Raw genomic sequence first — 268720 nt, forward strand, 5'->3', positions numbered from 1 at the left:
CATTTCTTCCACCAGTTTTTGTGTTGCTGTCTGGAAGTTAACTTGGAGAGCGGCATATTGTTCTTTCAGACCGGCCAACATTGCTGCCTCTGGACTGGGATTTTCTTTACCAGACTTAGTTGTGTCAGTTCTTCCTTTCAGACCATTTGCAAATGTTATCAAGCGGGTTAGAAACTCACGTGCCACTTCTTCTTCCTCATCTTCCGTAGCTTTATCAACTACTTCACTTATGGCTCTGATCAGCGTGTGCTTCTTTTTCAGGTTTTCAGTTGAGATTTTACCGTGCACGCATACTTCCAGGAGTTGCTCACAGTTCAGTTGCACCAAGACTTCACTGAGCTGGTCTTGTAGTTGTTCGAACTCCATCTCTGGGCATTTCTGTTTCTTGCTGCACCGCTCATCCCACTTCTGACACCAGATTTTGTTGCACATTTCAAATATGAGGCTCAAAGTGTATTTTCATTGTTATTTATTTCTACCTGTAACAAAGACAAACATTTGTCAATGTCCATGTCATGCTCTCTGTTGTTACAGGAAACAGTTTTACTTTTATAATGTACAATAGCTCAAAATAATCATAAAGTAACAAAATATCATATACATAAACAAATTTGTGACAGACATGTGTCTTTGTTCTCTTAGAACGTTTTTAGATTAAGCAAAAGTGTCATTCTTAACTCTCCTGGTGATCCCCTTTGTTTTGATTTGCATTTTAGCATACTTATGTTAGCATAGCACAAAGTTACAATAAAACAACAACCAGGCTTCAACTTCATAATCTTACAGACAATTTCGGCCTAAACTGTCCCTCTATTGCCTTATTCATGTTCACAGTTCCCATATAAACATTTGTTTTACCACTTTACCTGTAACAAAGACAAACATTTGTCAATGTCCATGTCATGCGCTCTGTTGTTACAGGAAACAGTTTTACTTTGAGCAGACGCCCCAGATACTGAGATAATAGAGCTCCCCTTGTGGTGTGGCATAGGAACTACACTAATGCAAATCAGCGAATTGAACAGTCTGTCTTTCTAAAACAAACAAAAATGATATTAAATCAATTATAACATGAAATAAAATACATTTCGGGGGGTGCCCTATTTGCTAGTCCCACATCTATAAGAGTTTTGTTTATAAGAGTTCTTCTATTGAAAGTGTTTTTCAAACTTCCTATAAGTTATCTGTTATTTTCCTCTGTATCTACCTGCGTTGCAACAATGAAATTTCCCCATGTGTGGACAATAAAGGATTATCTTATCTTATCTTATCTTATAATGTGACAAATATCATAGAGTCCACTGCAAGACCTTCATCCCCATTATTCAAGCTTGGTATTTATAAGGAAAGAAATGCTTGTGGCTCTTGCTGTGAAAATAATAACCAACATCGATTGTTTTCTTCTTCACAGTCTGCAACAGTGCAACAACATTGCTTGATTTGATGATTCAAATGTTAAACTTTACATTGTGCACATGACCCAGCAGCCATGTGTTTGGGTGCTGGGTGATGACACAGCTCAAATAGTTGAGATGTTCTCCACATTGTGTAGCCTGTTTACACTGGTCCAAAACTTCCAGGGACAAAGCAAATAAAAGCCTGGTATAAAGCTGGGAACAGAAATAGGGCAGATCTAGGTGCCACTAACGTTTGCTCAGGGGGAAATCGTCCTTCTGTCATAGAAACCAGCAGATGTGCGCTGCATGGCAATGGGCGGGCAAAACTGGTTTAAATCTTTGATGTTTAGACCTTGGCATGGCTTAAAACGATGCTTCTTACAAATTCTACTTGTTTTTCTCTATGACAGGTGATGAAGAGCAGCGACTCTCTTACATTAGGGATTCAGACCTACTTTAAGTTTCTGAATTTACACAGCAAGTGACATACTTTACAGTAAGAGGGCGATGACAAGGGTCAAAAAGGCTTTAAACAAGCTACTTCAGAGCTCTAAGTCAAACACAATTCAAAGGAAACAATGATCATGCACAAGATGAACCACATGTTTATTATAGTGCTGCTGATGGTTCCTAACCACTGCAGACTGGAAACATCCCATAAGAGCTCTGTCCTGTTGGTCCAGGCATCAAATTAACATCTAACCTTAAATCTCAACTGTTTCTAACTAAAATAAATCCAACTCATAATGAAGAGATAATAAATTGTCACATTATTATGCTTCATATTAATGGGTTTAAGGTGATGAAAAAATAGCACTGTTGCCATAGCATTTTACAATTCAATTCCATCGTATGAATGGTTATAGAGTAAAGTTTTTCATTAATAATGATCTAAATCTTTTGTGTGTTTAGTGACATAAAAGTACCAGTATGAGTTATGTGCAGAACATGTTTCAGAGGTGTGAAGAATACAACACCGCAGTTTAACACCAAGGCAATCCAAAAAATGACATTTCCATTCACTGAATAATAATATCCAAATGCAACAGTTAAGTATATAATAAAATGTGAAACTTAAGATTTGTTCTCAGTCAAACAATAGTTTCTTTCTTCTGATGTTTTCCAAAAGCCGCTCTTGTATTTGGAGTCTATCTTTATTGGCATATTAAACGCCATCTTTTTGTCTTTTTTATGAGGCTGCTATAGTAACCTGCATGGTATTCTTGTAAATGTTGGACAGCAAGTCACATACCTAAAAATTGACGATAAGTAATCTCTTAAAACTTTTAATGGCCTGCTACGTGGCTGTACTTTGTCCAGTTTTATACCCCTTTTGATTCAGTTGTTAAACTTTAACTGTATGGTTTGACTGAGTCCTCCATGTTCCGCATGGGCGACTTGAAAACAACTCTCTCCATGTCCTTTGAGTAAGTTAAATCTATCAAGAAGACTGGAGACAGGAACCAGACTCATCAATAGCCCTCGATTTAGCCTCTAATCACAGGCCAGTGGAGCCTGTCAGTCCTCATCAGCTGACACATGCTCTTAAGGCCTCAGACTGTGCTCCTCACTCCAGACCCTCAATGACACATGCTCTTAAGGCCTCAGACTGTGCTCCTCACTCCAGACCCTCAATGACACATGCTCTTAAGGCCTCAGACTGTGCTCCTCACTCCAGACCCTCAATGACACATGCTCTTAAGGCCTCAGACTGTGCTCCTCACTCCAGACCCTCAATGACACATGCTCTTAAGGCCTCAGACTGTGCTCCTCACTCCAGACCCTCATTGACACATGCTCTTAAGGCCTCAGACTGTGCTCCTCACTCCAGACCCTCAATGACACATGCTCTTAAGGCCTCAGACTGTGCTCCTCACTCCAGACCCTCAATGACACATGCTCTTAAGGCCTCAGACTGTGCTCCTCACTCCAGACCCTCAATGACACATGCTCTTAAGGCCTCAGACTGTGCTCCTCACTCCAGACCCTCAATGACACATGCTCTTAAGGCCTCAGACTGTGCTCACTCCAGTGCTCCTCACTCCAGACCCTCAATGACACATGTTGACCTTTCACAGTCAAATTCACCCTGAGAGCAGCTTCAATTAGTTTAAAAACCCAACAGCTAAAGTGACATTATTTACCCGTGTGCATGTGCAGAGTAAAAAGACGCAAGACCGCATTTAAAAAAGAAACCAACTTTATTAATACTTTCTCCTTTGTTAAAATACAAAAGAATTCATTTCTAAGTTACTCGCGTTGACAGAGCATAGTGGCTTTTGCTTCAGAAAACAGAAACAAATTGCTACTTACAAAGTGATAACATTTCCTAAAGTTCCCCTGCAGTGACCGAGTCACAAGAGTTTTCCTTTTCACACAAAGTCTGCAGAAGTTTAGGATAGACACGGCATTACTGCTACATTAAGGCCAACTCCTACAGACACAAGAAAACCGTCCTTGATAAAGTGACATTGTCGTTTTTTTTTAAATATAGTTTTTGAAATTAAAACAAAATGAAAAGCTTTTCAAAAGCAGTATTGCACAGATAGATCTCCCAGTACCCTTTCAATCATCCAAACAACTCGAGTACGCCCCAGAGAGGATTAACTGGATTTTGACAAAAAAGATAGCCCCTGCATTACATCCAAAAATCATGTTCACTCATTTCTAACTTTGTTGGCATGAGCCTGACAAAATGTTGAATCTATGATCTGAAGTGTGAGCCACATACTGGTTTGGCTTTATGGTCACAGTTGTATCGGTACAAAGACCATTTGAGACCTCAGGGTCACAGCACTGGGACCATATTTCAGTGAGTGTCATTAGTATGCCGTGCACCACACAGGCAGAGCTGCCTCCCTTTGAATACCCCCTCATTGGCATGGAAATGTGGAACAAGATAACACGTAATTAAATATAAAAAGTATCTCACTAGACACAGTAAAATGCAGTTCTGACGAGCTTTAAAATGGCAGCTTAAAAGTGATAAAGGATATGTACAGTATAAAATATAGGAGTTGTGTGGCCATGAGCCTGATATAGAGCAAAACAAAACCTGATCAGGTCAACTGATACAATAATTTAACAAAAAAAAATAAGAGACTCATTTAAAATCTAACTGCAGCAGGGAAGTGTATGCAACCGATTTGACAACATTTTGAACAGATGTTCAAACAAGCACATAGGAGTTTAAAGAGTGGTGGAGTCACTGTAATGGGGGGGGGGGGATCTTCACATGTGGAAGATCTTGTGTTCATAGTCGGGGCAGCTTTGAGGAGAGTCCATGTCTCTGCAGATCGGAGCTGGGATGTTGCTGCGGTGTTGGTGGTTGTCTGTCAGAGTGAGGCTGAGCAGACTGGTGCACGTGGGCAGGTACACATGCTGCACATGCTCCACGTCTGACCGGCACACAGGACACAGCTGTGGACACAGACAACAGCCATTTTAATCATAGGACACACTAAACCTGAGCTGAAAGGGAAAAGAACTGTTGTTTAGTCACTTGGCCTCCAATCACATTGTTTTGAAAAGTGCTGCCGGACACAGCAGATAATTATTCTCTGCTGACATGATGAGTGAAGGTCAGAGAACAAAACCTAAATCAAAATGTTTCCCCAAACTTTAATGACACTACTTTATTAGCAACGATTAGCCAAGTCACGTTTTCTATTTGGTAATGGAGCAGGATCCACAGGCTGCCATAATCCTTTAACACTTGCACCATCTGTTCAAAGAGGGACATTTAGCTGATTAAGAGGCCAGTGAGGCCGAACTTCAGCAGAGCTCTGGGTGCTGTTTAACGAGCTGATGAGTAGTGCAAAACATCTGCAGCTTTGATTAATAAAGAAATGACTATTGAATTCAGAACAGCTTGTTAAGATTTGGCTAAAATAATTCTTCTGATCATCTTGACTGGGCTCACCTGAAGCTGGCTGGCACAGGTCTGGCAGCACACCATATGTCCACAGGGGCAGAAAGCGGCGTCGATCTCCTCCTCACAACAGAGCATGCAGAGCAGGGCCTCTCGTAGCTTCTGCAGCCTCTCCTGGAGCTCACGGCTCTGCTGGCAGCTGCCACAGTCCAGCCCCTCCTCCAGCTGGTTGTCCCGGGTCGGGGATCGTGAGGGCGACGAGCGCTCCCCACTGTTGTTACGGGGCACCAAATCCACCATGCCCGAGTTGTACAGTGTCCGCCGGGCGTGGTCGTACACTTCCTTGGCAGTGCGGCGGATGTCAAAAACGTATTTCTTGCCCAAGTTGATGTTTTCATTCAGGAAAAGAGAGGCAAGATGTCCCTTAAAGTCTCTGCTGTACTGCATCATGACAGCGCTGGTTACGGTGTCACACCTGAAGAAAAGACATTTCATAAAAGATCAAGATTGTTTTATTGTTAAGCATGGGCTCTTCCTTCAAGATGTTAAATAAAAAAAATATATTGCTTTGCTCATCAGAAAATAAAAATCTGCAAACTGCCAGCTAAAAGACTTAAAACAAAAGGCCAGCGTGTCCTTTGTACTCCGTGCCATTGTCAGACAAATTCATAGGTCAGCCTTTTGAATTGGTCCAACTAAAATGTATCACTTTATTTTTCAGAGCATTCAGGTTATGGACATGTTTTGTTCCTTGCCTACTTTCTGTCATGAAATAGAAGAACATTTCTGTTAACCTACTTCTAAAAGAGTTCATCATTTACTGTACTGCACTGTACTGTGGTCTCATACAGGGCACACTAGTCAATCAGAAGATAAGTAGTTACATGAGCGCTGGCCTCACCTGTAAAAGGCATGAGTCTCTGTGATGGCCCTGTAGAGTCCACTGGCCGCTCTGTTGCTGATCAGTTTGAACAGGAGCACCATGCTTTCACTGGTATCCTTGGTGACCGTCAGATACACACTTTTTCCTGATTGTGTGGCAATCTGGATGAGGGGGTAGCTTATTCTAGGTGGAGAAGGAGAGTCACATTTTATTTATACATTAAACCTCAATAAAACATTTATAGAATGCACAATGTATAATAAATTATTATTTTTTTGAGCCAGGACTACAATTTTTTTTGAACAATTTTGGAGTTCATCAAGACTATTGACAAACGGGTGCTCTACCTGTTCTCTAAGGTGAAGTCTTCTTTGCAGATGGCGATGCCCTCAGGTCCCACGCCAATGGCCATCCTCTGTCCATTGGCGTCCCTGGCCCAGTGCCACTCCACCCCATAGTGCTCCAGAGAGGAAATGAGCTGCAGTGCCTGGTACTCCACTGACGCCTGGCTCATCTCCTCCAGGCCTTTGTGTCGAGCCACAATACTGTAGAAACAAAGGTTTGACTTGGGTTACATTCAAAGTTACTTTTTCATTTTAAATCCAGAAATACAATACAAGCTTAGCATTGTGTTTTAACTATCAATGTAAAGTTACCATAATGCGAATATTGTTGTGTGTCAAATGATTTATCTGTATGTACTGAACAGGCTTTGTGGGAGTCTGTTGGTTGCACAATGTGCACATTGCAAAACAAGTAGAGAAGGAAGTCTGTAAAGCTTGGACCAGTTCCCAGCATGTAAAGGTGGAGCTGAGACTGCGGTGCAATAATGGCTCCAATTAAATACTGCACTCATTACAAAAGGCACATTTGTTTACACATATAATGATGTGAATAAAAAGAGACACGAGGCACCAGCTTCCTCTGCAGGGGTTTGAAACAAGTACTGCTCATTATGGAAGTTCATCTTTCTACTTGGCCTGTAATCTTAGAGCTTTTATTAACTTATGAGTTCATCTTTAGACTTGACTAATGACTCCAGGGAGAACAAAGCTGACATAACGGGTCAGCAGGTCACGCTGATAATGTAATAACAGGACCATTACATAAGACTTACCAAGACAATAGTGTCAGATAGACTGTGCAGTGGTATCTTTGTGGAAGTAGTACAAGTGTTACACAATGGCGACGTTTTATTTGATACTGATAAGACTCCATTAAACACAATCACCTTAGTTCAGAGATCCAACTACCACCATTACAATTATAACTATTGCTATTAAGTAAATGTAGCCTTTGCATGGTTGAATCGCTGAACTTTTTATGTGTGAAGTTAGAGAATGTCATTTCCTCGTAGACTGTACCTGTCAATAGTATTGGGGCCGGGCTCCTCTCCACACAACTCGGAGTACCAGTACTGGGCAGTGTTCTGGTTGTAGTCCCCAAACTCTGCCTGAGCCAGCAGCGCACTCAGCTCCACCGCCTGATCCGAGCCCATCCGCAGGTGACCGTTGTGGAGGTCCTCCTTCACGTGCATAAAGAAGAGGTTCCTAGGAACACAGGACAAAGATGGTCAGGACCAGAAACCACAGAAATATAAAGACTAAAATAAGCCTGTACAGAAAGTCAGTCACCCCCAGCGCAGATTGTTTTATATAATAGAACAGATGCTGCTACAACTACAATAACACATTTGGATGAAAAACATACATTTCCTGACACATTTAAGGCAATAGTTGACTAAAGAAGACTGAGACAAACAAGGACTCAAAACTAAAACTATTAAAAGTACTAGCTCAACCCCATATCTGACCACACTGAAGATCACACGATCACACCATTACAAATATTCACAGAAACGTACCAGGAAACAGTATTTCTCTGTAAAAAGGGACCTTAAACTCACATTTCACGCCAATATCTCAACTCACTCCAAGCCTCCTTCAAAACACATGGTTTGCCATTGTTTTCCAAAGAACATTACAATTGACAATCACAATTCTAATCCAGTCACGTTACAAGCTGCTGTGACCAGACCGGGGAAGGACCGCGTCAGAAAGGGCATCTGCTTTAAACCCTATGCTAAATCAATGTGGAAATCGTTACACACAAAGTTTTAAAACTAAAAACATATTTTCTTCCCAAAGAACAAAGCCTAAATATAGAAGATTCAGAATAATATTTTTTTTCATAACGTAATACACTTTATTTGTGCCGGAATTTAAGTTTTCTATTGTGAAGTCTATAAACTACAAAATGTTCTCTTCTTTGTTCTTCCCAAAGATGAAAGGATGTTGTCTTTAGCAGAAGATGAGAGTAAACAACACCCCCACCCTCCTTTACATCCCAAACACAGATGAACTGTAGTAACCTCACAGATCCTCCCGTGGGACGACCTCTGCCCCACTAACCTTAAGAAGATTGAAGAGCTACTTGTTAATGCAGCCACAAACCTGTTCAACAGCGTTCTACTGTCCCATGTGTTTGCTCGGTTTTTCCTCCAACCACAACAACAGTCAGATAAGATTTCATACTGTGTTTTTGGTACAGCCCAAAAGGCTCCAGCCTGGATTTTAACTGAATACATTGACTTGCCGCACCCTGATGTGCCAGGCTTAATCTTGGCTGTCGTTTCCTTATAACAACGCCCTTGAAGCAACCATCATTTTAGCACTGTAAAAGTAATGCAATCCTAATTGGACATTACAATGGCTAAGCAGAGATTCTGTAACCGTTTGTATGTGGACAATCTAACTTATAGTTAGTGTAAATCTTCCTGTTAAAAATGCCTCCTGCAGTTTTTTTCTTCTTGGGAGTCTCTGGGAACAAAGAGGACACAAGAGCCATCCACAGATGACGTGATGCTCCTCGTAGGATTGGGTGTCAGACCCTGTTGGGAAAGGGCCACACCTGGTGGTGACACACACCACACATCATACTGTAAGAAGAGTAACTGTCCAACAACAAGACATTCCTCCCTCAACGCACACTCAAAAAACCATCAACAGAAGCAGAAATGTGCAGCTGCGATGCACACGATCTCCACCCCAACAAAGCTTTGGACCATAACAACTGACTGGCCCCAGGCATAACAAACAGTGCTTTGATACAGCGTTAACATCCCCGTTCCCTCCGATGAACAAGCACACACAAACAGGGCGCTTCATTGTGTCGGGCCCAGCAGGAGTCATGTGATGCGGCCGAGCTGGTTAGATACCTGCCTGACGCAAACAATAGGGCTGACTCAAATGCCAGGTTACTACAGGTCAAACGAGGAGGGTTACTGTAGTGCAGGTGCCTGGGGTTACTCCCGTTTACTAATTGACGAGCATTTAATTAAGCATCGCCAGAGTTATTCATCCGTCTCCGTCCATGTCATCTTCAGTCTGGAGTTGCCAGTGCAAATCCACAGCTTCCGAGCATTGATTTCATAATACTTTCCTGAGACAACCTCGTACATTTTTCACAGCGTGTGGCAGTAGACTTTTTTTAATAAACAATGAAAGATTACATAACAATAAATATCTATGTATTGAAATATCTTTTTAATAGGCACTTTTTAAATGAAATGTTGAGGTTCCATCTTAAATTCTAACTTGACTAATGACTTGTGTATCTTGTAGTAGCTTGACAGTTACTCATTACTCAGACTCTGGGCATAATTCCAGTCTCTGTTTGTGAAAGAAAATACTTATTAGAGAGTGGAGTGGAATAGGTTAGTGCTGACAGAGGTTACTGGAGTTCATGGAGACGCAGAGGACATGAAATGACACGGCTGCTTCTCACAAACGCAACTGTTTAAACCACAATCCATGTGAAAGTTTTACAAGACAGCTGCTCTCAGAATTGGTTTAGCTTTAAAAACGGCAAGGACGAGCCATAAATATGTTAGGAATGGAGTACTGCGCAGGGGTCAAGGTTCATCGTGCACAAACATATTGAATAATTAACAAGACAAATCATAAATGAGGAAGTGGTCTTGTTTAACTTGAATGTCATTTAGGGGGGAAATAGTGAATGGAGCCTTATAAAACTAAACCTACAAAACAAAGAGTTAACGTTCATTTATTAGTACGTTTTCAGACCAGCAGTGTTGAAAAACAGTGTAGGAATTTGCCTGGATTGACTAGTGTTTTTAAAATAGAAATTCTACCCAAAAACACTTTTCTAAAAGAGAGTGCCCTTCAAGGTCTCCAGCCTTTGTTTTTCTAACCCACATGCAAGTCACACGCTGCAATCCAGGAGTGTAAACCACAACTAAAGCTCCTTGGCTTACATCCAGACCAATAAAGACTGAAAAGGTAATCATAATACACAGTTTATGTCAGTCATTCAGAGATGGGACAAAGAGGAGAGCAGGAGAGGGGGTCCGCTGCATTGGTCCAGGAATGTCAATCTGGTTTAAGTAATGCAATTAAAACAAGCCTGGACTCTGAAGAAAAGATAGATCTAAAAATAGACCATTACTGGCAGTGAATCATGATAAGAATCTAACTTGCATCAACATCCAATTTGATATTTTTTCTTCACTCATTCCCCCCACCCCCAAGACTCGGCAAGAATAATTGTTTTGTTTTTTTACTACTAAAATATATATATAATATATTATATACTGAAACTAATCCTCAAACAATTTAGTTTTAGTGCAATAAACTCGACTTTTGTACCATAAACTGTGTATACTCCATAAAGTTCTTCCCAGTAACGATAAAGTCATCAACTCAACTAAAGTCTCAGCGCACCTATAAAAGCTGTTGTGACAGTTTTTAGCTGTGGTATATATTTTTTGTTTAAAAAGGCGGCGAGTTGTCAACCAGGCCATCGCTAAAAGGAACAAAACGTCCCTTGCAAACTGAAACTCAAAGCCTGGAGACTGTTGCTTGCTCTGGCCAATCAGCAGAGGAGTTTGGCCTGCGCGCTGAACAATGTGGTTGGTGAGCTAGTCAAATAATTCGAGCCAGAAGCAGCGGTGGGAGGTTACTCTCAGCCAATGCACTAAAGTAACCTCCACGGTATTGTCCTGAGGGTATGATAGAATAAATATGACTATGACAAACAACTTTTATGATCCGACCAATTTAATGCAAAGAAAGATGTTGCCAAAAATAGACTGTTTCTCTCGGCTCGGTTGCGTGCACCAATAAAACAAGGAAGCGATTGTATTCAGAGCGCCATGTGTTGTGGTCTTGTGTTCTGTACAAAGTGGTTAAAACTGCAATCAAAGCAAAAAGTTAAATAACTATAGTAAAAACTTTTAATGCCCAACAAACAATGAGCACAGACCTGGCTGGTGAGTGGATTTGGAGGTGGTCTAGGATTTGATTTGCTGATAATGTAACTTAAACAAAATTGGTTGTTAGCTTCCACTTTCATCTCCATTTGTGAATAGTAGCAGTAGTTTGTCATGAGTACTGAAAATCAGATCCTGAGTAATACTAAAACTACATACACATTTGAGCAAGTGCCGATACGCCTACTAAAGGAAAATCACTTAAAACAGGAGAAAATGTGTCCTTTCCTGAACAGTTTTAGAATGATCTGGAGCTTTATCAGATCTGAAAGACGACGACAGGGTTTAATAAAGTAAGTACAATTATGTTGCTTTTAAATAGTAAGTCTATTGTGTAAAATCTTTACCGTGACCTAAAAATTAGCATTTATTACCATAATAGTCATTGTGGTTTTGAAATTGTTTTCAAGAATCCAGTACATTCCTTAACATCTAAATCGAGTTTGAATATGGCGACAACACTATAGTAGAGTCCCATTTACTGGAGAACAGGCCGTCCATTACAACAAGATTTGTCTCAGGTCCTTAAGACCAGCAGGAGTTTGAACTGCCTGTAATTGCACAAGACAGAGGAAACAGACTGGCTGTCAGTGCAGTAATTAAGCACTGATGAGAATTGAGAGCTTGAAGTATTTAAACCAAACACTTGTTCCTCTGGTTTTCAGCCAAGCTCACCTCTCTGAACAAAGCAGTCAAATCATTTCTTGAAACAATGGGCGTTCAGAGACTAGATAGTGTTTCACACAAGGATCGAGAGAATATAAGGTCTGTTCCTTTGAGCATTGGCATTGGATTTTGAAATGGTAGAAAAACAGACGAGTTGTGCCTCCAAGGGTTAATGAGGGGGACCCCTGATGAAGCAGAGGTGATGGCCGAGCCCTGATCAGAATGTTAAACAGTGAAACTAATGAAGGGAAACATTCACATATTTAACTCGGAGCAAATGGGCCTAATGGTGCGGATAACGGGCTGTTGTTGGGGCCGCTGGGTGACACTTTCCCTGGGTTTTTCTACGAAAATGGGAAAGAACAAATAAGAACATGACAGGCGTGCTAACGAATGCAATTAGATGTTCGAAGTAGCATGGCTGACTTGTTTTACAAAACAACAGTAAATGTCAGTGCTAAAAAGCTAACAGAATGTACTAATCTGCTACATGTATGTGTGAAAAGGCAGTGGCCCGCCAGAGTTTACGTGGCAGACCTTATGTAATCCGCTCTGGGTCCAGTGGTGGTTATGCAATTCACATATAGAACAGGCCCTCCCTCTGCTATGCGCGTTGCACATTCTGCTGCAAGATTTGTTCCAACTTGCACCATTTGCCAAGTCAAACATATAGTTAGATACAATGAGAACGTGATACACGTGAACTAAATGTGCCAAGAACAACTGGGTGGAGAGGAGTAAGAATATGGAACAGTAAGTCCTTAGTGGGATGGAAAATATCTTTTATGTACTTCATCTGAGAAAACGTAAGTCTGCCCAGTGCAAAGACAATATAGTTGAACAAAATCAGTTTAGCTGCAATTGTGAGCATGAACCGGGCCCTGAGGCAGTGCTTCCTAAACTAGGTCAAAGGTAACTCGAGCAGTGAGCCAAAGGGGCCCTCCATCTGATTGGTCAACATTACAGCAAAGGTAAATGAAGTCCTCTCATGAAAAAGGAAATGAACAATTTAAAAAAGACAAAAAATTTCACTTTTTTCTATAAGTATACAGTAGTTCTGCTGACCTAACAATAGAAAGCAGAAGAGGTAAACACTTCCGTCAACTTGATGTTGTGAGCATTAAAAAAAAGCTTCCTAGTGTACACCCTTTTCAGCACTTTATCTCACCTTTCTTTAACAACCCAGTGACCCCCGCCCTCTCTGCAGAGGCCTGCCGCCCGCCATCTGTTGATAACCCCTGCTAATCTCAGGGAGGTCTGATGGCCAAGGGCCCTCCTACATCGCACCCCCACAGCCTTTCACTTTTCTTTCACACTTTCCAAACATGGCTCATTGTCAGGAAGAGTAAGAAAAACTGTCAATTAATAGAGAGGACGGACTGCATTTTCAACCACACAGCAGGGCAATATGTGCCAGTGGTGGGCGCAAGAACGTGTTAGGCCGATTTATAAAGCATTGCATAAAAGCAAAGCAAGACTTTTGTTTTGGAGATGTGTTACGACTTCATAATCTGGTGGACGCACAAGATAAAAAGCGACTCCATTAGAAAGTAGCACACTGCAAATGTTTATTGTAAATACCAACTTGAACTGGGTCAACCATTTAAAACTAGAAAAAAAAAGATAGGTTTGTGTTTTGGGCTTATTGGAGTCACATTGGAGTGACTTGTATTTATTCAATAGGAAAAGCATTGACCCCTGACTCTTTCAGGGTACATTTAGGTCTATACGGTATATATCTTATCTTATCTTACATTTACAATTTAAACACAGTGGGTTTTAGTGTATTGACACCCCTTGAACATTACGTAACTTGTAAGGCTTTTGCACTGTACCATAGGCAATGAAAACTATATGGAAAACAGCAGAAATGTGACTCATAATGCAAAACAAGACTGGTTGCATCTGGACGTTCCAACTGAAACTGTGACACAATTGAAACAAAAAGCACAACAGAAGTCATTTGGAGCTGAATGGTGTCGTGGCAGAAGTCCTGGGTGTCGCTGTGAAGTCCCCAAGGGGAGTCACAAAGCGGCCCGTAGCCTCAGAGCAGCCAGATCACATTTCCTGCTTTGGCGTTTCTTTCTAGAACGACCTATAGTAACCCCGGAAGGAGCCGCCGCAGAGGTAACTAAAGGGCATATGTCTGCTCAACCAGGAACAAAGTGATGAGATTAGGTCCTGTCAAACTATGGGCTTGTTGTTCTGCAGCACGTGCTTTTCTGTCGCGTCCCACATGCCACAAAAATGTGTCTTTGTTTCTTTTCTGGCAGCCAGCATGGGCTTTGAGCTGCTGTAATTTAGAATGGACTCTGATATTGCTTGTCCCATGTGGCATCGTGGATTTCAAGAGAGTTGGACGGACGGATTTTTTACCTCGTCTGCTCCTGAAGAATGAGATGAGGCTCCACGAAGAACTTGACTCGGAGCCGGAGTCGACACGGCGTCACGTTGTCCATTTGCTGGCAGATGCGGTTCCTCAGATTCAGCCACAGATTCTCGCCCTTGCTGCCCGTGAATTGCAGACCGAAGTAGTCCGCTTCAATTATGCCCAACTTTCTGCAAACCTAAACCAAAAAAGGAAAGAAGGCTTCAGACGTGATCGCAACAAAGCGCTGCAGAGTGTGATGGGGGTCAGTCTATTGCTTGATGCTTTACAGTTAAACGAACAGTCAGAACACAATTCACAAAGTTATTCTCTACCGATTTTTCTCTGCGACATTTTCCTACTCCACAGCTGAAGACAGTAGGTTGAAACAGTTAAGTGCCATTGACCTAGTGGCCGCAGTTTGAGTTCAGACACGGCTAAAGCACTTTGGACTTCCCCTGCAGTGCCGTTCACATGCTGATCGGGCCCCGTCATTGGAAGCAGACTTTGAGCCTCTGAAGGGGGTAAAGAGGGTAAAGGGGGTTCGGCTCTCCCACGCCCCCCTCCACAGCAGCCCTGGACTTATTACGTAAGGGCTGCTGCTGCTGCTGCTGCTGCTCCAGCAGCATTGGAGGGTCACAAAAAAAAAGACATAAGCCCATTCATACCCAAGACAAGTTTGGAAATAAGCCATGCATGCAAAGTGGATTTACAGCTGGATGAAAACAACTCTTGGCAACTATTCAGAGAGAGGGGAAGTTTCAATAGTGCCTTGCGCGTGTGCACGTTTCCCCCCACACACTTCAGAGACTGAACTGGAGTAACCCATGAGCGCATAAGCCGCGCAGGTAGGAAGAAGGAGACAGTAGCAGCAGTTCCCCAGAGAGTAAATACTACGAGATCACGAGAAAATACTCTTCATCACGCAGTACTCCAGCGCGTAGGAGCGCGCACAGGGAATTTGGACATTTTGTTTCCTTGTAAATGAAGGACAATCGCTCCAAGAAAGCTGAAATATGATAGAAAAATAATGGCATGCAATGGAGGATTTATTACAAATTGCAGCAGGACTTTTAATTATGAGATACAAAATTGTCCAACAACTTTTTGTGTGAGACTAGTCGTGTTGCATGATCCGACTGTGACCAATTGCTACAAAAGTACAGTGTCCCTTTTTAGGCTGCAAAAATAAACAAATAACACGTGAAAAGCAGTTGTTGTCATGTCGTACCTTATTGAGACAGTCTTCTCCGTTCGCCTTCGCGTCAACTTCCACTTCCATCACCACGGAATCCGGGCGCGTAACGTGGCAGAGCATTTTGGCGTTGTCTTATTTCTTTGGTGTGCCACTTTTCAAAAACGATCCAAACCTGTCCTCTGTCTTCCTCACAAAGCCCCCGACATGAATCCCCCGGTCACTTTCTCAGCCCTTCCTCTCACTTCCTCCGTGTGGCGAGCTCTTTTAGACCAGAGCCCGACGCCAGCTGAACGCTATATCAATGAAACCCCGCCACCGTGCCCGCCCACTCCGCGCCGTCCAATGAGAAGCGCGTTCGCGAAGGCTGGGGGAAACATTCGACCAATCACAAGTCGAAGATGCGCGACGGTGGGTTTACGGATCGTGCAGCGCGCCCTCGTCTGGTTGTAGAGAGGTACCGCGTGTGTTTAAGTGCGCTCACCTGCTCCCGGTGAAGAGGACGTTTTTATCGAGTTTTTTTTTTTTTTTTTTTTATTGCACAGCTCTGGTGAGTTGATGGCCCGTGTACAGTTCCCAGCCTCGCTATTGTGAATAATGTATGAAGATGCTGTCCAAAATAGATAACAGGAAGTTCACTTTGCCGTCCACTTTCCAACTTTTATTAATATTGCATGGCCGTTTCTACCTTCTTATGTTTTGCTCGGAGTGTTTACATCGAGTCAGTGTCATTGCATTGGAATGAAATTAAAGTCATTGTTTGTAAAGTAAGTAGCTTTTGAATGGGTGCGACGGTGCGTACAACCGGATGAACAGGAAACTGGAAAGCAACAATAACACATGATGCAGTTTAATTATGTAATGCAAATAGGAGATCTATGTTGTTCCCTTTGGTGCTTGCGTACTACTTATTTATATTGGCTGGATTAGTTCTAACAATTGCAACTTTCTCAGAATACCTCTGTGAACATGTTCTATGTTAAAAGATTTTGAGTGGCATCATCTTTTTCACTGTAGAGAAATGACACTATTCAGCACTAATTAGCACTCAATGGTGGCAGAAAACATATTTTATTTTGAAGCCGTCCTTTTTGATCAGTTTAGTCACTTTCAAACTTTTTTGTCCCTAGAAGATGCAACAAAGTGTGATTTTGTTATAACAATTACAATCCAGCTTGTTTTCACATGATGGGGGAGAATTTTAGAATGGCGGTGCCACAGTCTTCTCTGGATAACACTGGGTCCTGCAGGTCAGCTGTGATCTGCAGAAACCTTCACCATGCAAGATGCTCCAAGCCCAGCCATTCTTCTGCCAGGGGACATTTTACAGTTGTGTGTGGCTCCTATCCCAGGGTTGGACTCACTGCATCATTCAGTAAGATACTGTATAGTGTGACCCTCAATGACATGCAACACCAGCAAATTTAAGTTTACAGTGCTATAGACAATCAAGGATAATTAGGATGACCAAATAGTGGCGGAGTATTTAAAACAGTGTAGCAATTTAATTTCTATAAATCTGAAAAGGTAATCATCCATCCATCCATCCATTTTCTACCGCTTGTTCCCTTTCGGGGTCGCGGGTGACTGGAGCCTATCCCAGTGACTTCGGGCCTGAGGCGAAAAGGTAATTAGCCCCAAATAAATTGTTTATTGATTCTATTGTGTTTAAAAGTAGTTGCAGCAGAAAAAAATGGTGGTGTAGACATCCCTGTTTTCCCTCTGTATTTTCTGATTAGTTTTTTTGGAATTGTGTTGTTGTTTGTGCTGTGATCATCCCTTTTATATTGGGTAAATATACAACTATTTTTCACTGCACGCTCTTCGTGTGTGTGTGTGTGATAGATGCAGCATGCTGAGTGAGTGAAGTAGTCAATGCCCTTTTGGTCTGAGATGATGTAAGATAGAACAAACCAAAAGTCATGTTCCTCTGTGCAGCTGGATGTCCATAAATGGTGTCCTGGGAGAGCACTGAGTGACCTAACATGGACTGTCTACGTGAGAGTGGGAGAACCAGCCGAGCACGAGGCAGAACAACTGTACTGGACATTGTGTACATCACCCACACCCACAGGTATATATATATATATATATATATATATATATGGTAATGGCGAACCAACTGGACATAGTGGTGGTTAGAGCTGTGTTCAAAATATTGATACGGCGATATATCGTCACGGACTCAGTATCGATACACATATCGATATTTTTTTAAATTAAAAAATAATAAATTAAATACGCTCCTCTCGGTCGAGGTGAGAAGGAGCTGTGGACCTGATCAGAAGCTGCTCTGTGCAGAAGATGCTGCTGCAGCATGTTCAGATCATGCCAATTGTTTGGCAAGAAACATGCAATACTTTACTAGAATGTGTTGCATATATTTCTATTTGGATCAGTTGGTTGGATGTATGAAGTTATTAGAGCAGAATGGATTTATAAATAAGTGCTTTGTGGGCTAATTTCCAGCCACTGTTCCAGCCAGTGTTCACACTCACAACTCTCTCATGCACACACCAGCATACTTGGACTCTGTGGGCAAGGAGGGTGAAATGTCTTGCCCAAGGACACAACAACAGTGTGCACTACCGCCTCACTGTGGCACCAAGCATTCTAGCCAGAGATTGGGCAATGCCAAGATGGTATGGCCTCTTAACTACATATGCTACACATGCTGGGCTGAAAAGATAACTTATTCATAGGATGATTGTATTCTGATGTTAAGAGAACTGTTAGCATGAAATTACGTGGCTATCCATGTATCAGTACATGTATGTCAGTAAGCTTCGACTATCAAAACATTTATTGTATCTTGGACTCAGGATACGTATTGTATTTGAGATACTAGACAATGAGTATTGCCTAGTACTTCTCGATACACTGCCCTCATGATCTCAGTGCTAAATGACTAAACTATGCAGCAACTGTTTATCTTGACACAGATGAACACAGTTCTTAGTGTGCCTGTAGGAGCAGATCTTGTACGCTGTGGACATTTGTACACATAAATCACATGGCTACTAAGGTCTGGTGGTCATATATTATTTCAAGTTGTTTTATTATTTCTATTTTTAATTGTTATTTTGTTTAGAATATAAAAAACAACAAAAAACAAATTTTCTTTTCATCCAAAGAAAAGAAGGGTTATTAAGTTGTTTTAATATAGAACTCTTGATTTCAAATGCACATTAGTATAAATGAAACAACCATAGAAGCAAAATAAGACATTTGCTCACATTAAGGCCCCTCTAATGCACATCTAGGTCAAATTTGGGGGTAAGGCATCTGCCCATCTGAGCTATTGCACAAACCCTGTGCTCTGGCAGACTCCGGTCTGTGGCGAGCTATGACATCATGCGTTGTGACATCACTTCCCTTTGAGGCAAGTCACCGCTGACTCGACTGGAGCGTGAACACATCCCCACACAGGGTTTGTTTATCTGTGCATGTTTGCATGGCATCACAGCGTCATCACTGCCCAGCGCTGCAGCCGCTGTGCCACTCGGAGCACACACTATGGAAGGGCCGAGCACACGGAGAGTTCTTCTGGTGCTGTTTAGGAGTGTCATTGCTACTGCTGTGATTTAAATGCTCGTGTGAAGTTAGAATAATGAACAGAGGCCAAAGAGCAAGCAGCTCTACTGATTCGGACGCAAAGCAATCAGATGATGAGGACTCGAAGGACTCTTCACAACACAGATCAACTTCATCAGCCGAGGAAACATATTCCAGTTCTGACATACTGTCAGCAAGTCGGATGAAGAGGAGTCAGGGGTTTAACTGCTCTTTCAGCTTTGAAGAGGACCAACAAGCACAGTCACAGAGTGGAGTCCAAACCCACCCACCACAGAGCTCCAGAAGAACCCCAATCCCAGAACTGGTGCGGTCAGAGCCAGCAGCACCGTGCTTACATCCACAGGGACAGGACGCTTGTGAGAGACAGCCTCAGAGGACAGGTTTGTTCAGGCCTCAGGGCCTATGGCTCGCAGTCACCAGGTGTCTGTCCATCAGGTGGCCTCCATGTTTGTCTCTCAACCGACTGGACAGAAGTAACAGGAAGCTGGCCTACCAAAAGGACTGTAACCAATCACAGAAGTCCTTCTCAAGTGACAGTTTGGATTTAGCCAATATGAGCTCTTCTTCTATATCCACTTCATCAGAAGACATTAATGTCACATTGGTTAAAAAGGAGGAAGAGGAAGCAAAGAGCAGAGAGGTTAAAAGGGGTCCTCGCTGGGGGGTGTCCCGATCCTCCCCAAGGTTACCCCGGGACAGGCTGGTGTCAAACCTTCTGCTCGCTTCAATGATCCTGGAGAGAGACATGTTTTTGACAGTGGAGCTGATTGACCGAGGTGAGGAGGAACATGATTTGCGTTATCAGGCTGAGTGGAAACTGATGGAAAAGAGCAGGGAGCTAGCAGCAGGACTGTGGTTGTCCCGGACACTGATCGACTGATGTGCCTTTGACAGAGATGAATATCTGCTCTTTATATGTGCCACTGCAGCAGCAGCACATAGTTCTACAATGATCCCACCCCAGTGGGCTGTCTGTTGATTAGACATGGCCTAGATTTCAGTGAATAATCAGTATGATTGGTTTAGCATGATAGCAGTAGAAAAACGCTGTGTGCTGATGTAGAAACAAATAGAGAGTGAAGCTAACTAATTAGACATGCTATTTTTAAAGCAGAGCTGCTGCACAGTTTGAGATCATGTTGGTTTTTCTGCCTTCCTTGATCCTAGAAAACATTTATACATGAGCAAATCCAGTGGGAGAAGATTCAATGTAATACGACATAAGCATAATAAATTATTTTGTTTAAAAATACTTCTGTAACTTAATGTACTACTTTACAAACATACACAACTATACTTTAAAAAGCTTCATATGACACGTGTGTGTGTGTGTGTGTGTGTGTGTGTATATATATATATATATATATGCTAATATGGTAATTAACCTCCTGGCAGAACGCGTGCCTCCACTCTCAAACAGGTGACAAGTTAAAGTTACATGTCAGATCTGTGGAGAGGAGACCCCACCAACAGGCATGTATGTTTTTCGAGGAACCTTTTGGTTTAAAATCACTTGTTATTGAATAAATGCTATTACATTTTCAAAGAGTCAAGCAGGTGGCGAACTCCCTGCCAGAAAAGCTACTTAGTAAAGTATATAAATGTCTATGAAAGCATTATTAGTATTATTTGGTACAGATATTTTGTACAGCGGAAGCACTCAGGCCTAATGATGTTTCTCATTTCTCATCCAAAGCCATGAGGAGCTGAGTTCTCTGAGTTCTGTCTGAGTTTAGACAAAATGGGAGTGTTTGTCATTTCTGTGAGAAGGAGCAGAGCTTATGTAATGAAGTGACTGCTGCACATCCAGCACAGGACACGCAGTGCACTCATCTCCAGAGGACATTGTGTGGTGTTTTTGAGGTCTCAGTGGAGCCAGACAGTAACACCAGCTTTTTTATTTAATATTATAAGGCTGTATATTTTCAAATGGCCGACAGCCGACACACAAACAGCTGATTATCTCACGTCACAAAAGCCTCTTATATGAGCCTACAATTGATCTCACAGTTTTCACAGTTCATCTTTGCTCGTCTGTATTTAGTTTTGCCCTAACCTAAGAGTCTGTTGCTCTCAGTGGCAAAGGAGACGCATTAATTGGGTTGTAGACTCTTGTTTTGTGGGTATCGTTGTGTAGCTTCATATATCGTTTTTCAGTGATGGACAAAAGATTTCTGCATGAACACAAACAAATATTATACCAACACACAAAAATAGAGGAGCAATGACCAGCTCAGATATACCCAGTGTCTCATTAAGCCATTGATTATTATGGGGCTGTTGAGGCCTGATTATATATTGAGTAAAACAGCTTTGAGGAGTTTCAGACTTCTTGGTGAAGCATGTAGACTTTTCTCTGCGGCCTCAGATTACCATCGAGCCTCAAGTCACTCAAACGAGAACTGCATTTCCTCTTTCATCTTGTGCCTCATTAGGAGCTGTAATTAGTGGTTCTCATGACCTATATTGACTCATTATTTACTTCAAATAAATGAAATATATTAGATGTGTGTCCATAGGGCTGCGCAAATATTAAGAATAAAAGAGAAAATAAAACAGAAGGTGGTGTGAGGTTTTTATGTTAAATTAATATGGCACTTTTATTATATTTACATAATTCTGGCCGTCAAATGTGTCTTTCCAAGCATATTCCTTTTCAGAAATAATTACATTGCATTTGGAAGAGACTATTGATCACTGTGTTTTTTGTAGTCACCCCTTTGATTATAGAAAATGTTATTTCTAGTCAAAAATATACACTACAACAATAACACAATCGTACAGAGATGTCCAGTCCAACTATTGTTTCCTGTTTGTAGTACAGCGTGACAAAAAACTGTTTAAATGACAATTAACTTTAAACATGATCGGAAATATAGAAAACCCCTTGAGTAAACTATAGATAAGAAATACCATGTGTAGTGTAGAAGGTTATTGTGCACATGCGTGCCTACACATGTAAATGTCTGTTCAAACTGAACTGTGTTCCTCTGGATCCATGGAGCATGCAGCAGAAGTCTGTTTGAACACGTCCACATCAGCCCCGTATCCTGCCTCAGTGAGCAGTGAACATTCTTATGTTCACTGCCCCAGGGAGACGCCAAACACCACGTCCACAAGTGCAACAGTCTCCAGAAAATGCTTTACCACTATATACTCAAAACCTTCTGTAAAATAAATTAACTTTATGTTTGGCATTTGTGCCACAGCATGTGGATGTGGACAATTCACTACAAGTTTAATATGTTTCTCGATTTGTTGCAATAGTTGAGCTAAAAGTTAACTTAGTATTGATCCACAGCCATTTTCTGTCGTATGAATTTTCCAAAAGCTCGGAAAATGAAAGGCAAAAGTGTGATTGTCAAAATCCAATTATTGATTTAAGACAGAAATCAAAGCCTTGATGCGGCAGAATTTTTGCTTTCATCTCCAAAATAAGGATTTAATATTAAGGGAATTGTTACCATTTTAGAGCCATGCTTGTGGTTATACAGTACATACAGATCCCCAAGAGGAGTGGGCGATTTTGACAAAAATTAGTATCTCTTTTAGAATTTTTTTGGAGTATCCCAATGACAAAATTCAGATCAGACCAACAGAGATGTGTTAAAACATGCCTTTGAAAGTTAATCTATAAAAAATGTGAAAGTTTATCACAAAATGTTTTTCACTTTTATTTTTAACCAGCTCTTTTTGTAGCGGCTTTTACTATAAATGATATCTCTATATTAAAAAAATGGAATATCTTCCACAAAACATGGAATATCTTCCACAAAACATGCCACAAATAAATTTCTATACATTGCCACCCTCACTCTCGCATGTCAGTTATAGTATACATGTTTATTTCACCTAATGATAAATACTAAGCAATATTATAGAAAACTTCCATCCTCAGAAATAATCCCTCCCAAACAGCTGTGTACACGTCCCATCTGCCACACTCACCACAGGTGTAGAACAGCACATTTGAATTCGGAGGCTGCCAGTGCAACTCTGTGGGGGACAGAGGTAATTAACTGTGGAAATGATTAGTTTGATTGAAGTTCTGGAGTGACAGGCGAAGAGCGTTTAAAAAAAAACACAGGAGGAGATAGAGGAAACTTCTTTAATGACTTTTAGATTCACTACATCGCCGCTGCCTCTGGTCTTCACTATTGCCTCCTTTGCAGATAAAATATGTTCCATCTACTGGAGATTTCTCAAAACTGCCATTAAAGAAACAGTCATGCTTTTTTTATGCAGTCAGCACGGTCTTACTTTAAATTTATCTGCAGTTCTTGAAAGATTTTGTTCGAAAACTTGAATAAATCCATCCAATTACCGGGCAAACAGGAGCAGGAACCCACAGGGCGCGTGACTCTTTATGGATGGATGTGGGGGCCTCGTGTGAGTCTGGGTGTTCAGTGCTTAGCCGACACTGCTCCGGCTCCTGCAGTGACAGCTCGTTCCTCCTGGGCACGACTGTCAGAGCGAAAAGAACGCAGGGCTTTTTAGGCTGCACACCTGGGAGACGAGGCCTTCCTCCTCCGAGTCTGAATCAGCAACAAAAGGATGTTATTACGTGGGAAAAGAAAAAGCTTTCAGTTCTGTCTCTAATCTGACCAGATGAGTGGTTTTCCTCGTCTTACTTTGTATCTCCACAAGGTTGTTATTCAAATGATTAGAGTGTTTGAAGCCGTCTGGATTAAAGCGTGTGAATCAGAACTTTCCGGGGGAATAATCCCTGTGCATTTATTACTGGTCTGGCAATTCTTTCGGTACAGCAAAAGTCATTCATACAGATAAGGAACATATATGCACAACAGAGAAGCACAAAGTCAACACCAATATTCCAGTTGACTTTAAAACAATGTAACAAAGGTGTAAAACTCCAACAATGAAAATGATTGATGGAAACCTGTGGAATGTACTTTTGGCTGCAGCACTAACAAGAAAATGGATGACGAGGACAGAGCCGACTGTCAAGGACTGGATATAATTCAATTCTGACATTTACAAAATGGGGAAAATGTACTTTTTGAACTTAAATATGTACAAATGCATTAGACACTGGGACAGATGGACATATGCTTGAATAACAAGACATTTTTTATTCTATTTCCTTTTGACGTTCATTCTTTGGTCTTGTTCTGTTTGTTCTGTTGGTTTTTAAAATTGGAAAATATACTATCAGAATTTCGGAGTTAAAAGATAGTTCAATTGATCACTGATTTCTTTCTGATCCCTCTCATTATGCACATCACATTTTGCGGTTTGCGTGTCATTTAAATTAAACTTAAAGGTCTAGAAATCAGACAATAATCAGACTTTGGTGTGCGTGTGAATCCAGCTAGTGTCAGACCCAGTCCCAACTCTACCATTCTCCTGTAGAAGTGCTGGTGCTGGTGGTAATAGTACTTTTTCAGAGTAGATTTTGTATGTAATTAAATCTGCATCTGTTCCTGAGGCGGCAATGCCTGTTCCTGCATCCTCGCCCATGTGCGTTTCACTCGGTAAGTGAACAGTAATTCCCTATTATGGCTCTGATTTATGTAACAAAATCTCTGCTCCAAATACGGACCACTTATGAATATTAATCCTGGTAAATGGAGTGTGCTGTGAATGTGTCTCCATGCATAGGTTTCTGTCGTCTAATTATAAACATGTGACCTACATAACCTCTGTATAGGAGGAGCTTAGTCGAGCAGCAGTGGAGCTAATAAGCATGTACTGAGGGCGGAACGGGGATGAAGCGGCTAATATTAGACTCAGTACTCTCTCCTCTCTGTGTGGTCAAAGTGAAGATATAATATAAACTAACACCAATTGAATAAACAAATAGCATCTGTCCAGGCTTATTTTCAGCATTATTGTCTTACTAAACGCAATGAATATGAATCTTTCAAAGTCCTGGAGCTGTTTGTTGATCGTCCAATCTGAAGTGTTTACATTTTGTGTTTTTTTAATAAATAATTTGAAATATTTTGACCTCTGTGGAAAAGGTTTTGAGAGTTAGAGTTCAGTGTTTTGGCTGCACAGACTTCAGCCATTTGAGCAGTGTGTGTGTGTGTGTGTGTGTGTGTGTGTGTGTGTGCGTGTGTCTGTGTGTGTGCGTGTCTGTGTGTGTGTGTGCGTGTCTGTGTGTGTCTGTCTGTGTGTGTGTGTGTGTGTGTGTTTATGTGTGTGTCTGTGTGTGTGTGTGTGTTTATGTGTGTGTCTGTGTGTGTGTGTCTGTGTGTGTGTGCGTGTCTGTGTGTGTGTGCGTGTGCGTGTCTGTGTGTTTGTGTGTCTGTGTGTGTGTGTGCGTGTGCGTGTGCGTGTCTGTGTGTGTGTGTGTGTGCGTGTCTGTGTGTGTCTGTGTGTCTGTGTGTGTGTGTGTGTGTGTTTATGTGTGTGTCTGTGTCTGTGTGTGTGTGTGTGTGTGTGTTTATGTGTGTGTCTGTGTGTGTGTGTGTGTGTCTGTGTGTGTGTGCGTGTCTGTGTGTGTGTGCGTGTGCGTGTCTGTGTGTCTGTGTGTGTCTGTGTGTGTGTTTATGTGTGTGTCTGTGTGTGTGTGTGTGTGTGTGTGTGTCTGTGTGTGTGTGTGTGTGTTTATGTGTGTGTCTGTGTCTGTGTGTGTGTGTGTGTGTGTGTGTGTGTCTGTGTCTGTGTGTGTGTCTGTGTTTTTGTGTCTGTGTGTGTTTGTGTGTTTATGTGTGTGTCTGTGTGTGTCTGTGTGTGTGTGTGTGTGTGTGTTTATGTGTGTGTCTGCGTGTGTGTCTGTGTGTCTGTTTATGTGTGTGTCTGTGTGTGTGTGTGTGTCTGTGTGTGTCTGTATCTGTGTCTGTGTGTCTGTTTATGTGTGTGTCTGTGTATGTGTGTGTGTGTGTGTGTGTTTATGTGTGTGTGTGTCTGTGTGTCTGTTTATGTGTGCGTGTGTGTGTGTGTGTGTCTGTGTGTGTCTGTGTGTGTCTGTGTGTGTGTGAAGATAGGCATCAGGTCAGAGTTCAGCCCTGTCACGACTCATCAGTTCATTCATCACTGTCACAGCCTTAAGTCTCAGACAGAGGCCACACTAACACCTGTACCTTTTGGTAAAATACTTTCTATAAAAGATGTATTTCTGGGTTGAGAAGTTGTGCAAACATAGATGGCATATGACCTATTAAAGTTTAGTGCAAATAAGATAAGCTAATCATTTATTGTCCACACATGGGGAAATGTCGGGGAAATTTAAAGGTAACTATAAAAAAAAAAAAATCTCGTTGAGGGTTCACCACCAGCTTGTCTCCATGGAGATGATATTACTTTGTTAGGAATGTTCCACTGTATGGCATTAAACATTAATCTATCTCCATGGAGTCAAAGCATGTGACGCCAGGTTACAGGTCAGGTCTGTGGAGACGCGATCCTGTTCACAACAGAATTAGAACTAAATCAAAATTTAGATAATGTTGTGAATGTTGTTTTGAAAATATACAACATTAGAATGCTGAAAATTGCAACAAAAATATCTGATTAAAACTAAAAACTTTCAAGTGTATACGTTTTTTTGTGATTCATTTTTTAATAGATATTTCTCATTTGTCTGATAATTAAAACTCATCTCATGTGTTTGAAGACATGTTTCACACATTTTCTCTTGGAATTACATCGTTTTGTCTGACTATAGTTTTTGTCAATATTGTCCTGCCCTAAGAATGTGTGTTGTAAGTTATAAATGAATGATAGATTAATGGTTAATGCCACACTATGCAACATTTCAGCATTTCAGACAAAGCCATAACATTTCCATGGAGACAAGCAGGTGGTGTATCCTATAGAAACACAACAGAGAGCTTTACAATGGGTGCTTATACTGCTTGGGTGAATAATGGGACTATTTTCTCACTATACTGCTTCACCGCTCGGTCCTAAAATCCCAGTGTTTCCCTCGAGCGTGGCATCAGCCTGTTATATCCACGGCCTGCTGCTTCACCCCAGTCCCAGATCACAGCCTCCACTTTCAGTGCGGGATAAGTGCGCTGGATGGTGTTGGCTGATGGGCAAATGGAAAAGATGACTACGGACGTCTTTGCACAGAACAGAGGCGGTGCTTTCACCTCGCCCCGGGACAGACAGACAAGAGGCTGATGAGACGAGATGAGAGCGGAGGCACGAGGAGAATCAGAGCCACACAAGTGAAAGCAGGGCAACAAAACAAAATAGTGCTGTTGTCAGGATTTATGATAATGCTGTGGAGTAGGATTTGAAAAGGGAAATGTACAATCATAATAGGTTAAGTATAATTTTCTTGTCTGGTAACTATAAGCGATTCATCTTGCAGATCTACTTTGGACAAAGCTGAAACAAGTGTCGTAGTGGGTTTTTGGTGGATTTATTTGGACTCAAATAGTTATATATTCAGCCAGAATGGGGAGAAAAGGATCAGTTATTGTTTTATTTGGATATGTTTTCTGTTTTTACTGAACTAAAACATTTCTGGTTCAAATCGGGGAACTTCTACATCTATGTGTCTCATCAGAAATGGCTCAGATCAATATTGTTGTCTAATGCGGGCCTCTCTGAATGTGTTGCGTCTATATTTACTCCTGATGCTCTGGCCCTGCTCCAGCATGGCTCAGATCCACACAGCAGCTGCCAGCGCTGCTTCCCAAAGGCCTGCGTGATATCAAATCTCTGAGCACTTCAAATCTGCATCAGACCTCACATCAATCCCCTCTCATTGTGCACAACAGAGTTCCATATGGGCAGGCATTGTTGTGCTGCAAATGATAGTGGGGAAAGCTGTGCTAATTACAGAACAATTAGTGATGAATTGTATGAATATGGTCCATGAGATTGATATTAACAGCAGCAGCACTGACAGTGTTTGGATACAGCTGGATGATGATACTTTTACTGCCGTTGTTCGTGGCAACGCTTGTTCAAGGGGCGCAGTGGATGTGGACACACAAGTCATGGTTTTGTATTGATCAATTTGACCAAAGGCTTTTACCCTGAACCTAAATGTAAGTGTTAGACAACAAACTGTAATGGTAACTTTTCTGGTGGAGATGAATCTGCAACTTTCTTCTCTCTGTAAACATGTTAGATGTGTTCATGCAATGTTCCAGAGTATGACAATATTTGTATCTCTCTGGCTCAAAAATACCTTAAAAACATGCATTCTGACTGTGAGCAGGGTCGCCTCTCCACAGATCTGACCTGTAACTTGCACTGAATGTGACTTTCATAAAGGTAAATAACATCTTCATGGAGAAAAGCAGAAAAGTTGCATAGTTTAAACCACAGTGAGTGTGGCTGGTTGTGTTAGCGCTCAGAGGGGCCGCACACTGGCGCACAGGGGCCGCATACTGGCGCACAGGGGCCGCACACTGGCGCACAGGGGCCGCACACTGGCGCACAGGGGCCGCACACTGGTGCACAGCTGAGTGCTGCGCTCTGTGGCAGATGTGGGCTACACTTCACTGTGGATCTGAGTCAGGAGCATGTTTCTGGGTCACACAAACAGACAAGCCGCCTCTACTCCATGTTTTCTTGTCAGGATTCACACAGGCCATTGGACTGAAGCGGTCCATGTTTTATTTATGAGCTTTGAGCAAACATTGCATGTCAGTTGTGAAAGTTTAATTTTAGACATGGAGGATTTACTATTAAGTACACTGTATATGCCCTCAGCATTAGTATTTATAAGATAAACTTGACTGTTTGTGTTGATTAATGAATAGATGTGATGATATGAACAGCATTGTTCATTTAAATGTCATTATTAAGTTAGATTACATTTCTGTATTCTTTATTTATTATGGAAACACATTGAATTTTGCAAAAACAATCAGTCAATGATCATTCTGCTGTTGATTTGATCTGTCCATTTAACAGCTGTAAATAAGAGTGCTATTATTATTAAGAGTTATTTCTAAGTTATCAGTTTTTATTATTATACTTCTGTGCCTAATCTGTGTTGCAACATTTGAAGTTCCCCATTGTGGGACAAATAAAGGCTATCTTAACTTATCTTATTTTAATGATTCAATAATTTCATTCAACAGTTTTACGTCTTTTTTTCTTTCTTTTTCTAATGGATTTTATGTGAAAGGGGGAAAAGCTGGAATGAGAACATGGGATGAGCGTTTCTGAAGCTCTACTGCCCTCATCTGGGATTGGGACTCAAATTCTTTATTATATTCAATATATAATATTATATAGGTTATCTGACTGAATCTAAAGAAAAAAAACAATATTAAAAATAATAGTTTTAATAGAATATGGAATTAGATAAAAATGTATCATCATATTTATATATATATAATATATAGGTTACCACCAGTATTGAGAGAAAATAGTAAAATGAAAGGGAAGAGACTTGTTGAGAGAAGTATTTGTGTTGTTTTTGTTGGTCTAAAACAGATGAAACTTTGTTATTTTCAATGTTAGACCACTAAATGTGTTATTATGATGATGATGATGATTATTATTATAGCATTTTACACTTACATATACAACCACCAGATGGCAACAGTACACCAAACATTGAGCAACCATAATTGCCTCATAAAATATTGTGAATTGATTGTTTTGAGTTTCTAAATATTGAGTAACAAATGTGGCTTTGTAAAGTATAATTGAAGTTATAGTTGAAGTTCCGACAACACAAGTTCATGCATTATTACAGTGGTCCATGAAGCACTGTGGTTTGTAAAATCTCTCAGACTTGGAATCTATAATGTAATTCCTTGTTTGCAACAGAAATAAACTGTATTCACTATAAGTGCAGTTTGCAGCACTAGAAAGCAGTCAGGGAGTGATCTTTCAAAGCATTAAACCTGGAGCCCATTATTTCACTGTTTTACATTAGACTAATACTATATAATACACACACTATATATGTGGCCATCTCTCTAATATACATTACATTATTGATTTAGCTGTAAAACAAATCATACATTTGCATTGAGTCATAAGACCATTGTCGATTCCTCTTTTGACAGAGCAAGACTTACTACGTCTGAATGTCAAGCAGGGAAAACCCAATGAGTTCTTGTTTGGTATTCACGCCACATCTGTGCACTTTTGTCAGATGTTTACAAAGCTCTTCAACCATGTGCATAAAGAGAGAGGTTAACACACAGAGATCAGAGATTTATCAAAAACATATGTGATGTTTTGATTAACCTTTATGTTGCTGAGTTCAAAAATAGACTCTTTGCAGAACTGGAGTGCAAACTGAGCAGTTAAATGTCATGATTTTGTAATGAATTACGTGCTTCTCCAGGGCCTAAAATCATGGAGACTTTTCAGTGGCATTTGCTGATTTGATCAGATTGAATTGTTGGATTATGCTGATAATATTGTTCACATTTTGACAAACAATGCCATCTCAAACTAATTAGTCATCATTTGCCACCAGAGGGCAGTAGTTGGAACATGGGCTCTGCTGAACACGAGCCATGTCAAGATTATTCGGTTAATCGATAATCGTGATCATTCAGGTCACACTTTCGCATGAACTAATGTAATCGTGAGAATCGTAGGCAGAAACCATGAGCAATTTCTCTTAAATCTATTTGCCAAAATATTTTTTTAAATGCTTCAAAGTGGATGAAAAATGAGGGTTGTTTTTTTTTATATTATTATGCTACTTTTTAATTTAGACAGTTTGATTTCATAAAGCTTGTAATTGTGCTCCATTAGAGTGAAAATAAACTGGATTTCGATGTTATCTGGTGCCAACAACCGCAAATAACTGAAACATTTGCCGCTTCTCACAAAAGTTGTAACACTCAAATTTGAACATCTCTATCTCCAACACTGCACATATTTTGCCATTGTAACATGTGAGCTACTGCGTCCACGTCATTTCTCTTGTGGATCAATAAAGTTTGTCAGTCTACATTTTGGGGGATTTCTAAATGACAGACAAGTGTAATAAGAAGTGCTCTGCTCATGGAAAGTGGTAATGTTTTCTTTAGCTTTAGTGCTTATTGCATCAGAAAGTGTAACGTTTTAACTAATTTCCTGTCTTGTTTTTACAACTCTATTTTCATTTGTCATTTGTGTTGTTAAAATGAGAAACTGAAGTTGCTAAAATGTTAAACTTAATATAAAAACCTGAAAATAATGTTTACGCCACACAGCCAGTTCTCTGTAGTTTAAGACATTTTAATGCTCCTAAATATTTCAAAATGATAAGCATAACAACAGAAAGTCTCCAATACATTTGATCTTTTATTCACGTAATCATCTTTTTGATTGCAATAGGCCTTATACTCATTTAGATTAGCTTCATGAGGAGAAAACTACTACAAATGTCTCTTATTATTGTCTGCTTTTGTTTGTACATTTCTTATAGCTTTTATATATATACATTATAGTGTTGGAGCCCCCTTTACTTGGACCCCTTTGGTGCTGGAGTACGTGCTACATCACTGTAATACTCAGCCCAAATACCATTAAGATATAGGATACTTCAACGCAGCCTAAGACAGTGGTGATGAATGAAGTCTGAGCCAATTGGGAAAAGGCAACATAAAGGGAAGGACCTGAAGTGAAGAGTCGCCTAGCAACCACTTCCCACTTTTATAAGAGTTGGCCTTCGTCAGATCACAGCAAAGTCTTTCGAGGTGGAGTCACTTTGCTCACACTCGAACACGACGACGGACGACACTGCAAGTCAAGCAACGTTCATACATCGACTCATGGATGATTTCCAAACCATAAATTAAGCGGTGCATTTTGAACAGCGATGGTGGTGTGCTGCGGATGAGATTACACAGGAACAATGTAAACAGTATATCCAGTGATTAGAAGCCATTTTTAGATAGTGTCCACTGCGTCACGCTCACAAGCTGCTGCAAAAACCTATTATTAATGAACTATAGAAGGCCATGAATTATACAAACAATACACTTAAGATGTATCAACTGCTACATACTTATTATTACTTTCTCCGAGTAAAATAATGGCACTGTTTGATTTGTTAAATGTACATTACAAACCTTCTGAATGGCTTTTGTGAATGGTGTAACGGCCGGGGAATCAGAGGATGTTAATATAATCTCCATCATGTATCCCAGCATTGACAGAGGCCATGTCACAGATCTATGGACGTCACAATCAAAGCTACATTTTCATAGATCTGTGAAAGAAAGTGCAGAGTGTGGAGACATAAATCACATTGGCACCTGGAGAACACCACGCGGAGCTCCCTGTTCTTTCGCTCAATACATAACCAAATGAAAAACAATTGCTGTGATTTTCGCACTTGTTTGAAAAGTTTACTAATAGCCCGCAGTGTCTGGCATAACTCTGCATAGATTACAGAAAAAAGTTTACCGCAGAATGTCAGTTTCCAAGGCAACTGTGTTTTTGTTTCTTTCTTGCCCATCTGTCTGTCCCGTCTCCCAGAACAGAGCGCTTTTCTCAGGGCCGGAGTCTGTCTGTTGGTTCTTTAGTTGTGGTGGTGCGTTTGTGGAGTGGAAAAACACATAAGATTATCAAAGACGCAGGAGACTATGGAGTGGAGTATTTTTACTGTTTATTGCACCAAATGTGTGAGCTGATTAATGTTAAATTAACTCAGAAATGTGTGCTCTGCATTTGACTCATCCGTTAATGAAACTTGGAGCGGTGTGACCTCATCACCCGGAGACCCTCGGCCTGGTCATGACCCGAGCTGGAGGATTTACTTTATTGTGCATGATTTGGGTTGGTTAAGGAAATTGGAGTGCCTGAAGTAATCTCACCGTAACATGGGGAGAAACATGTTAACTCCAGAGAGAACGGCCCGCAGTGGAACCTTGAACCTTCTTGTTGTGAGGTGAGGGTCACACAGCCAAACCAATAAACACCACATTATTGTTTATTGGCCCTTAGTGTTTCAGAATGATGAAAAATTTGAATAAATGGCAATTAACAATTCAATAAATATCATATAGATAGAATGGTGACAAGTCCTCATAATGTTGCTTAAAACAAGAAGCTCTAACATGATTAATCTGATATAAATGTCTTTTGTTTCTGTTTCCAAGTTGTAATTTAATCTTTATGAAGCATCACATTAAATAGCAGGGCTGTTTTGTATTCAGTTTGAATGAATGCAATGTTTTTCACTCTCTTTTCACAGTCTATTAAACACTTCTGAGAACATTCAGACATATTGATTTTCTAAGATTCAAAATAGCATTGTAATAATGACTATGCCGCTCATTTCTCAGCAGCAGTAATGTAATGCTTTTCACTATGGTATTATTGTTTTGTAGATTGTTGTGTTTTAAGAGTTGTAAGAATGCTGAAAACAGTCCAGACGTCCATCCACGAGTCCTCTGGCTGAACTGGTCCCCTCTTTGACTGTGCTTCGTCACACTTAAACTCACCCGGAGCTAATTATGGAGCTTGTAATATTAGCATTTCTGCCCCGCTGTGTGCAGATGAATCCAAACACTGTCGATGTGCTGCTGCTGCTGCTGCTGCTGCTGCTGCTGCTGCTGCTGCTGCTGCTGCTGCTGCACTTGGATCTTATCTATTCTGACAATGTCCCTCCAAGGCACAAAGAGCTGCTGTTCATCACAAGGACAGGCCCAGAGTCGAGGATGCACTACAGCTTAAGGGTTTTCCAAAGACTCACACCTTTCAGACACTTTTTTTCATGTGATAATAGTTTTGTTCTACATGTTCGCTCGTTCCAGCCACACTTTATGACAAAAAACCCCGCTCCTAAACTTCCTCTTCCCAAGGCTATTTTTGTAATGACAGGAATAGTGTTTTTAAGACTCAGAAACGTGGCAGTTTTGATAGCCATAATTTTTGTGGGAGGCATTCTCTCGGAAATGACTTCTCTTCCAGTGGTTCAATATAAGGGGAAGCAATTAAATGTTGCACAATAGTCAAAAGTGTGTCCTAGTGTGCATCGTGCCCATAGTGACCAACTGTGAGTAACATGCTCAAATATAAAACAATGAGAGAAGTCCATATGACAGGTTTTCATGGTTCTCGTGTTTAATTTATTTATTTGTTTGGTTGCATTGTTCATTTGTTGTTCATTGTTCATGTTGTTGTTTGTGAAAAAAAAAGTGACAGGAAGTAGTGCTGAGTTCGCCCTCTATCTATTCATGAGTTTCAGTTTCCTGTTTATAGATGATATCTTGAGGACTTTAGTCTGCATATGCCCATTTAATAGTTAATTGCTATGGCAACGTTGGTAGATTTTCATCACTCTGCAACATACCAAGCTATGCATCAATACACACATTTAAGATGCAGGAATATTTTTTTGGCCATAAGAAAATAACATTTTTCTCATGCATATTTATTTGTTAAATCATAACTATTGTGTAAATTAGTTCGGCTTTGGTCCATGTTTACAGTATGGTTGCTCGGTAACATGTCGTAACCAGGAAGTTATCTTAACCAAAATAGTCAAAACTAGGGGAAAACATGCCATCTTCTTCTGCTTATCCGGGGCCGGGTCACGGGGGCAGCAGTCCAAGCCGGGACTCCCAGACTTCCTTCTCCCAAGACACTTCTTCCAACTCCTCCGGGGGGATCCCGAGGCGTTCCCAGGCCAGCTGAGAGACAGTCCCTCCAGCGTGTCCTGGGTCTTCCACTTTAAATAAGAAGCATGATAAAGGGGACATGTTACGCAAAGTCCACTTGAATGCACTTTAAACCTTGTTGCAACAGTGTTTCCTCATCATTAGTTTACTCAAAGTTGTGTTGTGATTGATCGCTGCATGTTTCCGTAATCCTCTGCTGTGCTGCAACTGAAGCCCGAGTGCTCTTTGTTTTCACCTACCCCTTATCCCCACCCATATCCCTGAAGTAGATAGTGTGATGATTTGAAAATTAAGTATCCATGTGGTTTATGTAGGATTCTAATTAGTGTAAATAACAAATTAAATTCCACTATGAAAAGGCCATGCTTCTCATCTCTGCAGTCAATAAACCTGTATCTATCATTCAGCTGTTTTAGACCAATATATCTGTTTACAATGAACGGAATGTAAGATTATGATCTACATTATATATTAAAGTTCAATACTAAATACTAAAAAAATCTCCTAAAACCTCCTAATGACGTAATGTGAGTATTCTGCTGAGTTGTTCTGTGCAACGTGGACGTCTGTGGCAAGGAAACAAAGGGAGGAGTTGGTGAAGGACACTCGAGGAGACAGGCCAAGGTGGTAGTGTGCCTCTCCTCACAGCATCATGCTAATGAGCCCATTATCATAGCTCTCTCCCTCAGGCTGCCAAACATTACTGTGCGTTTTCCCTCTGTCCTGTCTGTGCTGTTTGCCTGACATAACATTTCCTTTCAAACGCCGCCACGTCATCTTGAGTCATGAGCAGTATGTGCATGTGTAGTATTGCTGTAGCTTCAGGCCAATCTGCTCCTACCATGTGCACCCATTTCCTTCCTTCCTTCTCTCTCTCTCTCTCTCTCTCTCTCTCTCTCTCTCACCTCTCTCTCTCACCCCTCCCTTCTCTCTCTCTCCTCTCCTCTCTCCCCTCTCATCCTTCACACGCTTCACACTTGCACTTGCGGATACGAGCTGCACTACATACGCACGGGCTGTTTATTATAGACCCCTCTCCCTTCTGGATCTACACAGCCATGTCCCAGTGAGCCTCAGCCGCCGCCGCCGCCACCGCCGTCCCTCACCCACAAGGAGGAGGAGGAGGAGGAGGAGGAGGAGAGCAAAGGATGCGCGGTGGAGGTCTGCTGGTGCTGCTGCTGCTCTGGTGATTGTGGAGTTCGGTAGCGTAGTACACCACCAAGCTTGTGCCTATACAGCCGTCCCCTCCCTTTCTGCGGCTGTGCGGGGGTAAATACAGCGCCCTTTGCTGGGATGTCCATGTCTCCTGGAGCAACCGATGGCAGCCAAAGGAACTCTTGTAAGTCACGGCACATACACCATTAATGCACCGCTGTTGCTCGGCTCGCTGCGCCCGCGGAACTTTGACAATGCTGCTGAAAATGTGAAAGTGTCAATCCTCTGCGTGGCTTCATGCTGCTTGTGGGTGAGAGGGTGAGAGGGTGCGTGCATGGGTGATGGTGTTTACATTATTCCCTTGAGCCGCACCAGCTGAGGATCTATGGAAACTGTGGCGCATGCATTTGATTGACAAGTCGTACGGAGTCGACACATTTTATGAGTTAGTGCAGTCTTAAAGTGGATTAACACAATTCTAGTTCTGCATTCAGAGGTTTCAACTTCCTGTTTGATATATATAGACATTTTGGTGACTTTTTCCATTCAAATAATATACTATTTTTAATCACTATGGCATTTTGTTTAATTATTCTAAATTAAATAGCCTACAGTGCTGTGACTACTATGAAAATGTTACAAAATACAAAATAGCTGCATAAACATCCATTTTGTAAATCATATTCTGATACACGCTATATACTGTGTTCTGAATACTTTGAATACTTTTACCTGGATAGATACTTTATTCATCTTTTTCAGGAAATTATTTGGTTGCAGCAGTTACAGCAATGTAACAAAAACATGAATTCATCCACGCTGAATACTAAAAAAAGATCACACAATGATCATCTGCTGCTTTCCTGGCGCCATCTTTCATCACATTTGAGCTGCATTATATTATAGCTCAAAAACTTGATGTACTTAAAACAGCTTCACTGTTCACTGTTTGTGATGCAATAATCTATCGTTAATTAAAGAAGGAAAAAATTGCAGATGCACTCACATGATCAAGTACCACAGTGTATATATTTTATTTTAGGGAAGTAACTTATTCTGAAAGAGTAAATGTACTGGAATACAGTTACTCTAAATTAGTATTCTGAATAGTTAGCTACTTCCCAACACTGCGTATAAAATGTAACATTGAGGCGGGACACGTAGTTTACCATTAAACTCCTATATCCAGACAAAAATGCTCTGGTTGACGAGTAAAACAGTATTTTTTGTTTTCTTTGTCAGATTCCTGTATTTGCTGTTTGTGGGTGGATCATACAGGTTACATTTGATGGCAGTGTTGTGAATATTTACTGTGTGGGACTGCATACCGCTCTCCAGCTCCACACAGATCTTTGCGAGAGGACGGCTGTACTGTAAGTGGGTGATTGATAAGATAATATGACTCATTTTGACTCACGGCGGCTCAGTGGGAACACACATACACTTTTATTGAGGAGGAGAGGAGATCACATCTGGGCAAATGAGACTGCTTTTATTACATCCATTATTATTCCACCATCCCCAGCTATTTCCATCAGAATGTAATTCACCGGCTCACTGGCTGTGTTGTTTTCCTGGTTTAGATAACTTACCGGTAATGCTTTTTTCTGTAGAATTTTGTTCTATCACAGACTTAGAGGTCACATTGTGCTGGCAGTTAAGTATTTTACGAGAAGTATATACTAACCTGTAGGATAACGCTAGTCTTTATTACGATGATGAACATTGGACCATTAAACCACTGCATTGGAACGACCCTTAAAAAGTAAAGAAATAATGTCTCCAGTAATGTCTCCAAGTAAGATTGATCTATACTGAACTCTTGTGGCTGGAGGTAGTATCTCTCTAGTATCTGATGAGGTATAGATTTCATATCATAAATCAACATATTGTCCGAATAGGTTGTGTGTTGCTGGTAGGGATGTCAAGATTATTAGGTTCATCGGGTTATTTAGTTTACAATATCATTGTAAAGACTAAAAACAAGAAAAAAAAGATCATTCCTGTCTATGATAACAGTTTGTAGCACCACTCACTCACATATTTAGCATGTTGCTTCAATCTGGAACGTTCCCGAGGGCTTTGAAAACTGCAGTCATAAAGCCTCTCCTAAAGAAGAGCAGTCTTGATGCTGCAGTACTTACCGGCCCATCTCTAATCTGCCATTTTGGGCAAAAGTCCTTGAAAAGGTTGTTTACCAACAGCTCACGGATTTCCTCTTAATAACTGGTTTTAGACCTCATCACAGCACTGAGACGGCTGTTGTCAAAGTGACAAATGACATCCGTCTGAACACTGACACGGGCAAAACCTCAGTCTTAATTCTATTAGATCTGAGTGCTGCTTTTGACACTGTTGATCATGAGATCCTCTTACAGAGACTAGAGGACTGGGTGGGCATCACTGGCACTGCCCTTGGTTAAAGTCCTATCTGGAGGATAGGAAGTACTTGGTAAACGTGTCCCACATACCCCTGACCTGTGGGGTGCCCCAAGGGGCAATCCTGGGACCCCTTCTGTTCAACCTCTACATGCTGCCGTTAGTTCAGATGATACGCAGCATCAAATCGAAAACATTGCCAACATCCAAAATATAGTGTCTAAACTAGATTTGGAGAGACTTATCCATGCGTTTGTCTCCAGTAGATTAGACTACTGTAACGGCCTGCTCACTGGCCTCTCCAAACGAGTTGTAAAACAGCTGCAGTACATCCAGAACGCTGCTGCTCGGGTCCTGACTAGAACCAGGAAGTACCATCACATTAGTCCTGTTCTCAGGTCTCTGCACTGGCTCCCTGTGGCTCATAGAATAGACTTTAAAGCAGCTCTGCTTGTGTACAAGTCTCTCCATGGCCTAGCACCAAAGTACATCTTGGGCATGTTAGTGCCATATGAACCATCTCGGACTCTGAGGACCTCAGGGACCGACCTCCTGCTGGTGCCAGAGTCAGGACTAAACATGGACCGGCCTCCTGCTGGTGCCAGAGTCAGGACTAAACATGGACTGGCCTCCTGCTGGTGCCCAAAGTCAGAACTAAACATGGACCGGCCTCCTGCTGGTGCCCAGAGTCAGAACTAAACATGGACCGGCCTCCTGCTGGTGCCCAGAGTCAGAACTAAACATGGACTGGCCTCCTGCTGGTGCCCAGAGTCAGGACTAAACATGGACCGGCCTCCTGCTGGTGCCCAGAGTCAGGACTAAACATGGACCGGCCTCCTGCTGGTGCCAGAGTCAGGACTAAACATGGACCGGCCTCCTGCTGGTGCCAGAGTCAGGACTAAACATGGACTGGCCTCCTGCTGGTGCCAGAGTTAGGACTAAACATGGGCCGGCCTCCTGCTGGTGCCAGAGTCAGGACTAAACATGGACCGGCCTCCTGCTGGTGCCAGAGTCAGGACTAAACATGGGTAACCTGCGTTTCAGTTTTATGCAGCTAAAATCTGGAACAGTCTTCCTGAAGATGTGAGACAGGCTTCTACTCTGGCAATGTTCAAATCGAAGCTAAAACAGTTTTGTTTAGCTGTGCCTGTGACTGAAAGGATTTGATTTGCACTCTTCTCTTTTATGTCTTTATCTGTTTTATGACTTGAATGGGTTTGTGTGGAGCCTTGTGTACGAATTGTACTTTAGAAAAAAACTTGCCTTCAATTAAAATAAAGCTTCAATTTTAGAAGCAAAATGAAGTCCTTTCTGCTCACCCTTTCCTCAGAAAAGTAAACCTAAATGTAAAGTTCATGTCAAATTCATCCTTCAGAAAGTTCAATTTCATAAAACAGGTCACATATTGAGAAGTGGTAATGTGTTAAGAAAACCAGAAGGAAATAAAATACCACATGTTTATCATTGACTAGTGGTAGTTGGTCATCTATTATAGTATTTATGAAGCATGCTTATTGAGATAACGTCTAATGACATAATATGAATTAATTTGTATGGATGGGGAAATATAGTTTGTGGCTAAATAGCTGTAAAATAGAATAAAAAAATAAAACAGAATAAAACATGACACTAACAGTGTAATTAACCACTGTTTTATCTAGAACAGCTCATATTTAACTGTCCTTTTAGAAGCAAACATTAGGTTATTTCTGTGTTTACATAAAACCAGATTTCTTTCTGATTCTTCTCAGCAGGTGTTGACTAGATAAATTATGCAAATGTAACGAAACACAAATAATCAGATCTAATTATTGGATCATCTGATTATTATATCTGATGTATTTCTGGCCATGTAAAAGTACTCAGTTTTCCAGATAGAAGTGTCTTATAGTTGTGGTTGCATGTTTCAGACTTGACTGGTTTGTTCCTTGTCAGAACACATTCATCACATTATACTTCTCATAAGAGCGCTCTATGGAGGAAATACCAAGTAGCTTCAGGCTGCGATTACACTTTTACTCACCGTGCAAGAACTGGTCTCCCCAACATCTTTTCATTTTTCTATTGCAACCACCTTATTTATTATGTTCGTCATTCTAAAAGTCATTAAAACATTTCCTAATATTGTTATTTTGTTGTAGTAATATTTTTTCTTTTTTAGTTTTTTCAAAATGATACAGTGACTTGGTGATCACGTTTTTCAATGTTATTTTGTCTTATTAAACATTTTGGCTTTCATTCAGTTTTTACTTTTGAACAATAGCAATATATATCATTAATTATTGCCATTTACCACAAAAATAGTCCAATTAAATCCTTCAAAGTCTGAATTCACCGCCAAAGCACAAACTTGGCTGCAAACCTTGAATATAAAGCCCAAAGTATAGATAGCACTGATGATTAGAAATGACTGAATGTTGACCTTAATTTAAAAAAGACTAATTGCACAGCCCTATTTGAAAATCAATTAGTTTAGTGAACTCTTTACTTCCAATGTCCTGAAACGATGCCTCGTTTAACTCTGGGTCTGTTGTTTTCTTGTCTTTGCCATCTCAAGCTACATCATCACGGTCAAATTGTCTTTAAACGCCGCTTAACATCACGAGTTACAGAACCGCACTTAAAACGGCCGTTAAAAATAGGCACACGTCCCTTAGTCAGGAGCAGCATCGAACCGTCTTCCTACAAAGCGCTCATATTCTCGGTGTGAAGTGCTTTGTAAATGTTTGCTCGGGAGTGTGTTATCGCTCCGCCGCTCCGAACTGCTGCTCGCGCTCACCGTTTCTGTCCTCTCTGTGAAGCAGCAGCAGCAGCCGGCACCTGCCACCGAGATGGATGTGCCGTGTCATCACTCCTGCAGCCTCCTCCGCCCTTCCCTCTCCGGCGCTGGGCTGCATCTGCTCCCCTCTCCATTCGTCCCCCCGGCCTTTCCCTCCGTTCGCCCGGTTTATCCACATGAAACTTTAATTGCATGTAAATCAAAGCTCCTCAGATGTGATGAGGCTTTTGTGCCGCTTTAATGAGGAAGGCTCCGGACTATTCAAATATTGTGCGCGCGCCGCCGTCTCTCAGGGCTGGAGACGCGCACAGTTTATCTACGAAGAAGTGGAAAGCAAATGTTTGAGTCCCAAATGAAAGCTATCTTGGCGTGTGTTTTATGAGCTTTCTAAGTGCTGAAGCGGGTTTTACGAGATCATTTTGTGAAGTCGCGTTTGATTGGTAATTTGTACTTTATTTGTCTTTTGGTGCTGTCAGATACGCTTTGAATTTACTGTCATTGGAACTTGATTTTCTCTTTGAATAAAGTAGGATAGACTCTAATTGTACTCCGCGAACTAAAGAATAATTCAATAGCTTTAGACAGGTCTTTGGCGTTATCTGACTCATAAGCGATGATGGAAGAAGTAATCAAGAAGTTTGTTACTCAAATGGAAAGCACAGGTGTAAGTCATCTTTAGTCTCCTGCCTTTAAATCTAATGAAGTAAAAGTATCCAATGTCAAGTACTTGTTACAGAACTTTTACTTTAGTACTTGTCACTGGGATGTACACACATTTTCCCACTCTTCAGCCGTCAAAACAAGGCTACTTTCTCTTTCCCATGTGTTTTTAATATATTTCATAGAGCAGCTGTCCAGATTAGCAATGCATTGATATCATTTAGATATTATTTCCCTTGAAAATTCAGATTTATAAGCCTTGAAAAAAACTATACATTATATTGTATAAGAGTATTTTCCTTAATATTGCAATCTATATAATGTAAAATATAATAATTTGAAATGATTAAGCTTTTGCTTGTGTTACATTGTAAGTGACATATGTTTATTCATAGTACCAGTCGACGCTAAAGGCCAATTCATAGTTCATAAGAAGATAGAAGTTTGTTGGTGCACCTCGGGCTGAGAACACAATAAGTCAGAAGAACAAAACGCATCAGCAGAGCAGAACTTTGTTCAGCAGGGCTGTCCGTCAACTGGGCTCCGATTGGCTTAATTATATAAACTGAGCTGTCTGTGATAATTTCCATAGCAACAGCGAGGAAACAGTTGGGGATCATGGGGGGCGGGGCCTAGAAGAGTTCAGCTGCAGTGCTCCTGTTGAAGTATGAATCCCAGAGCCAAAATGAACTATGCACGAGGTAAACAAACAAACTTGAATTTGAATTAACCTTAACGCAGTAAGTGACACTGTTTGTCAAGTCCGGGTCTATTCCCCGGTTTGTGTGTTCAGCAAACATCTCTGTGTCTCTGCATGCATAAGTGATGACACGATGGTGTTAACTGGCTCATTAGTGGAATGAAACAGTGGTGTAAAGCATGTAAACACAGAGGCAGAAGAAGCATTTAAATAGAGGTCACGCTCTCTTTGATTTGACTGACGAGGGGTCGGCCTCTGAATACAGCTGCTAATTATCTCTGAGGATGAGTCTGAACCATGACACAATGTGTCAAAGTGAAGGAATGGATTATATCAATCTTCATTTACTCAAAGCCAAATGGCAAACTTTAATGTGCACAATTTAAAATGTGTTTATATGGCTATTTACCTTTTTTAATCCATTGTTGAATCTCGTCAGGGATTTTTTTTATTCATCAAATTGAAAAAAAAACAAAACGTTTTGAAGTAGTTACTAATAAGCAGTTATTATAACCAAGACACTAGTATTGACCATTATAAGTCTCTGACTGAAATCTTTATTTAGGCATATAAATCAGAATTTTCAAGGGGAATAATATCGGAATTATATAAATACATTAACAATCTGAAAAAACATTTTAGCAATTGTATTCAAATCATTTGACGGATGAAAAATGAGAAAGTACTTCACCATGGGGCTCCACAAAATCACATGTTTGACAAGGTGTTATAAAAAACGTGTTACATTTTTCCAACAGAATTCTTTCCAAAGTGCTCACTATTCACAGGGAAATACTAGGTGCTGATGAAAATGTGGTTTCCCTGAGGCAAATTATTACTATGTGCTCAGGGACGGTCCTGTTGCTCAGAAATATTGGACTGAGATCAATGGAACACTGCGAATCATCTTTGGCATCTCCCACTGGACTAAACTATGTATCTGGGCCTCCAAACTCCTGCCACGGACACTGTGAATGGATCCTTCTGGAACATGGAACTCTGTCAGCTGGAAAAGGTAATTACAAAGAAAAGGATGACACAAATTCAACCAATAATCACCAATTCAACCAATAAGGACTGGACCGACATTATGATTGACATTCGGGAAATGGAGGAAATTATTTTCGGACTAAATTTGAAAATGGGCAAATTTCACACGCTTTGGACCAATTGGGACATTCACAACGGATTACATGATTAGGACTATGTTAAATGTTTGTGTGGTTTCTCCATGTGTTTTATTCTATGTCCCACATGTGTTTCAAATAAGAAAGGGAAGGTAGCAGTTTTGTTTGGGCAATGACTGATTAAAAAACTAAGTAATTAGTAGCAAAAATATGTTTTTACAGCGTACTTGAAGGGTAAACTAGATAATTTACTGTGTTAGAGTATAACAGCCAATTATTTATTATTAAAGTTAAACCTCTTTTTCAACTTGTAGCACACAATTATAAAAATGTTTAAACAAGAATCTACATTTAAATATGTATCTTAGTCTATTAGTTATCAAAAAATAGTTCAAACCAGTCCTCACATTTCAGCTACTGGGCACTCTCCAAAGAAGAATTCATGATTATAAAGTGCATATGTGATGCTAAAGGAAAAGCTGCAGGTGTAAAGTGGAACCCTGTGGTTGCATAACTCGTGCACACTTGCAGTTGCATAAAGTTCTGCAGAGGGCAATAAATAAAGATGCACAACTGCACAGAGCAATATCAATGTGATATGTTCCTGTTTCTTTGTTGCAAAAATGGGCAGATGGAGAAATTGTCAGTTTTTGGTACAAATGAACATTTCTGCCACTTAATACATTTTTCCACACTTCTCATCCGTCAGTGCGTTTTACCCCTTCGTCACTCTCTGTTTACTTTCCATTCCCATCTTATCCTCTGGTTGTCAAGCTGAGCCCACCTGGTGGAACAGGTGTCGCTGGCAGGACCTCAGTACAAATACATGTTCAGTTCTGGGAAAACTACAGGAAAGAAGAAACACATGGAGAAGGAACAGTGAAGTCGAATGGTAATGAACAACAGCTTCAGCATAAGAATGATGGAGATTACCTACACGTATGGACAATGAATAGGAATAATAAAGGCTGTGGAGGCCGGTGCTGTATCGGGGAGCAGACTAATTGGCTGCGCTGGTGGTTCACAGAGTGCACTCACATCAGAGACAGAAGGGAAAAGTCCGGCTGTTCTGGGAATGGACTTCCAATGTATTTAAAATTAATGGTGAAAATCCAAAGCAAAGAAAATCCGATTACAGTTTGTCCTGCTGCATATGATTGGTCGAATCTCAACTAGTTATTGTAAAACAGTATGAGCGTTACATTATGGGTAAGTCTGCTGCTTATGTTCCAGAGGAGACTGAGTTCACAATCTAGTTTTTGATGATGATTCAGAAATTAATCTAGTCCGATGTAAAATACCTATTTAGCAGTACATTTTTAGTGAAACATAATTCAAATTTAAATTTTCAATTCAATTCAACCCTTAATTTCATTGTCTTTATAATTTAATATCAAGACTTGTACATGTATCTTTCAAAAAACAACTGCATGATTTTTTAATACTTATATCTTGTTTGTTTTCACGATTAGAACTTCTGCCCAACACTTTATGTGGTTTGACTCAGTAATTTCAATAATCCAGGTCAACAAATACATTAGATTAGTTCAATTCCACCATAGAAATCAGACTTGTCGCTAGCTCAGTCTTAAACTAAAGGCATTTATGAACCTATTAACATTTTCCTGACTCACAACGCTCTTTCCACGTCTCTAAATCTCCTTCCACAGTATTTTGACTCGTCCCATTCAGATGAAGTTGTAAAAGCTTTTGAAATCAGTAATGCCTGCTGTTTACCCCAACGAGAAGTGATCCTGATGATGCCGGCGCTCTCGGACACATCCGCGAGGAGGATAATGATCATAATTAACCGTACAATGGTGACAGCCGCATAATTGTACCACGGGATTTATGGCAGTTGTTTTGTTTTCGGGGTGAAGTAAATTTAAGCTGTCAGATGACTTCTATCGCCCACTCGAACTCGCCCAGGGATGATGTCGAGGCAGGGGACTAAAGATGACAGACTGTCTTCCAGTATATTTCACTCCGGAGATGCACTGCTCAATCATTATGTAACACTATATTCATGTAAAGAGGCTAAATTAATCTGACGGCTGAGATATTTTATTCCGAGACCGCTTCACAGATGGTTTGTAAATTGCTTTTTCCGATCTTGTGTGATGTACTCCAGCAGGTGCTCTGTCTCGCCTCGCTTTTCACTCCTCGGGGGGGAAGACAGTACTGTACAGACAGCGGAGCGGCCTGAAACAGAGAAACTCCAATTAGAGTTCTCTGAATTCTACCCACAGAGTCGACTCACAGCCTCTGCCTTTAGAGTTTGTAGTTCACGTGTTGTATGCTGCGTCCCAGTTGCCAGCCCCGCCCACATTCTGTTTGAATGCGTGAGGGTCTGGAATCGGAGTCAGAGCCAATGAAATCGTCGGTAATCCATTTACCGATCCAATCCCGGGCGGAGGTTTTAAAGAGTCACACTGAGACACGGAAGTAGCGCTTTTCAACCCTGTTTCAAAACATTCAAGATGGTTTGACCCGGCTTGTGACCCGGCTCATGACCCGGCTCGTGACCCGGCTCGTGACCCGGCTCGTGACCCGGCTCGTGACCCGGCTCGTGACCCGGCTCATGACCGAGTGTTTACTTCTGCTCTCGCTTCGGTTTGAACAATCAGGAAAGTCCGCTCTACTCGCCGTGATGAACGTGCGTTAGATGTGGTTATGCGAAGGGCGTCATCGCGATTCAGGAGACATTTTCTGCGTTCGGGGACAGATAACGCGGAACACGTCTTGTTGACACGGGCTACGTAACATCCGCCTAAGCGTGTCGCGTTTTTTGCGTCACTTCTGGGTTTATGTGATTGGTTCTGTCTCTGCTCTAAACTCCGCCCTAGAAATTGAAACGCGGCGGTCGAGCCCCAAAACCCACACACAGTTTTGAGAAGTAGTTTGCCAAAACATGTTGGGAATGGCTGGTCAGGCAAGCGTTCCAGTCTTCTGAGGTTGGAACTCGGACCCCGGAGAGACGTTTCTGCATTCACAGTTGTCAAATCTGATAAACGATGGGCAGAACATTATAGTTTATAAACGTAACGAGTGGAAAATCAGCGAATCCATTTAAGTTCACTTATTGATCCGGACTATGTTGTTGCATTTACAGTTTATAAAGCAGTGTTTAAAAGTACATTTCTTCTTTTGTTGTCTTCAGCTTTGTGTAGACGTAGAACTGTGCATTTATAACTGCAGAGTACAATCAATGACTAGTAGTTGGACATTTTCTAACATTTTCTAAGAATTATTAACGTTTCTACTTTATATTGTCCAAATGTTTCTCGTTGTTGCGTCTGTGTTGAAAAGTAAAGGGCACATCGTTGTCTTCTGACTCCAGGCTTCAACACGTGACTTACCACTGCAGTATTTCATTATTAAGAACTCCAGCCAGTGTCAGGTTTCTACCTTTACCACAGTCAAATGGCTCCATGGTGGAAGTCTGACCTCTTTATGCAATTTATAGTCTTTGTATGAAGCTTGCACTTTCCCTCTGAGTCTCCTTTGGCTTATGTAAGGAGTCAGGTCACACAGAGATGGAAAACACCCCAAAGGACCTCTTATTAGGGCTACGGTCACAGAGCGCACAGGAATCCAGCCCCTAATACTATCCACAGTAAAAGAATATTACTCACGCATGTCCTCTTGTTTTAGATGATGCTTTTAGTGTTGGATGTGTCTCAAACTCTCTCCTTCAGGGTGAGTTGTGTTTCAGAGCTTAAGCTGGTTTCTATGAGGCAGGTATTCCGTGCTGTGAGCCAGGTAACTGTGTGCACCCAATTAGTAGATCCTTGGACAAAACAACAGATGGAGGAAGGTACCGTCGTGCCACTGGCCAAGAACCGTTTCTACAGAAAAACAAGAAATAAACCTCTCCTAACGCTCTTTATGGGCCAATTAAATGCTAGAGATACTTTTCTGTAGATTAATGAGTGAACGGGGTAAACAAGGCGGCAGTTACAGTTGATAGAGACGTTCACCCCTTAATGAGAAGGTTAGTGGTTTGGTCCCTGCTGCTGTCATTGCATTTCTCGGTTGAGAGACACTTTTCTGTATAAAGAAGCGGCAATATTGAGTAGAGTATTCTGATATTAAGGAGACGCCAAGAAAAATATTATTATTATCATTATTCAACAGGAAAGGCCACGCTTTATTTACATCTTTAAAGCAATATTAATATAGTGATTCTGATTCTGATTCTGATATAGTGAGTGTACATTTGGATTTGGCTAGGTGTTTTTATTTTTTTGATTTAGTTAATTTTATTGTATTTCTGTTTCTGTAATTTCTTTCTGATTTTGATGCATTTTCCTGTTGTGTGAAGCACTTTGAATTGCCTTGTGTATGAAATGTGCTCAACAAATAAACTTGCCTTGCCTTCCATGAATATGATCGTGACCTGGCTCCAAGAATATTGTGATATTGATTAGTTGCCAGATCGTCCACCTCGAGGTTTAAGTATCTGAAATGTCTGTAAAAAACTATCCACAAAAGTGCAGAAATATTTTTTACATCAACATTTTGTTGTTGTTGCAGCTCTTTTTACTATAAATGACATACTCGATATTCTATTTGCGCATATCTTCAAAACAACAGTCACAACAGTATCAGTATATTGTCCTATAAAACCTTTACTTAAGTGTTTCTATGTCAATGTTTATGGTTGGAGTGCAATTCAACCTTCTTTTGAAATAGACCTTACTTAAGACAACTGAAGGATAAAACAGTCACACTTCTGTCCGTCTGTCCCCCAAGGCAGCTGTGGCTACATTGCTTCAAGATGAAAGACTACATAAACCAAAGCTTATAAAGATATTTGATGATGGCACATGATTTAAAGACATTGTTATAGTTTAGCGAATGAGCTTTCTGTACAGTTTGCATGAGGCTTTTCCAATTGAGATTTGGTTTTGGCGCTTCCAAACGCTTCATTGTCTCCTCTGGAAAAAGATGATCCTTTAACAATTGCTGCAGAGTTTAAGAGGAGGCCACGCTCGGCGCACACAGACGTGAGACAATGTGACGAGACACCACACGGAGCAAAGAGATGCTGCTGAGAGCGACTGTGCAGCTGAGGAAAAAACACCACAATGTTCAGCAGGAAAGACGCAGCTCTCGTGTTGAATTGATTAACTTGTACGACAAATTTAGGCTTGAAATGTGCATCCGATGTCAGTAGCGTCAGATGCTTTGATAATAGAGTTGGTTAACCTTTGTAAAGCCTGTAAAAAGACAACATATCGTCCCCAACGTGTTATTTTGAAGCGTCTATATTTGGAAGCACAAAGCCTGAATTTGACTCACTGGAACAATAAGTCTGTTTATCCAGTGCTGCACTTCAGTTTGGACCATATTTACAAAGACATGTCACACTCCCTCATAAGAGCGTCGTAGTATTTGTCGTTTAGAAACTCGCTGCAATGACATACATCCGTACAATCATCCCATTATCTCACTCCACTTCCTTTTAACCCACATACAGCTCCATTTGTGCGGCCTCCGCTCGCTGGAAACATCCCCAGTCAGTGAAGCCAGCCGTGCAAGTAACCAGGACGCTAAATAAAGAACTACATCTCTTACGAGGCATGCTCTCTATGTACTGTATCTCACAGTTCTATGTACTGTAGTTCTATATACTGTACCTCACACAGTTCTATGTACTGTATCTCACACAGTTCTATGTACTGTATCTCACAGTTCTATGTACTGTAGTTCTATATACTGTACCTCACACAGTTCTATGTACTGTATCTCACACAGTTCTATGTACTGTAGTTCTATATACTGTACCTCACTCAGTTCTATGTACTGTATCTCACACAGTTCTATGTACTGTACCTCACACAGTTCTATGTACTGTATCTCACACAGTTCTATGTACTGTAGTTCTATATACTGTACCTCACACAGTTCTATGTACTGTATCTCACACAGTTCTATGTACTGTACCTCACACAGTTCTATGTACTGTATCTCACACAGTTCTATATAGTGTAGTTCTATATACTGTACCTTACACAGTTCCATGTACTGTAGTTCTATGTACTGTATCTCACACAGTTCTATATACTGTAGAACTCACACAGTTCTATGTACTGTAGTTCTATATACTGTATCTCACACAGTTCTATGTACTGTACCTCACACAGTTCTATGTACTGTATCTCACACAGTTCTATATATTGTAGTTCTATATACTGTACCTCACTCAGTTCTATGTACTGTATCTCACACAGTTCTATATATTGTAGTTCTATATACTGTACCTCACTCAGTTCTATGTACTGTATCTCACACAGTTCTATGTACTGTATCTCACACAGTTCTATGTACTGTACCTCACACAGTTCTATGTACTGTATCTCACACAGTTCTATGTACTGTAGTTCTATATACTGTACCTCACACAGTTCTATGTACTGTATCTCACACAGTTCTATGTACTGTACCTCACACAGTTCTATGTACTGTATCTCACACAGTTCTATGTACTGTAGTTCTATATACTGTACCTCACACAGTTCTATGTACTGTATCTCACACAGTTCTATGTACTGTATCTCACACAGTTCTATATAGTGTAGTTCTATATACTGTACCTTACACAGTTCCATGTACTGTAGTTCTATGTACTGTATCTCACACAGTTCTATATACTGTAGAACTCACACAGTTCTATGTACTGTAGTTCTATATACTGTATCTCACACAGTTCTATGTACTGTACCTCACACAGTTCTATGTACTGTATCTCACACAGTTCTATATATTGTAGTTCTATATACTGTACCTCACTCAGTTCTATGTACTGTAACTCACACAGTTCTATATATTGTAGTTCTATATACTGTACCTCACTCAGTTCTATGTACTGTATCTCACACAGTTCTATGTACTGTATCTCACACAGTTCTATATATTGTAGTTCTATATACTGTACCTCACTCAGTTCTATGTACTGTATCTCACTCAGTTCTATATACTGTACCTCACTCAGTTCTATGTACTGTATCTCACACAGTTCTATGTACTGTACCTCACACAGTTCTATGTACTGTACCTCACACAGTTCTATGTACTGTATCTCACACAGTTCTATGTACTGTAGTTCTATATACTGTACCTCACACAGTTCTATGTACTGTATCTCACACAGTTCTATGTACTGTAGAACTCACACAGTTCTATGTACTGTATCTCACACAGTTCTATGTACTGTACCTCACACAGTTCTATGTACTGTATCTCACACAGTTCTATGTACTGTAGAACTCACACAGTTCTGTCCTTTTTAAAGATATGTTCCATTTATAGCATCAACTTGATCTTTTGAAGACTTTGCTGTGAGATCCACTGTGTGACTGGTTTATCTTTGAAATTATTTGGTTAATAATCAAATGAATAATTATAAACAGAAACAGCCTTTTAGCGGTTCAATTCTGTACAAAAGTGTCTCAAAATACAATTAGTGTTTTATGAAAAGGTATTACTCAAAAATCAACATGAAGTTCAATGACAGAAAGGACTCACTATTGTCACTACATGTGTACTTTTAAATACTTGAGTAAATGTTTGCCCCTGTATTTGTAACAACTGTAACAGTACCATACTTCTTCTTTTCCCGCTCAAATAAGACTAAACCAGACTAAATCCTGTGTTCAGTCAGACACCTTCACGTGTGCCACACGCTGATCCAACATTCACCTCAGCTCTTGGACGTATGAAATATTGATCAAAGGCAGCGTGTTATGTACTTTGTGAGGCAGGTAAAGTCTTTTAAACTGAAAAATACTGTGAAAAGCATTGAAGTATTGATACTGAAATAAGTACAGAAATGGGACATAATTGGACCTCAGGGTGATATGACATTCATGGCTTTTTTTTGTGTTGAACATTACATTCTGAGAGTTTTTTATATCATTGAGGTGTCGAAATCAGTATCTAACCTTTTCCACAGTATCGTAATCAAGTTTGAGATTTCAATTGCATGACAACAGTAGAAAATATGTCAGAAAAGGCTTTCACAACAGTAACTTTATCTCAGGCTCACTTAAACCACTTAAACATTGTATCTTTGAGTCAGACATTTGTTGTAAGCACAGATGTGTAAACCTAAACTGCGGTTTTGGGATTTCTTGGTTCTGTGTGACTTTTTAACTAGAAAACGTTGTGATTTCCCAGCCGTAATACGCCTGCACTCGACTTGGATTTTCTGCTGTGAAACTGTGATAATTTTGAAATGTTCTTGTGAAATAAATATCACTCCAATGTCATAAAAACTTGAAACACTGACAACTGAAGCCAATATATTTCAGGAAACAAAACTTTGTCGCAGCTTTTACAATATAAAAAAGTGCTTTAAATGTGCCACTTTTCAGGCATTTTGCGTTCTGAGCAGTAAAGGTGAAGAGCTTCCTTGAAATTCTCTTGAGAATCCATCTTGTTTGGCTCCCGCTGATTCGTTTGCATCCGCACTGGTGATGAACGAGCCAATCACACGACATTTAGGGCCCGCAGGCTTGACTGGAACCAATCACAGAGCAGCGCTGTGGTTTTAGACGGATGCCAAAACAAACATGGCTGTACTTTATGGCCTATTTTAGTGTAAATATGGATTATGTGTTTTTTCCTCAAACGTGCACACAATGGTGGAGGAGAAAGAGGATTTAACACAATTTAGACTTTTCTGCTTCTTCTGCTGATGCTTCAGTCAAACAGTGTGAAGCTTTTGGTGAAATCCTCCCCAGATTGATTGAAGAACTCCGTTTAGAATGAGACACAGATCAATCCGCCCTGAGCCAGGTTAGAGCGCGACTGAAGCTGTGAGTATTCCATTGTTGGAGTTTCTCCTGTTAAGCTTCGATGCACGTTCCTCTGTCTCCCTCATCTGTTTTCCGCCGCCGTTTTTTGTACAAGGAGCATCTATTTGGGGCTGAGGTTATGCACCGGTGTGATGATGTAAGGCGGTTTTGTGCTGAGAGCAGAAAACAGAGGATTCCTACATAATGCATCAAAGCTCGTGTGAATGTGGAGCCCAAACTAGTCCCATTTGATCCCAGAGACTAATGCTGAGGCTGCAAATGTCCTTCAGTTGATCAGGTTTTCCAGGCTGGATGTGCCTTTTCCCAAGTGAAGTTCACCAGATTTGCAAATGAGTGACTAACGCGCAGTGATTTAGGCCGTTCTTTTGGCTTATCAGCACGAGGAAAGCTCCCAACAAGGCAAGCAATTAACCTCCTCACCTCCTCATGCTCCGTCTGTCACAAGGTTTTTACTGGTTTAACCATTTCCACATGTCTCAGTCCAAAGCAACGATGAAGGATTCTTTCAAGCCAAAAACAACAAATAAGACACAGAGAAGAAGCCTTAGTATAGTCCTAATTATGGAGTCTGGTCGAAAGTCTATCAAAATTGTAATTAGTCAAGTCCAAATGTGATTTTCCATTCGTTTCTTCCCTGCAGCCAGAAGTATGTACTATATTTAGACTGAAAGCAGAAAGAGCACACACTCCTTCACAAAGGCAAAGTTGAACAGGTGATCTTCTAGTTCAAGGGTAAATGCTAGAGTGACAGCTAAAACTAACTGCCTCTGATTTTCCTGTTTAGCTGAAGGTCAAACTTTGATCCAACATACGAAAATCCCTGAAGATTCGTCAAATCCAAACCACATCATTTCCAAATAAAATCCAAACCTGACAATATCATCAAACTCTCAATGTTACTTCGTGGCATATTTTACCAAATAAAACAATCCAAACAAGCTCTTCAAATTCAAAATGTCCTCAAAACGTTCCAAAGACTCACTGGACTTTTAAACCCACTTAATCTACACTTGACACATTCGTTACCAGGCAGAGGACGTCAGTCAAACTTTCTGCAGAACTGAAGCTTGTTCCTGTGGGCAGCTGTTGGCAAACGTCTCAAAAACGCTGCCGAACAGATTGTGCGAAATGGAACGTTGGACAAGACGCTCGGGCGCCAGGAGACGATTTCTCCATGTATTACTTTTGACACTGTGCGCTCTGCTCGTGTCAAACGGCCTCCAGAGACACAGTCTAAAACCCCCACACACCACGTGTCCTCTGACCTGCAGATTCTCATGTGACGTTTCCACGCAGATGCTCGTGTGAACCTGTCTGCCGTGCGTTTGCGACGTACACTTGAATACAAGCGTCAGGAAAGGCCAGATGCCTCGGAGTAGGACATGTTTTGAGCTCAGCTGGCAGAGGGAAGCACAAAGCTAGCTAAAAATATAATGATGTATCAGCTCAGCGCTCACGAGTCGGCAGCTTTAGGCTATTCACTCACAACGTTTAGACACACAAACACGCTAAAGATGCAGCTGCAGACGCCGCTTCGAGGCAACGCTGGCTCTCAATTTACAGCTTTATTGCGGAAGCTATTTAAACTAAAGCCATAACTTCTTATCTGCTCTGCTTATTTACAAAAATGAATATACTGCTGGCGTATTTAGTGTTTATTATTATTAAACACTGAATGAATGCATTTTGGTTGGTCAGAAATGGGAGTGATAACAATGTGGTTGGGCATCTGGTGTACAACCTTGGTCAATATGCAAATGAATAGATGAGCCACAGCGTGAATGCAAATGAGTTGCCGTGGTGACCTCAAAAAGGACGCTCAAAGGTGTTGCCAAAGAGTGAATATGTCAACTCGGATTATTGGACTGGTAACTTCTTTTTAAAGGTGCACTACATCACTTTTCTGCTTGTCTCCATGAAAATATGTGTGCGTTGCCTCTAATGTTTTACAGTGTAGCATCAAACAGCTGTCTCTATGGCGACAAACAGATGGTCAGTGCACTCACAGTACGATGCATGGTTTTCAAGTGGAGCTGGGCCATATATCACAGATCACACATTTAGATAATATCATGAAAGAAATGTTTCATTTGAATATCAAGCATATTTTTTTAATGATGTATATATATATTCTGTTATTATTGCCCATCGAGGTAACTGCTGTTGTGATTTTGGCCGTTACAAAAATGTATTGAATTGAAAAAAAATTTAAAAGTTTAAAAATAAAAATGAAAAAAGTTATGTTGTAAACTGTCCAATAAGGCGAGATATTTCTGCACAGCTGTAATTGAAATAAAGAAAAGCAAGTGAGCACGCGAAAGAGATGAAAAGACAGATGAAGTTGAGTGGCATAATCTTAGAAGAGAAACATCACAAAACCATCTGCTTTGCTTTCAGGATCAGGTTCTGTGACATTGTCAAACATGGACAATGACATTCGGGATAGTGTTGATTAAATTACTATAAATAACATTATAAAACCAATTTGAACACAACATTTACGTTTTCCAGTGCACTTCTTTACACACTCATCAGCCTCATGTGTGTGTGTGTGTGTGTGTGTGCGACTGCAGCCGTACAGTAAACGTTCAGTGGAGCGTGTGACCTTCTCTAACACTGATGTACAGTGTAACGTGAGCATCGGTCAGCTGGAGGCTTCACACACCACGGTCACATGCTCTGCCTGAGACGGCCTCCTGCCACTCTCTGCCCAGGTGACCTTCAACTCTCCAACATATAATGGCTCCATCTCTCACTGCGCTCTGGAGGGCCCTTCACCTCACGTGTTACAATGTGTATATGATGCACAAGCTGTGTTTATGTCAGCGGTTTATGGAAGGAATGATCCATTAAGTGATGCTGAATGTGGTTGTGTGATGTATTATGTGCATGTCAACAATCTGTGCTTTTTTATAGTTCAGTGAGGTTTGTTTGTTTGTTTGTTTGTATCTGACAGTTTCAACTCACATTCTTCCTCAGAGTGTCAAGTGTTGTTGTTGCTGTGTCATGTGCTGTTACGTAGTCTTGCAACCGTTAGAGGCAGGACAACAGCGCCATCTGCAGTCCGACCTCTTCAGGACAGTATCCCAGGCGTGTGAGAGTAGAAAGACCCCCGTGTCTCGGTTTATAGTCCCGTGGGCATGTTTCTGTACGTCAGCTGCCTCCTTAATCCAGCCATGATGTCCGTTTTGTTTGTCGTCTTCTGTCCCGATGATATTCGCTCCATCCCAATCCAAAATGTGGTTCTCTCTTTCACAACGATCAGAAATGGTAGATTTGAGTTGTTCTTGTTCGGCTTTGTTTTGTTGTCGTGCACAGCTTTGCCCTTTTGACCAAACATGGTCGCTGCAGGAGGCAATTGAAACACAGGAACTTGCCCACAGGACTGTAAACCGGGGCGAGGGGGCTTTTTCATTCCCCCACACCTGGGATACTGTCCTGATGAAACTGGACTGCAAGAACCTGTGTTTATCAGCTGTCACGACACATCACGGCAACATCTCATGACACTGACGATTGCGAGACGGTGCTTTGCGGTTGTAGGTTTGGCGATTGTGGTTGACAGGAGTCAGAGGAGAAGGGAACATTTCGTAGATGATTCTAAACGAGTGATGAGAATGGACAGTTTATGAACGAGAGCGACGACGACAGGGTTCGGACACGTGCAGAGGATGAGAAGTCAGTACTTTGACAGGAAGAGTTGAGTTGCTGAGCAGGAAGTCCAGAGAAAGGAGATTTTGACTGTTCAGAAGGAGGACAGAAAGTTATTTGGTGTGAGAATAAAAGGAAAGAGTCACTGTGCCAAGTTGCAACTCGTGAAAGACGAGGCAAGAGAAGAAGCTGCTGTCAATCATTTGCTGATATTTCAGTTTTGACTTTACTTAATGTGTAAAAGACTTGCACAAGACGGGTAAAGATGGAAGTTAAGTGACAATGTTTTCTCTTTGTTGTAGGCTGTTCAATCCTAGTTGCCTGGTTACGAGTGTAGTTAACAAAATTGGTTAATGTGTGTTTAGAGCCCACTCAAATTGGAAAATGGTTACTGTTTCACTCAGAGCAGCTTCATGTGGGAGTGCTCATGTCCTACACAGTCAACACTAAATACAAATGTCCATAACAATTCTGCAAACCTTCACTAAAGCATTAGCCCTCACTATTGAGCTGATTTTGGTTCAGAGTTACATCCATTTGGCCAAAAAAAGAATTCTTGGGGGAAAATAAAGTAAAAAAGAATATTGTAAACATAATTAATCACATTTAAACAATGTCCAAAGCCCATCAATGTGTCGCTAATGCAAACAAATGTAAAATTAAAAGGTTTAATAACTGTTTCTGGCCATTTGATAGATCCAGACTGCCCAAAATCTGCACCGACTATAAGAATAAAAACACATGAACACCTTTATTTTGTTATGAACTGTCAAGATCTGCCACTTGACTGAAGTAAAACTCACTGAAGAAGCACATTTGTGTTCAGCTTTTCAATGTGAAAACCCTGAACGTCATTGTCTGCTGTGGAGAAGGTTGAGATCTTTTCAGTGAATATCCTTTGTGTTTATGTACAAAGCCGGCAGAAAACTTTCCCCTTGATATAATATTCCACCTGAACATAAACATACAACATAAACTTCACATTGCGCCGTTTACAAGTTTCCTCCAGAGCCTGCCGAGTCTGTACACCCAGCACTTATTACGTAACCCACATTATGTTAAAATGTGACAAAATGTGCACTTTTTTTGCCTGTATATTTATGTTGGCAGAAACCTGAGCAGTGCAGAGAAGCGGCGAGCCAGACTGAATCTAAAAATACCACGGGTGAGTGAGCAGGGCTTAGGATGAGGAAGAGGAGGAAGAGGCTGTCTTCACTGTCACTGTTTGAAATGTTAGATCTTCATAAGAAAACAAATCCATCAGAAGACCAGACGGCTAATTTAAAGTGACGGCACAAAGCAGGGAGATTTATGTCAGATGCTTAGTGAAGGGAGTGATGCAAAGTGTCTGTAACGACACGGTAATGAGTTTGGGTGTGAAGTGTTTCCTGTTTGAAGGCGTAATGATAAAGTATAGTGTGACCAGTGCATGTGAGCGCACAATGAAGCCTGTGGAGAAGCGCTAAAGGACAACTTACATAAGCCACGTCCTGCAGCCACTGAAGCCACTGAAGCCGGCCTGAGCACTACATCTCAGCTAAAGTCCATCAAAGAGCTAAAGGATATTTTCACTAATGCGAGTGCAGTAGAAATTATCCTGATTTGAGTAGTTGTAGAAAGAAACATTCAAGATATACCATTTTATGTTGGTTTTGCTCAATTAGGTGTTAAAAAAACACCATAAATTGTTACATTATGGATGTCGAGATTATTAGATTAATCGTCAATCGGGTTTTAGAACAACAACAAAAAATTGTAATTAAGTCTTTCTAATTCACTCTTTAGTCCAGCAAATTGCATCTTAAAGTAAATACCTTTTGTATCTGGCTATTTTTCATCATTCAGAAAGTTTGAGTTTGTAAAGTTGGATTCAAACTTGAGGAACAGTGTTAGAAAATGAGAGTTTCACTGTTGTTTGGTCACGATCTCAGTAATCATAAATAATCGTTAAATTGTGGTGTTTTTTCTCACCGTAACAATCGTAACATTAACATTTGATGTCGTGAGATCCCTGGTTAGTATTGTGTCATGTACTTGCTTCAACATTACTATGAACATGTCGAGTCTGCTCCGAGAACACGGCCTTGACTTACAAAACCCACACAATGAACATACAATATTACTCCAGCCATGATGAAGTTTACAATAGTCTATAGCTTTACCATACTTTTTGTTAGCTCAAACATTTAGCACTGTATTATCACACTTTCCATCTTACCATAAAAAAATAGAATAGAATAAAATAAAATAGAATAAAATAAAATAAAATAGAATAAAATAGAATAAAATAGAATAAAATAGAATAAAATAGAATAAAATAGAATAAAATAGAATAAAATAAAATAGAATAAAATAAAATAGAATAGAATAGAATAGAATAGAATAGAATAGAATAGAATAGAATAAAATAAAATAAAATAGAATAGAAATAAAAATAAAAATAAAATAAGTATAGGATAGGAGCTGAGGGGAGGGGAGGGGAGGAGAGGAGAGGAGAGGAGATGAGACTATACAAAGGCGAGTTGCTTGTAGCTGTTGCATATTTTCCATCAATACCAATATAATTAAACCCATACGGAAGAGCCAAGTGCGTTTGACAGTGTGATTTTCTCCTGCAAGGACCAGGCTTTACAAAATCTCTCCTTTCAGCTGCAGCTACTCAACTCTTCAAAACGCTCTTCACATAAAAGGAAAGTGAATCAGACACTAGCACTACCGGTACATCGCGACATGAAAGTGAGTCAATTGTGCTTGATAGTGTCCTTTGCTATACCTATGTCTGCAGGTGCATAACATACAGTAGCTTACATGATTCTATAGGCGCATGTGTCTGTGGTGTTGAAAATAGCTGTGAGTAATTGGTGGAGAATGTCTGGCCCAATATTGATCCGTCTACTCTTAATAGCCAGAATAAAATTATCCCACAGTGTTTACAGCGGGTTAGATTTCACCTGGGGTTTGGACACACATTACGACACTTTTAACACATTGATTCTAAGCAATGGGCCATTTTGGTTGTTCAAAATGAAAAGAGCCGCTTTTGTTTGAGTCTGTGACGTTCTGTTCTAGTCATTTCTCTTCCTTCCATGTGTAATTAAATGTCGTGTTTCAGGATTTAATTTGACAACGTGCGTCATGTTGTGACTAATTTAATGTGATAGTGTATGAATCATCAGCGGATGTAGCTGCAAGTTAAGGTTTTTGTACGCGTTCTCATTATTTGTTTAAAAAAAAGATGTAAATGTGAACAGAAAATAAACGTACAAATCTTTTCATGAGGTTTTTGTGAGGTTTGTGGATTGAAATATGTGAAGATTTGAACATATTCTGTCAACATTTTGCATTTGCTCATACGACTTTTTACCAGTTTTCCATTGCTCTTAATGTTGAATACAATTTGAGCCGGAGGAGAAACAGGAAAACCAGCACAGAATCAGGTTTGTATTCGCACCGTGCTCTCGAGTGTCTTGTAAAGGGCAAAATGTTGTACTTAGCCACCATACATACTTGCTTAATCCAAGCTGAATATGTGCAAATACTAAAAATAATCCCCTTTAGCTACAGCTGCACGTGTGAGGAGGAGGAGGATGGTGAAGAAGAGCAGCAGCTATAAGAAAGGACACACTAGAGACACTATGCCAGGTTCAAGTGAAATGTAAATGATGGTGAATATGTGATTTGATTGTGGTTCAACCTCTTTCCGCCTCTTTGCTAAATGTAAGATGTAAAGATGTAAGATCGCACTCTCCGTTTTAATGGCAGAAAGAAGCAAAGGTGTGAAGTCGGTGGCAAATGTTGTGCGATTGTCTCGAGCAGATAACTGCAGCGTTAGCACAGTTTTGAACGTTCTGTGTAGTGTTAAATCGATTCGCTGATACTAAATTATACTAAAAGAAGACGCTTAAGCTGCTCAATGGTGGGGTGGTTAAATCAGAGATAACGTTATGGAAATGTGGGTTTGAGGACGTGGGTTTTCAGGGATTTATGGTTAATGAGAATCAAGTATCAAACCTTTTTCTTAGTATCAGAATTGAGTTTAAAATTTCAGTATTGTGACAAGTGTGTATTTAAAACAAGAGCCACTTGAGGCTTGACCACAAATGTAACTTTATATCTCAGGAGTATATACAGTATAGTCTAGAACTGGAGATAGTGTGCTCAACGATTCATTTTGATTAATGTAGTTTAGGAAAGCAAATATTAAAAGTTCATATTCTCAACCATCAGTCGCACTGCAGAGTAACAAGATCAAAAGACAGGAGCTATAGTCCTATCATTACAGCTGAACCTCTGCCCCCTGCTTTTTCCTCTTCCCATCCTCTCACGAAGCTTAACATCATGAACATTGCTCCCTCGGGCTTTCGTCTAACAGCAGAACATACATACACACCTCCCCACAGCGAGCAGACAGCCAGGTCCAACCAGAAAAGCGGCCTGATGGGCGAGACGGCCAATTCGATAAAGGAGATAAATTGACCAGGCTGGAGAAGATGACAGAGAGAGCTGGTGTTTTCCAATTCTCAAGGGGGCTATGTGCAGCGAGACCTTACTGTTCACCTGTTTATGTGTGTTTGGGTGTGCGCGCGCGTCCGCTCGGGAGCACCCCCCAGGGTTTACTCTCTTATCTGGAGGCTGAAGTCTGAGACGGCAGTGGAGGGAAGACAGAGAGAAGGGTATTGATTTTAAGAGAGGCGATGGGGAGTGGTGCTGGAGTGGTCTGAGTGTAGCACTAAAAAGGGGTTGGAAGGTGTCTGGTTTGAGGACCACAGGATCTCATCTCTGCATTTCAGGCGATGAGGTCGCTGCATCGGACTGTTGTGGCGAAGAAGGAGCTGAGTCGAAAGACAAAGCTCCCGATTTACCGGTCAATCTACGTTCCTGCCCTCACCTATGGTCATGAGCTTTGGGTAATGACCAAAATGACACGATCGCAGATACAGGTGGTCGAAATGAGTCTCCTCCGCCGGGTGGCTGGGTGCTCCCTTAGAGGTGAGGAGGTCAGTCACACGGGAGGAGCTCGGAGTAGAGCCGCTGCTCCTTCAACAACTCCTGACAGGTTTCCCCAGCAACATTGAATGATGTGGATCAAATGCCAAGGACAAATTTCCCTACTGGGACAATAAAGTATAGACCTTACAAAATCTTACTTTAAATGTCTAAAGTCATGAAATAGTAAAGCAATATTTAAAAAAAAAAAAAATATCTTTCAAATATGTACAATGTGTTTGCAGTGGAGCTGGAGGCTGACCAGGCACAGAGGGTCCCAGGGGCGGAGCCAGGTGGAGTCCCGCCCACTCAGGTTAAACTCAAAGAGAGGCAGAAGTTCTTCGAGGAAGCGTTCCAGCAGGACATGGAGCAGTATCTGTCCACAGGCTACTTACAGATCGCAGAGAGGAGAGGTGAGGTCCACAGTTTAGTCATGAAGGTCGTCTCTATCTTAGAAACACACGGCAGAGCAGAGGAGACACACCAACCACAGGGATCTGCCTTTCTGCACACACATCCTCTCCTGCCTTAATCCTGTGGAAACGGCTTATTAGTGCAGCAGACGGGTAAAGATTAATAGATGGACTTATTTGATCTGTGTGGCGTTTCTAAGAGTCGCCAGAGGAGGTCTGCAGCATCCACAGCTCATTATCCACCTCCAATCTAATGCAGTGTGTTTAGAATTAGACTTCTCACTTCAAATTATGTCATTCACACTGCAGCCGTCTCTGCACAAATATGCATCCCCATTAGCTGCATTATTTCTTTATTATTACGAGATCCATTAACTGTAAACAATACCAACCTTAAAGTATTAAGCCTGGGTGATATACTGATATGTTTGAGCAAGATACACATTTGGCCATATAGAAAATATCAAGATAATTGAATGCTGTGTTAATGCTGGGTGGTTTTATCATCTCTCTGCGCTTTACTTCCCTCCAGCTGGAGCCTGTCACTGCTGTTCTCTGTCTAAAACCACCTACTTCTTCTAGACAGATATTTCTACATCAAATCAGCTTCCCGGGCTTAGGGGAAGATATGTTTTTGTCCATATCCCTCAGCCCTCTAATGGATCTGATGTGGATCTGCATAGCATATACAAATTATCATATTATATAAAAAGGAAGTAAGACAAGAAAGAATCCACGTTGTGTTTAAAGAACCCGTCCAGTCAGATTTGTCCTCTTCCTCCAGTGGACGGTCACTGCAGGGGAGCTTTTGGACAAGGTCAAGGACGGCAAAAGGAAAACTGGATGAGAGATGCACATCTACAACGTTCAATACTATTCTTATCTTGTGTGGAGAGATATTTTCATTCCAGTCAGCGAAGTGAACACTTAGTTCTGAGTTTGTGGTGCACATGAGGACAGGCTGTGCACAGAGAGGTCATCGGCAGGTTTAGGTCTAAAATGAGGGTCGCCTGGTCCTGCTAGAATTAAGCTTTATTTATGTATGAAACCACCATTTTGTTACACTATATACAACTGTTGAATTGTTTAATTAACATGAGGTTTGTACTAGGATGTGCATAACATATAATCTTTGATATTATTACATGTCTTTGGCTAAATTACATGTTTCAACTTATGGACAAAAGTTATGACATATTTGTGTGGTGTTGATGGGAAGTAACCCTCCCATATTGTGTCTTTTCTGTCTTTTTTCTTTTCTCTACTGCTCTTCTACCCTTTTTATGCTGCCCTTCTCTGCTCTCCTCATTTCCTTGAGGTATGGTAGCCAATGGCATCCCTCCTCACTGCTCTCTGCCAACCAGTCATCTTGCTTCGTCCTGTCCCGTGCCCCGCCCCTCTTGCCCCGCTCCCCCGCTCCATTATTCCCACAGTGCACTGGCTTGTGACGCATGCGCCACATTGTGATTCCAGGACTCATGATTAACACCTTAATAACACAGTAATAACATTGTAATAAACACTATAGCTGAAAGTGAATGTGACAGGTGTTCATGTTTTCTCATTATCATTTTGTTTGATGATATTGGACTTATGGTAAATATTCATCGTTTTACATAAGTCACATTGCCGTTTGAGAAGAAAAACGTAAACATTAAAGGTGAAAATAGGAAGTAGAACTGAACTGAAAACAGGAAGTTCTAAAATTGAATCCGATCTACGTCATCAATAAGTGAAGTATTATTATTTGTCAAATCATAACTATTGTGGAATTTATATATGGTTTTGTCTTTTGTTTAGAGTATGGTTGCTAGGTAACAGCTATAGAATTACCTTTATCTACTCATCATCTGCTGCGTTATGTCCAGTCAGGAAGCAATATTATAAACATCATTGTCAAACTGGGGAATAATAGCAACACTTTACTAGGATCTTAAATAGAACCATGTTAGCTGTGTGTGTCAAACCTGTCATATGCACTCTGAGCTGTAATAGTCGGACTTTCCCGGTTTTTGGTCTTGTTTCCCCCGTTTGAATGGAACAACCTGACTTTGCATTGGGAATGTTTATGAAATGACTAAATGTAATGCCTGGATTTTGAGTACCATTTTAAGTACTACTAAATATGTTCATAATTTAGCCCTGATGATGGTAAGACCAAAGACTGAGTCAGGAATCATATAGTTGAATATCTCCGGGCATGAACACTAAATACTTACCGCAGTAAATGTAGTAATGGCCACATACATGCTCCATGTGCTTCTGCTTACACAGCTCCTCCTGGGCTCAGACTCTAGTCACTGTTGTCGTGTCGTTTTATATACTAACTGTGATGTTAATACTGTGTTGTGCTGTGGAACACTCAGAGCCAATAGGAAGCATGTCGTCCATGGAGGTGAACGTGGACATGCTGGAGCAGATGGACCTGATGGACATGTCTGACCACGAGGCTCTGGACGTGTTTCTGCACTCGGGGGGAGAAGACAACAGCGCTGCCTCACCAGTGGCAGGTACAGCTGCCACATAGATGATACCATGTGCTCATACCATGGTGGTGGTGAACATTGAATAGGAACATTGAACAGTGAATTTAATATTCACTCATTTTACCCAATACAAAAGAGTGTTCTGCCCAGTGTTCACATCAGTCCTATTTTTGTTCTAATAGGACAATAATGGGACCTATTGTTTTGATGAGATCAGGATGGTCATTTTCAAAAGTGTACATGTTTCCTCGATGTACTCACTCTTAACTGGCTTCTTCTAAAGAAAGAGATTGTGGATTAGGCTGACTCAGTTTTCTCCATTACTCCATTCATTACTTAAATTAAAGCTCAGTAGGTTTATACTGTAGCTGAATGTTATCAAAGTGTAAGAGAATGATAGTCTTGTGATTTTTTGTCCGATGGCCACACATTTTGTCTCCTTTAAACATCGAGACATTTGGCGATTACCATTGTATTCTACTTTATCCAACAGTTTCTTCCTTTTATCTATCAGTGCCTTGAACTCAATTACAATTTGTACAGACACTCTTTACCGCTTGCCATGCTTATGAACTTGCACCGTTTATGATGTTGGAGCACATCCACTGCAGTCCTGGCATCTGCTGTGTTAAACCTTCTCCCCGTGTATGTGCTCAGGTCCTGACGTGGAGTCCTTCACCACAGAGATCAGCCTGCAGGTGCCCACACAAGCCGAGCTGCGTCACAAGCTCTGCTCGCTCTCCTCCACCTGCACCGACTCGGCCAGTCAGGACACGGAGGCGGGCGAGGAGGACGAGGAGGATGAAGAGGAGCAGGACGGGGGCAGCAGCAGGAGACCCCCTGTGGTGGTGACACTGGACGATGAAGACGTGCTCCCCGATATGTCGCTGATGGACCGGGACGATCACCATGACAACCAGAGCAGCAGTAGTAAAGACTGTACAGGCAGCAGGCCGAAAGTTTGAGATTTATAATGGACTAAACAGCTGCCAAATACACAACACACACACATTACACACACACATTCACACACGTCCACATGACCATCAGGAGGAGTTAAATTATAACTTTTTGTGGGGCCAACTTTAGATGAATTTTAGGCGCCATTCATCCAGAATAAGTCACTTTAAATACGGTACATTGGTTAAAAACCTAAAACCCATTTGTACATTTTTCATACTTGAAAAAGGAAGTTCTGTTAACCAAATCCTGTCGTTAGCCGTGTCCTGAAGTACAGACTGACAGGGATCACGCTCCTTTACCAAACGGACCAAACTCCTGTTGAGACTGTTGAACAAGGCCAAGGCCGCCTCTCCCATGTGTGACATGACTGCAATGACCCCTGACCCCAGTTTCCTCCATGCAGTCCTTAACTTGATAGTAAATGTTTTTAAAAATAATCTAAATACTGAAGAATGGCGTGCGGAGGACTTTTGGATCTGTGTGCTGAAAGAACTTTTGTTTGGGAGATGTTTCATCAGTGAATATAAATGATTAGATTTCATGTTTTTGGATTGAAAAATAATGAAAAGCAATAGTGTTTTACTGAGAGTAAATTACTTTTAAAGTGGAGTGGTGCGTGTTTTCTTTCAGCAGTACCGGTAATTGAGATGAACTGTTAATCAAAGAGACACAAGAAGAAGCAGAAGAATGACAGTGAATTGTCAGTCAGTTTTTATTAAACCTTAAGTACAAACTCCAAAAGTAAAAAACTGTCAAATATAACCAACATGAGTCTTTCCAAAATGGAGGGAAAGGCCGAGAGCCGGCACTAATAAATAAAGTCACCAGAGACCCCACTGTGAGTAGTTGATATTGTAGAAAATGGAAGGAACAGAAACGTGATCAGAACAAACAAAAGGATTTATCAGAATAAAATATATTGTAAGGCGATAAAAACTTGACAACCACTTTTTTATGCTGAAAACACCTGACTTGGTTTATCATTAAATAGACCTAAAACAGTTCAGTCTTCTGCATGGGACAACAACCAACAAACGGGATTATAGGATTTCCTTGACAGTCACCACTGGCAAGCTCAGTGCAACATGAGTAGCTACTACATTTGTGTGGAATTTTCAGTAATGAAAATGTAAAATCCTTTTTTTTCTCAACTCTTCATCACTTTTTCCCTTTTCTTTAAAAAAGTAAAGCTAAACAAATAAAACTAGAATGGGGGCAGTCATTGGCTACTTAATTTCTTCTTTCTTAGTGATAAGCAGCACTTCAATTTTTTATACACGTTTACCAGAGCAACCCTGTAAGCTTTAACTCACACGGATGAAGAAAGGGAAATGTAAGGCTTTTTCTTCATCAAGCACTCTCTTCAAAACTCTCCTTCTGTTCTTTCTTACCCCAGGAAAAGGCTCAAGTATTTAAAGACATTTACAGGATTATGTACATGATGTTTTGTTTGTGGTGGACTGTTCTTTGTTCTAAAATCACTCATAATAAATCTGGAGAAGGGAAACAATGTTAAAAACAAAAACAAGAAGCAAAAACAAGAAAAAAATGGATTTGATATTTCACATTTTACACTCTTGTCTAGTGGCTCTACTCGAGATAACACATCAGATCAAAGGCAAAAAACACCAAATAATATAATAATATAATAATTCATGTTTACTGGTACAGATGAAACAAGAGGACTGGAAGAATGGAATGTTAACACGATTGCACATCTAGAATCAGAAACGCCTGAAAGCCTTTCTGCCCTGTGGGACGGGAGCATGGCGGCCTTAATCCACTACGATTAGCCGCTAGCAGGCGCCTACTCCCAGATTTTAACTTGAGTTGTTATACAGTAATTATAACCAACAGCACCATTAAGTATGGATCTCCTCGCTACACATCAGGCACAGTTTCACTCACAAGCGAAGGAGGGTCCCTCCACACAAACAGGAAGTAAGGTGAACTCCACCTCGGCCCCCTTCACATCCTCCACTCAACAGAAAAAAAAATAAAAAATACACAGAAAATATTTCGCAAAAAACAAAACTAGCAAATGCTAACAATACAAAATAGAAAAAAAAAACAATAGCCAAACAATAAAACCAACAGTCTGTCTTTCAAGTTTTTACCTTGCGTCAACAAGCCTCCACTTTTTACCATGGGAGATGCATCAAGGACAAATAAAAGCAATAAAGGACTTCTCTTCCTCAAACGAGGACAAAAAGAAACCTTGGGTGACTACGTAATGTCACTTTCAGAAACAAGTGGAATTAATGGCCTCCTTGTCTGTAGTCCCATTTTCACAGTAAAGTGATGAGAAGGAGACGCCAGGAGGGAGGGCTGCGATGCAAGAACAAGGGCTCCCATGGAACCCTTTTCAGTGGGATTGACGTCCACCTGAGGTCTTCGTGTGAACTTATTAATGCTTGTGATGCTAATAAAACTAATTTTAGGGTTTGGGAAAATCTAAAAACATCAAGAATAAAACTTCTTTCACACTAGTGCAAAAAGACATCTTGCTTTAAATTTTTTCTACAAACAAAGCTGTCAGACTAAAAGGACAAGGGCGTCTCTTGGAGGGATAGTGACACAGAAAGCCTCAAAACAACAGGTTTAAATGTGTGATGATTGATAATGATCCTGTATTCTGCCACAAACAAAGGGTGGAGGTGGTAGCTCTCAGGACACAGCTGCTGCTTTGGGCAGGTGGCTGGACGACAGGCGGGCCAAGGACACCTCCACAGTGGCACGCTTCCGGGGTCCACGCTTGGCCGGTGACGCTTTGGCAGGACTCAAGCCGTTACAGGGGTCACCCACTCCCACGCCGGTGACCACTAGATTAGCAGCACCACCACTTTTCAACAGAGCCCGGCCACAGACCTGGTTCACCAGACTGTTGATTTGCTCCTGTGGGGAAGACGAACAGATACAGTCAACATCTCAACATCACAACAGCGGGTGTCTGTTGTCAATGTGACAAACGCTTGTTGCTACAGTCCGGTTTAGTTTGAGTTTGGGCAAGGTTTAGGTTTAGTTGGAGCAAGTCAACACAGTAACAGGTTCCACACATGGCTAACCTGCTCTGGACCGGTGTATGAATGAGACGGTGACTGCAGTAGTGCGTTTACAGCATCATGTAAGTTTATTAATAGCACTGTCCCCACCAAATAAAATATAACAGTAATACAATACAAATCAAGATAAGAAGATGTATTAATATATTCACAAAACCCTATATTCTAGGCCAATCAGTGCTTGAAAAGTGCAAAAATGTTGTTTAGGAAATCAGACAATGCCAAACATGAATACTATAAGCACTTGTCACCCTCTTGTGGGCAAAGGAGGAAGTGCATGCTGAGTTACACTTGTGAGAAGCAGAAGAGTCTGCTTACCTCATCATATCGGTACATCATCTTAAGGCCTCTGCAGGACTTGTACTTCTCCACATAACGCAGAGCACACTCCAGGCAGAAGACCACATTCTCCGTTTCCTGGACCACCTGGACCCAACAAATACACATCCATGATAAATCAATCCTCAGGCTATTTTAAGGACACTAAGAGGAAAGTTAGAATGTAGTACACGGCAATATGAGCTAAAAAATCCACAATGTATATATTTTATATATAAAGAGTCTATATTGTAAAACAGCCCGATATGAACTCACCATGGACAGGTAGCAGAGATGCTGGCAGATCTGGCAGCGTCTCTCAGAGGACTCCAGTGCTAGCCACTTGCCGCGGGGTTTCTTGCGGGCCTCGCTGGGCCCCAGGCTGCTGTCATGGGTGCCATAGCGGGCTGAAGACAGTAGACCTGCCTGGTAGAGTTCCTGCCGTTGGCGCATCTCTATATTCCTGTATGACATGAATGATACTCTTGATATAGAGCAGATCTGAGAGCTTCTTCTATCCATGGTCTCATGTTATGAATATTATGAACAAGAGTGCTATACCTGAGGTCTTTGAGAAGGGCGGAGATGGTGGATAGGAGAAGGCCATTGTCCCTCTTAGATTCCGCTGTGGCGATCTGATACAGTAGCTTCTCCATGGAGAAGGGTTTGGCTATACGACGGCACTTCAGGTCCTGTGCACAAGAACACTTTTATTATTGTCATGAATTAAAGGTCTTCACTACAGTAAAAGGTTAAATTAGGTCAACCACCAGGGTCAAAACCTCACTGTCCTCAAAAGTGGTAGTTTACACTGTAAAGATTGATTGTTCAATCAAAATTTATATTTTCTTTTTACATTTCAAACAGCCTTATTTTCTGCAGAGTACACTGTATGATGGCCACATGACCTTGGGGGACAAACAAAATTCTCTGGTCATGAATATGTGGACATTACAACCATCTACACAAGTACATCAGTAATGACAGCAGGGTTCAATTTCCTCTCCTCTATTAAGGCCATAATGAGGTCCAAACATCTGAACTCTCCCTCTTAAGCTTCAGCTCAGTTGATTATGGGATAATGCCGTTTCCTCTCATCTGCAGCTTCTTCCATTACAGTTTGGACTGCACCAGCCACATTGTTGAAGCACTGACATTTAGTAATGAGGCCTGACCTTTGCAGCCTGGTAGCCCAGGTTCATCCAGTGTGGCGTTGCAAAGTAGACCGTCTCTGACACGCTGTATCCGCAGCACACTTTAGAGACAAAAGCACCAGGGAAGCAGACTACAAACTGACCACTCCTCTGGACTGTACGGTAAACCTTGATGCCTTCACGGCAAAGCACCTCTGGAGATATCTGCGACCAAACACGTGTGTTAATCACAACTATCAATTATAAATACAAGTATACATATACATATAAAAGTCACAACTGCATTGAGGCACTGACCATTATGTTCTTCTCCAGCATTTCTAATCCGGGAGTGCCATTGGCCTTAAGCAGTGTATGGACCACATTGTCCAGCTTTGCCTTTTCCTCAGCAGGGATAGAATACCTGGGAAACAACATGTGTTAGATGCAGCCTAAATTATCCTTAAAAAATAAATAAGTAGCTCTCACTTACCAAATGCAATCAGCACCAGTGTGTAAGTAATCAATATATGGAAGGCGGTTTTGGTCTTGAGACCAGCATGAGGTAGAAAAAACCATGCCAATGTTTAGCCAGGGAATGGTCACCCCTATGGACCAAGAACAAAAGAATCATCTAAAAGATTCTAACAGCAGTAGAAACTTAACTCATTTGTGGCATAAGTCTTACCTGGCACAGCACCAAGATGTCTCAGAATGGATCCCGAATTATTAGGGAGAACAGTGAGGTTCCATCCGTGTCTAAGATCAAACAATCACATACTTGAATACATCTTCACCTCAGGCAGATTTGATTAAAAGGAACAGAATGCTTACTTGGAAAATGGCTCTGACTTTCCAGTGGGAAAACCACTCCCGTGTGTACTGGTGTCCACCTTCCCACAATGCACTGCCACATGACTGTCCCTTTGCTCGACTAGCCGCCAGTACTCTTGCTGCAGGAGACAATAACCATGTGAGATGAGTGGACAAGAGTCTAACATAGGTCATTGTACTACTAAATACATCATGTGTAAATATTAAATGTAAATGTTATGCAGTATTGAGAGTTTGGGCCACTGACCTCAACATCAGCAGCTCCCGGCTCCTTGTTAAAGCACATGGTCATAGTGTTCCGGGCTATCCTGAAGAAGTTAGTCAACGACACAGATTTCCCCTGCAACAAAAGATACTCTCTTGATAAACCTCAAAAGGTATGTAGACACACGGCATTACACTCAAATATATATAGGACCATCTACAGGATGCTTTTGTCAGTTTAGATGACGTCTTTGGTTTCTAAGTCACTTTGAAAGAGACCATAAATCCCCCCACTCCCCCCAATATCACAAAAGTCCTTTTATTCTGAAAGTTGAGCAAAACACTGTGACTACTTTCAATATTATCTTATCTTTTTTTTTAAAAGGCGGCATATTAAAGATGGATAGAGCCAATTACACACAGTACTCCTCAGTAGAGTGAAATAAAACCTCCTGGTGTGTTGTATTTAGAAAAGGCAGTCTCTCTCGGCTGCTCAGGCCTCTTCACAGGCTGGACAATACCACACAGGGCAGCAGATATAGTTTCCAGGGGAAATAAATGGGATCAAGGTGGAGTTTGTATAAGTGTGTGAGGGCCAGTTTGTTTTCCAGAAGGGGGATGCACAGGAGCTTACAAAACAAAAAGGACTTATAGAAGGGAATGTACCAAATCAGGCAGCATATTCTCTGCCCACCATTAAAGAGAGCCAGAGCACACATGCAGCGGAGCAACCCAGCACATACACTGACGACATTATGCCACATGTTATTAAGGAGCCTTACCTTGTTGATACACTTGTGCTGGTCACTGACGAGCCCCTCCTGCTCCTCCGCCCGCTCGTCCCCGTGCTGCTTGTCTTCTTTGCCTTGTTTTTCCTGAGTGAAGAGTCGGCGCCGGCCCACTTTGACCTGAGCCTCCAGCTCCTTCAGAGGGTGATACACTCCGTTGGTGCGAGGGTGTGCTGCCCCGCCCACCAGGCCGCCCACCAGCCCGTTCTTGGGCTCATAGCGGGGCAGAGCCAGAGTGCTGGGAGCAGAGGAGTCCGAGAAGCCCTCCAGAGGGCCTTTGCGCAACTCTAGCCCCTTCTTCTCCTGCACCACCTCAGCCTGCAGCTGGAGGCGCTCCTCTGGAGTCAGGGAGTCGTAGGACAGCAGGTACTGGAGATAGGCCTCCTGCAGCTTAGCCAGGCGGTCCTGTGCCGACTTAGGGATACGTAACAGGTCGGCCAGCTTGGTCCATTTCTTTAGGTCCATCACTTGCTGCATGCCGCCCATGTCATTGATAAGCTGGAAAAATCGAGCCAAGTCCACTTCACATCCACCTACAGAATAAAACAGAGCACTTTTGACAGTGGATCTATCATTTACAGGTCAAAATAAACTTATTTCAATCATTTCTATTTTCTACTTAATTCATGCTGATATTCTAACTAAACATACTAAGTATACGCCAAAACTAACGAAAAGATATTCCTGTATTGTCCACACATGGGGAAATTCCATTTTTTGAAACGCAGGTAGATACAGAGGAAAAGGACAGATAACTTATAGGAAGTTTAAAAAACACTCTTAATAGAAGAACTCTTATAAACAAAAGTAATAAAAGAACTCTTTATATATATATATATATATATATATATATATATATATATATTAAAAAAAAGTATAGAACTATGAACATGCATTCTAAGAGTGACAGTCTGACTCACCTATGACAGGCGGCTCCTCCATACTGATGCCCTGAGATATGAGGTGTTTGCGGATGCAGGCCAGGCGTTGGACATTGGGACCCCAACGCCGTCCCAGCATGTGGACCCTCTGCACCTGGGTGACAAAACGCATCTCCTCGCTCAGTTTACACTCAGGTCTCCAGTCAGGAGGGGGCACTATGCGGCACATGCCGGCCCCCTCGGCCTGTTCCCGAACCGCGTCCAGGTACACCAGCGGGTCCTGAAACTCGCGCTGGGCCGGTCTGAAAATGGGGGCCTGTCCCAGCTCTGACCACCCATCCGCTGTGCTCCGCTGCCTTTCCCACTCCTTCTCCTGATCACGCTCCTTCTGCCGCATCAGCTCCTTCTCACGGTCCCACTCCTTGTCCCGGTCTGGCTGTGGTCCTGTCGCCTTGAGTGGGCCATTCATGAGCAGCGGGGAGGTGGGGGCACTGGAGGGGCACTGGGAGTCTGAGGTAGTGCTGAGGTTCTGGGGCTGATTGTGACTGGAGGGAAAAGATGAGCTGGAGTTCCGGTTGTAGGACCGGCTCAGCTGCTGCTGGGCTTGGCGGATGAGCATGAGCTTACCGGCGGAGGCCCGCTTGGGCCGCTGGTTTAGCACCTCTGTATTGGTTGTCGGTGTAGTGGGAGAGGTGTGTTTTGGGGATGGGCTCTGTTTATTAGGTGTACTCTGTTTCGGAGGTGTAGGTTTTACCGGTGGAGGTTCGGAAGATTCAGGGGGGTCAGGGGAGCTTTGTGAAGGAGTTGCTTCTTTTATATGTCCATTAGTGAGCGGTGTGGTGGGGCAAACAGTGGGCGTGACAGCTTTCTCCTGATGGACCACCTTTTTACTGCTGCTGCGCGTCTCCAGAGACGTGGCCTGAAGTTTGACCTTTTTGCCCTCTATGACGGGAGACTTGGGTCCGGTCTCAATAGCGTGTAGGACCACTTCCAGGCGCCGCTTGGAGTTTCGCAGCCCCTCTCGTCCAGCACATTCCACCTGGCTCTGCTGGGACAGTTTTTGGCTGTCCTCCTTGGACAGCGTGTTGTGTCGCTGGCCGTTCAGTCGACCATTGAGACGGGTACTGGCGTTGTGCAGCCCGTTTGATAATAGCACCTGTTTTCGTGTTTTTGCATTACTGAGAGGGGCTGGTGCGGCTGCTTTCCCTGAGTGGGCCAGCGTGGGGCTGGCTGCTGGCTGGCTGTGCTGATTGTGATTGTTCGCTGACGATGCCGGTGAGGCGTTGCTGTGTTTGCTGCTGTGGCTGAGTTTGGTTTTCTTGCCCAGTTCTCTCTGTTTGGCTTTGGTGTAGGTGACGTGGCCCTTAGACACGGTGGCTGTGTACTTCTTCACAGTTTTAGACGGCAGTCGGAAGTCACGGCTCTTTTTGGCACCACCACCAACAACTTGTGCTGATCCGGTCCGTGTCAGCCCGTTAAGTTTAGTGACCTGCAAAAATGAAAAATACAGTTTTAAGTGCAATCAATATTCAGTGTCCAATCGGGTCAAAGAAGTGGTGTGAGCAACAATAAAATAAATGTTATTAAATATAGTTAAAATGTGTTTTTTTTTTTTTTACATTCAGACTTGAATACTTAAACGTTGTGTTTTTATAAACCGTCCAAGCGAAATAAACCGATAAAGAAAAACCAAAACCACTACATCCAAAGATAAAAATTGGGTTGGAAAAGATCAAGCCCGTGTGTTTCCATGAAGCAGCATGTCGGGCCTGTCCTGTGGTTGACGCTGGCAGATGGCTGGACAGTATGAGGGAGGTGGGGTCAGTGGAATTAAATCTCATCCAGGCACATAAAAACAGGCCTTTATTTGCTTTGGGGTTGGTTAGGGGCTATAATTACATTTGTGTTCTATAAATAAAAGGCCCGTGAGTGGGCTTATGGAGCAGACAGAGCCAGAGGCCCAGTTGAAGATCAGAGACTCATACAGTGGTGTCTGGTTCCAGGGCTGGCTCCGTCTGCGGCTGTGGGAACTCTGCCTCGGTGGGACACTTTTCCAGCACTTTAAAATTCAGGGTCAAACGAGTCTCTGCTGTGTTACGTCTTTGTCAATCATGTATCTTGAGTATTAGGAAAGATTCATATATTACAAAAAAGTAAACATGTGTAATATTATTTGAGGTGTAGTTACTAGGGACAAAAAATAGTTTGAAGAATAAACAGAGTAACTGTATGCTCAGAGATGATTTGTTATAAGAGCAGACCACAGGATAATGTTTTTACAATTGTGACCACTAAACCAATGTCCTTTCTATAAGTGCAGTACTAAAAAAAATAACTTAAATGAAAAATTATGAAAGTGAAAAAATATAGTTATTAAAATCGGTTAAAAGCAGGAAGAGCAATCAAGCTCAACTGTTGGCACTAACAAAAATTGCAATCAACAGACAACTAGGTCAGAGCACCTACAAAACAGCAGCTCAGGCGCTTGTATAGAGCCAAGAATGTGAATATGCAGGTGCTCTTTCTCTTTGTGTAAATGCAGAGCAGCAGGAAGTACAACGTGCCGAGGAGGAGACGCAGACAGACAGACTCGATGAAGTTATCAATCACATCCCGGGCGCCACCGCAGTGAGATGACAGCAGGGCCATTGACAGGTTGGACCTTTGAAGGCCTCTCATGTCACGTACAGAGCCTGTGTGTGTGTGTGTGTGTGTGTGTGTGTGTGTCCAAATGTATTGTATTGTGTTCAGCTCAGGTGGTGGGACACTCAGACAAAGAACAGCCCATTAAAAGATAAGGGGGGACAGAAACCTAACCCCACCACCGTCAATCATTGCCACCTTCTTAATCCAGCACACTTCTGTTCACAATGGAAATACACAGGGGGCCAATAGAGAGAAAATAGTTGATGAATAGAATAGACGGCACTGCACAATCACTTAAAGGTGCGCTATGTAACTTTTCTCGTGGACGCAGAGGGTTGCAGTTCAAATCTGTGGAGAGGTGACCCCACTCACAGTAATACTTGTTTTTCCAATACATTTTTTTTTAATCTTATTTTACTTTTTTTTATATACAAAATGTCAAAATTGAATAACAGACATAATAGATCCGTTAAATGCCATACTGTGGAACACAACTTGGTAAAGCAATAAAATCTCCATGGAGACAAACGTGTAGCGGACCCTCACCACAAGAAATTAACATAGTGCACTTTTATGCAGATTAAAAACAATATTTTAAAAAGGGCTTTAGAATATAGATAAACTTTGAGAATTAGAACTAAAGGACACACAAACTAAACGTTTCATAATCTGCAGTAAAAGACACAAATTCTTACGTTTCAATCAATACAGAGAGACGTAAATGCAAGTGCTGCTGTAGTGGAAACTGAAGGAGCAATGGACCAGATAACTAACTGCTATATTTGGCAGGACAGTTTGCTGACATGGCTCGATATTTGAGCTGCTGTCGTCCCTGCATCTGCCACACGAGGACTCTGTTCACTGGAGATGGAAACAGTCAGCGCATGTCCCCCTCTGACTCCTGAGTTATTTGTTATGGCGGAATATAGGACAGGAAGAGAGATAAGTAAAGGGAAGGCGAAGAACAAGTGGTGGCGCAAGAACAAGAAAGAAACAGAACACGCATTTGACAGTCAGTTATGAGTTTGGACTGACGGCGTAATAACAATAGTGAGGGAAAAGGAGGACAATGAGGAACGGGAAAAACTAGAGCACATTGGCAGACAGCGGAGTGGAGTGGATTTCGGTCACACGTGAGGAGGGAGAGGGGAGAGGGGAGAGGGAAGGAGGGGGCTGAGGAAGAGGTGGGAGGGTCCTAATGACATCATGTGTTGCTATAGCCCAGCTGAGGTCTGGCAGGAAGACTTTAACAACAACATCTGCAGCAGAGAAAAGATTAGCAAGAGGATAAACGATGAGGTTTAACTATTCAAACTGCACAGGGGAACACGGGATTAGATCTGCTAACTTGGATTTCACCAACAATACAGAAAGGACAAACCAAATGGGTTCAATAAAAGTACTAAGCTCAGCAGACGCGCTGGAAGCACTGACCAGACCATACAGTGTTGTTAACGTGTATAAAATGTTCTTTGTTTTGATTTGATAAAGTGTGCTCTGTGTTTTCTCTGGACTGTGACCGTGTAAAAGTTCCTATGTCAGTCTCCACTGGTGTAAGAGCAGTTCCTCCAGAAGAGTCAGGAGGGTCATTTACAATGCGGCACCTCAGTGTTGAGGCATAAATCTGGTTTAAGCCTTCACTGCTCTCCTCCATCTGATTATGGAGAGTACAGCCTTGAGCAGGTTGACTCTCATAAAGCAGAGAAAGGTCAGCACAGCCTTGCCCAATTTTTAGATTCACAGTTGAACTTGCTAAAAGAAGCATCAAAATATGAAAACTCTTGACTTGTTTTTGATTTGTAAAAAACGACAGCTAGTGCTATATGATCTGTAAGTCCCAACTCAGTGTGCTATAACTCACTAGTGTTACTTAAGGTTTATTTTGTAAGGTTTAATGAAAATATATCTAAGGATGCAGGATACTTTGCTGATACAGGCCAAAATTTAATTAAGGTGACGAGAATCACAGCAAATTAAATTATGATAATGCATTTACCCTTTCGGTATTCCTCACAAGACCTTTTGTTGGTTTTACAATTACATAATCACTTAACCTTTCTAAGGCTTAGCCTGTATTTTCACAGTTGGTCGTGTGTGTGTCTTCCTAACGCACATATTGTTCATGCTAATTGGACAGAGAGAGCGAGGATGGGGAAAGAGCTCTAATCCTTCCAAATGACTGGAGCCATGTTGTCAAGGGCAGGATCTGTCTGTCTGACACAAGAAGAAGAGAGGGAGAGAGTGAAGCATGAAGGGAAATTGAGTGAAAAAGACAGAGCTGTGAATGTACAGGTGTAATGACGCCAGGCTGAGGAAGAATAAAAAGAGTCATGCCGTGTGCCAACTGTGAATGGAAAAGAAGAAAAAGCCTCAAGTTTGTCTTGGCAGCAGTGGCTCTCATTGAGATTCATTGCTAGATTTAGTGGACAATCCAAACCACTTTGAAACGCAGGGGCACGCGCCTGACTCTGCATCGCCGCCGCCACATTACGACAACAAACAACTGCAAAAGAGAAGAAGGCAGACACACACACACACACACACACCTTTGAAAAACAACACTTTTGATTAGCCAATACGAGTCTCTTTCCACTGAAGTTGTACCGCTGGCCATCTCCACCTCGCACATTCAAAGGGGTTCCTTGAAACCTGCTAAATGCCAGGGAGAGAGGAGGAGAGAGACAGGCTTTCACGGCTCAACTAAATATAGCTGCAGTCTCGGCAGGCCAAAACACAATCATTACTCTCCCAGGCACAATGCACAGAGGCAACGGAGGCAACAGGACACGAGCGTAACGAGGAGCCACTAAGAGCTGCGCAGAGGATGTGGCAAACGGAAAGAAGTGAAGAAGTCAGACATCACAGAGAAAGTGCAGCACTGTCAAAGCCTTCACTGCAGTCTAGTAATGAACGACAAGCTTAAAACTACCAATGACAAATTAATACAAAGAACCGGAGCTATGTGGAATATTTCTAAACCACTACTGCTCAAATCTCTTATCGCGGAACTGTAGTAGTCAATGTAAAAGCAGAAGTAGCAGTAATAACAGGATGTACGTCCCTCAATTGAAAGTAAAGCTAAAAGAAAGCCTTTTGTCTTCTTCTACCTATGAGTGTAACTGAAGTGGCTCTAGTCCAAACTGTTGCGTCCTTAGGCAAGACACTTCACCCACCTTGCCTTGTATGAATGTGGTGTGTGCGTGTGTGATCGCAGTGAAAGTATTGTAGCGATAGCAGCGCTCCACCCCAAGTAAAGAGTGAATGAATGTTTGAACGCACAAAATTGTAAAGCAACTTTGACTGTGAGCTTTAGTGTTTTGAGAAATGCCTGTGAACGTACATAAAAAGCCAGTAGGTTGCCCGCACCGCTCATAAACTCCTCTTTTCAGCGTCCTGTACCTGCTTGCGTATCTCATCTGCAGCCCGTCGTGGTGGCAGCCCGTTGGAGGCACTGGCCCGAGCCAAGGCCTGTTCCCGGGCGTGTTCCCTGGCCTCGGCCCGTTCGCTACGCTCCCTTAGCAGCGGCGGTGGCGGTGGCAGTTGTGGAGCGTATGAATCCCGGCCATGGGACCCTGCTTTGGGCCTCGGACTCTCCCGGGTCCCCCTTGCATGGCTGTGGAACACTGCACAGAAAAAGAACAACATTGGGATAAGGTATGCATGACTAAAACAACAAATTGGGTTTAATTTCTTTTAATAGTTATTCTTTCAGCTAAGGTCCACGTTGCTAATCTCATTATATAAACATACTACAGCTGAATAGAAAACCTCACGAAACCATGGCAGACCCGAGTGGAACAGCCCACACAAACATTGGAGTGACAAGTTTTGGCCCACGTACAGCGCCTAATCAGTGAAAGGTGCATGATTTAAGGTGTGCATGAAGCCCTCTTTGTTCAGCGCATGTCAATAAAGTGGTGTAAAGTGTCACGAGCTCCAGAACCCCTGGGATGATGCTAAGTGAGAGAAACAGCAGCAAAGCAATTACCACATACTTTCAATGGCTTTTTCAGTTTGGGTTTTATGGCCCTTCAGTTCAACAGGGGGCGGGTTGTGTCGGAGCACAAGAAATACATACAGCACTTTTAAATGTAGACACCACCTTTAACGTCTAAATCACTGACACATTAAGTAGCTTTTACGAACTTGATTTGGTGTTCCCGCATTCCCATTTTTGATTGATATTTTTGCAAATCTTCACGTTTTGTTGTCATTTTTTGAAAACACGACAACACTTTCTGTTCGACCATAACATCGTGCGGTCTCTGTAGTGACATTGAGAAGTGAGCAAAGCAAAAACCCAATAAAAGCTGTTAAATTTAACTATGTCAACATGGCAGCCGGCCCGACCAGAGGAGCGGCGCAGCGCTGATGAATGGCCTACAGCGAATCTCCTCACCCCCGCACCTCAAACGTTTCCCTCTCTCCCCTTTCCCCTCATCTCCAAGAGCCCGTGTTAACCTTGCTCGCACTGGAACCGTCCCAAGCTGCATATTTAAATTAGACACTGATCTTAACCCCGCAGGAAGGTGCGTGCTTGGTCGTAAGCAATGGCCGACTGTCGCAAACCCAGTGTAAAGAGCACGTCCTCATGGCATCATCGCTTTTGTCCCGTATATGTCTATCTACTTCTGCGGCTTATCGCTTTACTCAGTGTATCACAGCTCGGGCGCCAGGCTGCTATGCAAACACTGTTGGTAAACTAGATAAACTGGGAGAGGCTGTTGAATGGTTGAGATATTAATGTGTACCTGCTTTTAAAAGAAGGAGTTGTTGCGCATTGAAGTTGATTAGTGCTATATGAATTACCAATACTTCACAATAACAAAAATATATAGAACTCAGACTTAAACTCGAAATGTTGTAGTTCAGGGGCAAAGGTGGCACTTACTTCTACCAAAAATGTATTGTTTTATGGACCTTGTAAGATTGAAGACTTAAAGAAGAAATCTTACAAATGTATGCAGCAGTAGTGTGCAGTGACTTATGGATGGGCAAGCAGTCTTTGGCTACGTTCACACTGCAGCGTGAGAGGCCAAATAAATAATAATTGAAATCTGATTTTCGTATGTGGTCGTTGACATGACCATAAAATGCAACTGCAGTTTGTGTGTCTGGTGTGAATGGAATGCAGCTTGATGGGTCCCGCAGGCGCACAAAAGAACACAACATCACACATAGCTCACTTTGTTTACGAAAGTAAAAAAAGTGCACATTACCCAGCCACATCCACTCCTTTTATTGATATCTTTATTTTCTTTAAATTTCGCACAAAGGCTTTTTATTTCCGTTGTCATTGCATCAAGGAAAACTTAATCCCTCACTTGGCCAGCTCCTCAAATGCTGCCCCATTACAGTACAAACCCTCTATTTCTGCCTGAATTGATTTGTCACCCGATTTTTGATAAAGTTCATAAACCTCTTCTTCCACCCATAGTTTTCAGCTCCTTTGTCTGCCATTTCTCTCCACTTTCTCTGTTGTTTTCTGGTGCTTTGACTCAGAATTGTGACGTTTATCCCGGAAATGTTGCCTATTGATGACATTCAGGTCGGATCTAGAGACCTGAGGTTGAAGTCGCATTCTAAAAGTACGGATACAGATCAGATTTATTTCCACATAGAAAGTGGCCAGGGACGGATTTGAAAAAAATCTGAATAGTGCTGTTCACACTGACTGCCCTGAATTTGTTTTTGATACAGGTCACTTATGGGCAAAATATTCTGATTTGACCTGCAGTGTGAACATAGCCTTAGAGTGTTCATCTATATTTAGTGCATAACATTTGCATGCAAAAGTGAAAAAGGCAAAAAATGCATGCATGACTTGGTAGTGAACACCAGGTCTCCCATATGAAAGGTGAAGCTTACTGAGCTCAACTTCCATACTTAATAAAAGTGCTAGTCTCACTTCACAAACTAATGTCTAATCATCATAAAAGTAAACAGAGCCTTAGGTACAAACAAAGACTTGTCTCCAAAAGCTAGTTTTTAAGTCACTTGTTGAGACTTCACTTCACTTGTTGAAACTAACCCTGCTGTTGATTCACTTTTCCTCTGCACATGCTCAGTGGAGAATCATTTGCAAACAACCAACATTCCCACACAGGTTTGTTCAGTGCGGATTGAGGCTGTGTTGTCCTCAGAGCGCATGTGCAGACCCTTCAAACCAGCCCAGGTCGTAAAAGCACATGATATGGAGTAGAACATGTACAGGCTTCTGTCTAAGATAAGAGAATGCGCAGCGCAGTAGATGATCACGCAAGATTCCTGGCACGCAGTACTGCTCAGGGCCTGAAGAGGCCACTAAAAGACACAGTGACTTCCAGTCATGCTTGAACAGGCAGCACTTTTCCCCTTGTAACTATTTAAATATAGTTGTGACACACTGCTTGCCTGGATTGCCCTGACCTTTTATTTATTTCCCTATTTGCTTCTAAAACAGAAATAAATCAACCAAACCGATGCACACAAAATAAACACATTTTAACAGATAATAAGTTCCAATCCAAAATCACCACATAATTAACAAAAATAATTTAGAGAATGCTGTATCAATAAAATCAGTATACGTCCCATAAACCCCAACCTATAGACTAGAGGGCATTTCTATCTTCCCTTTCTTTCCTCCTCCACGTTTCACTCCAGAGGATGACAAAGCACTCACCTTTTGAACCTTTCTAGCGGCAATTTTGTGCAGACTGCAGGGAGGAGGAACCACAAAATGTAGCCAAGGTTTCAAGAGGGAAAATCACTGCTGGAAACGGTCTCCAAAGTGCAAAGGCCTTTTAGATGAATATCTGGACGGCTACTCGGAATGGTGCTATTCAAATGCATCTGCTTGTCTCCTTGACTATGATGTTTCTATATCTGTATTATTGTATGCAATGCACCTTTGAGTAACTTTCTCTCGAGCGCTTGGCCTCAGTGCGGTCACGGTCAGCCGCATCCATGTAATCTCCTAAATGCAGCGCACAGAGGTGTGAGTGTGTACAGCCGGATGTGCACACTTGCCCCAGGGGTGAACATACGCTGCCATTGTGTTGTAACGTGAGGGCTCAGGCCAGCTGTTGCGGGGCATCAACACCTTGCTGGGGCTTAGCGAGCAAAGTGTTAATTGGGGTGGAAGAGTCTTGTGTGCAGCTCGTATGTCCCATGTGACTCCAGTCATGCCTCTCAACCCACAAGCGGGACAAGGGAAGACACTTCATCTCTAGGTCAGAATATCATGATTATTGTGAGATAAACACCACGATTTAGTGATCATTCAAGATGACTGAGATCATGACCAAGCAACATGGAAATCTTTCCCATTGTCTAACACATTACTAGTCTTCAAGTTTGTGACAAAATAAAATTAACGTGACAAAAACAGCCACATGAAAAAAAAAAAGACTACATTTTGCTTTCACGAATGTTATTTTTTTAGTTCTTACCCTATTATTGACCTGAATAATCCATTAACCAAATACTCTTAACATTCCTACTCACTAACTGAGACTGAATTGGCTTTTCAGTTTTGTATATTAGTCCTTTCATTTTATTTTTTCCACTATACGGGGCCTCATGGTTCAGTCAAATCAGGCAAGTTTGTGTTTGATGTCATGGATTTCATTGTTGAATATCATAAAATGTACATAATTTGCTCTTAGAAGCTTTCCCAAATTTCAGCTAGAATAAGGTTAACCACAAACAAACAGTTTCTCTCCTTATGCACCGGTCCAAACCGACTCCACACATTCAGAAAAGAATGCAGGTACGTTTTTTGATGAGTTGGTTACAATCCGTGACCTTTAATAACTGATTTGGTCCTTACCATGTCCATTGAGGGGCTGTCTCCCCGGTAGCCGGCCCTTGCGTGGTGTGGAGTGACAGGAGGAGGAGGCGGAGGCGTTGTCAGACTGCAGCCCGCTCCTCAGCTCCTCCTCTTCCTCCTGCTCCTCTTCCTCCAGGTCGTCCTCCTCCTGAGAGCTGCCGAAGTAGGCCATGTTACTGGGCAGAGCCGAAGAGCCTGAGTACACACATGAATAATGGAGGGGAAACGTCAGGCCTAAAAACATTCAACAATTACTTATTTAGTTGGGAAACTCCGGAGAGATTGCTTGTATATGGCTACACATGTACAATATTGATGTTTTTGTAGTAATGCATGGCAAGTAGTGGAGGTCAACTGCAAATCTGAACCGAAGAAAAAGGAGTGGTCGAAGAAGTACTCAATTTAGTTGAAGTGCTGATACAAGCACAAGTAATGCAGTTTTAAAATCTCCTGAAGTACACCTTTAAAATGTACTTTAACGGAAAAAAGTCAAAGTAATTCACACAGATTTTGGTAAAGAATTTTGAGAATTTTCATTGCAAAATTCCTGGTCATTTTTAGCCCATTATTGTTTCCTCAAAGCCAGGAGTTTGCAGACACCACAAATGTTATAAAAAAAAAAAGCCATTTCAGCAGGTCTAAAAACAGAAGGGAAAAATATGCATATACTTTTTAGTCCAGTTTAAAAATAGAGCGCAGTAAAGTACAATCAGAATCAGAAAAGGTTTATTGCCATTGCCAATGAACAGAATTCACAAACATAGGAACTTGCTTTGGTGATTTGGTACAACATAAAACAATGAACAATGATAAAACAACATATATAAAATCAAAAAGGGATGCACTAAAAATTAAAAAAAAAAAAAATCTATTATAGGACAAGACATCTGCTCTCAAATGTAGTAAAGCAAAAGTTAAAAGTATCCATATTCCACAGTAAAATACAACAGGTACTATATAACTGTCATAAAGTACAGATACCAAAAAACACACACAAGTACAGTACTTTAAATTTTGTACTACATTGTTACTTTCCACCACAGAGTAGAAGTGCAAAAGTTATAAACAGGAACTACGCTTGCCTTATCGCAACTAACACCACTATACTGCATATCCTGCCACAACTACTACTAATACTATGACTTCGAATAACACAACTACTACAAGGTCTTTGACGAGGTCTGAGCTATGCAATTATTCTTAAGGGATATTAAAAGTATACAGAAATGAAGACAGTACAATAGAGAAAGTTGCTTTCGACTGAAAATCAAAGAACTAGACAAAAACTTAAATGGCTTTGGGGAACTGTGTCTGAAAAACGATAATTGTTGAGCTCTGAAAACAACAAAGCTCAACAAAGCGCTATTGTTAAAGTGCAATATTCAAGAACACAAAATAAAAGGAAATCAACAGTCGACACAGCTTTTGTTAGCGGCTTGTCTCAGTCTAGCTTAACCCCAATTGATTTCTCATCTATGGCTCTGTCCTGCAAGTTTTACGGTGAGGCTCCAGGAAGCAAAAATCCCAATCATCAACTAAATTCAGGGAGTTGGTAACAGCTCTTCCTAACTCTGAGCTTTTTGTTGACAGTTTTATTAAGATGTATACACTGTACAAGAGCTCAAATGTCTTAACACTATAAAGAAGTTCTTTTAGAATCCAAAATACTCTTTCCTTCTCTCTGGTGGTTTATCCCAAATCTGTCTTCCTCACTTCTCCAACAGGATTACTGTCAATTTCAGACGAAGAAAAGTTGACATCCCTCTCTCCCCTTTTCCTCTTCCGTCACACTCAATCGCTCACTTTGGAACAAAATCTGTACTAATATGTGCCATAAGAAGCTAAATGTTGTTTGGCAGCGGATAGCCTGTAACGTCAGCTCGGTTAGCAGGACGGAGACGCACACTCGTGCTCATAAAAAGGTCATAAAGCCCAAAGCCCCGTTATTAAATCTGATAATGTTGCGCTCGTAAATCAGCACGCAAACAGCTGGCCCTCAAAAAGTGCAGACAAAAGTACAGCAGTGACTAGCACCGTGGGGTTTGTACTGGCATTACTGCTCTACTGCGTAACATAATAATGAAAATATACAATCAGGAGTGAGAGAAAAGACGCCCATTTAACTTCCATCATTTAAATCATCATAATTAAAAAGTAGTAAACATGTCTCTAATCTGTAGCGTTTTGAGACCCTTTTTTTGCAGGAAAACCATGACGATGACTGTAAGAGTGCCCAAATCTAACTTGTGAAGTAAGATATGGGAGAGAAAGAATTAGGGCCATTGTTTCATTATTAGTTTCTTTGTTCTAGACCAGGGGTGTCCAAACCTTTTTTCACCAAGGGCCGTATTTTGAAACTTCAATGGGGCAGAGGGCCACAAACAACTTGACAATGTCGAATTTGTTAAATGACAAAGTGAATCATTCAAAATGTTGCATTGCGATCAGCCTCAACACCTTTAATTAGACCTAGAACATTAATTTTAGGTTGGTATAACATCAATATGCCTGAATTTTTCCCAATTTCACAATAAAAAGTACTACTTTTTGTTGTTTGGGCTGACATAGCAGGAGGCAGGAGGGCCAACAAAAAATGGTCTGAGGGCCGCATTTGGCCCCCGGGCCCTAGTTTGGACATTCCTATTCTAGACTATAGTAGCCGACTGACTAACTTGTCTATGACTTCCATACATTCTTTAAACTTCAACACCTACAGCAAACAGACTAATCAACATCAGATAAATTGATACATGCAAAAATGCACTTTATCATTTTCAAAAAGCAAAAATTTTGAACTATTTTCCCACTGAAGTTTTTTCTGGCTTTTCACACCGTTAGCTTTCATCTCCTCCAGAGCGATAATGTGAAACTATAATGTAATGTTAGATAGTGTTTGGCTTGGATCACACTTTTCTTTCAACAGCTCTGCCACGTCCTAATTACCTCCTCAGAGACAAAACAAGTGGATCAGCAGATTCTGCACACAGACTGTACCTGTACTTGTGCTGGGATTTTGAGACCAAAAGAGGTCTGAAGGGCTCAATATAACAGTCGAGTCTAAGTATTGATTAAACCGCATCTTCAGTCCGGTCAGGCTTTCCTGTGTGCACTATTACCTTACTACCCACGTTAAACTCACATCAAATATGTATTAGAATTACGTTACGCATATGGATCCGTGCAAATATGCCGTTTATGATGAAAAGCTGTACATAGTTTGAGAAGTTAGAGCTTTGAGTTTCACATCCATTGCACAAACCACTGCATCATTTGTCTTCACCAACACCCTTCTCAAAGACCAAACAAACACAGGGTAGACTCTCTGGCCCCATCAGCTCCTAATGACTTCATTAGCAGAACGACTGTAATTTAGTGCCCTCAACAAGGGTCGGGAGGCCAATGACAAACAGGCCACAGGGGCGACGGGAGCGGACGGCCAAATGAGAGGTGCAGTGGTCAAACGGAAACAAATTAAGAGACACGAGCATGTGATTCTCGGCTTTATAAATAACCAAGCATCTAGTGACAAGGGTGAAATTAGGATTTAAACAGACTTTTTATGATTTCAAATATAATGAATGCTTGGGTGGCGTTTCATCAGTATTTTGGTGCTTTTAACAAATAAAAATAAATGGTTGCATCAGTTTGTAATCACACGTAAATGCTGTTAAATGAGGTTTGACCTGTTTATTCACTTAGTCTTTTCAAACCTGTGTATATAGTCTTACTAGTTTTAATAATTAAATGTTAACAAAAGTGTAAACTACAGAAGGAGGTTCACATTTACTCCCATTCATTCCGATTAGAGGACCGGTTAAAATGGACAATACAAATTTGTCTCCTTGTGTATTACTGACCCTTAACCTTTCGTCCATCCTCCCTCACTGCCCCCCCCTACAGCGATGGAGGAAGAACGGCACAAACTCTCCCCCCAGAAGAGCTCAAGTCCAATCTCCCAATTCCTCCTCATTCCAACCACAGACAAATCATGATTAGGCCTGAAAGAGTCAATTAGGATTGTCATTTTTAACCGGGCTCAGGGCTGGGAGGGGACATAATTACTAACCCGTTATTCTCAGACTTCTGTTCCTTTTTCCCTTTTGTCTTCTTAACAGGAACTGAAACAATGAGCACGATGAGGACGATTTAAACAGTCAATCAGGAGAGTTGAGCCGCTGTGGGGACTTGTGGACGTACAGACTTGGAGCAGTAAGTGGGTGTGCAGTTTACAGGGAAGGCCAAGAGGGACAAATGGAAGTCGTTTTGACATTGAGAAATAAAGCCATCTTCTACAAACGGGCCCTGCCAAAACTCTGCATCAGCCACTTGAAGGGAGAAGACGAGGAGAAAGTTGTATGGACGTAGCCATGTGTGTAGGAGAATTAACCTGACGAAAACAAGCTGTGCTGTCGGAGGAGGATGAAGAATTAGCTCGTATTGTCTGTTTTAAGAGAATCACGAGTGGTTTAGGCCTTAATCAAATCCCAACAGTTGTTTACAAAGACAGAAAATGCTTTGTCCTTGAGGAACAGTCAAAGCAGCAGTGCACTTACTGTACGTCGCAATTAAGCCTCGCTCCCCAGAGTCATGCCTGTTGTTAAGCCTCAAGACAAGACCATCAAAAGGTTTGAAACGAAAGCAACACAAAACTTCTCTGATGTGGAAGTGTTTAGAATGTGCGTTGTTAAATGTGAACTGAAACCTGATTTGAAAATGTCCAAAATCAAGCAGCCTTAGCTTGAAACCAGCCAACACAAATTCATCTCATAATCTAAAGTACCGTATTTTGTATTGTAAGTTGCACTGGAGTACAAGTCCAAAATATGCATAATAGAGAAGAAAAAACGTATATAAGTTGCACTGGAGTGTAAGTATATAAGTCGCACTCCGGCCAAAACTATGAAAAAAGATGTCCGGAAAATATGGTAATGCAAGCTTTACTTCTTGACAATGAGCACAGGTGGGACCAGAAGTATGGTGGGAAAACCTTTGCGATTTGAGAGTCAATTACGTAGAATTTCCAGTTACTTTGTGCTTTAAGTGATACACAATTGCCCAGTCTTGCATGTTTTACTATGATAATATAGACTTTGCATCAACTAACTTTACACAAAAGACCAAACTCCACCAATCTAGCAACAAAAATGTCTACAATCCGATGCAGCGTATTCCGCTGTGCGTGTGTGCTACTCTTGTGTGTGTGTGTGTGTAATCCTTGGGACGAACACAGTCTGGTTCAGTGGGTCGACTCTGGGGTTATGCAAGCTCAGAGCACTGCACTCTGTGAACCTGCAGCGTGATGGAGCTGGCAACGTCGAAGGTCAACACCAAAGTGGCATAACACGCTGGCATCAGGAGCTGCTCTCTGGGAAATTACATAAAGCTGTCATTTTGAAGAGCGTGAGTACAGACCGTTATTCATTTACTCCTAATCGCTTCATATCTTTACACTGCTGTGACAGAGCTTCATGCGCAGGATTCACGCATTTCAAGTCGATTCATTTGTTTTAAAGCAATTAGAGCTGCTTTTAAGATGGAACATAACAAACCCAATATTATTGACCTTTAAACATGCTCTGCATAGGGAAGATTAACAAACCTAGCTTTGTCCCGATACGCTAATGCAGCCACGCAGTTGCAAAGAAAGCACTGTACCCGATTTTCACGGTTTCAAAATGTGTAAAAACAGAACTAGTTCATTGTAAACGCTACTAAAGTCCACGTGTATTGATTACTAAGATAATGCATTGCCAGCATCCTAAATATTCAAGATGATTAATTTAAAAGCACATCTATTCAGTTTCACTTGAATAGATGCTTTTATGAAATATCTGCACTTGGGCAAAACTGTTTTTATTTTATTTCAAGAAAAGAAAAAAAAACAAGCGTAGATCTCTAAGCTCAATCTACAACGTCCTAAAACTGGAAAATTCTAGTGTGTTCTAGTGTTTTTGAGGCTCAGAGGGGAGAGGACTAAACAGGATTCCTCAAACTAGCATGAATGAAGCTAAATACAACTCTAGGAGGGTTTTTGATGAACAATAATATAACCTGGTAAAAATCTTAAAAGGGATTTTTTGCATAACGTGTGTCATTTAATGTGTTCAAGCAATAACCAAAACTATTAAAATCTTAATCACAGAATAAGTTGCTCCTGCTCCAAAGAATCAAAAACTCAAAACATCATAGTTTTGTGTGAAGTTTGTGAACAAATTGCCGGGCTCAGTGCTGCCCCCTCCCTGCCTCCTCCTGCCCCTACAGGAGGTGTGCATGTTTCCAGAGGCAGACAGTCTGGCTGCTGCCCAAATGGCTTTCTCTATGGATATAAACAAGCCCCGTGCAGTGCTGGACCTCACATAAACAGCATTCAGGCGACACTGTGTGTGTCAGTGTGTCGGCTCTGGAGATGAGCAGTTAGATACACACAGACAGGAGTGTGGGTGGTGAGAGAGCATGGTCCTCATCATTCAATACAGACAACTCAACTCTTGTTTAGAACTTCTCCATCCGCCGGCTTGCTACCATGTTACATCAGAATTATCTGGCAACTCAACCCCCCGCGGAGATTGGGAATTAAAAATAACTTTTCCTTGGATAGAACTGCAGCAAAACCCTGTGAGCCAATTTAATTGTAAGAAATGTGGCAATTACAAGGGCGGAATGAAAAGCAATAAACGGCATGATGGAAATTTTGTCATGATCTTTACAGGCAAGAGTGTGATGAATTAAATCTGTCGCACTATTGTAAAGGGTTTTGAAATATTTTTTGAGTAAAGCGAGAACTGTTTACCAGATAAGGTTTGCAAACAGTGAGGTGAGTGGGGTGTAGACTTGTTTGCACTTGCTGAACTTTTGACCCACTGAAACTATTCAAACCACCAGGCAATAGTCAAATTGCCTTTAAGTTTAGAAGATTCACTTTACTTGGCATATATTTGGAAGAAGCACCAATTTAACTGTAGAAAACTTCAGATTAAAAAAAGACTTGCATCCACAACCTTCCCGTTCGAGGGCAGAAGAGCCAACTACATTACCACGGCCCCACAAGAATAAAAAGCAACAACTTCATACTTTCAGTCACACTTTTGATGAATAGAACTACGCAGGCTCATATCCCTAGATTCCTTATCAGCTTTCTCAGTTGATGAATGTCTTTAATATCTTTAGCTTGTTAGAAAAATCCAGGGAAAGTAGTTTGCTGTGGCCGGTGCTTTTAATGTTTGCGGTAAGCTCAGTTCAGAGACGAGCTATGGACCAGAGCATTAAAGCGGATACGGCTTCTGACAGTATCAAAAGACTCCAGTCCTTTTGAAAAGATTATCCCGGGCCGACACTGATGTCCTCAAATATCCTTCATCTGTAGACACACGATGGGAGGGTCCGGGCGCCAGATGAGCTGCCGAACACAGTGCGGAGTGGGTGGGGCCTTTTGAACCGACAACCTCCAGGGCTGTTCTGACCTTCTCCTCTACCTCTGTCCTGTTTTAGGTCTCCACATATGGGTCATGATGGCAAGAGGCCAAGGGGCTAACAGCAGCCGGCCCAGGAAAATGTCATCCTCACAGCGCGGAGAGAAGATACATTTATATATTTATACACAAGCAGCACTAAACCGGCGTTGTAAATAAAGTGAAGGTTATAATAGCATAGAGGAAAAAAGTGTACACAAAACAATTGTACAGAAGTGATAAGCAAGTTCAACAAATATGATTACTATTACCATCATTATTATTACTTCTACTTACACAATATATACAAAGCTACACATACATTGTTGAAACACAAAGACAGTGATGCTATATTTAGAACAATCTTTCTGTGTATCAAAAAAGAGAATTTATTTCATTTTCTGAACGTGCTCCCAATCAAAACTGCAGTAATTTAGACTGCTGTCTTGTTCACACGATCGTAACAAACTTTAACAATGTGAGCACGACGTGCCACACTAAGCTGTTAATTACTGAACCGGAAGCGTTTGCGGTTCATTTGATACGGAGGGTGCGACAGAATGGCACAAACCTGTGTAGTGTCTGTGGAGCAATAGGAGCAGATTGGACCCGAGCAGCTGCAGCGGGTGATAGGCAGAGTGTTAAAGAGATGGGGAGTTGTTGAAAGGTATGAGGGCGAGATGTGTAAGCTGATGAAACGCAGGATAATCTTAGCCCTGGGCGAGTACACAGTTATTTGTAGTAAGAGCAAGCGCTAAGAGGAGCTGTGAGGGGCCGGAGCAGAAGGAGGAAAAAGTATAGACATTTAAACAGAGGTTATTGTTTGGTGACGTTCCTCTCATCTTCAGTTACCAAAAGACATAAGAAATAAGAGGTTCTTGTGTGTTTGGGTGACATTAAACTGATTAGAGATAAGAGAAGGAAATGAGAGTTGTGGGTCCAAGAGTCTTGTGCCAACTAAAGAATACGTGATTAGTTTTAATCAATTGGACACTATGGCAAGATATTTTGTTACGTACTTTGTGGTTTGGCGTTTCCTGTTGTATGTGACAAGAGCATTATTGTTACAGACATTTTCCAAATAACCAAAGCGAAAGAAACCGCTACAAACAGCCCTTTAACAATCATGTCTATGTATAGCAGCTGGCTACAGATAAATATGTATACAATAACTGCACGCCACGTCTTACCTCGGAGACAGAGGAAGGTAAGGAAGTCCTCGGTCTTGGGCTTACGGCGGGACAGGTCTTGAATGGACGAGGAGAGGGACGAGAGGGACGAGGACAGTCCAGTGTTCAGGCTGGAGTCCGACACTTTGACCGGAGTGGTGCTGGGGGAGTTGGGCTGGGACTGCGCAAACTTCCTCTGCGCGTGAAGCCTCGGCCTGAAAGAGAAAAGAGAAGGTTAATGACGTGAATTTACATCTTACAAACCTATATTTGGTTTTTAATTATATCTATCTTGTGACTGGACTGGTATCCCCCCCTCACAAATGGTCTTACTCTGCCCTCAAAAACAAGTAATTGAAATAAAGAGTCCATTTTTGCAACATTTTCAAGTTTCCTACTAACTACCTCTACTAAATAATAATAATATATAGTGTAGTGGTCTGGAAATTATACTTCGTCACGCCTCAAGTCCACATCAGTCAGACATTCAAGATACAATGCCATCTTACAAACGGCATCCGTAAAAAGCACTGGACGGTCACCTGACCCGCCGAGGCCTTAATCGATTAGTGCGGCGGCGTGGAGTGTGAGAGCCGTAAATGTTGAGGGATTGCAGTAAAAGAAATGTGATATCCGGGTATTATTTGTCAATTTTCCGTGGTGCGCGCTGAAGCAAGGCCAAGATGGGATCATGTCTGGAGAACACCCACAATGCATTTGGTGCAGAGGCGTGATTACACTTCAATCATAGAGCAGTGTTAATGTCAAAACGTGTAAATTTTCTGCCGTAACATGGCTCCGAGCTCAATATGGAGGACATAGACTCAGTCACACTCAGGTAAGTGTGAGAATAATTCACATGGGGCCTATGTTTACTACAGACTATAAATACAGCATACGATTAATGACATTTACCATTATTAGAACGTTTTAGTCTGTCTACACAACGACCTCTTTGTTATGACTGTAGAGCTCCTAAACTCTATTAGCAAATGCAATTCAAATCCAAGTAGTCACCGTAGTACATGCATCTGTTGCAAGACCTGGACTTGAACGAGGAATTTCCTAGTTCCGTATTAAGTTGATAATATGAGCCAAAAAAACTCAAGTAGATCCATAAACAGCAATGCCAAACATGCATCTCGTCAAGATTTTTGTGTGAAAGCAAAATACAACAGAGACGATTACCAGGCCAGTCCCATCAAATCCAAGCTTTACATCATAATAAATTATTTCCTCAACAGTAACCAGAGATATTGCAGCTGCCGTGCGATTCTGACGCCGAAATACAGATGTTCATTCAGAACTCCCTTCAAAAGACAAACTAGGGTGAATAGGCACGTACAGGGGATTGTTTTGGAGCTGGAATACAACAAGATGTGAGAAACAGAAGGCTGGCAGAAGCATACAGTGAATAAATAAAAGCTCTCAATGGTGGTAAATATGAGTTTAGACAATCCTCCTTGTTCAGCATCCCAGACTTGTAAACTCAAGCATATTTCAACCGGATATTTTGCAGCATACACCCATTTCCTTGCTCCTGATGGGTCCTCTCCGAGTGCTTTTTTAAAACCCAGAAGGGCTAGGGCAGTTATAGAGATGCAGACCACAGCACCGTAGTCTGACGGAGGGAGCGATGGAGACGTATGAGGCCACAAAGTGAGATGGAATGACTGCGGAGAGAAGGAGCTGAAAACACGGAGGAGCGCGAGCGAGCAGGGGAAATGAAGAATAGTACAGATGATTGCAGAGGACGCCTTTGGTCACGTGAATGAGTCGTTACTATCCGCGGGTTTAAAAACAGATCATCAACTCATAAGCAGACCTCGGTATTTGATAGAGAGGGAGACTTTAAATCTGGTTGAATGCAAATGTGTTAAGGTTAGCGCCACAGCAGTCCTCAAAGGTTAAAAGTTAAAACGTTAAAAGTATGGTCCATGATGGTTTCTGTTATCCAGTGCACACAAACATGGCCGCCAACTGGACTCATTTACTTTTAACGTTCTGGTCTCTGTCACTGCACGGTTTGAACTTAAACAAAAAAAAAAAAATCTTTATTGTAAGATATGAGCAAAAACACACTCAAAAAGGAACAAACTAATCAAGCACAATGTTACTTTGTTTGCCTTTTTTCTGTACAGTTTCTTTATGGTGGCTTGTAGCTTTTGTATCTGTGTCTGCAATCATATACATAATACTCAAAATGACATAAAGAAGACAGTCTTTTTGTATGGACGTGTCGCCTGCTAATGACCATAATAAAATTTGCCAATTTTAAATACAGCAGGAAAGCTAATCCACCAAGGACGTGAAACGTGTTATTTGAATGTTCACAAAGCAGTTTCTGGCAAGTTAAATGCATTTCAGTCCATGATACAGGGAATAAATATGAGCTATGATGAATGGCTAATGGGGGAGACGAGGTGACAAATATAAAAGGAAGTATAGGCCTATAGAACTGGTATAAAAGAGTCGACTTCATAATGCCACTTCCTGTCTAGACAGAGTGCGGAACGCATTAGGGGTTTCTAAGATTTTACAGTCATTTGTGAACCCAGTGCTAAACATAAAGTAATAGCCTGAAATAGAAATTGTCTATATTGTGGCAATTTTAGGTGTAAATTGTGTAGCCTTAAATAATCAAGCAATATTTTTTAAAACAGTATTAACCACTGTTTTTTAAAAATAGATGTCAAAAATAAAATTACGGCTGTGACACTTCTTCCGAGCTGCAGAAAATTGCACCATGAAAAAACAATCACAGAAACACTTGTCAAGCAAATTTAACCGCTTTCCTTTGAAATTAGGCATTGTCCCAAAGGATTTGCAAATGAGCCAACGCTCCGTCGATGTGTTTAACATAGAAGAGATGACGAACGAAAATGTGACCAGCTACAGCAACTATAACACAAATGCAAAAACAAGCTATAACTGCGGTGCCCAGCACAATTAGATAATCATGTGAATGTTTTGAAGATCGAATATATCTTTAGAGTTAAAAAATGCTACAAAAAGAGCTGGTTAAAATAAAAAACTGTAAAAAATAAAATAAAAAATCCTGTTTTAAACGTTCAAATAAAACCAATAAAGTGATATTTCTGCACTTTTGTGATTAATTCAACAGACAATTCACATTTTCTGACTAATAAACCTCAACTAATGCGTTAGAATACACGTTTTAACAAATTTACAAAGTTAAAGATACTCCAAAGATGTCAACATATTCATTTGTATCAATATTGCACCATTGTTTAGTCAAAACTCCATGTATGATCTTGCCCGTGTAAAAGTGTTTATATCATTACTGCAATACAACATCTTACTAATTACAGCGATAGCCGAGTGTGATAATACAGTGAGTACAAACACTTTACTTCTGTCTGAGGAGAGAGGCAACCGCAGCATGGGAACAGTTTTTAGTGACTAGACAGTTTTGTGTAAGTGCCACAGTGCTAAGGCCCGAGTGGTAACCTGAGCCTAATTTAGCCCTCTGCGTGAAAGGCTGGGTACTTCATGTTCCCGGGCGTGATGAGCTATACAATACTTATTGGTCTGGAGCCATGTTGCCAGCAAAGTGGAGCTTATGGCTGTTAAAATTAGACCCAGTGCCCTGATGGAAGAACAGAGGATGGGAAAAGGAAAGAAGAGGGGAAACTGTGATCCAAATGTGCGGGCAGAAAAAGTGGTAGATTACAGCAGGATGTCCTCATTCATCCTTTTCTAATCCACCTTTCATCCGAGCCTCCCCCCCCGCACCGCTCCGGCTTCAAAGGCTGTTCCAATGTCTAATATTACACATGCCACTGTAGCCGCTCCAGCATTGATTATCTGCGAGTGAGAAATTCTGACACGTCTATCAGCCAGCCCGAGCACGAAAAGGCGACAGAATGGGAAAAAGATGGGGAAATACGGAGCAGGATTCTATATGTGAAGGCGTATATAATATGTGAATGCGTATATAATAGCAAAACACACAGCCAGCGTGTCAGATTGTAGTAAAGGACCATGACACAGTGGATTGTAGCTGGTCTGTACTTCAAAATGAATTTCTGATGTGACTTCCATCAGTATTCCGTCTCTTGAACTCCTTCAGTTTCCATGGGAACTGCTGGGATGGCAGGATTTTTCCATGTGGTCATCTTCATTTAAGTTACAAAGGTAAACAGTGGAAAAAACTTGGGCCCCGTCTCACGATGTCAAGATGATCAAGTTACATCGATGATTGTAATTATTCAAGTCACAGTAGAGTCATAATCGTCAAATTAAATCATTTAAAGTCAATGTTATGTTTTGTGCCTTGCAGTTTATGTCACATTAACTTAATTTTGTCATTCAGAAATTTCAATAGGTTACTAGAGGAATGGGAATTTTGGCTGAGAGAAAATGATGGATTTCACCGTAGTTTGGTTGTGGAGCCATTAATCGTGATCACATTCATTCACATTCATTTAAACACAAAAATGTTACTTTTTTGTTAACATTGGCCCTACCTTAGCTAAAGTTGAGAGCATTTTATTCTGGCTTTGACTCTTGAATGAGTACTTTAAAGTCCCACATTACTATCAAACGCTAAAGGATCTCACATATAATCACATATAACTTCCTCAGCATCGAACACTTAATGTATGCAATAGAAAATGCCTGCTGTTCCAATTAGGGAGAAGAGAGAGCACGTGCTCCTGATTTATTAAACAAAGTGTCAGTTCAGCATATTCGTGCGCTTTATTAAGAATTTGGAGTGTACAAAATGGAAAGGGGTAAACAATGTATGAATATTAAATTGTTATGGAGAGTAGATTCATTAAAGGGATTTTCATACTTTTATAGAAGGTGCAGGAAAAATGGTCAGAATTATAACCAAGACATAGCTGAGCCTGCAGTCACCATCTGGAAGCGAGTTGAGACAAGCAGAACCAGTACCTCAGGTCAAATGTACCTCACGTCTCTTATAGACTCTGACCGGCTTTTCACGAGTGACCTAAGAAGGCAGCCGCCGGGTGGTTTGGTTTCAGACCTTTGCTGTACCACAGTAATCTGATATTTGGACACGTCTGGCAGGTGCAACTTAAGCTACCAAGTCGGTGAGTGGGTTTGTTAGAGCTTCTGAATCCTCCAATTCAAATATTGTGAAAGAAAATGATCTCCAAAACAACAGATGACCATGAAAATCTACAAAATACACTAAATGACTTCCGATTCAACTTCTTTATATCACTGTCACAATACTCAAATGTACAACTCGATTTTGATTTGGAAAATACAATGTATGAAAAGTCAAAGTCAATTTAAGATGGATTATTTTTTATAATGTAAATAATGAAAATAAACAAACAGAACAAAACCTGAGAGTATAAAACTATATAAAAAAGGAAAAAGAGCAGCTCAAGGAAAAATACAGAAAATAATCTTAGCCCTGCGTCACCCCATCTGTTCCATCTGTCCCAGTGTCTGATATTCAAGTTCAACGTAAGTCATTTTTTGGTTCGTAAATGTCCAAAGTTATTTCCGTCCTGCCCTTGATAGATGTACACTCCACAGGTTTCCATCAATCGTCTCCATTGCAGGAGCCCTACATCCAAGATACACATTTTAAAAGCCAAATAGAATTTCTGTGAGGATGTCATTTTCAACACAAAATAGTTTCGTTAATACCAGCTCTGGCATGGATCAAACCCATTTTAAAGTGATTTAAAAAAAACTGAAAAGTTTGTTTCAGTATGGATATTTGTTGAAATGGGTAGTGTAGCTTCAATACTACTGTAAATATCAATTGATTTCTTTGACAACTCAATTTCATATTTCACCACATCTTAAATGGGTAAATTCTTCCCCGATGCTTCCGAATGCGTTGTACTGTCTGGCATCAGGCTGAGCTCATGTCAGACTCCGCGCTCCCTCCCACAGTAAAGGTTATTGTGTGTGCCGACCGGCGCTGATCCGGAGTCAGTTCCTACGGGCTTGGATTAATTGGCTCCAGATGGCAACACGATCTGGATGAAAGCATACCTAGCCGCAGCTGGCTCATTGTGCGTCTAACACTGATCGTCTATGTAAAGGATGACACCTAACGAAGGCACTGAATGTGAAATTAAAAGTATATCCAAAAACATGTCCATACTAAAGTTGATTGCGATCGTCTGTTTAGAGTCATCTGTGCGTGTCTGGCAGCCAATCCATCACCCGGTAATTGAGTTTATTTTCTCTACATTCCGGTTAAAAGCTCTTTGGAGTTGACAAAATGTAATGTTGAAAACAAAGAAATTGCTTGTAATAGATGCCACATGTTGAGTCAATGCGGCTAAACGCCTCCACTCAACACAAGCTAATAAAAAATGCTAACAAACCGCTGGCTTGATATTGCAATCGTTTAGCTAAAGCGAGGTTAAAAGTTCAAAAAAAACGAAAGCACTTTGAACACTGTTTTGGTGAATTTTAGGACAAGGGGTCGCCGGGTGTGCTTCTCGCTAACAGTTAAGACTAAGTGAACGTGTGGTCTACACAAATGTGTTTATTGCTTTTCTGTCTCCCGACATTACAGAGAGGGATGCTACTAACCCTCTGTGACCCCTTCACGAATACAAACGGCCCCAATACGGACCCCAGAGTGTATTATAGTGAATACAATCCATGCTGTGCTTAAAGGCCATTTTCCAGGCCATTTCCAACAAGGCGACCATTTATTATACACTATACCTCAGCTAGTGTTGCATATTTTTGACATAATGATAAATGAATGCTAAGTGGATTTCAGGGACTTGCTAATGCTTTATATACATGTTTTGGCCCCTAGTGACAGCTACTATTCACAATATATTTATTTCTGATGAAAGATACGGCAAGGACTATGTGCATATTTAAATGTAACCTTGGTTTATTCTCACAACCTCTTTTCCTGAATGAGGCGTTGAGAGGAGAGACGATTGGCCAGATAGGCAGATGTGTGGAGAAAAGACATCTTGACAATAGATAAAAAATAGGCGGCATCTCTGAATATATAAATGCTATATTAGGTCACAAGGAAGTCAGCCATTGTGCCCTTTGTCGCTTCATAAATACTAACACTGCGTATGGATTTACACAAAATACAGCGCCAAATCGAGAGTGCAAATCTATTGAACTTTGTGTTGCACTTTTTCTCCCTCTTGGCTGGTGAGAAATGATAAAAGACTGCAGTTAAGCCAAGGTTTTGTTAGCAGTCAAGGTCCACCGCCCGGGGCCATTTGTCTCCCTCCCCCCACTCCGTTTTAACAACACGCACTAAGTCAAACCCTATGACCTTTGGCCTTGCTGACCACAGTGCGGTCGGGTCAATAAACATAAGAGATTGTGTGGCCAGCAGTAGGGCAATCACAGCAAGTAATTAATGAACACAGGGCAGCTTAGAGTAACTGGAATAGATGGAAAATAGGAGATGGAGGAGACAAGAATTTGACTTTGTGGTGTTGAACTGGTCTTAGCGTTCTTTAAAATGTTTCCTATGAGTTTTAAGTGATGATGGCATCGCATTTAACAATTCCAAAACTAAATAGATGCTTTGAGCGACTTTTCTCCAGAAAATAAAGGACTTTTAAATTGCCTTTGTGTGCCTTGGATTTCTCTGCCTCTCGAAAATACCTCCTCACAACAAGGAAAGTTGTTGTTTTAAGAAGAGCACCTGACTTGGCTGGCTTTACTACAGTTTTTGACCCAGAAAAGCACTCACGAGACCGCCGTGTGATTAATATCTGCATCATCCTTTGAGGTTTGAGCTTCTCAGTCTGACCAAGCAGCTAAGTTTCAGATATTTTACCCTAAGACAAAAAGCATGTTAAAAACAGGGTCTGGAGTTCGGACCCAGAGTCAGCTAACATTCTGAATTTTAGAAAAACTTTCCTTAATAAATAGGGCATACGCTAAAGAAAGTACATAGAGAGAATATGTATAAAAAAACTGAAAACAGATTAAATGTTGTTACTAACTACTAAATGTATAATATTAAATCGAAGAACAAACCAAAGAAGTGACACCATTTGCCAGTTGTCCCTGTGGTATTACGATAGCCCTGGTGCCCTTGTGACTATACTGTGTTAGCAGCACAACTAGCTGCTGTACTAGACTTGGCTGTTGAACAATACCATTCACAGCAAAATCAATAGGCACATTATGTCCCTCCATTAACACATGGTGCGAGTGTGTGCGAGCAGGTCTGCCCACATGCATGTAATCCCCCCGAAATGGAAATGGTGATTATGCATTACTGACAAGAGGCATTGGTCGCGCTAGGCAAGACAAGCGTGTGTGTGTGTGCGTGTGCATGTGTGTGTGCGTGTGCGTGTGCGTGTGTGTGTTTGGCATTCATTAAGTCAAAACAAAACACGCCACAGCAGCTGAGTGTGTGTGAGTGAGAGAGAGTACACCGAGCCAAGAGAGGGTTTGGTAAAGAAAGGAGCAGGGTGCAAAGGGACCCACAAATAAATCAAGAAGAAGAAATGAAGTTTGCTTAAGAGCCACTCTGCTCTTGATCTGTGCCTTTTCTCACTTTTAATTCACTCCACATTTGATGCACTACAGGCTGAGTCAATGTAGAGAACTCTCAGAATCAGACAATTGGATCAGCAGAGTCATCGTTCCAAAACTTTTAAGTAATAGTCAGAATTACAAGGTACAAGATACATGTTAAAAATGTTTATTCAAAGCCACCACAAAAAGACCTGGAGCTGAATTTGGAAATGTTAATTTTTTTTGGGTCCGCAGTGAGAAACATTAAGGATTTGTGATACCAGCTTTACTGCAATGTGTGAGAAGAAAACTAGATTATAGATTACATTTAACTGGGGATATTCAGGCATTTTATAACGTACTTAGAAGAAGATATACTATGCATTGATTTTTAAGTTATAATTATTTTCCCTTCTCATTTACACACTTTAAGCTGTATTTAGAGTGATCCTGCATGTTTGAGTAATCTTTATTCTCCTGCATCCAAGAAGCTATTGCTCTGAAATTCAGAAAGTATTCTAAAAGTCAGCAAACCAGTTATTTATCAAGTTGTTTTAGACCAATATTGTCATTTAAAATTGCACTATGAAATCCATGGTATATAACAGACAAAAGCATCTTCTTTAAGAGCAATCGAAGAGGCTGTTCCAGAAGGTTTATACAACCCATGCAAGGAATGTTAAGAGAGGATGCATGAATATTAAGGTTAAACTAGGTAAAAGTCACTAGTACAGCGATTACTGTTTGGGCACCTATAAACGCTGCTTAAAAGTAAAAATGCAGTGCGAAAATGGGCTTATACTATAGTTTTTAAACTTCACAAAAACCGGGACCAAACTGCAGGAGAAAATCCCAGTTGAATCAGCCTGAAAGTGAGTAGAGCGAGTGTGCTCTAGATCTGGGTCAGTAAACCATGGCAGCAGAGAAGAGAGCTTTGTGGTGAGGCCTTTGGCAAAAGGCACTTCTGAGAGGGGAAATATGGTCACCTCTGTGGGATGGGCCTACAATGAGCTGGCATGTTGAGGGGGAGATGATGCCAGTCTCTGCCCGTCTAAAGAGCATGGGAAGGCAAACACAGAGCAAATCTCAAAGACTTCTAACAGGGCAGCGCTTTATGCCAGGAAATCATTTGCACCTGTCCTTCTGTCTTGGACTTTTCCTCTTTATATTTGCCATCATCTTTTTGGGCTCTGAATTTCCCCCTTTCTGATGCCAGAGATGTGGACTATCCTTTTTAAATATGCCAGATTAAAAAAGCCACTGGCACCGTCTCAATTGGTCCAGTTTTGGGAGAAGTGATAGCTCTTGATGCCAGGGCAGTAGGAGTCAACCTTCATAAACAAGATGTTTAAAGAGGGCAGAAGGCAGTGCCAAGCCCAGCGCTGGCAAAGGCGTGTGTTTCATTTGCATCAGATAGAGTCGCTCTTCAGTCTGTCCCGTCGCTGTGTGTACCACCGATGTGCAGAGAGGGATGCCCCTTTGGTCAACTGCACTCAACTCAGAGCACTGGGACAACAGGGTGAAAGAAGTTCTTCAAATACTTCAGTTTCTAAAAGGCTTCTTTTATGAGTGGAGACAGCGTGAAGTGCATGTGATGTTTTTCTACTTAAAGAGTTTGTTTGAAGGGATAGAACCTGTGATAGAAAATGATCATCAGTTTACATCAGTTAAGTTCTTTTAATTAATTAAATTCATGAAAACGACAGGAAGTAGAGCCGAGTTCTAATACAGAAGCCCTGTGTTTCTGTCTTCAATAAGCAACATTCCACTGAAGATGCAGGGACGGGTCATTTAAACCCCAAAACACTTCTGACAAGCTCGGGTTGGCAAACCTGTCTCAAAACCCTAACCTTAACCAAAATAGCCATTCCTAAACTTAACCCTGATCCTATCCATAATCTGATTGTGAACAAATATTTTGTTAAAATCGAACATTTACAAGTGCATCCGTGTAAAGTGGTGGATGTCTGGCTGGTTTGGAGGGAAAAAAGAGCTGCAGGCACAATTTACAGACAACTGACAGTTCAAACAATTATTTAAAGGTGTCAAATCATAACTACTGTGTACTTATGAGGGTTTGTTACTTCCTGCTTCCGAAGAGTGCACACGCTTTTTTGCTCGCTCCGCTTGCTATCGCTGCTTTCCTTATTTATTTTGCTTTTTAATCAGTTTTTGTCTTCCAAACATTTTTGCTTTAAACTTTTTCAAGTAAACCAAGAATTTTAAGAACATTTTTCCAGTTTTAACGACATATCTGACGCCAGCGACATGTCCGGGAGAAGAAGTGAGAAAGACTGTGAACGCTGTCGGAAATATCAACAAGAAATTAATGAGCTGAAAACACGGATATTTGTTTTGGAATCTGAAAAAGTTCTTCACGATACCATTCCTGTGTCAACCGACGGTAAGAAGAGCACACTTTTTACAAGAAAAACTGCTACTTTCAACCTAAACCGCAGTGACTCTGTGTCGTTTCCAAAACTGTCTAAAAACCAGAAAGACCAGGCTGTTTCTTGGAACAAACTTGGAGCAAAGCCTAAACGATACAAAGATAACGTGAAGTCACCTAAAATACAGCTCACCAACAGATTTTTACCACTTTCAGAGATGGAATTAAATGAAAAAAGGAAAGATGACGTGGCCAAAATACAGCGAGGAGGATCTGCCAAGGTCACGCAGATTGTTTTAGTTGGGGACGGCGCGATAAGTCACATGACGCATGAAAAGATAAACAAACATTCTTTTCCAAGCGCCACTGTTTCTGAGATAATGTCACTCCTTCCAAATATTATGGCTAAGCATGGAGGAGCTAAACAGCTGATTGTGCACGTGGGTGCAGTGGACATGCGGCGGGAACAGACTGAAGTTTTGAAAAAAGACTTCTTGAAGTTATTCGACGTGCTTGATAAAATGGAAATCAAAACTTTCATAAGTGGACCTCTTCCAAACATCGACAGGAGGATAAACAAGTTTAGCCGGCTTCTTCAGCTGAACACATGGCTGTCCAAAGAGTGCTCCCCGAGAGGACTACACTACATTGAGAACTTCTATCTATTCTGGAAACGAGAGGACCTGTTTAAGAGAAATGGCCCCCACCTATGCAGAGGTGGAGTGAGGGTGCTGACAGAGAACCTGCTCCACGCTCTGAGGCATTGGACTGGGCCTGGACAGGGTCCTGAGCAGATAGTTAGAGAAGAGAGGAATGAGAGAAGAATTCCTGCTCCCTCAGCCAGAGACCGAGCCAATGTTTCAACATCAAAAGCACCACAACCTCAGCCTCCACCAAAGGATTCATCAGCAGCTGCTCCACCACCACCAGCAAAGGATTCAGCTCCAGCTGCTCCACATTCACCTCCACCGCCTCCAGCAAAGGAACAATCTTCAAAGGCCTTGGACCCATCTGTGACAAGCCCAACAACATCCCTGTCATCGCCCCTGCCTTCACACCAGCCCTGGGTTCCCCCTGCAACATCTACTCCCACTAAAGATTCATCATTCTCCTTCTCATCTCCACTCTCACCCATGGGCCTTCCCAGCCATTTTGAAAGTCTGATCAAATCAGGCATTAAGATGGCTCCACTCACGCCCAATATAGCAAGGGCTATGCCGACTACACCAACAAAAGCCCCACCACCCATCCCCCCTCGCCTCTCACCTGGTCCCAAACTCTCCTTGGCTACAAAAGCCCCACCACCCATCCAACCTCGCCTTTTACCTGGTATCTCCCATAGCTAGGATGCACTGGGTCTCAGCGTTGCCGGGACTTATTGTCACATTAAAAATCAAACCAACCCGGGGCCCTATGTAAAAAGAGCCCCCCCTAGTGCTATTTCTGTAGTCACATCATCACACAGATGGAAAAACAAAATGCGAGTCAGGCCCAATCTGAGAAATGTGATTCATATTCCCTGTGAAAAGATAAAGCCCAGTCCCACTGAAACTAGTCTGAAACTTGCTGTGCTAAATGTCAGATCCTTATGTAACAAATCTCTCTTAATTAATAATTTTATTTCTTCTTATAATCTTGATTTTATGTTTTTAACTGAAACATGGCTTGACAAAAACACAGGACATGTAGTTCTGATAGAATCTGCTCCACCCAACTTTAAGTTTGAATCTGAAACACGAGAAAACAAAAAAGGGGGTGGAGTCTGTGCTGTCTTTAGAGATGAAATAATTACCCGCAGGTTGCCTTTTGGGGTGTTTTCATCATTTGAGTATGTATCCTTTAAAATGGAGCTAAAACGGTCTCCATCCATTCTCTTCATTGTTTTATACAAGCCTCCCCAGCACTGCCAAAGTTTTATTGATGATTTTACTGAGATGCTTTCAGTCATATGCACAGACTTTGATGGTTTGGTCATTACAGGTGATTTCAACGTGCATGTTGATAATGTTTGTGACAGAAACGCTAAAGAGCTTGATGCTGTCCTTGAAACCTTCAGTCTTACTCAGCATGTGAGAGGCCCCACCCACAGCAAAGGACACACTCTAGATCTCATAATTACAAAGGGGGTAAATATTTCAAATGTTAATGTGATCGATGTTGCTCTGTCTGATCATTTCTGTGTCTTCTTTGACCTGTCTGTTTCTCCCCAACCTCCGGTTGGTCCTGCAGTTGTTCAGAGGAGACACATAAGTGATGGCACAGGTGCACTGTTTATGGAAATGATAAACTTTGAAAATGTCTCATGTTCTAATGTAAATGATTTGTTGAACTCTGTTACATCTAGTGTTTTGAATGTTCTGGACACCATCGCCCCTATAAAGGCTAAAATGGTTAAAAATAAGCAGAAGGCGCCGTGGAGAAATGATGATTCGGTCAGGGCACAGAAAAGGGAGTGCCGCAGGGCCGAACGGAAATGGCGCAAGTCAAAGCTCCAGGTTCAAAAAGAGATTTACAAAGAAAAGCTGAACATGTACAACCTAATCTTATGTAGAACTAGGGAAAGATATTTTTCTGAAATAATTGGAAGCTGCAGTAACAACTCGCGTGTCCTGTTTGCCACAGTAAACAGATTAACAAACCCTCCAGCTCAGCTGCATTATTCTTTAATGACAAAGTTCAGGGCATTAAAAATGCTATAAATCCCACAATGCAAAAAATTACCCTAAAACCACCAAGACACTTAGAGCTAACTCACTTTGCACCAGTAACTGACAAAACTGTCCATGAGATCATCACCAGTCTGAGTTCATCTACATGCTGCCTTGATGTGTTACCCACCAGATTTCTAAAGTCTGTGCTGAACAGTTTGTTAGCACCATTCACTCACATAGTTAACATGTCGCTTCAATCTGGAACATTCCCAATGTCTTTGAAAACTGCGGTCATAAAGCCTCTCCTAAAGAAGAGCAGTCTTGATGCCGCAGTACTGAGTCATTACCGGCCCATCTCTAATCTGCCATTTTTGGGCAAAGTCCTTGAAAAGGTTGTTTACCAACAGCTCACAGATTTCCTCTTAATAAACAACTCATTTGATGTTTTTCAGTCAGGTTTTAGACCTCATCACAGCACTGAGACTGCTCTTGTCAAGGTGACAAATGACATCCGCCTGAACACTGACACGGGCAAAGCCTCAGTCTTAATTCTGTTAGATCTGAGTGCTGCTTTTGACACTGTCGATCATGGGATCCTCTTACAGAGACTAGAGGACTGGGTGGGCATCACTGGCACTGCCCTAAACTGGTTAAGGTCCTATCTGGAAGACAGGAAGTACTTTGTTGAAATTGGTAGCTGTGTCTCAGACCACATGACCCTGATCTGTGGAGTGCCCCAAGGGTCAGTCCTGGGTCCCCTTCTGTTCAACCTCTACATGCTGCCGTTAGGTCAGTTGATACGCAGTGAAAATGTGTCCTATCACAATTATGCAGACGACACTCAGATCTATGTTTCACTATCGGCAGGTGACTATGGACCAGTAGATTCACTCTGTCACTGCATCCAACAGATAAGTTTGTGGATGCAAAACAACTTTCTCCAGCTGAACTCAGACAAGACTGAAATAATCGTTTTTGGCCCACAGAAACAAAGAGAAAGTGTTAGCGGTCACCTCCAGAGTCTCGCTCTAAAACCTACAAACCAAATTAGAAATCTGGGGGTAATAATGGACTCAGACTTGAACTTTAATAGCCACGTCAAATCAATAACATCAGCAGCTTTTTACCATCTAAAAAACATTGCCAAAATCAAAAATATAGTGTCAAAACCAGATTTAGAGAGACTTATCCATGCGTTTGTCTCCAGTAGATTAGACTACTGTAACGGCCTGCTCACTGGCCTCTCCAAACGAGTTGTAAAACAGCTGCAGTACATCCAGAACGCTGCTGCTCGGGTCCTGACTAGAACCAGGAAGTATGATCACATTAGTCCTGTTCTCAGGTCTCTGCACTGGCTCCCTGTGGCTCGGAGAATAGACTTTAAAGCAGCTCTGCTTGTGTACAAGTCTCTCCATGGCCTAGCACCAAAGTACATCTTGGATATGTTAGTGCCATATGAACCATCTCGGACTCTGAGGACCTCAGGGACCGGCCTCCTGCTGGTGCCCAGAGTCAGGACAAAACATGGGGAATCTGCGTTTCAGTTTTATGCAGCTAAAATCTGGAACAGTCTTCCTGAAGATGTGAGACAGGCTTCAACTCTGACAATGTTCAAATCTAAGCTAAAAACAGTTTTGTTTAGCTGCGCATATGACTGAAAGGATTTTTTCTTTGCACTCTTCTCTTTTGTTTGTGATTTTATTAGTTTAGAAAATCAGTTGGATTGATAATTTTTAATTTAGTTAATTTTATTGTATTTCTGTTTCTGTAATTTCTTTGTGATTTGAATGCATTTTTCCTGCTGTGAAGCACTTTGAATTGCCTTGTGTATGAAATGTGCTCTACAAATAAACTTGCCTTGCCTTGCCTTTTGGCCCTCATTTACAATATGGTTGCTAGGTAACAGTTATAGTATTCCCTCTACCTCTGTCACATCTGCTGCTCAGATCCAACCAGGAAGTAAATTGTCAACCTGGGGAAAAATAGGCAAAATGTTTTGTAATAGTCATGCTTACTATATTAGTTATAGTTAGTATATGAGTCATCTAATCTGCCATATGGCCTTTAAAGTCATAATGAATAACAGACTCGGGATGTTGCTAAAGCAGTCCTTACATACTTTTAGTCCAAGTCGTATTGTAATTATGCTCCAGTTTCCTTGTGCTGTACTGGCTTGGGTTTCCACGCGGCCTCCTAAGACGTTTTCACTCTTATCTCCTAAGTATTTAAGGACGGTCTTGCTGGGATTTGGAGGTTACAGTATCAGATGACAGTTAGCCGCGCAGGGGCAGGTGCCGCGACACAGCACTGAATGGAGCCGATCATTATGAAGGGACATCTGCTGCTGTCCGCCCCTCCCCGCACCCCCCAATTTTAGACCCCGCCCCCTAGCTCTTTACACTGCTGCTTTGATGCCCTGTCAATGTGCGAGGGAGAGGGACAAAAACATAGGCAGCCATGCATATGCGCCCACGCTCACACACCTGCCACCTAGCTGCACAATGACGGGAGAAGACAAAACTGTACGGGAGCGCTCCGAACCAAGAAGACACTTTCATTTCCTCAGCTTCCAAATGTTGAATAGTTATATTTTACAGCTTGTGATTTCAGAAGTGTTTTCGTACTGAATGCATTAGAGGTATTAGCATTTCCAAAGATGCTTTCGTCCAGTTTACGCGAACAGTTGTCAACAAAAGATCAGTGTTTCTGTCTTAAGTGAGAAATCTCTGTTCAAAAAATCCCCATTTCACTGTGAATAAATATATTATGAAAAACAGCCTGCCTCAAATTAGCTAGTGCAAAACCGCTTTTCTGCATGATTATTATAATAATCATAATTTTGCTCATTCAACTATTCAATTGAAAATACAAGGCAACGTAACTTAAAATGGATAATTAGAAACGACAACAAAAAACAACATTTGAGTAGAGGGATGAGACGGGAATCCTATTAAATCCTTAAATAATGCAACTTGTGTTTACAGTACAGTAATCACTTCAGAGGCATTAGAAGAGGTTTCAGACATCTGCTTCACACATCCCAATGTTTGTGCTCAGTCTTTACTGTCAGCAGTGAGGCCAAATAGTAAATAAAATACAATGCTTTGTTCCACCAGGGCCCGGGCATCTTTTAGAACACAAAATTCAGGCATTTTTCAAACACCTACAAGTTTTTTGCAGCACCTTTAATCTTAACTCGGCCTTAAGACACTGATCTTTGCCGAAAACAAAGGGCTAAACACCACCGCCCCTTGCACTTTGAGAACGTGACAGAAGAGAAGGGCCAATCAATAGTAATTTGATGTTCATGGTTCGTTCACGTTCACTCGATCGGAGTCGGTTTCAACTTTCAAAGCACGAGTAAAATAAACGACCACTAGCGCTCTTTACTGTCAAAAAGTGTAGGCAACAGAGTGGAAAGTTTAAATTTCTCGTACAAACCCCCAAGACTATTGACAATGAACCATGACTACATAATATTTAAATAAAGCTACTAGAAGAACTGAATTAGCTGACAAGGTTACTTAAGTTATGAGTGATCAGCAATCAATCTGGTTAGAAAGGAACTTCTGGTACACTCTGTATCTTTACACGTATGAAGCCCGCTCTAACTGACTTATACAGCATTATTTTTTCCCATCACACGTTCAATTTCCAAAAAAGATTTGGTCACCCAGCCTTGCACATTCACAGCTATCCCCATTGGCAACAAAGCAGTGACAATTTAAAAAAAAATAAAAAAAAAATTCATTTGTAAAGTAGCCACGGTGCGAAGTCTCACCTCTTTTTAGCCGGACCGTCCTCGTAGCCGCCGCTCTTATCCGACCCTTTTGAACGCAACAAGCCATCTTCTTTGTGGCTGCCCTTCGACACCGAGCCCTTCAGCTGCCCATTGGCTAAAGAACCTGAAAGAGAAGATTTTCAAAGTGTTAAAATTCAGCAGCCTGGAACACTGATAGTCTGCCACTGTGGTTAAAAAAATAATATGTGAGAATATTGTTAATTTAATGCCAGTTTTTTTTTTTTATATATAATATTTGAACAAAAAACACATCTCTTCACATGTAGTGCAGAAGTGACAATGTGCATGTAGTAGTAAATATTCTAATCCTTCACATTTTAAAAGGGGATATATTAATGGTACCCTAAATAAACTTTAATGATCTTTTAACCTTGTTACAATGGCGTTTTCTCATCATTTGTTTGCTCAAAGTTGTATTTCAACTGATCCATGCATGTTTGAGTAATCCTGTGTTGAACTGCAACCAAGGCTTGAATGCGAGATGTCTGTTTTCACCTACCCCCCATCTCCGCCCTCATCCCAGTACTCAGATGGGATTATATGACAATACACAAAGCATCATCATCTCCAGGGAGACAAGCAGATGGGAGACAATTTACAGTGTGCTCCTTTAAATAAACATTTTTTCGTGAATGAAAACAGTGTGTTTAACGAGCAAATTATACAAGATTGTACTTTATGTGGTTAGAAACGCTTCATATTTCTGGAGCGTGATAACCAGTTCTTCCACACCATTTATAAATACAAACCTGCTGAAAACAGTTTAACATGCTGAATGCAACTGGTGTCGTGAGCAGATGAATGTGATGTAAGCGTGCGGAAAGAAAAAGTGCCCTGGGCTAGGAGAAAGTGAACAGATATTACTGGACTTGACATTCTGAGTGAGCCTAACTGACAGCGCCCTGATTAAATATTTAGCAAGCAACTCCTAGACAAACAAAATAAGCCCCCAGACACATCCGTAAATCAAAAGCAACAACGTGCCCCCAGAATTCAAATTAGGTCAAACAGGAGGCACGGAAGTCAATGGTAATTAAGGCAGACAACCAAATTAAATAGATATCACCAAGCCCGTGTTCCTTGTAGCTACTTCTGGCAATTCCAATGACAAGTGTGAATAAGCAAACTTTATTGAATAAGAGGGATTTGTATTTCAACTTGTAGTTCTTTTTTTTGCAATCAAAATCAGTGCATCCTTAACGTTGTAAAGATAAGATGGTTGGTTAGTCAGCAGTGTAGCAATCGAAACACATGAGAGGGGCTATAAATTATTCCATTTCACTTAGTTTGACCCCTTTTGAAGAGCATCGGGGCCTTACTAATGTCTGGTATGGCAGGTTGTTTAATTATACATGTTCATTCTACAAAAAAAATGTGGACCACTGCATTTCCAAATGGTTCTGGGCCAATTAGCCATAATATACCTTTATTACTTTAACATGTGGAACAAAAAGGTGAAAACATTTGCCTTCCATAGATAGAACCACATGTAGTTTGGCCGACTTTTTATATAAGATGCCCATTTTGTGCCAATTAGGGACGACACAATATATTTCGGCGTAGTAATTATTGTGTAAAGTATTAGCATGGACTGCCTACAGTTATTTTGTCGCCAACTACAATTTCCACAATTATACGTTTTTAGTTCCTAGTGTAATATGAACTGAATAATCCAAATGATCCATTAACTGAATAATCTTGACATCCTTAGTCACAATCAGTCAGATGTATATGGAACTGCTACTAGGTGGGCAGTACATAGACATTTGGATAAGACGATGAAGGTTGGAATAAAATGGAAAAATGCAACTAAAGAGCTGGATATTATCAAAAAAAGTTATTTTGTAAGCTTTCAAACATGGGTATAAACTGAAATTTCTGAACGTTTGTGATTAATTCAATAGACATTTCACATTTTTCCTCAAAGATTAAAATAAACCTCAAAGAATATAATCTGACATGTTTAAAACAAATTTCTGTTGAATTGACATTATCGCTCTGACAATCGTTATCAGAATACCCCAAAACGAGATTGAGAGATTAATTTTGTCACTATCGCTCACCTCTTATTGCTACCATACTTTACCATGTTTGTCGTAGTTTTACAAGGATACAAAATTCCTTCACTGCTCTCGTGTTCACGGGTTAAAGTGTGCACAACAACCAAATGTCTTTCCGTACACAAACACAAACCCATGTGAATTTGTCATCCAAAAAAAATCCTTCACTTTGAACAATGTTGCACGAAAAGGACAAAAAAAAACACTCCGATACGTCATGTACTTTTCCTTCCTCACTTTCTCACCGACTAATCATTACTGTCTTCTCCGCACGCCCAGCCAAATTCCACAAAACTGATGCTTCAGACGAATGTGTCACTCAACCGCTCCATGAATGACAACACTAATAGCACCTGTCAGGCTAAAATAAATGGAGATAATAACGAGAGTGAAGCCAAGGGTTAGGGTGAGTGGCGACTTGAATGATACGCTCTTAGAAACGAGGCCTCTGCTAAACATGTCCGGGCATCGAGTCGTGTGAGAAAGAACAGAACAGAGACAGGAGCCGCTGATCAAATGACAGAGAGGAGACAGGATGGAGGCAAAGGAGCAGCAGGTAAAAGCAGCGCAAAAACATGCCATTAGGCCAGCGTTAAACTGTGCTCGGGAAGTGTAGGCAGATTGTTGTGGAAGTCTATGAAATAAGAGGAGCAACGTGTGAACAAGTCGACCATGCGTGAACAAAGCACTGGGAAATATGTCTCTGAGGTTTCAGCTTATTGTTTCTAATAAAACAAATGCGTATGAATTTCAAACATTTAAGATAAAAAACGCACGTATACACAAAAAAAACCTGAATGAAATGAATGCTGTCCACGTGTCAACACACAACACTTTCAAATCTATTCCCTCCAAGTCTGAATTCTGTGCCAAGTTTATCTCTTTTTTTCCCAAGTACACAAATGTTTGGATCTTGATTCGAGTCATAACTCAGCCTTATAAGCTCTTTCCACTGTCTTTTCTACGACTCACAGAAACAGTAGCAATTAATAAACTATTCTGTTAGTAAGATTATTAGGTTGATTGATAACCGTGATACACACACAAACACCCCCGCAATCCGGCAAGAATAATTATAATCATGACTATATTAGAAAAAGATCATTCACTCAGCTCAGAGGAGGCTAAATATCCAAGCTCTTAGACTAGATCCACAGATTGAGATTGACTCTTGGATGAGATGTCTTGTTTAAAAACCGTGTCCACGACTGAATCGTTCTCTACAATGGAACATGGAGAATAGTGGATTACACCCACTATTGACTGTTTTAAATCTATACTTCAAAATAATACATCCAAATATAAAGTATGTTTTATTTGGCTGTTTTTGTTACATTTACTTTGTTTTGTCAATTCAGACAGTTCAATTTCATAAAGCACAAACTTTAGACAATATTTATGGTCATGATCCCAGTAATTGTGACTAATCATGAAATATTTTTTTTCTATCTATAATAATTGTACTATCGTAAAAATGTGATGTGGTATCTTTTATTATCTGCGTTTATTATCTGTGTAAAATGATTCCTTGTGTGGTCAATAACGATCGTCTTGTATATAAATGTAACTAATTCACAGTTGAACATATACTTTGTGTGGATGAGTCCACAGTGAGCATGGACACGTGCTGGAGGCTCATCACACACGAGGCAGGTTGGTACCTGAAAGCGGAGGTACAGTCATCAACCACACATTATTGCGGTCACAGAGTTAACAATATCGGTCGAGTGAGTAAGGCCACAGCACTGCTGGCAACACTTGACGTTAGCTTTGCAGAGCCGCCGAGTCTATATGTCGCAGTGAATCACTGCGCTACAATGTCCCGCTTTGCACAAAACCCCTTCATTTAATAACTTTACTCAGCGGGTATTGATGGCTGTCACATTTTGAAGTTTTACCACCCACGCCAACTGGAATTTACATAAAATGAATGACAGCAAAGACAGAGAACTTCACAATAGTTTTGGTAGCTCAAAAATGGTAATTTACTGAACATATTTCAGTTTGGGATGAGTCTGGACACGAGGCATCTTCACTGTTGCAAAACAAGAACTTGGACCTTGGCAGCAAGCTAAGAATGATCATTTGTAAGACCGCAAGACGCATTGCAATTCAATCTCAATTTATATTTTAATGCTGGCAATTAGCAAATTGTAAAGAATGCAATTATCCAACTGTAAATAATGTCTACTGCAAACAACAAATTATCCCGTCTTATTTAGTTAAAACTAGTCATCTCTGTAGGTTAGACTTTTACAAACAAAGCTCTTGAATGCGTTTAAATTTAAACGTTGAACAGAATCGTTCAGCCATACTTTTTTGTTTATATTTCTGTACATTTGATGCATGTTTTGTATTTCTTACTATGTCCAAGTCTTTGAACCGTCTGGCTCCTCAAAATCCATACTCTCCTGCTTACAAGAAGTCAGTAAAAAGACAACGATTACCCAGCGCAAAAGACAAACACACAACCTGATATTTTGAAAGGTGATTTACAGCGGCGCAAACACGCAGAAGCTCATTATGTATAATTGTGCTCAGAAATTGACTGACGCGTGATGTCCCCCAAGAACTCAAACAAACGGGCCAAATTATAGCGCTCCTCCTCTCCTCCTCGTCACAACACTCTGCCGCCTGCCTCTGCACCTTCCCCTGTCCTCCCAAGACTAGTCTGACATATGCTGGTTGCACATGAGTGGCCGTATGAGGGGCAGAGCTGGGAATCATGGGAAAGCAGACGGCTGGGGATGGGCCGCTGCGTGGCGTGCCAGAGAACGATCGGGGAAATCGCGCTTCAAAACCTGGAAAACCTCGAGGAGCGGCGTCGGCGACAAGAGGGGGGTATAAATGTTGTTCGGTCCCTATGGGGGACTCTAACCAGATTTATGCGTGCTTAACTAACCTCATCGCTTCGCCGTGCTCACCTCGGAGTCTCGGAGGAGCGGGAGGGAGGGAGGGTGGGGGGGAGTGAACAAAGGTACATAGCGGAACATGGCGTATGAGTGGGCTGAGAGGAGCCTATTAGCGAGGGGCGTCGTGATAAGTGAACTATAGAGGAGTAGTCAGGCCTTAAGGAAGACAATCAGCCAATGCCTCGCCAGCGCTTATACAGGCTGATTGCGCTAAAGCCTAAAGTGAAAAGTGGTGTAACGCATCATCCGGTGGAGAGGAAATGATGGAGAGGGATCGGAGCTAAAAGGGGATTACAACATAGGGACGGCATCATTCTAATTCCCCTCAAATCACAGCACTACACTATCCAGATGGCAGACAAAAGCACAGTATTGTAAATAAATAAATGTGTCTGGAGCACATAGGCCAGTCTCCTAGCGTAAACCTTCTTTGTAAGAAGAGGGAATGTTTACTGTTGGGGTTAGCACTTTCGGGTCTCTCTCGATGAGCAAATGCATGCACAGTAGGACAGATGTTGATGGGCTGTGTGCACTAATAAGTCATTGTCCAGTGTAAACCTTCTGCACTATGCGCGTCCTCCACTTGTTTGTCTCCATTTAGAAGTTATTGCTTTGCCTGGAATGTTCCACAGTATCACATTAAACCGATCTATCTCCGTGGAGGCAAGCAGGTGATGTCAACGTACAGGTCAGATCTGACTCTTTTTGTAAATCAGTTCATTTTGTGTTCTTCCCCAAAGATGCACGTAATAATAATGCATTTTATTTCTTGTCAAGCTGGGTGTAAGAGCCAAAAGCGATCTAAAAAAGCAGTCCTAAATATGTGCATGCGATAAAAGTAATACATGTGGATATTAACGTAATGTGCCAAAAGGTTAATGAGAGCTAGGGAAGAGTTGCAAAATTTAAATACCTACTTCCCCCTTTTCTGAAAAAAAAAACAAAAAACAACAGGTTTAATTAATGTTTTTTGAGCAATAAAAACACCTGTAATGAAAGAATTATATGTAATTTAATAAATATAAATGATATAGCTAAATCTAAAGTCACACTGTGGAACATTCTAGCCAAAGCAATACCATCTCAATAGAAATGACAAGCAAGCTTACCCGAGCTAACAATGACAATGGATTCCTACATTTCTAAACTCTACAACTGAGAAAAAATTCTTGGTATCTCCCAAACTGCACACAAACAACTTGTAAAGCATAGATCAAACTAAATGAAAAATTACGCGGCTGGCAATTTGTGGAATTGTTTCGTGTATCACACAGGCTTGCCAAGACTGTCCCGGTTTTGGGTTTTCGAACACAAGTCCTTGATCCTCTGTCTGCATGCGACTAAAGCAGGAGTGCTATTAAAAGGATGTGTGGTTTAGGAAATCCCTTCTACCAAAATGTTCAATGGCACCAACCATAGACGGAACCTAAAAGCTGCGTGACACTCAGCACAGGCCAGAACAAAGGCATACAACAATGTGCAGTTCAGAAACATGGCATCTGCTTTGTGTGATCCAAGGCCATAAATCTACAGCATCAAAGGGAATAACACCAGATTTTATTGTAATGGCTGTGCTGCTGTGAAAAGCTCACAAGGACAAGCAAAGTAGATGCAATATCCCTCTTGGCTAGTACAATAGCTTTTTCTCCTTTTATCTCTGCTTACGCTTTTCCTTGGATCTCTACTTTGCCAAATTACATCTACACTACTTTTTGGAGGGTCCTGAAAATAACACAATATAATGCGTTACAAAATTAGTCCTGATTTTGTCCCTGGTCTAGTCCTCGGTGAAGGCCCGGTCTAGTCCTTGGTGAAGTCCTTGGTGAAGTCCTTGTCGAGTCCTTGGTGAAGGCCCGGTCTAGTCCTTGGTGAAGTCCTTGGTGAAGTCCTTGTCGAGTCCTTGGTGAAGGCTCGGTCTAGTCCTTGGTGAAGTCCTTGTCTAGTCCTCGTTGAAGGCCCGGTCTAGTCCTTGGTGAAGTCCTTGTCTAGTCCTCTGTGAAGGCCTGGTCTAGTCCTCTGTGAAGGCCCGGTCTAGTCCTCTGTGAAGGCCCGGTCTAGTCCTCGGTGAAGGCCCGGTCTAGTCCTCGGTGAAGGCCCGGTCTAGTCCTCGGTGAAGGCCCGGTCTAGTCCTCGGTGAAGGCCCGGTCTAGTCCTCGGTGAAGGCCCGGTCTAGTCCTCGGTGAAGGCTCGGTCTAGTCCTCGGTGAAGGCCCGGTCTAGTCCTCGGTGAAGGCGCGGTCTAGTCCTCGGTGAAGGCCCGGTTTAGTCCTCGGTGAAGTCCTTGTCTAGTCCTCGGTGAAGTCCTTGTCTAGTCCTCGGTGAAGGCCCGGTCTAGTCCTCGATGAAGGCCCGGTCTAGTCCTCGGTGAAGGCCCGGTCTAGTCCTCGGTGAAGGCCCGGTTTAGTCCTCGGTGAAGTCCTCGTCTAGTCCTCGGTGAAGGTCTGGTCTAGTCATGCCTGGTTTGGTCTTGTTTTAGTCTTGCTTGCCTTAACCAAGCTAAACGTAATTTCATAAAGACAACGCATTAAACAAATTCTCAGATACAACTAGAAAATAGATTGCCTAAATTTGCATGAACCCAGAGCCCTATTCTAGTTTTTTTTTGGCAAAAGGCCAGCTCCTCCATCAGCAGCTCTCCTGAAATAAGAGTTACACTCAGGGTTATGGCAGGGGTAAGGTGCTGGCTATAAACTGTGAAAATAACACCTACATTTGAAAGGTGCACAATAACCTTTGGCAACTTCTCTCCATCCAGGTTTCATTGCTTTGATTGGAATGTTCCACCGTATGGCATTAAACCTCAGTGGAGCAGCTGATTCCAAGTTACAGGTCAGATTTGTGGAGAGGCAAATAAGTCTCACAATAATGTTTTTCAAAGTTCTCATAGTGGCAATAACACCAAACCTTTTAGAAATGTAAGAAGTTTAAGGCTATATTGTGGAATATATAAGCAGATTTTAAAGTCCCTTTGTGATTGGTTCATGCTTTGTGTCAATTATGATTTTATACATTTCTTTGTGGTTTTAATGTAGTTTAATGCTTATAACACATTTTGTAAGCAATAGACTATGCAACAAACACATTTTGTTTGCTTGTTTGCTAATTATGAATGCCACTTTTTTTCTGAGAAATTCATTGAAAGCAGTGATTTCACTTCTAGGCATCGGTTTTAAATGTAAAACATCTAAGTGCCCCAACCATTTTGCAGTGTCTTTCAATATGGATCCACTGACGCCAACCTGGAATTTGTAGCTGTAAAACAACGTAGAAGCAATCCAATTACACTAGGAAACTTCAAACGTCAACTCCTTAAACCGACATGATTTCTGATGATTGGATGGAACCGCTTTTGGGGACGGGGAAAGGAAGGAGCAGTGGGGACAACAAGGTGGAAGGACAAAGAAGGGAGATGAAGACTGAGACAGAGATGGATAGACAAGGGGACAGAGCGGAGAGAAATGGGTGACAGCGGAACATAATGAAGCCTGAGAGAGGGGCGAAACAGGCAACTATTGATGTGTAATGAAAACCAGCATCAGCGAGTGAGAGAGACGGGCAAAAAGAGTGCACGGACGAACAAAATAAGGACTGAAGAGCGAAGCAGTTATAGCCCAATATCATTTGTTTAATAATGCAGTGAGCGAGAGAGCAGGAAGCGTAGAGATGGGCAGCTGCCAGCGCCCCCGTTAAAGCGGCAGCAGAGAGATGGCGTGATAGTAGGTTATGGTCGATGGGAGCCACACATCTGACTGACAACACCACACCTCCGAAAGAACGGCAACACGGAGCGACAGGCGATGGGATGTGAAGGCTGATTTTATGAGGCCATAGCAAATGTGCTACTGTGACCAGTTTACATCGTACTGGCTATAAAGAGATAGTACCGTGTATCGGCAATGGAGCCATTCGTGGATAATTAAGGCTAAATGAGTCCAAATTGCAATAAAAGTCAACAATGAATGTACGAGGAGAATAAAGTTTGCAGCGGGGTAAAGCCGCAAATGCGCAGTGGCTGAGGAAAAGAATGGATCAATAAAGTGTGGGGTTTAAGCTATATACATTTACAGTAGAACAGGGTACCACCGGGCATCAGCTTATGGGGAAACTGAATAAATATGGTGTAGAAGATGTAAAAGTAATGAGTTAAATTCAGAGATAGCTTATATGGTGAAAAATAGGCCTGTTAATTGTTGCTGCAGTAAATATCACAAAAATGATCATACAGAAAGCAACAAAGAAACTAACCAATTCATTCGGTGGCTTCATATAATAAAAAGTAAAATCTATTTTGCCCCAGTACAGATATACCGTAAAAGCAGCTCTTAGGGTAAAAATAAGACAGCAGTGTGTTGTATGCATCTAGTTACAGAAAATGTTGCTAGTTGTTGTTAGCTTTACCAGGACGACAAAACCTGCTCTGTTAGTGCTGTGTTAATAAATAGAATGCTAGTAATGCAGTAAATAAGGGTGAAATAACTGTGGAGCGCTGTAAAGAGTTCAACTTAAGGTGCTGTACCTGATGTTTCACATGTGTGTTACGCGGTGCACTCCTTCTGTGTTTGCCCAAAATGGCTGGTTGCCTGTACAACCTGCGGCGCATGTTTAGGCCTCCACACGAGCCCACTCGGTCTAACCCGCGGCCCTCTAAAACAGCAGGAGCTACCCATTCAGGATGTCGAGCACGCTGGGTCTGATCCTCCAAAATGGCCGACAGTTTCACCACAACATCTCCACACTGCCACTGGGGCTGAAAGAACTGCCTGGGCTAACCCACGGTGCTCTAAACCAGCGGGGCCCGTCTATTCAGGCCCGGCTCCCTTTTGTGCGATCGCGGGCCGCTGTCGTTACCCCCGGTGCGACAGGCTGACGACGCTTTTCTAATGAGTCGTTTTTATTCAGGCGATAAGGTCAGCTACCCGCGGAGGCTTAAAAGGCCCCGAGGAGCGGTGGAGTGGCAGCAATGAGATGGCAGACAGATGCAGGGATACACTAGAAGGAGGGGGCAATGAATAGAGACCGAAAATTGTAATATATTAATGAAAACACTAGGTAGAAAGGATAAGGTGGAATCAAAAAGACTTTCCTCCTGTCTGACTGTTGGCTTCCTCGGCAGCGCATGAACTTTGATATTTTCCCCCCAATGGTTTCCTTTCTTTTGGTGTCCGGTTACTGTCAGTTGAGAATAGCTTCTAAGACACGAGTGAAGTTCAAATACATGCCTTTTTTCCCTCAAAGAGCCGAAGTCAAACATACGCTTACATTGAGGTGGTTGGAGTTCATTTTCCTAAAGCTACGTACAGACCACCGCGGCCTAATCACGCCTGACGCAGAATTTGAGCGTGTGTACATTTAAAAGGTTTACGCACCGGACGCGCGCTATCGACGCCCCAGCCACTGTACACAGGCGCGTTGAGCTCTCTCTGCACACATGCGCAGTAGAGGTGTTGTCGCATGAGCAGTGGAGTTGATGACGGTGTGGCCTTTCATTGTGTAAAATGGCGGATATCGAGAGTGTTGTTTTCACGTATTTGGTTTTCAAAACCCTCACACGGAGGCGCCGGTCTCTGTATTCCACCGTGAATACATCGTACAGCTCCTTTCTCCCACAAACAGCCACAATCAATCGTTCGTCTGCCATTGTTGACGAGCAAGGAAAAAGTGGCGCTTCTTGGGGAATTCCACGGGGAATACCGGAAATGCGAGGGGAAATACGTACGTACGTCACTGGAGCGTCAGCTCTGATTGGCTGCTGCGGCGGCTGCTACGCTTCAGCTGCAGGAGACCTCAACATATCTGAACGCGTCGCGTAAGCCGCTTTCGTGGCCTCGGCCGGCTCATACACGTGCCAAAAGCGTCGAGAGCGTTAAACGCACCAATCGCGACGCAAAAACGAAGAAATCGCGCTGCGGATAACGCACTACGTGCTTGACGCGCGCTTACCATAGACTTTGAATGTAAACTGGACGCTTCGGCCGCTGCGGTGTGGAACGGCCATTACACCAACACTCGCTGTGTTATTAATAGTAAAGATAAAGACACCTGCCTATTTCTGTGGATTGGAACGACCACATCACACAATCAAACACTATAGGGGTTTATTTCTTCATGCTATAAAAAATATAGTACAAAATGTTTTCATGGTTCAATCGTCACTGTAGTGCTAGCAAAACTGTCAACTTCAGTTAAATATAAAAAGCCAAGGCGAAAGAAGGCATAAATATTAAGCACATCACAAACTGCAACTATAGTTAACAATAGTCAGCTCTTTTTCCATTTGGCCTACAATATAAACTAAATCCAAAGCAAACAAGTTCAGGAATATGAGAGAATATCAAGATACACAAGAATAAAAACCGAGCAATGGTAGAGACAAACTGGTCAGCATGGTCACAGCAGACAGCAACAGGTCATTAAGCAAGGAGAGTTTATTTGTAGAGCACAATTCGTACACAAGGTAATTTAAAGTGCTCCACACAACCGAAAAATAATGTATTCAAATTACAAAGACATGACATGAATCCAAAAACCTTAATTTCCATTAATTAAATTTAACAATTTTGCACGTCTGTGCTGAGCATTTGTATCTTTAACGACGGAGCCAGTCTCGTCTGCCCCGTCCCTAGATTTAGCCTTCACTAAACTAATGGTCCCGGACAAAACTCGGCCAAAGCTTTTAGTGTTAAAACTCGCTCTTGATCAGTGGGTGGGTGCGCCAGGCTCTTCCTGGACTTTGCAGTGGTCTTAGTGCCGACTGACAATCTAACCAGTACCTTGTGGTTCCATTAAATGAACACTACACGATTGAATGAAAGCTGCTAGAAAATCCATTTTACCAGAGTTCAGCTGACTTTTTTGACCTGGCGTCAGTCACAGGATCAGCCGCAAATAGAAAGTGTCCAGACCACTTTCTGAATGAGTGCACTGTATGGTCCACTAAATAGTGTGGGGTCAGTGTTGCCAGGGCCATGGTTTTCCTGTAGAATTGGGGAGTTTTTAATGCTTAAGACCTGACTTTCAGTTGCAAATTTTCATATCCAAAGCCATCAGCGCTCTGTGGAGCTTCTATTTGTTCATGAAAGATAAGAAGGGGCACGTTTGTGTCATTGGAGATGTGCCACTTTCACAAATGCTCTTGGCTGCGTGTGTCTGTGGTTGAAGCTTGGAAACCCTGTGGGGCTGTGTAATGAAGGAGGGGTAAAGGCAAGGGTGGATGTTCAGATTCACTTTATGTGCAATCTATATCATCCGGACTGGACTCACCATTGGAGGTTGTGGTTCCATCTCCATCCAGCTGCCGTTTCTGTGAACTCCTGAACTCCTTTAGTGAGAGGTAAAGCACCTTGCGCATGACCCGCTCCTCCGACCACGGGATCCCATCACTGTCGTCCTAAACAAACACAAGAGAGGCAAAATGGTTAGTACTACAAACAGACAAAACACAGTACACAGTTCTGTAGAAAGTGCAAAATAGATGTATCAACAAATTACAGTTGTCTACACCCTAAAAACTTAAGTTAATTAGCTAGCATGAAGTAGATAAAAAAGTTGTCTGGAAACTTGATTAAACAATAATGACCTAAATTATGGAGAATCTCCTCATATTGTTTCCTTGCATCCTTTCCCTCAATTGGACCCAATATGGTGACAATAGCATGACAGTATTAGCATAACACAACATTAGCTTGCAGCTACACACAGGCCAATGCATTAGCATAACAATAATTGAACGACTGCTCCACAGCACAATACCATGATAGCAGAGTGTTATGTTGATGAATGGCGTGGAAGCAAATGAAAAAAGCATCATGGGAGCGCGAGTTCATGTGTCGCTAATCTCTCCCAGCTTAACTGAGACAAAAGATGTTATTGTCTAAGAGGTCAGCAAAAGTCACACACACAAACAATGCATCCTCTTCCAAGATGGTGGCCATCTTTTTAGAGTGATCTGCCAATCTAAACAGACACCGTTCTACCGAGTCGCTGTTTTTTGCTTTGATTTGATTGGAAACTAAGACTTAATAGACAATAATTTCCTTTCACTGCGCATTGTTAAAAGACTGTTTAGCAAGTGTCCAACTACAATAAATACACTTCTTTTCCCCATTGCTGCACCAACACTTGCTTAGACGGCGTCGTTTGATGTTGAACTAATGACTACAGGAAATGAGATTAGGACGCGAGCAGCAACAAAGAGGAATTAATAAATAATAGAAGTGGAAATAGCTTTTTCTCTAGTCAAGCCACGGGGCGAACGCTATGAGAAAACAGGGGAAAAAAGAAGCTAATGTATGCTAATGATGTAAAAGGCACATTTCTGACAGTGCAGAGTCATCTCCCGTTCAGTGCAGAGTGAGTGTGGGAGCGCGGTCTCATCACCCTCGGCACAGATCAGAGTTGGCTGAGCGACGCAGCTGGCACACAGACAGTGACATCAGCAAACTGCATTTAGAAAACTCACATGGAAATAATTACAAGGCAAGTCTTCTAACAGAACAATATTTCTCTCAGAACAGTATCGCAAATCTATTCGAAAAGTTGACCATTTAGCAATTCGGACCAAAAACTCTCACCACAGGAACGGTTTCTTCCTCTCTGGGTTTTGGACTCATGAACGCCGGTCTCTGTAATAACTCACATCAGTAATACTTAATTATGCACTGTTCTTTATGGCTTAGGGCTGTAACTAGCTAATATTTTAGTAGTCGACAGGTCAGCTATACATTTTTCGTGCAGTCATACGCTTTCTATTGTACATTAAGACTTTCTAAATACATAATTAACCGAATAAATGTTGAAATATGGCGACTGAAGGCATTTAGATATCATTTGACATTTTGATCAAATAATGCCACCGTTATAAAAGTAATCTGTCTGTTAAGTCCAGATAACAATTGCGTTATCAAAAGATAGTTGCAGCCCTAATAAATTATATTTATTTTTACACCAGGTTTGTTTTATTTCTATTTTTTTAATGATGAATGTACTTTTTTGCTTTCCTCTTAGTACCCATTGTCCTTTGTCGCACCATCATGCCAAAGCACATTACTAGTTAAAAAATACAGCCTTTTTGGATTCTGATTCTAAACAAAAAGGATAATACCGTAATACCAGATGTACTGACAACAACAGGTAGGTCACAACAGACAAAATAAACAGAACGCCCACTTAATATGCAGGAACCTAAAACATGGAGCACTTAACAAATCAAGAGCCGGCCTCATTCACTCATACATTTGACATGTCTTAACATATTTTGACAAATTTGACAAGGCAGTAGAGTGGTTGTTTATCCTGCTTTTGAGTGTTTTTGTTTCCCCAGATAAAAATACCTGGCGCAGACTATTCTTTTGAATTCCCACGTCTGCAGTGGGCCTCTGGGACGCGGCCTTGTGGCGCTGCGGGAGGGGGGCTGGGATTAAAAGGCTGGTGTCGTCATGATGGAGCTGATGGGTGACACACAGCCCAGAGAAGAGAGGCCTGTTGGGTGCAGCGCTGCAGCGGGTGACACGGGCTGATAGGCTGCGTTTTGTGTGCAGCCAGCAGTCCCTCATTACACTGTCACACGAGTGCACATGCTCACACACACACACACACACACACACACACACACAAGAGGAAAAGGTAGTGCCACTATTCAATTATGCCATTTTCTGCTGTAGTTAATGTCATCTAATCCAGCCTGCCAGGTAAGTACCAATTACCCAGGCAGCTCACTGGCACTGTTCTGGAGCCGGGTGGCACCAGGCCAAATGTACTCTGACACACAGTGGATCTCAGGGTTACAAACGCTCACACAGGCAACCTCCATGTCCATCCACATCTCCATCTGACAAGAGACAAACACAGCTGTGAAAGGAAGGAAATTTTACTCCTTTCAAATGCTGACCTTAAAGTTCAGTCGTTTCTCTGATTTTTTTCACAGAAACTGGCAGCGTGCCACACATATTCTCCCTTTTCTGTAGCAACAATGTTTTAAAATGTAGGAAAAACTCAGTTACTTCACGCTTTCTGAACTGTAAAAATTGGGCAGCAATCATAGGACAGTCGTTACACCTAGTCTCTGAATACTTAAGTGTAATTTTATATTTAACGTTTGGACACTGATATTTGTAAGTGCACATTCCTGTCAAAGAGGGTTGTAGTGGTTGTAGGGTTGTGGTGGTTGTAACAAAGTGATTGGTTACAGGATGCCATGTACCTGTTAAGGAGATCAGATTTTGAACCTATAAAACATCTTTGAAAACCATGCCAAAATTCCCTCCACATAAATTTGCTTAAAATCACACACGATGCGCTTTAAAAAAAAAAAAAACTGAAAAAACACACATTCCCAGATCATTCCCAGCCCTTTAGGAATTGCACAGATGTTGAGGTTCAGAATATGTCAAGAGGCTCAATAGGGTTCTCTCTGTCTGCTCTTTAGCCCAGATGAAAAATGAGGCTGCTTCGACTTCATAACCATGTCTTCCAAAGCATGCAAATTTAATACCCACCAGCTGATGAACAAGTGGGTTTTGGGGCTGTGAGAGATGCAGTGCACCAAGAGAACAATTCGGTATCAAATAATGTCAGTCCTTGAGGGTCGTATTTTGTAAAAAGACAGAAAAAGAGACAATATTTCTCAGTATTCTCTGTATTGTGAAATGTCACAAAACAACAAAAATGATTGTTCGCTTAAATAGAGCAGAAGTGTGGATTTTATACATTGTACCATTCTTTTTAATAAACTTACAAAAAAAACGTGTCTGACGCACATGAATGGTGACAAAATCAGATTTTCAGAGAAAATCAAAACAGTAATGTACAGTTCTTGTTCTTCTTCATGGATTTACAAGTACGCATGCATTCACACTCGCCGTGCTAAAAATATCCCTCGAGCCGTGCTGCTGCCGACAGAGTGGATGTCACGCTGGAGGAATGTGGGCCACACGCCAACTCCAATCTGCTTCACAAAAACTGCCTAAAATGCATTATTCTCATCGAGGTTTTCCCCTCAGAGGATGGACTCCGAGACAGAAAAGGCATGGATCGATGGGCGACAGAACCGTTATTCTAGCAAAGACGGGGTTATTTTATCCAGTAGTCAAGATTTTCTTGGATGGATTTTTTTGTTCTTTTTTCTCAGGAACACATGGGCCCCAGATGACTGAGCGCGGATATGAAGGGTTCAAAAGTGGGGCAGATTGTAGCGGTAACAGTTATTCCCACAAAACAAACCATGACCTGAGTAGGGTCACAACCAGACACTTGTGTTTTAGGAGGTTTATAATTTAATTGGATAATTTGGGATTTGCTAAAGGAATAATTAACCTGGATAAATAGTGAAAAAGCACTTAAATCTTAACGGTGTTCAAAAGCCATAATAGTGGTTCTGTTCCAGGTAATGACACCGCCTTGTGAATCAATGAAGTCGTCTGAACAAGTCAAATTTAAATTTAATGCATGCTATTTAGACCTAAAGAACATTATCTGTTTGTAAAATGCCTTAAAAGGCAATTTAAAAATGTAATTGTCTTTGCTGTTAACCTTCAAGTTTGAGATTTGTTGAGGCCATATTGGAGTGATTCATTATTAAATAGACAATAGAGGAGGTTTGCAGCTATGAAATGAAAAGTAATATATTTAAGATGTCACAATCTATTAGGCATCTGTGGCTCTGACAGTTGGAAATGTGTTACAGCGGTTTTTAATTCGGCAAACTACTCAAGTGGTTCCTAAAACTCAGTGAACCGGCGTAAGTACAAAGCATCTGCTCACTGGGTTGACATTCCAATCCTAACTACATCCAGGTCCCCACGTCCCATACAGCGCTGAAGACCGGATGCTTAGCTCAGCTCCGAGTGCCTATAGAGAAAGAACCAGGATGGCAACGAGGTGCCGGGGTGGCTAAGGACGTGAGGCCCACTATAGTCGCTTCATTACACCGCAAGCTCAGGCCATCGGAATGTGGCCAAGAGCCGTATTCATCACTTGGGGGGACCACAATCTGCCTTCCTCATGGGGACAACATTTAGGTCCGCATGACATACATTCTTTAAGTCAGCTTGTAAGTCTAATAATAAAGTTCAGATATGGGTTAAAATAGTTTCATGTTTAGGTTTAGGTTAAAGGGTCGGTACCGGATTGGTAAACACAACTTTTCGAGTGAAAGTTTGTCCATTGTGTGCAGGAAATGCTTGTTAAGAGTTGTGAAAAGCATTTATAAACTCATTACAGTGAATATTTAGGTTGCTCAAAAGGCCTAGGTAAACGAGCGATGCATGTTGACTGCTGCAGAGTTTATAATTAACTATTTCCGTTTTTCATGTTTTTAAGACGATAAAACCAGGTACAGCACTTTTAAGGTTAAGTTTAGGCAAGTAGTATAATAATTACAAACATGTGCTCGAGTTAACCCAAACGAGGCAGTCAGTGTTCATAAACGTTCTGAAGGGCCATCTTTCTGTTTTATATCAGAAAATGGTCATTGATTATTGCTAAGAATTAGGAACGTTAAAATTGTTGAATTGAAATATTAGGTTAATCGATAGTTGTGTTTTTTCAGGTCGGAAGATAATCATAAGAAAAAATACTTGACTACTTTTTTTTAATTCAATCTATAGTTAAATACATGTTACATTCTTTTTTCTTATCTGGCCATTTTTGTTGCATGTCATTTTGAAAGTCAATGGAATGGCAGAACATTTACTACATCCCTACTAGGAAAGTGTCACCTTCGCTTACCATGACCAACGTATTTACATGTCAACAATACCGTTGGCATCTGGCATCTGTAATAACAAAACAGACAATGCAAACTTCCTTCATAATGAAAAGCCCCACATGTTTGCCAAATGGTTACAAAAGAAACTGACCATCTCAGCAATTATCAAGAAAAAGCAAAACGCGACCTTGTCTCTTGCACCTCTCTGAAGCTGATAAACAGTCCAGAACGATGTGTGGAGTTCATGGCCCCCCACTGAGCCCTACACACTTACAGACACACACAGAGCCCGTCGTGCCTGCGTCTCCTCAGTCAGTCATAGCGGCGCTCTGCATTTGCACACTCATGCGTACCGCTGTCTGAGAGCATCTGTGCGTACGCGAGTGACAGACCGCCACCGCTACTCAAGCCTGCCGAGCGAAACACGGCATCAGCCTGGTAAAAAGGAGAGCTTTAAACACATACGCCGTTTATTTTGACTGGGAGGAATCGTGCTTCCAAGATATATGAGTGAGTGAGTGAGTGAGTGAGTGAGTGAGTGAGTGAGTGAGTGAGTGAGTGAGTGAGTGAGTGAGTGAGTGAGTGAGTGAGTGAGTGAGTGAGTGAGTGAGTGAGTGAGTGAGTGAGTGAGTGAGTGAGTGAGTGAGTGAGTGAGTGAGTGAGTGAGTGAGTGAGTGAGTGAGTGAGTGAGTGAGTGAGAGAGAGAGAGAGAGAGAGAGAGAGAGAGAGAGAGAGAGAGAGAGAGAGAGAGAGAGAGAGAGAGAGAGAGAGAGAGAGAGAGAGAGAGAGAGAGAGAGAGAGAGAGAGAGAGAGAGAAGAGAGAGAGAGAGAGAGAGAGAGAGAGAGAGAGAGAGAGGTACGATAACTGGTTTGAAAGTGGACTGCGATGCCCACCCACACTGACAATAGACTAACTGACCTCTGCCTGGACATTTGACCTCAAAACTAATAATATGTAGCACGGCTCAGAGGGTCATCCATCTTGCTATAAAATGGAATTCTTCACATGTTGTTCTCAAACATATTTATATATATAGCCTCCCTACTAGGGTTGCAATTGAATCAAACCTCTACTAACAGGTTCTGAAATGCTTATTGTTTTACGGGTGCAGGACAAAAATGTATATCTTTGTATATTTTGGGAGTACACTGATAATGATAGTCATCTGATATGCCAATCCAACAGAAATGTATTTAAACATGTTAAAGTTAGATTGGAGTTCTTATCAGACAAATGAGAAATGTTTCAGGAATATCACCATAATCCCTTTGTAAAAAAAACTTAAATCTATTGTCTCAATTTTAATATACTGCACCTCTAGTGTTTCTTGTAATGTTTAGGAGTTCTTCTCTCAAACGTCAATTTACCAGAACATGTTTAAAATTTGAACTTTGAACAAAACACCACTGTTTAAACACAAATCTTGCAAAGCTTGTCGAAAAAAAAAAATTGATATCTTTCCAAAATCATCAAAAAACAAAAGTCTTACATGCTCGGTTTAGTTTTTAGCATTACGGTTTGGTGTAGGAATGTGCCATCGTTGAACACTGTTCAAATTACGGTTGCCAACTTGTTGCCACGTCCCAAATATAACTTAACAGATTGGCGCTTAATAAAGAGCTTGCTGACCATTTCACATGCCTATAATCTCCTTACAGTAACATTAATAAAAGCTGACAGAAGCAGCCATGCGCTCGCGTCAAACAGGAATACAGGAGGTGAACAAAAGCCTCATTTTCGCTACTTTACAATGCAAGTTTTACTCACAGTGGTGCGATTTAATAAACTCAAGGTCATAAAACTAACTTGTCAACGGAAGCTTTTCACGATCTGAGAAGAGGGAATAAACAGCTCCGAGTACATCTCATATGGCAGAGGTAATATATTTCCCCAAATGCGGCTATAGATTTTCAAGCACACATAAAGGCAGGTTGAAGTGAAAGGAAACGTTGACAAATGTGCTATTATATAAGGTGTTATTAAGCCATCTGCAATGTCATATATTCCTATAAGATCCACAGCAAGAATAAGGTGCAAACTAAAACCTGGTCATGTAGACAAATGGCACAAAAACTACAATAATATAAAATGAAAAAGCGATCCTCTTTTTTGTACCCATGTGTATGTTTTGTGTTATAACGTTATGCTTTACTTGTGTTTAGTGGGAAATCCATTGACGGTTTAAAAGAACATACCCTTGTAAGTAAACCGAATAGACATTTTTCCCACATGAAACTCCCTAAATTCCTCATTTCCTATTTAGTCAGAGGAACCACTCACCACTCTCTTGTGTTCTCACAGCAACAGAGGCAGAGGCAGCTCTTGTGTACTGTGGCACATTTAATTAATTAAGTGGGTTAGGAAAACATATATTTCCCCTTCATCCCATTGATTTTGAGCACTCTAAACCTGCTCATAAAACTGTGATGCACAAAACGTTAATTCAATTAAAAATGGAATTTACAACAAAACACAAGTATTCACAGCAATTCAAATGTTGTGTTACTATCTAGCCTGTCTGAGAAGTCTGAGTATGAGATAAAAACACATTTGTTGTAAATGTACTTCCTGTTAATGTAGGTTCCTGGTCTGACTGGAAAGTGCCTGAACAGGAGTTTAAAAAGTTCCCGGAGTGTTGCCCCGGTCCCTAGTTCCTATTCCTACTGGAACTAAAACGTATTGGATTGCAATTAGAATTATTATTTTAGCATCACTACACTAGCTGCCAGCGCGGTTTTGAATAGATTTAAGTATTCTTATATTTGTTTAAAAATTGTGTGTGCCCAACCTTGTCATTGTTTTAAAGTGCTTTATAAATAAATTGGGACCTGTTGGTTTTATTAGTAGGATTCTGTACAAAGTTTTAAACATTTTAAAAGGCTTCCAAGAAAAAAAAAAGACTCAAATATTACGTTGCAATTCTGATTAGATTCTGATTCAACTTGAAGCCTAGTACATTTCCACTTTCAGTAGACATGTCGTGCCACTAAGCCCAAACAGGAGAGGGGACAGGAAGAGCGAACCAGGAAGCAGTAACCTCATTAACCCCGAGCCTCGTCTGACAGGAAGACCCTGTGGGCTACACTGGCCATATGAGCACAGAGCAGCAGAGGCCTCCCGCTCTGTGGACTTATCGCTCTGCCCCACAGTGGATCAGGACATTTGTATGGGCAGCCCTGTTTGAAGCTGGTGCCTGAGGGCGGCTTAAAAAACGAGCCCTGTTAGCCTTGAATAGTCGGGCTGCAGGATTACATCTGGATCCACCAAGGTAAAACTGTAAACAATCAGACAGGAAGAAGCCACAATCACACACTTGCTGTAAAGAGCATCCACACAAAACAATGTGGAGACTCATCGCCTCAGGGTTTGGACTCCGAACTGTCAGAACTACCAGAAATGTAAATGTGTTTGCCATTTAAATGCAAAACGTGCACATATATTGAGTTAAAGGAACAAATTGTGACAAGAAAATCATTCTGAAACATCCGTAAGCAAGTGCACTGTTTGACGACCTATCGGAGTGACCCAAATGGATACTAAACATTATTTGTTACAAAAACTTAATTCTGTCAACTGGACACAAGTCTTAAGTGAAGATGTTTTGACACTCATTCATGTAGCTTCATTTGTTCTGGACAAAAGCATGAAAGAATTTAGAAAAATGCAATATTATTAAGTTTTATGTTTTTAAATCTTTACAAATCAAGTAATCTACAGGTCTGTTACATGTTCCCAGAGTCCAAATAAATCGAAAATAGAATGGAAAATGTCATGAATAGGCGTGTCAAGATTGTTTGCTTGATAATCATGATTCTAGTCACAATATAATCATAAGAACTAAACTAATAGTAATACTAATAGACTATTGAAGCAAATTCCATAATTTCAGCTTAATCTGTACTATTAAACAGTTTATATCACAAAAATTTTACTTTTTACTCAAAGTGTGATTTCAAACAGCTCGTCATACACATGTGGAACAGTAACGTATTAGACCGGAAGAAAATAAAGGATTTTACTCTCACTGTTGTGTCAATATTTGTGAATAATCCTTATATCGTGCCCTTTTTCATTTGGTACATTTGGTATCGTACCATCTCTAGTCAATAACGACCATAGCATTGGGCACTAGCAGTAGATAAACGTGAGAGAGAAGTGTGCTAGTATTTCTAGGCACACCACATTTTTACACAGCCAACCACAGAATGAAGCCGTGCTAATAGAAACCCCTAAACCATGCAGTTATTTGGGTATATACCTCTTTGGCGAGTTGAATTTTGAGTGTGTTTTCTGAGCCTCTCCTCTTGTACCTTTCTCCTTTTTCTCCCTGATAAATGTGGCTCTGCTGTGAGATGTCTGCGGTCTTATTTGCAGCAGTGCAATGGACTGTGAAGTAACAAGCAACAAAGTAGCAGCACATTTTTATGATGACGGTTATAATAATAGTGTGAAACGTGGCTCTCCGCAGAAACATGTGGAAGTGATTACGAGCAAAGACAAACAGAGCAGGAGGTTTACATAGAGGTGACAGCGAGTGCTACTGTGTGGATCAAAACAGAAGCGCCACTTTGTTTATCTGGCGGCTTTGCTGTTGTGCTTTCAGGTAATAGAATGATCAGGAATAAGCGAGTAAACACAATTAGACCCGTGTCAAAAATCAAGATAATGCTGGCCAATTTTCTCATTACTATCAGTTCAAAAGGCATTAAATGTTAACGACGATGGACCAATATGGATTGTTTGAGCGAATACCGATAGAGATTTGCCACTGAGGCCGGTAACGTATATCAATATTTAGATTCAATAATCCATAGCTAGGCCCACAAATCGCAATTGTGTGTATGTGTGTGTATGTGTATATATATATATATATATATATATATATATATATATATATATATATATATATATATATATATATATATATATATATATATATATATATATATATATATATATATATATATATATATATATATATATATATATATATATATATATATATATATATATATATATATATATATATATATATATATATATATATAGAGGTGAGAATCTGTCAATATCAATACTGGAACCGATTTAACGCCCATGATTAACGTTAATTTACTGCAGATTTATCACACAGGGACACAGTGTCTGGGCAAATCCATGAACAACTGGTTGGTGGTTGATGGAATCCAAGAAATACATCAGAATGGAAAAGTTTGACATTAATGCAAGCAACTTTCCAAAGATTACTCCGTTCATAGGATTTTAAGTTTAGCTCAAGCAAACGACTTAATGCCCTGTGGTTGGCTGAAAGGATGTGTGGCTTTAAACGGTCGCACAGTTGCTCCAGTGTGGCAGGTCTGGGCCGGGTGCCGGCTTTAGCGCTGGTTGGCATTAGCTCGGCCTGTGCAGCTGGTGGCAATATTAGCAGTGAGCTTGGCATACGGCTGGCGGGACCACGAGGCAGCAGAGCCAGTGTCCCGGGATGCCCTCCGTTGGCCCTGCAGTCAAAGCCAATTTGTGCCACATATTCAACATGTGTGAGGATGAGTTTACGGACTTCAAATTGTGGTGCAGCGCAGAGTGCTGAATATTAGAGCGTGGCACCGTGATCAACATATGAAATCACATGACAAACTTAGGCATGGCTTGAATTTATGATTCTCATAAATCACCATTCCAGGCTATGACTTATAAAATCACATGTGATCAGACTGACTATTACAAATCAGATTATAAAGAACCAATAAGGGCAGCACAATATACAGTACAGCAAGATATACAGTAAATATATCACAACACCAAGGTCCAGAATCTGAATGAAATGTAATGTTCTTAAAATGGTAACTGAAAAAAAAAAATCTTTTCAGTCTGAATTAGCCTGGATTTATTCTGTTATTTTAGTTAGTTAGTTTATCTTAATATAACTGACCCTTAATATAAATCCTGTGACGAGCTGACCCCTGTCCAGGGTGAACCCCGCCTAAGGCCCAAAGTCACTGGGATTAGCTCCAGTCACGTGCAACCCCGAACGGGAACAAGAGGGAGGAAAAAAATGAATGAAATGATTGTGCCAAAGATAGAGCTAGTCAACTATAAAAAATACTCCCGGTCATAGTTTGATCATCGTAATCCTTGTCTGTTTTATAAAGTCTCTAAAAACGCATAAAACTATATATTATTTTTAATAACAAAGACGGCAACATTGTTAAATCAAAATGTTAAAAAAGAATATCGTGAGACATATATAACTATGTGAATGATTGGCTGGTTTGATTAGTTGATGCTCTCTTACAGTGGTAGCCATAGTTACAGTCCCTTTCACATCCTTTGACCACTTCAATAATGATTCACATTTTACACTAGACACTGCGGAATATTAAGTTTAAAAACAACTACTTTAGAACTTCTGCTGCTGCAAAGAAATACATTTCAATGGACCACACTTTTAGATAGTTTATGTGGTGTGGAAAGCCTCAAATAACACTATTTACAGTGCATCTCCCTCAGGAAACACGTGAACAAATCTTACACAAACTGTAAACCATCCAGTAGCATTAGCACTGGAGCGCCGCACATTTGCACATACCTTTAAGAACAGCCTAAATCCTCTCCACTTACAGCGTTCAAAAGGCTAAGCTGGCGCCGGCAAAATGCGAGACAAGCACAACGTTATAAATTTACAACCATTTACAGGGGATTGGAAAAAGCAACCTTTACAGCACAGCCTCTTATTCGCGCCGAGCCTCTCCGCTACTGCAGCCAACATGCATTCTGTTTATTTACCCTGACACCTTGGCCCAATTTAGACTCGGACGAGGGAAATTAAATCAGGCTTTGTGAAATCGCTGCACTTGTCGGCGCGGGTCGTGTCCATTAAATTGTCATTGTTGGGCAGCCATTTATGAGATACAGGAAAACAAATGTAGCGTTGGAAGAGGCGAGGACGGAAATCACCGCAAGCTTTGTGGATGTGGACTGAAGTGTTGCTGCCCGTGCACCAGGCACAATGGGACCACGCCACATGAATTAATATTGCATTAGAAATGACAACTTGTAAAACGTGCTGTTAAAATGTAAAAAGAAACCATTGCATTCGGTGGTATCAACGTGCTGGGGAAACATTTTCTCTGCGTGGTTTGAGCAGAAACTCTCATCAGTTGGGTCAGATTTTTTAATGCAAGACTGATTCATTTCAAGTTGGTGTGGGTGACGTTGACAAATGAATATCTGTATTTTTGAGTATCTCGATAACAAGTCAATCCAACTGAAAAAAAACGGGTCTTTCTTTTCATTTGCAAGTCATCATGGCAAAACTTGCCAAGTCATTTTCAGCCATAATTAGTTTTTTGTCCCATTCTACTCTCCAGAAACTGAAAGATTTTTACAGCTAACAAAAAAACTTAATAAAAATGTCAAAGGCGATTATTCTATGAGGCTAATAAAATGTGAAATACTGTAAAATGTATCACAACAGCACAGAAATATCACCGTATACACTTTTTTTTTCTTGTTTTAATGAAATCAGCTCTTTTTGTTGCATTTTATTTTACTACAAACAACACACTCCTTATTAAAACGTTGCATCTCTTCAAAACAATCACAAATATATTGAAATTTAGATACATTGTCCACCTCTTGAACACAATAGTATTGGGGCATCTCTAATCGTGGCATTTCTAATCATCGAGATTGAATAGATTCCAATTTCCTTCCCGGTTTCAAATCGCCACGCCGCAGACTCCATTGAAAGGTCACGGGTCGAGGTCAAGCAGGTGGACGGGGACAGGGGTCGGCAAGTGGGCCCCGGCTGGACACATCAATGGGCGTCACCTTTGCAGCGCGGCTCAAAAGCGCCCGTCAATCACAACCCCTTCTTTGCCATGCGCTGATCTGTGCCGGCCCCAGGGACTCGGCTGCTTATTTCTAGTGCAGCCTCTTTACCCCCAACCAGCGGCAGATAAGGGCCTCTTTACATGACAAAGTGCAGTGGAAGGCCTGGGCCGGGGAGAGAGAAAAAGGTTCCTTTCAGATCCCTAAAGGAAGCAAATCCGCTCTGCACAAAAGCCTCTGGTCACATGGTTCAAATCTAAAACTGAAAAGGTGAAATGGGAACTTTGTATTCCCTGACCTACAGGCGTATCGAGTATCTCTGCTCTGACTTAGACTGATGCAGGTTCGGCTGTGATGTTCCTGAACCACAGCTTGTCTTCTATGATCCGCAACGACAATACAAAAAGTGAAACGCTGCCGTACACAGAAGGAAATAACCCTCTTTTATGTTCTGATTGGATGAACTCACAGAATCATGTGATAGAACTAGAGCTGGGCAATATATATACAAATTTAGATCATATAGTGAGTATTGTTTTCAATATAGAGTACTGTTATTGTTAGAAATGCAACACAAAGAAAAGTGATGTTAACTTTCAAAAAAGGCTGCAAGGTGATATTTCTGCATTTGTGTTGGATAATTAAACCTCAAATAATAAGTTTATGGACTGTTTTGACACATTTCTGCTGGATTGACTGAAAAATCGTTATCGGAATACTCAAAAAAAACAATTAAGGATATATTTAGTGAGTGTGCTTGGAAAAGTGTGTTATTACTAGATTCCAAACTATTTTTTAACGAAATATCAATGTCAAGAACCAAAGTGGCAAAGTAGTCAGCACTTTAAAAAGGCACAAAGTAATACCTTTTGTTTTTCGGAGACTGAAAACGTGAAAGCAGAGGGATTTTGAACGAGATAAACAAGAAATAAGGGAAAAGCCTGGCTTCCATAAGCGCTGGCAGGCGAACAAGGCATCTGTTCTGACTAAACATAAAGCGAAATATATTAGTACGGGCAAAATTGGGGAGGATTTTGGTTTTGTTTTTGAGCCCGAGCCCACGATGGAGCCATCTGTCCGTGTGAAAGCGATCGCAAAACTCAGCCGGTTTTATTCCAAGCAGAGAGGGGAAAGGAAGAGGGAAACGGGGCGTCCGGGGGGAGTCACGGGGGACTTGTGATCAGCGACAAGGAGGGGAGGAAAGGACAGGTATGTATTGTGTCTCAAGTTCCTCTTTCTATTCATGCTCTCTGGTTCCTTTTTGGCCTCTGGGGTGGAGGTAACTAAAGAGGGTGTTAGAAATGTCTTGCCGCTCTGCTCCTGGGGTGTTATCTGTAGACGGGAGTTTTGAATGGAAGAAGCAGGAAGGAAGGAATTCAATCAGCTTGCATCTGGAGAGGACAAGGCCCGACCGATATCAAAGAACGCATGTGACACATTTACAGCCAAAGGAAAACCAGTTTATCCAATGGAGAATTTTGATTAGCGTGCGGCTTTTTGAGAACACCACCTATAGGATTTACACACGCTCAAGACGAGACCGACAAACGCCACAAGGGAACGTATCAATCACATTTATGAAAACAATAATTGCCCCAGCTGCCAGATGAGAGAGGCATTTCATTTACGCAGAGGTGAAGGTGTGATGAAAAGTCGTCCCGGAGGCTTGTCGCCATTCCTCCTCCAGGGGGAAGTTTGAACACTCCCCCTTCACAGAACATGCCATATTTCATGCACACTTTTCAAATGGCCGCAAATCTTCATCCATCACTGACAACAGGGCAAAATAAACAATCATACGATAGATCAATCACTGTCTGCTTAATGCGGCGCTGCGACGACGCTCGCAAACAGGGCAAGGCTGGACATGAGTGTGTAAGTATTTCTGTCTGAAAAAATGTGACTTTGAGGTTTTTATTTGACAATTATGACAAGTATAAAAGCACAAAAGCAAGGACCATCCGTTTTTGGCAGAACATAACCCATTTGGAGTTAAAAGCGGACTTTGGATTCATTATTGGACAATTGTAGGGCTGAAAGATGGATAACGGTCGCCATTATTAAATCGCAATGGATGAAGTCATTTGTTCTCTAGTAGTAAGTAAAGGTGGGAGATGTATTGAAAACTGTATAATATTGTTGTATTGTTGGTGAAATTTAAATATTGATTATAGTCTATAATTAAAGCTATCAAAATGACCCCGAAAAGACACAAAATCATCCTAAACAAGGCAATAAAGTGTTTTTCTGCCCTTTAGTGGTAAATTTGATGATCGATTTGTGTTTTTTTAGACTTGAACCACGACATTTACAGGCACGATTCAGCACATTAATGATGCATGAATAGAAGAGCGAAAAAAACTATTGATATATTCATTTAGTCAATATCGCCCACCCTCAGTCCTAATATGAATAAAGGCTGCTAATCATGGAGTACAGCCAAATTAATATTCGAAAATAGACAATGGCTAAATGAGTCTCTACTGTCAAAAACATCTCCTTGGCAAAACCTCATTCACTGCTCGTGGGCCATAAAGCACTGGGTCCATCGCAATCATTGGTGCAGCGTGATCCCATCTTTAATCAAAAGCTTATATCCAGGCTCTCCATCAATGTGTCTCTTTACAACCAGAGTCTCGCGGCCTTGATCACCTGGCCCCTTCGTTCCCTCTCTCTCTCCCTCTCATCCAACACTTCATAAAGACCATTCATCCCTCCGTGCTTTCATCGGTTTATATCAGGGCCCTTGTTAATCCTCCTCTCTATACTGACCCGCTACCACTCTACCGGACTGGGACAAACTTCAAAGACACACACATGCGGAGATGGGAGTGGGTGGGCAGCTGTGTTGTGCTTGGCCTGTAGCAGAGTCTTTAGAGGACAAGAGCCCACACACTGATGCTGCTACTCTTCAACTTCTATCAGTAGTTAAGCTCTCCATGAGTAACTATGGGCTCGGAGTAATCGTCATCGGCGACAGAGAAACAGTGGAATAAGTGGCCTTGGTGTTTGGTGAAGCAAAGCACTGGCGCGGTCTTCACAATGGTCAAGATGCTCTGTTCAAGACTTCAAACGGCTGGTCATTCAAGTGCAGGTGTAAATGCTTGAATTCTTGCTTCAAAGAGTGCCTCAAACTAGATTGGCGCCTATGTACAGTTTATATTGAACGCCATCTAAGGAGGTAGAAAGTTGTTTTGAAGGAGCTGGTGTATGATAATGGAGGATTATTGCTATAAGACACATGCCTGAAACATCGATATCACTGCGAGATTTGAAGATGCGTTCCAACTCAGTCGTTTCAGTTATATTCAAGCTAATTTGTTCATACGTTAGTGTATTCACCAAGACAAACGCCGTCTCGGATTTGTCTCTGTTACGTTTTTTTTATTTGGACAAAGGGTGAGTTCACACTTGCACAAAGACCACATTGTCAACACTAAACATGGACAAGGCCAGGGCTAAGCTAACCCAAGTCTACATCAAAATTAAACTGGGCTCAATAGAATAGACAATGCAAATAAATATAATTTTTGTCAATATCACCCCTAGTCAAAAGGATAATTTCCCGCAAACATAGAACTTTGCTTTTGAAACACTCTTTTTTCCAACATTCGATATGCTAACGATGGTAATAATCTATATTGGGTTTTTACGAGTTTAACCTCACACTAAGAATAACTACTGGTACAGCTGGCCCGCGACATAATTGATGACTACCCACATTCACAAACATGCAGGAGTCTTAAGTGTCTCCCATAAAGCAGCTGCACTTTTTAGTTTACTGACATTATAATTATAAAGACATCTTCCATGTGTCACAGTCCAGTGGCTCCAATCATATCTGCTACGCTAACCGCATATATATATCACTACGGAAATCCAATATCCAGCGCTGTGGTAGCTAGCGTGCTAGGCTAATGTCTGCCTGATATGAGGCACTTGACACGGCAGGACCGGCGCAGCAGACGGGGGCTTTGACAGACAGGCAGGGGCCAAAAGTGACAGTCGGTGTTGGAAATAGACTGGGGCACACATCAAACAACGCACACACATACAGGGCCGATGACAGCTAACGGAATCCGACATAGCCGCCACTGCCACTAGTAGATGTATGTTTATTTTATTAACCTGCCAGTGACGAAACGTGAGGAAGAGTGAAGCTATGAGGGGAAGACGGCGAGACTGGCGGAGGACGACAACAGCCCGAAATGCCTTATCCGAGTGATAAAGTACATTTTTATGATTTGATTTGAAAGGTTTTGAAAGCCTGGGGCGGCGTTTTTCCCAGTAGGAGTGTTTCAGACTTGACATTTTACTTTGTGTCTGATTGTGACCTATTTTGTGGCAAATCTGCAATTGAAAAATCAAGGACAAACAGCAAGATGCAGCTTCAGTTTTCTGGCCAGAATTTTGACGGAAAATAACAATGCAGTCGTGAGTTGCTGCTACAAACTTGACCGTGACTTTTCCGTGGATAAGAGCCAGGAATTCTTTGCAACTGTTCATCCAGAGAGCAAAATTTGTAAAACATGTCAGTTGTTGCCACTCTTTCCGTGTTGTTGTGTACACATGAGGGCTGAGGTTCAAGTACAGCAGACGGGGTTACGGTTTTGGGTCTTCTGCAGAGGTCAGTTATTGGAGGATAAATGTTTATCAATAGTAATATCAATTAGGGCCTGGCCATAGGATGATAATGTGACAGTGTTGCAATTTTACCAGCTCTAATAGAACAAAGGCACATTTTCCCGGCCACACCACCTTTGGGTCGGCTTCAACAATTCTCTGAGTGAGAGACAGGTGGTTTTAACCAAGTTTAATGAAGCGTAAATAAAGACTATATAAAAAGGTACTGATAAAGATATGAGAGTTTATAAGTCGTGAAAATGTAAATCATGATCAGACTCCAAGAAAATCGTGAAATACTGTAAATGTTTGGCATATCGAACACTCTTTAAATTGACCACAGAAAATGAGAACTTATTGGAATATAAGCGCATTTCTATTGGAAAAAAACAAGATGACTCAAGTGAACTCAACTTGAATCCGAATTCGTTTGAAAATACTTGAAAAGGGAGTATGAATTGACTCTCCACCCAAGTGTGGAGGAGGAAATCTCAAGTTAGTCATGGTCAAAATGTCAATCTGGTGAGCACTTTTGTCATTTAAAAACTGCACGAACAACAAGTACACATCTCCTCTGCAGCTACCAATTAATTCACGTGGTTTTAATAAGAATCCCAGCCGTTTCCAGACTCGGAGCGCTGCACCTGTCACTGCCAGAACAACGTGGGGCTTTAAGAGGACCTCGGGCTGACGCTACTCCGATGCACAGATGCACAACAGCGGTGTGCGGCGGGACGTGTGCGGGCAGCAGATGTGCACGAGGCGTCAGCGTGCACGAGAAGACGGCAGTGTGCAGGGGAAGACGGCGAACTCGGTGTGTGGCTCAGCTGCTGCTCTTGGCACAGGTTTCGCCACAGCACAGTGACACGCTGTCCACATGTCCCCAGATCTCCTGTGGCCGTAAAGCACACAGGCAGGAATATAAGGGGCCTTTCACTGCACAACACACAGCATTTTAAAGCAGCAATATGCATTCACTATTCTGGGGCCAACTCCAGCTTATTTTATTCAGCAAACTTTAACCTGGAACAATACAAGAAATAAAGGTACTTAAATTCTGCACTGGAAACTTGTGTTCATGTTATTGTAATACTGAAACGTGACCCTATCCTTTTCACACAGTATTATATTTGAAAATACAGACTAGGTTTGTCAACAGTGCCCAATACTATTCTAACTCAAAATAGTATTGAAACTAGAGACTCATTTGAAGTATTGATACTAAAACAATTCCGAAAAAAAAAGGTACAAAATGTGACCTTTCCTGAACAGAATGATCTCGAGCTATATCTTGAACTAGTAAGAGTATAAAAGAAAGTAGTATTATTTGTTTTTGAAAATTACAGCCTGTACCATGACTCATACTCTAATATGAGACATTTTAATTTATCATGTTGTATGTCATTCAAAGGCTTTATTCGACAAAAGCAATTCTTGGTCGACTAAACCATAATTATTACATCCATTAATCGACCAAATGGTGCTTGGAATTAGCAAAAAGCTAAAGCTCTGACCATATATACATCCCAAAGTACACCAACAAGTCAAGACACCTCAAAATGTTATATTTGTATGTAAAAAGACAGAATAAATTCACAATTCAATCCCAAATCTCATTCTCGTGCCTCATCTTTTTGACTGTGATACATGTAATTTGTAATCCTAATAAAATAATGAGTCAAGTAATAAAAATTATGGGTCAAAGTGAAGAAAGGTGGACCGATTAAGATTACAGTTTAATGTTTGAAGTTATTGCCGAGTGAATTAAAAGTACCGACAATACGACACCCGAGAAGGCTTCATTTCTTTCCCAGATGGCTCAAATTACACAATTCCGTGAGGGTGTGCGAATTTTCTCCATGCTGAGTCAGAAGAGTCCTTCACCTCGGGCCGAGCGAAGCCATAAAAACTGTCTTTCCATTCGCGCCTAGCACCTTTCCCTACAAATAAGGTGCCATCAGTCTAAGTAGCTTTAATTGTGCCCAACGTGCCATTTAAACCAAAGCTCGTCTCTTTTTTTACACGACTTGTGATTTACAGAACCCCCATAAAACGTGCCATTTAATTTAAGCTGGTGTTCTGTTAGCAAACGTGCACAATCGCTTTCCTATATTAGCACAGCGAGAAGCCTTTGACGGTTTTATTTCTTTGGATTGAAAAAAAGGGGAGGGGTGGGCGTGCAGGAGGGGGGAGAGTGAGCGAGAGGCGAAGGAAATACAACAGCATAATTGCAAGCAGCTTACAATGACTGTGAATTTGGCTTTTGTCCCCGGTTAAATCAGAGCTGGAACACGGCAAAGACGTCAGAAATACGGGGTGAAATTATGACGCGTTTACATTTAAACAACTGTACTTTTCTTTTCGTAAACTGTCAAGTCAGTTTAGGATGACATGTTAAAAAAGGTCAAATGAGGTAAAACGAGGACTTTCAATATCGAGGAACAACAGCTCTATCAAGTTCTACTAAAAGTTAAATATTGTGGGCTTATTGCAGTTTGGATTAAGCTCAAAATAATTCTAAAGTGTTCATTAAAACGGTCATATTTTGTCTCGTTAATGATTATTTTTGTATCGATACGTGTTCAAGTGAGTATCTTCCATCCAAAATAGATTCGCCCATGTGTTCTTACATTTACACTTCAGGAATAGAAATATTTAGTGACTGGTTTGGTAGTCACTGAATAAATTGTCTTGGCTGCAGTGGGCAGAAGCAGCAGAAGCGATAAGATAGTTGAAAAAGCATTAACAACACTTTGAAAACTTGACTTGAGTATGTGCAAATGCAGTTATTCAAAGTGAAATATAATGAGAAAAATGTGACAGTAGAAAGTAACTTTTGCAATGGAGTAAGTGAATAAAAATGTCTGCTGGGCGCTGAACAGCCCCAGATTGTGCCCCAGTGTCACACTTTTATAAGCTATAAAAGAGGTGGCAACTGAGCATTACACTGACAATTCAAAAGCCATTACAACCTCTGTTTGTACATGGCCCAATTAGCAGAGTGTCAAACCCGCAGCTCCGGCGTTCTCTGGCCGGGCACAAGCCAAAGACACTTTTGCCAAATAACAAATGCTTGTTCAATTACCCTCACCTGCCAAAAAGCGCTCGTAAATATTGCTGTAGGCAGACGTGGCTGGCCCGGGAGCTGCCTCCGGCTCTCGGGCCAAAATAGGTGCTCGGCTTTCGGAGCGCGCTTATTCTGTAATACACTTTCCAATGCAGTGCCCTTCACGCCGGAGTTATCCCTTATACATTACAGCTTCGGGCAGGAAACAAAAACATACAGTCCATAAAGTCCAGCACAGTGCAGGCCCTCATAATTTGTTTTACCCAAGACTGTATTTGAATCCGTGGAGTTACTTTTACATTTGTTAACATGTGTGTACTCGGTTGTGTCACTTAAACTTGCCACACAACTGTAAATGGAATGGCATTTTGGCATTGCATTCAAGTCACTTTTGTCCAATTATCTTTAACCACTTTGTCACAGCAACTGTTATGAACGCTATAGAGAAATTACAACAACATATGGGAGAACATGCAGATTCAGTTTGAGGTTAATTTAATCTTCCCAAGCTCAGAACCACAATCTTATTCTTGAAAAGCTTAATACTCTGCTTTATAAATCAACTTTAGAGGAACACTAGACCATGACACAACCAAATGATGCCTTTGCTGTACATAACCAAGCAACAAATATCCAAACTAAAGACTCTTTTTACTCCAGATCAAGAGAATATCCCCAAGTCAAAAGAAAGAACCCCTGCCGTCCTTTACCGTGCTTAAACTGCAATTATATCCAAAAGGGCCTGTCGTCACCTAAAAAATTAACCTTTTTTGGTGCAGGGGCTTAGTGGTGGTTTCTAAAAGGTCAACGAAGGCTTACTTGGAGAAATAGCGTAGCATGTAAAAATACGTCAAGCATTTGTGACAATCTCCTTTTCCGTACATAGTGGACACACATAAATAACCCGCAATTGTGGTCGCCATATCCCAAGTATTGTATCGCAAGTCTGTCAAAATGAATGCAAACATACCACACACTAAACCAGAAAAGATGTACACAGTATAAAGAACCATCTGCTGAAAGATTTGAACAATCGTTGGCACGTTGCCGTGTTTGAAACCCGGATAGTACAGGACATACCATAAACGGCACTTAGTATAGAGTACGTTCAGAACAAGAGGAGAAAAAGTGAAGCTGGGAGTGAAATGGACAAAGGAAACGGGGAGCGGGAAGCTCCAGCCTAATCACATTAACACCGCCTGCAGGAAGGAGACGACCTGCTGTAAGACTAACCCATATTGGAAATTTAGTCTCGCTGTGGAGCTAAAGGTCAGAGTGGTCAGCCCTGTGTGTGCGTGTGTGTGTATTTAACAGGTGAAGGCCACAGGAGAGGGCAGGGTCTGCGGAGAACAGGAGGTCGATAGTGCATTACTGAGAAGAGAAAGAGGGCCACTGCTGAGTGTATACAGGCTCTGTTTGTACAGCAGCAGTGGCACAGACACAGTCCACTGGGAGTCGGGAGCTCCACATATGCAGAGGGAGCTTAACTTAATGTACAACGTTACAAAGGTGAGATTTACAGGTTTACACGGGGCAAATATGTGTCATCGCGAATGGTATTCTTTTGTCCAGGTTATCTATACAGCACGGTGTAAAAATGCAAGGCCGTGTGTAAAAATGTCTTATTTCTTCTACGTTCACATAAAACGCATTTTACTCTATGCGGTGTATGATTGAGCTATTTGAGAAAGAAGAGAGAGACTTGAGGATATCAACTTGGCAATTTTGTGAAATGATTAAATGAATAAAGTAATTCTGATAGAAAACAACCAAGTTTTGTTTGGATTTCATTAGATTGTGTTTGTATCACAGCCGCGTGAACTGAAGTAAAGATGTAGAGTTTTGAGAAAGTACAATTCATACAGAAGCATGAACACGAGCATGCATGTAGTGTGATGTAGATACTACTGCTTACCGTCTGCTGCGTCTCATTTGTCCATCATAGTGAGAAAAGGGACTAAGTACACATACGCATGGTTCAAAATTGGTATTCTTTTCAGTCTTAAAATTGCAGTTGCCCCATTCTTTCTGAAGCAGCAGATGACTACAAATGGCACACCTTCTCCAGATCTTAAGCTAGGTTTATGTTGAAACACATAGCTACAAGATTGCACTCTGCCCCTTTACATAAATAATGCATATATTATGGCTTAATATGTATATATGTTGTATAAAATGTGAAATCAAACCAACCTTATCGAGAGGTTTGACCATTCATCAAATAGACTCGGGGTACAGCTATGAATTTGTATACATCTACTAGTACAATGTGTAGATCAATACTTTTCATTATCAAAAATATGTTTTGTGTGTTGCTCGAATAAAGGTCAATGGGTTAACAGCGTAAAGCCGGTCTACACACACAATACATCAACAGCGGGACCAGCGTCTTGTGATTTACAGCCTCACCATGTTGGCACACAGCGGGTTTGTCGCTGCAGACATTACATCATGAGGCGTGGCCAGCAAATGATCTGGGAATCTCACCATCAATCTGCTCCTCATCCACAGCACTAATTCGCCGTCTTATTCCTGGGAGATGTTAAAATGAGCTCGAAAAAGCCTATAGTTACATCTTCATTATCCGGTTTGGAATGAGATGATTGGATCGGTATATTAAAAGAGTGAGCGAGCAGCTAGAAACGGCGGCGACAGAGGAGACGTTCTGAGTGGGAGGGTGGCTGGCGGTCCTGCTGAGGGTGAACAGGAGGTGCACAGATAACACTCGCGAACGCTTGCGCACACATGTAGAGTGGGCCAAGGCATCTGCGGTGGGGACCTGCGCGAGTCAGAGCCACGAGACAGCGAGAGGACGAGGCGGCAGTGAGGACGGAGAGAGAGACAGACGTGGTCTTGATGTACCGCCAGAAAACGGAGCTCTAGAACCAAACACGAACACGACTGTCAGTCATGGGACAAGTGTACGCGAGTGCACAAAGTTGAAATGTTCACATGCATATTCCTGCGTAGTCTGGATCGTGCAGTCATGGTGCAAACATTTCCAGCTCGATTTCGATAGGGTTGATACTCGATATCTATTTCGATATGATTTAAAAACACTTAACAGTAATACAAATAAGTGTAAATTCTGATACAACCCAAGAACAATGTATTGAATATTACCATGTGGTTTAAACTAGGGCTGAAACTGGGCAGTGTTTTTGTTGAATCTATTTTGTCTGTACAGTTTCTCCATAAGGAAGGTAATCTGGGTAATCTTTATAACAATCTCATATTCCCAGACATTTTGCAATCCAAACGAATTCATTAATTGAAAGAATAATTCTTGAACTAATTGATTGGTAAAATAATTGTAAGTAGCAGAAGTATTCTAAACCAGATGTTCCCAAACTTGGGGGTGCACGGTGGCAAAGGCGGTTAGCGCTCTTGCCTCCCAAGAAGGAGATCGTGGGTTTGATTCCCGGACCAGACCAACATCACATGATCTCTCTGGGAGGAGTCTGCATGTTCTCCCCGTGTTACCGTGGGTTCTCTCCGGGTTCTCCGGCTTCCTCCCACCGTCCAAAGACATGCATGTGTTAGGCAAAATTGGTGACTCTAAATTGGCCCTAGTGAATGAATGTGAGCGTGAACTGTCTGTAATGTCTATGTCTCTGTGTTGGCCCTGCGACAAGTTGGCCACTGTCCAGGATGTACCCCGCCTAAGGCCCGAAGTCACTGGGATAGGCTCCAGTCACCCGCGACCCCGAAAGGGAACAAGCGGTAGAAAATGGATGGATGGATGGATGTTCCCAAACTTTTCAGGCCGGGACCCCCAAAAGAACCGTGAAACCGATCTCTGTAATAAATTCCTGGTTCAAACCATTTAAAATGAAGTTTGATTGCATTAATTTTGTAGTTTGTGTTATCTGGCCATATTTCATTCAAATTCACCGTTTTCGTTTTTTAAAAATGAAATACAGTGTCATTATTGTAACATTATTGTATCATTATATCTTTGGGAACCATTGTTCTAAACTATCCAGGAAAGGTCCAACTTTGTTCTATTTATGCAATGTTTGTGCGGTCATTTTCGGTTTTCTGTCTCAATACTTGTTCAAATGAGTATTTAGTTTCGATAACTAGTTTCGGTATTGATTTTTAAACAACCCCATCTGGTAAGATAGTAACACTTCTTCATGTACACTTCGATTACGTGTTTTGGCAGGAGCAAAGCCCACAACAATGAGTCATTTGGGGTACTAATTTACTAAAGGCAATTCAGCCAACGTCTTTCTGTGGCAAGAGACGCGGGAATGACCATGTGTTACAGTTTATGAGCAGAAATGGTGATGAGTTTACCATTAAAACAATCCCACATACGGGCTGATTAAAGTCCATCAGAGTAACAGCATTAGAATAAAACACAACCATCCTGGGCGTCAAATACCTCCAGTGACACCTCTGCTTCTTTGAATTATTTACAGTTTTCTAGGTGCAGCTTGCCTTTCTGGACGACACCCAATCTCCTCGATGACAGAGACCCATCCAAATATTTAGCATTTCAAAAGCCACAGAAAATCACTTTGAAATAACCCCCTGTGCTACCTCGCTATAGGTACAAACCACAAAAGTACAACTACAATACGACATCCTGATGAGGCATAGCACGGCCGGTCTGCAGTGTCCCCCATTTTTAAAAGGCTTCAAGACACTCTGGCTCCAGTAGAGATCATTTATCTCCATTCACATCAACACCCCCGGGTAGAAGCACGGACACAATGTTTCACTTAAAGCGTAAAGTGTCCCAAAAGCTACACTTGGAAAATCCTTTTATATCAGACACAAAACCATATTTTAATTCACACAACTTCCTTCACTGAACTTGCTGTTGTAGGGAGGACAAAGGCATCAAAGCACGCTCAAAAGAACAAGGCGATCACAACAATCACTACTAGGGAAGATTATTTTTATTTGGTTCATTGATAAATGTGATTATTTCAGGTCACAGTGGCATCGTAACAATGAAAAACTATTTTAGGAGCAGAAAATGTGGCCATGTCGGGACAATCTATGGTCCAAAACAGTACGCCTGCATAAAGTACCTTTTTATGTGGCTGTTTGTGTCAATTTAACTCAACTTTATGTATATGTAACGCAAACAATTGATAGTGTGAACTCCCAAACCACTACATCTGTATCTACCTCTGTATCTACCTGCGTTGCACCAATGAAATTTCCCCATGTGGGACAATAAAGGAATATCTTATCTTATCTTATCTTAACTCAAGAACAAGGGAATGTAAACTGAATGTAAACTGTAAACATATGTGTTGGCAGGGCAGAGGAAACGCAGAAGGCCGAGCTGTCCAGTCATAAAAAACACTACACGTCATAAAGCAGCTTCATTTATAGAAACTGCAGGACTGCCACTGTAACCGCTCGCTGATATAAGTCATTTTAACTGCTCCGTAATACAAAGCAGAGGACCTGTGCGTGTAGTGTCATTGGTGAGAAAGACGAGGCCGGGTTTGGATATGTCAAAGAGAAACCCCAGCCGCCGAAGGAGCGAGGAGGAGGTCAAGCTGAGGTCGCGAGGAGGATGAAACGCATGAACTCACGTCTACACAGAGATATATGGGCTCTAAGTGAGAGGAGACTGTGAATCTGATGGTGGCGCCGGCAGAATTTAAACATGTAGTAAGAGACGATAAAAGGGGCAAGTTGTATTTTACCCTACTCACCATCTCAATTACTACACAAGGTAAATATATATATACTGTCTGCGTGTTCTAAGGGTGGAACAAGACACAATCCCCACGGCAAGACACAAGAAAGAGACAAAGAAGCGTTTAATTAAATACATAAAATCAGTCAGAGAGTCAACAGTTTTATATTGTGACTTGCCTTGTTCAAATGATTTTCATATGGGGGAAATATATACATTTTTCCCGGTGCGTACATTTGACTGGGATAAAATATTGTTTAATGCTGCTGAATTATAACTCAGGAGAGGCTGATGTTTCAAAAAAAAAAGTGCACCAATGAGAGCAAAAATATAAAATTCAACAAAATAAATCTGCAGCTAAAATTGTGAACTGAACCACTCTCGTCGTCTCGTTGACTCGATCTTATTCTTATGTGAATTGAGTGTTGTCACAACTCTACCTGGTTTACATCCTGGTCTCTCGGATGGGGAAATGACCATAAACCATAATCTGCCAGCATCAATAAAGTCTTATTCTGTGGAGCCGACGAAAGTGTTTTCCTTCAGCCCAGGGGAAAGTGAGACCGACAACACTGTATTTCTTTCCCTTTGACTGACACAATGTTTTTTCCTGTGACTCAGAGCAGCTACAAGAGACGTTAGCTCTCCCGACCACAAATGAGTGTTAGATATTCACCACAGACCAAACTATAACAATCTGTTTAATGTCGCCGATGTCAGTGCAGCCTCTGATCTGTGCAGAGAGTAAGATCTGCTCACCGATGTCGCACTGCCAACCCTTTCAAATGGCCGGCTATGATGTAAACCAAATGTGCACAAGCGTGATTGTTTAGCTTCGTCATGGCAATCCAAATGACATCATCGCGTGTGTGCCAGGGAAACACCTCCAGGGGTTTCCTTGTTTCAGTCTCAAGAAAATGACTCAAACCACAACAAAGAGTGACGTGTTGATCAGAATGAGCAGTAATGAGCCCCGCGCTCCAGTACAGGAAATCACTTAGCTGAGTCAAATCGGTGTCAGCGACGAGCTGTGGTGACCGGATCTAGTTCAAACAATCAGAGAAACACCAACGGTGACGCAAGGCCAAAGGAAGAGAGCGATGAGGAGGGACTGAATACAGGTCTGAGTCAGAATCCCCAGAATGACTTTTGATGTAATTTTCATTATTCAATGAAAACAGCTTGAGCGAGGGGAAACACCGATATGCAGTGCCAAAGATAAAATTGTTTAAATAGAAGTGCTATAAAAAGAAAGGCAAAGAATGCAGGCAATAAATAGTACTCGAGGGCCAACAGTCTGAGAACGTGGAGCACTGCAGAAGTCTTATTGTTTTTAAATAGATTGAACAAAGAAGGGTGTACTCTTTATTTGATCCTATCAGACATTGTGTGATTTAACCACTTGCCTTGATCTAATGGTGATAGAGCCAACATTGAAGTTGGACAGCTGCCACAGACTAAGTGCAGATGAGCACTGTTCATCAGAGTAAAGTACACTCGGGACAGCACAAGATGGCTTAAAAAGCACTCACCAGCAGTCACCAGCAGGCGTGTCATTCATGGTCCTCAAAAAGAACACCCATAGACAGATTAATTATCTCACCAGAACAGACTAAGTAAAACAGGATTTTCATAAAAGAAATTTTACTCTTTCAAACAATGGGTCACTAAGCAATCAATTATGCAGGTCTGTGATAAGAGTGGACATGCTTGAAGCACATTGAAAGGGTTGACATTTTTATCGACAGTCAAGAACGCTTTTGCAGTGATATGGCATAAGATGTGTGTGTGTGTGTGTGTGTGTCTGCCTTTGTGTGGGTGTGCGTGCGTGTGTGTGTGTTCACAAAAGGTTTGCATTGTTCAAAAGTAAATATTCAAGTGACTTGTGAAACCTGTCTCTGAACAAATACAGAAACTTTTACACCCTTTAGACCCATTGTGAAAAGAGTAGCTCTGTTACAATAAAGACCTTTAACCCCAATAATGACCCGTCCTAGCAGTGGGATTTAAGGTCATGGTTTACAGCAGTAAAGATAGACTGAAGTGGTCATGGTCTGAAGTGCTGCTGCCCCACACATCGGTTATCTAAGGGCCTTAACAGCCCTCTGCATCTGATCTCACACCTGCTCCTGCTCATGCTCATGGAGCCCCCTGAAGAGGACACTGTGACATTACAGTGCTTTGGTAGTTCAGGTCTCAGTTATGTGCAGGTGATGTCATTTCTACTTCCCAAAGACAGATCACTGACCCACAAGAAACATATAAGCCAAAATATAAGATTTCCATTGCAAATCAATTGTTAAACAAACAAAAAAACTTTAAAGGATATAAAGATCTAAACAAATGCAAGTTTAGCTTCACAGGGAATGGAGGTGAGGATCCTGTCAGAAGTGGTGTAGGGACGCTGAGTGCAGTTTGAACTGACCTGGGAGAGCGCACAAGAGCGTGAATGGGCCTCACCTACTCTAACATCCCACATGACAGAAAGACCGTATATGATCAGCAACATCACTTGACATGGCAAGATCAGCAAAATTGCAGCTCACAATTAGTCTTAACCCTAAAAACCCTGCCTCAAGCGTTGCACAATGATTGTTGTCAAACCTGTATGATACTGTTGCAGAAGGAAGAGATCAAACTAATACAATAAACACATCATTTACTTTACCAGCTCAAGTTAAAAGGAAAATGCTATGACAAAATATTTATTAAAATGTTACGCAAAAATAATTCCAGAAAGTACCCATAAAAGATGAGATCGTGAGACTGTACCAAACAAACACGATAAGAAACAAAGTCTCAACATAACACTACTCAAAATACACAAACTGCCATTGAATATAATTTCCATGTTATGACATGTTATGACATATCATTTACAACTGGGATCAAAGCCAATCACATTATTGTAGAGCAACATCACCGCTACAGCCCGTGTTTTTAACAGTAAATTACAGTCAAACGTCTTGAACTGGGACAAGTTCAAAAGATTGTGGATGTGACACTTTCATGGAAAAATGACAGACTGAACTCATTTGTCACTTTTTTGTTGTAAACAGATGGGGGATTTTTTGCCAGAAGTGTCATAGTGAAACTTGTTTGAAATATTGTCACTTTTCCTGTCAGTGTAGTTGTGGAGGAGGCACCGGTTGTCGGAAAGTTATCTGAAATTCATTTTGAGTATAAACAAACAATAGAAAAGATCAAATGCATTCACTTTCCTGCGATTGGACTAGAATCCAAGTACTTTGTGTGCCCAAACCCCAGGGGACCCAGTCAGCAGCAGGCCCCTGCACTATCCCTGGGGAAACCCTGTTCATGTTTGTGTGCCAGTCATCTCTCCTGCTGCTTCGAATAATTAACTTGGGGCCTGTTTATCCTCTGGGTTTAGTCAGAGTTGCCGGACCGTTAACTCTCGCTTTTAATTCCTTAAGGATTTGGCCAGAAATCTCTCCCTTTAGACACTGCACTTGATCAGTCAGCACACTTTCTCCTTTTCGGGGTCTGAAAGTTGGTGTAGGTGGTTTGTGGCAACCTACTCATATCAGGAAGGACAAAAATGACAAAACAGTTTAGTCAAATTAGATAAGGCAGGCTCTTTCTCAAAACATTGGGGATTTTTTTGACAAGATGACAATGTTTGCAAATCTGGGGTATTTCTTTTTTTTATGTTACCAGGTCCTTGTTTCTACTGAAGTGACGATATAGGCCTTTAACCTCATCGAAAATAGACATAAAGTACCAAAAACAAAACTATAAACATACTTCATTGATTGAAACTTGATGGAAAAGTCACTAAAAAGGTTACAATCTTTATACTGAACCAGACCCAGACTCCTGACCTAAAGAAAAGGAAAGATTTTCAGCAAGTATCCCGAGTCTCCAAATCAATGATGTATTGACGAGGCTGGTAGTGAGAAGCAGTTTTTATTGTAGGGGGCAGGTCATTGATCTAACCATGTGCTGATTCCACCACTCATCTATATTCATTTGGAGCTTTAGGCATTTTAAAGTGGAAAAAATGCACCAAGTGGGAATACGTCTACAGTGCAAAACTCAAAACTATTGCAGTTGTTAAGTGCCAATACCTGCCTGGACCCTAAGCTTGTGCATCCACTGGCTTGTATTTTTTATCCTAAAATGTTGTTTCAGAAGATTGATTTTGATCCACAGCCAAATCTATTTCTTATTTCAAAAACATTCAACCTTCCTGACACAGATATATAAATATCCATAATATCAACATCACACAAGTCAAACCTTCACACTAACCATTTTTTAAAGACATTTCCAAAATTGTTTTGTTAGGCAAATCCCGAATACACAGCCAAGGACGGGAGCCATTATGGAGCAATCTGCGGCTCTGGTTTCACTTCCCATTAGCCATTCAGAGCCATGACAATACCCAGGGGGAGACAGAGCGTCCGTGGCTTCGTCCCCATGCACGGCCTTCGCTCTCCTCTGAGCCAGGTAAAGTGCAGAAACTATTTCAAAAAAGATTTCATGTGCATCAAAAAGTATCTTGAACTCTGACTCCTTTCAAGATTGGAACCAAAACCTACAAACTGTGGCAAGCGAAGATGTTTAATGTGATCCTTTTTATTCATATTGTATTGACAAAAATAGATGTATAGCTTTTTGCATTGCTGGTCACAGTGAATAATCTCTAAAGCGGTTAATGGATTTATTTGAGAAAGTATTCCTCAGCTATTCTGTCCTTGTCACTTTTATCCTAAACCACTATCCCACTTCCCCCTACTCCAATCCCAGATTACCCATCAATCCTATTCTATTCAACAGGCTCCAATGGACCAATCAGATGACGGAATGGGGAGGAATATGATAGTGGATTGGCTCCTGGGGGGCAAAGGGGTGGAGCAGTTTAGCCATGCCCTAACAACAGCCGCATGCTGAGAGATGAGAGCATGTGGCAGGGAGAAAAGCCACCATAGTCCATTTTCTGCACTGGGAGTCCCTGTTTACCGAGGTTTGTTTACATGTGATGTCATAGCCTTCTGTAGGGCAACGGCGTGAAAAGACTGAGGACAGGCAAGCATTCAATGGAAAAATGCAACTTAAATATAACTAGTCAATCGTTTAATATGACTTATAATTCATATCTTTGCATATTTCTTTTGCGCTGTTCACTTGTGACATTATCAGATTAGCCTTTTAAAAATAGCACAATTTAATATCGTCTAGTTTTACTTCTACCTGGAAATTCCTCATCTGGATCCTCTCAATGTGGTGGGTTTATGTCAGTCTGCAAGTGTACTTCTCCCACTGAAATTCAACAAAACGCTGACAGACAAAACATTTACACAGACATTAGCCTGACGGAGATATGTTCCGGGCATTCTAGATCTAGTACTGTCAGAGCATACGAGCCGCTGTACGCACTTTGGGTCCTCACTGACCTACTTCTGCATCGCCATATGAGCACAGCATAAACTTCAACATGCTGCTCTCACCAGGAAAACCTCAAACGATTTGGATCAGGAGGGTGCCCTTAACCTCAAAGCCCCCCTTTTTCAACCAAAAGAGGCCCTGTACAGGCTGGAGGCGCTGACAGCTCGTGAGCAGCCATTTTGTCCGTTTAAGTGCGTGACCGTGCAAGAATGAGTGGTGGTAAAAGTGTCATGTGAGGGTCTTGTGACAGCGTCGTCCATAGCAGTAGGGTCTTCATTCAAACCTAAATGCAACAGTGAATATCTCTCCTTTTGTCAGTCTACCATATCTTTGCAGAAATTGTCTTGCTCACAGACCATTTGTGGTGCCTGATACTCGAGCGTTAATTCTTCTTTTAGAAACGCAAAAAAATGTTACTTTTTGTCGACCAATCTCAAATGCATGGTAGATTTTAGACGGATAATTGTAATGAATACTCCATTTAAAAAAACACAAAAGCTAAGGATTTCAGGTGATTTCCAATTAGCGTTCCGGGCCATTTGCATGCGGAGTAGCATTACTCTGCAGCTGCGGTGGGTTGAATTCAATTGGCTTTGACCAGGGCCGTGAATTCTCAGCTGAATAGGTTTGATATTTTGGGCCAAAACACCTGGCGTCCGAACAGGTGAATATGCAAGAGGGAAGAGAGGTGCTTTCCAAAAAGGTCTTATCATGGACCTTGGAACCATCGCTCATACAAGACACAGGAAGTCCACTGAGGCAGCAGCGTGTTCTCATTGTCCGGGGTCCCACGAGCCCTCCTGCTCCTTCAACCCTGACAATAGCTGCATTGATAACACCTCGCGAAGGGGAGATAGGAACGCCAGGGGAGAATAGCGAGGGAGGAAAAAGAATGCATTGGCCAGTCTGTCACTGATATGCGTAAATTTTTCAACCACGCTCAATATTCCGAACAAATACAATATATTTTACCAACGGCAATGTCTGCTACGAGACTAGGGTCCGTCATGCGTTATTGCTTCCAGGTGGACAACAAGAATTCGAGAGTCAAGTCAGGTAATTTGGTTTCTGCAATGTTTTGCGTATGTTCAGGTCAGGAAGTCGCACACTGGATTATAATGAGTGATTGAAGCCGCTGGCGCTCATAAGTTTCAAGAAATATTAGACTGTGCTTCCGAGTTGAATCCTCAGGAATGCCATCTACTTTATCTTCTCTGAATAATGTCTGAATATCATGCATGTGTTATGGGGGCCCTTGTGACATGCAAAGGCAAATTAATTAATGGTTTGCAATCGTTGTCTCTTGACTGGTAATGCACTATTGAAAATGGCAGCTATAAAAAGTCAAAGCCGCTTTATACTAAACTAAGCAGACAATGAATGAATACACATGAAAGACGTGTGGAGCGTATGTCGGAGAAGAGAAGCCTCACATTCCTCACAGCTGCACAGTGGAACGCAAGCTCTAGAGTCTCTCCCATTTGCGACCACAGGAATGACCCGAGAATGTAGCAGCAAACAGCGACAGTGTCAACAGCCTAGAACAATCAAAATCTGAACCGTGTCATGTAACGAGACCTGCGCCACTTGAGGTCCACTGAATCAATAACTGTTGGGCTGCATACTTTTAGTCCTGCGTGTGTCACGGGCGAACAGAGTGATCAATAAGATTTACGGTATTGGACACAAACAGTGAGCTTATGTTGTAAGGAAAAAGGAAAGGAAGGAAAAAGGAAAGGAAGGAAAAAGGAAAGGAAGGAAAAAGGGGGTCAAGGTCTGTGCAACAAGAAAAAGCGCTAGCTCCTTGACCGCTGGCACTATATCGTGTTATGAGCTTAGCAGCGAGTGAATCCCTTTAGTCTTTCAGGGTCAAGGAAGCCAGGCAAGAGAATACACCGTATGACCTCTTTAAACCCTTTTGTGTGTATAATAGCGACACAATGCCAGTGATAATCCTGCTTCTAGTTTGGAACTCGAGAATAGTCACCAGAACACTGAAAACTATATACATAAACCAATGCAGCATAACATAACCGCAAATGATCTTTGTAATCTTGTTCGTTGGTGTGGTAGTCAGTTGGAGGAGCACATTTAGTTTTTAATGCCTTTGAAACAAAAGGTTATGATCCTTATCACATTCACTAACGAACATTGATTGTCTTATGCCAATTCTTGACCATTCGAAATTTGATGTGTTAAAAAAAAACTTTGGAGCATGAATAAATAGCAAGAATGTGTAAAATTGTGATGCAAGACAAAACTCTAGTTCATGTCGAATGGGCACATTTTTTGTATGGAGGCATTTACAATCACATTTCAACTGTGCTAATCAAATTCACACATGAGTCATCTCGGGCATTTTAAACGCATAAAGAACAAGTGTAAGCTGTCACAAATTCCTAGACCTGTACTTACTCATAAATTCAGTGTAAAAAAGCGACCCAGCAAGCGGGCAGTAGCTACAGCAAATTTGCTCCCCATAAAAATGAGCTGTGGATAGATTTCAGCATGCAGCTTGCCAGATCCACAGGAGGGAGACTAAATGATTATGTTACAACAACAGCACCCGGGCTCTCCGAAAACAACAATCAAGACTGGAGGTAGGATATTGCAGCTGAGTGAAATTAAAGGGGAGTGGAGGTAAGGCAGACGGCAGGAGGGGGTGTAGGAGACAGATTTTAAGGCAGTAGTGAGGAGCTACGAACGCTACAAACGACTAGCGAGGGTGTTCTGAAATTTTAACATCCTCTTTATGACTTGACAGAAGGCGAGGCGCAGATAAGAGCCATGGTCGTCGGCAGTGACAGACAAGTCATGTGCATGAATACGGCCCATCAATCAATTTCCGCTTGGCCCCTTTCAACGGATCAAAGATCAGACCGCAAAACGGACAAGCTTCCCGTGGATGTGAGCCGCTGCCTCGACGCCACCAGGGACAAAAGAAAAAGAGAGTCCAGTAAAGGGTTAATGAGCGGCAGGCTGAGCTAATGCTGATTGTCAGAGAGATAAGATTACCAGTTTGTGCTGTGGTTAAGGGGAAGCCAGAGCTGCAGCCTCCACTGACAGTTGACAGGAAGCGACTGTGCCGGGCTGGGACTGATACCAGACGCTTTCAAAGAAGTCCATTTACAAAGGTCATGAAAAATGTTCGAGATGGCATTTTGAATCAGATTTGTAAATGTGCGGTGATGGCCTTCCAACTGAAACTACAGATGTAATTATTGTTGATTGGAAGCTCAAGTACAGCAAGATGCGGTCAATTTGGGCGTCCTCGGAGTTCGAACACAAATAGAAACATGTCAGTGAAGAGTTATGGACCTGTCGTTGCAAAACTATTTCTGCAAGGCTGTATATCACATACAAAGTCAGGAAGGTTTGAAAAGTTGGCAGTCATTAGGCTTCTGTACTAAATTAAAACTTACACTTATCCTTGATTACCCATAACAAATCTATAACAGTAAAGCCTATTACATTACGTTATGAGTAACTAGTAACCTTATTTCTTTACAGTCTGCTGTGTCCAACATCTTAAGCCTTCTCAGAGCCTGGGTTTATGTTGTGTCTATGTGCGCTACGCTGTGCAGATTAAACTGCGGCAGCCAGACGTTCTTGTGAAACAAAGCCAGGAGGGCTTATGTGCAGGGAGTCTTCCTGCTCAGGGACTTGTGGCACACACCTTGGAGTCGATTCCTTGGCATGAGCGCTGGCACAGGAGACACAGACGTCAGCCAATTAGAAAGCCGTGTTCAGATTGCAGCCTTGAGCTCTAGGGTACAAAGGTAAAGTACTGCAGGCTGAGCAGTGGTTTTCAAACTGTGGACTTCTGCTGCGTTTTTAGGTCTTGAAGCCTACTATTTTACATTTTAATTAGGTGGCTGTTATGATGTTATTGCAGGTACATGTTTAGGTACATCCTATTGGTGAGGACCTGGTTCTTGTATGGTTTCCATTATTTGTACATTATAGAGTTAAAAATTAGGCTTTTCAAAAGTTTTAGAGTTTAATTTCGATTTGTTAAGTTGAACTTTAGCCAAAATCAAGGAATGGTTATAGGAAGTGTGAATAATAGCATCGAGAGCAGTGGAGGTAGAGTAAGTGCAGTCAGCGACCTAGAGACAGAGACAGAGTGGCAATTGACTTCAAAGGGAGGGAACCCCGGCAGAGAGGAAGTAAATACGGGACAATACGGCCATAAAATGTATTGAAATGTACAGTCCATAGTCAGTATAACCGCAGGCACTGAGGGTTCAATAAAAGTATTTCTTGACAAATACAAAAATACAATAAGAAGCAGCTTGTAGCATTGTAAAATCTATGTATAGTTGAATCAGCTTCCTCTGTCACTACCACACTGGTGTCTAGCCATGCAGACAGTCAGGGCCCACGTGGATTGTTGTGATAAAAAGGGCGTCACCTGCTTTCCCCCCTTAAACTACGCATTCATATTGTAGGGGTAAACTGAGGGAGTCTTTCTTGAATGAGGCAATTTAGTAACTTCCTCAAATCAGCAAACTGGAATTGTATGAAATGGTCAAAATGGTGTAAATGACAAAATGCTGTTGTAGTATGAGTAATAAGAAATTCCAGTCTTAAAATTTCACTTCATCATAAAGTCAATTTAGCAAAAATCGACTTACTTCTGGGAAATGCTCCAAACCTATCAAAGCTTATGGAATTCAACAGCATTTATCACTACACAATAAGCATTTTTTTCTTATCATACAATCATACACGCACTTTTACATTTTCCAGCAACAAAGACATTCGTTTCGATTTACAACTCATTGAAACATGCTTGTTATAGAAATCTATAGGTGGAAAGTAAAAGCTTCCCATAAGACTGCATGTCTATTTCTATCTCATTCAACAAGCTAGGTTTACTCTCATCTCCATGGTTACATCCTACGAGTGGTTGGACGGATTTTAGTTAGTAACCCAAAGTTTACTTTTGGTTCAGCAATACTTAGTCCAGCTGTCTCAAAGTGCACGTTTCACTAAAACTATTCATAGGCATACAATAGTTCTACAGAGAATTTCCATAGTTATAGGATTGTAATGCAATGTTGTAAGTCCAATGTAGAATTTTTGAGTTTGTATTTAGTTCAGGCATAGACCCTGATTTGCTCTAGTTAAAAATACTTTCAACCTGCGTTTCTTGAGGCCTGGTGAAAGGCAAACACTGTCTGTCCCCACACACATGACACTTTTCAGAACATATGCATATCTTATACCAAGGAAGGAGGATGTCCTACTTCTACAAGACTAATTCAGTTTTCTCCTTTTTGGATTTGTGCTCCTTGACAACAATCATAGGGTGGCATTTCTATGGCAGCTCTTTGCTTGCCTGGCCCCTCAGGCTTGTGGATGTTTGATCTGAGGCCAGGGGGAGACCAGCCAGATGTATAACCCAAAACCTGGCACCCTTTCCTTCAATGGGCCTTGCACTTTAGCTCAGTGCTCTGAGGCCCAGAGGATACCACAGTGCCAGGGGAGGGTTGTATGTAAAACCCTGCCTTGGTCCATAGAGAAAAGGGGAACAATACCTTTGTCTCCCCCACTGCTCCTCTCAGCGGAACAACTTGAAAAAACACTTTTAGCTAAAACGAAAAAAATCAATACGCAAAAAAGAGCCCAATCAATATGACTGTGGTTGTTAATTCATACGCTTTCTATTGTTCATTATGGGCAAAAGAGCATCCTTGCTGTGCGCTTTTAGAAGATTTATAGAACAGAAGTTTAAAATTAAAATAAAATAAAATAGGACAACAAATTAGGACAGGAAAATTAGAGCAACTAACGCTGTGGGTTCCAATTTTATAATATTGCTAATGTGCCATGTATTGTAATACACATCCAATAACACACATGTGCTCTTAAAATTCCACTTTTGTCAGAACATTACAGCGCGCATTACAACACACAGAATGACAACCCCAGCGGGCCAGATTAAAGTGTTTTGACGTGTGTGTGTGTGTGTGTGTGTGTGTGTGTGTGTGTGTGTGTGTGTGTGTGGAGGGGGAGATGGTTCAAATCCCACAGCTGTGTAAGATCAAACTAGAGTTTCCTTTGGCAGAGAAAATCAAAACAAAAACGGGCTAAAAGCATGTGAGACCACGACCAAGGGGAGCTGACAACAAGCCAAATAACTATGAGATTTTGAGCTTACAAGCCAATGATTACCAACATAAATAGTACAACTTTTGTAGAGACATAGCCACTGCATTGGTGGGATTATTCCTTTCCTAATTTCGGAGTCTTTAGAAGAGGAAAGGCTGTGCCACTGTGTAATAAGCTTATAAAACCACAATATAATTTCAATAGGAGGAATTAGGGTTAACCACCAAATGTACAAGAACAATGTTTTCAGCAATAGTTGACAACCGACGACATTCAAGAAGCAATATTTCAGCTGAAGTCATTGTCTTTACCGTGGTGATTCACTTCAAGGCTGCGTTTGCCTTTTTAAAAATTACAAGTAATTTAAGAAAAGCGTTTGACAAGTTCGTAATTGTACGCTCAGATCTGCACTTTGCTCTAGAAAATGTTTGCTTTTGGTTCAATTGAGCAAATCTGAGGTGGTATCATACAATTTATTTTAAACCTTTGCTAGCTTTATGTTCTTAACGTGCCACCAGAAGCATACTGGCCTTTAGGCATATACTCTTCTCCCTTTGCTGTGCCCTACCCTACATAAAGCCACTGATGCCTCTCCTTTTAGTAGCCGTGTTGAGTAATAGAGTGACTGAGGAGCGAGGGTGGAGACGAGAGACAGATAAAGTGGAACAAGGGAAAAAATCCACTTGGTATTCTATTACAAGACAAGACGTGGGGGAAGTAATGCGTTTCTGGTAGCGGGCGAAGGATGGGGGGGGCAGGGATGTACAGTTAGTGTGGGGATGTATTGACCTATACGAATCAAATAAAGTGTTTATTCTGGCTCTCACGTCTCCCTCCAAGACCACCCACTCCCTCCTCCTCCTCATAGCTCCCGTCATGAAACAGCACATCCGACAAGGCGGCAGAAGCACCAGCCTCCCCCCCACAGTTAATGCTGAGACATCCAAGCCGTGCTGGTGCAGGAGACGCAGGCAGATTTCAGCAGCGTTGACTCAAAATTCTGTAAATCCAGTTTCACCATAATTGAACAGATCAGGCAAGCTCCAAGTGTCTAATTGCTTTTTGTCTGCATGCCCAGTGATGCAAGAGAAACTACAGAGAATACTGAAACTGTGCAAACCTGGACCGTCTCCTGTTCTGTTCCCATTACAATATAAAAGCCTAATACAATGGTAATGTAAATTCAAATGCATTCGCGGCTTGATCATCAAAAACTTCCATGTATGTTTGCCAAGAGGGTTCGCCACTTCTCTTCACTTCTAGATTATAGAAAATGTGGAGGGGAATTGGTCAGAAACCTGAAAAAGACCCCAGTAAGTCGACATTAGCAGATTTGTGAGACGTAGGAAGGAATTTGATCAACTATTTAAACGATAAATAAAAAAGCAATTGTTTTCACTGCCTAAGAGATTATATTTAGTCTGTAAAACGGATTTTAAAAAAGTTTCAAGAGGCATAAGTTGACCATAACATAACAGACCTGGGTACGTCCGCTCTGAAGCTGTCAATCAATTAAAGGTGCACTATGGAACTGGAGGGGTCGCGCCACCTGCTTCATGAGACGTACAGCAATTGCTTTTGCCAGGAATATTTCACCATTCTGCATTAAACTTATCCAGTCTGCGTTTACTCTTAAAATCATACCCTGAAAAAGTTCTTACCTTGAGCACCTGCTTGGCTCCGTGGTGATAAATAAGCTTAAGGTCATGCAGTGGAACATCCATCCATCCATCCATCTTCTGCCGCTTTATCCGGGGCCGGGTCGCGGGGGCAGCAGTCTGAGCAGGGACTCCCAGACTTCCTTCTCCCCAGACACTTCCTCTAACTCCTCCGGGGGGATCCCGAGGCGTTCCCAGGCCAGCCGAGAGACATAGTCTCTCCAGCGTGTCCTGGGTCTTCCCCGGGGCCTCTTCCCGGTGGGACATGCCTGAAACACCTCCCGAGGGAGGCGCCCAGGAGGCATCCGGAACAGATGCCCGAGCCACCTCAGCTGGCAGTGGAACATTCAGGCAAAGAAATCACATGTGCACGGACGGAGACAAGCAGGTGGCGGACTCCTCGGATCAGAAATGTTATAGTGCAGCTTTAATGCAAACACAATATTAAAGCAAACGTGTCGGCAGCACATTGGGGAGACGTTACGTAAAAGCAGCATTGCCCAGTCACACTCCGACTGTGCTGGGGGGATGGGTGCGTACGCTGCCGCTCTGAATCAGGCGCCGCTTAGAAAAGGCCAAACGCTCCAACTGCACTAGAGAGCACTTTAAAAGAAGCCAGGTCATTCTTCAACTAACCGTGCAACCTGAACAGCCACAAACCGCTGCTGTGACAAAAAGAAGCCGGATAATAATAGTGAAATATTTTTAAATCATCAAGAGAAAATATCCCAGAGAGAGACTAAATGGGGAAGTAATCCATTTGCCAAACGCTGCGCTGCGCCAACGAGGATATGAATAGAGTGGCTAGTGGCTTGTTGGCAGAGCGAAGTAAACTGCTAGATCATGAAAGAATGATACATAGATTACTAGATTGAAAGGAAAAAACAAGTACAGCAGTGAAAACATAACTGAAATCAAATGGTATTTAAGGCAAGTTAGGAATAAGTACGAATAGGGAAATAACAGTAGAATGGAACCTGTAACATTGAGGAGTTTTGGGTTTAATAGTCCACTTTGACATCTGAACGTTGACTTTTTAAAATGTTTTTATGATAACAATGGCGTCTATGGGTGTCACTGGCTTCATCTTCAGCCAATCAGAGTGTCACTTCAATTGTGTAAGTCATCTCAATGATAAGTGTAAAGTGTTTTTTTCTATTTAACCAAAAACCCTGAAAAATGACAACGGCTAACGTCTTTTTTCTTATATTTTGATTTTTGTTTATTTTTAATGTGAAAACTTTATTCAGTCCTGGTTTAAGTCTCATTTCAATCAGACCCAGTTTAATATTCTTCAGCAATGCAGTAGTTCTAACTCACTTTACCACAATTTCAGATTTGGCTTTGAAACCATCTTCTCAGTTGGTCAGAGAAGTTGCTCCTTTACTCAATTGCCCAGTGCGTCTTACTGTAATACGTTTGAAAGCGGAAGCTGCGTTATTCCAGGCAGGCAGAGCATAAGAAGCGGAGGATCGATACAGGCTGAGGCGCTGCTCTGTTGCTTCATCCCTCAAGGCTTAATTCACCGGACGTGTAAAGACGGCAGTGTCACAATAGGGGATCAGACGGGATTGACTGTGGGATGAAAATGTAAGAAGTGTTTATTAAACTGATGTAGCCGGAGATGAAGAGGGGACAGGCCCGGGCGGTCAGGAGGTTGAGGGAGTAGATGTGAGTAATGGTCATTAAACGATAATGACGGGCCAAACAGTGGAAAAACAGCAATTAAAAAAAAAACACACAAAAAATCTAACTTTTTCAAAAGAAAGAGATTAAACATTTGCAAATGTCTAACAATTAGTCAATCCAAGGCCAAAACCTTCACTCAAACTTGAAAGATTTAATATAATAGATAGAGTACCTACAAATAAAATCGACTGAAAAGAAATTCCTGCAACCACATCTACCCTCTGGTACAAATAAAGTTACCGTACCTTATTCTCACAACTTCTCACTGCTCGATCTAAACTGCAAGGCCAAAGCAAAGAGTTGATTCAGCTACACGGGGATGGGGAGCAGATAAGCAGTCGTGGCCAGGCTCGCATTCATGAGCGGACGGTGTGTGCGTGTCCAAACACACACACACGGCCTGACCAGCTGTCCTCATCTCCACCACAGCGCCAAATCAATCAATGTATGAAGAAATGCATAAAGCAACCACACCGTGCTCAACAGTGGAGTCAGACACACAGATCACCAAAGGAAAACGTAAGAGGCGTGTCTCAAAATCCACTCTGAGATTATCAACCCTATGTGCTAATTATAATTTTTGCTTTACAAGTTACTTCTCTTTAGTTTTACTTTTAATGTGAACAAAAAAACAAACCAAATCATACAATTCATGGGTTGTTGAAAAAAAAACTCAGATACTAATTGATGCCAAAACTAGTACATTTCCTGATTATATTTTTTTCTAGAATTCTCTTGCTCTATAAGTAGTAGAAGATGCATTGTTTTGTGTTAAAAGTGCCATTCTATTGTATTAAAATAATGCGTTCATTGAGGCATCTCTATCAGTATTTAGTATAAAGCCTTTTTCTTACTATCGAAATCGAGTTTGAAATGTTTGTATCGTCACAAAACTAAATGAAGGTACCAAGGTAGTGGTAATAGAGTTAACTTTAAAATGGAGTGAGTTCATTTCCGTGTAGCCACATTACGGCGGTCGTTACGGCCTTGGGCACACCTCCCATGCTGGGCTCAGACGTAGGCCTCTCCCCTCCTGACTGCAGGTGTGCTCTCAAAGACCTTTGCCTGAGCACCGGTGCCAGCAGCTCGGAGCCAGCAGCTGATAAGACAAAAGCTGAGGTTGCATAACAGTGACATAATAATGCATGGGCAATAAGTAGGCAGAGGTATGCTCATAAACACAGAAGATGCATCTGTGTTTACCTTTTTCATTAAAAAAATTTACGCTATAAAAGTATAACCAAATATAATAAATACTAAAACTAGTATCACAACAAGATACTTTTTCAAACCAATTTTTAAAAATCACAAATATGACAGAGTTGGGGGTTTTCTTTTATAAGGGTTTTGATCTCTATCAGAACTAAGATAAGAGCACATGGCAACGATTTATTATCATTGTGATATCGGTAGGCAAGGGTTTTGAGATTTTTCCTTCCTTGGCATCAAAATCAAGTTTGAAACCATTTCATACTCGTGACGCAGCTTTTGAATTTCAGAGTCATTTTTTCTAAATACAACTCAGTGACTGGGGCTTTTGTGGGAACTAAAACTTCCTCCCCACAACTGTTAACAGCAGTGTAACGTCCCACTATCTAAATCACAGAGCATAAACAGTGCCACATGTCTGGGCACTGGTACTGTGGGCGCATACTTGTAAAACAGGATACCCGACATTTCCTTACTGCACGTCCACACTTCCAGTTTGCCTCAGTCGGTCCCTCATCTGCCTGAAGAGTGGGTCCAGCTCGACTCAGATGGTCCCTCATCTGCCTGAAGAGTGGGTCCAGTTCGCCTCAGTCGGTCCCTCATCTGCCTGAAGAGTGGGTCCAGCTCCAGTCTCCCTCGTGTCCGTCTGTCCGTCTGTGAGAGTCGGATCTCTCCTTCACTGGAACTCCTCCAGGTTTCTACGCTTTTTTCCCAAAGAGGTTTTTTTGTAGTTTTTCCTGGCCGAGAAGGAGAGTCTAAGGACAGAGGACCCTGGGACATCGTCCCTCGCCACCACAGACATTGTCTGACTTCCTCGCCACCACAGACATTGTTGATTCATTTCTCCCTGTGGCCCTCAGAGGCAACTGTTGTTGTGATTTTGGGCCTTACAAAAATAAATTGATTTGATTTGCACGTCACAAACTCTGAGCTGTTTGATTAAACGCAATACAAAAGAAAGTATTTGGCCTCACTTTCACACGGAAGGTAACCATAGAGAACTAGAAAACCAACAGGCCAAAAAAACACAGCCTACCTTTACCACACTTCAGTAGCCAGAGTGACATAGAGACTGCCAAGTGCTGCTCGCCATGTTGCACACGTGACACAGAGGGTGCAAATGAAAGAGGAATTTGCATTGAAACATAAGGTTAAATGAAGCGTATGCAGCAGAGGCACGGAGAAAAACAGCCCCTGACCCTATGTTCATGGAGCGACATGAGGCCCACATTTTATGTGGAAGGCCCAGGACAGAGAGGGGGGACAGGAGGGGCAGCCTCTCCCCCGCTCACTATTTTTGTTTCCTCTTTTTGTGCACACGCTACACACTCACACTCCCAGTGCAATGGATTTTCAACTTGGCCGTCATCAGTTGTGTGCCTGATGAAACAAACACTGACAGCCTCTTTACATTTGTAAAGGCCCATGCAGCAGCTGGGCTTGTCCCACACACACACAGACGTGCACACGCATGCACACACACAAACACACGCGCACACAGCTTTTGAGTCAGGCCCAGTCCCAGCTGGGGCCTACAGGAAGAGCAGACTCTGCACAAAATGGCCCTGGCTGCACTGAGCTGCACTCTGCGCTCGCATTTACAAACATGCACAGTGTGTGTCATGTTTCTGGAGACAGGACAACAGAGGCACATATTAGCACTAGCTACTTCAAACATTTTACTGTCTACAAGCACTGACAATTAGAGAATGGATCTGGAAAAAACAATCTTATTTTAATCTACACAGTGTAAGCAAAGCTTGATCAAACGAGTATGAACAATGAGAGAACACATATATTTAAGAGCTCTCTGTTATAATGACCTGATCTAAATCTACAGAAGTAGACAGAGCATATGTTTTCTTACTGCAGACGGAACGAGGTGGGGTAACAACTCGCACTCATGTTTCAGGGGAAATGGTTAAGCCAAGCATGTATAATTGTCTTACGCCAATTAAGGCAGGGGGCATAGAGAGGGAGGGGTCTGAGCAGAGGCCAGGAGTCCGGCTCTAAAGGCAGAGAGGGGGCTCGGCCAACAGCACGGCTGCCTCTGGGTGTTGTGGAGACACTTTTAAAGACCGATTCGCTCCTGGCCTGACCTTCAACATGAGGTGCAGCTGCTGAGCACATGACAGATGTGACACACATGTGCGCTCATACACACACACACACTCCAGATTCAGAGAGTGACACTGTGGATCCAATTTACAATGGAACTTTTGATTCAAGTGGTGCTGTTGTGGCACACCTTGTTTACAACATATTAAAAAGAAGTGAACCAGTTTGACAATTCATTGAAATAGTACAAAGATCTTAACAGTTCCTTGGGATAGTAAAGAATTCATCGAACAATTTTGATTGTTGTATACATTGTGTCTACAGCACAAATATTTTACAGAAGAACAATTTTCCTTTAGAAACCATTTGCCCAGGTGATTAGTCACAGACAGAGGTTTCCAGCAGCAGTCCAGCTCTTCACCTGTTGCTCTGAGAGTCTGCAGGCTGCTCTGCACTCTCATAAACAAGGTAAACAGGTCTAGTAGAAGTCTCATTGTGAGGGTCTCCGGCGCATGTAGTTTGGGGAAGGTGGGAGGGCGAGGGGGCGTGCTGTGCACATTTTGGCTCGAGAGCATGAGCAGACATTATACGCCTCGTGCAATTAAACCCAACAATGCGTCTATTAGGGCCAAGATGATAATTCACAACAACAATCTTCAAAGACAGGAGTTGAAAGGCCCAGACGCAGACAGGCAGAAGCCCAGCCGGCGTCAAGTCACCGGGAAAAACACGACAGCAGCGCGCAACTTAAGAGGAGCGGAGCGTGGAGCAGAGCGTGGCACACTTTGAGAGATTAGGACTCTTTTGTTTGTTTCATTCACCAAGCGGGACATACAGACCATCTTCCACTGACCCAACACGTGCAAACACTGACAAAGCTCGAGGACAGACCGGTTCTGGTGGTGTTAAATCCCCCAGTCTAACTCGCAGAGGAGAAAATGGTTGCTTCTTGTCTTCATACAAGAGCCCCTGCAATGCGACTAACACACATTCCCCCTTTAAACAGCTCTCCGCCGGCACTGCCTCCTCTCAATATCTTTATCAATCCCGGCGAGACCTGCGCGCTTATAAACTAATCCGCCCCCGTCGTATTGCACACAAAATAAATAAATAAATCTGAGTGATCCCCGAGCGGGCTGCACCAATATCAGTCCGCGCGCAGAGGTCACGTGAAGAGAGTCCAAAACTGTTCTCTTTCAAAATAAAAATAATATCAAGGGCACAACAACAACAAACCCCAAAGTGCTGAACCGCGTGACCCCCTTTTTCCAACAACATAATACACACACACACACAAAAAACAACACAAACACGTCGGGGTTTTGCACGACACTCCGCCGCGGACACAAAGTAAACTGTGCCGTTGTGCCGTTGTGCCTTACGTGCCGTTGTGCTTTACGTGCCGTTGTGCTTTACGTGCCGTTGTGCTTTACGTGCCGGGCTCACGTGCGAGTTTAAAGCGCCCATAACATAAAGCGCCGTGGCTCAGCATGGGACGAAATGGAAGCCGAAATAGCTGAGCCATGGCTGCCAGGCTCGTCTCGCTCTCACTCACGGGGGAGGAAAAAAGGAGAGCGAACAAAAGCTACACTTCACGTGGACTCGGGGTCTTCTAAAACGCCCGCCCCCCCCCCCCACCACACACACACACACGCACACACACACACGCGCGATCACCCTCCCACGAGCGCGTCGCGGGTTCGGTACCGCGCCGATGTTCCACACGTCCGTTATTGGGCGACTACAACGCGGGTAAACATTGCTGTCCCTTTAAACACGGGGGGGGGGGGACAGAAGTGTTTGCACATGGACGCAACTTGTACTGAAAGCTTCGGGATGGAAAGGTGACACCCGAAAACACAGCGCGCGCGGACGGGACCCCCTCGCGGTAACCTTCACAGCCCAATCAAAGTTTACGCGGATTTCATCCCGAACGAGCCCGACGCAAACTTGAGCACCGGCGCCGAAGAGAGAGAGAGAGAAAGAGGTGACGAGTGTACTTACATATTTCTTTTGGATAATATTCCTCTTGGGTCTTTCCTTACTCATTATGGAATCCCCAAAATGTGCGGCTCTGGAGAGAATGGCCACATGAATGTCTTTCTTTTGACTCTCGCCTCTCCCGGAGCAACCAGCAAATGACGATTTAAATCCCCGGCGTGATAGGAAACGCTTGCACCTTTTTTTTTTTCAACAATCCTCCTTCGATGGTTTTCCGCGGACGACTCGCTGTAAATCCCACACACACAGAGAGTCCACACAAAAAAATAAAATATCAACAACAAAAAAAAGATCAGGACTCGACGACAAACGCAGACGGCCTGGACCCAAACTCACGCGGGGACGACATAGTCAAAACAAACGCACAACAATAAGTTCCATTCGCCGGAACAGCTCGGCTTCTTCTTCTTCTTCTTCTTCCACTCGTCTCTGCGCACTCCTCGCTCCCGGCTCTTTGCAAATACATGAATAAAAACGCGACGCGAGCCTTGGCGAGTCACATCTTGTTTTCCGGGTCACGCTTGGCGACGCCGAAACCAATAAATAAAATGAAAAATAAAAGCGTAGCGGTCGCGTCTCGTTTGCTTTGGAGCCTGCGGTCGACGAGAGAGCTCCGGCGGCGGCGGCTCTGCTCTACTGAGTGACTGACTGAGGCTGTGGGAAGAAAGAGGCCGCTCAGCCAATCAGAGCGCACGCAGCCAGCGGCAACTTTAAACCCACGCACGAGCTCGAGCGTGAGCGACGAGCGACGGACGCCGATCGCCGCGCGCGGAAAGCTACGACTAGAGACTACAGGAGGGACACTGAATGGGGTTTAACTTTTGTCACATCATTTTTTATAGTGTTTAAATGTGACTGTTTAGCCCAGAAATGGATTTATTGCTCTGAGGATTTTTTTTAAAAACAAAAAGGGAAAAAAACGTCCTTATTGTGAGGTCGCTGCATCTGAGTCTTCTTTTGCTTGTTTCTTTGTTTCTTTCGATGTAATATTCAACAGTATAGCAAAATATATATATATCCCTGAACGGAGATTGTTCCAGTGTATGATTTTAATTTTCTTTTCCCATAAAATTATGCAGTTGACTTTCCACATGACCACAAATTTACCTTTATAATAACTACCCATTTTTTAATTAAAAGTATCCTTCCGAATAAGCCTAGATCCCTCGACCTATGAAACTCATGACTCAAATTTCCATTTTGTTAATTTGCATCAATAGTCATCTAAATTGGCCATTGTTTGGTCGAAGTCACATTCCAGGCCAGATGAAAGAGGGAGGTAAAACCAAAAGGGCTTCCCAAAAGTTTGATGTAAATGAGAGTCCCATCCCCCACACTTCACGCTCATTCACAAGACCTGCGAAAGAAGTTAAACATTAGACCAACGAGTCTGTGGAGAAAAGAAGAGAAAACGTGATTAAAAAAAAAAAGGGGATATTTCATTTCATTCATATTGTAGTTCATCATTACACATTGAAGAGCATGTGCCAATAGATTTGAATCACTGTAATCACATCATTTTGCTGGTATTTTGGTATCTTGTTTTCCTGGCTGTGAATGTGCTGATTTATGCTCGTCCCACTCAATAGAAGTGGGCTCAGTGTGTCATCATCATAACACCGTGAGTGGGACAGTTGCTCTGCATGACCTCAGCACCTGTTTGAGAGCTGCAGTTCGCACCATATTTGAGCAGGTTTTACACACAAATATAAGCTGCTCTGTTGGAATGAAGTCTGTGAATCGTCCATTCATTTCACAGGGGAATGTTTCTTTGCTCCTCTCCTTGAACCGACGCCTTAACGTGGTGGAGGGGTTTGAGTGCCCGAATGATCCCGGGAGCTATGTTGTCGGGGGCTTCATGCCCCTGGTAGGGTCTCCCAAGGCAAACAGGTCCTAGGTGACGGGTCAGACAAAGATCGGTTCAGAAGCCCTCTATGATGACAACACGAACAAGGCAGTTTACGTCGCCCGGATCGGCGTCACCGGGGCCCCATCCTGGAGCCAGGCCTGGGATGGCTGCTCCATGGCGAGCGCCTGGTGGCCGGGTCTTACCCCACGGGGCCCGGCCGGGCACAGCCCGAAAGAGCGACGTGGGGCCGAGACTAACTCTGGGGACATGGAATGTCACCTCGCTGGGGGGGAAAGAGCCTGAGCTTGTGCGGGAGGTTGAGCGATACCGACTAGATATAGTCGGCCTCACCTCCACGCACAGTTTGGGCTCTGGAACCCATCTCCTCGAGAGGGGCTGGACGCACCACTTCTCTGGTGTTGCCCGCGGGGAGAGGCGGCGGGCTGGTGTGGGCTTGCTGATAGCCCCTCAGCTCAGCCGCCACGTGTTGGAGTCTACCCCGGTGAACGAGAGGGTCGCGTCCCTCCGCCTTCGGGTGGGGGACAGGTCTCTCACTGTTGTGGCGGCCTACGGGCCGAACAGCAGTGCAGAGTACCCGGCCTTCTTGGAGTCCTTGGGAGGGGTACTGGAAAGTGCACCGACCGGGGACTCTGTTGTTCTACTGGGGGACTTCAACGCCCACGTGGGCAATGACAGTGACACCTGGAGAGGGGTGATCGGGAAGAACGGCTTCCCCGATCTGAACCCGAGCGGTGTTCAGTTATTGGACTTCTGTGCTAGCCACGGATTGTCCATAACGAACACCATGTTCAAGCACAAGGGTGTCCATCAGTGCACGTGGCACCAGGACACCCTAGGCCGGAGGTCAATGATCGACTTTGTTGTCGTGTCATCTGACCTCCGGCCGCGTGTCTTGGACACTCGGGTGACGAGAGGGGCAGAGTTGTCAACCGATCACCACCTGGTGGTGAGTTGGATCCGCTGGCGGAGGAGGAAGCCGGACAGACTTGGCAGACCCAAGCACATTGTGAGGGTCTATTGGGAACGTCTAGTGGAGCCCTCTGTCAGTAGGGTATTGAACTCGCACCTCCGGGAGAGCTTCTCCCATGTCCCGGGGGAGGTTGGGGACATTGAGTCCGAGTGGACCATGTTCTCCGGCTCCATTGTTGATGCGGCTGCTCGGAGTTGTGGTCGCAAGGTCTCCGGTGCCTGTCGTGGCGGCAACCCCCGAACCCGGTGGTGGACACCGGAAGTAAGGGATGCCGTCAGACTGAAGAAGGAGGCCTATCAGGCCACTCTGGCTTGTAGGTCTCCGGAGGTCATCGACGGGTATCGGCAGGCCAAGCGAGCCGCGGCTCGTGCTGTCGCAGAGGCAAAAACCCGGGCCTGGGAGGAGTTCGGGGAGGCCATGGAGGAGGACTATCGGTCGGCACCAAAGAAATTCTGGCAAACCGTCCGGCGCCTCAGGAGGGGGAAGCAGTGTCTCACCAACACCGTTTACGGTGCGAGTGGAGGCCTGCTGACCTCGACTGGGGATGTCGTCGGACGGTGGAAGGAATACTTTGAGGATCTCCTTAATCCCTCAGTCACGTCTTCCGAAGAGGAAGTAGAGACCGGGGACTCAGAGGCTGGCTCATTCATCACCCAAGCTGAAGTCACTGAGGTTGTTGGCAAACTCCTCGGTGGCAGGGCTCCGGGGGTGGATGAGATCCGCCTTGAGTACCTAAAGTATCTGGATGTTGTAGGACTGTCTTGGTTGACACGTCTCTGCAACATCGCGTGGCGTTCGGGGACCGTGCCTCTGGACTGGCAGACCGGGGTGGTGGTCCCTCTGTTCAAGAAGGGGGACCGGAGGGTGTGTTCCAACTACAGAGGGATCACACTCCTCAGCCTCCCGGGTAAGGTCTATTCCAAGGTACTGGAGAGGAGAATCCGACCGATAGTCGAACCTCGGATTCAGGAGGAGCAGAGTGGTTTTCGTCCCGGTCGTGGAACACTGGACCAGCTCTATACCCTCCATCGGGTGCTCGAGGGCTCATGGGAGTTTGCCCAACCAGTCCACATGTGCTTTGTGGATCTGGAGAAGGCTTTCGACCGTGTCCCTCGGGGTGTCCTTTGGGGGGTGCTCCGGGAGTACGGGGTCCGGGGCCCTTTGCTCAGGGCTGTCCGGTCCCTGTATGACCGGAGCAGGAGCTGTGTTCGCATTGCCGGCAGTAAGTCAGACCTGTTCCCAGTGCATGTTGGACTCCGCCAGGGCGGCCCTTTGTCACCGGTTCTGTTCATAATTTTTATGGACAGAATTTCTAGGCGCAGTCAGGGGTCGGAGGGTGTCCGATTTGGGGACCACAGGATCTCATCTCTGCTGTTTGCAGACGATGTTGTCCTGATGGCTCCATCAAACCCGGACCTGCAACATGCACTGGGACGGTTTGCAGCCGAGTGTGAAGCAGCTGGAATGAGAATCAGCACCTCCAAATCCGAGGCCATGGTTCTCGACCGGAAAAAGGTGGCTTGCCCTCTCCAGGTGGGTGGGGTGTCCTTGCCCCAAGTGGAGGAGTTCAAGTATCTCGGGGTCTTGTTCACGAGTGAGAAGCTTTTTTTAGTAGAACGATCCACTAGAGACGCAAAAAGGAAGGGTTAATTTGAATTTAACAAACTCATTTGAATGGATTTAATCAAGGAGGAAAATGATTACCGGTAATGTAAAGTAGACCTAAAAAGTCCACGTGCCGATTTGCATCAAAGAAATGCAAAAAAATATATAAACACAGACAAATGCAATCTATTTCTCTCATGAGATTTGTTGATTCTTTAATTAATTAGTAAGCCTCCTCAGATCAGCCTAAACCTGACCCGTCAGCACTAAATCTGGATCCATCTGGACTAAAGCTTGCCTGGTCTGTGGTCAGCAAGAAGGTCCTGGGATTTCTATGTGGAGTTTGCATGCTCTCCCTGTGTCTATATGGGTTTTCTCCAGGTACTCCGGTTTTCCCTACCACTAAAAACAAGTACAATAGACTCCTCCCCTCAGTGGGACTTAATACCATCAGCCTGCCCGGGAATTACAGGTGAAAATTAGCGCTGGAGCTACAGCCTGGTACAATGCATCTGTCCCGATAAGGTTAATGTAAAGTATAAAAACTAATTACGATTACAACTCAAAGCTCTTTTTCTGCCCGGAATCAATATTTTAGCACACCTCATAATGTAAATAAAGATGTCAAGATTTTGTTTCGATATATTGCATTTTGAAGCCGCCGCACTATGTATCCATCTTGCCGTCATCCAAGCATCAAACACACCAACAGGAGCGGTTTGCTTCTTTGCTGCTCACTCCACGATTTATATCCAGCAATTTACAGCCCCAATCTGCTGGCATGATTAAGAAATATTAAAAACGGATTTTACCATCTCCCCTCGGCGTTGGATTAGCATCAATCTCCAGCATCTGCGCTATTATGCTTATTTCATTATCGTCTGTGTAACGAGGAAGAGCCATCGATTCCTCTGCTGTTTGATGTAGATTTAGCACGGTGTGGCAAGCGATCAAAGCGCCGAAGTTAGCCATGAATGTTCGAACAAAGACACTAAATCAATGTATGACCACTCAATAATTCTAAGCAAGTGGAGGATGACATGATATTTATGTACCCGCCCTCTCTCCCCCTCGTCCATGTTGTTTGTAATATATGAGAAACTTGGAAGGATTAGCCGACGTACAGCTAAGGCCAAACGGTTAGTTATTGTAATGATATTCATACTTGCTGCATCTATTTTCTAAGCGACATACATTGTAAATCATTGAAGTGCTTTTGTGTATAGACCCATGCATGATTGGTTTAGTTCAGTAATCAATGGTGTCTTGTCCTTTGGCTGTTGCAGAGAGGGCTATTCTGAGCTGATCCGGTTAGAGACGTGCCTTAGCCCCATCGCCCCACTCTCTGAGGGGGGGTCACCGAGGTCCCCTGCCCCGCTGGTGCTGACATTTAGGCCCACATGAATCAATGAGACAAGCAGCACAGGGGGATTTTACAGCCACCACTCCTCACATGGTTTACATTTAGAGCAGAGCGCAGAGAAATTTAGTCTGACTTTGCACTTTGAGAATGTACCAACAAAAATGTTTTAATAGAAGCGCTTTTGCATGTTAGTTACACTCGTCAACTCAACTTCTGCCTCTTATGTCGTCAATTGCAGCAGTTGTTCGCGCCAATCACAGCGTTTGTGGGCCTTGGGTTCAGTAAACACAAGATAAGCAAAATCATACTCCTTCCTTTAGAACTCATGTATGTCCCTTGAGGCAGTGGCCACATGTTAAAGCCTCGGAGTCCGGCAGGAGACATTTTGAACATCACCGACAGTAATTAGATGTGTAAGTTATGTTAAGTTATAGTAAGTAAGTTAAAGTAGCTGGCACAATGTCAGCTATGTGACTTTCAACATGTTTCTAACACAAGATGCATATTAGAACATGCTAGAACCCCATAAGATCCCTGAGGATGGCATTTGTAGTCTTATGATTATTTCTACCCAATTTTACATCGGCGAAATTGAATTTTATACCAGATTTTGTTCAGAAACATTGTGAGACAGGCCTCTACTCTGACTATGGGTTAGGGTTCAAATCAGGCTCAAAACTGTTTGGACGTGACTGAAAGGATTTTATCTGCACTCTTCTCGTTTCAAGAAGGCAAGGCAGGTTTATTTGTAGAGCACAATTCATACACAAATTCAAAGTGCTTCACACAACAGGAACACATTTATCAAAATCACAAAACAGACAAAAACATAAATGAAATGAGAGCAAAAAAAAAAGTAAATTTTGTATGTGATTTGAATGCATCTTTTCCTGTTCTGTGAAGCACTTTGAATTTGTGTACGAATTGTGCTCGACCAATAAACTTGCCTTGCCATTTGCAATTTACAAATCAAGTAAAAATGTGAAAGTGAACTGCATTCAAAATAAGAACTCTTATTTAATTGTATGGCAGCGACACATCTCAAAAGAAGGGACAATGGCTAAAGAACGAAAAACGATCATTATGAGAAACAAAAAGCGTGACACAATAGAGAAATGTAAGTGAGTTAGCAGCACACGTGAAAGTGTGTCCTTGAAGCGACAGGGAGCGTGGTGTCCGGTGCATCCACAGCCCCTCGTCCTGCCGACTGCGTGTGCATGTTTCTGTAGTGTGTGATGGAGGAGGCCAGGGATTGATTAGAGCTTTCACTCTCAATGTGGTTAATTGCCCAGTGAGGCTTAGCAGACGGTGCGGGGTAGATTGATGTCCGATAGCCCGGAAGAGGGGGGTGGGGGATATATTTGAAAAAGAGAGCGGCTTGGGGTTTTGTATAACAGCCAGGGCACCAACAGGGAGGAGGGCAGCAAAAGCCAAACTAATGTTGAGAGATTGAATGTGGCGAAATAAACCCGTAAAAATCTGTCAAAAGGTAACATTTGCTTCTCAGAGGAAAATAAAGTAATACAATACATGACATTATTTAATTACTCTGATTTACCCCTTTATCTGATACATCTGTGAACGTATCAACATGAACATCTTGATGATAGCATGGAAAATGTTTTAAGGTTGCATTAAAATTCAAAAGTGTTAAATCATAACCATCTCTAAAGGAAAAAAAAGTATTCACAAAAACAAATGTTGTGAGCCATAGGTCTCAATTCCAATATACAATGCATTAAAGAAAGGCAACAACAATTCCACTTCTGCCAAATGTCTGCATCAATCTTCAACCTATTTCACATTTACCGGTAAATGCATTGAGCCGCTGCAGTGGCTACATCTTTAAAAAAAGGCTCATGTAAAGGAATAATTCATAATTTGTCCAGTGAGAAATATTCTGGTGCAACATTTACAGTTAAGTGGAACCTCAAATCCTTCAATAAAGGTAGGCCTTTTGAACCAAATAGAATGAGAGCTGAAATAACATGTTTAGCCGCGTGGCCTTTTATGGAAGTGCTCATATATGTCAGTCTTCATCTCTTTGTATCATCTATTGGGTCTATAAAAGCATGTTTATTGAGTTGTGTGTTGGGTTGGGGGTTTCAGGCCAATATTACTGTGGAACATAATTCTATAGGACAGCAACAAGTGAGTCAGCGGGGGGAGGGGGAGGGGCAGGAGGAAGCCGTAAAGTCATGGCTAATATAATTACCGCTTTTATTTTGGCTCATAAAGCTATTTGACATTATAAAAGGACCGAGAGTGGAAATAAGACAGAACAGTGATAGATTCAACACAAGCTTGTCAGATATAAGCTATGGCTTGGTCTATCAAAATGTCTTCTCTTATTTTTCATAAGCCATAAATGTTTTCTATTTGAATTTGAATATTTAGAGCTACCATTACACATGGTTCTTTCCCACTTGGTCTATGGTTGGATTTCAATGCAACCTGCAACATACAGAAAGTAAGAGTAATGACTCTATTTATATTACTCAAATAAAAGTCTCTCATCTACAATATCTAATTTTGAATTTGACGTTTACTTAATTTTAAGGACAAAACATATTCTCAAAGGATAGACACAAAATAAGAAATAAAAACAAATGTTCAAATAATTTAATATTGAAGTATGAAGCTTTAGTTAATACTTGTTGACTTACTCACAGTCACCAACATATTTTAGTCTTTTCCAATAAAAAATATTCCTCAAGTAGAAGTAAAAGTATGCAGAAAAGTATGCTACAACTTCTTTAAAAACATCACTGAAGTAAATGCAACTGAGCTCAATTTATTCATGGGTGTAGGCAAACTCTCCGATGTTTCGAATGACTCCGTTGAAATTTGAATTGTGTTCGTACTCTCATTAAAGTCAGGTTAGCGTCCTCCCCCACGTACCCCTCTCCCCTCTCCTCCTTCTCCGCTGTGGGACCGGTGGAGATCACAAACACAATTTATTTTTCGACAACCCCCACCTTCCCTCATACGCCCTACGCACACAAGAACACCTCAGCTTCTCCACCGAGACTCCACCATCGCGGGTAATTGGACACCTTCACCTATGGAAATCCCCAGTCAAAACATGTAATAGTTAGTAATGAGTTACGTTATGAAAATGTGTTCACTTCTTAGAGATGTAGTGATATTATATGAAGATGACACAACACAGGTATAATTCACTATTCACTAACTTTTATTTATGTGTTTGTTTTTGTGTTGTTTAGTAATAGACTTTATGCATGTTTCTTGTCTTTTTGTCATTTATTGTGCCTTACTTTACCTTATTGTTTTGGCAAATCAGTGGGAACATTATTTACTTTGTGTCATCTTTTCTATCATGTTCCATACAAAAATGTGTGTATGCTTTGTACAGTATCTGTAAGTAATGTTTACAACCTCAGGCTAAAAGTAACCAGACATCAGCTGCCCGAGGTGGTCAAATGTTTCCAGACTGACTCGAACCTAAGCTGAATTTGAAAGACAAAAAAAAGCCCTTTGGTGGTACTTTGATATCTCACTTCCTGATCCGTCCATTGTCAGGATGGGCTCCACCCCTGTCCCAAACCTTCAGGGGTAATCTGACCTCGGGGTACATAACCGGGATCATTGATGAGGCCTTGAGTTGACCCATCTGCTAAACCCTGCAGACAGGTTAAGATGAGAGCACCAGGGAGGACTTGCCCGCATTTTTTACCCTGAGGCTCTTGTTGTGTTTCACTAATGAGGCAGATCTCTCCACGCTCACCTGGCAACCCCAAGCCCTGGGAAAAACATGGTTCCTCTGTGTATAATCTACCATATGAAAGCTTTTGTCCAGGCTTGTAAACTTTACAGCCAGAGAAAGATAAATATTACCAGATAATAAAGGCTTTCTAAAATGTTTCAAGAAACGTTGTATCACTGACAGTTTTGTGTCGAGAGTAAAGCAGTGTAAAGCCAAAACATGCACAATAAGTAAAATCCTGACTGAGCCCAGCGGCATTGAAGGATGGGTCAAATGCAGATACTGAATTTCCAGGTTTTAAAGTATCTTAGCCATAAACTGATCACACAAAGAAGCTGACACATTTCTATGACCACTGTAGGAGAAGGTATGCCATTGATTTTAAATGTATATAAATATACATAGATAGACGGACATGTTAGACTTTACAACCATGTCTGTAGAAGTCATTCTTTATGACCAAGTACAAACATAAATTGGTTGGTGAGCTGTAGAGCTTGTCAGTGATTTATAGTATTGTGGCCTTTATTGGATGGTTGCAAAGGTGAAGTGTGAAAAGAGGTCGGGAAGGCTGCATGATGGGGATTAAGGTTTGTGGCTGCACAGTTTCAGTTTGTGTGTCTGTATTTGCAGAGTTTTGTAAAAATCGAAATTGAAATGATAAAAAAGAGGGAGAGCCTTTAACAACTTCACGTTTCTGCTTGGGTTGCAAATGTCTTCAATAGGCTGTACTTCCTCATGTACACCATTCTTTTTCTTCATACACCGCATTTAGTATTTGGCCATTTGGCAGACAGGAACAAGCCGCTCTGCCAGGTCTCTTGTGTGTCTGCACCCCCACACTGAGTAACTGCCTTCACCACAAAGGCCTTTTAGCCCAGGAGGGAGCGGTCAGGACCTGCACACAGGTGGGGAAAACTGCCTCTGAATGAGTCTTATTCCTCCTCCTTACAGTGCTCCATCCCGCTCAGCCTAACCTCTTTTCAGGCTGCCAGGACACCTGCGCTGGACACAAAAACCACCCATCCCAGGAGGAAACGAGCGCATAGGGAAATCTGCTGGGGACGCTTTGCAGCCAGGGCGGTCTCAGTCTTAGCCACGCGGAAACAAAGTAACACAAACTGAAGCCACAGCAGGGGAACAGCTGGGACGTCCCGCGAGCAGACTGTCTGGGTGGTCCGACAGGCAGAGAGCGAGAGAGGAGTGCGTGTGACCGAGCGCGAGACACAGAATGAGAGACAGATCCAGGCTTTGCACAAGAGGATTGAGATGTGGAAAAAGAAAAGCAAGACGGACCGTCAGGAGCTACTTGAGGCCGCTACTTATTGCTGCAATTACACCAGGTCAATACAGCTCAATATCTCATTATTCAAAGATGCTCCTGGACCATTATTCCATTTAAAAATAAGCAAGAAATGCCATTACTGTGGGTTTCAAAATGGTTATTTTGCATTTTCGCTAAAAACAAATTAAGCACTTGCTTCATTCTAGGTAATTAGGTTATTTTTAATTAATAATGTTTGTTTTTGCTTGACACACAAAATTAGCTCAAATTCTTTTTGTATTTTTCAATTTGAAGAATAAATCAAGGTTTGATTGAAACTTAATTATTGTGGAAAGACAATTTGACTGATTCCGTTGTTTTTGGTCATCTCCTATTGTGCATGCTGATATACGTTTTACACCTGATACTCTTCCTAATCCTCAACATTTATTCAGCCGTGTGACCAGGACAATGATTTTACTGACTGATAACTTTAAATTTGATTAGCGACTATAATGTTTTTGGGGAGAATTGCTTGTAACTAAGCTCACTCCAACCAAAGGCTTAGAGTATATCCTTCTAATTTCCATCTGCAGCTTATCAGAGCAGAGTTTGCGTGATAAAAAGAAGGTGAGTCACCCTGCACGTCCTGCTCATTTGCATTAGTCCCTGGGGTGCTAGGAGTAATTTAGCTTCTACATGTGTCCCGTCGCTAATAGGCCACAGTTGGCAAAAATCAGGGCTCGCATTTGGAAAGGGAGACCTCGCTTGATTTGCTGTTTGTATGCTTGCTGTCATTTACGATTATTGAGCCAGTAGCATACAATTACCAAGGTTTTAACCATTGCAGTGCAGGTCAGAACAATAACAAATATCGAATGCTATAAAATTCAAGTTAGAGATACTCTGTGTGACCTTTTCTGGTGGCGAGTCCATCCCATTCTTCTCTATGTAATTTTTTTGTAAAGCCTAAAATTATCCACAGTATGGCATTAAACATATCCATAGCATGTATTTTATTATTGATGTTTTTATCATTCAAATACATTGTATTGTATCAAATACATTGTACAAAAAAGAAAAAAAAGAGGACACAAACTGAACTAACAATCAAAGGGGAAGAACAATTATGAAATTCATAAAATAAAATAAAATGAAATCAGACTTATTTGACAGACTTTGGACTAAATGGAACATACACGTTGGAAAATTTATGCCATGACCATTTTAATGTCTATTGTCTGTCATGTTTGTGTCTTTTGTTTTCTGTTTTGTTCTAAAATTGAAATGAAAAAACGAAGAAATGCACCTTTAAAGAGCAAGATACCATACCTAGATACCATGAAACACATTTAATGACACAATAGCATGTTTTATTTGTATCTGGAAACATTGCCCCGGCCTAGAAAAAAAAAAAAGTTTTTAATTCCGACTGCATTCGAAAAAAATCTGCAAAAATATCCAAATTAATAGCAAAGTGGTCATAAAAATGCCCAGAACTCAAACGTTGGGTCAATTGTTTTTCCACAACTGTGTAGTAAGAGAGAGGAAATGGCATTTGTAGGCACCCCCTACCATGCAGCCACAACACAATTTCACTTTGTTCCTGGTCATAGTCCGCTGCTTATCTCTGTCCTTATTTGACTAGCTCCATTTGCCTCTCAAATGTGTGTTAAGATGTTAAGGCCGGTTCTATCTACAAACGCATATTCCATTTATGCAAGGTGTCCCCCGTGTGCTAATCCCAACGTGTTATCCCTGACATCAAACCTAATTTCAAGATTTAACATCAATTCTCAGTTCAACAGAGGGGAAAAGCGCTGCAATATGTATTCATGTTATTTTTTTTAATCTTTTCTCGTAATCACAGAGTATGACTTCAAAACACCATCTCCTCTCCCTCCCTAATATTAAACGTGATTATGATTGCTAAAAGGTTAATGAGATTTCCTGCTTGTGAATGAACTGCGTCTTATTTCTGCCTTTTCAGAGGAAGCCATAAACATCCTCCCAGTAATAAGCAATGGTGATTATGCCAATGATATTAATTATCATTACTTTCAATTACTACAGCCAGCCAGGCCCCGTCGGTTCTGGGGACAGCTCCCTGTGGAGGAGAAACCACCCGCTGATCCACATTCATTAGCCAGTCGCACTGATTGTCTCACTGTCTCTCTTATGCTATGGCTCTTTATTTCTATCTTAACTAATTTGCAGTTTATTCTTTGTCTCCTTGCTCCTGTCTGTGTCACTGAGTCCAGGGCAACAAAGAAGGTATGCATACACTCAAGGATGGGCCACGTGTTAATGAAGGGACGTGGCACTCCTAGCACTAAGACCCCTTGGGTAGTCCAGTGTAAGGGAATATGTGCAAAGCAGATGATCACAGAAGGCTTAATAAAATGGTCTTTAAATTGAATTTTACACTTGGTTTTATACCTTTCTGTATGACTTTGTCCCATAGGAACCCTTTAAGTCTTTGTATCATCCAAAAGAAAAAGAACAGTTACAATATGATCTGCTGCATGGGTTTTCTCTGATTGGTGGATGGACACTACATGGACCTAGTGAGAAATTGAGAAGCTTAGAATAGATCTGGTGCCCCACCATGAAGTGCAGCACATTCTAGTGTAGTGTGCTGCTTGTTTCCCTCTGTCCACTTTCTTTGCTGTAGTGGCTTTTGTCCTCTTGTCTTTCTCTCAATCTGCAGCTTTTGTTTCTCGTCTTTCTTTCTGTTGTGACACCAAACATCCATTTGCACCACATGAAATATAGAGAGAGCCTCATGAATAGTTTACATGTGAGTGGTGCATGCCAGCGAAGAGGGGCAGTTTCTGAGGTGGAGTCGTGGGCTCACAGTGATATCGGAGAGCACGCCTGTACAACCTGTACACTGTAATTATCCTGGCCTGGGGTTGAGTTCAAGGCAGCTTTGTCCCAGTCCAGACTGTTATTGTTAGACATATATTGTAATAAAATCAGCTATATTTATTATTATCATTATTATTATTATTATTACAATTATTATCATTATTATTATACTCGTTAATGAACACTAGAAACTTGTTCCTTTTCACTTTAAATCAAAGAATTTGGCTTTCTACAAAGTAAATATATTCTTACATTTAAATACCCCAATGAATACAAATCTAACATTATTGTGGTCGTATGAGATTATTTGTTTTGGTACTGATACAAATGATTCAATACGTTCAATAAAGAGGTCACAATAGTATTTGTGTCAGCCCCTTGGATAAAAGATGTTCTGTGGCCCATTATCCATGACCCAAATGAACCATTTAGACCAGGTCCTTCCAGGTTCATTTCTATCACACCGAGAAACTACCTCTGCTGTAATACAAGCTCTAGGGGAGTTGAAAGATACTTTGTTGGTCGCCCTCTTTGGACCAATCAGGAGCTTTGTGGTTTGTTCATTTCCTCCTGATGAGTCCATTTCCAGATTACATCAGCATTAGGATATGGAGAATGGACGTATAGTTCAATTAGGGACTACCACAGGTTTTTACTACTGCCTAAAAGCTCGTGGACATGAGGGTCTTGTATTTTACATGGGGCATTTGCAGACTAGAGGCTGAGATGCAGCGAGTTCACTTGTGGTCGTAATAGAGTGCTCGCGAGCCACACCACTTGAGAGATGCTTCGGATATATTATTCATCTATTTCCTGTGTATACCAAACTGTAAGACTGGCAGAGAAAATAGTGCCCCGGCGCCATCCATCCCCTTATCTGTGTCTTCAGCACTGTCTCCTCCACTCCCTCTCTCCCCTCGTCTTTGTCACTCATTCTCCAAGGTCCGACCAAGGAAGGAGATGATGAGATCAATATTCCTCTCAGGAAATAGTCCTCTCCCATATTCTCTGGCTTGTCTCCGTCTGCCTGTGCGCAGCCGACTCGTCTGACCACATCACGGGAGCATTGAGGCCCATTTCACACGCCAGATAAGCCCAGGATGTCAGAGTGTTGGATGAGTTTGACTGAATAATGGATGGAAGAGAGAAAGAGATGGAGCCTGAAATGGGCACGGACACCTTATAAGTTTGAAGATTGTGATAACAAAATATAAACTGTTCTACATTTAATAAGTAAGGTACAATTCTTTGAAGAACAACATAATACATTATGGGATGACAGCTTCAAGAAGTGCGTCTTGAATGAGGCGTGTGAGTAATTGGTCGTGTCAGCCACATCCCTTCCCTTTAAAGATCCAATAACTTTTCTGGTAGAGGGTCTGCCACTTGTCTCCATGGTGATGTTATTGCTTTGCTGGGAAAGTTACTCAGCCTAGCATCAAATCTGTGGAGAGACAAGCCCACTCGTTCACACTACACACATGCACAGAGAACTCAGAGTGCACAACCAAACTCAAGTCATCTTTCAGCGGCGGAGAGACGTTTAGGGACGTCTTGTAATTTAGCATTAGCACCATAACTCTGAAGCAATAATTGCAAATAAAAAACAGAAATCAGACATATAACATAGAAAAGCGACAACTCATTTACGTTGAGGCTTTGATTTTCAGACATGAGGAAGTGTGTTGATCTCCGCAGCACAAAAACACAATGAAGATTCTGTAATGTTTACTTTAATTTCAATAAAAACAAAACCAAACGTGCTTGTCCACGTGCAGGGGCCATAGTTTGTCATCTCTGCTAATCTAAAACGAGCAAGTATATATCCAAAAAGAAACAGAAGCTAATGTCTTGGCTGTTTCTGATCGGACTGCACCGTAACAAGGAGCATCAATACAACCACATGGACGTCTCCAGATGTGGAACTGGGATGTTTGAGATTAAAATCAAGAATCCTCAATCGTCGTTGCCAGGTTTACATCCATTTTGAAAAATTGGTTAGAACTGGACTAGACCACTTATCTGTGTGGTGACAATAAGAAACCTTTATGTTCCACATATTCATCATTACCGGTAAGTTTAATAGTACTTTTAAGTCAGCCCCAAGACAGTTGTGGCTACATACAAAGCTTACCATAATCAAGAAGCAGCGTAGAGCAACTTTGAGACTACAAAAGAGCAGAACAAGTGTATTATCTGAAAAGCTTGCTCAAAAGCCTTTGCAGACAAGTGTATTTCCATATATTTGCCATACTCATTACTTGATTGGCCTTCGTGTAATGTGTATTTACAACAAACCTGATTACATTTCACCTTCTCAAGAAACAATGTTTGGATTTGTGGCGACGACAAATACCCTTACTGTACATCTTTTTGAATTACAGAAGCACAGAAACGAGAGCCAAACTTATCGTTTTCACAACCGTCCATCACCTTGACCAGTCACGCTGCAGTATGTGAATCAAAATCACACATACGCTCTCTGCCAAGTTGTCACGGAGCCCCCTTGAATTCTGGCTCTATCTTCTCACCACTGTTTCCACTCTCGGAGCAAGAGGTAATAATTTAGTGTCAGGCACACGTTGTGTGTTGTGAGCTGTGAGGCAACGCGGCCGTGTAACCACAAACTGTGCAAATGTCGGACTGGTAATGACTCGTGATGACTCGCTAGGATTATATCATGGCTCTGTGTCATTTGTCAGACGGTTGTGGTGGTGGAAGGTCATTTGGATCTGACCAAAAGGATCAGGGAATATGTCTTACGGTTTTACTAGCCACAAATTGAGTCAGCACAGTTTGGGTGCAATAATAGGCAGTGACAACAGGAAGTAGATACACGCATGTCCGGATAGCAAAGTTTCCACCCGCGGACCTGTGCCGGCAGCGTAACTTTCACACATCTTTCTTATGGATCTGCAATGTAGTGATTAGCGCAACCGCAGAGGGGTGTGGCTGTGCAGTTGACCGCCGGCCAATCCGCTGTGACCTGGCGAGGACACGCGGCCAACCAGCACGCCCAGATCCCAGCGCTTGCCAAGTGTGGTCACATGACGGGACCAACTGTCAGCACACATGCTCCTCTCACTCCCAAATCTGTCCGCTTGTGGCATCCATATACTCTGGTTTTTCTGCTAAAACACAGTGAAATGAATAGTTTGGGTTTGGAGTCAGCGTTACGTGATACTCAAGTCGAACTGTGGCAATTCCAAAAATATTGAAGTAAAAGTTCAAGTCTGCGTGTTCTCCCCGTGTCTGCGCAGGTTTCTTCGGGATGCTCTTTATTTCCCCTACCACTACGAACATGTACAATAGGCTCCTCCCCTCCAGAGCAAGGACTCACTTGAAAAATAGAATCTAAATCTCAGTGAGACTTCCTTGGTTAAATAAAGGTAAATATCATCTCTTTTTTCAATCAACGAGAATAATGACAGAAGACATGTGGTTAGGGCATGTCAGGGTTTTTAAATTGTAATAAAGTGAGGCTGTGTGTTTTGAGTCGACAACTAATCTAGGGCACAATGCTCCAACTTATTCCCGAATCAAAGAGCTTTCAATGAAATGAAGATCACACTCCCGACAGGTGCACATTCTTTTGTTGCCGCCTGCATTGACCCAGTGTCTGTGGTGTGTTTGTGTGTCCGTGCAGCACCTGGGCATTTTCAGCTTCATTTGATTCTAAATACAGCCATTCCGTGCGGGGCTTTCACACTACATTAACTTGTAGCAACAAAAATTGCATGTTTGTTATGGACATTAAAAGGATGCGTTGGTTTCAGCCGGACAACTTTCAACAGAACATTGCTATTCAAGGCAACGTGGTCCCAAAACACAGGGCAGGTGCTTGTGAACATAACCTCCTGTTAGTGTGAGTGCACGCTAGGCACACAAGAGGGTTCAATAAATGCCAATCATTGAAAATACCCCACAACTCCTCTTTTTAAATAGAAAATATGGTTATGTGCTCAATGTCAAGCCTGGACAGAAGTACTCAATTTAGTTGCTTATGAATAGCACAGCTACAAGAGCAAAAAAAAGGTTTTGAAGTACCTATTGGAAAATGCACTTTAAGAGTGAAAGTAAAGTATTTCACACATATTTTGAGAGCTGTTAAAGCGTTAAGGTAAATATGGTGACTTTGATAAAGACTTTTTTGTCCAATTGTTGGCTATTTTTTAGTGAATGTAATGTGTACATTTTTATTTGCTCAAAGCCAACAATTCAACTCAAAACCTTTATGTAGAACGTCACGATAAACGGATAAATATAACCCCTCAAACCATTTCTACCATTTTGTCCAGTTCCAACATGTTTTGCAGTGGGTACGTTTTACTTTTACTCCACTACATTTTAGAGCAGGCATCTGTACTTTCTACTCCATTCCAATGACGTACAGTACATTGCCTTTTGTGCTTCATCACTTTCCACCACTGAGCCAGAACTGTACTTTTGAGTTGCCTGAACGAAACTTACCAGAGCAAATACGCGAATCTCTGCATGTGTCGAGGAAATAGGAATTTTTGTGTCATTGTACTTTTGAGACACATGGCTCACTCCAGTCGTTGTAGCTGGCAGGGCATCCAGTGTTAAAAAACAAATGACAATATGAACAAGAATAAAATCTGCAGCATCTCAAAGTACAAAGGTATACTGTATTTACAAACATTACATCAAGGTTAGATCCGCCTGTTCTTTCTCAGCAGAAGCATGGAAATGCGAGATGCTCCAAATGTGTGTGCCAAAAGATCTTCAAAAAGCCTTGTGGTGCGAGACAGCGCTGTGCCCCTCTGGAAGTGATTAGAGCTGTTGGGACAGCCTGAACCTATTACTGATGTTCCCTGATCAGGTCTCGTGGTCTGAAGTACAGCGCGGCGTCTCAGTTTAGCCAAATTCTCTCAGTGTTTTGTCCATTCGGTGAAGTCGGACTTTTCTTTAAGCTTAGGCCAAGCCTTGTAACAATTTATACTTGATCCAGATACATCTTTTATACACCAACAGAACTATGATTCTGCCATTAGAACTGCAGCTATTAGTACCTATAAATACTCACAAATTTCCCCCCAAAATATTTACTATCGCCCACTAAAATTTATTTTTTCTTCATAACTTTAAGCTTGTTAAGAGCTGTCTGTTAAGATATACATTACAGAGCTCTGGAAATGATTATTCTTTATCAGACAAAAAGAGAGTGTAAAATGACTGTAGAATGCCACAGCTCTTCTTCCTGTGGAGAAGATAAAGTGTTACGAGTTTCATCACAGCTGAATGCATGCTGTATATTCGAACAGATAAACACGTTGTATATTATTCTGACGTTGATGTTTTTCGGTGCAATTGTCCTATCAAATAAACCCTCTTTTATTCTGCAATCTGTTTTTGGTTTTAGGCCGGTTCTGGTCTGCTTTAGTATTTGCTCAAAGGCAGCTGTGTTGTCTCTGCACATGTCAAACATTTGCCCTAAAATATGCTGGAAGTGTGAAAAGGAAAAGTGTATTAGTGTTAAAGTAAAACCAGTTTGGGGAAAGCAGGAGATGGCTGCATATAATTTCCTGATATTGCCTTGAAATAAATGCATATTGTGTCACTGCTTTTTCAAACCTTTAAATACATAAAACTGGCGTCTTTATCTGAGAAGACAAACAGAAGTGTGAGTGCTATCAGTGCATACAAAATGTCCTTAAAAGTTTCTAATTAGTTTCCTAAAAAGGCTCGCCTTTAGATTTGCCATCAACACTGAGGTAATTATTTGATGCAGGCTAACATTAAGTTGACAAAGTGCAAAGGAAAGAGCCCTGGATGAAAATTGTGATCATTTTCTCATTGTTGTTCTGTCATGTTTTAACAAAGCCCAAAAGGGGAAGCGCAAGCGTACAGAACTGAAAAGAGCCATTTAAAAGAAACCCTAAGGATGGTGTCGCTAATGGAAGATGCTCTTTACTCACTAGCGCACAATACGCTACACGTCTATTTACATTCAAATCATGGTTTAGTGTCTGTTTTTTAGTGTTTATAGTCGACAGAAAGGTTGAAGGCACTCTAAAGCACGAGACAAAAGAGAGGTACTGAGAGCCATAGGAAACCACCTCTGCAGTCTCACCCAGAACGGCTAATTACATGTTCGAACGCCACTGAATCACTCCCCTAATTGTCAAACCACAAGTGGCACTGTCTATAAATAGGCCGACTTTAGATGAAGGGGACAAGTCAGTGTCAATTATGTCACAATTACACACATGCGACCGGGCTTCTGCTTTATAATAACTATTTATGGTTTCATATTTTAACATTTGTTCATGCATATACCAATTTGTTGTGACATACATTGTGTGACATGGGAAAAGGCAAGTTTATTTGTAGAGCACAATTCATACACAAGGCAATTCAAACACAACAGGAAAAAAATACATTCAAATCACAAAGACATGACAAAAGACATAAAAGAGAAGAATGCAAATAGAATCCTTTCAGTCATATGCACAGCTAAACAAAATAGTTTTAGACTAGATTTGAACATTGTCAGAGTAGAAGCCTGTCTCACAGTGTATAATAGTCTATATTTAAATGTTTTCAGGAAAATAAGGTACATTTATTTCTTCATTTAACTTTTAAACTATTTATATTTGTGCTAAAATTACATATAGTTTATAAAAAGACATTTCAATGACAATTTAATCATTTATTTAAGTAAGTATGTTATGAAGCTAGTAGTAAAGTGCATATATTCACATATAAAACCACTGTAATTTATTTAACAAGAACAGTGACAGTATAAATGAAAACATCTAAAAAATCTTGGCTGAAAATATTGTGATTTCAGATCAAATATAGAGTATGAACTTTCCCTGGCTATAAACACCCAATTGTACATTCAGCCCCAGCATTATGTAATACAATGAAGAAAAGAGCAGGATTTGAAAACACTCAATGACATCTCTTTCATAATCATTTGCTGCATGTCATTCCCAAGTCTTATTCCCTTTTCACGCTGCACTGTTCAGTCGAATGAAGCCGACGGGCCAGGAAACCTCGCAGAGCCACAGTGAGATCCTGGCTGATGGGGCCGTGGTTGCAGCTCCTCGGCGCAGAGTAGTGGTGGTGCGCCTGGTTGAGCTCCTAATGATAGCTCTGCCCTCCACCACAGACTAAATCAGGGCGAGTCGGTAAACCAACTCATGCAGCCACTTAACCCTTGTCTGCTCCCCTGCCGCCAAGGCCAAAAAACTCCTCTGCATTTACACGCAAATCTGTGAGGACCACCTGACCACCGCAGCCATGAAGCCAGGCTTAAGCTTTGATAACGACTGGGATTAAAGGGGCACTTACGTTACTTTCCTGGACTTTCAGTCACGTGTTTGTCTCCATGGAGTTGTTAGTGCTTTGCCTGGAATGTTTCCCCGTTTGGCATTAAACCATTATGTATCTCCATGGAGACAAGCCCGTTAAGCCGTCAGATCCGTGGATGTAATATTGCATGTTTTTCCAGGTATTTTTGAGCAATAGAAACACCCATGATTAAATAATTTTCACATTTATTGCAATACTATGGAACATTACAGCTAAAAAATCTTCATGGAGACAAGAAGGTGACAGACATTGCACTAGATAAGTTAAGAAATGTGTCGTAGCCTGAAAGTGAAAATGCAATATTTCTTGTATTAGGCTCATTACAATGTGTAAAAGACAACATTTATAATTGGTTGCAAAATTTGAGTTTTCTTTAAATAGCTAAAGCGTTTCACATATTTACCAATCCAAGTCAAATAGCAGAAAGAGAAAAATGCTTGTAATACTGAACCAAGGACTGTTGATTAAAAGTTACCCAATAATCAAGATGAAAAAAATGAATGTGGTCCTTCATTTCGGGGGTGCAACAAGTGCAACTTTAAAGAAAAACGTTTTTTATGTAAAAGCAAAGTATCAGAAATCGCCTGTGAATAAAGCTCATTCTGAGTAAAGGGGCTTAATAGGTTTTAATTGTGACAAGAAAGTATGTGAAAAGGTTGTTTGCTTTATGATGAGGCTTTTGTGGGTCTCAATACAGATTACACTATAATTTACTCTATAATGTTTTCCTTTCCCACAGTCAGTGACACAAATATTTTAATTTGATACCCCATGTCATTGTATCATAAATTTTCTAACTTGTAAATGTTAATTGCAAATTTGAAAAGTAAAAAGCTATGATTTCTGGTCTAAACCAGCATTACTTACATACCACTTGTGGTACGCAGGCTCCTCTTCAGTTTATTTGTTTTTGTCATTTTTAGTATATTTATTTTGAGGTTTTTGCTCTTCCTTGAGTATTTTCTAGTTAAAACTATCGCGTCAATGGTGTATTCCTTACCTGGTTTATCCCTAATTTATCCCTAAAATAGTCCAGTTACAGACCCAATTTAGATCATGTGTACTCGGAAAGCCAAATCTTTTCTTTGGTGGTACTTGGTGAAAAAAGTTAAATAACCACTGGTCTAAACCTCTTATTAGCTCTGCTGGCAGCGTGTTATCTTTAGCCATCTTCTTCAGCATCTTGATATTTCCAGGTCAGTTTTCTCATTTATTCAGACTGCCACAGCGGGTGACAGCTTAGCCCAAATGCTCACTCCAAATTGTGCTTCAATGTTTTGTCTACACTGCCTAAAGACATGTCCTGGACTTCAATTTGTCTCAGTAATGTGCAACTGTCAACACTGCAGACACCCAAGACCTGTGAACTCTAACTGCAGGTCTAAAGAGGACCATAATGGACTCAGGCTCCAGGTGCATCTACCTGGCTGCTATTCACGGCCCTTCAAGGAGAACGGAGCGGGGATCAGGTTACCCTCCACCTCATCCCTCATGCAAATACTCGCACACGTGATACAGGTACATGAAGTATGCGCGGGGCCTTGATCCATGAAATAGGGAGTAAGAGCTGGAGGCCAGAGCGAGATGAGGACTGGATATGATTGATGGTGGGACCAGGAAGAGGGGCCAGTATAGAGTTTCAGGCTTAGCCACGGTACGGGGGGGGGCGGAGGCACGTGAAGTACAGTACGACAGGAAATGATAGCACTTTAAATTGTGTGTTTAAAAGTGTTTAAATGCTTTTGAGAGGAGGAGTTTGGAGGGAAGATGGCAGACAGGAAGCAGATTAAATGGAGAGTGAAGGGTGGAGTGGGAGACAAGCACGTGACTGGATCTGAGCCAAGTCTGAGGCTCAAGACTCTTCAGGAGCAGAAAAACCTTACAGAGGGCGATGAAGAGGTGGAGCAGGCCATTTGGGAAGGTTGGAGTGTACCGAAATGTTGAAGAAAAGAAGTGGTGAAGCAACACAATTGAAATAGCCTTTATTTGTCTTGAGTGAGTATACGTTATTTATGCATCGCTCAAATTTCAAACAGAATGCCTGGCTCTCTGAATATCTGTCAACGACTAAATGTTGTAATTGTTTTCTCTGGTGTGACATTTGGAGTCAGTGAATGGAAAATGGAGGACTTCGCTGAAGTGATTGGCGTTTGTGCTTTTGTGATATTCGGTCAAATAGATACAAAGTCAAGGCAACTGATGATCTTACACAGACAGAAAAGGGAAATGACTAGATACTCGAAAATTACAGTTAAAATGAAGGATTAATAGCAAAAACTAAATAGCAAGAGATAAAAAGAGGCTGATAAAAACTAAAATAGACTACAAAAATACTTCCACAAAGAAATCGCTCTGAGCTGGAAAGGCTGAATTCCTCAAATAACCCACAAGCTCGAAGGTGAAATATTTCTATTAACAAATATTTGATTGTTTTTCAAGTATGTTTGACATCATGGCCTTACCATTAAGTTCTTTGTTGGAATTAAGAGCCTCATTGAGATTAAGAAGGAAACTCGTAAGAATGTCTTCAGAGCAGCGTCATCAAGCGCCATTGCAAAGGGAAAAACCATAACTCAGATCACATAATGAAATGCGATTATGAACAGAAATTATGAACAACAAAATGCCTCCAGACAAAAAGCGGTGAGGGTTTGTGTTCAATCCTACCTATGTGTAAACATTGCATTTTCCTAGACCACAATTTCCTGTTTTCCCAGGCGATTAGAGAGAAGTGTAAGCCTGCCGCAGTCAGCCCACGGTCACGCTTCCTCCTGGGCTTAGAGAGACAGACTAGCCCAAAGAACAAATGCAGCGTGCACCACCTGTTGTACTCAAGTAAAACCACTGTTAAGTTGCAATAATACATGTAAATGAGATGCATAAAGTTGTCAAAAGGTGTAGGTAGATGAAAAATTAATATCGAGTGAAAAATTTGCCTTAGTACACGTTTGACAGTTTTGTTAAGGCAGTAGTTTTCAAACATTTGCTATTGCGGCTGGTGCTAATAAGTGATGGGGCAACATTTATTGCAACAAAAAGGGTTAACAATATTTTTTGTATAACATTTTGTATAACTGTGATAGAAAAAAACTTATCCATGATACTCTCCTCGAGATCTTTGCTGTTTTCATTGATAAAAGTACAATGCTTTAATAGATGGTTAAACATGGGCCTAAATATTAAAATAATAATTATTAATATCCCTGACATATCTGCAGGTTCAATAATTATGGTGATATTAGCGTTCAATCGCAAACCATTTTGGCCATGATAATCAGAATAAAAATGATTACAATATCGTTGATGTTGAAATTTACTCCATAACAACTGCAATCATTATATTCTACTTCTGCTGCTATTGCCAACATTCACATACTATAAATACTACGTTCAAACACTTTTTACCCAACAACTTCCTCTTCACCGCAAGTGTTCATGACAAAATATGCAACAACAACTTAGCTTATCTGTAGTTCACAAGAGCCAAAAATAAAACTCTTATTGACAGGCTGCTGGAACACAAATGAAACCGGGATCTTCACAGGGAACGCTACACACCCGTCCCGTCAACTCCGCGGGTCGTCATGGCGATGTAACCTTAACCAAACGCCGTCTCATCCCTTTCAAAGTCAGATCATTATCCGCACGTTCGAGGGAAAATTGCAGCACTCCACTAAAAGGATTCATTTGTTATTCAAATTGAACATGTTTTTCATACTTTGGCAGAGGGTTGAGAATTGCTTGTGCAAAGATGTTTAATTAAAGATTTGATTAGTGAGGGATGACAGAGCACACTCATCTGTCTGCCACATCCAGTTGGCCTTTTCCCTTTTTCATCTCGCGGCGAAGGCGAAACGAATGCTGCTTATCAACATCACGTAAAGTCAGAAAAGGTGTAGGTTTGACTATGGTAGACCTGATATATCTTGGCTACAGAACTCAACAAATAACTCGATATAAGTACTCATTTGATTAACATTGAAAACCATAACCCAAACCCAACCAAATTACTCAATACAAGTACCCATTGGATTAACATTGAAAAGTCACATAACAATTCTTCAATATAATATAATATAATGGGAAATTAAAGTTGGCCAAAATTGCTTGATAAATACTTGAAGAACAATGAGTTGACCATAAATCCGTAAGTCCTAAATAACAAAAAAGATGGTTCCATATGTAGTTACCTGAATGTCCAGTCTTTTCAGGGGTGTCTTAACTTTTTCCACTAAGAGCGAGGAGGAGTTTGACTGAACTACTACATCCAGGCCCTAGTTTGGACACCCCTGGTCTAATTCCATGTTCTACGGTACGAAACTGTCAAGATAGTAATAAATGAAGGCAAGTGATGTTCATGAAGCACACTCACAACAGAGCAAATAAATAGTGCCAGATAAATTGGACCAGATGCTCTTTCAGCCACAGCTTTCATCTGGTTTAAAGAAGCTGTTGCGTTTGCCCTTTCCGCAAACGCTGTATGAACGATCCTTCCATAATTAATTGTCTAAATGCCGTGAGACGAGTTGACCCGCTGAGTACACTCTCCCACGTTCAAAACTGACGTAAACTAGTCTTTCAGTTGGCGGTCCGCTCCATCTGGCCTCGTCCGCGTGGGCCGACCTGACAGACTAGAGCCTGACTCAGCCCTGACCGTCCCATGTGTCGACCTCATACAATATGCACGTCGCAGTGAATCACCTAGTTTAGTTTGTGAGCCAGTTCAAGTTGGGACAATGTAGAAAACAAGTCAAAGAATGGTATTATATCATGTCGGTATTAGATCACGTGAAATAAGATATATAAGAGATATTAGCGTTTAAAAACAAAAGATTGGACAATTGGGATCTGGGATTTTGCACTGTATCTCTGTAAATTATGATCATCTATTAATACAAAAAATGTCTCAAGTTTTTTGTTTTGAGTGGGGCTGTATTTCTAGATCTAATTTGCCGTAATAAGTCGGTAAAAAGGCAGCAAATGACTGCCGCTATCTCCGTGTGCTGGTTTTTAATATCAGCTTTCTCGCCGCAGATAAAAGGACATTTGGAAGTCCTCAGAGACGCACTTATCAGATCTGGGTCTTTATTGGAACTCTCTCTCTCTCCATTTCTCTCTCAGTTTTCCTCTCTATCGCTCTCATTTCATCTGCCTCGTCTGTTCGGCTCTTTCTTCTGCAACACTCCTATCATTCCAACAACCTCTTTTTTCCTCGGCTCTAGTGGCTTTATCCACTGATCGTGTCGTTTGTGGATTAGTTTGTTTCAGAAGTTGATTTTTTTCCTCCCAGTTCTTAACGCAGATGTAGTGAAAATCCTGGAGAGCAGTAGTGGAGTTATGTGGTAAAAGTACACTGCCAAAAGTTTGTCAATCTCACGTTTTCCCCACTGCAAAAAGAGCTTATATTGTGGTTTTAAGGTTAGATTTAATGCGTTCACCAAAAAGTACCAACAACAACAAAAATACAACTAATAATGGTAGGTTATTGGTTGTCCCAAAGTAAATTTATACATATCAACTATATTAACTCTTAAAGAAATTTCAAGGTGGCCAGCTGCTTTTTTTAAGGGTATACAGTGGTTTCTTTATTTTTAAGATAAAATTGACAGATATTTCACATTTGTCTGATAATTAACCATCAACTAAAACATTTCAAGACATGTTTTCACACTTTTCTGTTGAATTGACATAAAACCATTTGAATACCGTTAATCAGATAGATTTGTTTCAGTATTGTCCAGCCGTATTATAAAGTAATAATACATTTGAGTGAACAAATCCTCCTAGTTTACATTTTAAAATCTCTTTACAACTATTATCCGTTGAAATTCAAGGCGCATCAACTCACTCTCTTTATTTCTGTAGTTTTTCCTTTTTTAATATATATATATATTTATTTTCTTTTTTTTTTCAATTTATAAAAACATAACACCAAACACAGTGAAAGAAAAGCAAGACCAGAGAGAGAACAGACATCCAACAAACACAAGAACCGGCCAGCTGCTTTCTTACATAATACACAATCAGCCCTTAAATAACTTAATCACAATACTCAATAAAAACAGTTCCATAAAACAGACACATAAACACATAAAAACTGTTTATCAGGCTCTTTCTTTTTGTAAATCAATGATCTTCTCCTCGGGTTATAAGATGCAAGATGAGAGAAGAGAAGGTGAAAGAGTTTACACAATGTTTACAAGGTGCGTGTGGAGATTTATTTTAAGTGGAGAACTCTTTTTGACAAACAGCTTCACTTGTAGACATTAAGCAGTCCTGAAGTGTCTTTTCTCAAATGACATACAGTATACGCTCCAAACTTGTGCCGCGCTCTCTCAGCCCAGAGAGAGAAAAGCTGAGAGTGTGCCTTGGCCGAGTGTGCCGTGTTGCTCCTTCACCTCCCCCTTCTGTCTCCACACATTCAGCCCCTCTCTGCCTCCCTGCTGTTTATTGCCACTGGTGTGTGTCTCCGTGCACCAATGGCTTTGAATGTGTGTGTGTGTGTGTGTGTGTGTGCGCGAAGCAATGGAACCCCCCCTGTCCAAAGTTGGCCTCATGACAAGTGACCCCCTTCTCCTTCGCACCAACTCCCCCTGTAGCAAAAAAAAAAAGCACCAACAAAAAGAAGCACGGAGGAGCCGTAGGACGGAGAAAAGAGCCCAGCTGTAAGGAGCACAATGCTGAGGAGAGGGTTTGGCAGGAGCTCAAAGCGGCTCTGAGCGAGTGCCTCTCGCTAACCCCCCTGGACCCCTCCGCCCGGACAAATTAAAAGCGTTTGGTGATGTAAAGCACGGGGAGGGAGCGAGGTGGGGGTCAAAGGGAGAAGACGGGCCAGCGCTCGGATTAGAAAATAATGTGTTTCTGCGCCCGGGTTGATCCTGATGATTACAGACAAATAAATAAACACTACTGAAGTAAGACAGATGTTGAGGACAAAGTGGAGCTACTATTTTTAGTTTCGCATTACCTCATTTCACTTGTTTTTAATCTTCTTGGATCAACTTGTGCTGTATTTATGAAAGCAAATTAGATAAAGTAATCAAACCATTTCCTACAGAGAAAAAGAAGCCTTTGAAGAAGAATAACTGATATAAGCTTTATTGTTTTCCAGTTATTGATAGGAGGATTACCGGTGAGTATCAACTATATATAAGTTCAAGTAATACTAACTGATTTGATTGATTAATATATGATAAATAGTCACAAAAACTAGTCATGAACAAGCAGTTAAGTGTGCGGTGTAGGTTCGAACAGAGTGGGCACAGTGCACTGGATCAACAGATACCAGTGATTCACCCTTTCACACACCCACAGCAAATACGTACAAGCACCGACACACACCTACCATATCACACCGCACTGCTCACTCAACCACCGCTACACCATGAACCTCGCACAACACCGTATTTCCAGAGTCCCTATATAAAGACCGCCTCCTCCACATTTAGAGGTGACTTTCCCTGCCTGTAAGGAACACATGGACCTACATCTGGGACACATGTTGCAGATTCAAAAGCACTCTGACTGCTCCGTTTCACCTGGCACTGGTGTTTTACTGAGTAATACTTTCCACAACCGAGCAATAAAATGACTCACCTTCCCCACTGTAGTTTGTGTGGGAAATATTATAAAAGAAATTGTGCACATGAAGCCAGTCCAACCAGTTATGTGAGGGGTACCTGCTCAGAAAGTCATGGCTGTTGATCCGTACATTGTTTTACATCTTTTATACACAGAGACAGCACATAAATACATTAGGCTTACTTTTCAAACTTTTAGATGTTTGTCGGCCCTGACTTTAGCTGGTGCTGGTTTCTTGCTGGTTCCTGGTTTGGAGCAAACATTTTCTCTATAGTACTCCCTTCCAGAAAATCTGCATTTTGAAATAAGGCATAGTTTATATCTAAATTAAAAACTAATCTTTTTAATATTTCTTAGGACTAACTTATAGCAAAGTTATGTATGATTTAATTCTTCCATTGACTTTTATACTTAAATATAAGCATTTTGAAAGGTGCGCTACATTTTTTTATTGACCTTTATTTAACCAGGAGAGTCCCACTGAGATGAAGCATCTCATTTGCAGGGGAGTCCTAGCCCCAGAGGGGAGGAGCCTAATGTACACATTTTAATGGTAGGGGAAACCGGAGCATCCGGAGGAAACCTACGCAGACACACGGAGAACATGCAAATTCCACACAGAAAGGCCCTGCGCCACCTGGGAATAATCGCTGCCAAATACATTTGACTTTCACCAAAGACTTGTAGAAATGTCTTGAGTTACACAACATGTCTCTTAACTGTATTTTATGTCGTGTTTTTGTTTGATTGGACAACCTGATTTTTGACTACACTAAATCAAATCAAATCAAATCAATTTATTTTTGTAAGGCCCAAAATCACAACAACAGTTGCCTCTGAGGGCCACAGGGAGAAATGAATCAACAATGTCTGTGGTGGCGATGGAGTCAGACAATGTCTGTGGTGGCGATGAAGTCAGACAATGTCTGTGGTGGCGAGGGACGATGTCCCAGGGTCCTCTGTCCTTAGACTCTCCTTCTCGGCCAGGAAAAACTACAAAAAAAACCTCTTTGGGAAAAAAGCGTAGAAACCTGGAGGAGTTCCAGTGAAGGAGAGATCCGACTCTCACAGACGGACACGAGGAGACTGGAGCTGGACCCACTCTTCAGGCAGATGAGGGACTGTCTGAGTCGAGCTGGACCCACTCTTCAGGCAGAAGAGGGACTGTCTGAGTCGAGCTGGACCCACTCTTCAGGCAGAAGAGGGACCGTCTGAGTCGAGCTGGACCCACTCTTCAGGCAGAAGAGGGACCGTCTGAGTCGAGCTGGACCCACTCTTCAGGCAGAAGAGGGACCGTCTGAGTCGAGCTGGACCCACTCTTCAGGCAGAAGAGGGACCGTCTGAGTCGAGCTGGACCCACTCTTCAGGCAGAAGAGGGACCGTCTGAGTCGAGCTGGACCCACTCTTCAGGCAGAAGAGGGACCGTCGGAGGCGAGCTGGACCCACTCTTCAGGCAGATGAGGGACCGTCGGAGGCGAGCTGGACCCACTCTTCAGGCAGAAGAGGGACCGACTGAGGCGAACTGGAGCCACTCTTCAGGCAGATGAGGGACCGTCCACACAGGGCAGGGACCACTTCACCAGGGGAGGGGCATCTGGGTCCACAGGTCCTCAGGAGTGAGAGAAAGAAAAGAAGGCGGTGAACAGTTTGCAAGTGGAATCAAAAAATAAATATTGTTTGATAGCATAAGTAGTTAGAAGAAGAGGAGGATAGTGCTCAAGCTGTCATACTTCCCCCAGCACAGTTACTCCTAGGGCAGCGTAGCTAAAGCTGTGGGTTTATGTTTCTGTTCCTAACTACTCTGACCATAAGCGATTTCGAAGAGGAACGTTTTAAGCCTGGACTTAAATGAAGTGACTGTGTCAGCATATTTAGCGTGGAATTCATAAACAGGATTCATTTTACAGACCCTGCCCAGTGTTTCTTTATTGTGTTTCTGTCTGAACTGCAGCATTATCTTGACAAATGTTGCTTGAGTTTCTAGGAACTGAAATTAGGCCAGTGGAGCACACAGCGTCCGCCCCTCTCACCTCCTCTCCGCCTGTCCCCCATTCTCTGCTTGTTTCCCTCTGAAAGGGAATACCCTGCCCCATCGAGACAGGCCCACATTCCTCCATTAAGGATGACAAGCCCCCTCCCCGCCCCAATCTTACACCGCTTATACCTCAGGCCTGAAGCTGGACCTGCCGACTCTGCAGCCGGCTGTTCCAAATGCCTCCGGTTTCACTCAGGGACGGGGTCTTACTTTGGCATTACTTCAATCTCCATCTATTCACAGAAGGAAAATATACACCTGAAGGTCCGACTTGTGCCAAAATCTCTGCCCCTGTCCGCTTGTTGAAGTGGGTCCAACCCCTCCGAGGCATCCTGATTGATGGCGGAGAGGGCGCATTTCCGATTGGTCCAATTAGGCCAATCACTTCAATGAGGCACAACGGCTCTCAGCTTTTTAAATCTTTCTCGGCCAGGTGCTTCAATCGTGTCTGTTGGTGCGTAAAGACTGTGTGACTCCTTGTGGTGTGAGGTCTATTCGGGTGCATTGCATTCATATATTAATGGGATTCTTTCTGGCAAAGCATTTATCCAGGCATAATACTGGCGATGGGACTGGCTCAGAACTTCAGATACGAAATAAAAAAATGTTTTGCGTAACGGAAGATAATAAACAAATTTCAACCTCCCCATGAACAAATTCTGCCTTCTGACCAAGTGATTACTGCTACTGTGATAATTAGGCAGACAACAAGATATAATAGATTCGCGATTACAAGGTTAAAGTTAGTTTGAGGCACTCTTTATGAGTAGTTTATCAAATCAAAGCGATATTCTAACTAGAAGCTCACATATAGCTGCTGATGAGCGACTGGTTCGTTGAGTAGTCCACCTCCATCTCTACTTAAACCAGCCAATCAGAGCGGAGGGATTCTGTCAGTATTCTCTGCGCTCTTCTCTCAGAAAAGCCTACAGAAGTCAGCGCGAGGCTTAATAAAGAGCCCGAGATGGCAATAAAAGTGGTGTCTGCTGTGTTTAGATTTAATATGCTTTAGCAGATTACACTAGGCTCATTTACATAGCAGCCGCAATAAATGTGTTATTATTTCATCAGGGCTTTCATAATCACAAATCAACTTAATTTACTGAGCTGTTAGTGCCGTCTGTGCGTGGCCATGACTCAGCCACTGATTAAAAAAACTAAATGTTGTGGTATTTACGATCATTTACATGTAAGCATCTGTGAACATTGATGGAGTTTATTTTGTGAAGTCAGTTGTTGGATCAAAAATGTAAGGTGTATTAAAGAAGAGTCAGAGTAACGTCTGTCTTGTCTCCAGATTCTAGCTTGTCTCTCTTGTCTTTAGCTCTAACATGTCTGACCTCTGTGCCGGCCCCAAATGTTGTATGAATGTCTCTCCCCACTCTTCGACACATTTCACACTTAACAATGCCAGTTTTATAAGCCTACAGAACAGGGAAAAAAAGAGTCACACAAATGGGCTCTTTGGGATTGGACTGGGAGAGCAAGCAGCTGTGGAGGTCTTGGTCTAATGTATGGACAAAACAAAACCTTATATAAATGCATCAGATTTTGGTACAGAAACAGTGTAAATACAAACAAAAACATAGATAAAGATAAAAATTATTCAAAGTTGTATCCATAGATTTTTTTTGTGTCAAACATTGGCTCATTTTCCTTTAGACAATGACTTTGAGGGAGCTTTAAGAATGAAAGGAAAAAACATGTTCTCCCTTATCTGATCATGGTCATCTTTCATCAAGAAAAATAACAGGTCATAAAAAAACTCATTTAAATCAACGCCACACATCTTCAAATTCACATCAATATCAAAAAGACCTATAGTGACATGATGATAGATCTCTATTGTAAACGCTCCATTCAAAGGAGACCTACAGCTCCAAAACGATCAATACAAATCTATCAATGTCCAGTGAACTAACGACGCTTGCCACTCCTCCGTGCAACATCTCGACAAGACACGGCAGCTCTTCCTAACCCAGACCGTTTTCCTGTAAGTCTCCATGGGCATCCCGAAAGTAAAAAGATGTCAAACTATTCCTATTCGGAGGGGCTGGCACTCCAGTTGCCCCCGGGACACTTCCATTCATTAGGCCCCTGTTTGCCCTCAGAGGAAGAGGAATCAGACCGGGACCATCCCAAGTGCATCCCTGAGTCACCTTGAACAAATCCACATGATTAAGTGACAAGCACCCCCATGTGAGCGCGGCTTTATTTCCCAAGAAACTCACTGCCCGCTCCTCCTCCGATCCAATTTCCACCACCCAAAAAGAAAATCACACATGCCTCTCCCCTTGCCATGTAAGCAGCTCTAATTGCCTTTATAATTAGCCGGGCGACAATAATTGGTGAACTGATAACGTCGAAGCTCCTTAGTAGAGCACGGCATATTTAGATCGCACACTTCTGATGTGTTCCCCGGCACGTTTTCACATTGTCATTTTTTGTGTTGTGTCTAAAAGAAGACGCAGTTTGAAGGTTCTTTCTTGCAAAAAATAGATTAAGCTTTTGTCCATGTGAAAATACAGTTATATTCATGTATTTTATTTTAAAACATATACATATGACAAAAATACAGAATGATGATATTTTTTTTCTCTCATTGATCAATCTCCATTTTTCGTTCAGTTGTATTTTTATTTTCAAAAACTAACTCAAAATGGCTTTCAATATTGATTTCATGAATATAAAGAAGATAGACGTTACCACAGAAAATACTCCAATTTTGTCATCCAAAGTGGAACAAACCACAAGCTTTTACTGACAGAACATTGGCTGTAGATCTAATGGATCTAAGCTGATCATTAGAAATGGCTGAATCTCAATATAGTTGTTATCACTTGCACAGCCCTAATCTTCACTTTTTGATTTATTTGAACACATAATACGTAAAAACTATTCTCACATTCTTACAACACATTTTGACGCACGATTCCTGGCAAGTTTTCCCATTGTCCCGTTTCTCATGCTTCACAGGAGAAAGCAATAAGGGAGGAGCCCTCAGACTCATTCGCACAAGCTGGCACGTAAATTCAAGCCAAGACAAGGAAAGTTTTAATTAGGCCTGGTAAGTAGGCACTGGTGAAGCCGGCAGGGCTCACTGCAGGGATTACTGCAGATTTATTTAGCTGGAGCTGCGGGAGACTCCCACTGATATGATATGTTCCACAGGACCACAATAGCTCTATAATCACACAGTGAACCCAGGCTAATCTATCCTTCACACATGCTCTCATCTCCAAGTCAAGAGTTTTGTTTTTCTTTTTTTTTCCTACCTTTTTCTCCAACCTTTCCCTCCTCCTTCTCTACTCCTGCGATGGCAACCCTTGTGGGCAATTTAGCGAGGCACTCAGACATGCTAACAAAATCAACAATCAGGTCGTTTGCTCTCTCTAATAGGCACTCGGCTCGAGTAAAAGAAGCCGTATTGTTTATTTGATTGTGTTCACCGGGGGAGTGTCCACTGGGAAACTATTTGTTACATGTGGAAAAGAGGAGGAGGGGTGAACCGGTAACGCAGTGTGCCTTTTGTTTTGGAAGAATTTTAGGAAGTGGAAATGCTGAGGTACAATGACACTCCATAAGAAAACTGTACTGAAAGGTTTGTTTTTGAAGTAGGGTGGATGTGTTGAAAAGTTTTTCATTTAATTGTAAAAAGGTCAGTAAGGCATATTTTTCATTGAAGTTGAATATTATAAACAAGGAATGTCAAGATTGTTCATTGTGATTATGGAGGTCACAATATGTAATAATAACACAATTATAACTGTAGGACGCATAATAATTATCAAGTAAAATTAAGTAATCTAAATTCTATCTAAGAGTTAACCTACATAAAGTGCCATTTTGCTCAGTTAATATCACATTAACGTCACTTTATTATCTAGAAAGTTACACTGAAGTTAATGTTAAATAAGGATTTCACTGTTTGGTCACGGTTTCTATAATTGACTCATGTTTTTTCTAACAATAATCTTAACACTAAAATGTGATATTGTGTCCCCATGAGTTTGTGTGAAAGCAGATCTCTTCTGTATTTCATGTCAGTATTATTGATAAAACAAATTATCAATCATCAAACGACCGCTTTTAATTCTACCTCACCACTATATAACCCTTTAGACTACATGGAAATGCTTGTTAAAGTGTTTGTTCTGTTCGATGAGAGTCAAAATAACATTTTGCCGGCATGTTCTAACCTGTTGTCGAAACTATGGGACCACACACACACACACACACACACACACGCACGCTTCTGGGCCTCGTAAATTACTGTTCCGGTTAAAAAACATGAAGTTAGAGGTGAATCAAAATTAAGCAAAGAGTAGAATTGTTCCAGTGCCATATTTGCAGAGTGAGATGAGAGATTGGGTTTCATTAATCGGCCAGTAAAGATCCTAAATTATCTGTATACAGTATGTAAACTATCCAAAAACAACGATTATCAACAAGCCTTTATAAAACAGGCCATATATATATATATTTTAATCCAGTGTAGGTAAAATCAACTAATTACATTAAATCCATTCTACTGTATATACTGCACTCTCACTTGTAGATTGTGTTTTGTGTTTTTTTCCTGAAAATCCCACAAGGAGACGTAGAAGCATTAAGAAACCATTAACAGACTCGTTTCTCATTTAAGTGTGTAGGAGGGGAAAAAACCTGAAACACTTACAGAATAAGCAAAACTACCCGGGATTAAACAACACTTCATGAACAGAATAAATCAGATAATAAGAGTGTTGTACATAATTGGTGATCAGATTCTTGTAAACTACTCGGCGCGGCTCCTGGGAGGGTTTGGTGGAGCTCCGGAGGCAGCGCTCAAAGACTTCCATCAAACCACAGAGGAAACCATGAGCCAAGAGTAAACAACAGGCAGCCAGACGAGAGGAAGCGAGGGATAAGACGACCACAACACGACAACGTAAAATACCACGGACACATGTAAAGGGAGAAGCTGTACATTACTGTCGTTGAGGTGTTTCTTTCATTGCGAATGTCTGCTTTTCTTAATTCGTTTTTACTTATGTTACTTATTTTTAAAAGCAGTTTACTTACTTACTCGACCAATCACAGTCCCAAACTTGCTTGTGTAGTAATAAACAAACAAGACACTTCAAGAATTTAGTGGCGGAAGAAGTATTCTATTTTGCGACAAAGTAAAACAGGCACAAAAAGAAAGACGTTTTATTATTTTGCACATATTTTATCTATTCTATTAAATAATTACTATATACTATATTTTTGTTTGCTCAAAGCTCGGACTTGAACTCAAAACCTTCAGGCAAAATGTCACCATGAATGTGCCAAAAATGACACATCAAACCAAAGAACTTTTTACTTTTTTGTCCTTTTCAGAATGTAGTGGAATAGAAAATACATCCGTTCTAAAATGTAGTGAAGTAAAAGTATCCACTGTAAAATGTATTTACCGGTAAATCAAATTTTTACTTAGAAACATACCCACCACTGCGAGAATTACACCATATAAAGACAGAGATCATGCACCTTGTACTTGGGAGGTGGCACAATGGTTAAGACTCTTGCATCAGTTTAATGTACATCCTCCTCATGTTTGCGTAGGTTGTACTGCTTCTTTGTGGAATGTCAAACGTACTTTACACTTATAGAAGCTAATTCCTACCCCAGCTGACTGAAGATTTCTGCTACAAAACATGACCAAATCTGAATGTATGTATGTATTTATACACCCAGACAGCTGCTCTACTGTTTTCATACTTTTGTAAATATAGTGATAAATGTGACGTCTGGGTGAGGTTTGACTGAATACAGCACTTTCTCAAACGCAAACGCGGCACATTTCTCACTGAATTAAATGCACAGGGGTGATTTGTCAAAATGACTGTGCCACAAATAACCAGCTGTTGTTTTGAAGATTCTGCCACTTTTCAGCAACACTATGTTAAAAGAGTCACAACTTATTAAATATAGAAACTGACAAGCCTGTGAGCAATGCTTAGCATTATCATTAGAGCTATGCATAATTTAAAATCTGCTGCCACAGCTTGTTTGTGTGGTTACTTAATCCAAACTAAATTAACTCCTTCACACCTCCCCTTTTTCATGTAACAGCAAAGTATGTAATTTATGTAACAACAAAACATGCCAATAATTGTGTAACTAAATCGTCTCTTTCTCTTTGTCAGGTGAACTTTTATGCAGAAATTGCACTGTTCTTCAAATGTTGTTGTTCCATACTTTTCCTGACATCACCTGTGTGTCGTCGTCAGCCAATCACAGTCTGATGATGATAACTACAGTACATTTTATTATAAGTACCTTTGAAAACGCCCAATGACACTGATCCTTTTGATCCTTTTTGATCAACCAATTAGGGCCGGGTAATATTGACAAAAATAATTATCTTGATAATAATAATCAGATAATCAGATATATCAGTGCTCAAATGTACAACTGTAATTTTCTTTGTTAATGTTCAAGGGTTATGTGTTGATGATGGCCTTAACGTGCACGAGTGTAATGTTGGGACAGACTGCTTTGCATGAAGTGCAGGTTGTCCCACAGGTCAGGCTAACCAATCCCTCTTTCCTCCTCCTTCAGCTATGGGCCTATTCCCTTTCTCCACTGCAGAAGTAGAACCACAAGCCTCCTCAGCCTCTCCATCTCCTGCTCTTAAATAAACAAAATATACAACTTTTCTTTCCGTATTGCAAAATTTACAAGCTATAGAGTAAACTAAACAATAAAAATAAACACTACGATATCATTAAGAAATCAGGGAATGCCGTGCAACTTGAAATATTTAAGTGCATAAACAAACAACAATTAGCATTTTATTTATCCAAGATCAAGGTTGTCTTTTGGCTATTTATGGAGAGCAGTGAGGCAGTGGGGGAAGGGTCTCAGCTCCCATCACAAAACACAGAAGGAGCCGAGTGAACGCACAGGAAAACTTACACAAATGAGAGTGCCCCGGTGAGGATTCTGTCTCCCCAAAAAATGAAAGCCCCTGACAATTAGCGCCAACCTCCTGTCCCGGATCAGCCGTCTGACAAATGTAAGCGTGCGTCTTTGCAACATTTTAATATTTTACCTTTTTAATTAACACCTCAGCCATTCGGAACCATGTTTTAGGCTCGTCACACCTGTTCAGTTAGCAGGTGTTAAAGGAAGTAACGCATGTAAAGAATTATTCAAATAAGAAGTGTAGTAATACAAAGCGGCATGTGCGTATTATATAGTATTTTGTTTTTTTAATCTTTTTAACCAACATTTTTTAAATATTTCCTTCCCTTTGTGTTTCACCGGCGCAACAAAACAAGTCAACAGCCTTGTGAGGAGCATTATTTATTCAGTTATTCTGTTTTTTTTCTCCCTGGTGGTATTGTATGCTTGGATGTGTGAATTTGAATATGGACCAGGACTGTCACACAAGCTCTCAGGTGAAGAAGAGATATACAAGCCAATAACCAGCCACAGCAGCCACGAGCTTTATTTATTCTCCCTTTGTTAAGTCTAGATATGGGCAGAATGCATTGAGTGTTTTCTCTTATTGTGTAAAAACTATATGATTATTGTCAACTTCTTTATAGTTTTTCTCTGAATTTAATAAAGTCTTTGTATTATTTGATATGTACAATTGTTTAGTTACGCAGAGAAATGGACAAATATGTCATCCAAGTAAAGTAAATAAATCAGGTTGTGGCAGTCTTTTTGTTTGTAAAGTGCTCAGAATATGTATTTTATAAAAAAAATAATACAATTTTATATAGTATATTTGTGTCAAGGATGAAAATATGGCTGTACGGTATTGGAAAAGATGGCCATATGCAAAATGACAGTTAAATATAACAATATTGATATTTGTATATACTATTACTGTACTATACTAAAAAAAAATCTGTAATATTGACACGTAAATGTAAGTCCATGTAAATTTAAAAGTCAGATTCGGTCAAAAAAAAAGCTTAACATGGATGAAACCAATCTGTTTTTTTTTTATTTAACCATTTAAAACTCTCAAAGTTTTGGGAGGAGTAGCTGGTGTTTTCCCAGGACACAAAGCGCAGACCCCGATAGAGACGATCACTTGCAAGAGAGTAGACAGAGTTATCCTCCCGCAGGTTAGAGAGTAGTAGTGAGTAAAGATTAATTTCTTCATGCATTTACCGCTGAATATAATCTGACCATTTTAAAGGAGACAATTCATGAGGCACTTCGTTGTTTGCAATGTTGCTTTTTTTAGCTGTAGCAGTTTAAAGTTGTTAAAAAAGACAATCGTCATCTTTTCTCTGCTCTTTATACCACCTTATATAACAATCCTAAAGGCCTTATTTCATTGCTTTTGCACATATAAAAAACAAACAAAACTAAACTGAGCAACATGTACAACTTGTGGTTAAACCTAGAGGAAAAGATAAAACATAAACAGTCAGTCATCAATCAATTTTACTTTATGTAAAAATCAATCAGTTTTACATAAAGTACGGCATTACCATATTTGGACATAACTGTTCCTCTTTTTGTTTAAATTCAGCCTTGACTCCGTTGACAGTCACGTCCCTAATGCTTAAATTGTACCCAGTCAACCTCCTCTCTGCTCTTCCAATTAGAATAAGAAACTTCCCCGGCGTATCAATCAGTGACTTTTACACCATTAATTTGCCGTAATTATTTCATTTCAGATTGATCTAAGAGCACAGTCGCAGATGGTGAGCTACGCTGGGGCCTGTTCCCTCAGCTGATCAAAGACATTCGCTTTAATTGGAGTCTTTTCGGCTCTAATTGTCCTGCGTGTTGTAAATCAGACTGCGTTAGTCTTTGTAAGAGAATCAGTTTCCCTTTTCATCTGGGAGTTTGAATGCATTGCATAACTAAGACCGACTATCATCTGAATTTGATTATTTCAAGTCACTTTCATTTCCAGGTACATCAGCAATATTGACACAAAGTAGAGATAATTTACAAGTTGTGTCTCCAGCATTATTTTGTGCAATTTAAGATTTTAAATTGCACAAAATAATTGAATTTCTATCCAGTCCAAAACAACACAAACTTGATCACATCTCAGTTCTTTAGTTTTTTGACCAGTGAGAATGTACATTTTAGTAATACTCCTTAGTTATTAGCACCACATGAATGAATGTGTAACTCTTTAAAGCTCGGGGACCTGAGTTTTTGTGTAAACTAGTCAATATTGTGTTTTTCCTTAAGTGTATATTGTAAAAGCAAGACTTTATGACAATAACAAGGCTGCTGGAAAAAAGCAGCACTCTGATTGGATGTGCTTAGGTGGTCCACCACTGAAATAAGCTCTTATCAAACTGTGCACATGCCTGCAAATGAATGCATGTGGATACGTACCAAAAGCTTTGTGAGAGCTAAAGAGGTTTACACAGATTTATAAACTAACTTCCTCCTAAGCTTTAATTATCAATTTGTTAAAAAAAAAAATATTTGTCAGATAAACTGAAGACTAAAGCATGTTTCGTCCTCAGTCCCTTTTACACTATAGCCACTTTAACCATATCAAAATTCACAGAATCCCTCGACATCTGACCACAGACCTTCTTCTATTTCTTGTCTGGAGATGTGGTTTTTTCACACGTTGCCCGAAGCATCGCGGGACAAAAACAGCACCTGCTTTCCAGTGTCCATCAGTGGAACATTAATGTGTGTCTCTTTAAAGTGACCCGAGTGTCTCCAGCCTTCTCGTCTAACCAGCAGCTCAGACGTATGGAGATAAATAGACTCTAGAGCTCATTGTGCTGGTGACAGGGCGCTAGGCAATTCTATGGGCCTCACAATAATTTAGATACAAAATTGTTTTATGAATAAAGTAGGGACGCCAAAGTTAACATGTTGACTCAAGCGATTAATCATAGAAAATTGACACATTAATCACAGATCGACGCTGATTAATCACATGGTCTGTTTTGACCAAACGCGGGGAGGCTTTACCTGAGTGAAAGAGCAGCGCTGACATCACATGGTTAAACTTACAGATAAATCCATCAGTCTGACCACACACACTAGTTACACACGTTGTTCAACTCCAGATCTCTGCGGCGTCCCCAGTTCTATGCCACTTTTCGCATTCAATGTCTAGACTTAAATTGTAGTTGTAGCTTTTAAATAATTTCTATAGATTTGTGAAATAATTACATTTAATTTTATTAAGAAAATGTGCAGGAATACGTCAAAATAGACATTTAAATAATGGCATTTTAAAAAGCATGCAATGCAATTAATCACATTACAAAAGTATAATTAATTTGATTCAATTATTTTATAGAGGAAAGAAGTGAAGTGGAACATAATGTGATTTCAATGGAGAAACTGCAGGATCAACCTCAGAATATTAAACACATATAATGTGTTTTTGGCCACTGAAAACCACTAACATTTACTATGGTATATGTTTATTTAATAGGAGATTATGATGTTAGCATTTTCGAAAGAAGGCAAAATTAAGGTTTGTAAATTTTACAGAAATAGTTTTCAACTTTATCTACACACACACACACACACATATATATATATTTTTATTTCTTTATGTAACATATCTCAGGTCAATTAATAAATACACATAAAATCTGCATCCTGCTTGATTGATTCTTGACCTATAAAGGTAAGAGCGAAGCTTTAGTGTAAACTTTTTGAGGGGGCTGTGGGGGAATGGGGCAAAGGTCGAGCAGCTGAAGGCAGGAAGTGAAAAACGATACACATCAAATCATCACGAAGATCAGAAGAGATTGCTTTTCATGCTTGAAACCAAAGAAACCAACACGTCCTGCGCACTTGCAAAGTCCACAGTGCAAAGATCATTAAAGCCTCAATAATCTGAAGGTCTATAGCGCCTGTAGACGCATTTGTAAACCCGTGTTACAGCAGTTTGGTGTACAATGGACACAAAAATGGATCTGTTTACTGTACAGAGAGGTGTTAAACAAATATTAACTAAAAATGCTTTGTGAATTCAGAGCAGATGTTACTCTGCCCTTTTGCCATATGAATCAAAGATACTTATAATTATGTAAAAAGATGGTATGCTGAAGGTGCACTGTGGAAATGATTTATTTAACTTGAATTGTTTTAAGCAAGAAAAGCAGGATGCAAAACATCCAGTGTGTAGTGCATAGTGCACTTTTAACATCAAGTTTTTTTTTAATTATGTTTAGTTATTTAGTAACAATAAGTATTGTAACTATCATCAATATGACTGAACAACAAATGTACTTAGAGGGTCAGATAGATGTAAAAAAAGATACATATAACTTGTCAGTGGTAGAGAAAACCAGAAAACAGACATGGAGAATATGCAAACTCCTCATGCAAAAACCTCAGTGAGCCTGGGAACTGAACCTAGAACCATCTTGCTCTGTACTAACAACTTTGCCACTGTTGCCACTCTGCGTCTTGGTCTTAATGGAAACTCCGTCAACTGAGACTTTTGCACATTACTGTATTTCAATATGTTTTCTCTGTTTCACGGCATGTCTGGGAACCTACAACAGACTTCTTCACGTTTGCAGAGTCAGAAGGTTTTTAGGGGAATCCCATTTGCCAGTTGCTACTGCTGTTACAATGAGAGCTCAAATCAGGGAAATCTAATAGGCCTTTAGTCCCAGGGGAGAACAGAGCTGAACTCAACAGATTAAGACGTGTTGACTGATGGCAGCTTAAAGTATAGTGCCATTACACTGGCAGCTCTTTGGGTAAGTGTCCCCAAAATGAGACCGCGAAGAAAACGGAGAAAAGATAACACTAGTTGAGGCAGTTTGGCTTGTCCACTTGACTTGTCTTGCATCATTTAAGATTTCAGCTTCTGTACCAGAGTGAAACAAGAGCTGTCATCTAGAATGTTTAATGTGAAGAAGGAGGAAAAGTAAAGAAGCTGAACCCTGCGGTCATTATAATGGTGCGTCTAATTCATAGATTTTCCTGGCTAATGGCCACCGGGGGGCACTCTAGCAGGAAGCACAAGCGTTTGACACATTGTAGAAGAAGACGTCCGAGGATATGTTGTGTATTCTATATTCTAAGCTTCAAAACGCTGTGTGTTTTATTACAATCAGACTCATATTCATGAAGAAATTAGTCTAATGAGGAAGTGAATCTAGACGCAGTGAAACACAAAGACACACACGGACATGCGGTATACGGCGGTCTGTAGTGTAGAAACCTGCTGCATTTAAATGAGACTTTCTTGGCCCGAACTGACCCACGAGTCAAAAGACGAGCTTGCATCACTACTGTGGAACATATTTCTGTGTAAATATCTCATGTTACAACGTAACACTCACTCGTTAAGTACGAGCTCAGGAGCAGATGAACCAGATGTGAAGACCGAGACACTCAGAGTAATCAAGGACAGAAGGGACAGTAGTAGTAGTAGTTATTTGTATGTTAAACTCATAACTCATATTCACTGAGAAATAATTAGACCCGCGGGGCAGTGGACTGCAGGTGCACCGTGAGACCCCCGGTTCAAAAGACGCGTCACTACCGTGTGGTATATGTGTACATTTTTCATGTCACAACGTGGGCACCTGCGGTTTATTGACAGGTGCGGCCCGTTTATGTACAATTTCTATTTTTGTCATAAATTTTGTGCATGCTGTTTTATTCAGGAGCGCTGTATAGCCCGAAAATTACGGTACTTCTTTTGGAATCCAGCCACAGAGGCCCAGTCTCATGGCTAGTATATAAAGAGGATTGTTTCATGAAGGACATCAGAATCAAAAATAAGTAAACGCTCTGCCATCTTGACTCGAGCTTCTAAACTCAGACGCATCAGGGAAATTAATATCGCAGCGCAAATTAATAAGACAAAAAAGAAAAACAATCAATTTCAGAATGTTTCCAGTCCACTGATGAGTTTTAGAGACGAGACAACATTGGAACTATATTTACTTTAGCTAAAATTATGAACCTGTGTTTCCTGGAAAAAAAGAGCACGTTCATTCTTCAAGAGAAAAGTATTTCATGTAAAGTACAGGAATGCCATTGGAGTGTGTGGGAAAGAAGTATATACTGTATGTACAATGATTAGTCATACTCCATATCTTTTGTGTGCTTACGTGAGTTTTTTCATTAAATTATGAAAGCACAATACATAGTTTGGCAACCACAGTTTACGTCAGGTTACTTTTGTTTCGTTATGATGTAAAAGATGTCTCCCAGAGCCAACTTCCCTTTTGGTCTATGAGCTCCATATGGCTTTAGGCTTTCTTACTTATAGGCAACATTCATCAGTCTTGGCATGTGTCGTGCTCTGTAAGCACTGGACATTGTCTGAAAAGTTGAAGCAGAAGCATAGTATGACAAGAGAAATGAAGATGTAAGTGTGTGTTGGCCTGCTATATCAATGCCCATCACAAAGAAGATTTTGATCCGGTTGTGAATGTTGCATTGTTGTGAGTTTGGAGCAGGCGTGTTACAGGAAACCACAAGTCATAGTTGGTGCCAAACATGGAAACCAATTGACCCTCCATGACTCCACATCAAACGCGCTTGTAAACGATTCCTCATCTGGCCCGGCTTTACTCTAACAGCCAACAGTAAAGACATTGATTTTCAACAGTCAGCAGACTTAGCCATAGTAACGGCGGAAGACACGTTTAATTATGAACGAGAGGAATGTGACCTCATATGCACGTAAAGCTTGAATTGAATCTTTCTTTTAAAGTGCGCGTTTCTTGTAAAAGGCAGTATGCACAAAAGCAAAAAGTGATCTATACTTTACTTTCAGCAACAAATTCACAAATTGAGAGAAGACAGATTTATAGGTCAACAGACACTCGTCTTGTCTGCTCACATGGATCCGAGTGGAAACAACATCTCGAGAAACCAGCTTCTGTGTCCTGGCCTCATTAAGTTAGGGATGTTGCCAAAACGTATGGAGGAGCTGCCCGGTTCAAGTGTGATGCCAATGCCCTAAATGGTGAAAGGGCCTCAGTGGCACTATGCCTGGCATCTAGACAACTGGCACATGCAGCGGAGGGGCCCCAAGAGAGGAATTATACACAGTGAGATGAGAAAGTGCCACCATCAGCTTCGCACAACGCTCACACGATACAAGTGCAGTTTTCACACAGAATGAATTCTAAAGGGGGTTTTGATAGCCCAATAAATCTGAATCAAATTAAAGGTTGAATGGACGATTTTTTTGGCCCGAATCTGAGTCTCATTTCCTCGTGGACGTGGACTGCCGATTAGTCCTGCCACGTATCGATCATAAAACGCGCCTACCGCTCACCTGCAGCAGCGTGCAGCTCGTCCCATGAGAGCAGCACGTTTCCGCGTGTCTAAGCGCATTGATCTATCATAATATAGTTCCCTCAGTGTACGGGACAAAATGAAGACGGAGAAAGACTGTTCGAGCTGACGCAGCAGACGGAAATCTACGAGACGAGAGATGTGCACTTCCGCCTGAGTTCTCAAATCGCCGAAAAATCGTCCATTACGCCTTTAAACATCTTTTCTTCAACTAACCCAAAGATCAGAAGATTGATTCCCACTTTGACCATTTAATACCATTGTTGCGTCCTTGAACAAGACTTGAGCAAAACTTCAACCACCTTTCATGGTTGGAAGTTTATAAAATAAATGTAACATCCAAGTCTCTTACAAGGATAAAATAATAAGCAAAGCAAGAACTTTCCAGACCTTTACAACCAGGCTTTAGAATTAGAAGACAAAATCTGCCTAAACTGTCCCACTAACAGTCCAAAGATGTTCAAATGTCAGTGTATCCCAGGGCAGCTGTGGTTACATACGTACCTTATTGGCCTGGAGTGAATTAATATAAAATATATTGTGTCCAAAAGCGGACTATAACTTTTAAAATTAAATAGACAAAAAATGTGGCGGAATTCATACACTAATAAGAGTAGTGAGTGCTTTTTTATTTGATTTGTTTGGCAAAGAAAAAATATAAAATTAAATGACACCTTATACAATGGTGGTTGATACCAAATAAAAACACATATATATTGTTAATTGTCACTGTACCTTCTTTTAATCATACGTTATACGTTAATCATACGTTATAGTCCCCCTTCCCACACTCTCCTGGCTTCATTACCACTACAACATCCGGACTCCTGCCTAAACCTAGCCGTGCTCTGATCTCCAGACCACAGCTGGACCCTGGGTGTGTGTTCACGTCCATAATCCACAGGTGCTGGCTCTCTCCGGACACACAAGAGAGCATTAGCCGCGGGCCAGGGTAGCAGGCTGAGAGGCAGGGAAGGGGCAGGGCAGGGCTGTTTCAAATGCAAATGCCCTGGTCTGTTCTGCACAAAAACCCTCTTCCAGTGGCACAGCTTGTAAAATATAGCACCCTATGGCTTCATTGAAAAGGTCCAGCCACTAGCCAGGGCTGCAGGAGCACAGGGGCCCCAGAAAGCACTCAAGCATGTTATGAAGAAAAGTGAGTTCCTTTTTTCAATGATAGTAGTCAATGAATACACCCAGGAACATTATGCTCAGGTTTATTTAAGGTTTTACCCTTTGGCTAAACGGTCTGATGCCATATTGATTTACATTAACCGCACTGTCTGGTTCCACTGCTTTTCCTTGCAGTTTAAAATATATAAAGGTGTGACTGCAAAGTTGACCATCTAGTAAAGTTAACAGTTATAAAGCTTGCATTCCTGGAAACAATTGTGATGAACGTGAACATTTCAAAAGCAGAAAATGGCTTGAAAATATACCTTTTGATGAAAATGTCTTTTAATATTTCAGAAAGAAATGAAGTACTTTTCCTGCCAAACAATAAATTTGTTCAACTGAAACACTTTGAGAAGACTTTCATTAATCTTTATAACATACCACATCATATAAATATTTCTTTACCATTTATTGAGTTTATTAATAACGTAGCATAATATTGCTTGTTAAAATAAGCAGTAATTTTGTCTTGGCAGAGTATCAGACAGTTTAGGATGAGTGCCCTATTGGCTGACATGGTATATTTCATTATGTGGCCTACACAGCTATAAAAATACAAATGAGTCTCGCTTGCCTCTAAATCAGGGCCATATGTTCATTATGGAGACACTCTGGGGAGAAAAAATACCTTTTTTCTGATGATTCTCTAATGATACTTTAATCTCCACTTTTAAATTTACTTTTCCCACTAAAACTTGACATTTATCATTATAACACACTTCTAAAGTCTCTGCACTGCAAATATTAAAATGTACTTGATATTGAGCATGTCAAGCATCTATTTACTTTAAAGTTACACAGTGTAACCCTCTGGTGGGGGTTCTGCCACGTGCTTGTCTCCATGGTGAGGCTATTGCTTTGCTTGGAATGTTTTATAGACCCGAAACATAACATAGCAAGTCACATATGTAACATCTGTGTACGTGCGCACACTTTGTTAATAAGGCCACTGACCTACAATTAACTAGGGTAAAACGATGCCTTTCCCACTGACTATAGTCCGTTTTAGACTTTGCTTCTTTACGCAATATAATCTGTCAACCACAGCAGCCAATCAACTCCCACAATACGCATGACTGAGTACAAAACAAGAGGATTAGTATGTAACTTCAGGATGTAACTTTAGGACTTCATAGTGTTTTCATTACAGCAACTTCCAACCATTCAATTTGTATATGGTCTTATATTTTTTGCATACTTCAACAGGCAACGAAATGTGCTTGCTCTAATATGAAGCCTCATAGGAGTAAGTGTGTAGGAGTGTGCGGAGGTTAGTAACTGCTTTAGAGACAGCAGCAGATGACATTTAGTTCTCTGACAAATGAACAGGAGCGAGTGTGCCGTGTGACTGAGAAGCAAAGGAGCTCATTATGTTAAGAGCGACTCCACTGCAGCATCCGCAAAGGTCGGCTCAGAGCTTCGGGGACCGGCGTAGGCAACCGTATGTGCATATCGCCTTGTGTATGTTTGTGCCGGTACAAGAACAGCATCGCTCAACAGTGTGCAAAGTGACACAAATGACACACGCTACGAGACAACACATAATATATGACTCAGAGAGGCCAGTGTGTGACCTTTACACTGCTTTTATCTTTATCAAGTTCGGACCCGCTTGGAATATCAACTCACAACTAGTGGCTCAACTAGTCACGTTATGTACTATATAAGTAAGGGATTTAAATACACATGTTTATGGGCTCAATATTTATCATCTATCCTTTTTTATTTGCAATATACTGTAGGTGGTATTCAATTGTGTAACATTTGAGCAGCAGAAAGTAAAATAATGAAGTCACTTTATTGATACCTGTACTAATGATCTACTTGTGTGTTTTACCGGTGATATCTTATTATTGCAATTATTTTTCTTTACAATATGCTTAAAAATTGCGTCCTGCTGAAATAGTCTTGGTTTGTTTATGGCAGTGTTTCTTTAGCAATATATCACACTTTTTTTTTTTATCATGAGAGGCTTGAGTTCAATATAAGGTCAAGGTACCAGGCATATTGCTAAAGCCTCAGCAAACTAAATTTGTTTTACTATTTCTCAGGCGTCTCAAAGCACATAACATTAGTTCATTATTGATTCAATCCTAACTCGCATTCAGCCGGTGGTGAGAAACTTCTGTGTTCCAGCTGACTCGAGGCAGACTGACAGAGATGTGACTGCCTTTCTGAGCATAGAATAAGACGCTTTAGAGTTCTCACCATCCCCGCAGCACAGATGTGGATGCCGATTTGGAAAAACGAAGAAGCAACATTTGTCAACAACACTAAATCTCTCTTGTCCATCCTGAATTCTGACACAAATCTCTGTAGGTTTATTGATTTAGCGAAGATCACTGACCTCACACTAGATAAGCCCTAAACAAGACATTGACTTTTTCTTTTCATGCTGCAAAATAAATAAAGAAATACCAAATGGGGCTTTGGTACCAATCAAGCACAGAATAAGTTCTGTTCTCGCCTGAGCCATTAGCAGATAATGCCTGTCTTTCTTGGCCTTTAATCAAACGGGCACTAGCAGGGCATGGCTGGTTAGCTCCTCGATAGAGTGCTCATTGTGCCCCGCTGAAAAGAGTAATAGTGTTGTGTTGTGTGCGTGTGAATCATGGGACCACTGCATGTGCATTCCTCCCCAACCTCCCCCAGCTTTCCCCCATCCACTTTAAAGAGTCTTCTGAGGTCAGCTGGGAAGTCAAAGATGGCTAAAGTTAGAAGCAAAACAAAGTATTTATGTCTGAGCAATTGTGCAATCAATTGGAACATTTAGTTTAGCTTTTAATCCAAAAAAAGGAAGATTTTACATCAGACTCCCAAACACTTATGGCCCCTTTTCACAATGATGACTCAATCCTACTTGGGCCAGGACTTGTTTAGTAAATGCTGCCTGGTTCCAAACGTAAGGCGATATTAATTTAAAATATGGCATCAATAGACTGCCAGCCGCTGATTGAACAATGTTGCATTGACAACAGCCAGTTTATCGAGTAAGGCCTGAGTGATAGTGCTGAGGAGGTACTTGTGGAAAAGAGATTAGATATCTGAGTACAATATCCTCTTTGCCCATAGTTTTCCATTATCTTATACAGTTCAATCCTTTTTTCATGACTCCAGGTCGATATAAAACAATTAAACAATTCTAGTTTCAACTATTCTGATACATATAGACTTTGTAACGCTACTTAAAGGTGCATTTACTGTTGCATTTTGCACAGTACTAACAGTACTAAGAACTAGTTCCTATTTTGTGAGAATAACCACACAGTCCCCCTTACAGTGACAGTGAATGAAAGTGGCTCTAACTGGCTTTAAAATTAGAGAATGTATATATTTTTACCCTTATTACTGTGCACAACATGCTCTAACAAATAATGACAATAAAACAAAAATATATCCACAGTAATTCAGAATACTTTCTAATTGACTGTATTTTTGGAGCTACTGTGTCCAAGTTATTTTTCTCGAAGCAGTTTGTCCAAGTCAGCAAAAGAATGAAACATATTTCCCAATAAAGTTAATGTTGTGAATGTACTTAAGTTAACAAAAGGGTTTCAGTCCGACTGAAAAGTGCCTTTGAGCAGAAACTCAAGAAGTCACCGAAGTGTGGCCCCAGTCCCTAGTTCCTGCTCTGTGTCAATGTACATCAAATTGGGACAGGTATTAAGAAAAAGTACCAGGACCTGAAAAGATCACTACAGTGCAAAGACCCCTGTTGCTGAGCATCTTTTTGAAACATGGTCTAAATGTCAGTACTTTCTCCCACACTTCTGCCTATAAACATTTTGGCCGATGAGCGGTCAAACCAGATTGTACATACTGTGAAAACTCTGCTCTCCTCTGAGATTTCTGGAAAACACAACTTCATAAACCTCTTCCCGCTTCCTACAGCGCTGCCTTCCTCTCACCAGGGTTTTCCCACCAAAAGTCTTGTGTGAACAGTGGCTTTAAGGCTGTGGCCCTGTGCTGTCTGCTGTGCGCGGAACCCTCAGGGGCCAATGCTCAGCGCCATCCACACACAGCTGCAGATGAAGAAGACTATCAGGGGGCCACAGAAACAGAACGGAGCCAAGCAAACCAAACCGAGCAAAGCAAACGCGTTGTACAAAATAGATGTACATGTGTGAGAAGGAAGCTGCTAACACATTTGCAGAGCCCCTCTAAACTAGATCGATTGAAGTGTGTTGTAGTTTCCACTCTACGCGAAGAAAAGACGGTTGTGAAGCAAGACACTGCGGCTTTTCTGGTCTAAATATAAATGTGGTTAGACTGCAGCGTATTGTGCTTCACTCATTTCAAAATACATGGTAAAATGTCACAGAAGCAACTGTTTGTGTGATGTCGTTTATTGTTAAGCAGTTGTGTAGATTAACTATTCCAAATTAGCATTGTTTCCATATTTGCATTAATTAGCGGAAGTCAATGGATCTCTCATGAGAAAACATCAATCTCTGAGATGTTTTTTCTACATTGTGTTAATTATACAGGATTAATTAAGCTATAATGAATTATTCTTACCATTTATACACAGCATTTATATTTCTTTTACTGTCCGCAAATCTTTCACGTTTTGTCATACATTTGAGCAAAATGACCATTTGAAGATCATATTTTCAAACAAAGAACTCCATCTCTTTCTGAAAAATAAAAAAAAAACATTTACAGGTATATATTCAAGACAAATTGGTAATTTTCCACTTCTGAAATGTACTGTGATTTATTTGTCACACTTGTTTCCAAGAATGCCAGCTATTATAGAAGCTATACACATTAGCCGTCTTCTCTTCAGGTGACTTGCCTCTGGTTGTGAGCTTATGAGTGACAGTGCAACGTCTTAACACCAGAAGCGCCCGGAGACAATGTCCAAGGACACTTCCTCCCGTTTTACAGTGTCGCCGGGTAAACGGAGAAGACGGAAAAGTGGAAGTGGCAACCCGCGCCTGCTTTTGAGGGCAACTTCTGCTAACAAGAAACATCTGCTGTGGGTCACATGTGCAGTCAGGGACAAGATGGTTGCACTTTCACTTTATACTGAACTTACAGCAAGTCGCAGCGATTTAATTACTTCTAAACTATTCACAAGTGGTTTGTGTTACACACTGAGGTCGAGTCATCTACAAATATAAAGCTGGGGTTCACAACTTTATGTTTGTAAATGAGCTTTTCCCTTTAAAGATGATATGGCAGCACATTGTGATGAAATTAAACCACTGCACACCATCTGCACCAACAAATTTAGCTTCTTTTTAAAGACAATACATTAGGAGATGTAATTAGTTGCCTTATTGGACACTTCTGAACCAATGTTTGTAGATATTAAAAAGAAGACAAAAAAGTTTGGACTGCCTGCATCTAGTTGCCTCTTTAGTAATAGAGCTTGTTGGCTGGTCAACGAAAATCTGTTCTTAAGTTGTGCACTTGTTCTAGAATGTATACAAAAAAATACTAATATTTTAGAATAAAAAATATATAAAATGTGCACATTCTGGTATTTCACAACAGATATTAATTGGAAAATTAGTCTTTGCTCACTAAAACTAAAATAAATGTGATCATCTCAAAAACACGTATGGATTCAAGTAAGAAAATGGCCAAAAGATTTTACTCAACTAAGTCACAAATATGCCTCAAAACATGCAGTAAACTACCCATCTCTATGTTCAAAACATGTTAATACAGTTTAATTCATTGCAGTTTTAAGATTTGCGTCCATCTCCGGGAGAAAATAAGCACATTTCAAGTCTAGCCTTTCTGTCATGCGCATATTGTAAACATAAATTATAAAGTCTTGTGTTTTCTCTGCCTAATTGGTTCAGCATTAAGCACAGATCTTAGCATACGGCACACGTCCCCCTGTTTTTTGACTGACACTTTCAACAATTCCTGCTGCATTCCTGTCACTTATGTTTCCCACGCGAACAACAGACATGCCAAAGTGCGTCTCCGAAAAGTGAGATTTGTGAACACCAAATCCTTGTAGTTTACACATAAGCAGCTGCTCCTGTCAAACTCCTCTGATTATTTAATGGTTATGTGCAAAGATGATGTTACCCCAATCTTATCGCACATGATTATTTAACCACTACATTTCTGATGCGTGTTGAATCAGGCAATTACATGAGTTTAACAAGAGCCCGCGTGCGTCGAGCGGCAGAATTACCAGACAATGGGACGGGAATATTAAGTGTTTCAGCCGTGAGTGTGGGGTCAGAGGTCAGTCGGCGCTTATAGGCATATTAGCCACTTGGTTATGATAAATTATGACTCTGTTGCCATGGCGACCACCGCAGTAGCTGGTCGAAATGAAACAAAGTGAGGAATTAATGAAGCAGGGAAAAGAAACTAATTGAATCTTTTCTCGTCGTGATTATATCGATTTGCAAAGTGATAAATACATTTTGAATTAATATTCTTCATGTAAAAGGTAGATGTCAGTAGCTATGAGCCGTTGAAGGGGACCCAGGTGTTTAGAAGTGTTCATGAGTCCAATGGCAGAGGGAAAGAAACTGTTCTTCTGGCGGGAAGTTCTGGTCCGAATGGACCGTAGCCTCCTGCCTGAGGGGAGTGGCCTCCTGCCTGAGGGGAGTGGCCTCCTGCCTGAGGGGAGTGGCTCCAATAGTCTATGTCCAGGGTGAGAAGGGTCGGCTGTGATCCGACCTGCTCGTCCCAGAGTCCTGGAAACGTACAGGTCCTGCAGAGATGGAAGTCCGCAGCCCATAGCCTTCTCAGCAGAGCATAGTCTCTGTTTTGTGCTCTGATTGTGCTTACTTGTCACTTAGAGAGAAACAGCTGGAGTCTGATTTGGCAAAAGGAGGTGGCACTTCTGATGACTGCCCATGAGTTGGACACGGACATGCAGCCCTGTCTGATTGGCAGAAAGAAAAATTAGAATGTAAATACTGAATAAAAAGTGTAAACAATGAAACTACTCTATCATTGTACTATGGGCTGAGGTTAACCATGAACTCATTCACTCATGCTCTTACAATTTAACATGTACACTGTAACTTTTCTGCAGGAGGGTCTACAACATGCTTGTGTCCATGGAGAGTTTGTTTTGCCAAAAAATGTCCAAAGTATGACATTAAACTTGGCTTTCCCTGTATAAATAAATAAGATTGGGTCACCTCTCCAAAGATCTGACTTGTTATCGGCCTGGTGGTGTCCATGGAGCTAATGCCATACTGTGGAACATTCTAGGCAAAGAAATAACATCTCCATGGAGCAAAGCAGGTAGCAGACCCTGCACCAGAGCAGTTTCATAGTATCTAGTAGTGTATCAAGTATCTGCAGCTTGTTATACCTTGGACCTGTAGCACGCATCAACACTTGTATCTCTGTGTCTGTTTGCTGGAGTCTCCAAGCGCATGTAATATTTACCATGACTGTTGACTGCTTAGGCCCATCCACCTATGCACACAGCTCCCATATGTCCCATGCCGTATAATTAGCTGATGCAGCGCTAACTTCATTAGCATGGCTACGTTGTCTGCACACTAATCAATTGGCACCATTGCACAGTGTTAGTATGCAGAGCTGTGTCAATGGCAGAATTAGCTCCAGCGCTACAGGGAGAGCGCACGTGGCCGGCCTCAGCAGAGGGGGGCCGTAATGATCAGAGGGGCTTGGATCATTTACATACAGGCCCATGTACCACTGCTGTGTGTGTGGTGTACCTGCATGTGCTAACTGCCACACATCCTGCCGCCGACTGTTGAGATTGACATTTTTACGATCTCGTTTGACTCGAATACAAGCGGCTAACAAACGCCCAGTCATTTCCTGTGTCTAGCACCCTTGAACCCTGTGCCTCTTTTGAGCTTTAAGAGATTTTTGGATAATTTAAAGGTGAATATATTTCTGCATTTTGACATCTTTTCTAAACTGAAAGTAAAACTGTATTTAGTATGATAAAAGACATACAAATTATAGACTATTTGAAATTTAATAAATCAATAGGACCTCAATAAACCAAAAGCTATTTCCACAGTCCATGTACTGTAGGCTATAGCAACGTAACTAGTGCCAAAAAGCAAACATAAACCATGGTTGTGTAAATGACCAACAGTAAAATTGAGAGATCTTGCCCATGTTTGGAAATTATATTGGAATACACCATGTAAAGTACTCACTACTCACAGTGAAATACTAGCTGCTGGAGAAACTGTGGCTGTCAAGTGGCTCATCTTCATCATGTGTTTTGGGACAGTCCAACTGTTCAGTAATATTAACCTGACATTAACAAAGCACTGCAATTGTTTTTGACTTCGCCATCCCACTTGACTTCAGAACTGTGTATCTGGGCTTCAAAATTCCTGCCATGGAAACAATAAATGGATACCTTTGGAGCATACTTCTGGCTGCAGGGACAAACGCCATTACAAAAAATGGATACAAACTGAACTATCGATCAAGGACTGGACAGACATAATAGACATTCGTAAAAATAAATCGTTTTTTATTTGAAAATGTATTTTTATTCTTATTTTCATTCTCTTTATGTTTTGTTTTTGTGTGCCTTTGTTGTTTTATATATCTAATGATGTAACCGCTTCCATTCTCCATCGCTCTTTTACAAGGAATAGCACTAGACTATATTAAAAATGTAATTATCTATATCTCAAACCTTTCCTTCAATGTTTATATTAGCTAATGTAGTGTCTTTACAAGCAGTATTTATGGGGGGGGAAACAAAATCGGGTAAGTTAAAGCCCCCCAACAGGCAAACCCACATGCTTTCATATTCAGTGCATGTCAACAGGATGTCGACGCCAACAAATTCATGACAATTTCATGATGCATGTTTTTGCCATATTTAAGCGTAGCAGTTTTGCTTGAGGGCTTTGGAGAGTGTCTGGCCTGCGTGGGAGCCCTGGGGCACATGTCACACACACACATGTTAAAGTAAGCTGTACATAAGAATGTGGGAGTCATAAATGCAATAGAAACAGAAGCTCGCAAACAATTAAACGTCCATTCCACTGCTCCGGGTCTATAAAGAGTTGTAGTTGATCCAGATGTGGCGCCAAATGAAGAGCATAAGTGTGCGGAGGGGGACAGACCGGATGGACCCCGAGGGAAAAAACAACTTGAATTTATTGACAGCTGTTAAAAGTCTTCAGATAACAGAGATCTGCAGATTTGCAGAGAAAACTATATCATGTCTGTAAGATATTCTAGTACATTTATGACATATTTATATTGTAAATACGAGTGTTTTCTTTGGGTTTCTCCCATGGTGCTGCAGTAAATAATCCTGTCTCCATGTGCTCAGTGACTTTGAATCTGTACCACACCAGATGCTCTTAAGAATTTACCCATCGACAAGAAATAAACACATTTTTGATTCCTGATACATTCTAATGAAATCTGAACAATACAATATACAGCATAATACAACAGTTGTCCTGGGGTAATAACTATGCCTCCCATGTCTTTATTAAGGTTTTGAAGTCTACTGTATTCAAGTGCCAGAGTCAAGGAAGTTTGGAGTGTATTCAGCAAACTTTCCAGTCTCTGCCTCGGGCTTACTGTACAGTTACCTGCAGTTTGGGAGGATTATCCAGGTTCCTGTTGGGCTTCTATTTAGGCAGAGCTCAAACTAACTCCTGTCTCATTCTGCTACTCCCTGTGGGCTCAAGTTTCTTTCTGTTTTTCATATTTTACAGTAAAACCCTTTGAATTGGCCAATACATTTGACTGTTTCCCCTCATTTTCAAGTAGTGTCAGTGAATAACTAGATCTTAGGATAGACACCTGCCTTTTGCTTTGCCTCACAACCAGCTCAACTCCAGTTCCTCATCTCATCCACTTCACCCTCAGTGTTCGGGATCTAGAGTGATCTCTTGCCTTACAAATCTGCAATACTCTCTTTTCAAAAGCATCTAGCGGTGCCATATATATTGCTGGATCGTCTGAACGTTGCTATCAGAATAGTTTTTGTCAATGTCGCCGACCCCTCATGGCGTCTACCAGAGTCTACCTCCACCTTTGTGCAAAGTGAAGAAGACGGAACAAGCTGTGCGAGTTGAACTGGGCCTCCACTCTCCCCCTCGCACTCCCCGTGCCTCCCCCCCTCATCCCACTCAGGAGCTGCTCTGCAACTGGACAAAAGCTGCTGCAAGCCGAGCATGAAAGCAGCCGAGGGGTGGGTAGATAAATGAGGGGTGAGCTGTGGAGAAAATAGCAGGGGGGAAGAACCGCCAGCTGTTGTGTTCAGCGCGACACTAAGAGTTTGAGAGTGAGGGAAAAAGTGGCAGAGATTTGACTCAGGTGTGTGGAGATGATGCATCTTTTATGAGCCGTGGCCCAAAGCCTCGTTCTTATCTGCCACAATAACCTGACGGATTGTTTTAATGTGTGCTTAAGTGGTGCGAGCTATAGGTACCAAGGAGGTATTTTTGAGCTTTGAAAAATGTCTAAATAAGGAGAATGCGAGCTTTAGAATTGCAAAAAGGAATAAAATCATCTACAATAAGACATGAAGTTTGGGTCTTAACTTCGATTCTAGAGCAGAGGTGATAATTAAACTAATTTCACATAAGAATACTGTTAAATCGTTCTGGTAGTGTAAAAATACTCTTTCTGGGATATCTTTTTAAGAGAACAGCCTGGATTGTGGTGGTTAAGTTTACCCAAAAAGAAAATTGTTGGAATCATAAAAATGTTAGGAGAATGGCTTTACTAGTTTCTTCAGGTCTGTCGCCCTTTGAAGGATTTATGATCTTTGGCTGTGATGTCTTTGTGTAGCCTTATTAAATTGAAGATTTACAATAAAACACTTAAAAGTGGTCTGGTAACAAAAGTTTATTTTCCATGTGAGCTTCATACAGAGAAGGTCACAAGCTAATTATTACTTGCCAAACTGTTAAGAAAATCAATGCACAATGTGATCGAATGAAATGTAAACTTTTTATGTTTTCAACCATACTAGTTTCCCATGGAGGCAAAACTAACTTAATTTTGTGAATAAACGCTGTTGTTTTGGCTGTTATACTGGGTCACAGCACCCGTGATAACCTTTTTCTTGGCTTAAGCCACTTGGATCATGACCCTAAACCCATACATTGTGAAGTACCGGAGCTTGCAGTGACATTTCCGTTCTTAATTCCCCAATAACTCTCTAAACGTAAACATACTCAGTACAGCACATTCATATCCTGTGACATGTTTGGCCACAAATGAAAAATCTCACTCTCTCCTACGACTCGGGCTCTGTTTGTATAATTGTATTTGAATGTTTTTTCTTCTGCCGACTATGACAGCACGTCTGATTGCGACAGGAGAGGGGAGTCACGAGGCAGCCAGCCAAATCAGCCCCCTGAAGTGATCTGTATTGGCTGGGGACATGTATTTTTTCGGTGTGCTGTAATCAAAGGGAGTGGCTCTGACTGTGACTCCCATCACCACGGGCTAATGGCTAATCAAACACAAGAGCTGCCAAACCTCCGTGGAGTCAGAGCTGCTCCGCCACCATGACAGGCTCAAGTTTTTATTTATTCAGCAGATACAAGCCGGAAAATTACGTTCAGGTTGGACCGGTGGGATACTCTCATGCTATAAGTGATTGCTGATATAGTTCAAAGTGCATACACATTTCACTTAATTCATGCTCAAGATTTTGCAAAAATACCTCCATAGTTTCCGCTAGTGTGACATGACAGTGTTACTTCCTGGTAGGACATGGTTAGCGATCATTTCAGTTGTACAGTAAACAAGGGCCAAAGCTTGTCTGACAAGGAAACTACATGACAGCACCTTTGTTTTCTTAATTTAATGTTTAAACTGTTTTACTGAGCTCAACTAAGGCCACCGTTATGACTTCAGTTGTTATGTATGAATATCAGCTTGATACTTAAACTTTCTTGATGATAATTGCTTTTGGGGGGATATTTACATCAAAAACAAATTTCTGTCTATTGGCAACACTTTTCATAATAAATAAATGCTGATTTGTGTCAAAGGATCAACATTTTCCACGGCATCGCATGTAAATAACCGTAGGGCCGCTGTGCAAAGCAGGAGGTGCCACTCGCAGTCATTCCTTTGTCTCAGATCCTTTTTCATATGGAGCCACGGGTCAAAGGTCAAAGTTCAAAGGCTCCATGACCTGGGGATCTTTTGAAACGCCACATCCCATCAGTCCTCTGGAGCATTGGAAAGAGGAGGATTTGTACTATTAATCAAAAGCCTTTCAGCCTCCCCTCCTGTTCTGAAACAAGGCAGAGTCCCGACATGAGGCCTGGTAAAGACTCTTATTTAACATGGTAAATTAGCTTGGTGATGAATGCATTACCTGTTAAAATATGAGCTGCCCATTAAATAATAATCAAAAGGATGAATTATTCTGTGTTGGTTTTGGCCAATTCTTAATATTGAAGTTAGTAAGGAATGTATACCTACCTTTTTGACATCTCTAATTAAAATGGAAGAATTTAACTATACACTAAACTTCCTACAAGGTTAAATTTTAGAGTCAGAACAGGGTTTATTTTCAATTAGAAATCATTGTGTCATATCACTTTCACTCCAGCCAGGACAGTAGGGATGTCAAGAGTATTCTGTTACTTGATAATTGTGTAAAAATAATAATTGTGAGAATAAGTGGCAGCAACAAGTTATTTCAGTTAAATACAAACTCGAAAAACATGAGTCTATGTAAAAAGTAATTATTTATCAGTTTGTTTATGTGCCAATTTCATTACTTTTTCATTCGGCAAGTTTAAACTTTACAACTAAATTAACTTTGCTCTCTGTCACAAATTTTGTGACAGAAAGCAAAGTTAACCCTTCGAGGTCCGGAGCTTTTTTGGCCGTTTTTGGGTACCTTCAATTTTGCCCTGATATACTACATTAAGAAATGTTTACCAGACCAATGTTGGGTATCTTTTTTTTTCAGCACAACCTCACCTATATGATCAGTTAGTTAGTTTTTCACTTTGACATACTATTTCAACATACTGGACCTAAACACACACAGAAGTCCGTCTAGAAAAAATATGTTTTTTTCATTGTAAAACCCTCAAACATGCTCAACCAAGCATTTAAAAAGGTTCAAACTGAACCACAAGGTGCAAATATGAACATATAAAAGTATTCTGGTGATATATACAAGCAATAAACAGCTATTTACAATAAAAAGTAGGTAAATCCTCAGGCGTTTTTCTATTTGTGCTACTGCTCAAAACAGTTTCTGTCCAAAATGACACAAAGAGCCACATCACAGGCCTTGCACTTCCATGTGAGTGATGTTCAGAAGGAACTCTAAACCAGGTCCAACCCAGGTCTAAACCAGGACAAAACCAGGACTAAACCAGGCCTAAACCAGGTCTAAACCAGGTCTGAATCAGGTCTAAACCAGTTCTAAACCAGAACTAAACCAGGTCTAAACCAGGTCTAAACCAGGTCTAAACCAGGACTAACCCAGGACTAAACCAGGTCTGAACCAGAACTAAACTAGGACTAAACCAGGTCTAAACCAGGTCTAAACCAGGTCTAAACTTGATCAACATGACGTGTGCCCCTCATTTTGCTTCACAACAACTATATTACTGACAATGAAATACTTGAAATACTAAAACTCTCCAAAACTACTCAAAAACAGCATGATTCCTCTCGTTCGTTCTTCCTCTTTGACTATTTGTCATGTGACTAATGTTTACATTCCTCGTGTGCATCCTGAACATCCGGGTTAGCACAAGCTAACGTTTTTTTCCGTTTCGTTTTATCACAAAAGACGACAAAGTTATTATAAGAAATGTAACGCAGAAGCAGAAAAGAGCGCATTTTTTTTCGCACATTTTTAATGGAATTGAAATGATCATAACTTTGGTTTTAATGGATGGATTCACTAAAAACAAAAACTCAGACGTAGGTACGGGTCTCCACTTCCGTATGACGTCAGCTTTTTTTCATGCTACAGGGTCCTAAAGCCGACCATGTTTCAAAACGCACCGGTGCGGGCGTCGACCCCGAAGGGTTAATTTAGTTACTTTGATATTGTGACATGACATCCCTAGAGGTCTGAAATGTAAAAAATAAATATTCGACAATGCCAATTTGTGTAAAGGTATATAAATAATCGCCTGGCTTCAGATGACGTCAAAACATCGCATTCTCTATTATTTTAGACAGACAACAGGTAAAGTAAAGCAGATTTTATGTTGTATAATTGTAAGTTTAAAGGGAAAACCCATTCCAAACTTGAGAGTATGAAATTGTCTGGATATGTGGAGCATTTACTCCAGAACTAGAGGATCCTTGGTTTATTTCCATGCCGTTTCCTCCCCGAGCTAACGCTTCCGCTGTCTGTATTGTCACCTAACACTTGCCTTTTATGCCTTTACAATGTTTTACTGTGTCCTGGCCGATGTCCTACACACACACACACAAACAGGCGCTCTCCCTCTGTCCCAGGACTGGCATGTGGGGCACAGCCTAATGCCATGAACGGGACACTCCCCGCTGCTCCCCGTCTGCAGCGCCGGACAACCTCTGGCCGCCATCTGCACCCCATTAGAGCCACGAGAGAACAGGCCCGCGCACAAAACAGCCACCGCGTTCCCCTCAAAGTCATCGAGCATTATTTAATTACAGGGCACACTCCATAAACTTCATGTTATTAACACAGCGGGAGCACATAAAAATATATTGGATAAAGCAACAGCAAAACTCAATCAGTCCGCGCGGTTATTTTCGCTGAATTCTCATGGGCTCTTTGGGATAATTACAGCATCTTTTTGCTGTCTAAACGTCTCAGTTATTGGGCTGCCTTTGTGATTAAGTGTATTAGTTTTGAGCTTATTATGCAAAGTGGTAAATGTGTTTTCCTACGGCTGCTTTTACACAGGTGACACATGGGACAAGCTGAATATATTTTCATGTACATATAATAGCTTATTTGAATATGAAGACAAATCAAACGTATGTATGTGAGGTAATGTAGCTGTACTTTGCTACGAACCATTTTTTTGCTTTTTGACTGTTTAACATCAATTTAACAAGCGTTTTTGTATTTTCAATTATATTGTCATTGACTTCCAACTTATTGTTAAATATGAATATAACGGAATGGTTCTTATCACACAGCTTAGAGTAATATGAAAACAAACATTTGTAAAATATATAAGACTTTAGAAGCTTTAGTACAATACAATGCAATACAATGGTCTATTACAGCTGAAAAAAACCCAAAGCACATTTGAATTTTAAGCTTATTTAATAATGCAGTAGTCGCAAGGACATAGGTTTTATGTGTCTTTATTATTAGCATATTAAAAACTGTGTAAACTCAATCCCAACTCAAGCTGCTGGATGACTACGGGGAATTAGGGGTCACAAGTTTGGGGGGCCACACAGAACGACCTCAATCAGCGCTAAAGGGGACAGCTCTGATACTAAAGCTATCCAGATGACAACCTTTGACCTCTTTGAAAGCTGTGTGGAGTGGACATCACCTCGAAACCCGAAACAAATACGGCTATTTTCATCCCCGCGTCTCTGAGCCTCTCACTCTCTCTCCTCCCCTGTACCATGCCTCCCTAACAAGCAATAAGTCTTTTGTGCTTGGCCGCTCAATTGGGGAAGATGCCTGTCTCCAATACTTTAAATTGTTTTCAGACAAATAAAACATAACCTGCCTGCCTGAGAAGCCAGCCAAAAACACTGCAATTAGCTGCGGGCAAAATGCTATACGACACCATTATGAAGATGGGTGTCAGAGCAGAGATGGAAAGATAAAAAACACTCAAGATTTATAAGCAAATTTTGATGAATTGCGAAACACGATGACCTGAATAAACAACGGACGGCAGTAAATATGAAAATAAGCCAATTGATTTCGAGCTACCGGCGCGCATATATTTTTGAAACGGCTTTTATCATCACTTCTGAAAGACGTATGGGAAATCTAATGCTTCTGTAATGTAAATATGATGGCGCTAATCCGGAGGCGCAAGACGGCTTCAAATCTCCTCTTGCAGCAGCGAGAAGGCTCCAAAATACGTAATACCGTAAAATCAAATTACAGTCCCACCATCCGACCGACCAGAACGGCGGAAACGCGCACCTCGCACCCGCAGATAATTCGACAACGCCGCAAAGAGGGATGGAGATTAATTTGCTGCAGATTGAGCCGGTAAATTGTTTCCGAGAACATTTCCATTCGTCACTCAATGATTCGACTCCTCGCGGCAGCCTCAGAGGAGCGGCGGGCACCTCTTGTCAAGCTGAGTACATTTGGGCTGTTTGTTTGGCTTTTGAGTGTGACATTTGGGTCGCTGTATGAGATTATTGTACCGGGACCACAGAAGGATTTGACTGTAAACCCGTTTTTGTTTGTTGTGTTTTGTGATAATTCCTAATGGAACTTCGACAAAAGCCACATTATAAACTGTCATCTGTTTGTAGCCGTGTGTTTTGGAGTTTCAGTTGCAGACACACTCACAGGAAAAAACTGAAAGATTATTGCCTTCATCCAGGTATAAACACAATCTAATGAAGGCTGTGTTTAGTAATGGGCCTATGTACATCTTTGCTTATTCACCTTTTTTTGCCCTGAAAAAGCTATAAAAAACATCCTCATTCGGAGCAGGCTTGCATTTATATAATCCACAGTAAAGCATAAAACATATACATCACCATAGAGAATGTTCTGGAGTATGGTTTTAACTTTCTATTAACATGGACTCATGAAGGTGACTTACGCCTTCCAGAGAGTTCACTAGAGTTCACATGACATGCAGGAGGTGTAGTTATCGAATAATAACATTACCTTTTTGGTCACTATTTCCATACAAATATACTGCTCACCTGATTAAATGCTGATGCTCAAACCGATTAACTATTGTGTGATGATGAGTGATGAGTGACCCATAAACTAATACAGTTGGATGATGCCACTAACATCAAATGACTTGTAAACTTTCTCAAGATAAGAACATTTAGGCTTGTAAAATTGGGAAGTAAGTATTAAATAATGTGTTCTTGTGAGACTGTAACACGTGAAATTAAACCAATCCAAATCACAGAAGGAATCAAGGTTTGAAATGTAAATGTTTCGAATAATAATGTGAGTAACAATCGAAAACAAGTAGCTGGAAGCCAATGGTCTTACATCCTGTTCTCACACCTTCAGTCATGACTTCACTGCATGTGTCATGTGCTTCTGCAGCCACAGGCTCTGTCTTTGTGTCAATCAGAAAAGGTGTCACTGCCTGTGTAATTGTGTGCTTTGAGTAAATGTGCAACAATCAGGATGAAGTTTTACAAGGACATATTATCAACAGTCGGCCTGCTGAGAAGAACCCTGCTGTGAGAGCTTACACTGCACCCGTAAAACTCATGCATTTTGATGGGATGATATGTGGCACTTGTCAAATGTGAAATAATAAACGTCCTTTATGTTAAGCTAAAAAGTTCACCCTGCTCTATTACAAGATGAGGATTCATTATATGGGAAATGTAAAAAGCACAAAATCTTGTATCAAAGTGTACGCTTCTCAATATATCAAAGATCAGTCCAGACTCAAGGCAGTGCTTTTGTTTGAAGCCGGACGTGTTGGTGGTCACTCGGAGAACAGTGTGAACAGCGTTTGTCTGTTATTTTGATCACACACGGTGCAGCGTGCGGATGGAGTGAGTGGGTCAGACATTTGTTTTCTAAAGCAAAGTGCTAAACCACAGGAATGCACCGGCAGCACACCGCAGCACTCTGAGCCACAGCAACTGCTCAGTCAACAAAACAATGTCAGAAGTAATGTTACCATTCAACTTTCTGCTTTTCAAAACTAACCAAACTGTTATTAATAATAACCGTCAAAACACATTTTCAAACAACAGCTGACTCAAAATGACAAGAGGATTTACATATTTGAATAATGTTTTCTAAACATCTGAAATACATACATTAACAACCCTAGAAACATTAGATGTACGTCATCTTGGGTTTAGGAGCGGGCAATATTATCAAAAATGAATACCCCGATAACAATATTTTCAGATGATATTATGTCAATTCAACAGAAATGTAAAACAAGTCTTTAAACATATTAGCTAAGGTTTCATTATCAGACAAATGAGAAATGTCTACATATATATTTATTTAATTTTCATTATTATTTTTTTTATTTTTTTCTAATAAAGAATATACTATTAACACTTTCATCAAAGAAATGAATGCTCGGGTGTAATGTTACTGTTCACTCTGACTTACGCACAAGTCCCATGTTGGTGCAATCATTAACACCAACATAAACACATTCATCACACACAAACGCGCTCCTACAGCCTCACACCTGTTTCAATACTCTAATGGTTTATTTAGCTTTAGCTCTGTAGCTCGACAAAGCCGTGTGCCTGAGGTCTGAGTGGAATAAAGATTACATGTGACGTTATAGTGAGGCAGAGGCAGCTCTTGTTAATGTGGGCCGACATACATTTTACATGAGTTTAAACGAGTACGACTTCTCCAAGGTGCTGCACTTCATTTACAGCACGGACAGAATTAATTAGGTAAATGTCTAGGAGGTTAATGGCTTCCTCTTTTTGCGTTTGTATTTCTTTCTTATCACTAGCTTTGTCTTAATACTTCCATATATTTGTCTGCAATCGTAGATACATTTTTAAAAAAAAAATTCAATTACAATTGAACAATAGCATTTGTAAAAATATGCAGCTCGTTTTAAGTCACGACATCGGGGAAGTCAAAAGGAGGGGGGTCGTTAAAGCCTAAGGTTAAGTTGATTAATTAACAGTGATATGGATTAATTAGCTGTGACGACACTTTGATCTATGGGAGACGCTCCATATGTGTCGTCGGCTATGTTTAACAGCAGGTCGGTCTGTACAATAGGGGCAGCACCGGAGCGGGTTCTGAGAGGCTCGAGATGGGTGTTAACAAGACGTGATAAGCAAATAAGTGAAATGTTGACCTATATTAATGTATTTAAATGTGGGTGCATGACCGTTATGTACTGGAGTCTGTCGATACAGGAGAAGCACTGATGCAAGAAGGTGATGGAATACCAAAAAATGCATGAACGATTTAGTTGTAAAGAACTGGCAGAACGTGTGCAGAATACAATTTTAACTATTGTGGTCCATTGTTCAGATGTTGTTATAGATTAAAAGCCTTGTTACTGATGTATTTCAGGAAGAGTAAAATCTATTTTGCCTTTAGTTGTTGCTGTAATTTGTTTAGGCCCTGAAAGTTGTGAAATTTGAGTTTCAACAGCTCGGTTTTTGTTTTTATCTTGAAAATTGTCCAAATTTATTTTTTTTGCATTCAACTGTTTTAACCATACAGCTTTTAAACATTTGGGGAAGTAAAAAAACGATGACAACGATTATAGTCATTGGTTAAAACAGCACACTGATGTCAAGTTACCTCACTACTCCCACCAGACTGAGGGAATGTGCGGGTTTATACTCTCTCCTGCACAGAAATGAAGACCTTAGAGCCTGTGTTACATCTGAGGGCAGGCAATGACATTAAACAAATGAGCTCTGAGATGACTGACATTCATATCCTGCAGGAAAACCTTTGCTCTTATATTACAAACAGCTGAGCGCCGAGCTGCAGCCGATCCGATAGCACGGACACATGTTTCGGATTCACAACCTTCACTCAGAGTCAAACATTGTCATGCCATCTGTAAGAACGTGTATATACTTTAAGACTCGGGACATGAAAGAGGCCATGCTAAGATAAAGGATTGTGTAAAAGACACTATCTGACTTATAGAAAAAAGTGATCTAAACAGAAACAGAAGGCCAGCTGCTTGGTCTCTCAATACATAAAATACTATAAAAATAGACGTTTGACTAAATATAATGGAAAATGTGCGCAACAAAAGTGCAGAAATAGCAGTATAAAGAGATAAAGCATTGTGGACATGAGTTATAAAAGTGACAGGTGTTATAAATATGATCATCTGCACAATAATAACGGTATAAAAGAGCGATTTTCAGCCCTAAACACATAATAATTGCTCAGCTTCTTGAAACAAACTTTGGTTATTTCAACTTCACACCAAGACTCCGCTTTCCCCATCCGTCCTGTGCAGCAGAGCCATCTTCCGCACTCCATGCCATCATTAAAAATCAATATGGCCGCTTATTTAGAATTTGGGGTCGGGGGGCGGTGGAGGGTCGGGGATTGCCCTGACAATTCCCCGGCGCTAAGCCCTCCGAGTCACATGCGGTTTGTCAAGCTTTGTCACGGCACAAAAAGGGAGAGGGAAAGGTGTGAGTTTGAGTGGGGAAGGCATCGTTGCTGCTGGGGTCGCCATGGCAATGATGCTAGTTAGCCAGCTAGCGCTCGGGGGCCCGCCAGAAAAGTGACAATACAAGGGACTTCAGCCATAGCCGAGCCGAACGGCATTAATGAGATTTTTCACACTTATTATAATTCGCACGCTGCCAGCCAGTGCCATCGTTGTAGCACTTTGCGCACACATATTCACAGTACAACTCAAATCGTGACAACAAAATTAGGAGCGTGCCGTGATTGTTTACCACCACTTATAAGCTCGGCATTGTGGGGAATCTTTTCTCCCAAATGCATGTGCTTCAACAGAGGCAAACAAACAAAACAGATAAAGATAAAATTATAGAGGAGGGCTGCAGGCTGTCACACTGACGTTAGACTTCATTGTATTGGCTCTATCTTCAGTCTAATGTCGCTCCAATATCTAGTTCCCTCCTGTATCTGGGCTCTGGATGCACGAGAAAACATTTGGCAATTACTGGCGAGCTCAGCATCTGGAGTGGTGAACGTGGAGATGCAAAACACCTGCCTTTAGGGACGTCTCAAACTAGCACAACTGAAGGACGTACGGTACGGTACCGGTACGTGCAGAACAGAATCTCTCCAAAAGATGCAAGTTATAATGCCTGGTAATGAACTGAATGGGTCAGCAACGCGCTTTTGATTCAGAATTAATAATATAATTGATCATACAAAGCAACACGTGAACAGAATATTATGTAGAGATGTTAATTCATAAGGAAGTCATAAGGAATATCAGGCCTTATCTCATGTACAGAAATCTTTTAAATAACAAATAAATGCTGTTTTGAAGCAAATTAAGAACAATTGCATTCCTTGTCTTCTTATTGACCTATTAAAAATGTAGAAATGTTGATATTTTGAGTGTAATATTGCAAAGAAACAAAATGACTCTGTAGTTTTTTTCCCCACAGAATTCTACTGCATTTAGAAGCAGGACACAAAAATAAGCAGGAAAAACAAAGCAGTGGAGAATGAACATTTGACTGTGCAAAGCGATTCTCACACATCGAGGCGACTACCATTTGATCAAATATTTGCATCCTCCTCCTCTCTCGAATGAGTCCAGAATGAGCTCAAAGAAAGCCTCATTCAACTTTTAAAAATGGATGCAAAACAGACACAGCAGCGCCATCTATTTTCATCACGGATTTCTGGTGTCATTGTTTTGGGGGGGATTCTGTTTGACTCGAGGCTCATGCCCCCTTCGACGAGAGCAAGGGGCAAAGGGCAGAGTGGAAAGGGCAAGACCTTATCGCCGTGGCAACGTGGCTCTCAGGAACCTTCCCAGCAGAGTGAGGTGACTTAATCCAACTAGTGATTGTGCATTATCATTTGAAAAGTTTCCGCTCAACGTGTTTGGCTATTCACTACAGCCAAACGCAATTAGGCTGTGAACGCGTGGGCTCGTCCTGCATCTGTCCCTCTACTCTGAATATAAAGATGAAATATTGACCACAAACAAAAAGTATGTCTTGTAATTAGAACTGGTATTCATCAACACTGGACTCAAACAAAGCAGCGGTCAAATTAAAAGGTGCAAAACAGCAAATTCTAATTTATTTTACACACTTTATGTACAAATGCAGTGTTCTTAATGATGTTTCTACTTCTATAAGACTTTCAGGTTGTTGGTTATTAGTGCTGAACTATTTAACATATTTATATACTAAATTATTTAGCACGTGATTACGATTCATTTCTATTTTTTTCGTCGGATTTTGTTTAAACTTCACATTTCAAGTTTTTGGATTAGACTGAAATGTAATTTATCCAAAAATCCCAGGCGTTTTCGAACACGTTTATAGAGGTCTAAGCTCCAGGGTTAGCCAGGCTTTTTACATAAGACAGAATCATTTGTTGTTTGCAAAGGAAATTATGTTAGCTAAACAATTGTGATCATTGCGATTTGCTAAATTGCGCTTCGATTAAATTATGATCTACCTTGCAGCCCATTTGTTATATTATATAATAGAAGACTGGGACAAAAGGTGAGTCCTTCTGCCCGTATGATTCCTGTAAAACTACCCAGCATCCTCCAATCTTCATGTTTGATCCTCGCATATTTCTCTGTATAATGTCTTTTACTTAAGACAACAGATGATTGATAGAGAGCGTATCTGATCCAAAGTACATGAACGATCCAACCAGAGCCGCAGAGCACGTCAGCCCCTAAAATGTTTACTTGATTTTGCTTTGATGTGGAAATAAATTTAATCCTCAAAGCCACTGATTCGATGTGAATGAAGCTAATGAAAACACTGCTCATTTATATTATGTGAAGATGATTTTAGCTCCAAACGACGCATTTTCTTCAGATAAACTCCATAAAAGTTAATGTTTTGCATAAAAGGCCGGCATATTGTTGTTCTCAAACATCTTATCTGCATGTAGGCCTAATCTGTGCTGCGTGTCGACTTCCCAGATGCGTCTCTATCTGATATGTCTCTGTAAAGCCATTCTCTGCTCTGATCTTATCTCCTGTTTGACCTTCCCACTGTGGCTCACAAGTGCTCTTAGATTCGACCATACTTTCTAACAGAGTCTGACCGGAACGGCTAATGGATTGTTATGTATTTTGTAGAAAAAAAACTGTGTATGCAAGAATATATTGAGGAGAGAGAGCCAAGCCGGATGCCCTCCCAACAAGATGAAGAAGAAAAAGCCCTGTCAGGTGTGCTTATCCTGCAAATTCAAACTAGACGACTTAAAGGTGCATAATAATAGCAATTGCAAAAATTACAACTCAGAAAAGGTCTTTATAAGGATTTGACAGCGCCTGGAGTTGCACATAGAAAGGACTTACAGCGCTGTGCAGTAAAAAAAATGTCTAATCTTTACGTCTAAAGATTAGAAGAGCATTAGTAGGAAAGCCCCAGAGAACAACTCCATGACCACCTCTGAAAGTCTCTATGTGTAGCGTTGATTTCAAACTCATAACTATAGAAGATGGGGAGAGTATTTTGTGATGCCTTAATCAGTGACCGTCTCTGAAGCCTGTACAAATGAGATGATCTTCACCTGTTTAGTCTGTCACTTCTGTTCGGCGTGTGACGGCTCCAGCCTCTGCTCCGTGTGCCTCTGCTGCACCTCCCCTTTCACCCGCCCCGCCTGCTCCATCTGTTCATGTGAGGAGACGAAACGCTACAGGACGTCAACATAATACGGGCTAATTCAGCAAGAATCGAATAAATAATAGTAAGGTTATTATTATGGCATTGTTGCGGCTTCCTGCACTGCCACTTAATGTGAGCACGGTGAATATGTTTGATATTGAGGGTTTTGTTTAATACTACCAAGAGCAATTTCGATTGTGATTATGACTCTAATCAAAAATGTAAGAAAAAAATATATATGTCAATAATGTTCTGATTTGTTCTGCTTCACAAAATCTTTTGAAACCAGAACCACAGTCTACTCGTTCCTCATTTTACAGTACATAAGTATAACTATCTAAATAATGTAATTCAAATTTAAAAATGAATCGTTATTTTTATCCATAAACGAGCATCCATTCAGACAGGGCTGTGCAATGAATAACATTGTATATTGCGTTATTTCTAATCCTCTCTCATTTTAATTGAGAGGTCCAGATCCAGTAGACAAAATGAAGACTTGGATAACAACAGTTTAAAATTGTTTGTTAATCGGTTAATTTAAAATCTTGATGAACAAAATTTGAGACACCGGTAAATGTTTTTATCGCCCGTCACAAACTCACCCATGGCTGTTCAAATGCCTCTGTCTTGTTTCTAAATGGACAGGGGCGTCTCTGTTTCTCTGTCTTACACACAATGTAAAGGCTTTTCCTGTCAGCTCTGCTTTGTTCAGACAATCTCTTCAATTTGAGCAAGAATTAGATTTCGCCTGCTCTGCCCGGGTCAGTCTTCCGTCAACACACACAACCCAAGCTGCAGAGATCACATCTGACAAGTGCAGTGTTAGGCTTTTATAGCAGACTCGTCACTGGAAAGACTTTTACAACTTTGTTTTGTCTGCACAGCTTCTCCGTTTCACTTCCCTATTTTTTTGTTTCATTTTCACTTTGATTTTCCTGTGGTGTTTTGGCTGTTGGCTTTGATAACATTATTTATGTGTATTTTAAGACTTATCAGGCATCCAGTCAATGTGACGGACTGATGTGCTAACAACAGTTAAAATATAATGGAGAGGGATTTGAGCTGATTTAATAAGGAGCTGATTATAATGGCTAAATGAAGGGTTAGAGCATTCAATATGACAGCGCTTGTAAATAGGCCTTTCACAATGTAGTACGATATATTGCTACAAAAAAATCACAACAATCAAAGAAACAAAGAAATACTGACGATGATGCAAATAGTGAATTAAGGCATTCGTAGCTTGTCACAACAACTTAAAGGTGCCCTGCGTAACTTTTAAGTGGAGTCATTGTGAAGTATTTGCTCCACAGGATGGCTATAAACATGTAATTCTAGCATTTATTACATTATACGTGTCTTTATTGGTCAAAACTATCTGGCTTTCCATCTTCCTCTACAGATCTGACAAGTAACTGCTTAGTAGCACCGTGTTTTTGTCTCCAATGTAGAAAGACAGGTTTAATACCACACTGTGTAACATTCTAGGCAAAGCATCTGCAGTGAGACAAACAGGTGGTGAACCCTCTACCAGAAAAGTTACACAGTGCACCTTTAAATGTCTTAAATGACCAAGATTATGGGCAAGTTGTCGCGTATAAAAGATGCATTTTATCCCACTTCATACTCAAGCTCAAAGCATTAGCAGTTACTCAGGTTTTTCACCAGGGGCCACGCGTTGCCATCGTGTTTTGTATCATCTGCCCCGAGTGTCATATGGAGGATAAACACATAAGTTGCGTGTTGTCATTAATGAAGAAAATAAAACTTTACGCTTGACAATACGGGACATAACTGACTGGGTTTACTACCTGGAGGCGTGATCATAATACAGCAGGCAGCAGTGAGGCCTGGGACAGCGCTGTGTCTCTGGGGTGGAGTCCTTCTCTGCCCTGTCTGTTCTGGGTCTATAATGTTCTGTTTGGTCTATAAGGAAAACATATTGAACCCATCTGTCCTGGGTCGATGCAAACACGTACAACAGTCTGTTTTCCATCTTTGGATCATGTGAGACCAGGCAGTCTGTCAAATCAGTGCGTCTGGGTTCTCAACTAAACAACACACAGTTTGAGTTTAAAGGGCTTTTGTTTGAGCACACATTTGTCCAGAAATCAAAGTTATTCAGAAAGCTTTTTGGAAGACAATGAAAGAAGCAGATTTGTGACTGACAGCTTGCCTGTTTTCATGTAAGTGAAGGAACAGCAGCCAAGCAGGCTAATTTGTAAATTTGACAGAAGCTAAACATTTAATTCATCAATTGCATTCTTCATTCATTTATATTTAATTTGGTAAATTCTTGTTTTATGTTGCATTTCATTGCAGAAGAAAATTCCTAGTGTATTTTCAATGGCAACACATATTTTTTTCTGATTCTCTTTGTGAATTGTAAATATAGTTACTAAATATAAAATTTAATGAGGTTGGCTCAACGTACCACGGCACCTCATTAAAAAGTAAAAAAAGAGGTAATAAAAGACAATAGATTTGATGCCCCTGAACAAGCTCACCTGAGTATCAGCATCCCAGACAGTAGATGATATTAACAAAAATCAATATGTCAAGATTAATAGGTTAAGCAATAATTGTGATTATTCAGGTCATAATATAATTCTAAGAATCAAAAAACAATATTCATGATGATTTTAGAAGCAAAAGTAAGTCCTGTTACTTCAATCTATAGTCGAAAAAAAACCCTAAATGTAAATACCTTACGTTATTGTCACATAACTTAATTTTGTCTTTCAGAAAGTTCCATCCATCCATCCATCTTCTGCCGCTTTATCCGGGGCCGGGTCGCGGGGGCAGCAGTCTGAGCAGGGACTCCCAGACCTCCTCTCCCCAGACACTTCCTCTAACTCCTCCGGGGGGATCCCGAGGCGTTCCCAGGCCAGCCGAGAGACATAGTCTCTCCAGCGTGTCCTGGGTCTTCCCCGGGGCCTCTTCCCGGTGGGACATGCCTGAAACATCTCCCGAGGGAGGCGCCCAGGAGGCATCCGGAACAGATGCCCGAGCCACCTCAGCTGGCTCCTCTCGACGTGGAGGAGCAGCGGCTCTACTCCGAGCTCCCTCCGTGTGGCCAAGCTCCTCACCTTATCTCTAAGGGAGCGCCCAGCCACCCGGCGGAGGAAACTCATTTCGACCGCTTGTATCCGCGATCTTGTTCTTTCGGTCACTACCCAAAGCTCATGACCATAGGTGAGGGTAGGAACGTAGACCGACCGGTAAATAGAGAGCTTTGCCTTTCGGCTCAGCTCCCTCTTTACCACAACGGTCCGATGCAGCGACTGCATCACTGCAGCCGCTGCACCGATCCGCCTGTCAATCTCACGCTCCATCCTTCCCTCACTCGTGAACAAGACCCCGAGATACTTGAACTCCTCCACTTGGGGCAAGGACACCCCACCCACCTGGAGAGGGCAAGCCACCTTTTTCCGGTCGAGAACCATGGCCTCGGATTTGGAGGTGCTGATTCTCATCCCAGCCGCTTCACACTCGGCTGCAAACCGTCCCAGTGCATGTTGCAAGTCCGGGTTTGATGGAGCCATCAGGACAACATCGTCTGCAAACAGCAGAGATGAGATCCTGTGGTCCCCAAACCGGACACCCTCCGACCCCTGACTGCGCCTAGAAATTCTGTCCATAAAAATTATGAACAGAACCGGTGACAAAGGGCAGCCCTGGCGGAGTCCAACATGCACTGGGAACAGGTCTGACTTACTGCTGGCAATGCAAACACAGCTCCTGCTCCGGTCATACAGGGACCGGACAGCCCTGAGCAAAGGGCCCCGGACCCAGTACTCCCGGAGCACCCCCCAAAGGACACCCCGAGGGACACGGTCGAAAGCCTTCTCCAGATCCACAAAGCACATGTGGACTGGTTGGGCAAACTCCCATGAACCCTCGAGCACCCCTTTCAGACCACCCCTTCCCCTTTCCCACTCTCTTTCAGAAAGTTGAATTTTGTAAAGCTGGTAACAAACCTGGGGAATTCTAACATGTTCGACCACAGGAATGAAAGAAAATATTTCAGTTGTTTGGGCAGTCTCAATAATGGCAAATAATGGTTAAATGTCATTTTTTTCACTATAATCACAACTCTAAATGTGATATTGTGACATCCCCAGTGTGTGTTGTGCCAATTTGCCCCAACCTTTGTTCTGTATCTCCAGTGACACTCGCTGTAGTTAATCCACAGCCAAGTGAGGGCTGTTCATGAAGTGACAGAGGTTGTAACACTTTTGATTAGTGAGAATGTTCCCAGCAGCTGAGATGTGTGGGGAAAGTTCTAAAACAAGCTCCAACAAACGTTTAACCGTGACAGACATGAATTTGTAGATAACGGGGTAAATTTCTCTTAGAAATACAAAAAAACACAACACTAATTCAATAGGAAATTAATATACAGCAAATTACAAAGAATTGGCCAGCAATTTGAATAGTAATTGTAGTAGTGATATAGTAAACAATGTTTGTAGTCATTTATAACTTGATTTTGATACCAAGAAATATACTTGAATTTCAAAGAAGATTTTGATACCACAGTGATAATATGAAAAACCCTTTAATTGGGTTTGGTCATGATTTTACACAATAGACAAAAACTAAATTGTAGTACTCTTTTGATTAAACCCTGCAGTCTTAAACTAGGTCTGAGGAAGTGCAAGATCCATCTAAAATGTTTAATTTGTAAATACTTGCAAAAATTAGTAGCAATCTTAATTTTAGTGTCAATTAGTATCTGATTTTGGATACGTTTGACAACTCTAGTTTGTAGTAACATTGCAGAAGTTGTAATAGTAGATAGCAGGCCAATCAACAGAAATTTGGTGGCCCGGAGCGAGAAGTCTGCCAGGGGCCTCCTTCTAATCCATGGGTTTCAGAATGATGATAAATTGGGGCCATTACCATAAAGATTAACAATTTGAAACAATGGGAGTCCTCAAAATGTTGCATAAATCCCATGAAGGAAGAGAGTTCAAACCTGGGGCCCCAGACAACACAGCTCTTTGTACCTCGCTGTCTACGCACCTGATTAATTGTAGTATTAAAGTGTACATACTGTAGTTGAAAATTGGTGATTTTGGTTGCAATTATTTATTTTGACTTGGGTTCTTTTTGAATAGGGTACTTCCACAATGACCATCAGCTCAGGAGTTTGTTATTTGGCCAGAGCAACATTACAACACGCTACTTGCTACATCAGAACTCAATCTGCATCCATTTATACTACAACACACAATGCAGCACCACTTTTACTCATTTTGTTTTTGCTTTTAAGACAAAGACTGTGGAAGAAACCAACTTTTTGCTTGTTTATCGTGCGCGGTTTCGAAAATAGATGCGGCGCGGGTTGAGACTATATGTCAGTGGAGATGTGCAGCAAGGTGTATGTGGGTGAGAAAATGCAGTGGTTTGGCTCATATTCTTCTGTATGAGCGAACACAGGAAGTGAGCTGAGGCGTGTGAAAGGGTTTACAGGCTTTTTTATAGACGCCGTTTGAGAAGTATTATAGTAGAGATGTTTATCAGAACATATGAGCAAGCCCAAACTAAGTTAAAAACACTATAATTCATAAGGTGCAATTGAATGGATGATCAGGTAAAACAGTTCAGTGTGTTGACTCCATATCGACTGTCACAAGTGAATACATTTATTAAGGTGGCTTTATTTTTAGGTTAAAAATGCACTATGATTTTTTCCTGATGAGACGTCCATCAGCTGCTTGAAGTTATTGCCTAGAATGTTCTACAGTAAGACATTAAATATATATATCTTCTATTGTTTAAAGTAAGTTATTCTATTGCTAAAAAATACCTTGAAAAACCTACTTTGAGCCGTGTTGCCTCTCCACAGATCAGACCTGTTACTTGTCCTGGTGGTGGCTTGTCTCCATGGGAATGGATAAGTGTGATGCAACACTGTGGAACGTTCCAGGAAGAGCATAAACATCTCCATTGGGACAAGCAGGTGATGCTTCTCCACCAGAAGACAAACATGTGGGGCATATTTAATATAAGAGTATTTCCTGTCAAATGGGACCAAAAAAAAATGTATCTATGGTAGAATGTGATTGTAAAAAAAATATATATATATTGTTAACATTTTTAGATTCTAGTTTTCTAGCTTGTTCACACATTCAGCAAAACATTGGCAAAATAAAAATGAATTCCACATTTTATACCGTATGTGAATTGCATGTTAATTCCAATTTTGCACTTGGATAACGAGAGACTTCAAAGAACTCACGATCTATTGTTAAGAAAATTGCCTAAAAGACTTGTATGCGAGAATTTAGAGTTCCATCTTCCCCGCTATTGTGCATTTTCATTAAACACACAGTTCAATTTCAGCACGTTTAGCCCAGCCACCCCAGCGTCATTATTGTATAGATTTATTAGATGGACCATAAAACCCTATATCACTTTTCAAACTGTTATCATACAGCTCTAAAATGGGACTCTTTTAATAGGCGTATTAAATGGTTAATTAAAGTGTAATGTGCAAGGCTTTATTTCTATTGTAAGTGATGGTGACGTGAGAGAGAATAAACCCACACACCATCGCATGAGCGGTGGAGTCGTTTTATGTGGTGGGAGCGTGTGTGGTCAGTGTGACGGCCCCCACATGAGCTGAAGGGGGCATCCATGTGGCGCTGCATATTTAATCAATACACACTCAATAAAGCCTTTTCACTAGGTACTATGTGTGTGTGTTAAGAGAAATTTCAATAATTTTCCATTTGTGAAAGTTGGATTTTGAAATGAATTAACTGAACAAGATGGATCAGATGAGTTATACATAAAATTCAAATAAAATGTGGGTCCAGAATTGTGATGACACATGTTTGCGGATGGTAAAAAAGTGCCGTTATCACATAGCATTTTTTGCAGCCGTCAAATAGACAATCTTATGCAGTTTTTGTTTCTGTATTCTTAAGGGTTATGGACCAGAACAATAATAAAAGTATATATATTAGCGCAAATGGCAAATAAGCAACTAGGCACAAAAATGTAAAGAGAAGTAAATCATTTCACTTTCTTCATCCCTTTTATTTTGAACGGGGAATTTGTTTTATGCACCTAAAATTTGGAAAAGTCTTTCTGAAAATGTGAGATGGGCCTCTACTCTGACAATGTTCAAATCTAAACTAAAAACAGTTCAGTTTGATAGTGCATATGACTGAAAAGGTTTTATCCTTTCTTTTAAAGTGAAATTCATATGATTATTTATGTTTTTGGGGACGTTAATGTGTCTGTAAAGCATTTTGAATTACGTTGTGTACAAAACAATTGCTTTGCCTTGACAGCTCTATCTTAATATTCTTGTTTGGTGCATTTTATTTCTTATTTTCTAACATAACAAGTTGTTTTTTTTGGGAATAAAATAAAACCCCGCCTTGGTCCACGATGTACTATGGCAACACATTTAGCCCGGTCTTCGTGGTGGAGACAGTGCAGCACACAGCGGCGTCCCAGAGCCGGCCCCCTCATCAAAGCCTTTAATCACTGTGATTAGTGACTCATTTCATCATTACAGGTTTCACACCACTCACCTCCACCGCTCGCATGACAAAAACTTCCACCCGCTAAAACACAGCAGCCGCGCCTCCCCTCTACCTCTCCACCTTCACCCCTGCGGTCTGCAATCCATCACCAGGCCACTGGGGAGCGGACGGGGCGGGGGTAGAACTGCACAGAAAGACAAAGAAAGGAGTGACCGTGTCTGTCTCTGATACCTCGAGCGGGGCCTCAGCGCCTAATCCTCGGCGCACTCACACACATGCAGGCAGGAGACAGGAGGCATGTAAAACCAGAAAGCCCAAAATGAAACCGCTTCCTGGAGGGGCAGCCGCTCTGCGAGAGCAGATGTGGTGGGCTGAAGAAGTAGCCGCTTAAAAGAGGGGCAGTGCTGAAAAGGTGTATCAAATGGCAAACCCACAAAAGCCTGTTTATAAAAAGGACTATATTTCATAGTTTGAATAGTTTAAAAAGTGCTGGGGCAACGTATGTGTCAATGTAGCGGTGCATTAGTAAGTTGAATTCTGTTTTTTTATTAAATACATTTGATTTTGCCACATATTCATAGCTTTGTGAGTTTTTTTTTTCTGAAGAATTCAACCTATTTTGCCATTCGTAAGAGTCTGTATGTTTTATTTTTCTGTAAGAACACAAACTCAACTCGCTTGGCCCTTCTTGACCTTCAAACGTGTTCCTTCTATCATGCGAACCCCTCAACACGAACTACCACTAAATATGTTACGGTAACCTAAATGTACTTCGAACACGATTGAGTTTACCCGTCCCGAGCATGGATCTATTATAATATCTGGATAGGGTACGCCCCCTCTGCCTCTGGCTCCAAATTGAGTAGTGGCCACTTCGCAGAATGCAGCCTTTTGGTCGGACCATTTCAGGAGTTCGGCCTCTAAAATTACCAAACATGCTAAATTGTTTTTAGTCTAAACATAAAATAGAAGGAATTTCACTCTTCAACTGTTTCTAAAATACTTAAAAAATACATTTTTAACCTCCCGGTGAACGGTGTACGCGCACCGAGCGCGCACGTGACCCTCATGAACGAGCCTCAGAAGAACACGTGACGGAAACTAAACACAAACAGAAGAATGTGACGAGACGAGACCACGATACACGTAAGTTGTGTTTGTATGTCATTCCTCACGTTTCACACATCGTTCCATATGAAGTGTAAAACAACGATTACACAGTTAACACAAGTTAACACGAGCTAACACGAGCTAACGTAAGCTAAAGTTTAGCTACACAAAGATGCAATAACACGTCGTGATGGCTCGTGCTTCTGCAAATAAATAACTAATTATTTCTCTTACTAAATGTTCTATTAGACAAGAGGTTATGCACAGATCAAGGAAAACTAGAGAAAGAAGGGAAATAAAGTGATGTTTGTATTATGTGCTATAAAACACAACCAATAATTCAAATATAACCTGCTGAAATGGGTCATATCTTACATATATAAATGTAAAGGTGTTTAAAAGTGACAGTCCTGTACTTACAGGGGCTGAGACCACATTTGAGGTTTTATTACATATTTCATAATGACGTGTGCTATGTTTAAACAAAGCACACGCTTGTTTTCTATAGAAATGTCATGGATTTACTTCCATGGAATATGTAGAGATTTAGCAAACATGTGAGTTATGTTCTAACTTCTAAGGTTTAAACTTATGCATAAATAAATGACTTTTGGTTCTAGCTTTAAAAATTAATGTGAAAAGAGGAACTTTTGTGTTACAGAGCGAAATGTAAATCTGTCAATAACATATTCCAGCTTTTCTCTGTTAAATGTGCAGAATATATCAATGTTCTAATGAGTATCTTTCTCATCTTCAGAGTGCTGACCAGTGAGTTTAGTCTACAGGTCACTACAGGTCACTACAGGTCACTACAGGTCACTACAGGTCACTGCAGACACAGAGTCATCTCAAGTAAACTCCTGACGACTCCAAAGCAAAAGGTATTTTAATAATAACTTCTGCCTCGACTAAAAGTAAACAGTGTAGAATCAGTATTTTGAATTTATAAAATGTCTGTTTTGTTATGACCAAAAAAACTAAATGATAATTGTTCTTCAAAAGAGCCACTGCTGTGTCACATGTGTCTGTGAAGCAGCTTCAGGACAAACATGTGAAGTGTATGTTCTATGACTTTTATAAATCTAAACATGTGAAGTGTATGTTCTATGACTTGTATAATCTAAACATATGAAGTGTATGTTATATGACTTGTATAATCTAAAACATATGAAGTGTATGTTATATGACTTGTATAATCTAAAGCTGTGACATGTTCTGTTTGTCTCAGTCATACGATGGAGCTGAACGGTGCAGTTACTGAAGTACAGAAGACTGCGTAGCCATGGAAACAAAGTCTTGTTAAATACTGAGATATTCAGTATTTAACACAATAATGTCACATTCATGTGCATATAACTGATGTAAAAAGAGTGTTTATTTTACCATTATTATTAGTATTATTTTGTCTTACGCTGTTTTTATTTTATCTTTATTTCCCCCTCCATTCTTTATTAAGGTATGAGAGGTTCTGTCTAGAGGAGTTTTTGTTTATAAGAGTTCTTCTATTAAGATCGATCTATTAAGAGTGTTTTTTAAACTTCCTATAAGTTTTCTGTCCTTTTCCTCTGGATCTACTGTGTTGCAACAACAAAATTTCCTCATGTGTGGACAATAAAGGAATACCTTATTTTATTCAGTTTGTTCTATTTGACTTATACAGGTTGTTTTATCATTGTTAATATTTTTATGTTGCACTGAATCACCAAAGCAAGTTCCACTGTTTGTGAATTCTGTTCTTTGACAATGGAATAAACCTTTTCTGATTATATTAATGATGATAATAATAATGAACATTACACAGACTCAAACTCCTTAATAAGGGACTCCCACATTGTAGCTTTAAAACTCATTGTAGCTTTAAAACTCAACTAAAACTGGCTAAAATCAATTTATCATTTGTAGTTATAATCAGATTTGCATTTATTGAACAAGTTCATTCATGTTCATTATTTGTATTAAATACATTAATAAACAAATGTGTTTTGTATTTATTAAAGATTGACATGATAAAAAAACGACACAAAAGGAAACTGAATATAATTAAATACTGCTTAACTCAATTATGTAACAGAATCGATGATTATATTTTATATTTCTTCTCATCTGATTAAAAAAAATGCATATTGGCCAAATTATATTATGTAAATAAATAACTGAAAAGTTAATAACAAAATAAATACCCAAACCAAAAACTACAGAAAATGATGAGGACGTTATTAAACCTCTAAATGTAATTCATTGTCATTAAACCAGACTTTTTTATCTTAACACTTCTTTATAATTCTCTTAAATATCAGAGCTTTACAACATGATACATGTATATTTATAGATGGATATAACAATCCATCATTATACGTTACGTAAACAGAATATTTCAAGCCGAATTATTCCAAATCCGTGTTGACTGTTCTCAGTCTTTCACGCTGCTGTGACGTGCGCGCTCCCGACGCCAAAGCCTCACGGCGATGACGTCACAAAAGTGGGAGGAGATATACCACTGTTCAGGAAGTAATGCGGAACTAAAAAACTTTTTTGGAACCATGCGCCAATGAGCAGCTCCATAGGTTTCAATGGCGGCCATCTTGGCTTCCGGGGGCTTGGTCCCGAGCCCGGCACGATCACTGAACCACTCACTGAACCACCCCGCTTTGATCGTCATGCCAACACCTGTGTTTCAGTGCTAGCTCACGCCATCTGCCCTCACTTGTTGCACACGCATCGAAAAAATCTGTCAAAAAGGATAGTCAAAAACAGTGCTCATAAGTTAATTTCAGCCTTTTTTATTCTTCGCATGAACTACACATACTACAGAGCGATGGGTTGCTTTTGGCTCACATGTAAATCAATCCACTATACTTGGGTTTTCCCGGCTTCTCAGCGACTTCTCAAGCAGCAGATAAGTGTTAGATTATAATAGTCCAGATCCCCGCTGTTGCCAAATTTCCACCAGTGAAATAAAAACGAGGTTCAAAGGTAATTGTATCGCTCCTGATTAAGAGAGCTACTGCACAAATCAGAGCTAGAACAGATGTGGGTGAAAGACGCTCGTACACATTTGAGACACGGCTATAGGGTTGTGCTATGGTCTAATCCTAACCAGACCCCCGTCGTCTGTCTTCAGCCCGGGACACCTCGTAATGCCTATGTTTGGAGTGTGGGAGGTGGGACTGCTCTACATCACAAGTTTTTCTTTCTTTTTTCTGTCTGCACACAGTCGCCACCACAAGCAGAGAGCGACTTAGAGAATGTGTGTTGGGAAAAGGATCTGGACACATGGAGTTTTTATTCCAGGTGACCCAGAGGATAGACTTACTGGGTGACTGAGAGGAACACCACCCAGGCCTCATCCATCGACACACCTGAGGAGAAGCATGGAGAGGGACCAGTTGTTCAGTGTGAATTACATTGACAAGAACCTTAACCTTAAGAAATCTTAAATGTTCCATTATACAAGTATAAAAAGCAGACAGTAACAAACAAAAAAAGCAAAGGAAATGTAAAAGCTTAGAATACCAGAATGAGACTGTGACTCATTATTATTTTAGTAGTCAACTGTCAGCTATAAGTAATATTATTTTGATTAGTCGACTAGTGACTGTACATTGAGACACTTAAAAAATAATTTGTAACCAAATAAGGGATGGTTACTGAAAGCTTCAAGACAATTTTCTATTTTCTATTGTTGATGAAAATCAGAAATGATTTATTCTTTTTGGATATTTTGACATATGTCATTATTATTGCTGCTGTCTCCATTATAAAATTAATTTTTTTGTGTTTTAGCATCTGCATAGTTAAAATGAGAATAACAATTGTCAAAATACAACTATGATTATATTTTATAGTCAACTAATCAATTTAATAGTTGCAGCCCAAGGGATGAATATTATATAGAAATCCAAATACTAATAGATTCATCATTGCTCCTTTCTCATCCACACAGGCAACGCAGTGTCCGGCCCAAAGACAAGATTCTTAAAAAGACACTTTTAGTCTCTGAACCTCATGTCAAAAGAAAATCTTGAAAGCTTTTGAGTTTGAATTTATAGATACATTCATTCTGCCTTGAGCTGTACAGCCAAATGCACTTTACAGCGTATTGACTTGTTCAAATGAGTCTAAGAGCTTCATAAAGGCCGAGCCCTATCAGTTTCACATAACAACTCCCTCTGAATTATTTACTAGTCGAATGAGCGCAGGCTGAAAGTGTGCCCAGATGTTTCTTTAACCTTACAAATTGATCTTCATCATAGACTTGGCCTTTTCCACAGCATTTTCAAAGTCTTCCCCTGAGTTTTTAAACCGCAGAGTGGAGAAAGAAGACGTAGCATCAAACCATCAGTGATGAGGGCTGGAGGGACGTCTGCTCTCAGGGGGCAAAGCTGAGGGGTTTTAAGGTCAGGTGGGTTTAGGCCAAAGGACGAGAGAGACTCAAGCGGGAGTGTGCGGTTGAAGGGAGAATATTTATATCTGTGGGAAACAAAGAAAACTAAAATCTGAAAGCACAGACTTCAATAAGGTCATGCTAAAAATGTAGAGCCAAACAACTAACTTGAACACGGGACTGTCTAGTTCAGGGGTAAATGGTCTCACAATGGTCATGATTTTTGGGGCAGAATACATGTCTTGGTGGATATTCCCCATTTTGTATAGGCTCTGTGTCTTCAGTGCTGTGTGGGAGAGGTGGGCTTCAAGGACCACACATAAGACACATTAACCCATTAGACTGACATTTACCACTGTAATACATAATGTTCTATTCATGTTACAGGAAGCGCAACAATGTACAGAACATAGGGTGCTTTTCCTGACGGCTGTGCTCTGTAAAAGTACATGTTCAGATCCATTTCTCTGAATACTGTACGCACCTATAGCAGTGTGTTCTGTTCTTCCCTGGCTGTTTGTGTGAATGAACAGCAGCACAGAGAGCACGGGCGCCGGGGGATATCTGAGAGCCTGGGGTCAGGGGGGGATTGATGTTGTTTTCCTTCAATCAGGACGCCGTGTGGGACGCGCTCGCGCTGCAGTCGGCCTGCATAAACACAGAGGAGCGCAGCAAAGGGAGGAGGAGAGGCCCAGACACTGAGTCGGCATGAGCTGTCACCGTCTGCGGGTCGGGCCTCACTGTAGAGCGAGACCTCAAACAGACCCCCAACACTTAAATAAGCGGTCTTAATGCATGCGAGATTTACCGTTTAAAGCTTTTCTGTTGGATGTGTTTGAGCCACGTGTGCATGGACTGATTTTCCGTTAGCCTCATGTTAAAACAAGGCTTTTAAGATGCTAAATAGTAAACTAGCATTCATTCAAACGTGTTCTGACACTACAGTAGTGTGATAAATGTATCTGCCAGTAGTGAGGAGCCCAGCAGTTTATCGTTGTTGTTTCGTGGCGCTTTCATTTACATTTTAACGTTGTTTTGGCTATTTTGCATACAGTAAACATGTGGGGGGATGATGAACTTCAACAAAATTGTCAAGCTGGTGAGATCAAGGCAAAACTGTTGGCAAAATCTCAAATATTAGCTAAGTTTTAGTGAAATGTGTAGTCTAAACAGTCTTACTGCAGGCACATTAACTAAAGTTCCTTCTTTTAGGGGATGATGTTTACGTGTTTATATGATCAGGTGGTACATACAGACAATGTTGATATAATTCCATTTCTTTTCCTATTCAAATATCAGTATCCAATTGATTTGCAGTGATTGAGCCCACGCTTAATGGCAGAAGTCCTTCTTGACTCTCGTATGACTCGGATTTGAGGCTTGGATTCAATTTATCTGCAGTAACTTATTCTCCAGTCAGTGCTCTTGGGTGGTAAAGTTAATAATAGCGTGCGTGTTTTAGTAAAGCTTGTACAACATAATTTCTCTGCACCCAGTGGCTACTGGGTGCAGAGTGAGTTATGCGTTTAATTTCTTTGGGATTGTCAGCCAAACTTCATCCATCCAGCCTTTGCTAAAAAGTCTGCTATTCTCTGGAGAGTTAGATTAATGTCTGCACTTTAAAATGAAGATCGATACACATTACACATGCTAACGCGAGCTCGGCATCACTGGGATATTTAGTACCTTTCCATGGGCGTGTGATGCATTTGGAAGTCTGCCTCTCACAGAACGGAGCTCCCGCACAAACAGGGCTGAGGAGTTGTCCCTGCCCAAGATCTGTAGACAGAAATATCAGGCTCAGGAAACACAATATTTATTTCAAAAGTACACAAAGATGAACCACAAAACTAAAACTGCAAAGAGGAACAAATCGCAAATATTGACACATCATGATTTAGTGGACTATCTAAAGAATTTCCACAATCTCCTGCTTTAATTTAAATTTGGCATAGCTTTTAAGCCAGATGCCCTTACAGATCGGACATTGGACTATATGTAATAACTTTTACTTTACCTGGAGTAGTCCACACTGTGGCATTTAAGTTGTGCATCTTGTTGCTTTTTTTCTCCAAATATTCCTGAAATATATGAATTCTGACTGTGAGCGAGCTCCACAGACCTGATCTGTAACTTCAAGGCACCTTCTTGTCTCTATGGAGATAGATAAGTTTAATGCCATACACTGGAACATGCCAGGCAAAGCAATAAAAAGGTTACACAGTGCACCTTTAAAAGATGTGAAATAAGAATAACACTTGCTATAAAGAGACAATAGACTGTGTTCTATGTGTTAAAGAAACCACTTTATAATAACTAATTCTTAATTAGCCTTAATTCAATGGTTGTAATGCGCTTATCTAATGAAAAAGCTGCTTGAATTGTTTTCCTTACTTGACAATCATTTATTTTGATAGCACATCCATATGTGTTCAGCGACAAACTTTGCTTCTACCATTAAGAGCATTAACATCCCTATGGCAACTATACAATGGGGTCTTGAGGTCACAGAGTCTAAGAGTTTACTTGTTAGTTATCGGCACCACACAAGAATGTTGCCATTATTACGCTGTGAACAGAAGCAGTAGTTTTTCTCTTCATCACATGACCGCATAGATTTGCACACTATGCAAACTAGAAAATGATCACAATTGTGGCAGAAAATAGGTGGAACTAATAACGAGATTTGTTGGAGGAAGTGTGGGTCATTCAGATGCAGAGCTCGTCTATAGCCACAGTTCCTTTTGCTCTGCTATTGACCACAGCTATTGATTGATTGAGTCAATAACCAGGAGAGGAAACGTGCTTTTTGAAGAGAGAAACTAACAAACAAAGTGAGTTGGGTCAAGAATACCATTTTGGAAAATTGTGTGGTTAGTTAAAGTAGCATTTTAGGCCTTAAAATAAGCTACTTCTTCAGTACAATGTGGCTAGTATAAATAACAGCGGCAGCAGTAATGAACATAATATCAATAGGCAAATAAATAATGATCACAGTCGTATTATAAAGATGTAGTTGTGCTAGTAAAGTTGATGCACAAGTTTAAGTGGTTTATTAGGATTGAAGGGCAGCACCTAATGATTATTTTGTATAATTTATCTTCATCTGGATCAATTGTTAAAACAAATCACATGGGCCTTTTGTGATTCACACAAGGAATCCATTAATTGGAAGAATCATTGCTCGATGAATCAATTACTTGTTTAAATCACACACAAAAACCTGTAACAAGACAAATGAAACAAATGTTGCATGAGGCCTTCTAGATGATGCATGTTTACAGGCAAATGTTTTTCATCAAAACGTCACATTTAACATGTAACTGTAACGTCCGACTGCTGTTTGAGTGACACATGGCATGTTTTGGAGTCCAGATAACTAATAATTTGATTAATCAGTTGTTTCTGCCATTTAGGATTACTTTTTACCTATAAGCTTAAAGTAGACAGATTGTTTGCCTCTTATAGTATAATCAGTTCTTTTCTTTAGTTTTTTTTCCACGTATAATTTATTTGAAAGCTTTTTTAATACAAAACATAAAACATGGAACAAACACAGAACACAGAGCACGACCAGAGAGCGACATTTAAAATAAAAATGCGAAAAGGAATAAACTAGACAACAAAATTAAACATTCGTGGCATAACCAAACCAAAATAAAATGTCAATTTGGTCCAATTTCGGTCAGATGTGTCCAGTACATCGCGTGTAGACCTTTGCATGTGCTGTATTTATCTATATATCGGAGTGCTACCGTCACGCCTGGTTTTACCTTTTCCCTTTTTAGGCCTCCTGTGTCTCCTCTCTTGCTGGTCGTTAATGTTTAATGCCCACTCAGGAAGCCGCCCCACGCACACACATCACATACAAATCCACACAAACTCGCCCACCCCTCCCGTGTCTCCCCCCTTAGCGACGCCATCCTCATTACCAGCCTGAGAGTTGACCTCTGACCCCTGGACCAGATGGCCGATGTTTTCGTTCCAAAGGGAGTGGATAGATAGAAGAAATGGCACAGGAGTGGTCGCCCAACACGCCTCAGGAAAACAGGCCCAGGGAGTTTGAACAGCAACCGTGCAGATCTGGTGAGAGGCGCTCGTTTCATAATCTTCCTGAAGAAATCTGACACACATGGGACAAAATATGAGTAGTAGACACTGTTACAGGATGAGACAGCTTGTAGTTTGGGGGAGGAAAAACAAAAGTATGATTTTAAATTGTTGAAATGTTCCCAAAATTGTTGTTTAATAGTTTTATCTGCAGTGGACCTCTAGTCAGAAATGTTTTTAAAGTTGTACCATTTTACAATTTGTTTTAACTCTTAAAAAAAAAACAAAAAAAAACATAAACAGTTAAGTTTAAATGGTTATTTCTGAGCAGCATGACTGAGTTGCAGCTTGTGGTTTGCTCAAAATGGTTGCCCCCACGTGCTTTTCATTATCAAGGCTAAACAAGTGAATGTATTAATAGAATCTCAATTTCAAATATATTAATGGGAAGGTTAAAAAAATAGATACCATTTGATATTAATTAGCCAAAAGCACCCACGTTTCAGGTATAGGTGAACTTGTCTTGGTCCAACACTGGTGGATTTTCCAGAGGAAGTCCAGATGAGGGCAGAGATCCTCCATCACAGGACGAGAGGAACCAGGTCCGAGCAGCCCGGGGACTGCGTGTGTAAGGACTCAGGAGTGGTTCCATATTGTGTTATTATGTAGGCCTAAACCTGATGAGAAAGAGAGGCCAGTCAAGCTACGTCTGCTAAGTGCCAAGGTGCGCGCGTGCGTGATGGAGAGCCGCTTTGGGAATGTCGCCCTCTGCTGGCAGAGTTCATGCTGACAGGGGGAGGCGGTTTGAATGGGTCAAGTGAGGCAGCTGGGCAGATTTAAAAGGTGCACAATGTAACTTTACTGGTGGAGGGTCAGCTGCCCACTTATCACCATGGAGATGTTATTGCTATGTCTAGACTGTTTCGCTAGAGTATGACAGGGATTATACCATATTCATTGCTCTAAATGTACAAAAATGTATAGTATTTGAATCCATTTTGTCCTCTTGTATAACTTCCTTAAATGATTGCTCTAACCTCAAAGCTGTGAAGACTAAACATTTTTGTACTGAAATTGTGTGAACTGAACAAATTGTATTACTATATGAACACATTTATTGTTATTTTGTTTATTTTCTATTTATTGAAACTGCAAATACTTACCAAGCATTACGCCTCTAGTCATGTTATTGTTAATGCTATTGTACATTTTAATAAACAGAAAAAATATGACTTTGATTAACCTATGTATCCATGGAGACAAGCAGTAGGCCAAGATAGAGGTTACATCTGTGAAGTGGCGACCCTGCTCACAATTCATGTTTTTGTTGTTGTTTTTGTCTCACATAAAATGCAATTGAACAAATGCCAAATAGATAGGTTTAATGCTGTACTGTGGAACATTCCAGGCAAAGCAACATCCTCGCTGACACAAGCAGGTGGCGCACAAGGCCAAGCTAGACGTCATACCCCACCCATAGTAAGAATGCACGTTTTTTCATTACAGCTGTATTTTAATAAATGCCAGATGGATGCAGAAAGTTTACTACCATACTGTGCATTTCAGACAAAGCATCTCCATGACAATAAGTAGGTGGCAATAGAATTAGAATAGAAAAGTCACATAGTGAAGAAAATGTATTGGCTATTAACCGCTAATAAGTAGAACATTTTGCAAAGAGATCATTATCATTTTGGGATCATTTATGGATGGATTGATAATTATAGGCCTACATTTGTACATACTTAAAACAACAATATTAGAGCAAGTTGTCCATAAAGGAGCCGCACTGAACACTCTGCATGTGTTGTCCTCACTGTCTCCTTTTCCCTCCTCCACAGACTCTCACCAGCCTCCAGACAGGCAGTCCCTCCTACTCCTTTCATTCTTGTCTAAAACACTGATTCACTCTTTGAGACCCGCACAGTGGGAGTGAACAACAGAAGTCAGCTTTTCATTTTCAAACTCGCACAAGGCCTTTCATTTTTCCTACAGGGCATGGCTCATAAAACGGTGTCAAAAAGAGTTTTCGCAGACAGTGTTAAAATACATTCTTTCCTCTTCCTTTTAGGTTGATGTCAGTTCGTCCAGTGGTGGACTGTTACAAAGTACAAAAGATATGTTCTAAAATATACTGTTTCGGTATCTAAATGTTACAATGTTACAGGATGAGCTACCGTTTTATTTTTACTTCACAACATCTGAGAGCAATAGCTTCTACTCCATTTGGCTACATTCATTTTAGTTCAAGTCCTGGCTATAACAAAAATATACAATATATGTTCCTTTTTAATTTAATTTAATTTATATATGTACTTTATATGTATATTCATTTATTTAAAGTATCTATATGTTCTTGTTTCTGTAAGATAGTTCTTCTCATCCCTTTAGGCCTACACAAAGGCAGTGTGTATTCTTTGTCTTTGATCCGAGTGGACAAGTTTGGCTTTGCCCGTCTGATTTTGGGTTGGCAGTTGACACCACAGTCGCCCTAAAAACCATAACCAGGTCCGGATGTCTGTGTTTCCACACACAAGACACATTATGTTCATCTCAGTGTAATTGTGGACTCTCTCATTACAAAGACCACCTGGATTTAAACATGTGCTACAAGCCACTGTTTACTGTTAATTTTTTGACAGCCACAAAAGAAAGATATAATGAACAGAAATGATAGGTTTTATTTTGTTAATTATAACACTGCTGTCTAGTCAGACAATAAGATTGGACATCTATTGTAAAAAATCAGTCATTTGTAATCATTCTGTAGTAACAGAATACTGAATACCTGCAGTCAAATGTATTTCATAACATATTCCACTTACTCAATTCCACTTACGTACTCTAAATACTCAGTACTTTCATGTTGAGTTGCATTATAGGCTACTATAGAAAACGACATACGTTTTTCAGTTTGTTACGCATTTAGTTATAAGATAGGAGAACCTTTATCACAAATAAGAGAACGATTTTTTTAGTTTGAAGCCTAAATTGTGTGCTCAAATGCCGTAATGTGTTCTCTGATTCTGACACAGCCAAATGAAAGAACTGGACAAGAATACTGTTAATCAAAATGTCTATTCTGTATATATATATTTTTAGTCTATGTGTTCAGTTAGGTATGGGAATTTGGATTTTCTTTTCAGAACAAAAAATTGAAAATAAAATATTAAGTAGAAATTTAAATTGAATTGCCAAATACACATACAAAAAAAGATAAGATCAAGTAGATAATATAACTTCTTGAATTTAGATGTTTACTCAACATACAAGATAAGCAAAAACTCAAAAATGAAAGATATTTTTTTTCCTACTGTTTTGTCAAGGAGAACAAAGCACCGTTGCTGGCAAAAAATATGTCAATGTCAAACAAACTGTATCGAAAAGCCCTAATGCTGCAGTGTAGTGAACACCACTAACTCTGAAAACCCAAGGACAGGTTTTTCTGCCCTGGAGCCAGGCCTCTGCAGGTGCCTCTGTGAGAGGAAGCAGCAGCAAGAACATTAGTTGAAGGAATAATTGGGGGGAAAATAGTAGAAGGCAGAGAAATGTTTCCGTTGTGTCCTTGGGCAAGACACCCGACTCGCCCCCAGTGTCTGTGAACATCTGCAGTGTGATTGTGTGTGTGAATGGGTGACTGTTCCTTGAAGTGCCTTGACGTTAGAAAAGCTGTATAAATGTGACCATTTATTTATTTTCTTAGTAGTGACAGAGCAGTGAGGTCAGTTCAGACTGAAATAGTGACGTTCCTTAATTTCACTTCCTCTCGTTTGTGTAAAACTCTTTGACCTTCTCGACCCAAACCTGTGTGAGCCTTTCGAGACCTTCACTGTATGTATATGTTCTTTGCATCTTGTGGGGATATTTTTTTATTTCTTTTGTTGTACAATAAGATTTGAGACGTTGTCCAGCAAAATATTGATAACCTTCTCAGTCTCATTTTCTGACGGGAATTTCTGATGATTGTCTAATCAAAGAAAATCAGTCTAAGTAATATCCATGCATTTGAGGTGGTTTGTCATAATCCATAACAGCTTGTCACTTCTTTTCTAAAACTATTACCCAAAAATGTCTAAAAGTAGTAATTTTTAACTTCTTGTTCTTGTTATTTCTTTCTTTCTTTTTTCTTTCTTTCTTCATTCATTTATTTGGGACAATGTAACCATACATAGTTACAAAACAAAGCTTGTGAGCGATGCGTTCAAAGTTTATAACCAGTTACAAAAACAAACAAACTGCATTTGGTTTGAAAATTAAACACTGATTTACTTGATCACGAAACAACATAGTCTGGTATTTCAGTTCTGTTTTCTATATTTTGCAACAAAAGTCAACAACTCATTATTGGTTGTATCCAAATACCCATAAATACACGGACCCAATTACTTCCCAACACTGTTTAATGCACCTTGGCCTTTCAGTGCTTATTTTAATCATGTGTAGGCTAAAGGAACAGTTCCAAAGCAACAGATTTATAAATGATAAGTTAAGTCTTAACTTTGCTTAAACATGGTCACATTCAAAGATTTATCCTTGTTTTGTTGAAAAGAAAGTAATTCTTAAAGCGTCTTTGTCCCTGTCACTGTTATTATCTGGTGTTTGCTGACCTCTACTGGCCACTTTTATGAATCACTTTTATTGATCAGGACCTTGCATCGGCGTCAAGGTGCATCATAAAACAATGTATAATAATAGTAATAGTAAAAACAAAAACAGTATAAACTATGCTAGAAAAAGAAAATGTGTAATAAAAGTGACTCAAATACAATATAGTGCTATTTTGTTTGAAATGCATTACATTACATTACATTACATTACATGACGGAATGTATGAAATGCTCCTTGATCATTCGCTCGAAATAAAAATAAATGATCAACATCCTCCTGTAACTACCTATTTACAAATTAAGCCCTGCTCTTGTTGTTTGTGGTGAACATGAGCAAACCATATTTGATGGCTAATATGTCATAAGCTGACGCTTGCAGAAGGTTTCAGCTCACTCTGTATGAGCTGTAGGAAAAGTGGCTCAGGAGAGTTCATAATGCTCATGGTCCCAAGCACAATGTAATTGTAACTGGGCTCCATAAGGCCTTTAGGATCTCACTAGTTTATTCATGGATCTATACGTTAATAATACAAAAATTCCACTTAACTTAAACATTGATAGTGTGGGGAAAATGTGCAAAATCAATGAAAAAATATTTTTTGTCCACAAAGCTTTGTCTCCAATTAACCAAACAAACAAGCCTTGTGAATCACTTGACTGTAAATGAAGGTATTAAAATAGGCAATAAGTTGTATCAATTGTTGCCTTTTAATTTGCTCCACATGCTCAGTGGTGGAAGAAGTAATCAATTTTGTTTCTTAAGTAAAAGTACAGATTTTCTTCTTTTAGAGTAAAAAAGTAAAAGTAATTCACAAAGATTTAGATCTTTAAGAGACAAATGTGATCAAGTGATCTCAATATAGAATTGTACTGATTTTCAGTCAAATGTGGGACAGCTGTATTGATCATTTTATAAAGTAGAAAGTACAGATACCTGCTAGTGCAAGTATAGTGAGGTAAAAGAAAATAGTATCAACTGCAAAATTCCAAAAGTGCAGATGCCTAAAAATGCATCTCAAATACAGTACTTTTACTTTTGTACCATTGCGTATACTCTATATACAACTTGAATTACCAACAAAAAATTGTATAAGCATATTTTTGCTAATACAAATACCAACACCAGGGGGAGGAAGACCACAAGTTAAAACCCTGACCTAGAATACACGTTTGCTTAAGTCAGAATAACTCTAAACCTACAGTCTCTATACTGGGCCAGTGAAATAAAGTCAGTATATGAAAGATTGAATGAATAAATACATGTTTGTTTCTTTGTTTTTTGCCCTCCAGGGGGTAGAAGGAGATCTGTCCCAGTGCTGTCCCATGTGAAGCCTGCTCTGGAGATGACCCTGCCTGGACACTGGCCATCTGTGTTTGTTGTCCTGATACAAAACAAACACATCCAACTACTGTTACGTCAAATCTATGGTAAATAGATTAAATCATTTAACTCCAAAACTTCAGGACTCAAAATCATGATTCAAATTCAGTATGTAGTAGTTGTAAATGTTGTTTGTAATGTAATGTTCACACTTGAGCCCAGTTCATGCCTGATGTAGATTGGGTTTAGTCCTGTTCTAGTCTGTTCTAGTTTATTTCTAGGATTAGTCCCAATCTTGGTGCAGTTTTTGTGAAAGTGTGAACACGCCCAAAGACACGCAACAATTAAATGATTTAATTGTTGAATTAATAGTGTAATCTGTATTCTTGCTGTAGATATATTATTTTGTTCATCCTTTGGGGCTTAACTCAGTTGAGGTCTTTATGTTTTACCACTGATTACTTTGTACTATCAATTATTAACATCAGTTAATAAGGTGGTAATAATGTTTAATTTGCAAGTACTGCCGCCATTACTCTAGTACTGCACAACATATACTACTGTTTAGAGGTGGGCACTATATAAATAAATGTAGATAATATTGTGAATGTGATTTTTGAACATATGGAACTTTTGAATATTGAGAATATTGTGTCAAAAACATGTAACACTGATTAAGTACAAGGCTTTGGAAAAACCATGACTAGGATCTGATTTTTAAATAGATTAGTATTTATTTCTGTCTGATAAAGTCTCTGTTGTATTTATATTTTTTGCGATACTTTGTACAGTCCTACTTTCTTTATGTCACCATGTTGTCTACTTCTGACAAATCTCAAGATAATTCCAAAGCTACCGCTCAGGAAAGGTCACATTTTTTCCTGGAAGGGCTATTCTTTTTGAGAAGCAGTTCTAAAATGTAATGAAAATGATACAACTCCCCGTGGAGCTCTGACACCATCACAGAGCTGACCTGGGCCCACAGCCACATTGAAAACAGCACCTGTCAATAAGTGAGTGGATTTAAACAGTCAACACATTCCTGCAGCGAGTAAACACGCATTAGTGGGCTACTGTGGGACAGACCACTGCAGCTGTTAGACACACACACATGGGCCTACACACAGAGGCAGGAATGAGGAAGCCAGGACACGACCTGGGGTACTCCACTCTCTCAACTGCAAAAGACTCAAATGAATGGGATCATTGGTTGTAGAACTAAAAGAATAAATGTTGCAAATTTAATCTTGATTTCATTCCTGTGACAATGATATTTTGGTTAAATCTACTCAATCTACTCCACACACTTTCCCACCCACACCAACACATCTATTGCCCAGCCGCAACAACGCTCTGAGTGAGTGACAGGTGGATACAACCAATTGCAATGAAGTGTGATTTTTTTTTTGCCAAAAAAAAACAAAACAAAAACAGCAGTTTACTTTAGTTGTTTTTCAAGGCAATGTGAAAATACAAAGTGTACATGAATTCAAATCAAAATCGTTATTTGGCTTCAAGAAAATTGTGATTTCTTTCTTTTTTTTGTCATATCACCCTACAATAAACTGGACTGAAACTGTAGGATATTGATAATAAAAGACCATTTTAGTTAAAACGTGTGAAAAAGCCTTAATTAATACGTACAAACTTGAAATTGGGAAAGTGTGTCCTCTGGTGCACCGGCGGACTAAAAGAGACGCACGGGTGGTGTGTTTACGTACCTCTGTGCCACGTGCGGAAATGTGTGCACTTTAAAAAACAAATCAACTAAATCAACCAAATCAACTCGTCGAATTGAGATAACACCGTCTTATAAACGACTTGTTCGGCAAATGACATCTACACAACCATCACATCCATTCTACTGATGGTGCGTGCGCCGTAAAAGTTTGATTGTCGTTACGCTGACATAACCGGGAGGTGTGGACTTTCCGACCGGCCCGTGAACGCGTCGCAGGTTCACGTTTTTTCTGCGCGCTGATGTCATTTCAAAACTTAAACTACACTCCCAGTGCCAGTCAGCGCGCGGCGAGCTGCTCTCCCCACGATCCTCACGCAACCGTCTCCCCGTCGTGTCGGAGGAAGAAGCACCGAGTGGACGCCGAGGAGTGGACAAATACACCCCGGGACAAAACCCCCCACGCCATTCTCCGCCGACAGACCAACGACGAGGATCGTTTTTACCCCCGCAGAACGCGCGGACCAAAGCCCCTCTCCAGCGGGCAAAAGGCGCCTGAACTTTTCTTGGGGGAAAACTACCGCCGCAAAAATGAACCGGAGTTTTAAGCGACATGCGGATTGTAACGCGGTTGAAGTGAAGAGCAAGGTGAGTTTTGAAGTTTTTTTCGGTGTGAACAAAAAACGCAAAAAAATAAAGGCGCTCCGTTCGGTCACACATGGTCGTCCGATCGATCCACGGGGTCCAGCAGCGACGACCACCACGCAGACGCAATTCATTATCTTTAATAACAAGTGGGACAATTGTGTTTTATTTTAATTTGGCGGGGGGCTTGCTTTGCAGTGATTTCTCTCCAAACTTTCGGGACAGACAGTGCGGATGTGGCTCTTCTTTTTCCCTTCTGTGCGTCAAAGTGGGAAAGGGTTTGACACACGCCTTTTTACGCACAAACTCTTTCACGTTTGGTTTCATGCGTTTTATTTTCGCGTGTTTGTGTGTTTGTAAGACTTGTTTGGGGTCGTAGTCTGCTTACTGGTGTGATCCAGTTCATGCAGAGGCGCTTTAAACGTTGTATTGGTGTTCAGTGTTAAGTTGAAAAGCAGTGGAAACCAGCCCAATTGCTAACTAAATGTGGGGTTATGTAATAAGGCTGTGGAAGTTTAGGAATCTCCAATTTGACACACTAACTGGATCACATTATCTACTATAAGCACAATTTAACTGTTTAATGTTAGTTATTTATCTTTAGATATAGTCAGAATGTTCAGTTTTCAAAGCCAAGTGTACTGTTTGGACATATGTATTATTTACTAAATACAAATCTCAACAACGATTGGATAAAATAATTACTCTCTGTACTAGATTTTTCAGTAGGCCTAGTCAAAATAAATAACCGTATTCCTGTTTTGTTTTTGTTCAATTAAACAGGGTTGGATAAAGGTACAACAACAATTGGATTATAATCACTGCTTGATATTGGGCGTATGAGTAGTATTTACTGAAAACAAGGATTCAAGAAAATCCTGGAACGTGTCATGGCATTAGGCTATATTGACAGAATCTCACTCAGGAATGTTTGGAAGTGCATACCTGCATCATGAACATGTCTACACATACTGTATGTACTCAGGCGTGACCCCCTCCTGAGTCCCCAAAGCGAAGTGACATGTGCCGAAATAGGTGAATCACTCAGTCTACTGGGGATTGTACTTTTAAGTTGGCTCTGCCCAGTTTCAGTGACTTGGGCAGTGATCTGGGAAAAAGATCAGAGAAGCACCGGTGGTCATAGGTGGGCGAGAAGATAAAAACCCCCCGTTTACTGGGCTACCCATGCAAATACTTCAAAGTACACTCCAGAGAGGGTCCAGTTTCATGTTGTGGGTGGGCCGTCCTGGAGGTTAGGAGGAAGTTCAGGTGTCCCAGTCCAGTGTGAGTCACAAAATCTCCCACGTCACGTCTTTGCCCACAACATTCAACTTATTATTATGACATCAGTTTGTCATGAGGCATTGCGCTAAAAATAGAAATGAGGTTAGCCACAGCTTAAAAAGAATGTTGGATGTTAAAAGAATGGCAGCGTCAATGGCAGTCAATTACCTCTATTTTCTGTTCTTTTTTATCATTTACGCAGGACACACTCATTAAATGCCCTTTGTAAGAATAACGAGAAAGATGCATGGTTTTGTAAAGAAAATGCAATACAAAGATTCTAACACGCATTTAATATGCTGTATTTTGCCTATTTATTTCAACATGAATACGTGCAACATGCACCTCAGTGTCATTATAACCTCAATCAATTTAATCAAACAGTAAAAAAACAAATTAAACTTGTCCTAACGTTGTTTTTGGAAGTCATTATGTGTTAACAGACAACCACTGCAGTATTTTTTTTAAATTGAACAATCCTCGCTTTGTTCAAGTACACACTATAATGACATGTCTTTTTATTTATTATCTGTGTGTGTGTGTGTGCGCGCGTGTGTGGTGTACGTCAGTCGCCTGCTTGTTTGTTTTTTCTCTGCTGAATCTGTTGGCATGATAATCTTATCTGGAATAGTGCTGGAGGTGTCCGGCTGTCTCCTGTGGATCCTTGGCCCGGAGCTGCTTTAACTCACCTTAAGCTCTTCTTATCAGAGGGAAATCTTTGGGGGATGGGGTTTTTCTCCCCCGTTTCCTTTAGCTCAACTTAGATTTTCCAGATCCACTTTAAAAGTAAGTTTTGTAACACTGGTAGCGTCCTCGTGCAAGCCTCGACTTGCCGTCCCCGATAGGCCACAAGGACAAGTGATGTCATGTTGCCACTGATCTATTTCTTGGTTTAGTTTTTGAAGAGGTGATTAATGGGCCATGTTCGGGCTTGCGTGTGCCCGGAGGCTGAGTTCTTTGTGAAACAACAGAATGTTCAAGATGAGATTCAATAATCAACGTAAGCGCACTAAATTGTCAAGTACATCCGACTGATAGATCGGTATTGTGCAATCATTAGGTAAAATATATTGTGCACGTATGATTTAGCCTGCCGTTTTTGAATTATTTTTATGGTAAACGTTCAGTGTAAACCAGGTACAGAATAAGAAAAACTAAATCAGGGTTGGACTAAAACTGGACCTTTCCAGACTCGGATTAGGACGTGAATGTCATGATAAAACCAGGATTAAACCATGAATACACCTGGTTAAAGCAGTGCGAGTCTTTACATGATTGAATGTCAACGGGTGGAGAAAATTGATAAATCATTTTAAGTTTTTATTTTGCTCGTCTATAAGCAAAAACTGTATGTACTAGACCGGAGGTTTCATTTTCCACAAAGCAAACCGCGTCTTTAAATCTCCACGGACCAGTTTGTCGACTTCTTCTACCGTCTTATTTTCTAGTGTTGAGTTTTATTAGCAGGAATCCGACTGGGCAGCATGCTTTGTGAAGTAAGTTGCGCAGTAAATGCGGTAGGAAGCCTGGCATCCCTTGCGTCTCCAGGCACGCCCCCTTTTAAATTTATATCTTGTAATTACAGAGTGGGCCCGGCGAATGCATTCAAATCACTACTCTTTCTCTTCCCTTTTAAACCGTGCCTTCTTCATTGCTGATTTGTCTGATGCGTCTCCTCTTCGAGTGGCTACAAGAAAGTGTAGATTGTGATGTACAAAAGGTTTAACAAAATCTGCCCTAAGATTGGAATTCAAGTATTTAGCGCTGCATGACATGAAAGGCCTAATCTTTTCCATTATTCCTTGCTCCACTGTTTGTGTTCGTGTGCTTAAAGTAGCGTCTGCTGTGTTGTCTTGTAATTACACAGTAGAGCTGCTTAATGCACACTTTGCTTTTCTCTGCTGCAAACCTGCTGCTGATTCGTCTCCCAGTTTTTTCTGCCATTACAGTAACAAGGCGTCTACAAATTACGGGCTGAGTGATTGAGATACCAGTCGCTGTAGAGTTTATTGCGACATGCTTTTGTACCCGAGGACCCTCTCGCGCCCCTCGCAGTGTTCCGTGACGACCCCATGGTGACCCTCAGCTGTTCTCTCACAGCCCTCCTTCATTGAGCATGTCAGGGAAAGCTCTGGAGCAAACAATGAGACCCATGTCATAATTGTTATGGCTTTGCCATAGCGATGACCGAAACCTCCCATGTTATTCCAATGGGGAAATCGCCTGAACATGTTTACACTTTATACTTTCACCAACTCCTCCCAGGGCGTTAGTCCTATCAACGTGAAATTTGGTGAGACTCATCTTCAGGGGTGGACCATCAAAAGTTATCCACATTTTTATTCAAAAAGTCACGGTCTCTGTGCGGCAAAGCCGCACATTTTGCCAAGAATTCAAAATAGAATTGCTTTTTGATGGTAAAACAAAGGGGAGAAGATGTGACAGCGTCACAGATTCAGCAGTAGGCGTAATAAAAGGACCATTGGGGCGCGTTAGCGCCCCCTCCTCTTGCGGCGTGGCGAGGGCCGATCATTGCCGCTTGCGGCTTTAATTTTAATATATTGTTGTTGCTGTTGTTACTTTAAGCATATTGTACTGGTCTGGCCAATTGAATTTGATTTAAATCGTAGTTGCCTAGTGAATATTGATCCTAGTCTTAATTGCTTGATGGAAAGAATTTTCAATCTAGAATCTGTGGTAAGATCTGAAAACGGCTGTTCACAAATCCATCAACTACTGGTAGTATGTAGTTTGAACTGTTTTGCAAAGAAGAATGGGCAAAAATGTCAGTGTACTCTAAAGATGTGTAGGGCTGGTAGAGGCATACCCAAAAAGACATACAGCTGTAATTGCAGAGAAAGGCAGTTCCACAAAGTATTGACTCATGTCTGTTCTTTTCAGTTTAGTGTTTTTGAAAATCTAGTATCTATGTTGTGTTGCTCCACAAAACTTTATGTAAAGTTCAGTTCACCAGAAGCTGATCAGGAACATGCACCATACAGGAACCATCAGTACTTTGTAAACAAACAGAGAATTCTCATAGAAAAAGGTCTTTCAACAACAACAAAAATAAAATATTTTTCTGTAGAAATGTATTGTAACTCAAAATATATTATCATGACGAATATCGTATTTAAAAATGAGATGGTTGTTCCAGTTGACAATTAACTTATTCTTTCATCTCTCCTCCAGTATGGTGCGGAGTTTCGGCGCTTCTCGGTCGACCGCCTTAAACCAGGCAAATTTGAAGAGTTTTACAAACTCATCCTGCACATCCACCGCATCTCCAACATGGAGGTGATGATCTGCTACGCTGATATCCACGGAGACCTGCTGCCCATCAACAACGATGACAACTTCTGCAAGGCAGTGTCCACAGCCCACCCACTGCTCAGGGTCTTCATCCAGAGACAAGGTATAATACAAATTCAACTTATTAAAGCGCAGCATAAAAACACTTATTGAGACACTTTTTGCCAATGGTAAATTCAGCCACATGAGATGAGAAATTTAACATGCTAATTCATGAACTAAAGACAATTACAAGTTTCCAAGTTTAAACATTTTACAAATTAAGTTGCTAAGGTGTTGTCGAAAATTGCACAATGATTTTGAATAAGAATATTGTTGAAAAAAATGTTGTTCAAAGTTGTGATTGTTCCAATATATAGTTTTTCTTTTGAATAAATCAGGCAAGCAAAACTGAAATTCAAGCCTTTGTATTGTATGTCTTATGTTGTCAAGTCTGAACAACTGGAGAGATTGGATTGGACAAGCTGATAAGCAAAGTAATAATTATAGTAGTCAAAGCATTCAAAGACGCAGCCCATTTTAATATTTATTATGAACAACAGTTTTGTTTCCGTCAGCCAGTGAAACAAAGTAGGAGTTCATGTAATGCTTGTGGGCTGTAATTTTGCTGACTTGAATTACGCTCGTCTAATTATGTTTCTTTTCTTGCTGTGGGAACTCGAGGTTAATTTCTGTTTACTTGATAGTATCCTTCCACTGTATATGTGTTCTCTTATTGGCCCAAGCTCCCTGGGTCTGTCTCTGTCTGCCTGGCTAAGCCCTGTGTCTTATCCAAAGGAAAAGCTTGAAGGCAGAAGCACTCACTACACTCACATTGGCCACTAGTAGTACTTCAGCAGCCCCATAGAAATCAGGTCATTGAGCAGGGCCTGTATCCCGGCATACCAGACATTACTGCCAGACAAAAGCGGGTCTCCTCACTGGGGTGTGTGCGTCGCTCTGTGTGTGTGTCTGTGCCCCAAATTGGAAGCGGGCCGAGCCCAGTCCTCTTTCATTGATCCAAACTCTGGAGTGAGTCTTGACAGCTCGCCCAGCAGCCAGCGAGGGGCATACAAATGAATCTATCACATTCACATCTATTCATGTCCCAATCCCACCAGGAATGTCCCGCGGTGGGCCCTTTAATTAACATGTGCACGCCAGAGTATTGTTTTAATTGTCGACGAATAGTCCAAGTGCACAGGCTGGCCACAGTGTAGACTCTCGAGGAGGTTTGTCCTTTTTTTCCCAATAGTTGAACTAGTTCTATGTGACATCTTATTCAAAAGGAAAGCTTAACAGAAATAATAAGAACTGTTTATGACAAAAAAAAAGTAGTTACATTTTTAATATACTTAAGCTTATTATTTTATTAGGCCCGAGCGCCACAAGCTGGCGAGAGGCCTATTAATCTCGTAAGGCCGTGCGAAGCACGGCTGCGAAAGTGCGCACATAGTGCGCACGAAATCGAGCGCGAATCGCTCGCCCACTTCCAAACACTCACTAACGCACTCCTTCACTCACGCACGCCCCGTGCATACTAATTAGTAGTAGGAAAATGGAACATTACCGTTGTAAACGGGCGAAGCCCGTGCAAAAGTTGTCATCCCAATGTAAAGCACTCATTTGCGCTAAGTAGCTCACGAATACGTTCCCCATATCTTGCATGTTCCGTGCATATAAACATGTAATGCAAAAATTGAACATTATTACTGTATAGAGGGCCAAAAACACAAATTGGGCGGAGCCCACTCAAAATTAACGATAGTACCCGTCAGCTTCTTCTTCTTCTTCTTCTTCTTCTTCTTCTTCTTCTTCTTCTTCTTCTTCTTCTTCTTCTTCTTCTTCTTCTTCTTCTTCTTCTTC

The 268720-nt window shown here is 41.1% G+C and overlaps 4 protein-coding genes and 1 long non-coding RNA gene across 6 annotated transcripts in view; 3 read left to right on the forward strand and 2 right to left on the reverse strand.

The window, feature by feature from the left end:
- Positions 1-3579: 3579 nt before the first annotated feature.
- mylipa (myosin regulatory light chain interacting protein a) lies at positions 3580-15930 on the reverse strand. Its single transcript, XM_072447829.1, has 7 exons — positions 15707-15930; positions 14484-14674; positions 7516-7701; positions 6499-6696; positions 6170-6334; positions 5320-5743; positions 3580-4817 (listed from the first exon to the last, which is right to left on the reverse strand). The coding sequence occupies exons 1-7, from the start codon at positions 15791-15793 to the stop codon at positions 4629-4631; spliced, it is 1440 nt and encodes a 479-aa protein (XP_072303930.1). The 5' UTR covers positions 15794-15930; the 3' UTR covers positions 3580-4628.
- Positions 15931-35879: 19949 nt separating this feature from the next.
- dtnbp1b (dystrobrevin binding protein 1b) lies at positions 35880-65494 on the forward strand. Of its 2 annotated transcripts, none has more exons than XM_072447833.1 (4): positions 35880-36103; positions 61269-61436; positions 63803-63946; positions 64580-65494. In XM_072447833.1, exons 1-4 carry the CDS (start codon positions 36058-36060, stop codon positions 64885-64887), a joined length of 666 nt encoding a protein of 221 aa, XP_072303934.1. In that variant the 5' UTR covers positions 35880-36057; the 3' UTR covers positions 64888-65494. The 2 variants fall into 2 exon arrangements, with proteins under 2 accessions (XP_072303934.1, XP_072303935.1); XM_072447834.1 differs by having other exon boundaries at positions 63812-63946.
- Positions 65495-65563: 69 nt separating this feature from the next.
- On the reverse strand, positions 65564-167743 carry jarid2b (jumonji and AT-rich interaction domain containing 2b). Its single transcript, XM_072447830.1, has 18 exons — positions 167506-167743; positions 120733-120859; positions 108481-108604; positions 91203-91396; positions 82565-82759; positions 78151-78374; positions 72145-73594; positions 71219-71757; positions 70480-70572; positions 70233-70351; positions 70087-70157; positions 69892-70006; positions 69717-69822; positions 69441-69623; positions 68827-68957; positions 68542-68728; positions 68266-68373; positions 65564-67780 (listed from the first exon to the last, which is right to left on the reverse strand). Exons 1-18 carry the CDS (start codon positions 167548-167550, stop codon positions 67553-67555), a joined length of 4239 nt encoding a protein of 1412 aa, XP_072303931.1. The 5' UTR covers positions 167551-167743; the 3' UTR covers positions 65564-67552.
- A 77825-nt stretch (positions 167744-245568) lies between these two features.
- On the forward strand, positions 245569-247487 carry LOC140361439 (uncharacterized). Its single transcript, XR_011927014.1, has 3 exons — positions 245569-245630; positions 246352-246475; positions 246823-247487. It is a non-coding gene; the product is annotated as an uncharacterized lncRNA (long non-coding RNA).
- Positions 247488-262118: 14631 nt separating this feature from the next.
- pard6gb (par-6 family cell polarity regulator gamma b) overlaps positions 262119-268720 on the forward strand; it is a 60237-nt gene continuing 53635 nt past the window's right edge. Inside the window, exons 1-2 of the mRNA XM_072447835.1 lie at positions 262119-262282; positions 266756-266978. Of these exons, the coding sequence (XP_072303936.1) occupies positions 262226-262282; positions 266756-266978 (280 nt within the window). The 5' untranslated portion in view covers positions 262119-262225. The remainder of the gene's footprint in view (positions 262283-266755; positions 266979-268720) is intronic.

The sequence above is a fragment of the Eucyclogobius newberryi genome, unplaced genomic scaffold, assembly GCF_026437365.1.
Source record: "Eucyclogobius newberryi isolate DKJ021-1_F unplaced genomic scaffold, fEucNew1.0.hap1 SCAF_16, whole genome shotgun sequence".
Lineage (NCBI taxonomy): Eukaryota > Metazoa > Chordata > Actinopteri > Gobiiformes > Gobiidae > Eucyclogobius > Eucyclogobius newberryi.

Bases quoted from the DNA above. Each gene is read 5' to 3' on its own strand.
- jarid2b (XM_072447830.1), bottom strand. From the start codon at position 167,550: ATGAGTAAGGAAAGACCCAAGAGGAATATTATCCAAAAGAAATAT. The intron at 73,595-78,150 runs GTACAGGACGCT...TCATTTTTGCAG, and splicing joins CAGATGAGATACGCAAGCAG to GTCACTAAACTTAACGGGCT. The intron at 68,958-69,440 runs GTCAGGCCTCAT...TCTTGTGCACAG, and splicing joins TGGGCTACCAGGCTGCAAAG to GACCTGAAGTGCCGTCGTAT.
- mylipa (XM_072447829.1), bottom strand. From the start codon at position 15,793: ATGCTCTGCCACGTTACGCGCCCGGATTCCGTGGTGATGGAAGTGGAA. The intron at 6,335-6,498 runs GTAGAGCACCCG...TTCTCCACCTAG, and splicing joins GACTTCACCTTAGAGAACAG to AATAAGCTACCCCCTCATCC. The intron at 5,744-6,169 runs GTGAGGCCAGCG...TCTTTTCTTCAG, and splicing joins GAGACTCATGCCTTTTACAG to GTGTGACACCGTAACCAGCG.
- dtnbp1b (XM_072447833.1), top strand. From the start codon at position 36,058: ATGTCCATGTCTCCTGGAGCAACCGATGGCAGCCAAAGGAACTCTT. The intron at 61,437-63,802 runs GTGAGGTCCACA...TGGAACACTCAG, and splicing joins ACAGATCGCAGAGAGGAGAG to AGCCAATAGGAAGCATGTCG. The intron at 63,947-64,579 runs GTACAGCTGCCA...GTATGTGCTCAG, and splicing joins CGCTGCCTCACCAGTGGCAG to GTCCTGACGTGGAGTCCTTC.